General features: G+C 48.0%; 1 protein-coding gene across 8 annotated transcripts; it reads left to right on the top strand.

Annotated features, from left to right (window-relative positions):
* Window positions 1–33,323: 33,323 nt before the first annotated feature.
* NFATC2 (nuclear factor of activated T cells 2) lies at window positions 33,324–210,269 on the top strand. 8 transcript variants are annotated; one of them, XM_028828512.2, is made up of 11 exons: window positions 33,454–33,765; window positions 72,472–72,987; window positions 78,188–78,359; window positions 119,558–119,760; window positions 121,081–121,253; window positions 140,541–140,681; window positions 161,488–161,543; window positions 161,944–162,070; window positions 164,427–165,116; window positions 198,746–198,833; window positions 205,762–210,269. In XM_028828512.2, the coding sequence occupies exons 2-10, from the start codon at window positions 72,485–72,487 to the stop codon at window positions 198,787–198,789; spliced, it is 2,109 nt and encodes a 702-aa protein (XP_028684345.1). In that variant the 5' UTR covers window positions 33,454–33,765; window positions 72,472–72,484; the 3' UTR covers window positions 198,790–198,833; window positions 205,762–210,269. The 8 variants fall into 8 exon arrangements, with proteins under 8 accessions (XP_077808119.1, XP_028684345.1, XP_028684344.1 ...); XM_077951992.1 differs by having other exon boundaries at window positions 33,486–33,765; window positions 71,958–72,987; XM_077951995.1 differs by lacking the exon at window positions 33,454–33,765 and adding an exon at window positions 53,403–53,737.
* Window positions 210,270–219,124: the final 8,855 nt, after the last annotated feature.

Raw genomic sequence — 219,124 nt, 5'->3', positions numbered from 1 at the left:
TTTGATACAGCCTGGATAACGTGGTGAAACTCATGTACAAAAAAATACAAGAAAACGAGTTGGGTGTACTGACTGCCTTCAGCCTCTGGTCCCAGCGACTTGGGAAGCTGAGGTGGAACAATCACCTGAGCCTCGGAGGTTGAGGCTGCAGTGAGTCGTGACTGTGCCACTGCACTCCTGCCTGGGCGACAGAGCAAGACTCTGGCTAAAAAAAAAAAAAAAAAAAAAAGCTGTTGTGTAGGAAGTAGTTGAAATCCAGTGATTTCAATCGGGTGATTTTTTCACCTGTGCCCTGCGGAGTGCTACAGGCAAGGGATGCTGCACACCCTATGATTCACCGGTGGTCCCCACAACAGAGCCCAAAGTGTCAAAAGTGCAAATATTGAGAAACCCTGTTTTTTGTTTTTTTGGTTTTTTTTTTGAGATGAGTCTTACTCTGTTACCCAGGCTGGAGTACAGTGGTGCGATCTCGGCTCACTGCAACCTCCGCCTCCCAGGTTCAGGCAATTCTCCTGCGTCAGCCTTTTGAGTAGCTGGGACTACAGGCGCCTGCCACCACGCCCGGCTGATTTTTGTATCTTTAGCAGACGGGGTTTCACCATGTTGGCCAGGCTAGTCCGGAACTCCCGGTCTCAGGTGATCCACCTGCCGTGGCCTCCCAAAGTGCTGGGATTACAGGCATGAGCCCCCGTGCCCAGCCAGAGAAACCCTAATTTAATCGGCACATGTCAGCTGTACCATTTGTATTTGTAAAAGGGCCCAGAGGTATAAGCTGGTATGTCTCAGGAAGCAAGTTATGCCTCCGACTACTATACCAAATACTAGACCGAATGGTATAATTAGTAGCTCTCTGCAGTGTGAGCTGCTGGTTCCCTCTTTTTGGTTCTCAATGGAAAGGGCCATCCTCAGTAAATGGACTAGAAAGATAATTGTAGCTTAGTTGTGTTTTCTCATGACAGCGGCGAAAGGAAGGTATGTGCTGTGAAAGGTAGGGACCGACCATGCTTTTCCTTAAACGTGTGCTACCCCTGCACGACCTTAGGCCTCTGCATTTGCCTGCGGTGAAATTCCGTCCATGTGCGGACGGACACTCCTCCGCCGGAGCCGCTAGGGGGAACTTGAAGACTGAAAGACATTGCTGTTTCCTGTTTTCCACAACCAGCCGGACCCCACGTGCCCAACTGCCCAGAGTTTCAAGACGGTGCTTTCATAGCTTCAGAATTTATTTCATGGCCAGAAGCCCCGTGAAAAACAGACATTTCTTTTCATCTTGTTGACCAGAATATTTTGCTGGACTTAGTTAAAAAAAAAAAAAAAAAAAAAAAGGAGGGGGGAGGGTGTGAGAGATGAATATTTATTTGCTCTTGGATATTTGCATTTTTGAATAACTGGCAAGTAGGAATCTTTGCCAATTCACTGTTCAGGCTACTAAGGTTTTGAGACGAAATGTACCAACACCCCAAGTACTTTTAGTGTTTTTGTTACGAAACTTTTCAGGGTGACATGAAGCCCTGCGGTATTAGTGAGGAGGTCTATAAATGATGGATTTGCTCACCTCAAAATAGAACTGTAGTCGCTCCAAATTTTCCAGAAGTGGGAGCACAGTGACAGAATTCATTCAGGACTTGCTAATTTCCTACTTTAAATGGGTTACATAACAGAACGGGTCCCGCCTTCGCGCCTCTCAAAACTACCCATGAAGTGATGGTGAAATGTATCATTAAAAGCTAGAAATAGCTCTGCTAAACTCTGGGAAAAAGATGAGTTTTTTTTCTGATATCCCTCCCCCCACCCCCCTTTTTTCACCCAAACATTGCATAATGTTCAAAAAGTCAAATCTTTCCGTGGGATTTAATTTCATTTTCCATGTGGCTGTGGTCGGAGGGGTAACTCAAGCACTTTGGGGGCTGGTGGATTTTTGGAGGATCACGCATTCCCAGATCAGTTTGCATCCAAAGCCTTAGCCGAGAAATACACCCAATCCTGGGGTTTCTCCCCATCCTTCCTGCCCCCCTTTTGTGGATGAGTTATCTACAACATGGCATCTTTTCAGAAAGCCTGCCTTCTTGCAGGAATGCCCAAACAAAGCCACCCTCCACTTTCCATGTTGAGGTTTTGATTTTGAAATGGATTCCCCCTAAAATTTGGGGTAACTGAGTCACACGTGAAGTCATCAGCCCCACAACCTATGCTTGATACCAAGCCAGGGCTCATTTCTTAGAATTCAGCCAGCAGGTTCTGTTTGCTCACATTAAGAACTTGGTGTTCTAAGCCTGAGCTGTTTGTTTTCAAGAGATTTAAAAGAAATACATTTTTTTTTTCTTTGATCAGGTCAGGTCCAGATAAGCCCAAGACGTTTTTTTAATTTTCTTTGAGAAAGATTGCAGAGTCCAGAAGAAATGGGAAAAAGTGTCGGGGAATGGGTAGGAGATGTGTGGAATATGCTGACATTTTTATTCCTTCATTGATCAAATATTTACTGAGCACTTCCTATGTGTTAGGCATATAGGGGCTGGAGGTGTGGCAGAGAACAAGACAAGCATAGTGTCTGCCCTCAAAGTGATTACACTCTGTGTGTGTGTGCGTGAAAGATAATAAACAGATAAAGACTAACATCAGGTGGAGAGAAAGTTTCCTAAGATAAAGCAGCCTGAGGGTTAGGTAGAGGATGACAACCAGGTAAGAATAAAAGTGGGGAAAGTGCTGGGAGTTCAGAGATGGGCTCACTGGATCAGAGGGCTACAGGATGAGAAGGAGGGTGCTGTGCACCTCTGGACCCTGTAAGAGCAGAAGCTGGTAGTGAAGCCCCCCACCCATCCACATGGGCACCAGCCACACCCTCCCCCTCAATTCTCTCATGCCTTGTGGTTTATTTATATATTTTTTATATCAAGGAAATTCTGCTTTCTATTCTATTAATGGATTTGTTTTAATGTAAAAAAAGTTTTTAATGATTGGCCAATTCTATTACTTATATTCTCCCAGATCCCCAAGTAAATGGATTCTTCTTCTTCTTTTTTTTTTTTTTTTCTGAGATGGAGTCTTGCTCTGTCGCCCAGGCTGGAGTGCAGTGGCACGATCTCGGCTCACTGTAACCTCCGCCTCCCAGGTTCAAGCAATTCTGCCTCAACCTCCCGAGTAGCTGGGATTACAGGCACCTGCCACCACGCTTGGCTAATTTTGGTATTTTTAGTAGAGGCGGGGTTTCACCATGTTGGCCAGGCTGGTCTCAAACTCCTGACCTCAAGTGATCTTCCCGTCTTGGCCTCCGAAAATGCTGGAATTACAGGAATGAGGCACCGTGCCCGGCCAGTAAATGGATTCTTGAGGAGTCCTTTTGCTTTCTCCTTGGGCTGTATGTACCCTGCCCCACGAGGGGTATGTTCTCTAGTCAGGGATGCCCAGGCCAGCCCAGCATACTGGAGGGAGGTTCATTTCCAACTCTGAACAATGGCTGGGGCCACAGGACCCTGGGCAAGTTTGCGAAGTCAGAGCGTCATTCAGAGAGATCTGGGGAAGTGACATTCTGGTCACAGTGGGTGCAAAGGCCCTGGGGTAGGAAAGGCTGGGCATGTTGCAGGGGCACAGGGCTGGAGTGCTGAGACCGAGGGGTCAGGGCATGGAGGAGATGAGGTTAGGGAGATAGGGAGGGCCTGTAGACCTTGGCATTCAGACTAAGGAGTCCGATGCAGAACGAGCAAGCGTTATTGAAGTTAGCCCTCTACACTGAACCACGTCTGAGGGCTCCTTTCACTCCCTCTCTTCTACCCCGCCTCACTGACCCTTTCCCACGTGTTCTTATTTCTGCGTCAATGTCCGAGGAGGCTCAGGTGAAACCCTTTCCATTGGAACCAACCCACTCCCATGCCCAGTGGTTCTGCAACATAACCACACTAGTAAATAAAGGAGAGAAGAAGCCAGTCCTTGGATGAAGTTTCCTCTTGCTTTTCCAGCGAATAATACGAAGGGTCTCTGTTAAGCCCTGTAGCCTGGGGTGCTTTTGGCAGAGGTGCCTGTTCCTTCGAGAGTCCTGGAAAGCAGGCTGCATAAACCAACTGCCTAGAACTGGGAGGTGAGTGCGAAAAGAACAGGTAGAGAAAACTTAACTGGCTCATGTTCTTCGAAGCTGCCACATTTCCCGAATATGCCCACTTGGGTCAAATTTCGAAGACGAAGCCTTTTGCAGTCATGAACTGCGGGAGCCCAGGCTGTGTTCAAATTCCTCCTGAAGAAAGAAAGAATAACGAGAACAGGCTGTGGAAAAGAATGTAGTTAGTGTCTTAAAGATGGCCAAATATTCATTCTCATTTGTCCTTTTATATGAAACAGATTTTTAAAAAGGCAATTGGAGTAGCTAACAACATCCAGAACCCCGCTGATTCGAGAGGGGCTGGGGGTGGGGGTTTAAATTGGCCCGAACAGCTAATCAGGCCCAAAGAAAGAGGTGAGTTGATTACCTTGGAAATTGCACAGGAATTCTTCAAAGATGTGGCCAATAATTAAGAGTTTAAGATGCTACTCTTTATGCACATAACTTAGCATAATTTTATTAGGCAGCTCATCACCACCAGAATTAGTGAAAATCAGGCCAGAAAAAACTCTGAGAGCCAGGCTTATGCAGACGTGGAAGCTTTTGCTCTAAAATGGCCTGCTCACTCTTGGGGAAGACCCCAAGAGAAAGCACCACCTTTCTTCTGGGCCCTGAGTGGGCTGGGAGTGGAAATGAATCAGAGCCATTTCAGGGGGCTGTGCTGAAGTTGGGGACAATGTGGCCTGGACCTAGCTGGGACGGACACAGACTTGGTTTGAACACCAGTTCCCCCACTTACTAGTGAGTGAGATGGGGCCAATTCCTTAAATTCTGAGCTTCCATTCCTTGCCTGTTTTTGGGAGCAGGAACCCCATTTGTGAGGATCAGCCATGAGGCTGATGGCACTGGAGGCAGTGCAGATACAGAAACAGTAGCCATCATTGTCACTCGAGGCTGCTGCTGATGGAGGGAGGCCTGGTCTCCACCAAGCTCAAAAGCCCTTCATCAGAATGGGTTTATGCTACTATTACCCACAAACACGGCAGTCACCAGGTTGGCTAGAGTTCTTAGAAGATTTCCACGTTTGGTGGCTGAGGCAATATCCAACCTTGAATCTTTTTTTTTTTTTTTTTAAGACAGTCTCACATTGTAGTCCAGGTGCCCAGGCTGGAGTGCAGTAGCAAGATCTTGGCCCACTCCAACCTCTGCCTCCTGGGTTTAAGCGATTCTTGTGCTTCAGCCTCCCGAGTAGGTGGAACTACAATATGCACCACCATATCTGGCTAATTTTTGTATTTTTAGTAGAGATGAGGTTTCACCATGTTGGCCAGGCTGGTCTCAAACTCCTGACCTCAGGTGATGCACCTGCCTCGGCCTCCCAAAGTGCTGGGATGACAGGTGTGAGCCACCGCGCCCGGCCTTGACCTTGAATCTTACTGTGCACCTGTCATGGATTTGCAAACGTGCCCAGAGTCCTGTGGCCCCAGCCGTGGTTCTTAGTTGGAGGTGAATCTGCCTCCAGTATGCTGGGCTGGCCTGGGCATCCCTGACTGGAGAATGTACCCCTCATGGGGAAGGGTACATACAGACAAAGGAGAAGGCAAAGGGACTCCTCAAGAATCCATTTACTGGGGGATCTGGAAGGCAGAATGAAAGTCATAGAATTGGCCAATCATTAAAAACTTCTCTTTTTACAGTAAAACAAATTCACTAATGGAATAGAAAGCGGAATTTACTTGTGTTAAAAAATAGATAGCTAATGTATGTGGGGCTTAATACCTAGGTGATGGGTTGATAGGTGCAGCAAACCACCATGACACATGTTTACTTATGAAACAAACTTGCACATCCTGCACATGTATCGCAGAACTTAAAATTCAATTTAAAAAAACCACAAGGCAGGAGAGAATTGAGGGGGAGGGGGTGCTTCACTACTGGCTCTGCTCTTATAGGATCCAGAGGAGCAGCTTGAGAGGAACTGGCTTATCCTTAGCAAGTCAGGTGTCTGGTCCACGGTTAGGGCTCAGTAAACCTTTGTGACATTTGAGTTGGTTTTTAAAATAATTCTGGTAAAATATACATAGCATGCAATGTATTATTTTAAGCTTTTGTGTGTGTGTGTGATGGGATCTCACTCTGTTGCCCAGGCTGGAGTAAAGTGGCACAATCATAGCTCACTGTAACCTTGAACTGCTGGACTTAAGCAATCTTCCTGCCTTAGGACCCCGAGTAACTGGGACTACAGGCCCAAGCCACTGTGCCTGGCTAATTAAAAAAAAATTTTTTTTTTGTAGAGATGGGGTCTTGCTATGTTGCCTAGGCTGGTGTTGAACTCCTGACCTCAAGTGATCCTCTCGCCCTGGCCTCCTAAAGTGCTAGGATTACAGGCCGTTTCAACTATTTTTTGTTGCTTTGTTTTGGTTTTTGAGACGGAGTCTTGCTGTGTCACTCAGGCTGGAGTGTAGTGGTGCGATCCTGGCTCACTGCAACCTCCACCTCCTGGGTTCAAGTGATTCTCCTGCCTCAGCCTCCCAAGTAGCTGGGACTACAGGCATGCGCCACCATACCTGGCTAATTTTTGTACTTTTAGTAGAGTTGGGGTTTTACCATGTCGGCCAGACTGGTCTCGAACTCCTGACCTCAGGTGATCTGCTCGCTTCGGTCTCCCAAAGTGCTGGGATTACAGACGTGAGTCACTGTGCCCAGCATTTCAACTATTTTTTAAGTGTACAGTTCATTGGCACTAAGTTCTTGAGTTTTAAGAGTGGATTCTGGGCCGAGCGCGGTTTCTCACATCTGTAATCTCAGCACTTTGGGAGGCCGAGCCGGGAGCGCGAGGCAGGCGGATCACGAGATCACGAGACCATCCTGGCCAACATGGTGAAACCCTGTCTCTACTAAAATACAAAAAATTAGCCAAGTGTGGTGGCGCATGCCTGTAGTCCCAGCTACTCAGGAGGTGGAGGCAGGGGAATCGCTTGAACCCAGGAGGCGGAGGTTGCAGTGAGTCAAGATCAGGCCACTGCACTCCAGCCTGGGCAACAGAGTGAGACTCCGTCTCAAAAAGAAAAAAAAGTACATTCTGGAAGATTCAGGAACCTGACTAAACAAAATGACTATTTCCTTTTCATGACTTTTTACAGCTGCAAAGTACTTTCCCACCTCGACCTCACAATTCCGTGGGGCAGGTGTCATTATCTCCATCTTGTAGATGAGAAAAACAACACCGAGAGAGGGTGAGGTTGAACCGGGCCCACATAGCACCTAAAATGATCGAATTTTGTGGTTGAATTTTGACAGAGGATGTACCTATGAGAAAAAACATCTGTTATAGCAGAAAACTCTCAAATGACATAGTTTAAATAAGATATAAAATATTTTCTGTCTCACATCAAAGAAGGCTGGGGTTAGGAGGTCCAGGAGAGGTATGCTGGCCTGGATTGTCATTGGAAACCAAGGCTTCTTCAGCTCTGCACTGTCCCGTCCTAAGGCTGCTGCCCTTATCCTCCTTATCCAGGGTGGCTGCTGGAGGTCCCGCCTTCATGCCTGAAGTCCGGGCAGCAGGAAGGAGCAAAGAGAGGGGGCCCTGTCCTTTGAGGGAAACTTCCCAGAGCTCCCACACATTACTTGTGCTGACATCTTGGGCAGATGATCTCATGACCACATCTGGCTTGCAAAGAGGCTGGGAAATGTAGCTGTTTAATGAGAACGCTGATGAAAAGCGAGGTTTTGTTTCTGAGACATGAGGGGAAAAGGAGGTGGGCAAACAGCAGTTTCTACACTAGACAGGGGAAAGACGTGGGATTATAAGGAACCTTCACCTTAAATTACTTCATTTACTTACCATACACTTTTTAAAAATTTTTGTATACGGAGTCTCACTCTGTCACCCTGGCTGGAGTGCAGTGGTGCTATCTCGGCTCACTGCAACCTCTCCTTCCCAGGTTCAGGTGATTCTTGTGCCTCAGCCTCCCATGTAGCTGTGATTACAGGTGCTTGCCACCACACACTGCTAATTTTTTTTTGCATTTTTTAGTAGAGATAGGGTTTCGCCATGTTGGCCAGGCTGTTCTGGAACTCCTGGCCTCAAGTGATCCACCCACCTTGGCCTCCCAAAGTGCTGGAATTAGGGCACGAGCCACTGCACCCGGCCCCCATACACTTAAGGTTAAATGGGTGCTGGAGGTGCGTGAACAGGTACGAGGCGTGAACTCACCCTCTTGTGAGAGTGGTAGTTGTGATCTTACTAGGCACTCTCTGGCCAGACACATTATTTCTTTTTATTTCATTCTTCCTTTCTTTTTTTGCATTCCTTATTTCATCCATCTTAATTTTCCCTGAGTCTCTTAGTTTTTCTTCTCCTGTTGTCTTTTTAAGTTTAAAAAAATATAAGTATAGAATACATACAGCAAAGTGTATCTAGTAGGCTAATATTAAATGCATAGTGATACAATTTTGCATAGGTTTGCACCCATGAGACCCCTACTGGGATCATGGAGAAAGTGTCTGATTCACTTTATGAGAAACTGCCAACAAACTCAAAGTGAGATACTACTTTATCCTTAATAGGATGGTTATAATTAAAAGGATATGGTCAGTGTTGGAGGGGATGTGGAAAAATCAGAACCTTCATGCACTGCTGGTGGGAATGTAAAATGGTTTGCTTGCTTTAGAAAACAGTGGCAGTTTCTTTTGGGGGTGCACAATTCTGTAAATTTACTAAAAACCATTGAATTATATAGTTTAGATGAGTGAATTTTGTGGTATGTAACTTATATCTCAGTAAAGGTGTTAAAACCCTGCCAAACCATTTTCCAGAGTAGCTGTACCATTTTTGCATTTGTATGAGAGTTCCAGTTCTACATCCTTGTCTGCGCTTAGCATTGTCAGTATTTGATCTAGCCATTCTAATAGATGTGCAGTGGTATCTCACCATGGTTTTAAATATCATTTCCCTAACAGTTGATAATATTGAACATCTTTTCATGTGCTTCTTTGTCATCCACATCCACTTTTCTTCTTTGGTGAAATGTTCACGTCTTTTGCTCATTTATAAGAATTAGATTGTTTTCTTACTTTTGAGTTTTGAGAATTTTTAAAAATATATTCTGACTACATATGTTGTTGGATAAGTGATTTGCAAATTCTCCTGCCTTATAGCTTGCCTTTTTATTGTCATTATTGTTAATATTTTTAATTTCAGCCTTTCTGGTGGGTGTCTTGTGGTATGTCATTGTGGTTTTAATTTGCATCAAATCATTTCATAGTCTGGTTTGTGGAGTCTTGGTTCAACAGCAACTATGGCTATAGGCAAAATGCTTTACCTACAGAATCGTTTCAAAGAGGGATATTTTCATTATTTTTTCTTCCTTTTTTTTTTTTGAAACAGCGTCTTGCTCTGTCGCCCAGGCTGGAGTGCAGTAGTACGATCTCGGCTTACTGCTACCTTCGCCTCCCGGGTTCAAGCGATTCTCCTGCCTCAGCCTCCCAAATAGCTGGGACTACAGGCATGTGCCACCACGCACAGATAATTTTTGTATTTTTGGTAGAGATGGGGTTTCGCTATGTTGGCCAGGATGGTCTCGATCTCCTGACCTGGTGATCCGTCCGCCTCGGCCTCCCAAAGTGCTGGGATTACAGGCATGAGTCACCTCGCCCGGCCTTCATTGTCTTTTCTATAGATGAGGATTTAAGAGCTGTGGTGACTTGTTCAAAGTCACACAATTTGTAAGAGGTAGAGCCAGGATTGGTGCTCAGGTCCGCAGACTTAGAGGCAGCTGCCTCTTTTAAGCTATAATCCAATTCAACTTCAAGCCTCCTGGTGAAAGCAACAGCCTCTGTTCTCTTCAGCAAGCTGCATTCTTTTACGGCATGTCACAGGAGGTTGAGAAATGCCAATGCAGATGACAAATGAATGCTCCATTTATCTGAATCCCATCATTCCCAAGGGCCATCCTCACCTCCATCCCTGACATAGCACTTCCCAGGGAATTGCCACATTCCCTAGCTGCTGTCATTGTGGCTGTTCCCACCTTCTAATTAAGAGCAGAGCCACCTCAGAATGGGGCAGAGGCCTTGAACCATGAGTCACTGTGGAGATGTTGTCATCCTGGGGGACAGGAGAAGCCCCACGCTGTCTGGAAGCACCAGTATACAGCCATTGCATGCGTATTTATTGAGCACCTACTGGACGCTAGGCAGCTTCCAGGCACTGGGGATGTGATGATCTAGGTGTTCATGGCTCCTGCTTTCTTACTGAGTGGAGTGTCTGTATTAGGCAGTGGAGAAATAAACAGGCCTCCTGCAGGTCGTCGTTTAGTTGTCCCTTCTTTTTTTTTTTTTTTTTTTTTTTGAGACGGAGTATCGCTCTGTCGCCCAGGCTGGAGTGCAGTGGCGCGATCTCGGCTCACTGCAAGCTCCGCCCCCCGCGTTCACGCCATTCTCCTGCCTCAGCCTCCAGAGTAGCTGGGACTACAGGCGCCCGCCACCTTGCCGAGCTAGTTTTTTGTATTTTTTTTAGTAGAGACGGGGTTTCACCGTGTTAGCCAGGATGGTCTCGATCTCCTGACCTCGTGATCTGCCTGTCTCGGCCTCCCAAAGTGCTGGGATTACAGGCTTGAACCACCGTGCCCAGCCCCTTAGTTGTCCCTTCTTAAAGAGGTTTCCTTGACCTCCTCCCATTGGACGTGTAGCCCTGTCACTTCCTAGTCCCTTGCTTGCTCTACTTGTCCTCAGGCGCTTGGCCTCAGTCTTGATCACTAAAATGTAAGTTCTGTGAGGACAGGGACTTTGACTTACTTGCTATTCTGAATGCCTAGAAAAAGATGGCCTGTGGTGAGTGTTCAGCAGATGTGAAATGAATAAAGAAATATGGTAATTCATTGCACAGTGATGAACATTATCATAAAGTTAAGTCAGGATGCCATCCGGGAGACCAATCGGGGTAGAGGTTGGGGGTTGGGAATGGGGAGGGTATGTGAGGCTATTTTTAGACTTGGTGGTCAGGGAGGGCGTCCTTGAGGAGTTGGCTTTTGAGCTGAAATCTGAAAGATGAGAGGATCCAGGATTCATAGATGTATGGAGCAGTGTTCCAGGCAGAGAAAATAGCATATTCAAATGCCCTGTGGCAGGAAGGGTTCAGAGTTTTCAGGAACAGGAAGAAGAGCAATGGCAACCAGTGCTGAAGAGTGGCAGGAAATGGGTATTCTTGCCTAGTAGGAAGGCTTCTGTGTACCCTGAGTCTGTCCCCACCATGCCAGGCAGCCAGCTACCCTCTGACCTTCGGAGATAAGTATGCAGAGCGGGCCTACTGTATGTCATGTTGAGAGAGTCCAGATCCCGGGATCATGGATTCCCATAGCCAGAGACACCAGTGATATGGTTCATACTCCAGACCACATTGTTACCCCAAGTATGACTGGTTTCTTTCTCCAAGTTCAGGGATGGGGCTTTTGGTGAGTCAATCCATGAGGAAGTTCTTAGAACTCCTGAGAGAATCTCCCATGGGCCTAGGAAAAGCCTCTCAAAAAAGACACTTCTGAGAGCCATGGAAGTTCCAAATGAGAGTGTGCACCAGGCACTTGGACCTGTATTTTCTTGTATCCTCACTATAACCTTGCAGGCTAAGTGGAATTAAACTCATCTCACAGATAAGCAAAACAAGATACTGTTAAATTCCAGGGTTGGCAATTTATTAACTATGAAATGCTGGGCAAATGTTGCAGTCTGACCCTGAGATTTTTCATCTGTAAAATGGGTATGTGTCTGTGTGCCTGTGTGCCCACTCCATAATTGATATTGTGAAAGAAAAATAAATGTGATGTATGTGATGTACCTGGCATGGTCACAATAAACTTATTGTTCCATATTGGTTACAGATCTGTGGTTGCACATAACAAAAATTAGAACTGGCAAAGTTCAGCCAAGAAACGGGGAGGGGAAATGTATTGCCAGGATGTGGAGTGGCTCACAAACTGGAGCTTTGGCTTTGAACAATAAGAGTGAGGACATGCCGGAGAGGAGAGGTAGCAGGAGCTAATATGCCGTACAACCAGGTCCCTACAGCCTGTTTTATCACCTGCAGGTTTTTTATCCAGCCACCCCCACCATATCACTCCCATCTTGCATCACTCAAGGGTCAACATCCTCATGTGAGAATCTGATGGGCCAAGTCTGGGTTACATGGCAGGGTATTTTGATTGACAGTTCCTCCAAGACTGCCTGCCATGAGGAGGAAGTAATTTCCCCGGAGATATTGTTTTTGTTTTCCCCAGGAGAAAGGGTGACTTAGATGCTTGGTGGTCAAAGAGTAACACATGGCCACTACAGTAATAATGTTGGCGTTGCCACTGGACTCGCTCTGGTCAAGGCTATCAGTTCTCTATAAGCTTCAGTTTCTACTTTGTCCAGTGCAGGCACTGAGTTCCACACCAGGGTAACTCTCAGCATCTCCAGTGGAACTTTAGAAAAATGAGGACACTCTCTTCTAGGCTGTCTCTTTTGATCAGCTTTGAAAGAGTGTCCTGGAAATTCTCTCACATCTCATTGGTCAACACTGGATACACGCCCACGCTTAGATCAATCACTGGTGAGAAGGGAATGGGTAAAGACCAATCAGAGTCAAGCCCTAGTTTTCTGGAAGCAAGCAGGGATTGGATGACCGTGCGCAGAGCACTCATGATCGGCTATGCTTTTCGCTCTCAAGGATAGCAGGTTCTGTGGACAGAATTCTCTGAGCCAGTAAAGCTTGAAAACGAGGGTCAGGGTGCCCTTTTCGGTCTAGACTGTGTTGTTGGAAGTTGGTTTGTGTTGCCTCTGCTCCAAGGATCACCTCAGAGGGAGGCCCCCTGTCACCCCGTCAGGTAGCTCAGCCACCCCAAAGTACCGAACCTAAAATGTGCCAAAGCAAGCCGCGAACTTCCAGACGAAAGAAACACCAGGTGTTAGCATCCAATAAATAAATAAAGTTGTGGCTGAATTGAAAAAAGAAATTCATCTCGCCAGGCACCGTGGCCGCGTCGGTGTTGACTTAAGGCAGGTCTTAATTATAGTGCCAGGTAAGCTCTGCTCAGCCTGTTTCGGGGCTGTCCCCAGCTCAGCTGTCAACTCAGCTTACCTTCCAAAGAATTGACAATTACATGGTGGCACTTTTCCATTCGTGTGTAACCTAACACAGCCCCTCTTCTTAAAAGTTGGTAACTAAATTTGAGGTGCTGAAAGAAATATTGCAATTGAAATGATGCTTTAGGGAACGTTTATATGCCTTGGAGTGAATTAATGTCTTGGAAAAAAAAAAAAAAAAAGCCCCTTCTCTTAGCACAAATACATACTTTTCACATTCCTTTTTAGGCACCGAGGATTTTAACAGCAGTGTAAATCAGATTTTACAGGCCACATATTTCAAGTATGGAGTTCATTAAATGTGTGAAATTTGACATTTGCTTCAGGGCGTGGCTAAGGTCTCCCATAATGAATCGCAAGTTTTGTTGGGCTTTCTGATCAAGTTCAATAAGCTAATACCTCTGAGGAGTTACACAAAGAGGTAGTTTCTCTTCAAGCCCTCCCAAAGCTGGTTCTCCTGGAACCCTCCATCAATGGACCAGGTACTAGTAAGAGACATGGTTCCACCCTCTTTATTCAAGTTGAGAAACCTGGGAGACATATTCTTTGATTCCTGAGTTGTATCAGTACATTTATTAATTCAGTAGCCATTTACTGAGCACCTACTCTGTCAGGCTCTGTGCTGTGCCCTGAAAATTTAGTAGCAAATGAGACTATGCATGGTTGGTGAAGCTTGTAGGTTTGGGAGGAGGCAGATATACAAAACGTAATCTCTCCAACAATTATGGAATCATCAACTGTGAGAAAGAAAACCTGGGGTGTTTTGAGGCTCAGGTGTTAGGGGGAGACCAATTTTTTTTTTTTTTCTGGGAGTGTCAGAAAAGGTCTTTCTGGGAGTAACAGTTAAGCGGAGACTGGAAGGATGGGTAGGTCTTAGCTAGAGTAAGAGTTGGGGTGTGTAGTGGAGGGAAAAGGATCAGTGACAAGGCAGAGAATAAGCTCTGCCCTTAGTCAGCTGATCACTAACTGAAGACCACCTGATGTGCTCCGGATTAGGAATAAGGATGGGGAGAAGACTTGGAACGTGTATCAGTTGAGACTCATGGTTGCAGGTGACAGAAGCCCAACCCATTAGGAATTTATTCGCTTATGTATCTAAAAAGTACAGAGTACGACTGGCTTCAGACATGGCTGGATCTAGGATGCAAATGATACGAAGCATCTGGCTGGAGGTCCTGGCTCTGTTTTGCTTTATGTTTGCTTTCTTCCTCAGGCAGAACCTCTCTTCCCGGTGGCTCCAGCAACCCAGGCTCACATCCCCCTAGTTTTCTGATCCCATTCAACAGAGTGTTTCCTTCTCAGTGGTTCTAGCAAAAGTTCTTTGTTTGAATCTCTGGCCTTGATCACATGTCCAAACCTGAGACAATCACTGGGGTTTGCAAGGAGTGTGCAATGCCCTGGTTGGCCAGGTCTGGGTCACACGGCGTCTGTGGAGCCAGAGAGGGAGGCAAGGGCTCTACCTAAGTCTTAAGAATGAGGATGGATACCAGGAAAGGGAGATGGGAAAAAAATGAGGATGGAGACGGAGTGGTCCTTCAAAGGAAAATTGAGGTACTGGTATGAAAAGATGGGATAATGAATGTGAAGCAGGCAGGCAGAACATCTGTCCCAAAATTAAGGTCTCAGGTGAGTGAGTCCGGGGATGCTTCGCCAGGCTGGCCACGAGCACAAATATGCTTTTGCTGAGTTTCTGTTCCATGCATGCGTGGTGCTTAAGAAGAGCTGAACAATAATGTCTCCTTATCATCTGAGTCCCTAACTCTGACAAGGAAAAGGAGATACACAAATGATCAGGATTCAAGGAAAGACGGTAAGTTCTTGGAGAGCGTTATGGGGACAGAAAGTAAGAAAATGACAGCGATGACATTCTCATGGCAGAGACCAGCTTGAGAAAGGCCTTAAAGGAGGATTAGAGCTTTGTAAAGCAGCGATATGAAGAGGGTATTTCAGGTCAAGGAAGCAGCAGGACCAAAGGCACAGAAGCTGAGATGTGGGATATGTTTCACTGGCCGTTCAAGAGCCCATTTTCTCAGAAGCACTGATGAACGTAGGAAAATAGAGTAAAGCTAGAAGAGGAAGTCGGAACCCATGATTGGAGACTATATTAAGTACAAAGCCTTTGGCTGTCTGTGACAGAAACTCATCTCAAACTAGATTAAACCTAAAAAAAAATAGGGTGGGCCGACTGGCTTCAGGCACAGCTGTATGCAGGAACTTAAAGATGTTTTAAATACCAGTTCTTTCTTGGTCTTACAGTTTTGCTTCCCCTTGACTTCCCCTTGTGGTGGCTTGATGGCCCTCATCAGCTCCTAACCTGTATCTTCTCAGCCTGCTGACACCAACACAGAGAGAGCCCCTCTTTCTCCATTCCAGCCGAGGACCTAGGGTTGGCTGTGGTTGGCCTGACCTGGGTCATGTGGCCAACCCTGAACCAACTCCTTGTTCAGGGAAATGTTGCACACGTATTGGCCCAGCCTGGGTCAATGGACCTGGACCTGCGATTGTGGGCAGAACCTAAAACACTTGGACTCAAAGTTAGGGACGTGTGATTCCCTGACCCTCAAGAAAACCACCAAGGGTGGAGTTACCAAAAGAAGAAAACAGGAACACTGCAAAAACAAAAACAAAAGACATCCATTGCAGGAAGGTTTAACATCACAGTGAGGAGCTGCTGGTATTTATTTCAGGAGACACTAGGAAGCCATAGGTGTTTTGTGTTTTGTTTTGTTTTTTGAGACCGAGTATCACTCTGTTGCCCAGGCTGGAGTGCAGTGGCGCAATCTCAGCTCACTGGAACCTCCATCTCCCAGGTTCAAGTGATTCTCCTGCCTCAGCCTCCCGAGTAATCAGGACCACAGGTGTGCACCACCACGCTTCAGCTAATTTTTATATTTTTAGTAGAGCTGGGGTTTCACCATGTTGGCTGCTTTTGAACTCTTGACCTCAAGTGACCCACTCGCCTCAGCCTCCCAAAGGGCTGGGATTATAGGCGTGAGCCACTTCGTTGGCCTAGAAGGTTGCTGAGCAGGGGAAATTGGCATTATGATCTGAGCTGTACTTTGAGAAGATACTTTAGCAGTGGTGGGGTGAAGGGTCAGGTGGAGTGGAAGGAGAAGAGGTGAAGTGAAGGGAACAGAGGCTTTGGTGATGGGTCGGAAATGAGATATAAGTCCGAGATGGGGCATGACTGCCAGAATGAAACAGAGAGACCTAAGCGGGAGAGAAAATGATGGAGTAGGGTCGTGGATGTGCTGGGCACAAGGCACAGAGGCTCACGAGCCTGGTCGGGGTGCAGAATGGGAGCCGAGAGCCATGCCCATGGAGGTGGTGGTGTTTTGGGAAGGACATGACCTCAGGGGAAGACAGGGATTTGGTAGGAGAACGGTGAGGGGGTCTCACCTCTCCTCTGAGAGCATTGGGGGGCCAGTTGCGAGTGCCGTGGGCACTTGTGTTCTGACTCCACGGAGGGCGGGTCCTCTGAGCGAGATGCCATTTTCCACAAAGCTTTCCAGATGTCTGCTTTGTTGGTTTGCTTTATTTATTTATTGTTTTAAGTGGTAACAACAAAGGAACTTTTTTAAAAAAACAAAAAACAAAGCAAAATAGCAGAACAGAAGTTGAAAGTGAGCAGGCCTTCAGGAGAGGGGCCTGGGAAAGGCCAAGGAGGTGAGAAGCAGGAGGTGGGGCACCTGCCCCCAGGTGACCCGCCAGCTGCCGGCTTCCTCTGCTCCCCAGGCTGTCTGAGGATGGCTTGGTCAATGTCCTTCCCCTTTCTCTGGGCCTACTCCTTTTCAATCCCTAAGGGAGAGAGTCTGCTCGGTTTTCTGCTGATCCCAGCACCCCTGCTCTCTAGCCACACAGTGACTCAGACCTCCCCAGGCCTCCTGCCTCTATCCAGAGGGTGGCTACAGGGCTTCCTTGAAAGGATCCTCCTTCCCTGGAGAGGCAGCTCCTTCCCTATCCCCTCCGGCTTGGAAGTGTCATTCCTAGAACCCAGGCTTGGTGTCAAACACAGCTCTACCTCTTCCTAGCTGTGGGACCCTGGGTGGGTCACAGAGCCTCTGAGCTGCTTTACTTATCTATGAGATGAGGACTGTGGTTTGACTACTTCTTAGAATCGCGCTGTGGGGAGGAGGTGAAGGGGTACAGGTTAGCCCTTGACACACAGTAGGCACCCCCAGTAGGAGTTGTGGCCACGGTTCTTTACTGCCATGAGTAGCACCCTTGCTAGCAGGAGAAATGAGGTACAAAGGAGGCTGTTGGAGTGGCCGAGACTAACCCCTGTGGTTGGGCAGTGGGGGGTCCTGTTCTGTGAAACACAGCAGGTGTAGTAGCGCTTCTGTGCCCTTGTTGAAGGGGATGGGATTGGGCCTCAGTTCAGACTCTCTTGCATTCAAAGAATCAGAAAGCTGGCCCGAACTAGTAGGGTCGCTGCATACAACACAGGATACCCAGTTAAATTTGAATTTCAGCTAAACAATGAATAATTTTTTTAGTGTAAGTAGGTCCCAAATGTTGCATGGGGCACACATATACTAAAATATTGTTGTTCATCTGAAATTCAAATTTAACCCAAAGCCTGGATTTTTATTTGCTAAACTTAGCAACCTTACCAACTGGTCTAAGTAATGAAAAGGAATTTCTTATTGCAAAGTGGCAGGGTGGACCCCAGGCTTGGTTGGATTCAGGAGTTCAAACAACGTGGATAGGGTTTGGTTTCACCTCTGCTGTACTCACTCTCCCCTAACTGCCCTCTCCTGCTTCGGACAGCCACGTTCTTTTTCCCCCTGCATTCCCAGCAGGAAAGACAGAGCTTCTATCCAGAGCCCAGTAGAGACTCCTGGGTAACACTGGCTCTGCCTGGGTCACGAGTTCCTCCTTGAACCAATCACCATGGTCAGGGGAAATGTGATAGGCTGATTGGCTTACACCTTGGTCACATGACTCAACTTTAAACTGGGATGAAGCCCCCTCCAAGTGTACAGAGGTAGGAAGGAGTGGACTGCCACAGACAAATGGGGACACTGTGTTACCGGAAGGGGAGTCAACTGACATACAGTACTGGGAGGACTGGATGAAGCCCTAGCTGTGGTTGCCCCTGGACTGCCCTGTCTTTGCAGAAAGGAGGTGTCGCACTTGATTCCATCTGTGGGACCAGTGACCACTGTACCTTGAGGTCTTGTCCTATCCGGCCTGAATCAGCAATGACATGGCCCTCAGCCTGCCCTACACAGGACCAGCAATCAGGAGTGGGGAGAAAATAAGTCAGAGAAGCAGAGGGAATGCATCTGTGGAGCCTCTGCTCTGTCTGATAGGCTCTGGACAGGAGCCTTTGCACATCTGGTCTCTATTCCTTAGAGCCACTATTTGAGATAACTGTGATTATCTCTGTGTTACATGGAAGAAGACCGAATGTGTCACTTGAGACTCTTTTGGCCACAAGTAATGCAAAACCTGACTCGAACTGGCTTTAACCTTAGGGAACTGTATCTCCTGACTCTTGGGAGCTTTAGGGGGAAAGTGGGTTTCAGGAATTGCATGATCAAGGCTCTGGTTCTATTTCTCTGCATTTCCCTTGGTTTGCTCCTTTCTGCGTTGGCCTTGCCCTCAGCCTGGCTTTCTTCATGGCAGTAAAGTGGTTACTACCGGCAACCGGCAGTTGGGGCTCCGGTTCTCCAGGTCTCTAGATCTCAAACTCCTGTGGATGAAATAGGAGATGTTGCAAGTGACAGAATATCCAATTCAAAATGACTTAAGTGAGGAAGAAATGTTTTTTATATATGTGAGAATCTATACGGAATTTCCTCTAACTTCAGGGATGGCTGGATTCGGGGCTCAAATGTCATCAGCAGCACCTAATCTCTTTCCATCTCCTGGCTCGATCTTCTCCTGTGTGGGTTACATTCTCTAACATCTTGCGGTATAGAGTGCAGTGCACCAAGCAGGTGGAGAGTAATTAATTGCAGGTCTACATCCTTACATCTCAGCAGGAAAGAGAGAGAACGTTTGTGTGAGACCGATTTGGTTTGCTAGCGTTTCAAACTACAGTCCTGGGGCCGGTTCTCATTGACCTGATCCCATCACCCTGAAGCCGATTAGGAGGACGTGGGCCACGTGCCCATCCCAAGAGCTGAGAGAGTCAGCCCCTCTCCAACTGCACAAGCTGAGAGTCAGAAGATCTGGCCCCGAAGTAAAAATTGGGGCACTCTTTCCAGAAGAAGGGGAAAGGGGTGGGGCAAAGACAGTGGCTGTTGACAGGGGCCTTCCTGCAGGGTGGATCCCCCTAGCAGGCTCATCCCCAGACCCCTCCTCCCCAGTCTGGGTTTCGGGTCTTGCGGGACTGAACCCCTGAGACGGTCTTCTGCTGTTTCATGCTCTTTTTAGCTTTAAGGGGAGACGCTAGTGGCAGGCAGCTGCCCTCCCTGCAGCCTTTCGTTTGTAGTTCCCATTTTGGTTTTTAAGTTTTGTTCTTAAAGCTGATTGAGATGCAATTTTACCCTGCCAGCCTGACTACAGACTGAGTCAACACCATGAAACAGAATCACTTTGAGAGACTCTGACCCACATAGCCAACCTGGTGGACCAACATGTGTCTTTGCAGAAGGAAAGAAAAAAAGAAGGAAAGAAGAAAGGGAAGAAGGAAAAGAAATTGAATGTAGATAAACATAATTAATGGAATGTAGACACTCCCCCAAAAGTGCTGCCCGTGTCTCCTGCTCTGTGGGCCAAGTTCTTGATTCACTGGCTCAGGCAGGGGTCCCAGACACTAAAGAGTGGGCTGTAGAAAGCACTTCTAAGGAAATGTCAAACAGTTCCCAATTGCAGACAAGTTATGGGATCTTCCGGGAGAACTTGGCTCTTCTCACATCTGTCTGGTATTGGGAGAAGTTGCTATGCACACACATGAGCTGAGGGCTGTTACAGTTTTAGGGTAAAAAGATTGACAAACTGGCATACATTTGGCCCTGAAAATGGATGCATCTAAAGCAGCATTAAACTCCTAGTTTTCCCTCTAGAGCTGGGGTCAGCAAACTTTTTTTTTTTTTAAACAGAGTCTCACTCTGTCACCCAGGCTGGAGTGCAGTGGCATGATCTTGGCTCACTGCAACCTCTGCCTCCCGGGTTCAAGCAATTCTCCTGCCTTAGCCTCCTGAGTAGCTGGGACTGCAGGTGCATGCCACCACGCCCGGCTAATTTTTGTATTTTTAGTAGAGATGGGGTTTCACCATGTTGGCCATGACGGTCTTAATCTCCTGACCTCGTGATCCACGATCCACCCACCTCGGCCTCCTAAAGTGCTGGGATTACAGGCATGAGCCACTGCGCCCGGGCAGCAAACTTTTTTTTTGTAAAAGACCCAGATAGTAAATATTTTCAGCTTTGCAGGCCATATACTCTACTCAATTGTGTCACTCTGTCATTATAGTGTGAAAACAGCCATAGACAATCTGTAAATATATGTGGGTGGTTGTGTTTCAATAAAACTTTATTTACAGAAACAGGCAATGGACAGGTCTGGTAAAAATTTGTCAATCTCTGATCTAGACCAAAGAAATTATAGGAATGGTTGACTCGAAGTCAGGAAGCTGGGTTTTTTTTGTTTTTTGGTTTTTTTTTGTATTTTTAGTAGAGACAGGGTTTCACCGTGTTAGCCAGGATGGTCTCGATCTCCTGACCTCGTGATCCACCCACCTCGGCCTCCCAAAGTGGTGGGATTACAGATGTGAGCCACCGTGCCTGGCCAGGAAGCTGGTATTTTTAAAACTCAACTTTAATAAATTACAGTTCACATGCAATAAAATGTATATTTTAAAGGTACAGCTCAATGAGTTTTGACCATTGTCCCAGTCAGAATACAGAACATCTCCATTGCCTTTTGCAATTGATCTTCCCCCACCTAACCAACGATTGACTTGACTGCTCTCTTACAAATGGATTTGGACTGTTCCAAAGTTTTGAATAAATGAATTCCTACAGTGCGTACTCCTTTGGTCTGGGGAAGCTAGTATTTGAGGCCTTTGCGATCTATTTGGTCACTGTCATGATTAAACTACACTTGTAAGTTTTTTTTGACATTCCACTGTTCAAAGGGCAAAGGTAAAGGCCAATTCCTTTGCCTTTGAATGTGGGCTGGACTTAATGACTTGCGTCTAAGGAATAGGATGTGGTAAAACTGACGATTGGTCACAGCTTCTGGTTCTGCTGCTTCCCTTTCTCTTCACTCACTCACTCTGGGAGAAGCCAGCTGCCATGTTGTTAGCACACTCAAGCGGCCCTGAGGAGAGGCCCACATGGGGAGGAACTGAAGCCTCCTGCCTATAGCGGGCACTAACTTGACAGCCATGAAAGGGAGCCACTTTGGAAGTGGATTCTTCAGCACCAGTTCAACCTTCAGATGACTGCAGCCCTGGCTGACATCTGGCTGACATCTTGACTTCAATACAATAAAGAACCCAGAGCCCAACTAAGCAGCTCTTGAATTTCTGACTCATTGAAATAATGAGAGATAATACATGTTTATCATTGCATCAAGACACTAAGTTTTAGACTGATGTATTATGCAGCAAGAGATTACTAATACAGTTACTGACACATTGACTGTATCCATTCATCCATCCATCCACCTACTTCCTCATTCATGCATTCATTCATTCATTCATTCATTCATTCAACAAATATTGATTTCTTGACAATGATTTAATAGCTAACACTTCTGCACCGTGTACAGTTTTATTCTAAGCATGTTTCTTGTATTAACTTACTTAGTATTGCCACTTTGCAGATGAGACTCGCTCCCTGAAAGGTTGAGTCACTTGCCTACAGTCCCATGGCCTGTAAGCGGTAGATCCCAGTTTCAACTCAGAGCCCATAGTGATCACTGCTGCACTAGGTGCTTCTCTCCCCACTGCCCTGGCTTGTCTTCAGAGAGATATCTACCATGGCACCTGTGGGTTCACCTGCTTCCACATCTGTTGCCCTGCAAGGTTCCTCCAGAGTTGAGACTGTATCTTTTCTGTGTGGTGCTGGGCCCAGAGCAGGACCTCAACAGATGTGTGTTGACTGACTGACTGAGCAACTGGAGGGAAGATGGATGCAGCATGCCCTGGCAATGCAAGCCCAGGGGACCCTGAAGAGCACTAGCAGGGCCCTCTGCTGTGGACAGGGCAGGCCATCCTAGAACCTGCTCTCCCTGTGCCCAATCAGGGCTCGGAGCACAGAGAGCTCCAGAATAAGAACAACCACTCCCCTGCTCCGTGGCCCAGAGCCGCCGACTGAGGTTGGGGATGAGCTCTGTTTACCTTGGAAAGCCCAACCTCTTTTGTAACACTCACTCATTGTTGCTGGGAGCCCAAAAATACTTTTATTAATGGAAAAACAGGGATGGCTCCACAAAGAAATATTTTGACAAGCCCAGAGGAGCCAGCGGGAGGGTTCAGAGCATATCCTCAGGAAGCTTGGGTTTCTTATCTTCCAGGGAGCCCACGGCGGGGGAAAGTGCAGCACGCTTCTCCTGGCAGAGCAACCGCCCCGTTTCCATGTGGGGCTCCCAGGCACGGCTTCCTGGGCTGGACTGTGCTGAGGTGGCTTTCTGCAACATGGCCTAATACCAGCTTATGTCCCACTCTGGATACAGCTCCCCAGGGCCCGTTGGCTTTATTCCTGGGTCACTGCACCATCCACGTGTTCTCCCTCATGGCCTGTTTCCTCTGAGTACAAATGAAGGCTTGGAGCCCCTTAGACATATTTCTGGGCTTGCTGTGGTCCCAGGCATCCACAGAGCCTAAGGTTCTTAGTATGTGCCAGGTGCTATTTTAAGCACCATTCCATGTGCTAACTCATTTAATCCTCACAATAGCTCTCCAATGGGTAATATTACTTTCATTTTGTCCACGAGAAATCCCAGAAACAGAGAAGTTAAGTAACCTGCCAAAGGCCACCCAGCTAGGGAGAAGCAGAACTGGGATCTGAACAGAGACCAGCTGGCCCTGGAGCCCAACATTTTTTTTTTTTTTTTTGATATGGAGTCTTGCTCTGTCCCCCAGGCTGGAGTGCAATGGCACAGTCTAGGCTCACCACAACCTCTGCCTTCCAGGTTCAAGTGATTCTCCTGCCTCAGCCTCCCTAGTAGCTGGAATTACAGACGCCCGCCACCACACTTGGCTGATTTTTGTATTTTTAGTAGAGATGGGGTTTCACCATGTTGGCCAGGCTGGTCTCAAGCCCCTGACCTCAAGATCTGCCCGCCTCGGCCTCCCAAAGTGCTGGGATTACAGGCGTGAGCCACTGTGCCCGGCCGAGCCTGACTCTTAACTTCAGCTATGGCCATCTTTCTAAAGTGCGTATCTGATCGTGTCACTCAGAGTTTCCATATTCGGTGGTTCTTCATTACTCTTAAAATCCATATTGGTTAGGGCACAGGTTTAGCTGTTGTACTAAAGATCCCTAGATAGCAATGGCTTAAATAAGTTAGATATTTATTTCTCCTTCAAGAAGAATGTGGTTGGATATCTAGGGTTGCTATGGAGGCTCCTTGGTCTTTAGGGACCTGAACTCCTTCTATCTGTCAGCTCTGTCTCCCTTAACACAGCTTCTACCTCATGGCCCATGATGGCTGCTCAAGTTCTTACCATCGAATCCCTATTTTAGCAGGAAGGAGAGAAGGGAAAGTGGAGAATATGTCCCACCTCTTTAAAGGTTTGATTTTCAGCTCTTCCACTGTGTGGCCTAGGGCAAGTCATTTGGCCTCTTTTGTCATCTGTGAAAAGGGGAAATATTTGAACTTTCAAAGGCTAGGAGGATTAGACAAGTTAATACATGTTGATATGGTTTGGCTGTGTCCCCACCCAAATCTCACCTTGAATTGTAGTTTCCATAATCCCCACGTGTCATGGGAGGGATCCAGTGGGAGGTAATTGAATCATGGAAGTGGTTACCCTCATGCTGTTCTCGTGATAGTGAGTTCTCACGAGATCTGATGGTTTTACAAGGGGCTTTTCCCCCTTTTCCTCGGTACTTCTCCTTGCTGCTGCCATATGAAGAAGGACATGTTTGCTTCCCCTGCTGCCATGATTGTAAGTTTCTTGAGGCCTCCCAGTCACGTGAAACTGTGAGGTCAATTAAACCTCTTTCCTTTATAAATTACCCAGGCTTGGGTATGTCTTTATTAGCAGCATAAAAACAGACTAATACACATGTCAAGCACTTGGAATAGGACAAAGTGCAATGTGAATACTCAATAAATTTAGTGACTATGATTATGGATTGATCCTGTTTAGATGTCACTGCTCTTGAAGGCCTACCCTAGCACCCCAACATGACCAGGTTTTGCGCCCTCCCACGTTTCCCAGCTCCCAAGCCTCCTCCATCCTTGCACTTGCCCACTGTTTTGTACTGTCAACCTCTCTCACCCCGACTGCATGAACTCCCTGAAGACATTAATTTCTGTCTTGTTTTCTCTGTGTATCCTCAGCATCAAGTTCAGGGCCACATGGCAGGTGCCCAGAAAACTTGTCAAATGCATGAAAAAAATGAATATTTCTGGTGACGGCAGGCTCCCTATTTTACAGGATACTGCCTCAGGGCCTTTGCACATGCTATTCTCGCAGCTTGCAATGCATTTTCCCAGCTGTCTGCATGGCCAGCTCCCTTAAGCCATTCAGTTCTCCTCAGTGTCACCTCTTCTCTGAAGCCTTCCAGACCACCCTGACTAAAATGGGCTCCTTTCCCCAGCCCTCCATATCTTCCTGCTCTCCTTTATGTGTTTTTCTTGGCACATGACACCACTCAACTGCGTTGTCTGTATTTGTGTGTTTCCTCTCAGTCTCCCTGCTAGACTGGAAGCCTTATAGGGCAGCACCTGCATCTGTTTTGCTCACAGCTGCATCCCAAGTGCTTAGAATATTTTAGGTACATGACAATGTCTATTGAATGAATACACAAAGGAAGAAGATAGCCCATCTGATTTTTTTTTAATACAAGAAAGAAAGTCTAGCTATAGGTACTTCAGTCCTTTCCTTTCACAGGAGAGATGCTTGATATTTCAAGGTTCACTCTCAAAAAACTGCAAAGGAGATACCACCCCCCTTCTTCTACCCACAGAGGGAGAAACACAAGCCAAGCTGATCGCAGCCTCTAGGGCCAGAAGCCAATTCCCTCTCACTCCACGTCAGCTCTCCAGCTTCTAGGAAAATCTTCTCCATCTCTGAGGGCTGGGGCGTTCCTAGGGCTGCCACTGGCCACTGTCACATCTCAGTTCAGCAGCTGGGAGCAGCGAGGGAGCCCCGTGGATGGGCAGGCTGTCCCTGGAAACTTGCTGTCAGCAGTCCTGTGAGCTGCCGAGGAACATCGGGGTTCTCTCCAAATGCCTCAGAAACCTCCCTGTTGGGTTACATTCTGTCTTGGGGGACCCTGGGATTACCACAGTTCTTTGCAGCAGCCAGCAACTGATTGGGAGGTAGCAAGATTCAGCACTTCTGAGTTGGAAAAAGCGGCGCCGGGTATTATTTTGGGAACAGTCAGTCATGAGAACCTCCAAGAGCTGATCAGGGAGGCTATTAAAAGCAAGACAATGTATTTTGAAACGAACCAGGCCGGGGAGACACCTCACTCCCTGCCACAACCATGGAACTGGGAGTTCTTTCCGGATGAGGTGAACCTTTCCATCGCTAGGAGATGGGGAAGGCCTCCCCAGCTGCCAGCCACCGCCCCGTTCCTTCTCCTCTGCCAACCCCAGCTGAGCACCTCACCCACCTCCTCGGCCACGTGACGGAGTGAGGGTTCTCCCCAGCGGGCTGAGCAGGTGGCCAGACCATCATGGTTGTGCCTGTCGTTCATTCATTCACCAAACATAGACAGGACCTAGGAGTCTGGCTCTGGAGCTAGGCTGCCACTCTCCACATTCACACTCGGTCGCTTACTATTTGCTGACCTTGAGCCTCTGTGCCTCAGTTTCCCCCGCCCCTCCTGCAAAATGGGGATAATAGTGGCCTTCATCTTAGAGAGTTGTTGTGAGACCCAACAGACAGAGTTAGTCCCTGTGTCTGTCACAGATGCTAGATAGGATAATTGACTGAGTACCACCCGTTCCAGACACCATGCCAAGTCCCGAGTAAGACAGACATGCCCCTATTTTCCTAGTCTAGTGGGGAGATGAGTCATAACCAAGTAAACAAACAGATGAGACAATTTCATATTGTGTTATTCACTTAACAAACATTTTTGAGGTCCAACCGTATGCCAGGCATCATTCTAGGTGCTGAGGACACAGCAGGGATTAAAACAAAGTTCCTGCCTTCTTAGAGTTGATATTTTAGTTGGGAGGCAAAGGAGACATAGAATACACAAATGAATATGTAATTTATTTGTGGTAAGTGATAAATGCTATAAAAATATGACAGGGCGTTGGGACTGAGATTTGTGGGGTGGGGTTGAACTTCAGGGCAGAGGAACCTATTTCAGAGGTGAGGGTCATGGAAGAATGCATTGACAGGATGGCATTTAAACTGAGGCTGGGAAGATGGAAGAAGCCAGCCATAGACATCTAGGGACAAAGGGTCCCAGGCCAAAGGGAAGGAAGCACAAAAGCCAGCAAGTGTCTACTCATGGAGAGTAGATGGGAGACCAGACAGGTGGGAAGGGCCGGACCTCAAAGGCCATTGCATTCGTTTTCTGTTGCTTCCCCATGAACATCGTGGCTTAAACAAGCAAGTACTTATCATCTCAGAGTTTCTGTGGCTCAGGAACAAATTAGTTGGGTGGTTCAGGGTTTTTCCTGAGTCAAGCCATTGGCTGTGGCTGCAGTCATCTGAAGGGTTGACTGAGATGCTGGCTGTGGGCAGGAGGCCTCAGTTTCTTACTACATGGGCCTCTCCAAAGGGCTGCCTATGTGTCCTCACAACACAGCAGCCAGCTTCCCCCAAGGTGGGTGATCCAAGACAGCAGTGCAGAAGTCACACACTTTTTATGACCTAGACTTGGAAGTCACACATCTCATTTCTGCTGTAGCCTTGTGTTGCCCATTTAGGAGGGGGTGGCCCAGGAGCAGGAACACCAAGGTGGGTGCCACTAGGACCTTCTAGAGGCTGGCTACATCAGCCTTGGTGAGGAATTGAATTTTATTCTAAGAGGGATGGGGCACTTCTGAAATGGCATATTTGGTTGAGCTGGGTGATAAAGCATGACAGATATTTGTAGTGGCAACATGATAGTAACTGTAGCTACGGTTATTGAACACCTACTGTGTACTGGGCACTGTGCTTAGTGCTTCATTAGATACGTTGGCCTCTCAGATGCTCATGTCTCCCTGTATTAGTCTGTTTTCATGCTGCTGATAAAGACATACCCAAGACTGGGCAATGTACAAAAGAAAGAGGTTTAATTGGACTTACAGTTCCATGTGGCTGGGGAAGCCTCATAATCATGGTGGAAGGCAAGGAGGAGCAAGTCACGTCTTACATGGATGGCAGTGGGCAAAGAGAGAGATTGGGCAGGAAAACTCCTCCTTATAATACTGTCAGATCTCATGACATTTATTCATTATCATGAGAACAGCACGGGAAAGACCTGCCCCCTTGGTTCAATTATCTCCCACCAGGTCTCTCCCACAACACGTAGGAAATCAAGATGAGACTTGGGTGGGGACACAGCCAAACCATATCACTCTGTAAGAAGTAGATGTAGCTCCATTTCATAGATGAAGAAGCTGAGACTTCTCCCTAAGAAATGTTATCCAAGGCGAGACTGGGAGGCCACTAGAATTACCCAAGCACAGAGAGGAGCTTGAGGGTGGGAGGAGGGAGAGAACAGCCTGGTAGAAAGCCTGGAAGTGAGGAAGAACAGGGAGAATTCGTGGGGGGTGGGGTGCTGAGTGTTTCAGTAGGCAGGGGTGTGGAGTTGAAGGGTGTAGGAGGTGAATGGTGGTGAGACTGGAGAAGGTGGGTGAGATTTTATAGGTCATTGGTCACATAAGGGATTTTGAACTTTACCCACAAGGTAATTGTGATTCAGTGGAGGATGACATGGTCACATGTCCCCTTTAGATTCTAAAGCTGAGAAAATATCACATTGGTTGTGCAGGAAAGAATAGACCTCAGGGAAGGAACAGGAGAGAAGCGGAGGCGAAGAGGCCGAAGAGTCACCAGGAGAGAGTCACCAGGAGAGAGGGGTCCTGGCAATGCTGGTATTGTGGAGAGGAAGAGAAGTGACCTACCTAGAATAACAATGGACATTTATAGAGCAGTTGCTATGTGGTAGGCATTAACTCATTAAACCCTCCCAACAATCTTAGGATGATCATTTTATAGAGGAGGCAACTGCAGCACAGAGAGGTTGTGCAACTTTCCCAAGGTTGCACAGCCGGTAAGTGGCAGAGATTGGAACCTCAGCCACTTGGCTCTCAAGTGTTTTCTCAATTGCTCTGAGAAACTGGCCTCTCAAGCTGTCTAACCCAGGGCTGCCCAAGAGAACTTTCCACGGTGATGGAAATGTTCTGTTCTGTGTTGTCCAATTTAGTAGCCACCAGCCACGTGTGCTTTTGAGCACTTGACATACGGCTTGTGCAACTGAAGAACTGACACATTTTATTTAATTGTTAATTATTTAACATTTCATTTTATTTTTATTTTTAAATTTTTTGAGACAGAGTCTCACTCTGTCACTCATGTTGGAGTGCAGTGACGCAATCTCGGCTCACTGCAACCTCCGCCTCCCAGGTTCAAGTGATTCTCCTGCCTCAGTCATCCAAGTAGCTGGGATTACAGGTGCCCACCACCATGCCCTGCTAATTGTTGTATTTTTGGTAGTGACGGGGTTTCACCTTGTTGGCCAGTCTGGTCTCGAACTCCTGAACTCAATTGATCCTCCTGGCTCAGCCTCCCAAAGTGCTGGGATTACAGGTGTGAGTCATCACATCCTGCAATTATTTAAAATTTTAATGGCCAGGAGTGAATTTGAGAGATTTTTCTGAGGGAAGATGTTCAGAACTGGGAGATCTATCTGTAAGATGTGGCAATGAAAGGGGAGGACGTTCAGGAATGGCAACCACCAGGTTCCCGGCTGAGGCAGCTGGGAAGGTGGAGACCCCTGGTCAGAGCTCACCAGGCTGCACTGAGCACCCTCCGTGAATACCTCCAGCATTTCCAGCCCATGTTCCTGTTGCTGCTGTTGATCACTCCTGCTCGTTCGGCCTTGTGGTGCCCTTGTCAACCAAGTAGAAGGCAAGGACTATGACTTCTAATTGTGTCCTCACCCCATCCCCACCACTTAGCCTGAGCCATGCCCATGGAATAAGCCTGGCAAAGAGATATTTGATAGGGAGCTTCTCAGAGCAATTGAGAAAACACCCGAGAGCCAGGTGGCTGGGGTTCCAATCCCACCTCTGCCACTTACTGGCTGTGCAACCTTAGGAAAGCTGCACAACCTCTCTGTGCTGCAGTTTTCTCCTCTGGAAAATGATCATCATGAAGTTGTCGGCAGGATTTAACAAGTTAATGCCTACCACATGGCAATTGCTCTATAAATGTTCATTGTTATTCTAGGTAGGTCAATAAACCTTTCAGACACCTGCGTTGGTCCTGCCTTCGATGTTTGAGACATGTAGAAATCTAGAACAATTCTCAACTGCCATCTACATTTCAGCCAGGAAGGGGTTGACAGTCAAGGGGACCGATTGGCACAGAGATGACACTTGAGCGATGCAGAGAAGGGCCCTCACCTAAGCTGCCCTAGTCCTTTTAAATAACCCTGGTGTTGAATCAGTTGTTTGGGGCAGCATCACTTAAGTGGTGTCTCAGCAGAAATACCTGTGTTTCTGATTTATGAGGCTGTCAGAGGGAAGAGAATCTAATAAAAGGTTTCCCCGGTGATTCAAGGTCTCCCCCAACCCACATGTCTCTGCAGCCTCCCTGGACCATTCCCCCTACGGCCACCTGGACGCCTTCTATTTGCTTTGATTCGGTTTCTCTTTTGCTTTTTCCTTACTTGCTGGTGCATTCCCACCCCAGCTGAGAGCCTCTATTTTGGGGAGTTTTCGTGGATAATTTAGTGGGCGGAAGCTCCCCACCCACCCCCCTTGGAGGATCCCTTAAAAAAGGGAGAGTGCTCGAGAGAAGTGAAAAACAGTGGGTGGTTCAGTTCAAAAGGACAAAATATTTCTTGCCCTGGCACTGGGAGAGGAAAGAAATTGTCTGAGGAACCAAAGAACGGCTAAACTAAGAAGCCGAAAAGCTGCAGCCCAGAAGGGCAAATTAGGTGACTCAGCTGCAACTGCCCCGGCTCCAGCCCTTGTAGTATAAATGTGCTTTAAAAGGGAAAAACGCTTAACCGTGACAAAGAGTGGGCTCCATAAAAATGTGGCTAATGCTGACTCTGTTGAGTTCCAAAAGACATCCCCCGCTCAGCAGCTCTGCGCACCTGTGGAGTTGGGGAATCGCCTCAGAGGCCTGAGTTGGGTGGGACTGAGTCTAAATTTATCCCTGATAATGAGTCCGCCAGAGGAGGGCCCAGCAAGCTTGTTTCCTTTCTCGCTTCTGGCCTCTAAAACCTCGGCACCAAGGGAGGGTTCTGGGAGGCAGGGGATACGGTGCCAAGAACACAGGCTTTGTCGCCAAACAGAGCTGGGTTCAACTCTGGGCCGTCCATTTACTGGCTGTGTGCACATCAACTCGTAGAGCCTCAGTTTGCTCATCTGTAAATGGGGCTTACAGCATCCAGCTCAACGGAAGGGTGAAAGGAAACAGACCTTGCCGAGCTTGTCTGGTGCTCTGGACGTGGCAGTTGTAGGGAGGCCTGGAGAGGAAGGGTATGAATGCCGAGTCCAATAATCCTATTCCTGGCTTAATCACTACTCATTCCTTGACTGTGGGAAGGTTTTCTTTTTAAAAAAATACTTTTAGGATTTGTTATATACTTTAGTGTTCTTAGCACTTCAATGAAAGAAAGTCATTGAATCCTTACGGCAAGTGTTTAGGAGGGTACTCCTAGTGCCCCATTTTACAGACTGGGGTAAGTGATGCCACATGGCAAAGCCAAGCATCTGACTATAGAGCTTGAGTTTTAAATGGCCTCTCAGGTTGTCTAACCCACTACTGCCCAAGAGGACATTCTACGGTGATGGAAATGTTCTGTTCTGTGCTGTCCAATTTGGTAGCCACCAGCCACATGTGGGCTTTTGAGCATTTGACATATGGCTTGTGCAACTGAAGAACTGACACCTACATTTTATTTGTTAATTATTTAACATTTTAATAGCCACATGTGGCTAGTGGCTGCCATATTGGATGGCACAGGGCTAACCCCTTTCATCTTTAGTCTGTTACTTTGCAGTGGGATTGTAAGTGGGGATTTACAGATGACTGTAGCTCAGGGCCCGGCATCTAGTAGGTACTGAGTGAGGGGCTGCTGTTCGTAGTGTTACTAAGTGTAGTAACTGTCTGCAGAAGATAATGGTTAGCAGGCTTCCTTGGTGTCTGGATAGTGGCAAAAGGAAGTTGAGTTTCATTCATGCCTGGGATGACCACCCTGTCCCAAGTTGCTTGGAACCTTCTCAGCTTTAAAACTGAAAGTCTTACATTCTAGGAGCCCCCTCAATCCCAGGCAAACCAGGACGCTTGGTCTCCCTGTTCTTGCTTCAGATGGTTGGAGAAAGAGTCTTCTCTTTCTTTTGGGAAATTTCTGGTTGGGAATGAGTCTTCCTCAATAGGCTCCACTGAAAATCCTCTCTACGCCCTTAAAGGCTGCACCCCAGAATTTGCCAAGTAAATCAACAGGCAAGCCACCTGCCTTCTATGTGCCTCAGTTTCCCTTTCGGAAAGTGGGGGAGAGGATCCCCTCCTTGCAGGGTGGTTGCAAGAAATTTGGTGGCGCCATGACTTTTGAGTTACTCGAGAGTCAATGAGACTTCCTTACCTTGAATTCCTTGGCACACAGTAGGTGGACAGATAATGGCTGCTCTCTGGGGGAACAGCATTACTTAGACTGTCCTGCGGGAGGCCACCCTGGTTGAGGCAGGCTTGAAGAGAGTCCCCTGGGCGGGGCTGGGGGTGGGGCTTTCTCAGGCCCAGTTCCAGCTGGTCTCTATGGGCCAGCATCTGTCTCCAGCAGGAGTAGTTATGTCTGCGAGCTGCCCAGCGAGGCTATTGTGGGCCAGTGCTGGAAAACAGAGTGGTCCCACGGATAGAGCCAGCTGCTTCTCAATGCCTCTTTAAGTTCAAGTCTCTCTGTGAGAGCATGCAGGGGGGGTGTGTGTATGTGATGAGTCACCAGCCTTGGTTGCTATCCACAATTTTATCAGAGCTCACAACAGTATCTGAAGTCCATTTTCAAAGCCAGCTTTATCTTTGGGCTCAGAATTTCCCACCCTGCAGGCAGGTGAAGACGCAGACCTAGTCCAAGTCCAGAAAAGGCATCTTGACCGCTGCGCCTCTCGCTCTCCCCCTCCCCACGGACCTTCTGGGGGTCTCGTGGCCTATTACTGTGAACCATGCGTGGCATCGCACGGACTTTCTTCTGGACACTGTGCAAAGTTCATGATATCCTTTCTCTTTATTTTCCTGTTTATTCAGAGCATGTGTAAACACATGGGTTGCTTGGTTTCAGCTTCTCTTTGGCCATTTCATTATTTCTGGAGCCTCTGAGCATCACTGGAAACCTTGGATTTTCTAAATGAATCTAAAAATAAACTCTTTGAAAAAAAATTCTCGAAGTTGGAGAGTTGACACGAGGCACCGTTATTTATTTCTTTTCCTTCCTCTCCTTCTCCTCTTCCTCCTCCCCACCATCCCTGAACACACAAAAATCTGGGCAGCCAGAGGCCGTGAGGGACTGGGAAGGGCCCCTGGGCGAACGTCCAGGAGCTTGGACAACCTGGGGTGTTGGTTTGAACCCTGGGCAGCTTTCTCCAAGAGGCGCCCGCTTGGCAAATGGGGGGCTTGGGAGTCTCGGGCTTGATTTATGAAAAGCTGCCATGGGCCAGGGAAGGCGGTGGCTGGGGCACTCCTTGCAAACAGCCTCCTGGAGCTCCTGCAGGGCTGACTTGGACACTCGCACACCCCCACCCCCTTCTTCTCGCCGTCGCCCGCTTCGCTCCCTCTCCCAGACTTTTCTCCCGAACAATCAGGGACTTGTGCTGGCGGCCGAAGGAGCCACGGAGCTGGCTGGCCGCGGAGGAGGCGACGTCATGGATTCCTGAGTGTGAAGTTTGCAGGAAAGCCCTTAGTTTTGGAGATGGACGGGATCCAGTGGTTTCCATGGCGCTGGATAAACAGGAGGAAACAGTGAGGGAATCCCGTTATTTTACTGCATTGAAAGCCTATAAACACGGAGCGCGGGGAAGGAAGTCGCGTTGCCTCTGGAGTAAGCCCGATCGCGGAGCCGCGCCGACTCCGCTGAGCCGGGAGCCGGGAGGCGCGCAGCTCCCGGGTCGCTCCGAGGCTCCTCGACAAGGGCTGCCCCGCGGGCAAGCGGTAGAGAAGACGGCGCCCCCTCGGCTGCTGGTCGATACAAACAGACCCCCCTTTCCAAACACGCGCCAAGTCCCCGTCCCCTCCAGATGCAGAGAGAGGCTGCGTTCAGACTGGGGCACTGCCATCCCCTCCGCATCATGGGGTCTGTGGACCAAGGTAACTAACTCTCGATCCCTTCCAGCCTTTTCCGCTCGCTCCTCCCGGTCCTTTCCTGCTGCTCCCGTCCCGGGCAGCACTTTCAGCTCCGGGCAGAGGTCGGCGCGGGAGGCCTGGGGACCCCGCTCGCCCTGGTCGCACAGGTAGCGTGGCCCGCGGAGGGGCGCCCGCGCCCCGGCCAGGGAAGGGACACTTGGGAAGGCGACTTTGGACAACTTTGCGCGGGGGCAGGGAAGTGTCCCGGGCCGGGATTCCCTAGGCCAGTCTGTCGGGAGGATTTTCCCCTCCACGGGACACCGGGAGGGATTCTCGCTACTAACCGCTGGCTGTTTAACCGTTTCAGCACTCGGCTTTTGACAGCAAATGCCATAACGCTGCAGTATTATTATTATTATTATTATTACTTTTTTTTTCTTTTAAGAGAACAGGCTTGGCATTTTACTATACAGCAAGTATAGTAAGGAAGACTTTGCTTTCTAACAGTGACAGCAGCAGCGGATGCTCTGGGACATTTAAACCATTTTCTTCCCCTTTTTTGATGTGCCTGCTGGATAGAGTCCTCCAGCTACTCCTTTAAAGTGCAATGTACCATCAGTTTGTTTGGGGATCTGATTACACTGTACTTTCCCTGTTTCTGCTTCTTTTCCCCTTCTCTTGGATTTAGTCCTGGTATCACACCACTTGGATCTTGTGGGAGGGGGTTGACTATAAGGAGCATAAGATATGAAAGTGTCCCATCTGGTCGGGATTGCGGAGGGACGTTGGCTCCACAATAATGAATCGGTCTTTAAAAGTGGAAATGGGCAAAGCGTTGTGTTTTTCAGAGGGGAGCACTGCGTTGGGGGCTGCGCGGCCTGGCTGCCAAGTGGGAAGGGCTTTGAAAGTTAAGTGAAATAAATTCGCGGAGGAGGAGTTAGCCTCGTGTCATAAAATCAGAGTTGAATGTAGGTTTTGTGCTTTGCGTGGCTGATTAAAGTTCGGGGGGTGGGGGAGAAGAAATGACAATTTCAGTAAATAAACCTGAGAGGCTTTTTCTTTCTTTCTTTCTTTTTAAACTAGATTGAAGCCAAATGCCTTGGGTTAGGTAAACGGTGTGCTTTGCCACAGCAGACCTCAATGACACATATTTTTAGCTGAGCTGCGCTTTTGAAAGCAAGACCCGGCCAGGACTTTGAACGTTTGAACGGGTACCGGTTTATCCTGTCCTCTGCTAGTGGTCAAGCCTATGACATAATGGCAAAAAAAATTTTACTGATATCGCATCATCTGAAAAGCAATGCTCTCAGACAGATGACAGATATATTAAGGGCGGGAAAGGGTTTTTACTGTCACAAATACTGAAACCGGGTGTTTGATGTTCTGATAATGGGGGTGGAGGTCAGCCTAATGCCAAATTTAGCTCTATTTGGAAAGAGAGAGAGAGAAAGAACTTGGATGAGAAACTGGGCTTCTGTTTTACTGTGTGATCTAACACAAGCCTCGAATTTTATGGAGGCTGCTAACTCTGTGCCCCAGGTGTGTGAACTAGTTCTGCGAAGGTTTCAAAGTGTGTGTGTTTTGTGTGTGCATGTTCAATAGCTATCCTCCCCAGCCCATGTTCATGCGTGCACGGATTGTGGGTGTGTGCACGCCGGTGTGTGCACGCCAGTGTGTGTGTGTGTGTGTGTACATGTGGGAGACAAGGGCACCAGATTGTTCCAGGCAAACCACACTTGGTCTGCCAAGGCAATGGGCACATAGAATGCAATTCCAGGCATCAGAGACAGTTGGCTTGACACAGGCTGATCCAAATGCTCCCACTATGCCCTGCACAGTGGTCTCTTGAGGGAGAGCCCAATCCCCCCTTAGACTCAGACACAGACAACAGTGGGCATGCAGATGGGTGGGGTCATTAAATGGAGAAGAGAAATATTTGCATTTAAAAAAATTCCAAACTTTCTGCACAGAAAGCAGCATTGGTCCTGCGAAAAACCTGAAGATCTGAAAGAGGTGTGCTCTGTTTTATCTGAAGTGAGATGATGGAAACTATTTCAGGAATAAACAAACCCAGGGTGAGCTTTGTTCTCTCCCAAACCCAGACTCCCTGCCTTCTGCTTGCATTAGAATTTCTGCTTGGCCACATCACAACTGTGTGATCTTGGGCAAGTGACTGAACTTCTCTGTGCCACACTTTTCTCATCTGTAAAATAGAGCCAATAATTATGCCTCTCTTCCAGGGTTGTTATGAGACTCAATGAGGTAAAACAGATAAGGCATGAAAATGGTGTCTTGCTCATAGTCAATGCTCCATAAACATTCGCTGCAAATCCTGTCATATTAAAAACGCAGAACAATAACTGATGCTGTGGAGAAACTGGATTTGACAGTAAACATTCTTTGAAGAGATGCAGTACTTTCTGCTTTCCAAAGTACTTTTAAACTTACTGGAACTTTACAATGACACAGATAGGGTTAAGATCTTGGCTTGTCAAGCCTCAATTTTCTCATTTGCAAAAAAGGAATAATGATAGTATCAACTTCATCGGATTGTCGAGAGCATTGTATGAAATGATGCATGTAAAACACTCAGCTCTGTGTTTAGCATGCAGTACACACACACGGAATGGTGTTGTCTGACAGTTGACGATGGTGAGACCCAGCTTTGCCCAAGGTCACATAGCAGATAAGGAGCACAGTGCCTGGCACACAGTGAGTGCTCAATTCCTGCCCTAGATGGTGACAGCAAACATAAATTGAGCACTGACTGGAGTAGGACAAGGGGCTAAGTGCTCTTCAAGCATTAAGCCTTTTAATTGTTATAGCACTGTAGATGATAAGTACTGCAATCATGGTATCCTTCCTGGAGGAGGGGTGGGGCACAGAGATGTGTGGCAATGGGCCAAGTGTTACCCAAGAAGAAAGTGGTAGGGCCCTAATTTGAACCCAGGCTCTTGACCTGCTCTGCTGTCTCTGAAACTCACTAACATCATAATTTTTTTTTACCATTTGACAGATGAGGTGACCGAGGTGGGACCAGATCCTGGTTCTGGGATCTTTCCCCAATACCACGTTGTTCCCTGACATATGCTGGAAGGGAAAGAGACATATGGGGGGATGTGGAGGGTATAAGTCTTATTGCTAGACATGGGGAAACTGAGGCAGCAGCTGATTTGTGCGTTAGTGAGGGCTCCTTGGTTGATTTCCCTCAGGGAAATAAAAGCACGAGACTCCCACTCTTAGTAGAAGAAAGTCCCCAGCCAGCCAGTGTGGCAGCTCCAAAGCCCACGCGGCTTTCTGTACTGAGAGCGCCTCCCAGGCACCCCTCCTCCTGGCTAGTCTTTCCCTTGCTACCCATATGGCCCTTCATCCAGGAAGCCCCTCCAGCTTGCAAGCCTCTCTTCTCAGACTCCAGAGAGAATCACAAGTTCACCAGACACTCCCCTGACTAGCTTTATTAAGAACTTTCTTTGGCTTGATTACAAGCCCCCTGAGGACAGGGATCGGGTCCCCTATTTCTGTGAGTCTCCACTGGCACCCAGGTAACATTGCTGCTATCCAAGAGGTTAACAGCTTGAGGTCTGAATCAGAGGTTTGAATCTTGGCCACTTGTGTGTGTTACTTCAGTTGTGCCTCAGTTTCCCCATGTTATGAGTGATATTAATATTACCCAGAATAATATTTAATAAATGTAATAACCGGGTATAAACCAATCAGAACCATAGGAGCAGGGTCCCTAGACACTTCTCTGCTGGGCCAGGTTTTAACTATTTATTTGCTGAATTTTGGGGAGGGTCCCAGGCAGTAGAAGTCTTTGGAGGGTGGTAGGAAGCAGGGCAAACAGCAAATAATCTATGGAAGTTCTCAGTCCTTTAATAAACAGTATAATCCTCAAGGTACCCATTCAAAAAATAATTGCTGTCATTACTATTGTATAATTTATTATTTCAACATTTACCTCAGCCCCCCCAAAAAAACCCCAATGTCTAAATCCAATTACTAAATACTTTCTCACGGTTTTCTCGTTGGATAGCTCACACTTAATATGTAAATGACTGATTATTTAGACTTGCTGACTGGAAGAAGCCAGTCAAGTTTCTATTTTTTTATTTTTGAGATAGGGTCTCACTCTGTTGCCCAGGATGGAGTGCAGTGGTGCGATCACGGCTCACTGTATCCTTGACCTCCCAGGCTCAAGCAATCTTCCCACCTCAGCCTACTGGGTAGCTGGGACTGGAGGTGTGCCCCGCCGTACTTGGCTAACTTTTTAAATTGTTTGTAGAGATGGGATCTTGCTATGATTCCCAGGCTGGTCTTGAATTCCTGGGCTCAAGTAATACTCCCACCTTGGCCTCCCAAAGTGCTGAGTTTACAGGCATGAGCCACCGTGGCCAGCCAGGTTCCTGTTTTTGTTCCTTTGCTAAAACAGGAATTTGAGAATCTCTGACTGCCCAGCCTGGATGGGAGGCCTCCTCTGGGCTCTGCTGGCCTCTGTCCTGTGCTGCCTGCATCCTGGTACTAATCACACTGATGGTAATGGTCTATTTGTCCGTATCCTCCAACAGATTTGAACTCCAGCAACCAGAAACCACACCTGCCTTGGTCACCACTGTACCCTCAGTGCTAGGAGAATGCCTAGCACTTAGTAGGTGCTCAGTAATTCTTTTGGTTAAATGGATGGATGAATGAATAAGTTATGAATGAGTGCAGCACAGGAGAAGTTCTGTGGCTTGTTAAGACCATAGCATGAAGGCCCGCACTCTCATTGTGTCTCACTGTCTTCTGCTTCCTTTTAACAATGATAGCGACCTTTTGACTACCACATTTTCCCAGCCGGAGCCGGTGACCTCAGTAGGATTTCTCCTGGGCCATCCAACAGGTACTCACATTCCTCTTGTTGTCTGGGATAAATAAGCCCCCAATAAGAGCAGCAAGCCACAAACGACAATGACAATGACAGCAGCCACCACTCACTGAGTGTCAACCGTGTGTCAGGCACCATGCCAAGGGCTTTCATGGGCCACCTCAAGCATCCTCTCTCCAGTCCTCCCCATTTTGCACAGGGAGATAGAGTCACTCACCAGGGTCACAGCCCTAGCGAGTGGTGGAGCTAGGATTCAACCCTACACCCCGGTTGCTCCCTGACTGTAATGCTGAATAATAATAACAATAGGGTGATCATCTTTTCCCTATTGGACATGTACCCTAAGGCCAGCCACTTTACAGATATTATCTCATTGGATTTTCACACATACCCAAAAAACCCTGAGAGGTTGGTATAGAATAGGACCCTCCTTTTAGAGAACACGGGGAATGGTCAAGGCATTTTGTGGGGCAGCCCTAGGCCCGGCTGATGCCAAAAGCTTGGCTTTTAAGGGCTCCATAGGTCCAATCTTTACTGCTTCTTGCAGCAGGACTATTCAGCCAAGACGAGCTGGAGAGGAAGGCCCCAGCTCCCTAAAGGAGCCAGCCCGCCACAAAGTCTGGAGTCACAGGAGTCTCTTCCCTTCCTGCTTGACTTTCTGCACCGTGCAATGACTCCTAGCAGCCCCCATCCCCTCCCTCTGGCTCTCTATCACAATGGACTATCCAGGGCTCCTTTTCTCAGAGCTTCTCTGGGTGACTGAAGCCCAGCTGGGTGTTTCTTTCCCCTGACACTCCAGGGCTCTGACCTCCAGTAAAATTGCTGCTTTCCATGCCAGCCTTTGCCTGTGCTATCACTCCTCCTCGCAGGCACTCTTGGTCCTTCTCTTTGGCTGTGCTCGAGCGAGGCTTCCTATCTGGGTTTCTCTCCTTTCCTTCACATCTTTCTTGAAGGCCCAGCCCAATTTCCATCTCCTCTTAGATGCCCCCTCGATCATTTAATGTATCTTCATCAATATTTTTAGGGATCTACCGTGTGCCGGGTACTTTCCAAGATGCTGGGGATTCAGCGGTGAATGAGGCAGATACAGAGCATACCCTCATGAGGCTTGCCAGGAAATAGCCAGGATGACTTCAGAGGCCGTTAAAGACCAGGGACCAAAGGAAGTCAAAAGGCCACTGTCATTGTTAAAAGTAAAATGGAGTTTCGCATGACTTGGGGTGGGTGTGTGTGTGTGTCTGCGGGTGTGTATTAGTTTCCAGTGGCTGCTGTAACAAATTACCACAAATTGAATGGCTTTAAACAATACACATTTATTCTCTCATGGTTCTAGAGGCTAAGAGTTTGAATCAAGATGTCAGAGCCATGCTCTCTCTGAAGGCTCTAGGAGGAAACCCTTCCTTGACTCTCCCAGCTTCCAGTGGCTCCTGGAGACCCTTGGCCCTCTGTGGCCTGTGGCTGTGTCATTCACATCTCTGCCTCTGTCTTCATGTGACCTTCTTCCCGAGTGCATGTGTGTTGATTCCTCTTCTCACGGAGGCAGCCGTCATTGGCCTGGACCCCTTTAGGTCTAGTATGACCTCATCTCAACTTGATTACATCTGCAAAGACACTATTTCCAAATAAGGTCCCATTCACCGGATCTAGAGTTAGGACTTGAATATATTTTTTTGGTAGGGTGGAGAGGGACGCTTCAATCCACAAGAGTAGGATTCCTCATTCAGGCTGGATGGCCCTTCCTCTCCAAGGTGATATCTTTTTTTGGTTGACCCCTGAGTGGTCCTGTAAGATGATCCGCCTGTAAGATGTCTGGAAGAAAAGCATTCCAGGCAGAATAAGTGATAAGTGCAAAGACCCTGAGGATAGGCATGTGCTTGGGATGCTTAGTGAACAGCAAGGAGCCCAGTGGGGCCGGACCAGAAAGGGCAGGGGGAGCGTGATAGAGACAAGATTGTGGGACGGGATCATGTAGGATCTTTTTTTTTTTTTTTTTTCTTGAGACGGAGTCTTGCTCTGTCGCCCAGGTTGGCGTGCAGTGGCGTGATCTCAGCTCACTGCAAGCTCCGCCTCCCGGGTTCACGCCATTCTTCTGCCTCGGCCTCCCGAGTAACTGGGACTACAGGCCCCGCCACCACGCCCGGCTAATTTTTTGTATTTTTAGTAGAGACGGGGTTTCGCCGTGTTAGCCAGGATCGTCTCAATCTCCTGACCTCGTGATTCGCCCGCCTCAGCCTCCCAAAGTGCTGGGATTACAGGCATGAGCCACCGCACTCGGCCCACATAGGAGCTTGTGAGGAGTCTGAAGTTCATTCTTGGGGTAATCAGGAGCCCCTGGGGGAATGTTCAGCAACAGCGATGTGTGGTGTAATGAACCTTTTCAAATGGTCATACTGCCCATTAAGGGGAGATCAGCCTCTAGCCAGGTAAGAGTAAATGCTAGGTGGGCAGACAGGAGGCTGCTGCAGTGGCCCAGGCAGGAGATGGAGATGGCTGGGGCCAATGTGGGGCAGAAGAGGTGCTCAGAAGCAGTGCCTCCCAGTCCATAGAGCTTTCTCCTTTAGGGTTCTCAAACTGTGTTTCCTTGAGCCCCAGAGTTCCATGGGGATGGTCCCTGGCTTTGGTACCTAGAGGTAGATGCCATCAATCCTGTGAATATTCAGACCACTTCAGCTGTGCTTTCTTGACAGCCCGTCCTGGATTCCCCTCATCAGCTCCTCCTCCACCCTCCACTATCACTGGCAGTCATGAGACTTTTCAGGGTTTCATCTTGATCCAAAAATGTCCCTCGGCAAATCTACCCTTAGCTAATCACCCAGGAATAGCATGACTCAGTAATGAATATCAGACTCATGTAAGACAAAACCATTTCCATGGTGCATGTGCGACTTCACAAGTCACATCACAACCTGCTGTATGCCTTTGTTTCCTTAACTGAAAAGTGGGCTATTAGTAATTTTTACACATGGGGGTGTTTTAAGGTTGAAAGGAAATCATGTCTGTGAAGCTTTCAGCAAAGACAAAGTGGTCAGTTCCTGTTAGCTTCCATTTTTACTATTATTTTTTTTTTTAATTTTTTTTATTTTTATTTTTTGTTGAGACAGAATCTCGCTTTGTCGCCCAGACTGGAGTGCAGTGGCCGGATCTCAGCTCACTGCAAGCTCCGCCTCCCGGGTTCACGCCATTCTCCTGCCTCAGCCTCCCGAGTAGCTGGGACTACAGACGCCCGCCACCTCGCCTGGCTAGGTTTTTGTATTTTTTAGTAGAGACGGGGTTTCACCGTGTTAGCCAGGATGGTCTCGATCTCCTGACCTTGTGATCCGCCCGTCTCGGCCTCCCAAAGTGCTGGGATTACAGGCTTGAGCCACCGCGCCCGGCCCCATTTTTACTATTATTTTATTGTTTTAAATTCAATTTATTACTTTCCTCCAGATCAATAACTTTCAAGAGTTCCTGACGGGGACAAATCCACTTTCCACCAAGCCTCTGGGGTCTTTTCTGTAGGGTCCTGGTGACCCACTTCAATCACTGAGCCACTGAGTCCAGAGGTGTTTGTGGAGAGTCTAACAGAGGCAGAGCGCCTGGCAAGGTGGTGGGGAGAAAAATCCAACGTCTATGAGACATGCCCATTTGCATTTGAAAGAGATGTTTTTGTGAAGTTGGGGAGACGTACTCATGGGAAGTCATTTACAAGCTAAGTGACTCTGAGCTTAGGTGAGGTCTAGTGATTGTGTTGATGGAGAAGCGAAAGAGGGAGAGAGCAGCTGATGTCCTGTGCTTTTTTGGAGGCAGTGGGGATTGTGCTCCAGGGTCTGGCTGTGCAGATGGGAGCTGATGATGGGTACCTCTGAGTCAGCCAGCTTGTCCTCATCACTCCCTGACTTCAAAGATTAGGAAATCGGCACAGATGTTTGAGTCTGCAAAGAATATGGCAGGGAAGAGAATGGAGAGAGAAACGATCTTGAGGCATACAGGGGAAGACAGCCTGGGTGACCGAGGAGGGGAGAGTGGGCCAAGGGTGATAGGTACATTGAGTGAGAAATGATTGTGGGGATGGGCAGATATTAACCAACACTCTATCCCCTAACGTTATAACCAGCCCTACCCATCCTGCCCCTTGAGGCTGTGCTTTAGTAGAAGATGGAGCCTCCCTAGCAGAGGGATGGTGGCATCTCCTGTTCAGTTAAGAGCAAGGACCATCACTTGAGGGGCAGGTAGGTTTACCGAGCCTGCCCTCCTTCTAAACATTGTTACCCAAGACAGAGGGGAATGTACTAGAAAGCAAGGAACAAAGAGGAGAAACAAAACCAGGGCAAAGTAGTTGTACAGGGACCAGGTGGAAGGAATCAAGAACCTGCAGCCCAGGTGCTCAAGCTCACAGGCTCCCGGCAGGTGGCACAAATGAATGAGGCAGCCAGGTGGGCGCTGGGGTGAACTGAGGGTGTGTGTGTGTGGGGGGGGGTGTGTGCTGGGGAGTCCCCAGGGAACAGCCTCCACTCACCTCCAGCTGATTGGTCCATACGGGAATGCGGGCCTGGGGTGGTTGGATCTGCTGGATCTGCTGGATCTGCCTGCCTGTTTTTTTTTTTTTTTTTTTTTTAAGAAGTTGGAAATTTGGATTTTTATGTGAAATCTCCCAATTTTAAAATGTTAGTTCGACATGGACACAGGGAGGGGAACAACACGCACTGGGGCCTTGCCGGGAAGGTCGGGCAGGGAGAGCACCAGGATAAATAGCTAATGCATATGGGGCTTAGTACCTACGTGATGGGTTGATGGGTGCAGCAAACCACCAAGACACATGTTTACCTATGTAACAAACCTGCACATCCTGCACATGTATCCCAGAACTTAAAATAATATAAAATTAAAAGAAATAAAAATGTTAGTTCAGATTAAAAAGAAATTACTGGGCAGGCCAGACATAATATGCCTGCAGGATGGACTTGGCGGAGCTCCTGCAGACCTGTAACTTCTGCTGCTGTCAAATGGGGCATCTTCCTACAGTCCACAGGTTGATTTAGGCGCTGGCTTTTAGTAGAACCCTGCTGTCTTACGAGGTACCCATGGCCATCAGTGCCTGTCCAGTGGGAGGGTGGCGTATTCAGCTAACGGCTTTTTGCTGCAATCTTCTCTTGAAAAATAGTTTTCTCACAACACAGAAATCCTCTTTGGGCTTTAAAAGACTCTGTAGGAGACGATAGATTGAAGTACAAGTCAGGTTTGAAACTGTCTTGTTCTCTCAGTCTATTAGGAGCTCATCCCTAAAAATGGCTTTACAAGAGCATGACGAAGCCAATGAGGCATTTGGGGGAGCAAAATGCAAGAAATTCAGTAATCAGGATGAACTATACACACACACACACACACACACACACAAACACACATATGTATATGAAATGTATATATATTTGAGACAGGTACTTGCTCTGTCACCTGGGCTGGAGTGCAGTGGCACGAACACGGCTCACTGCAGCCTCGGCCTCCTGGGCTCAAGCCATCCTCCTGTTTCAGCTTCATAAAGATGGGGTGTCACTATGTTGCCCGGCTGGTCTTGAACTCCTGGGCTCAAGCGATCCTCCCACCTTGGCCTCCCAAATTGTTGGGATTACAGGCATGAGCCCAGGATGAACCATAGTTTAATATAATATATATATATATATATATATTTTTTTTTTTTTGAGTTGGAGACTCGCTCTGTCACCCAGGCTGGAGTGCAGTGGCGCAATCTTGGCTCACTGCAAGCTCCGCCTCCCAGGTTCATGCCATTTTTTCGGTATTTTTAGTAGAGATGGGGTTTCACCGTGTTAGCCAGGATGGTCTTGATCTCCTGACCTCATGATCTGCCCACCTTGGCCTCCCAAAGTGCTGGAATTACAGGTGTGAGCCACCGCACCCAACCTAATATTATATTTTAAAAACAAAATTAATGCCAAAACTCCATGATAGACTTTTTTAAAAAAGGCCAGATGTGGTGGCTTGAGCCCAGGAGTACGAGACCAACCTAGGCAACATAGTGAGACCTTGTCTCTACAAAAAAAAAAAAAAAAAAAAATAGCAGGGTGTAGTAGGGCAGGAGCCTGTAGTCCCAGCTACCAGGAGGCTGAGGTGAGTGGATCATCTGAGCCCGGGAGGTTGAAGCTGCAGTGAACCACGCTCTCGCCACTGCACTCCATCCTGGGTGACAGAGTGGGACCCTGTCTCAAAAAAATAAATAAAAAATGTTAAATAAAGACAGGATCAACATTACTCATTTTCCCTTTGGCCTTAGGGTGCAATATGGCTCACATGGACTGTTAACCTGTCTTTATTAAAAATCTAATAGCTTGTTCAGCAAGGTTTTTTGTTTTTTTTTTTTTTTGGCATGCATTTTGATGTTTTAAAACATGGTGCGAAGATATAATTTATCTAATTACTGAGTTTTTGGTGCCCTCTTTTATTTTACCTCTCTTGCGTCACCCTAGTACCAGCCTTGCTGGAGTCAAATGCATCTGTCTGTAAGTTATATATTAACACCTAGAGTGGTCATGAGTCCCAGGGAATGCTTCCGTTGAAGGGAGATTGTTTCTGGAGTCTGGTAAAGAATGTTCCCACTTTTTGAATCCGACTTAAAGCGTTTCAATGCCTGTCTTTTATAAGCAGTGTTTTATTATAATGGGAGGTTGTTAGGACATGGAGTTCATGATGAAAATTTGTGACTTATGTGTTATACAGATGGTCCCTGACTTACGATGTTTGATTTAGGATTTCTTTACGATGGTGTGAGAGCGATGTGAGTTCAGTAGAAACTGTACTTTGGGTACCCATAAACCACTCTGTTTTTCTCTTTCAGTATAGTATTCAATAAATTACAGAAGATATTCAACACCTCATTATAAAGTAGTCTCTGTGTTGGGTGATTTTGCCCAAAATCAATTGTGTCGGTGACTGTAAATGTTCTGAGCATGTTTAAGGTAGGCTAGTAAGCTATGGTGTTCAGTAGGTTAAGCATATTAAATGCATTTTCTTTGTATATATTATTCTTCTTCTTTTTGAGATGGAGTTTCACTCTTGTCACCCAGGCTGGAGCACAATGGCGCGATCTCGGCTCACTGCAACCTCCGTTCCCAGGTTCAAGTGATTCTCCTGCCTCAGCCTCCCGAGTAGCTGGAATTACAGGCACCTGCCACCATGCCTGGCTAATTTTCATATTTTTAGTAGAGACGGGCTTTCACTACATTGGCCAGGGTGGTCTTGAACTCCTGACCTTAGGTGATCCACCCTCCTCAGCTTCCCAAAGTGCTGGGATTACAGGTATGAGCCACTGTGCTTGGCCTATTATTATTATTTTTTAGACATGGGGTCTTACTCTGTTGGAATGCAGTGGTGCAATCATGGCTCACTGCAGCCTGAAGCTCCTGGGTTCAAATGGGAGCCCGGCTAATTTATTTTTATTTTTCATAGAGACGGGGTCTTGCTCTGTTGCCTAGACTGGTCTCAAACTCCTGGCCTCAGGCCATCCTCCTGCCTTAGCCTCCCAAAGTGCTGGGATTATAGGCATGAACCACCATGCCCTGCCTAAATGCATTTTCAACCCAACAATATTTTCAGTGTATCGTGGGTATATTGGGATGTCACTCACCATAAGTTGAGGAGCATCTGTACACTATCAGAGCCGGCTGCACAATTTTCAGGGCATTGTGCAAAATGAAAATGCATCGCCTCTTGTTCAAAAAGTATTCAGAATTTAAAAAATGTCAACAGCAGAGCATTCAACCAAGCGCAGGCTCCTTCTAAGCACAGGCTGTTCCAGGTGCGGGGTGCTGTGTGACTCTGCATGTCACATCCCATGAAGCGAGCCCCGGCTGCTGCTCAGATTAGCTTGGTTTTCCTTGTTAAACAATCCTTGAATTTTAGAGCTGAAATGGTAACTCAGGTATTATCTAATTCACCTCCTCCCATTTGACAGATGGAGAAACTGAGGCACAGAAGGTGTCTTGCTTAAAGGTCACAGAGTGAGTTAGAGGAAGGACTCAGTTTGGATCCTGGGCATCCCAGCTGTGAGTTGTTCTTTAATGTACCACAAGATCACTCCAGGCTTGGTCAAACATTTATGTCTTCATGCCATTGACCTACAGCAGGAAGATCAGCCTGGAAGGGGTGGAAGGGATTCAGATGTACCAGTCTTGTTATAAATAACTCAAATTAGCTGGGTGTGGTGGCACATGCCTATAATCCCAGCTATTTGGGAGGCTGAGGCAGGAGAATCACTTGAACCTGGGAGGCAGAAGTTGCGGTGAGCTGAGATTGCGCCGTTGCACTCCAGCCTGGGCAACAAGAGCGAAACTCCATCTCAAAAAACAAACAAACAAACAAAAAACCCAAAAAAATCTCAAGACCTTTACATATTTTCTGTAACAGAACATTGTCTTTTATAGATAGTCTTTTTCTTTCTGTGCCTCACTCCTTGTTTTGGAGACGGGGTCTTGCTATGTTGCCCAGGCTGAAGGGCTGTGCTTATTCACAGGTGCAATTGTCATGCATTGCAGCCTCAAACTCATGGGCTTGAGCGATCCTTCCATCTCAGTCTCCAAGTAGCTGGAACTACAGGTGTGCACAACCATACCAGGCTCTTTTTCTTTTTAAGCAACATGTGCAGGTAGAATTTCCCTGAAGCCATTGAGTCAGATGAAATGTTATTTCTCTACAAATAATTACAGGTATTGGAACCAGGCTAGAGGCTGGGCTGCCAAGGCTATAAAACACTGCTAAATTTCAGGACATCCCTGTTGAGTCCCATTAAGCTGAGCAAAGAAGGAATTTGGGTTCTCCTAATGGTGCAGTTTTATTCACTGATTGATCTCTCAGGTAGAAGCTCTGTTGGGCGCCATTCTTCCATTCATTCCTTCAGCTGCTTTTTAGTGAGAACCTACCATGTACTGGCTACCACTCTAGGATCTGGGGATACAGCTGAGGTTGCCAGATAAAAATACAGGATGTCCACTTAAATTTGAATTTCAGGTAAACAATGAATAACTTCTTAGTTTATGTCTGTCCCACATACTATTTGGGACATAGTTCTACTAAGAAAAGCATTCATTGTCTAAAATTCAAATTTAACTGGGTGTCCTGTATTTGTATTTGCTAAACTTGGCAACTCTAGATATCCCAGGGAAGAAAACAGACAAATATCCCTGCCCTTGTGGGGACTGCACTCAAGTGAAAGGAACAGGCAACAAACTGACGAAGAAATATACATATGAATAAAATATACCATGTGGAAAGGGCAACGAGGAACATGAAGCAGGGTGAGGAGACAGAGAATGCCGGGGGATGCGATTTTTATTAGGACAGGCAGGGAAGGTCTCTCAGAGGTGACTTTTGAGCTGTGAAATGAACAAAGTGAGGTAGTGGCCAGGAAATAGCTGAGGGAATGGTAGGCGCAAAGGCCCTGGGGTGGGGTCATGTGGGCGTTTTCAAGGAATAGGTGGACGATCAGGGTGGCAGAGGGAGTAAGAGAAGGGGAGAATGGCAGGAGATGATACCCAAGGAGAGCCAGGTGGGATATAGCTTACGTAGGGCCTTGCAGACCAAGGGCTTTCTATTTAATTTTAATTTAATGGGAAGCCACTGGAGGGTTTATCAGATGTATATTTTTTAAAGGCTCCCTCTGGTTGCTCCACACAGCGGCAAAAGTGGAAGTAGCAAGTCCAGGGAGGAGGCTTCTGCAGTTGTCCAAGTAAGAAATAATGAAGGCCTGGATTCTTGGGAGGTGGGAGGAAGAACAGTGAAGTTAGTGAGAAATGGGTGGCTTTGGGTTACATTTGGTGCAACTGCCTGTATTTGCTGAGGGTTTGCATGTGGGCATGAGAAAAGGCAAGGACTCAAGAACCACTCTTTGGTGTTTGATTAGAGAACTGGATTACAGGCAGAGCAATACTTGAGTTGAGGCATAATGAGGCAGGAACAGCTGGAGACGTAGGCTTTGGTTTCGGACACATTCACACTGAGGTGCCTGTTAGACGCCCCAGTGGAGATGTTGGATTGACATTGGATATACAAGCCGGGATTTCTGCGGAGAGGCTCAGGTTGTAGATTAAAATGAGCTTTCTACCAGAAGGTGGAAAGGAAGGCAGAGCTGTAGGTGGTGGGTAACTCCAGGGCAATCTTGAAGCAGCCTGGGGACGCAGAGCCAGGAGGAGCTTCTTGAAGGTGCTTCAGGAGTCAGTGCTTCTTGACTATTTCTATCCAGGTGGACCCAAATTATGCTCCATTTTAAGGAAGCCTAGAAGAGGAAGAGAGGTAACTCACAGATAGACCAAAGGATGAGAGTCTATGAGTCTTGTGAATCCTTCCACGTTTTCTTATCTCTATGGCTACTACTTATCTCTGTAGTTCACACCCCCATTATCTCTTGCCTGGATGACTACAAAAACTGCCTAGTTGGTCCTCCTGTTTCAACCCTTGCCCCCTGCAATTCCGCGTCCTCAGAGGACCCAGAGCCATCCTCTAAAAACTCACCTATGGTTCTGTCATGTGCTGCCTAACACTCTCCAGTTGTTCCCAATTGCTTTTGGGTCCCAAACTCTCAATATGGTTTCCTGGGCCCCACTTACCTCCTAGCCTGATCTTACACCATCTTCTCATCCTTCCCTGAGCACTGCCACTCCCGTCTTCTTTGGGGTCCTCTATTGTTTCATATTTTCCTCCTGCCTCAGAGCCTTTACACATACTCCCTCATCGCTCTGTTAGTACCTCCCCTTGTCATTCCCTAACTAACTTCTACCAGCCTTCCAGTCCCAGCTTAAACATCGCCTCCCTAGGGCAACCTTGCCTGAATTCCCTGTCTACATCAGGTTTCCTTGACATAAGCTCCAGAACACGTTCTCCTTGCCTTTCATGGCACCTAGCTCAGGCTGTAATTAGACTCTGGGATTAAGTGCATGTTGAAGGGAGCTGAGTTCCTGGGCCAAATAGTTCCAGGGTCAGATAGTACCAATGTGTGCTGGAAGTTTCAAAGTCTCACTAGCTTCACCAGCTTTCTGTTGCACTTCGGTTGGAGAGGCTGGGGAAAAACTCAAAGGCCAGGGTATCCAAAGGAGGTGGGACACAGGATAGAGAGAAAGTTGACAAAGCTGCCCTGTGAAGGCCGCCATCCCACCCCCCTCCCTCTACTTCCCAGAGTCACTCTCGACACATAAAGGTCATGCATTCTTCTCCCGGACCTTGTTCCTAAGAGCACAGATTATTTATTTTTGAATTGAAAATATGCCTTTCCCACAGCCCGAACTACCACCCTTCAAGGTAACCTTTAGGGAAGAAGACCTTTTACTCCCCACTGTCCGGCAGAAACTCTTTTATTGGTTGGCATCTAGTCTGAACCACTTCCTTTTAAAGAACTCTGATTACAATAGTCCAGACTCCAAATCCCAGAAGCTTTGAAAATATATCCATTGTTCAGAGGGACAACGAAGGCAGTTAGACTGTCCTGAACTGTCCTGCCTCAGGCTGAAATTCCTGTAGCACTTGATCAACTGCAAAGTGATCTTCCCTTTAATATCTCATTTTATCGTCGGGTATCTGAAGAGGAAGTGGAGTTGGGGTAAGAATTTAGGTGTTTGCCCTAGCAGTTGGGTGGCCAGGGTAAGCCTCAGGGTGGAGGACCCTTGAAGAAAACTCTAAGGATTTTAAGGAGAGTCAGACTCTGCATCCATCCAGGCAAACATCTACTCTTCCATTGATTAATGGATCCATTCATCCATGCAACACATTCGCTCTTTCGTCCATCTGTTCATCCATCTATCCTCCATCAATCCATCCATGTATCCTTCATTCATCCATTTATCGTCCATCCATCCATCCTTCCATCCATCCACCCTCCATGGACTCCTCCATCCATTATCCATCCATTCATCCAACCATCCCCTATCCATCCATCCATTTTCCATCCACGCATCCATCCTCCATTCACCCAGTCATCCATCCATCTACTAATCCATCCTCCTTTTATCCACACATCCATTGCACATAAAGCTGTGAATGAGGTGGTCATAGCCCCTGCCTTAGTGGATCTTAGGCTAGTGGAGATAAAATTCTCTGACTGGCCCAGTCTGGGTCATTCATCCACTTCTTTGCTTGGGGAAGGTGGAGCAGCTAGGTTGAAAGCTCTAACAAGATTATGTTTAGAGTAGTTTCCCCAAGGAACACACTGGGGTGCTGTTATGAGAAGAAGGGAGGAATTATTCTGGGTAGGCACAATCAACAAGTGTCCACTAGATTTAGTGGCGCTTAATAATTATGGGATGGAGGGATGAGAAAGGATGTGGGGAGGCATTTCCAGCTTTTCTCCTTTTCTAAAGCACAGGGGAAGCCTGGTTTTCTTGTTTATTGGCCAAAATTTCATCATCTGGACCTTGGGTCCCTGTCATAAGGACTCAAAAGAATCCATCTGTTTCTAGATACTTGTCTATAAGTATCCTAGCTGGGGTCACCACTCTTCCCTCCTCCACCTAAATGCATCAGCCACCCGCAAGATGCTTGTTGGATACACATGGCATAGAAGTGCTTATCGTTAGGAAACAAAGGCTGGAATTTCTTTATGCTCCGACAACCAGGAGGTGCTGCCCAAGACTGTGAAATGAGTCCTGAGCCAGCCCCAGGCCCCTGCAATAGAGTTTGAGTCTAAACTAAAGTGGTTCTCATCTCTGGCCACACATTGGAAGCATCTGGTGAGTTTTTACAAAATACTGATGCCTGAGTCCCAACCCCAGACATTCTCATCAAATCGATGTCTGGTGGTGCTCAGGTATTTGGATACAAATTTTAACAGCTCTCCAGGTGATTCTAATGTGTAGTCTGGGTTAAGAACCACTGGTCTGAGTGCAATTTGGAAAACCCCGTTCATAACTGTGCTTCTTTGCTTTTAGGGCATATACATGATGAAGGGAGAGGCTGTGGCTTGTTCATGGTTGCATCCCTAACATCTTGTGGCAGTGCCAGGCAGGTGCTCAATAAATATTTGTGGAATGATGGATGGCTTGGCACAAATCCCATTAATGGAGCTGAGATGGCTCCCCTGAAGAGTATGTGTCCTCAATTCCTCCTGGCACATGGGGAAGGACTCGAATCACTTGAGGTCAAGCTGGGTTCTCACGAGGATCTTAAGGCCTCGCCCATCTAATCTTCTCATTCTCAACACTAGCTGCACCTTGGATTCATCTGAAATTAAAAAAAAAAAAAAAAAAATCAGGCCAGGTGCGGGAGCTCACACCTGTAACTCCAGCACTTTGGGAGGCCAGGGTGGGCGGATTACGAGGTCGGGAGATCGAGACCTTCCTGGCGAACACGGTGAAACCCCCGTCGCTACTAAAAATACAAAAAATTAGCCGGGCGTGGTGGCGGGCGCCTGTAGTCCCAGCTACTCAGGAGGCTGAGGCAGGAGAATGGTGTGAACCCAGAAGGTGGGGCTTGCAGTGAGCTGAGATGGCACCACTGCACTCCAGCCTGGGCGACAGAGCGAGACTCCATCTCAAAAACAAAACAAACCAAACAAACAAACAAAATTCAGACATTCTGCTTCAGTGGGTTTGGATTGCAGCCTGGCACGGGTGTGTAAAAAGGTGTCCCAGGTGATTCTAATGTGTGGGAAGGGTTGAAGAACAGTTTTGATCTTTTTTTTTACCTCTGTGAGTCTGTTTCCAACTTCAGTTAAGTTGGCAGAGCCCCCGGCAGAGTTTTATTGGAGGGTGTTCCTTAGTTACTGGGTCCTTATGCAGCATTTGCCAAATGTACCTGTTCATTAATGCTCACGTTGGGTGCTTAATTAAAAATACATATCCACGAGTCTGTATTCAGACGTATGGAATCAGAAGCTCCAGGGAGGGGCCTGGGAATCATGCTTTAAACAAGCAGCCGGGCGTGTTTGTCACTTGCCAACCGCCCCATCAGAACTGTACTCCTCGTTCTCCCTCCAGCACACCCAGCCCCCTCGAGCTTTGGCTCTATGTTTTGGTTCTCATTGCCAGAACACACTTCCCCAAGATCGCCTCATCAATCAGGATTCTTCAAATGTCACCTCCCCCGAGAGGTCCTCCTTGACCACCCAAGGGACTAAAGCCTCCCCAACCTTTACCCTGGTGAGTTCTCTCCTGGCCCCATAAGGAGATGCTTTTTGTCCCGTTTCTCTCCTTCAGGCCTCTCCCACGACCAGAGCCTGAGCTTCTGAGGGCAAGTGTCTGGCTCCTGCTGGATGCCCAGCACCTGGCACGTGGTAGGTGGCCAGGAGGCATAGCTGTAACGGGGGGACTAGTGCTGTCAGTCTGATTCCTTCCCAGGCGCTGGGGACTTGAGTTCAGAGCCATGCAGGTGTCTGAAGTACTGTGAAAATCATGCCGCCCCCGTGGGCACACGGAGATGCCTGGAGACACGGGTCTGCAATAGAAGTGGATGGAAACCCCCCTCCACCCCATGGAGAAGAAAAGCAGGAAAAAGTGTGGGGCCAGTGGGTCCCTTAGGGCAAAAGTCCTAGTGGCGGCAGCTTTCTTGTCTAGACCCTGGTTCGCGCAGGGCGTGTCGCGCTCACCCGTGGAGGGTGGGAGACAGCGGCCGCCCCAGCGCCCAGCGGTGGCCCGGGACGGTGTGGTCAGGTCCGCGGGCAACCTCCTTCCTCCCGGCACCGGCCAGCCCAGGCCGCGCGCCCCTCCCCTCCGGTCCCCGGGTGGCGGCCCCGCCCCCGCCGGCCTGGCCGCCCTGTCCCCGCCTCCACGCGCCCCCCCCCGCCCTCCCCGGGCTGCAACAGGTGCCTCCGGAGCAGGAAGCTCGCGCCGCCGTCGCCGCCGCCGCTCAGCTTCCCCGGGCGCGTCCAAGACCCGCTGCGCCAGGCGCGCCGTCCCCGGACCCGGCGTGCGTCCCCACGAGGAAAGGGACCCCGCCGCTCGAGCCGCCTCCGCCAGCCCCCGGCGAGGGGTCCCAGAGCTAGCCGCGCCCGCCCTCACCCCCAGCCCAGCAGCCCTCCCGCCCTGCGCACCATGAACGCCCCCGAGCAGCAGCCCCAACCTGACGGCGGGGACGCCCCAGGCCACGAGCCCGGGGGCAGCCCCCAAGACGAGCTTGACTTCTCCATCCTCTTCGACTATGAGTATTTGAATCCGAACGAAGGTCGGTGGAGGCTCCCCCTGGCCTGGCCCCTGAGCCCGCCAGGGGCTCAGGCCTGGGGACTGGGCACAGGAGTCCTCTTGGCTCCAGCTGTCCCTCTTCCTAAGGGGCCTGGAGGGAGGGTACCCCTACCTAGGTGCCAGGGAGGGGAGGCGTCAGTGGCCACTGCCACCCTTAGGGGGTGGTCGGCTCCCTCTTGCCCTTTAGGGGCACCGGTTTCTGGTTGCTTGTGACTGCTCCCTGAGGGTCACTCTCAGCGAAACAAAAGGTGGCAGGCAGGTCCCAAGGCTGGGGAGCGGGTGCTGTCTGCTGGCCTCTTGCTTGGGACTGGGTTGTCAAAGGGCAAGGGACATGATTTCTGTGCCTTTGGAGGGAGGAGGTGAGGAAGCAAAGAATGGAGTTAGCAGGGAGGGATTGAAAAAAAAAAAAAAAAAAAAAAAAAAAAAGGAGGGTTGCAGCTGAACCCAGTTATCAAAGTTAGGAGGCTGCTCCTTCCCTCCAGGCACTGAAGTGAGGCCATGCAGTTCCCATCACCTCCTGTGAGCAGTGGTTGATAGGGACTTTGTGTTGAAACTGAGGAAGAGGTTGTCTGTCTGATACTGGAGGGGGTTAAAAACTTTGGTATTATAAGGCCGGCCCATTTCCTCCCTGGGTTCTGCTGCTGCTGCTGAACCCATTACTTATCACCCACGAGAGGACTGGTCTGAGCTATATTAAGTGAACTTCTACTATGGGTGGGGTGGGGGGCAGCTGCCGCGTGGATTCAGAAGGACACAGGCTCTTTCTGCCTGAACTTTGTCACTCTGTGCCTCCAAGTGCCCTCAGTCGCTGGGGGCTGGGGACTTCCCCAGGCTGGGCCCAATGCTCATCTGTCACTTCACGTGTTTAACAGGAGCATTCGTTAGAGGGAGGAGGAAGAGGAGGGGGAAGAGGCCACACGCCCAACCTCACTGTGTATTTCTGGTTAGCAGGTTGTCTTGGAAAAAACAAAAAACCCAACCAGGCTTCCTGATTTTGACAGCCCAGCCCAGCCCAGCCAATGCTTGTTGAAGGCTCAGGGGCAGGCCTGTTGGTAGCTTCCAGACGCACTCTGGGCTTGCCTACATCTGGTGCGTAGGAAGGGCTTGTGCTCACTGGCTCGTGTGGGAAGCCTGTCGAGGAGGCTTGGTGGCCTGATGTTTCCCACAGGCACTGTGTTAGACAGGTAATGAAGTTTTAACTTCCCTCAGCGTCCTCTCTGGCCACCTTAGGTGAGGGATTTGCTTTAGCTTTGGGTATCCTGTCTTCACTTGGATACCGAGAAGATGGTCATTAGCAATAATTTTGTGTTTTGGCTGGAGATGGAAATAATTAGCAGAAGAGGGCAGTCTTCTAGAGCTGCAATCTGGAGGACATCTTTTGCTTTGAAAAGATACAATTAAGAATCTGCAAACGATCCGCACTAACATCCGTGGTCTTTCTGTTCATTAAGATTAAAGTCATGTTTTTCAGGGAACAAATACTCACACCCCTCCCAGATTCGTAATCAGCTTTTATTTTTCTTGTCGGGTGGGGTGGGGGGATTTCCGGGGAAATAGTTTCCAAGCCAAATCTGAAGGGAGGTACTTTTTATAGTTTTTCTTGGCAAGTGGTGCTTGGTGGCCACCAGATGGGTATCTAAATGACCACAATGAAAGCCCTGGAATCTGTCTTTTTTTTTTTTTTTTTAAATTTATTTTTTGGAACAGTTTCAGATTTACAGAAAAATTGCAAAGATAGCACAGAGAGTTCCCATATACCCACTACCCTGTTTCCCCATGTTATTAATGTTTTACATTAGTATGGTGCATTTATTGTAATCAACGAACCAATATTGACACATTATTAACTGAGTTTTCTGCCTCATTCAGATTGGGAATGTTTTTTGTGACCTTCACTGTTTTTGAGGATTGTTGGTTGTATTGTAGACTGTCCCTTCATTAGACTAGGGCTCTAGGGTTTCCGGAGGAAGCCCACAAAGATAAAGGCCCCTTCTCATCACATCATATCAAGAGTATGTACTATCCAGCCGGACGTGGTGGCTCACGCCTGTAATCCCAACACTTTGGGAGGCTGAGGCGGGCGGATCACCTGAGGTCATGAGTTCAAGACCAGCCTGGCCAACATGGTGAAACCCCAGCTCTACTAAAAATACACAAATTAGCCAGGCATGGTGGAAGGCACCTGTAATTCCAGCTACTCAGGAGGCTGATGCAGGACAATTGCTTGAACCCGGGAGGCGGAGGTTGCAGTGAGGTGGGTGGCACCACTGCACTCCAGCCTGGGCTACCTGGGCTACAAGAGTGAGACTCTGTCTCAAAAAAAAAAAAAAAAAAAAAAAAAAAGTGTACTATCCATATCATTTATCATTGATGTTAACCTTGATTACCCGGCAGAGGTAGCTTTTGTCAGTTTCTTCAAACTCTTTGGAAGACTTTACTACATGAAGCCCACACTTAAGGAGTACAGAGTAATACTCTGGAATCTGGAAAGCACTTACTCTTTGCTGAGAAGTAGGCAGCACAGAAGAGTTAGCACCCAGGAAGAGAAGGGATGTCGTGGCCGGGAGCAGCGGCTCATGCCTGCAATCCCAACACTTTGGGAGGTCAAGGTAGGAAGATCACTGGAGTCCAGGACTTTAAGACCAGCCTGGGCAACAGAGCAAGACCTCATCTCTAATAAAAATAAAAACTAAAACAATTAGCCTAGCCTAGTTGCGCATGCCTGTAGACCCAGCTTCCCAGCTACTCAGGAGGCTTAGGTGGGAGAATCTCTTAAACAGGAGTTCGAGGCTGCCCTGAGACGTGATCGTGCCACTACACTCCAGCCCATGGGACAGAGGGAAACCCTGTCTCAAACCAACAAACCAGACAAAAAAAAGAGAAGGGACATGGTGAGCTTTGAGAGGCTAATGTGAACTCCCAGATGTGTCTCTGGCTCTGGGTCACCCAGATGTTAATAGCAGTCACCTCTCTTTGCTTCTGTATGGGAACTCCTCAGGGGTGAACGCTAGCCTTTATCCTGTTATTAGGTTTTGTCCCAGATGGCAACATATTGGTGATGCATGTAAAGTTCTACCCTTAACTCTGGGCATGAGCTTGGCAAAAACCAAGGAGGGAAAGGTACTGCTAATGGGACAGACATTGTTGTTAGAATTGGTGAAGGTGTATTAGGGAATTTTGGGGAGTCGGATGCTCATTTTATGGAGTTTAGCGTGTAGCAGACGTTCATTAGCCCATGTGATTCCTCTCCAACCCTAGCAAGCAGGCACTATTATCACCCGTGTTTTACGGAGGAAGACGCTAAGGCACAGAGAAGTAAAGTAATTTTCCCAAAATGGGCAGCCTTGCTCCATATCATGTGTTCTGAACTGTGTGAGGTTCCTCATTCTCTCATTTGGTGAGAGACACATATGAACCAGTTAGCAAGGCGTCTGGGACCATGGCAGGGCTGGAATTGAAAACCTTGTTTACTACAAGGTGATCTTGAGCAAGTCATCTAGCTTCTCTGGACCTCTGTCTGCTTATCTGTAAAATGGCTGAAATAATACCACTTGCCTCATAGGACTGTTGTCTGCCTTGCATAGGTTAATCCATTTAAATCAACACAGCATGTGATCTGTTACTAGTGTTGTAGTAAACCCTTTCTTTTGTTAATGGAGGTGTTCAATTAATATGAACCATTGTTTATTTACTCATTCAGCTACTGAGCACCCACTGTGTTAGATCCTAGGGTCACAATGAGGAATGAGACCCAGATCCTGCCCTCTCTGAGCTCGTGCCTCTGATTGTGCCTCTGTTGTTTTCTCTTGTCTAATTGTATTAACTAATACCTCTAGTAGAGTGTTACATGATAGCGAAGACAGTGGGCATCCTTGCCTTGGAGGAGGACCTCCAGTGTTGGCTTTAGAATTGAGGTGTATGAATTATGTAAAGGAAGTATTAGTTCTTTCTTTTTTCCCTGAGAGTTTTTATTACAAATGCGAGTTGAATTATATCAAAGGCTTTTTTTAGAATCTATGGAAAAATATGATCTTATTTTTCTTAGACCTATTAATATGTTGGCATACATTATTAGATTTCTTTATGTGAAAACATCCCTGGTATGGACTCCGCTTCTTGTATTATTTTCTTAAGGTGGTGGTGGCATCAGATAATATTTAAGAATTTTTCAATATTCATGAGTGATACTCATATTGTCCTATTTTGTGTGCTCTCAGGTTCAGGTTTCTTTCCTTGTCTATGCTCAGGAACAATTTCTGTCTCCCTGGGACTCCCTGGTCTCTAAAGCTGTGATCGAATTCCTCTGTGAAGCCGCCTGGACCTGGTGCTTCTTTGTGGAGTTGTTTCTTGATGGCTTTCTCTATACTGTGGGAATTGGTCTCTTTACACTTTCTATTTCTACTGGAGTCAATTTTTGTAAACTGTATCTTTCTGGAAAATTATCCATTTTATCTAGGTTTCAAATTTATTCACTAGAGATGTGCAAAGAAGACTCTTAATTTTCTTTCAAGTGGAGGAGACAACCAAGTACACAGTGACAGAAAGACCTGGGGGCAGGGATGTGGGAGTCCTGATGGGGCCACTGATCCCACCCTGGAGGGGGAAGATGTACTGGCTGTCAGCAGACAGTTTAGTAGCTGAATTCCCTTATGCATGCTTGTGAATGCAATGGATTCTTACTTCTCCCAACTTGTAATGTGCTGAGAGAGACAGGTGGGTACTGGGGAATTCCTGGTCACCTCCAGAGATGCCAGATCTCCAGTTACTGTGGGGACAGATATGTGGGGAGTGCTCACATCTGCTTTGCCTCAACAGTCTGGTGCAGCCCTCCTTCAATCCCTGGTAAGCTAAAGCATTTAATGCCAACCTTGGCCTTTCAGAAAGGAAAACAGGTTCCTTCTGATCACTGCTTGTTGTTTTATAGAGTTTATTCCTGTGATCCTTAAACTTTTGAGGTCACAGCCCTTTAAAAAGCTGATGAAATCCGCAGATTCTGTATACACCCCCACCATGCGTGTACATGCTACACATGGGCAGCCCTTTCCCCTGGGCACTACCCCCTCACCACATACCCCCTGCACCCCCCACCCACACATTCCCACCTCCCCTCTCCACTTCATATCCCCCCACGTGCTTTTGATGTCATTTCTTAGCACTCACAGACCCTTCTGTGTCCCATTCCCTAATTTCACTGGCACTTCAGTGGAGGAACAGCTGCTCTCAATCCATTCACAGGGCACAATTAAAACCCCATTCTTTCAGCAAACACACTGAAAGCTGGTTTTGTGCCAGACCCTGTAGGGGCATACACACAAATTAGATATGGTTCCTGGCCCCCAGGCCAATATGGGTCATAGTCTGGTAAACAAATAGGGACATATGAGGTGCTGTGATACAGTATCTGTGTGTGTGTGTGTGTGTGTGTGTATGTGTATGTGCATGTGCATGTGTTTGGTGCTTGCTAAAAATAGTGTTCTACACTAAGCAAGCAGGTTCACTAAACACATGTGACATTCAGAGACATTGCCTTCTCTGTTGAGTTAAGGACAGGCCTTAATAAACCTGCTTTGGACAAATAACGTCTCCAGGTGCAGCTGGAAAGGTGAAATGAGGGCTAGAATTGAGAATCGGCCTTGCAGGGAGGCAGGGGAAATGAGGTTGAAGTTGCCTCACTCATTCTTCCCTGTGAAACACATGGTATCTTGGCTTCTAAATTCAAGCCCCTGTGTTCTTTTGGTGGCATAGATTTTGATCAGGAGTGGAGGCTCTTGAAACTTTAAAGCAGTGTTATTCAGGTTGGTTCTCAAGGCTCTCCAGCCATATCAGGTGGCAGGTTAAATACTTTTGAAAAATGTAGAATGGGTGGCAAGGGGCTCTCAGTTCTGGCTGCATTAGAAGTTCTCAGGCTGCATCCCGGACCAGTGAGATCAGGCTCTTGGGGGTAAGGTAACTTTGCTGAGGGTCTGCATTGGTAAATGGCAGGGCAGGCCTTGAACTTGGGCACTTAGAGTCCTAGGTGCCTGCCGTCAGCACTGTATCTCATAGCCAAAATGTGGCCCTGGAGGGCAGCAGGACGCCGTATGCAGCTGCTGTCTCTAACTTTGTCTGATGTGTCTCATGTACGGTGGGATGTGTGCACGTTCACCTTTTATAGCTGATATTTATATAATTATACATTGTATCTTGCTACTGTCCTAATGGGATTATACTCATTGGAAAACTCCTGGCTAAGGTAGAAATGAGAACTGACGGGGAGCTCTGCTATTTTTCTGTTTCTTTCTCCATCTTGGTGGATGGTCCTGCCTGCCTCTTGGGCATTTGGATCTAAAGCCCTGCACTGGAATCTTTAATGCTTTTTCCCTCTGTGGAAGAAATATACCAAAGGCAGACTGTAAGCCACATGCAGAGTGGGGAGATTGCTTTTCCTGAGTTGGTATTTGGGACCCTCTTGACCTTGTAATCTGAGGTTTTGGAAAAAGAGCATTTCTTCAGCTGGGCCTGATGGGAAGAAAGTGGCCTGCAAAGCTCAAGATTTATGAAGGTCCTTATCAAAACAGACCTGTGTGGGCGTGCCTGCAAAAGTGAGAGTGTTAAATGAGGGGGAAAAACAAACTCAAGTCTGAAATGCCTGCTAAAGTTATTTTAAAGGCTGTGGAAAGGGGCTGTTTACCTGTATAATCCTAAGAAGGTGGGCTGCAGCTCTGAAATCCGCAATGGGTGACATCACCTCTGTTGCCATGGAGCAGGGAGGAATGTCTTAATAACCAGGGGGTTGGCAGGGGCCACTGATGAAGTGTGCCCACCCCCGGGAACATGGCACTGAAATGAAAGCTCCTGGGGAAAAGTATAAATAAAGAAGCTGTCAGTCAAGAAGGCATTAATTTTAAATCTCTGCCCCCGGCCAAAGGTTACACAGGCCCCACTGTCTTCAAGGGGAAGTTTCCACTTGGATTTTAAGTTGCCTGAAGGAAAAATGGAAATCAGCCTTTCAGGCTATGCGAGGGGATGTGGGGGATCAATAGGAGACCAAACTCTCAGAGGTGGCTGGTCGGAGAGGGGGGCTCTTTGCTCAGTTGGGCAGAGGATGGAAAGAAGAGATGTTCCCCTGCTCATGTCGTCTTCTGCAGGCCTTTGACAGAGTGGGTGGGTTTAGCCCTGGCGAGTCCTGTTGCAGGAGGATTATCTAAAGTCTATTTCTGGGGAACTCTTCTGACCAGATCTTTCCTTCTCCTTTTGGTGAGGAAGCCACTCTGAGGTCTGTTCTCTGTCATGCACTGTACTCTCTTCTGTTAGATACAGACCTTGCTAAATCACCAGTTTAATCTCAAATGCTTTAAAAATGGAGGGAGTTCAGCAAGGTGATTGGATAAATTGTGGTTGATTTGTACAACGAAATAGTACACAGCAATGAAAGAGAAAGGACTACTGCACACAATAGGGGTGAAGCTCAGACATTCTGTTGAGCAAAATAAGTGAGACACATCCATCCAGATTTTATTTAAAGGATGTTCGAGAGCAGTCAAACCCAGCATATGGTGGGAAAAGTCAGGGAGTGGTTCTTCCTGGGTGAGGGCGTCTGGCTTCAGAGGGGCCACACGGAACCCTCTGGGGTACTTGAAATGTTCTGTATCTTGTGCGCATATATATGCAAAGGCACAAGATGTATGTGAAATATTTGTGCATTTTACTGCATATAAGTGATGCATATTTAAAAAACTGATGAAGGCCGGGCATGGTGGCTCACACCTCTAATCCCACCGCTGGGAGGCTGAGGTGGGCGGATCACCTAAGATCAGGAGTTCGAGACCAGCCTGGCCAACATGGTGAAATCCTGTCTCTACTGAAAATACAAAAATTAGCTGGGTGTGGTGGCAGGTACCTGTAATTCCAGCTACTAGGGAGGCTGAGGCAGGAGAATCGCTTGAACCCAGGAGGTGGAGGTTGCAGTGAGCCGAGATTGCGCCACTGCACTCTAGACTGTGCAACAAGAGTGAGACTCCATCTCAAAAACAAACAACAAAACTGATGAAATCTGCAGATCCTATATACACACACATCATGCTACACATGTACAGCCCTTCCCCCCATGCACTGCCCCTCACCACATACCCCGGTGCACCCCCAACCCTGAAATTTAATCCAAGCTTTGCCCTGACTCTTTTTGTGGTCTTGGGAATTTCCCTGCACCCCAAGCCTCAGTTTCCCCATCTGTAACACAGAGGGAGATTCAGAGTAGCTATCTCCAGCAGTTGATGTAAACTGCAGAGAGAACAGGGGAGCGTACACGTGAAAGCTTGCAGCACAGTGGCCATAAGCTGTTCGAATGACTAAAAATAGGAATATCTCTGGAATTCTCCAAGGCAGGAGGGCCCCAGGAAATGTCTTGAAACCAGCAAGAGACAGTTCTTCGCATCCAGATTTGACGATGGAGATGAGATTTGGTTTGTGTGCCACATGCCTGGGCCCTGCTGCCCCCATCTAAAAGGTGACCTTGCGGCCTGTGGGTTGCAGATTCCATACATTTCTCCACCCCTCTCCAAAAGCAATACGTGTCAGCATGTGGGCGCGCGTGTTTTTGCAAGCAGTCATGCCAGCAGCCAGTCTGCAAGCCTCATTGCTTGTGGATCACCCCGGTCCTGTGTCCCGGGCGCCTGGCCTTGCAGCAGCCTGCCTGGGAAGCACCACTGAGCTTGTCTTTCGGCCCCGTCTGGGGAAGGCAGACAGCTGTCTTAGCTGGGGCAAGGTCGGCAAAGACATCGCGTTCAGAATGACTTTTTCCAGCGGTTCCATGGACGAGACAGGATGGCAAATGTCCTCCCTTTCCTTTTTGGCATTTCTGGACCTGATTTATCCAGATGGAATTTCTTGACTTTCAGGCCCTGTGTCTGTATGTGTCACCTCTGAATGAAGGGTGTGACAACCTGACTCTCATCATTAATACACATGATTCATTGATTGAGAATCCACTTACTGTTAGGTGGTGTGTGTGTGTGACCGGGTGGGGCGTGGGCAGCAGCGGTCTAGGGGGGCTTGTCTGAAAGTTTGCTGAGTGTCAGATTTGTTATTTGGAGGCAATCCATTACTTTTCAAAGGGGTTCTTTCTATAGGTTGTGCGCACCCGCCAGATGAAAAATCCATCCACCTTCCTGCTCTGTTTTGGGGTTCCTTGCAGCCCTGATGGGCAGGAAGTTATGCAAGTTGTCGGGGTGAGTGGCAGGAGGCAAGGTTTGTCTCTCTGTCTGCCCCTTTCCTCCGGCTACAGGTCTGCGGTGCCAGCTGTGGCATCCTAAGTGCTGCCTTGGCGACAGACTGTGATGTCCCAAACCCAGGCCCTGGGACTCACACCACCTCGGCATTGGGGTGAGCTCATCAAGCCGTGGGTCGGATCAGCTTGGCCAGGGATCAGTGGAGCCCTGTGGCCCCGCTGCCCATCGAGGGGGCATCCAGCCCCCAGGCCAGGCCCTGTTCCTCTCTTCCCAGCCACTCAAGCCTGAAAGCTCCATTGGTCTCTGCCCCTCCCCGTGCCCGCCAAGGACGGCTGCCTCTCAGAGGTTCCCTAGCTGGGTTTCTATTTTGGTCATACTATTCTGCTTCCCGAAAATTCCACCGCCTGCAGTTCTAGGCAGAGAAGATGTTCTCTTGCTGTTCCTTTTTTCAAAAGTGGTCTGTTGGCTGGTGGGTTGGCGCTGAGCGAGTGGCCACCTCAGACTTGGCTGTGTGTCCGTCTGTGAGGGTGAGCAACAGGCCTCCAGAGCTTCCAGGGGGAGAGGCGCTGGCGGGGACCACTGTGTGGCCTGAGTGTGATTTTTAAAATAATCTTTGACTCAATTCTGGGGCAAAAGGAGAGACTGTGAACATTCCCGAAGAAAGGAATCTGTATCTTCAGTTGTCAGGGGCAGCCTACCTCCCGAGTGAAATGATGAGGCCCCCAGAATATTTTCTTTTCCAGGGGGATCCTTGCTTCCTTGTGTCAGGGTCAGGGTGTCGCCATCCAGGAAATCACCTCTTTCCTGAGATGCAGGATAAAGTAGTGGTTAAGGGGGTGGAGGAGCCAGGTTGCCTGAGAATGAATCTTGGCTCTGATACTTAGAAGCTGTGTGACCTTGGGCAAATTACTTACCCTCTCTGAGCCTCATTTTTCCCCCTATATAAAATGGGGAAACAATATCACCTGCTTTATAAGGTTCTTGTGAGACAAATATGAACATATACTAGATGCATACAGTGGTTCTCGATATAAAGTAAGTGGTATAGATGTGTTAGCTATTAGTATTTCAGTTATGACAAGCAGCTCACTGACTCACTAGCACTTTAGTAAGATTTAGTTGATCCACTCCCAGGTAGCCTGGGAGGAAAAGTACAAAGTGTGGAATGGAGAGGGTGTTGGAAGCACATTTACCTCCTCCACACATTTTCTGAAGATCAGCAGAATCTGAGGTGAAAAGAGAATTCCTAAAGTGCTGACCAACCCATTTTATTTTTATAAAAATGTCTTCCTTTTTTTCATAATGCTTTTGAAGGGGTTGGGGACTAGTGCGTCCAAGTTGTTGTAAAATAGAGTAACTATAGCAGGGAAAGAGCAGAATTGTCACTGAAAAGATTATTCTTTCAATAATAATCCAGTAGGCCCCATTTACTGAGTATTGATTCTGTGTGTCTTGGGCTTTGCATAGGTTAGGGAAACTGACAGGCTTGTATCACCAGCGTCATCACCCCGTGTCACACATGAGGACATGGAGTTTCCCCAAGTCTCACAGCCAGGGGTGGGAGTGGATCTGGAGTCCCCTAACCCTGTGCTACCCTCCGTTCTCAGACCTGGATCTCAGTTTAGAGCTCTTGCTTGGTGGGGCAAAGAGGAGGGCTGAACTGGCCTCCCCAGCAATCTTGTCCTGCAGTTTTCGGCAGTGGTCAGAGATTTCGCCACATATTCCCAGGGCCTACCTATTGGGTAAGCACCCAGGAACTCGATGAAAGGACGGGTGATAAGAATGAGAACTTTCAGACGTCTGCCACAGAGCTGAGCGTTACCTGCCAGGGCCGAGAGCGACCAGATGTCTCATTTCTCAATCAGTTCAGGTTGAGGGCGTGAGTCATGAGTTGATGCTTCCAGCAGTCTTTGGGCCTCTGCTGTGCGCAGGCCTCGTGTGCCATGCTGGGGTTGTAAAGCCAGGAGCCACGGTCCTCCGCTGGGGGCGAGTCTGCCTGGCAGGAGATGTTTGGCGATGCCTGGAGACATTTTTGGTTGCCACAATGGGGAGAGGGGCAGGGCAGCTACTATGGGCATCCGGTGGGTGGGTGGCTGTGAGGGTCGAGTAATTTACTACATGTGATGTGCTTACAACAGTGCCTTGCGTGTAAGTTCCCAAAACATTTTAGCTGCTTTTTCTGCATTATAATTATCTTCATAATAATTATTGATGTCTGCCTCTAAGAAGCTCAGAGTCTAGAGGGTAGACAAATGAGTGAATCCATAGACAGACTTCTGTGGGACCTGGGAGTGTAGAAGAGCTGCCTGATCCAGCCTGGGGAAACAGGGAGGGCCTCCAGGAGGGGGTGGTTCACGTCAAATCATGATGGATAAATAGTGGCTTGTTAGGAGACGTAAGGTCGGGAGGTATGGAAGGGAGTTCTGGGTCAGGGGAACAGTATGTGCATGACATGGAGGCACAGAGGCCCTCAAGCAGCAACCTCTAAATCCCCCATCACTGCTTCTATCTTCTTCCTCCCTTTGGTACTGATGCCTCGTATTTAAGCCAGGTACCTCCCATGGTAGGCGAAATGGATTTTAGGTGGTCCACCAGTGAGGACATTGTATTTGCTAAGAACTATTTTTCAGTGCTATTTTCTCTTCGAACTAGTCGGAAGGAGTGGAATTTCAGGCTGGGCGTGGTGACTCAAGACTGTAATCCCAGCACTTTGGGAGGCCGAGGCAGGTGGATTACCTGAGGTCAGGAGTTCGAGACCAGCCTGGTTAACATGGTGAAACCCCGTCTTTACTGAAAATACAAAAAAATTAGCCGGGCGTGGTAGTGGGCACCTGTAATCCCAGCTACGCAGGAGGCTGAGGCAGGAGAATCACTTGAACCCAGGAGGCGGAGGTTGCAGTGAGTCGAGATCACACCACTGTACTCCAGCCTGGCAACAGAGTGAGAAATCTGTCTCAGAAAACAAAAAACAAAGCAAAACAAACAAAAAAAAGGAGTAACGCTTTAGTGAGGTACTGCTGTATCGTTCACACTTTTCTTTCTAACACTGACTCCTCCCTCTCCCTGTTTCTAGGTCTTGACTTTCTGGGGTCCTGGAAATGTTCCATATTTTGATTATGTTGGTGGTAGCAAGAATGTATGACATTTGGCAAAACTCATCAAACCCTATACTCAAAACACTGACATCTGTGTATATGAGTTATACCACAGGAGCATTGGCGGGGGTGGGGGTGTATAAAACCTCAGTCTCAGAGTCTTTGCCCAGCCACTGTGTCTTGCTTGAATTTAGTAAGTTTTATTTTTATTGTATTTTTACCCTACCTTCTATTTATGGAGGTGACATTGATTTTCCATCTACAGTAGTGGTATAAAGTTTCCTTTTAAAATAATAAAAAAAATAAGTGAGTGAATTTAAATACTAGAAATATTAAGTAAATATTTTTTGGCGGCACATGAATAGAGCAAAGATCGTGCAAGTGGTTAAAAAAAAGCAAGCTTTTTGGAAACCCTCCTGAGAAAATTTGGTGGTTCTGAGATGAAACTAACTTCAGCCGGTGCCGTGCAGGCATCGTGATGACTGTGAGAAAGCCGCCTGCGAGCATGGCGGTTGTTTAAGGAGAAATAGCGAGAAATCTCAGCCAGTAACTTAGAGGAATATTTTAATGATGTGCTATTTGTGAAATTTACTGTCAAATACCCAGGGTACTGAGAATTCAATGATTATTAATTATCTTCCTATTCCCCGCTTGCTGGTAAACATTTAAAGTCTTGTCAAGAGGAAAAAAAAAAGAAAAACTCTGCCGCTTGGATTAATGAAAACCAATGTAAATGCTTTAAATACTTTTGCTCAGCACACTCGAGCTTTCTGTTTTTCAGGGCTCCCAGGGAGTGTGAGCCATCGGCGTTTTCAGGACTGCGTTTCTGTGGACTGTCCACATCAGCCCCAACCGTGTGTTTCTGATAAGATGCAGTGCAGTTTTTCTGATACGGCCGGAATTTTTGCCAAGAGACTTTTTGTGTTTTGTTTTTCTGGTTCGAATTCTCAGAATGTTGTTGGCCATGGACTTGACATTCCTCTTTTCCTAGATTAAAAATCTATGCTCTGTTACCTTCCAGGAAGGCGTGTGTGTGCACACGTATGTGCGAATTCAAATACACGTTTACATTAAACTGCAGCCTCTCAAGAACTCCAGGCCTTACAGATGCTAGCTAGAAAAATCAAAGGATTTCAGAGCCAGAAGCCACCAAGGAAACGGATTCAATGTAATGCTGTTCAGTTATAAACGAGAAGGTGTTGAGGCCTCCAGTGGGTGGGGGACTTTTCCAAAATCATGCTGCTGCTTAGTGGCAGGGCAGGACCGCACTCTCCATTTCCTGCTTCATAAAACAGGGTTTCATTACTATAGATCGTGTTATGTCATCTACCACCTATGAAATAAAAATGTTTCTTTTGGGAGTTACATTTATTTTCTTACATAATTACATGAATCAAAGGAAGTCTCCTTTCTGCCATGCCACTGTCCTCTTATTCCTTAGTTCTCCTCCCCGGAGGATGTCACTGTTCCTTGTGACTTCCAGAGAAAGCCTGTGCATCCTTCAGCTGTGCCTGTACATCTGTCTGTGTGTGTACATCTGTGCGTGTACATCTGTGCGCGTATGTCTTTGTACATCTGTGTACATATGTGTAATCTGTATACATCTGTACATCTGTACACTGTACACCTCTGTGTGTGTACATCCTCTCATCCTTTTTATGCTGTGCACACTATACAGCTTGCTTTTCTCATTTAATACTAAATCTCACTGGTCATTCCATGTCAATGCATAAAGAACTTCTTCAGGCCTTTTTTGTAGCTATATTGTATCCCTTCATATGCATGAGCCAGAATTAATTCATCCCCAGTAGATGGGTTTTGTGTTGCTTCCAGTCTTTTGGGATTACAGTCAGGGTTGTAGTAACTAATCTTAAGGATACACAGGTCATTTTGCACAGATGAGAGTATATCTGCAGGAAGAATTTTTTTTTTTTTTTTGAGACAGGGTCACATCCTGTCACCTAGGCTGGGAAGTGGTGGCACAATCATGGGTCACTGCAGCCTTGATCCTCCCACCTCAGCTTCTCTAGTAGCTGGGACTACAGGCAGGTGTTACCATGTCCAGCTAATGAAAAAAATTTTTTTTTGTTTTGGAGATGGGTTCTCTATGTTGCCCAGTCTGGTCTCAAACTCCTGAGCTCAAGCAATCTTCCTACCTCTGTCCCCCAAAGGGTTGGGATTCCAGGCGTGAGCTACCATGACTGGCCCAGGATGAATTTCTAAAAGTAGCATTGCTTGGTTCCGAGGGCACATATAGTTCCAAGGGCATGTGTGTTTGGAATTTTCATGGATATTACCAAATGACCCTCTCTAGAGTTATCGCCTTCTATCTTTTGGTTTGGATAGTGGCATCTTTGATTAATAGTTTATTCCAGGTCGACTTTTCTGAACTTGCATCATTCATTCAGCCAACACATCCTTTTTGAGGGCCTGTTTAGTGGCAGGACCCATCCAAGTGCTAGGGGCATGGCAGAGCAAGAGTCCTCATAGCATTCGCTGATTGGTGGAGGTGCATCTCGAGGTTGAGGGAGGGGCAGACTGGAGGTTGAGGGAAACGGAGAACTTCACAGTTCCTCAGTCGTTATGGTGAGATGTGCACAGAACACAGCAGGGACCTGTGAGCGGGGCCTGAGCTAGTCAAGTGGTCGGGGGTCCTTCTAGAAGCATGCAATACTTAAGCCGCACCCATGGGCACGGGCGGGCTTTAGTCATGTGGAGAAGGGGGCCTGGCAGTGGGCAGGGGAGGAGCTGTTGAGGCAGGGGCAGCAGCAAGTATGCCAGGGCAGGAAGGAGCTTTTTTAAAAAACTCCTTTTAAAAAACTCCCCTTTGCCAGGCACGGTGGCTCTCGCCTATAATCACAACACTTTGGGAGGCTGAGGTGGGAGGATCACTTGAGCTCAGGAGTTTGAGACCAGCCTGGGCAACATAGTGAAACCTCGTCTCTACTAAAAAAAAAAAAAAAAAAAAAAATTAACTGAGCCCGGTGGTGTGCGCTGGTAGTCCCAGCTACTTGGGAGGCTGAGGTGGGAGGATCGCTTGAGCCTGGGAGGTGGAGGCTGCAGTGAGCTATTATTGTGCCACAGCACTCCAAACTGGGCAGCTGAGTATGACCTCAAAATCAAACCGAAAACAAAAATCACCACACGCCCCTCTGGCTGGAGTTCAGACAGGGCGGGAGGGGGAGTGAATGCCGGCGAGGGTCGATGGGCAGGCAGGGCCCAGCCAGGCTGCCTGGCGGGGCTCATTTATTTTTACCTAGAGCTGTGGGGAGCCATTTTGGAAGTGGGGGTACCATGTGGACCCCGAGAGATCAGCTCAGCTAAACTGGACAGTATTTCCTCTACGACAGCCCAGAAAGGGAACAAGGAGGCTGAGGCTCACTGGGGAGGTCACTCAGGCTTCCCCAAGGCAGGAAAAGGTCTTGTTTCTGGCTGGCAGGCCCCTGGACATGGTTCTTGTATTATTCTCTCAGCCACTCGGCAAATGTTTGTGGGGGCTTGCAAGTGCCAGGCCCTGTGGTAGGTGCTTGGCAGACAATGCTGGGCCACAGTGACACGGGCCCAACACTGATGGAGCTCTGGGTCGAGTGTGGGGTTGTAAAATTCTCTAAAGGGCCAAGGAGTAAATATTTCAGGCTTTGGGGGCCATTCGGTTCCCAAACTACCAACTCCGCTGTTGTAGTATAGGAGTAAGCTGTAGCTTGCTTTGTTCACCCTGTGTAAATAAATAGGTGTGGCTGTGTTGTCCTAAAACTATTTACAGACACAACCCATGGGCCGCATTTGGCCCGTGGATTGTGGTTTGCCTGCTCCTGGTTTGGCAGAATGAGATTGCCTAAACAGATACCTGGTGCGAAGGGAGCTGTTAGCAGGTGTCAGTGGAGAAAAGATGGCTGGGAAAAGGGGTGGAGGTGAGCTTTTTGATGGGCCGATCTCAGGAGGTGCTGGCTGAGCAGATGCAGGAAGGAACCAGGGGAAGTGGGAGGATCTTGCGGGGAGGGTTTCCAAGCAGAGGGAACCCCAGGCCTCTGAGGCAGGAGCTGCTTCAGTACAGCGAGGATGTTGGAGGGGTTGTTGCTGACCCAGCTTGGGGAGAAGTGGGGAGTGGTGGGGGTGGGTGGCAGGCCGGGGCACAGGCTGTATTAGTGACTTTTGGTTCCATCTAAAGTGTCCAGAAGCCTTAATAGTAGGTTTTGAGAATGGACATCTTAAAGGCTGCTGCGTGACAAACAGACTGACAGAGCCACAAAGTGGGGAGGCCAGGGAGGAGGTGACTGCAGTAGTCCCCGTGCGAGAGGACGGCGGCTTGGACCAGGGTGGATGCGATGGAGTGGGGAGACCTGGAAATCTGGTTTCTGTCCTGATGGTGGAACAGTCAGGGCTGATGACGGATCAGATGTGAGGCATCAGAGTAAGGAGTCCAGGCTGCCCCGTGAGCTGACGGGGAGGGTGGAGGGGCCTCTGATGAGATTGGGGGCCTTGGAGGTAGAGTTGCAGTGAGGGGTGGGTGGGGGGGAACTAACTCCATGGGAATTTCCCAGGTAGCCCCATGTACCTGGACCTGTACAGGATGCAGTGAGGCAGGGTGTCTGCTAGAAGAGGGTCAGGCTGAGAATTAAATGACAGTGTGAGGTGATGGGTGGCAGTGTCCTTGGGTGGCTGTCGTAGAACATTCTACTTGAACAGCATTCTCCAGCGGTAGGGCCTTTCGAGATGGCAGCAGGAGCCTGGGGTAGGCAGCCACTAATAAAGGAAGTTAGGTCATTTTGCAGTCATTGGTTTTATCTTTATTTTATTTGATTTTATTTTTGAGACAGAGTCTCACTCTATCACCCAGGCTGGCATGCAGCAGCACAATCTTGGCTCATTGAAACCTCCGCCTCCTGGTTTTAAGCGATTCTCATGCCTCAGCCTCCTGAGTAGCTGGGATTACAGGTCTGCGCCACCACACCTGGCTAATTTTTGTATTTTTAGTAGAGATGGGGTTTTACCATGTTGGCCAGGCTGGTCTCAAACTCCTGACCGCAAGTGATCTGCCCGCCTCAGCCTCCCAAAGTGCTGGGATTACAGGTGTGAGCTGCCACGCCCAGCCTGCATCCATTGGTTTTAATAGTTTGGGTGTCAGGTAACCTCTGTAGCAGTGACCCTGCCTGTTGGGGGGCAAGTGGCTTGCCTGTGGTATTTTTAAGCCTCCTAATTCCATATCTTTCGCTGGGCCTTTTCCCCGCTCTGGGCCTCAGTTTCCTCATTTGTAAAATGACACAGACGAGACATGAGTCAGGAGCCCTGGATCTGAATGAAGCCACTTCTTGTACTTGGTGTGAAATCTGGGATTCAAGCCCAGGGGACCATGGGCTGCAGAGCCTGTCCTGCGTCCATGTCACGTGTGTAGAGTGCTGCCATAGGCCCTGGATTGGTGCTTTTCAAACTACAGGTCATGACCCACCGCACCAGCGGGTTAGGAAATCCGTCTAATGGGTCGTGACCAGCGTTGAAGCAAAATCAATCAGGCAGGAGGGAGGGTCTGAGGGTGTCATGTAGCAGGGGTAAGTATGGACTTGGGAGGCTTTTGTTGCAGTTGTGGGTGTACACGGTGGTGTGAATGGGGTTGTGAGATAAAGTACACTTCTCCGAAGGGTTTCATTTAAACCCAAGTTTGGAGGCCCTTAGCCCGGGGATCTTCCAGAACTCGTTTTGCTTCGACCTCTCTTCTCCAGGGACCTGGGACAAAGTGGCCTCAGTTTCCTTCTGGTGAGGAACGGAGCTTCTAGCTTGGGGTTTGGCATGGTGGGAATTTGAAAAAAATAAACGACATGAGACAAAACCCAGCCTGTGATTGCTCTGCACCGGGAGTTCTGTTTTTGAGGCTTAAAAAGACCCCCCTTCCCCCTTCTCTTTCCAGAAGAGCCGAATGCACATAAGGTCGCCAGCCCACCCTCCGGACCCGCATACCCCGATGATGTCCTGGACTATGGCCTCAAGCCATACAGCCCCCTTGCTAGTCTCTCTGGCGAGCCCCCCGGCCGATTCGGAGAGCCGGATAGGGTAGGGCCGCAGAACTTTCTGAGCGCGGCCAAGCCAGCAGGGGCCTCGGGCCTGAGCCCTCGGATCGAGATCACTCCGTCCCACGAACTGATCCAGGCAGTGGGCCCCCTCCGCATGAGAGACGCGGGCCTCCTGGTGGAGCAGCCGCCCCTGGCCGGGGTGGCCGCCAGCCCGAGGTTCACCCTGCCGGTGCCCGGCTTCGAGGGCTACCGCGAGCCGCTTTGCTTGAGCCCCGCTAGCAGCGGCTCCTCTGCCAGCTTCATTTCTGACACCTTCTCCCCCTACACCTCGCCCTGCGTCTCGCCCAATAACGGCGGGCCCGACGACCTGTGTCCGCAGTTTCAAAACATCCCTGCTCATTATTCCCCCAGAACCTCGCCAATAATGTCACCTCGAACCAGCCTCGCCGAGGACAGCTGCCTGGGCCGCCACTCGCCCGTGCCCCGTCCGGCCTCCCGCTCCTCGTCGCCTGGTGCCAAGCGGAGGCATTCGTGCGCCGAGGCCTTGGTTGCCCTGCCGCCCGGAGCCTCACCCCAGCGCTCCCGGAGCCCCTCGCCGCAGCCCTCATCTCACGTGGCACCCCAGGACCACGGCGCTCCCGCTGGGTACCCCCCTGTGGCTGGCTCTGCCGTGATCATGGATGCCCTGAACAGCCTCGCCACGGACTCGCCTTGTGGGATCCCCCCCAAGATGTGGAAGACCAGCCCTGACCCCTCGCCGGTGTCTGCGGCCCCATCCAAGGCCGGCCTGCCTCGTCACATCTACCCGGCCGTGGAGTTCCTGGGGCCCTGCGAGCAGGGGGAGAGGAGAAACTCGGCTCCCGAATCCATCCTGCTGGTTCCGCCCACTTGGCCCAAGCCGCTGGTGCCTGCCATTCCCATCTGCAGGTGAGCAGGGCTTTGAAAATGATTGCTTCTGTGGTTTAGTTTTAAGAGATGGTTTTCTGTTTATGAGCATGGGATTCAGAGTCAGGTTTAAGTCTGACTTTAAATGGATTTAAATCTTGGCTTGGTCCCTTGCTGGTTGCGAGACCCTGAGAAGGAAGGTACATTCCCTGGGCCAGGTTTTTCTCATCTGTAAAATGGGTGTAATTAGTGTACCTGACTCACCAGGTGGTTATGAGATTGCAGTCATGATAAATGTAATTGCTCATATGTCACCTGGTTTATTCAAAAAGTGTTTATCAAACATCTAGGTGGCAGATTCTGTTACATAAGTAATGGAGAGATAGTGGTGAACTAAACAGGCAAAAATTTCTGCCTTCATGGAGCTGACATTCTAGTAGGCACAAGAGGAACTGATGTTTGTTAGCATCTGCTATGTGCCCCAGTTATATGGAGGCCGTAAAAAAAATGTGTGAGCCAAGGAGCTTAAAATCTTGGAAAGCTGAAGAGATGTATGTAGATAGCAGCATAGCATGTAGGCTTTGGAGTCTCTTAAGGCTCACTTTGAGTCCTGCCTCCGCCACTCACTACCTGAGTGAACGTGGGCATCTCTGCTGCTGCCTTTCTGCTGCTGTGCTTGTGAAAGACATTGCTAATCAGTCAGCACCCTCTTTCTCCTTGAGCTCCTTTCTGAAGCCATGCCTAGGGCAGACATCACTAATCAATCAAGAGCTTCCTCCCCCCACTGCATTTGTACTGAGCACCTTTCTGGTCTTGGTTTATTCCCTGTGAGAAGACAATAGAACCTACCTTGTGTGTGTGTTTTTTTAAAAAATGGATTAGATGAGACGATATAAGTCAAACTCTTAGTATAGAGCCTGTGCAGTGGTATCCTCGGATACCAAAATCTGAGGATGCTCAGGTCCCATATGTAAAATGGTATAGTATTTGCATATAACCTATGTACATCCTCCCATATCCATTACATCATCTTTAGATGATAATACCTTAGAATACCTAATACAATGCCTGCACACCACTTCATTCATATGGACTCAATGGGCATGGAAAATTCAAATTTTGCTTTTTGGAACTTCGTGGATTTGTTTTTTTCTGAATATTTTCAATCTGAGGACACAGAACCCCTGGATATAGAGGGCGAATTGCACTCTCTATGTATATTATTTCATTTGATTCTCACAGAAACTTGGTTTGTGTTATTTTTTTATCTTTGTTTTGATGAAATGACAAAGGAGGTATATGAAGGCTAAGGCTAGAGATTATCCTATCTGTTCTCGTAGATGAGGAATTGGAAGACTCATGTTATTACCACGATCCCTGTGGTTTTCAAATTATTTTTTATTTTAGCAAATGGAAGTCTTTTATCCCAAATATTAAACTGAGTCCCTACATAGGCCAGGTGCAGTGGCTTATGCCTGTAATCCCAGCACTTTGGGAGGTCAGGGTGGGTGGATCACCTGTGGTAGCAAGTTCAAGACCAGCCTGGCCAATATGGCAATACCGTATCTCCACTAAAAATTCAAAAAATAGCCAGGTATGGTGGCGCATGCCTGTAATCCCAGCTACTCCGGAGGCGGAGTAGGGAGAATTGGAGGAGGTTGCAGTGAGCCAAGATCATGCCACTGCACTCCAGCCTGGCGACAGAGCAAGACTCCACCTCAAAAAAAAAAAAAAAAAAAAAAATTGAGTCCTCAAATAGATAAATAGATAAAGGTGGAGCTCTTGATTGGTGTGGGGTTGAGGGTGGCCTCGGGCCCTGCCCACTGGGCCTTGTTCACCCCCATACCAGACGAAAATGTACTGCATGGAGCATCCAGCCTGGCATTTCCTTCAAAGCAGGTTCTGAGAACACCAGGGCTTCAGTATGTCAGTTGTTGTATCTTTAAAAAAAGGAGTTTATGGGTTTAACAGAGTTAAGTAGGTGCCTTTGTGCAGGCCTTCTCAGAGACTTTAATGTGGACAGAATATGCGGTGATTTCAAAGGCCATTTGGCTACAGAGCTCTGAGTTCAGTGACTAAAGTTTCACAGGGCTATCTTAGAAAATGCTGTCAGCCACAGTGGCTCATGCCTGTAATCCCAGCACTTTGGGAGGCTGAGGCAGGTGGATTACCTGAGGTGGGGAGTTCGAGACCATCCTGACCAACATGGAGAAACCCCGTCTCTACTAAAAATACGTAATTAGCCGGGTGTGGTAGCGCATGCCTGTAATCCCAGCTACTTGGGAGGCTGAGGCAGGAGAATCACTTGAACCCAGGAGACAGAGGTTGCAGTGAGCCAAGATGGCGCTATTGTACTCCAGTCTGGGCTCCTTGTTCTTTGTGCTACGTAGACAGGTCAGTCTCCAAACCATGATTTTATTTAATGGTTGAGAGTAGGGAGGGACACTGCTGTGAAATATGATTATGACATATTTATTGGAGACTTTGTTTATAAAAGCCTTTCCTCTCCGTGAGGCATCTTGATCAGAGAAGTTTTGAGTGTCAGAGTCCTTTGGTTCCTCACAAGTACCAATCTGTGCCAGCCAATGTGGTCTTTTGCAAGAATCTTCTATAAAGTTGAGAGGATGGGGCATCAGGGAAGTCTCCTGATAACATTGACCTCAGGGTATATGGGCATCTCAGCAGAGGGCTGGAATTCAAATCAGAATTTCAGGCTGGTTCTGATGCTCTACTTCTTTTTTTTTTTTTTGAGATGGAGTCTCGCTCTGTCGCCCAGGCTGGAGTGCAGTGGCGCGATCTCAGCTCACTGCAACCTCCGCCTCCCAGGTTCAAGCCATTCTCCTGCCTCAGCCTCCTGAGTAGCTGGGATTACAGGAATGTGCCACCATGCCCAGCTAATTTGTTGTTGTTGTTGTTAGTAGAGATGGGGTTTCACTATGTTGGTCAGGCTGGTCTCAAACTGCTGACCTCATGATCTGCCCGCCTTGGCCTCCCAAAGTGCTAGGATTACAGGTGTCAGCCACTGCAATGGCTTTTTTTTTTTTTTTTTTTTTTTGAGATGGAGTGTTGCTCTGTTGCTGAGGCCAGAGTACAGTAGCGTGATCTCAGCTCACTGCAACCTCTGCCTCCTGGCTTCAAGCGATTCTCCTGCTTCAGCCTCCCGAGTAGCTGGGACTATAGGCGCATACCACTATGCCTGGCTATTTTTTTTTGTATTTTTAGTAGAGACAGGGTTTCACCACGTTACAGGCCAGGCTGGTCTTGATCTCCTGACCTCGTGATCCACCTGCCTCAGCCTCCCAAAATGCTGGGATTACAGGGATGCTCTACTTCTTCAGATTGTATTTCAGCATCAAATACCTATTTCAGAACCAAGCAAAAGTATAAACTGAAACCTGGGGATATGCTGCTGAATTTTCTTCTCACAAAATTTTTGGTGCTTTAAAGCATATTAATACAGGGCTAAAGTGGTTTTTTAATGAGTCATAGTTTGTAAACCTTTAAAAACTGTTCACTTGTTTAAATGATATGGGTAAAAGTGGTGGTCACGTGTGGCTCGTTGGTTGCAGGCAGAAGCTTGAAAGCATCTTGGCACTATAACTAAGGTAAAGCAGGCGTACTTTGGAAACCCTAAGACTGCAGGGTAAAAGGGATTTCAGGAGGCAATGTGGTTGGAAAGAAGAGGAAGAGATTTGCTTGCATAGGGAGGATATGGTTATAAGTTGGATGAAATGTCTAAGTTGGACTCTGGCACAGATGAAGTTTATGGAGGTGCTACCCCTTGGGCTCCCCTTGGTACTGCTGTGATAGAGAAGACAGAATTGGCTTTATTGCAAGTGCTTAACCAAGCCCAGTTGATAGTGTCAGCTCCTAGCAGCCCTGAGCTAACTGGGAAAGAATACCCTGATTAATGATTTCTGCCATATGTGAAAACTCAGGACATGGTGACATAAATCCATAGTGATGCTTTTCAGAATTCCTAGGGGAAAAAAAGTGACAGCAGTTAGAAACATGCTAGAACTAACATAAGCTTCATTAATTGAGAAGTTGCTCACACTGTCTTCATCAAGGTGGAAGAGAAGGCAAAGAGAAAGATCTCTACCCTGTGAACAGTTCTATCTGTCATGTCTAAGAAATATGTGCTGCCTCAGCATTTTGTTCACATACAATCATGCCCCCATGATCACATTTTGGTTAATGATGGATCCCCCATATATGGGGGTGGTCCCATAAGATTATAATACTGTTTTGTTTGTGTTTTTGTTTTTTTGAGACAGAGTCTCTGTCACCCAGGCTAAAGTGCAGTGGTGCGATCTTGGCTGACTGCAACCGCCACCTCCCAAATTCAAGCGATTCTCGTGCCTCAGCCACCTGAGTAGCTGGGATTACAGACATGCGCCACCAAGCCCAGCTAATTTTTGTATTTTTAGTAGAGACAGGGCTTCGCCATGTTGGCCAGGCTGGTCTTGAACTCCTGGCCTTGAGTGATCTGCCCACCTCAGCCTCCCATAGTGTTGGGATTACAGGCATGAGCCACTGCACCCAGCCTTGTGTTTTGTTTTGTTTCGTTTTTGTTTTTGTTTTTTTTTTTTTTTTGAGACAGGGTCTCACTCTGGTCCCTCAGGCTGGAGTGCAGTGGTGCAATCACAGCTCACTGCAACCTTGACCTCCTGAGCTTGGATGATCTTCCCACCTCAGTGTCCCAGGTAGCTGGGACTATAGGCATGGACCACCATGCTTGGCTGATTTTTATTTTTATTTTTGTATTTTTAGTAGAGAGGGTCTCTTCATGTTGCCCAGGCTGTCCTCAAATCCTTGGGCTTAAGTGATCCACCCATGTTGTCCCCCCAAAGTGCTGGGATTAAGTCATGAGCCACCACACCCAGCCATAATACTGTATTTTTACTGTACCTTTTCTGTGTTTAGATATCTTTAGATACGCAAATACTTCCCATTGTGTTACCATTGCCTACAGTATTCAGTACAGTCACATGCTGTACAGGTTGGTAGCCTAGGAACCACTATACCATATAGTGTAGGTATGTAGTAGGCTGTGCCATCTTGGTTTGTGTAAGTGCACTCTGATGTTCACTTAATGGTGCATTTCCCAGAACGTATCTTCATTGTTGAGCAATACATGACTGTATCCATGATTTTCAGAAAATGGGCCATTTACAATTATTGTACAAGTTGACTAATTCTGGTTTATTGCACACATGGCTGATTTTATTTTCTCCTTCAGCATCCCAGTGACGGCATCCCTCCCTCCACTTGAGTGGCCGCTGTCCAGTCAGTCAGGATCTTATGAGCTGCGGATCGAGGTGCAACCCAAGCCACATCACCGGGCCCACTATGAGACAGAAGGCAGCCGAGGAGCCGTCAAAGCTCCAACTGGAGGCCACCCTGTGGTTCAGGTATGGACTTGAATACTCTTCCTTTTGTGTGTGGTGTTTGTCACTGAGAGATTCACTTCTGCTGACCCACTGTTTGTTGCTTGTTAAGTTGAGGTATGTGTCTCAGCCTCTTAACTCCTTTGAGGAATGAGAAATCTGAGATTAAGTTAACATTAGAAGCTAATCCAGCTACTCATAAACCAGAGGAGAAAGTTTTCTTGAGTTGGATAAGGATAGAAATGATACTCGTGTGCCCGGATGCTTCTTCCCTTCTCTTTCTGTGGAGAAACTGCTAGAGTTTTGCAGAGGTTTGTGTATTGACAGAAGATTTCTGAAGCCATCATCTTAAGTTTTAGATGAAGAGCTCATTATGAAAAAATAGTAATGTTTGTAAAATACAGAAAAGTAAGAAAAATTAAAACTATACATTATCAAACTACCTAAAATAGCTATATTAGTATTTTGATATATTGCCTTTCTTTTTTCTATTCACAAACACGGCAGCCTCTGTTACCATATATTTCTATGCTTAATTCTATAGTGAACATGTAGATTGTACTCTGATTTTTTAAGTTTACATTTTGCCATGAGCATTTCCTTTTGTTTTTCTTAATCAGTATCTTTTTTGTGTGTCTGTGGCTTTTGATTTAACCTCAGATTTTTTTTTTTTCCAAAAGAAGTAGAGAAGTGTGCCTATTTTCTGCCAAAATAATTGGAGTTGAAATATTCTTAATTGTATAATCTGGTTGACCAGGAACAACTGACCGGTGCCCACTAACAAGTCAATTAACCAGAACTTTTAATACATTTAAATTAATATAACATTTTTTGGTATTTGCCTTAAAGTGGAAGTATCCTATTAATATGATAAAACCTGGTTCTTAATCTGTAGTGTGCATCAGAACCTCTGGGGTGGTTCTTAAAAATTCAGATTGTTGGGCATTCTGAAACTACTTAATTAGAAATTATATAACATGAGTAAAACCCAGGTAAACAAACAAACAAATGAAAAACCACAAACCCCCCAAATCTCCACAGGTACTTTGGATGTGTACCTCTGATTAAGGACATCTATGATAATAATAAGAACTTACAAGTCCTGACAATTGCTTTTTCTAAATCAGACATCACAGCGATCTTGGAATCTGTCTATATTCATTGAGTTTTTGTTTCTTGACCATGAGTCCCATTTTCCTGTTGTGTTGCGTGTCTAGTAGTTGTCGACTGCATTCTGACATCGTGATGACATATACTGGATATGGTAGATATTCTGAACTTCATTTCACATTTCATCAGCGTGGATCTGTGGAAAGCTCCAGTTGTATTTAACTTGATGGGGCTTAGCTTTTAAACTGTCTTCTCTGTATTTCATTTGAGGATTGGTTTTAGGCCCCGTTAGGGCAGGCCTGGAGTAGCCCTTCCTCTGAGGCATGTGCCTGTTCTGCAGGCATGGCCTTTTTGGATGCCTGGTGGGGAGGTCTCTTTAATCTGGTGGGCTGGAATTCCCATACGCCAGCTCTGCTGCACTCTTAGTCTCTCTGTTCTCTCCACCCCATAGCAGCCCCTCTCTGGTAAACCTTGTGCCACCTCTCCCTGTGCTTACACAGCCCAGCCCTTGGCCAAAGACTTGAGGGCTCCCCCAGCAGCTTCCTCCTCTCTGACGCCACCGATTCTAGCAGTTTCCACAGCCTGGCACTCTGAGTGGTGCCAGAAATCCAGGATTATTTCAGGAAATCCTCAGCACAGTGCGACCACCGTGCTCTGCTCAGATGCTACTTCCTGCACGTGGCAGGGGAGCTGTCCCCAGGCAGAGAGCTGAAGTGGAGGTGGGCTTGCCTGTGCACTTCCTCTCCCTTGGGGACCACAGTCTTCTCCTTCCTGCCGTCCAATCCTGAGAGCAATCGCTTTATGTAATTTTTTTTTTTTTTTTTTTTTTTTTTTTTTTTTTTTTTTTTAGGCAGAGTCTCTCACTCTGTCACCCAGGCTGGAGTGCAGTGGTACAATCTTGGCTCACTGCAACCTCTGCCTCCTGGGTTCAGGTGATTCCCCTGCCTCAGCCTCCTGAGTAGCTGGGATTACAGGTGTGCACCACCATGCCTGGCTAATTTTTGTATTTTTAGTAGAGACAGGGTTTCACTATATTGTTCTGGCTGGTCTTGAACTCTTTATCTCAAGTGATCCACCCGCCTCGGCCTCCCAAAGTGCTGGGATTACAGGCGTGAGCCACCGTGCCTGGCCAAGTGCTGTTTTATGTGTCCAGAGCTCCATGCACATTTCCTTCACGCCACCTGCCACTGCTTGTAATTCTAACATTTGCGTAATTATTTTGTCAATGTCTCTCTCTCTTAGACCATGAGCTTTGTTTAAAAGAGACCACAACTTCCTTCTTATTCTTCATTGTATATCAGCACCAAGCATAGTTTGTCACTACAAACATAGCAGGCATTCAACAAATACTTGGAGAATGAATATACTCATTAAATGCATTGGCCGAACAATCTTAAGTCTTAAGGAGAGAGAATCTGTATCCATTTCCGGCTATGTGGTATCTTCATTCACTGATTATTCGAAAGATGTTTATTGAGTACCTACTATGTACCAGGCACGGTGCTTGATTCTGGGTTATGATATGAACAAAACAGCTGGAAATTCTCACTGTCATGAGCTTACATTTTGGGAAGATGATTGTAATGATAAACACTTGGAAAACATTTGCTGCCTGTGAGACCCTGTTCCAAGTGCTGTATATGTGTTAACTTATTTAATCCTCAAAAGAGCCTTATGACAAAGGTAACAGGTCAAGGAGCTGTCAAGGACTTGTTCAAGGTCGTGGGTATTAAATGGTGGAGCTGAGATTTGGATACTGCAAGCTCTATCAGATCAGTAGGTCTGATCATCCACGTCTCTTTGCAGACCAGCTTTTCCTGCCTTCTCACTTGTGCAGAAAAAGCCTGATGGGAAAATGCCCGTGCCTCTTGCAGACCACTCCCTTCCCCCCTAGTTTTACGTGCTGTTCCAGTACGAACCTTGTCATCACCTCACGGGAGCCTAAATCTTGATTCTCAGGGAGATGCTGATTGACCCTGGCTTGGGAGGGTGCTGCCTATTGGTCCAGTTGGCTGTGGCCTGGAGGTTGGGCTGCATGAGGAGTGAGGCTCAGCTCACCCATTCATCAGGGGCTGGGGCCCTGGAAATTTCCAGAGAAGGGAATGGGCTGAGTGTACAGTCCAGGAGACACCTGCTAGGCTGTCCCTGAAGTTTGTGCCTCTCCCTCTGATAGCTCCCAAGGACTCTTCCCTCTTCATGCCTGTGACTTTGTTTGTTTATTTATTTTAGAGATATGATCTCGCTTTGTTACCCAGGGTGGAGTACAGTGGTATGATCATTGCTCACTGCTGCCTTGAATTTCTGAGCTCAAGTGATCCTCCCACTTCAGCCTCCTGAGTAGTTGGGACTACAGGCGTGTACCACCATGCCCAGCTAATTTTTTCCTTTTTTGTAGACACATGGTCTCCTCGCATTGCTTAGGCTGGTCTTGAACTCCTGGGCTCAAGTGATCCTATCACCTCATCCTCCCAAAGTGTTAGGATTACAGTGTGAGCCACCACAACTGGCCCAAGTGCTTGTAACTTGGAAGATCTAATATGTGATTTTAAAACTTGTAGACAAGTCTCCTTAAAAGACAAAAAGTGGAATCTTTTAAAAAAGTCATTTGAATAGATTATGTTTTTCAAAATAAGTCATGCTAATTCCTGATTTTTAGCATGGGAAGTCAGTTTAAAAAAAAAAAAAACCTTCTTTGAAAAATGAAGAAAAGAGTGGACTTTCAGAGGATTGCTGCTTTTCACCTTCAAGGGAGTGTGAAAACTGCTTCTGGAATCTGGAGCACCGCCCCCTTCATACCCAGAAGAGCAGTGTAGCCTGCTTTGTACCTTGCCTGAATGCTTCCGCCGGCTTCTCTGTTGATCTGTGTCTCACTCTTTATCTCTGTATCCGTTTCTATTTCTGAACCACAGCCTCTGTTCCCTTCTCAGTTACTTAGTCCCCACCCTTCTTTCTTTTATTTGCCACACTATAGAACTTCATTCTTTTTTCATGCCTAATGGTTTTAAGCTCCTCTTTATATAAAAAGAAAATGAGTATAAGATCATTTCATTTTTTATCCTTAAGTATACAATTAAAAATCTTAAACATATGCCATGCTCAGCTGTTCTCTTCATTGCTTTTTTTGAACGGTACTTGGTCTTGGAGGAAAGTTTCTTCCCAAGCCTTAAGTGCTTTTCAGATCTCATGACTCATTTGTATGGAGAATGTGTCACTGGGGACCTGCCATGTGCCGGGTGCTGTGCTGATCCTGGGTGATACAACGTAGGTGAGATCAGCACAGCTCATGCCCTGAGGGAGCTCAGGGGCTGCGGAAAAGTGAACTAGGATGGTTTGAGTTGGTCAGGGAGGCCTGAGAGTCCAGATGGCGGCCACTTGGAGAGGGTCTGTGGGCTGATGCTGGGACTCAGGGTGGGACGCGATGACTGATTAGAAGCTTGTCTATTGTATTCACCGCTTGGGAGTAACTGCTTCAACAGAACAAACCATAACAAGAGACAGTACTTGGAAGACCTACTTTAGAAAGAGGGTCTCGTCGAGGAGGTGACTTACCAGCTGGGACCTGGAACAGGTCACAGAAACAGCAAAGAGACAAATGATGTCCTCCTCCTCCTCCACGCTGTCTGTCTTGGTGGTGGTGTGTTCTACACACAGAGCACAGCACATGCAAAGACCCTGAGGCAGGAAAGGACTGTGTGTGTCTGAAGAGCTGAAGGAAGGCCAGTGTCATTCAAGTTTAGCTTGCAGGGTGATGGTTGCCAGGCCCAAACTGTGCAGAGCTTAAAAGCCAAGGTGAGGAGATGAAATTTTGCTTATTCCAGGGCAAGGGGAAGACGTGATAGGTTTTGAGTAGAGGAGGAACTTGATTCTGATTTAACATTTTAAAGATCACTCAGGCTTCTCTCTGGGGACTAGATTAGAAGAAGTTACGGAGGAAGAAGGGAGATGAGATTGTTAGCCTGTGACAGTGCCAAGGGAAAGATCAAGGTGGTGAGGACTAGAAGGTGGCAGTGGCAGCGGAAGATACGAATTCTATGGTGTGATCTTCAGGACTTAGGTATGGGAGGTAAAGGAGCAACTGAGTGGATGGTTCAGTGGATGGATGGTGGAGAAGGACTTGGGAAAGAAAGTGCTTTCTTGGGGGAAGGTTGCAAGTTCTGTTTGGGGCATAGAAGGTACAAAGGGCTTCCAAGGCACCCAAGCAAAGATGTCAAGTAGGCAGTTGGATATATGAGCTTGGAGCTCAGAGGCAAAGTCCTAAACTTGCTCTCAGGACTGTGGGATACCTCAGGGCCACATGCTCCATCACCAGAGGCCTCAGCAAGCACCCACTTGCAAGGACTGACTGACCACACCCTCAATAACAACACACCTCTCTCTAGAAGCAGTGGACTAAGGAGAGAATCAAAGAAGAGATTGTATAAACAGAGATCACAAACAGACAAGTTCAAGAGGGCCAGGCAATGAAAGGAAATGACCGAACTGGCTAAATGTCCGGGAGCAATAGGGAGTGGTGGGGAGTAGGGCAGAGCAGCATGTGAGTCTTGCCTCAGGAAGCAGTTGCTGTTTGTAGGTTGTGACGTGTGGGAATGTGGGTAGAATGTTGCCAGGTTTTATAGGTTTTTTTTTTTTTTTTTTTTTTTCCTCCAAGAGCTAGGAGCTGGAGTTTTTGTGTGAAATTTCTGATTTTTAAGTTTTGGCCACTAAATCAAACTTTGGGTTGAATTTGGCTCATGGTAAATATGCTTCAATTCACATCATCTGGAGTAAATAAGAATGGTGCTACTTCAAGGTTTATCAAATAGAAAGGGAGATAAGAGAGAGGTTATGTTTATATGATTTCTAAGAATTGTCCAGTTAAGGAAGGAGCCCTGTTAGCTGGATCCAGGTAGTTTCTCTTATAAAGCCCTAAATCTCAGGTGAGTGTGGTGGCTCACACCTATAATCCCAACTACTTGGGAGGCTTGAGCCCAGGAGTTCAGGGCTGCAGTCAGCTGTGATCGCACCACTCCACTCCAGCCTGGGTGACAGAGTGAGACCACGTCGCTTAAAAAAAAAAAAAAAAAAAAACCAAATAAATAAATAAGTACAAAAGTTCTAAATCTTATTGAAATAGAACAAGTCTAGGGTTCTTTCAGAGGAACCAAGGAATCTTAATTCACAAGCCTGACTTTGGTCTGCAGGTATCAGATGAGAAGGGGAACCATTTGATTCATCTCAAAAGAGCCACACGCTTTGTGGTGGAGCCCTGCCATCATTCCTCGCCCTATTTCAGGACAGGATGCAGTGGTCCTCCGGTGGACAAAACAGCCATTCAGAGCGGTTTTGCAAGGTTGGGCTTTAAGTGTTTCCATAGCTCTTCAGCTTATGGGATCTCATAATACCCCAGCTGAGAGTGGCCTGTATAACGCCATTGTCATTTAATCCTTTCCTGGCGGCTTCCAAACCCTTTAGCCATATTCTGCACAGAAATTCCCTGGAGGGGATACTTTGCTATGTTCCTTATCCATCCTTGTGCTGGGGTTTCAAGAAACGTTATTCTTATCACTCCCTGGGATGCATGTTTAATGGAAAGAATAATCAGTCATCCTTTTAGGGAGTGCAAAATATGAGAACGTGGAAGCGTTGCACTCACCTCCAAAAAGTCCTCTTGGTTCTTTCAAGCAGATGTTCAGACATGTGGAAAAAACATGGGTAGCTCTGTCAGGGGAAATTTCTTGCAGATGCTGAAACCCATCGCCATTTCATTCCAGGTAACAGTAATGAGCTTTGCAGGGAGGTAAGTGAGGGCCTGGGCCCACCTGTCTAGGCTACTGCCTCCTGGGCTAGAGGAGCTGGTAAAGTCTCCAGTCTTTCAAAAGCTCATAAAATGGATTATGGGACGTGGATGCTTATTCTGTTGGATTTCAGCTTTTATGCTAACTGCAACTTACTTACTTGAAATGATATCTAAGGAAGGGAAGAAGCAAGCCAGATGGGATTTTTTCCTTTCTAGGTGAAAGCTGCACTCGTGACAGTAAGCAGTGCTCCTTCAGCAATTGGCTGGGTGTGTTGGCTTCTATTTGTCTATTAAAATGTTGTGCTTGGGGACGTGAGACAGGAAGCAGTTGTTGCAGATGTTAATTTGTCTTGATCAGGGCTGGTGTGTTGGCATCTCCAGAAGCTTCCATTGGACCTCCTGGGGAGGGGAAGGGAAAGAGGTGGTGGCCAGGTCACTCAGGCTTCAAAAAAATTGGAGGAGGAGAGTGTTCTGAGATCATTGGGGTTCATTTGCTCATTTATTAAAAATACTTACCAAGCACCTACTGTGTGCTTGGCACTGGTAATATGGCAGTGAACCACACAGGCAAAAATCCCTGGTTCCGTGGAGCTGATGTGCTCTGTAGGGGGAGATAGCAATATAACTTATAAATAGGAAAATTTAATAGTATGTTAAATAGAAAAAATGAAATAGTATGTCGGGAGGTGGTAAGTCCTGTGGGGAAAACTATCAGGCCAAGGGGAATTGGGAGTGGTTTCATGGACCTCTCTGGGAAGGCCACATTTGGGCAAAGAAGGAGGTGCCCATGTGGAAGCTGCAGGGACTTCTCCAGGCTGAGGGGACGGCAGGGCTGAGTTGGGTGACATCTTGAACAGAGAGGAGGCCTGTGTGGGAAGGGCAGGGGAAGGGGAAGGATGGAGGGGGCGGATCGTGGGCCTCGCACATGTTTAGTTCGAGGACTTGGACTCTGAGTGGGGCGGGAGCTGGGAGGGCCTGGCTTGACCTAGGTATCAGCAGGATCCCTCTGGCTACCGAGTAGAGGAGAATAGATGGGGGGTGGACAGGGAGAAGCTGCTGCAGAGGCCCAGGCCAGAGGGGCTGGTGGCTGGACTAGGATGGGGGCATGGGGAGGCAGGAGAAGGGGTTGGATTCAGAGCATGTTTTGAAAGTCAGACTAGCTGGATTTTTTTGAGACTGGCTGCAAGACGGGTGGCATCCGTCTGTCTGGGGCTGTAGCCTTGGGAAAGGCCAGAGTCTCTAGGAACCCTGTTCATCCCTGCCGAGACTCCTGCTATTTTCCGAGGGAAGGCATCTTTTACAGGTGACTTGATGTAGCCTTTTCACTTCAAGATGGAGGTGGGGATGGGGTAGGGAGTAGCAGAGCGGAGTGTGCGATGTGGGGGTTCTGAGGCCGACTTTTGGGGAGCCGTCCTCACCACCTCCTCCTTGTCTATACCGATCTTTTGATGATAACACTGGTGATTTCATTAAAATTTGAAGAAGACTACAGTCCAAACCAGGTACACCCGTGGGCCAGTTGTGGCACTGCTCTCTGCCCTGCCGCATGTGTCCCTGGCTGAGGGATGCCTGCAGCGGTCAGGGATGGACTTGTGAAAGGATTGAGACCGGCATGCTGGCCTCTGAGGTGAGAGGTAGAGAGCGGGGAGGGCGAGCCAGGGCCGGGGCTGGTGCAGGCAGAGGGGTGGCGTGGCGAGACGGGCCCGCATGGTAACTCATCTTCTAACCGAAGACGCAGAGGTTCACTGAGGGGTGCTTTCAGTCCACAGTAGAAGAGAAATGGTCATGAATGAGCTCAGTAAAGCGTTGTCCCCAAACGTAGGTAGAAAACAGAAAGCTTCCAGAATCTTGGAGAAATAGCTGTTCCCAAAAGGGAGATTAAGACTGAAATTTGCAGTATTTCTGGCAACCAAGAGGAACAATACAGAAGAAACTTTGTGTCACAAATAAATGTTGGGGCCCTGGTATGTGCTGGGCAGTGTGATGTTCATGGCCGGAGCTACCCTTTAGCGCGTGCTTTCCGTAGAGTGACCTAGTTAGTCTCTGCAGCGATACTATGGAGTGCAGGTGGTAGGGTTACTATGCTCATTTTACAGGCAAGGAAACTGGGACACAGTGCAGGTAACAGCTTGCCTGGGGTCACCCCCAGCTGGTGCATGGTGCTGCTTGATTGGGGCCCAGGACGTCTGCAGCCACAGCCCACGCTGTTGACCACTGGCCCGTCCCGCTTCTTGGAAGTAGACGAAGTGGGTCATTTGGACTGAGGCAGCTCTAGGGTTTGGTAGCTTTGGGACTCTGGGAGACTCACTGGGCAGCAGTTTCTTCAACGATAAAGTGATGTGGACTTGTGTCTGTCAGGCTATTTGTTTGGTGTTTGTTGAGCATAGTTAGGATGCTAAACAAAAGTGCCCAGAGTGATCTTTGGCGCAGAGAAGGCGTTTCATCTGTTGTTCTTTTGTTGAGAGAGAAGGCCATCTAGACATAGATCACTTTTGAGTTCTACGAGCCTTAGATTCCTGAGCCTGCTCCAGCTTTTTCTGGTTGAATTAACCACGTCTGAGACCAGGCTATGATATGGAGGGGCTCTGAGAGTTGTTTATTTACACGCTGTTTGTTACAGACGTGATCTTAGCTCATCCTTGCAACCACAGGGTGAGTCGGGGCTGCTATTATTCCCATTCAATGAGGGGTGAGAGGCACAGGGAAGTGAAGCTCACGCACCTAAAGTCAGGCAGCTGGTCAGCAAGGAAGCCCTGGCCTTGGCTTTGAACTTCTGGGTTCTTATCGGTCTTTCACCCGCTCACTCATTCGTCGGCCTGCTGGCAGCAGCGTCACGCCCCAGGCATGGGGTACAGTGAGCACGTGGGCTGATCCCAGGTGCCTGTGGAGCACTCCAGCCAGGGCTGGATGTGAGAGTGAGATGGGACAGGCTTTGGAAAGGGGCCTCTGCGGCAGCTCAGCGCAGTGCCCGGCTGGCCATGTGACCTGCATCCTGGACCCAGGGTCAGGCGTTCAGGTTCTGCCTTCCCCTCTGCCCTCGCCACTGAAGGACCTTAGGTGAAGTTGATTTGCTCTGATTATATGGGAAAGGAGGCATCTGCTTTAGGTGGGTTTCTAAGCACCTGTCAGCCGCAACATGCCACAAGAGGGGACCACGACCACACCTGGGAGCACTTCGCAGGCCCCGAGCCATCTCGCTGCAACCCGTCTGCAGGCCGAGGCTGATGCTCATAGGAGCGTCTGTGTCACCAGCTGGCCCTGCCACCCTTCCGGATGCCCCATGGGTTTAGTGGGTGTGGGGGCCAAGATCTCTTTATTGAACGTTGAGCATTTTCTAATTTGGTCCCATGAATGAGACTCCTAATGGCCTTGGAAGGCGCTAGCTCCATTGACAATAAAGTCATGAACTGGAGCATGCAGGGAGGTGGGGGTGGGTGGGTGGGGAGGAACACAGGGAGGTGATGGCTTCTCACGGGGCCCTGTTTCCTCTGGATCCCGGGAGACATTGTGAATGTCAAAGTCATTCATTCTGAGCCTCCTAGAAGACTATGGGCCGACTCTAGCAATAGTCATGCCTGTTTATTGAGCACTTACTATCTGACAAGCACAGAATGTGGAATGGCTCGGGCAGGCATGCAGCCTCTGCTCAGCGAATGAGGAAACCAAGGGTTTGGAGGCATGGAGGGACTTCCCCAACGAGCACATCCTCACGGGCGATGAGCAGGCTGACCCTGGCCCAGCTTTTCCTGTGTGCCTGCTTGGAGAGATAGTGGTGCTGCCATTAACCCCATTTACAGCTGAGGAAACTGAGGCTCAGAGAAGCCGAGTGGCTTTTTCAAGGTTGCATTGCTCTTTAGGAGGCTGAGACGAATGCCTGCCTCCCAGGGTGATTGCAAAGGTTAAATGGGTTAATATTGGTGATGTGCGGATTGTTTTTCTTATTAATTTGTCCTCTGAACCATCATGTTAGGATTTTAAAAAGGAGCATGTGTTCTCACGTGGAGGCTTCGGTTTCGTGCCACGACCCCTGAGCCAGCATGGGTGTGAGTTAGGGGCAGACAATGTGGAGGGCGATCCCTGTCACCATTTCTTATGTGTCCTGTGTGCGGCTCTTGTCCTCAAACGATGCCATGACAACAACGCCCAGCCTGCAGCCTGGGACACTGACACTCTTGAGGTCAAAGGACTTCCTCAAGGCCAAGCATCTGGGATGTGGGAGAGCTGAATGTAAAAGCATTCTTCTGTTGGGCACCTTGGCCAAGCCATTTCCATTGCACTGTATGGTTCTCAAGCCCACAGTTTAGCAGGGGCCTATTCTGAGTAATGGCACAGGTTTGGAAACTTTCATTCGTATGCATGTGTATATGTACACACAGAGACACATACAAACACACATATTATACATATTCATATATATACACACGTATATGTACAATGTGTATATATACCAGTGTATTTCTGTGTCTGTGCCCCTGAATTTATATTCAATTATTTTACTTTATTTTTAGCTCTTTAATATGTATTCGTTGTTTTAAAAGTACAGGAAATGGCCGGACGCGGTGGCTCACGCCTGTAATCTCAGCACTTTGGGAGGCCGAGGTGGGCAGATCACCTGAGGTCAGGAGTTCGAGACCAGCTTGGCCTACATGGTGAAACCCCGTCTCTACTAAAAATACAAAAATTAGCCGGGCATGATGGTGGGCACCTGTAATCCCAGCTACTCGGGAGGCTGAGGCATGAGAATCTCTTGAACCTGGGAGGCAGAGGTTGCAGTGAGCTGAGATTGTGCTGCTGCACTCCAGCCTGGGTGACAGAGTGACACTCTGTCTCAAAAAAAAAAAAAAAAAAAAAAATCCAGGAAATTATTAAAAAGAAACTACACAGGCCGGGCACGGTGCCTCACGCCTGTAATCTCAGCACTTTGGGACGCCAAGGTGGGCAGATCACGAGGTCAGGTGATCGAGACCATCCTGGCTAACACAGTGAAACCCTGTCTCTACTAAAAAAATACAAAAAAATTAGCCAGGCGAGGTGGCGGGCACCTGTAGTCTCAGCTACTCGGGAGGCTGAGGCAGGAGAATGGTGTGAACCCGGGAGGCAGAGCTTGCAGTGAGCCGAGATGGTACCACTGCACTCCAGCCTGGGTGACAGAGCGAGACTTTGTCTCAAAAACAAACGAACAAAAAAGGAACTAGACAGCACTCTTCATTACCTGGAGTGAACTACTGTTATTGCTGGCGTGTTTCTTTTTAGTCTTTTTTTTTTCCCTGCGCCTGCAAACGAGCTCACAGAACTCTGCTCCTGCCGTCCTCACATAGTTGAGTCTATATCAGGTTATTTTGATGACTACGGGGGAGGAGACAGCATTTACTAAGTTTAAGTACATTCCATACATAGATGGATGTAATTCTCCTAATAGTTCTAGGCAGTACTTGGAGACACAGAGAGGCTATGTAACTTGTCTAAGGTTACGCAGGAATTGGGTGAACCATGAATTAAACCTAGGTGGTCCAGCTCAAAAGCCCACTCTCTGAACTGCTTAGGCCACAAAGAAGAAACGAAAATCATTTTGTTTGTTTTTTTTTGTTTGTTTTTGTCTATTTCAATAGGTTTTTGGGAAACAGGTGGTATTTGGTTGCATGAATAAGTTCTTTGGTGGTGAAGATATGGAAACCTTTAATGACCTTGAGATAATTTTCCAGGTTGCTCCTGGGGGCTCTCATTGTTACTCTAGTATTTTGAAAAATTCAGGAAACAGGCCGGGCACTTTGAGTCATGCCTATAATCCCAGCACTTTGGGAGGCCGAGGCTAGTGGATCACTTGAGGCCAGGGGTTCAAGACCGACCTGGCCAACATGATGAAACCCCATCTCTACTAAAAATACAAAAATTCCTGTAATCCCAGCACTTTGGAAGGCTGAGGCGCAGATCACCTGTGGTCGGGAGTTCGAGACCAGCCTGACCAACGTGGAGAAACCCCGTCTCTACTAAAAATACAAAATTAGCTGGGTGTGGTGGTGCATTCCTGTAATCCCAGCTACTCAGGAGGCTGAGGCAGGAGAATCGCTTGAACCCGGGAGGCAGAGGTTGCAGTGAGCCAGTATCGCGCCATTGCACTCCAGCCTGGGCAACAAGAGCGAGACTCCATCTCAAAACTAACAAACAAAAAACCCCCCCCAAAATGAGCTGGGTGTGGTGGTGCACATCTGTAATCCCAGCTACTCAGCAGGCTGAGGCAGGAGAATTGCTTGGATCCGAGAGGCAGAGGCTGCAGTTAGTCAAGATCACGCCACTGCACTCCAGCCTGGGTGACAGCAAGACTCTGTCTCAAACATTCGGGAAATAAATCCAGTCTGGTCAAGCATCAAGTTAGATTGTTTCCTTGTCAGCTTGTTCAGGCTCATGTCATGCATTGGTATCTACCCTGCCCCAGCCTCCTCCTCCCTCTGTGATTGACTGCAGCAGTCTGAAGGCTCTCAGGAAGGGGCAGAACAACAGCGGCTTGTGGGGCAGGTGCAGCTTCGCTGTGGGCTGCTGTTGACACCCCCAGGCATGTACTTGTGTGAGTGGCCTGAGCCAAGGCAGCTGGGCCAAGAAGCATCTGAGTAGAACCTGGGGAGCCCGGTGGCCTATGCTTGGGCTCTGAGATGCCCACCTCCTCCAGGAGGATGAGCTCCCAGTGCAAATGGTGGTGCATTGAGGTGGTCGTGGGATCTACCTAACCCTTGCCCCCCAGCCTGAGTTGTTCTCACCATACTAGTGGCATGACTTTGAGCAAGGATAATCTGACCTTCTGGGGCCTCAGTTTCCCCAAGAAGCAAATTGGACAGAATGTTACGTATCTTTTAGGATTTTTACAGGAGTAAATGAGAATGTGTGTAAAACACCACTTAGCACAGTACCAAGTGCAAACTGCTCTAGTTTCTTTCATAAATTGATTTTGGGGCAATGCATTCACATGGTGCAAAATTTGAAAGGTATTAATACAAGTTGTGTTCAGGGCAAGGTCTTCCCTCATACCTGGGTGACTGCCTCATCCTCCTGAACCCCAGTGCCATTGGTTCTCTGAACATCCTGCCAGAGATAGTCTGTGTTTGTGCTTGAGGTCGTATTCATGGTCTTGGTTGTCACATTATCAGAATTATAATGTATGAAGGACTTGGCATACTGCCCAGTACATTTTACATTCCTAATAAATGATCAAGGCGGTTATTACTGTTGAACTGAGGAAGCCACTGCATTTTCATTTTTCTGAATAAGAAGGGAAGCTGAATTGATCTTCTTGGCATCATTTATTTAACCAAGTAGGCCCTTCCCATGAAACTTAGATTTCTGCTAAGTGAATCCCATGTTCCTATTTGACATTTATTATAAAACTGTAAATGCTGTTCTAGGAATACAGTTTTTAGAACCTGTATCAGGTGAATATTGATTAAACCTTGCCTTTACTCGAAACCTGGCTTAGTGATATCAAATAACTGATCATGACACACTTGCCTTGTCATGTATCTATCCATCTCTCCTTCCTCTACCCACCAGAAAATGATACAGCAGGGCCAGGCGTGGTGGCTCACACCTGTAATCCTAGTACTTTGGGAGGCTGAGGCACAGAGATCACTTGAGGCCAGGAGTTCGAAACAAGCTTGGGCAACATTACGAGACCCTTGTCTCTACCAAAAAACCAAAAAACTAGCTGGGCGCGGTGGAACATGCCTATAGTTTTGGCTACTTGGGAGGCTACAGTAGAGGGATTGCTTGAATCTGGAGATGGAGGCTGCAGTGAGCTGTGATCATGCTACCATACTCCAGCCTGGGCAACAGAGTGAGATCCTGTTTCAAAACAAAAACAAACCCCAAACAGTAAAGATAAAATCTGAGCAGTAGTTTAGCAAGGGCATGGTGCCATGGCCAAGACGCAGCCATAAAAGTGTTGAGTGGGATTCTGAGCGGTGTTCCTCTTATCTTGTATTTATTCAACAAACATTGATTGGGCTTTTGCCACATGCCAGACATTGTGCTAGGTGCTCCCTGCTCAGTTTGGTCCTTGGATTGGTGGCCTGGATATTCTCTGGGAGCTCGTGAAGAATGCAGAATCTCAGGCCCCGCTGCAACTTAATCTGTGTGCACATTCGAGTTTGAGACACATTGTTCTAGAAAAAGAGTCATCAAACTATGCCAGCCAAATCTGGCGCATCACCTGCTTTTCGAAATCAAGTTTTATTGGTTCACAGCCACACCTACGTATTTGCATATTGTCTTTCGTTGCTTTTGTACCACTGCAGCAGAAGTGAGTACTTGCAACAGAGACTGTATGGCCTGCAGAGCCTAAAATGTTTCCTATCTTGTCCTTTACAGAAAAAGTTTACGGACTGGAGATGGAGATAGAATAATGAACAGAACAGATAAAATCCCGGGCTCTCATGGAGATGGGCTTCTGGTGGAGGGAGACATATAACAAATCAGTAATTTCACAATCTGTCAGGTTGTAAAAAAGCTATAAGAAGAAAAATAAGGCAGGAATGGGGGATAGAAAGTGACTGGGAAGTGGTGAGGATGCTATTTAGAGAAGAACTTCCTGAAGGGGTGCTGTTTGAATGGAATTTTGAGTGTAGTGAGGAAATAAGCTGTGCTGCTATCTTGGGAGACAGTGTGGTAGGAGAGGGAGCAGCCAGTGCTAAAGGCCTGAGGCAGAAGGTTGCATGGTGTCCACCTTGCACATCAGTACAGATATTGGAGCCAGCTGAGTCTGATTCAGGAGTTAAGTGTTGATGGTGAACGAGGATTTTGGTTTCCACGTCAGCTTCACTGTGGCATTTCAGTGCCTTTTATAAGACCATGGAATGTAGATAGAGGTCCCCAACTCATAACTCAGGGAAGTCTTCTGTGTGTCACTGGATACAGTTGCACAGGCTGTGCACTGCACAACAGCTCTGCATATCATGAGGTTGCCATTCACATTTGCGGGTTTATTAAGACAGTGTTCTGACACATACCTGCCAAAGGTATAGAGGAAGAGTTGTCTGCTGTGAATCTGCATGAAAGTGCCAGACAAGCTAGCAGTGAGTGGCCCTGGTGGTATAATTGTTTAAAAGAGAAAAACCATCTGTGTTTGAGTGTCTTTAGGTTGGGAACTTGGTTCCTCAGTCTTTGCACTGGTTGCCCAGCCCATTTACATTACTTGCCTGGCCCCTTAAGATGTTTGTGTTGAACTCTGATAGCAAGAAAGGTGTTTCTGCTATTCTAAAACACTTCCCACTCCATTATTTTCCCATTTTTTGGATGTAGGCTTTTGTTGCTTCCTCTTTCTCACCCTCTAATGGACGAGACTGCCTGGGAGGGTGAGGGTGGGGGTGGGGGGGTGGGGGTGAGGGTAGGGGTGGTGGAGTGGGGGTGAGGGTGGGGGTGGTGGGGGTGGGGGTGAGGTAGGGGAGTGGTGAGGGTGGGGGTGGGGGGGGTGAGGGTAGGGGTGGTAGGGTGGAGATGGGGGTGGATGTGAGTGTGGGGGTGGTGGGGATGGGGTGGGGGTGAGGGTGAGGGTGGGAGTGAGGGTGGTGGGGACATTGAGGGTGGATGTGAGGGTGGGGTGGGGTGAGAGTGAGGGTGGGGGTGGTGGGGATGGGGTTGGGGGTGGGAGTGAGGGTGGGGGGGGCGTTGAGGGTGGGGATGGGGGGTGAGAGTGAGGGTGGGGGTGGAGGGGTGGGAGCATTCTTGGCTTCCTCCTCTGCCTGAGCCTTGCTGTGCAACCTCAGCCCACATACTTCTCACTGAGCTGTAGGAGCCTCTGCTCTAAAACGAGTGGGTAGGGCTCTGTAAGTTCTCTCCTGCCTCTAAACTTACTTAATTCTATGACTCAGAGTAATGGGTATCACCCAAGTAGAAGTGCCTATGTTTAGCTTTGTTCACTTTGAGGTGGGAGTTCCAACTGCTCTTCAACTTGGGTTGCCTTCACTCCAGGGTTGATTCATTCAGGGACTTGAAGCTGTTAAGCTGTTATTTTTTTGATTAAAAAAATTTTTTTGTAAAGAGTTTGGGGATAATTGAGCTAGAAGGAGACTTAGAAATCATCTAGTTGGATGACTGGTATGTCTGATTCATGTATCATTTTACTGAGGGTTTCAGCTACCATTTTACTGAAGGCTTTGGTTATTTTATTGAGGGATTCCTACGTGCCAGACCTTTTGCTAAACTAAAGTTGTCTCATTCAATCTCATACTGAGTATTTGAGGGTAGCTACTGTCATGATCAGTTTTCAAGTGACCAAATAGAGGTTCAGAGAGATGATATGAAATTTTAATATAAAGATAATACAGCAACTAAATTGGCAGGGCCATGACTCAGATCATTAAAGGCAGAGCTTAGAAAAGTATTACTTATTGAGCATGTACAAGAGGCCAGACATTAAGTGAAGACTTGCATTACCCATTGTAACCCCATGAATTGGGTTCTATTATCTTACTAATGAAAACCAAGCCCCAAAGAAATGTGACTTGCCTGAGGTAAGGCTTATGCAGGTAGGAAGCAGAAGTGTATTCGATTTCTTTTTCTATTTTCTTTTTTTTTTTTTTTTTTGAGACGGAGTCTTGCTCTGTCACCCAGGCTGGAGTGCAGTGGTGCGATCTCGGCTCACTGCAGCCCCTGCCTCCTTGGTTCAAGTGATTCTCCTGCCTCAGCCTCCAAAGCAGCTGGTATTAGCCACCATGCCTGGCTAATTTTTGTATTTTTGGCAGAGATGGGGTTTCACCATGTTGGCCAGGCTGGTCTTGAACTCCTGGCCTCAAGTGATCCACCTGCCTCGGCCTCCGAAAATGCTGGGATTATAGGCATGAGCCACCGTGCCCAGCTGCGTTTTAGATTTTGAATCTCTTTCTCCTTATTCGCTTCTCTTTGCCTTGTGATCTTTTATGGGCATACAGTTGGCCTGTTGGCCTTCCTCATGGTTCTGTGCACCTGCGTGGGAGCTGGGCTCACGGTAGGTGCTCAACCATTTCTTACCTCCTCCCCTCTGTCACCTGGGGCCAAGCTATCATCATCTCTTGTCTGGGTGACAGCCTCCTAACTGGTTTCCCTGCCTCCACTTGCGCCCTTCATTCATCTGCTTCCCACACAGCTGCCAGAGGATCTGTTCAGAGTGTACCTTGGTCCACACCACCCCCATTCTGAGCCGTCCTGTGTCCCCTCCCTGAGTATAGATGCTGTGCTCCTCACTGTGGACCAGGCCGTGTCACCCGGTCCCTGCCTGCCTCTCTTCCTCACTCACTCACTCCATTCCCACCTGCTAATGGCCTCCGTGCTATTCCTCAAACACTCCAGGTAGGCTCCTGCCTCAGGGCCTTTGCATGTGCCTTTCACTCCTCCCAGCTATCCACGTGGTCCTTTCGCTGCTTCATTCAGCTGTCATCTCAGTTGTCACCTCCTCAAAGCAGCTTCCCCTGATTCTCCTACCAAAATAGATCCCCTTTCTCTCCTGCCATCATCTGTCTTTCTACTTGAGTGTTTGTTTTGAGATGAAGTCTCACTCTGTCGCCTAGGCTGGAATGCAGTGGGTCAATCTCGGCTCACTGCAACCTCCACCCCCTGGGTTCAAACAGTTCTCATGCCTCAGCCTCCTGAGCAGCTGGGACTACAGGTGCATGCCACCACGCCTGGCTAATTTTTGTATTTTTAGTAGAGATGGGGTTTCGCCATGGTGGCCAGGCTGGTCTCAAATTCTTGGCCTCAAGTGATCTGCCTGCCTCAGTCTCCCAAAGTGCTGGGATTATAGGTGTGAGCCACTGTGCCTCGCCTCTGTTTTTTCTTTTTTCCATAGCCTGATATATGTTCTCTCTTCCTTTCCTCCTCTCCTCCCTTCCTCTCCTCCAACCCCTTGATCCACCTACTCATCCACCCCCCTGCCACACATCTGTCCTTCATTCCTTCATCATTGCTCCATCCCCAATCCCAAGCACAGTGTCTGTCACATAGTGGGTACTTCATCTATCTCAAGAACAGCGGTTGAGAGATGTTGCTACCCTGCTGCTTTGAGGCATTGGTGAGCCCCGCTGTGTCTGGCCTCTCAGATGAACAGAGCCCTGGGAGTCCGGGTGATGGATGTGCTGGCGTAGGCGGCTCCTTGGTGGCTTTCCTGTGCTAAAGGAAGCAGAGGAAGGAAATGACAACCATTCAGAAGGACCGGTTCAGTTCACTAGGACATGCCCAAGCTTCCCGGCCCCTCGTGTCTGTGGCCAACATGAGTTGGGCTCGCTTGAGGCCAACAGAAGTCGTGACTTGATGGAATGGGCACACGTTAGTTTTATGATGATTAAGAAGGAAAAAAAGAAAACCTTATTTTTCACTTTCCTTTTTCAATCAAGAAGTATGCCGTGGGTGTTCCCTTGTGGTTTTTGAGTCAAAGAGAGTATTGTTTTTGAGCTTTGAGTTCCCCCGGGGGCTGCAGCTTTGCGTGTATCTAACTTTAACTTTGAACTAACGCTTTTAGGGCCCTGGTGGGATCGGGGGTCCCGGGTCCCTTTCTGAACAAGGCAGCAGGCTTGTTTATTGTGTCCAAAGCGTGCCTCTCAGATCTCACCCCATCTTCTTCCTGTTCTGAATCGCCCCCTCCCTGGCCAATCTGCCCCTCCTCTCAGCAGTTCCCCCTCGCTCCTCTGTGAGCAAAGGAGAGGGCGGATCTGCTTTGGTGGAAGGCGGTGGCTGCAGAGGCTGGACTCAGGCGACCGTCCATCACTGGGGGAGGCGTGGAATAAGCCATGAGTATCCAAATGTGGCCTCGTTTGCAGGGATTGAACAAGGGTGGTCTGGGGCTGGACCAGGGGTTTCAGCGAAGTAATATTGGGGTGAAAAATGCAGAAAAGTCTTGTGCAAAAATGGGATCATATTAAGTTCATGCATTGGCCCTAAAGCAACCCCGTGAGCGTGTCTCTAGAGCGAGTTCTTACACATCCGTGTGGACTCGTTCTCATGTGCATCTTCTTTTTGCATTTATCTTTTGGTGGATCATTATTTTTCTTGCTGTGGGAGGGAGCAGAATGATTGGCCCAAGTGCACCTTGACTTTGGACCCGAAGTTGTTGAAGTCATGAGGCGGACGCATTGCTGCCCTTGCCTTGGGCAGAGGCAGAGCCTCGGAGGGTGCGTGGTTTGGTAGAAGTTAGACTTTGGGAAGCTTGTTGGGACTTGTTAGTAACCTGGGTGCTAGTCCCAGCCTGTAGCCAAACCCTTGTCCAGGGCCAGGATGGGAGTGACATTTCTCAGTGGGGGACTTTGCAGCATCGCTTGAAGCCTTCTGAAGAACCCCATTGAGCTGCTGAGAACGGAGTGGATTCTAGCCCCTGCCACCCTGCCTGGGGCCTTCCAGGGCTGTCGAGGCAGTCAGGATAGGCAGCAATGCTCAGTCAACGGCCGCTGAGTGTGAGCTGTGCACTCTAGATAGAGGGAGAAATGAGATCAATTCCCGCTTTCAGGGAGTGCCCAGTCTGCTGGGCGAGATAGATGGGAAAATAATTGAGGTCACAAGCCGGTTGATTGAACAAAGAGTAGCAGGAAAGAAGGAGCCGGATGACCTGGGTTTGAATCCTGGTTCTGCCACTTATTGGTTGTGTGACACTGGGCAAGTTACTTAACTTCTCTGTGTCTGTAAAGTGGGATGATGATAGTACCCCCAATAAGTTACCATAAATACTGAAGCAGAGGGCCTAACAGTATGTGTCCAATTGTTAGTGATTCTTTATTTATAGAGATAAGACCTATAATAGAGAGATAAGGACTATAAAAGAAAGAGAAGGTAGTGAGGCTCTGGGTCACAAGGCTCACTTTGCCTCAGGGAATCTGGGGCAGCTTCCTGGAGGAGGTGACATTTGAGTGGAGGGTGGGGAGTGGTTGCAGGAGGTAAAGGAAGAATGGTCCAGGCTTCAGGAGTGTGCAGAGGTGAGGGAACCCTGTTTCTGATTGCTCAAGGCCTGAGCCTGTCCACAGATGGCATTTGACACGCTCAGGGCTTTAAGCAGCAGCTGACACTAGTTAACCAACATTTACAAATTAGGAAATTTCTCATACCAAGTTGGATTTCTAACAATCAGAAGATCTGGCAACAATGGCTGGCTTCCTGCATGGCAAGTTGTGAACAGCTGTGCCTCAGTCCTCCCTTTAGACTGGGTCTGCCTTCCTCAGGGGGGTCTCAGCACCACTAGGCCCAGTTCATACACCCACATTCCTCACCTGGCTCCTCTGGGCATCTCATTGGTGACCCTGGGTGGAGGTTTGGAACCTGCTTTGGAAATGCTTAGAAAAATAAACCTAGATCTTGCTGACCTTCACGTCCGAGTGTTTGCTCAAGGCCCCTTTTTAATGTAAAAAAGATGCTACCGAGTGTAAAGCTGGCCTTACCTTCCTACCTTAGCATCCTCCTAGGAAAAATGGGAGTCTTCTCTGATCCATAGATTTCCCACAGGGACACAGGAGGGTTGATTGAGGCGTAAGTTAGAGTCCCCTGCGGATGGCATGGCGGCAGCCAGTGCAGGGGACTTGAGCTCTCTTACACCTGGGCGTGCGCACGTGGGTGTTTACTGTTGGCTTCAAACACAGAAAGTGACAAAATTGAACTCCACAAACTTATAAGAGGTAGTGAGTCAGTTTTCCTTGGTCCCGGCAAACTCCATGCTTGCTAAAAATGAGTGCTGTAGCATTTATTTGCCTTCTGTCAGTCAGCAAAGAAAACCCAGATTCAGAACTGGATAAGACAGTTCCCTAGAGAGGAGAGACGATCTGGGGATCTCACACAGCAATAAGCTCTGTCTTGGGCATTTATGATGGAATGTGTCCCCCTCACCCCTTTATGGAGCAGCTGCGTTCTCTTTGAGGTGAATATGCAGTCACACTCAAGTCTTTTCAAGAAAGGAGGCTTTCCAGCCGTGTGCGGTGGCTCATGTCTATAATCCCAGCACTTTGGGAGGTTGAGGTGGGCGGATCACTTGAGCCCAGGAGTTCAAGACCAGCCTGGGCAACATGGTGAAACCCCGTCTCTACAAAATAAAAACCAAAAATTAGCTGAGCGTGGTGGCATGCGCCTGTTGTCCCAGCTACTCCAGAGGCTGAGGCGGGAGAATTGCTTGAGAACGGGAGGCAGAGATTGCAGTGAGCTGAGATGGTGCCACTGCACTCCAGCCTGGGTGATGAGTGAGAACCTGTCTAAAAAAAATAAAATGAGATTTAGGGTCTAGCTAGGGTTCTGGCTCCACCGAGCTGGGTTGGGTCTTACTTTGCCCCCACCTGGAGGCCACTGCAGTAGCACAAGGCCCATGTTGGGACTGGGTGTCCACTTGGGGGCTGTGCTGGCCTCATTTCTAAGTGTGGATGACTAGCAGGAGGTGGCAGTCACGTTCAGGACAGTATGTGACCACCATCTTGGTAGTGGTTTTTCTCAGTGGACGGAGGACCTCAGAGCTTGAGCCCACAGTTTACTGGGGATTCAATAATCCTTAAGAAGTCAGAGTTGAGCTTTTCCCTCTTATGACAAACTTCATTTCCTGTTTCATCAAAAAGTTCTCCCTGGCAAACTGTGGCTTCTCAGCCTGTCACCTCCCTGCCACGGGAGGTGAGAACCTCTCCCGTGCTGTGCGATGACTGGGCCACGGCCTTGTTTATGGAAGCCAAGAGCCAGTCCCTCAAGGCGCGTGAGTTCTCAGCCCTAGAATTCAGGATGGAGCCGTGGTCAGCTCTGGGCAAGGGTAGGATGCTGACTCTGCGAACAGAGACCTGAACGTAGCAGTAGCAGAAGAAAAGGGCCTTGGGGCCTTAAATAAAGGTGAGAGGGAGGAGCCCCTCAAGAGCGAAGTATGAGGGAATTACCGACGTGTGCCACATTTCCACTTGAAAGTAAAAGAAAAATGTTTAAACAAAGAGGAAATAGGAGGAGCAGGTGTAGCAGAAAAGCCACCAGCCAGGGAAGCTTTGCTTTTGATTTCCAGCGGCACCTGCCCTGCGCTGGACACCTTAGGCAGCTGACTTAGCCTCTCTGAGCAAACGCATGGAAGTGCAGCGCCTGGCGCCCACTCTGTGGAGGGGAGGAGGGGAGCACTGGGGTCCTGTCCTTCCTTATGTCCATATTCAAAAGAGGACTCATAACCAAACAAAGTAACGGTGACTGCGCTGCCTGAGACGGCTTAGAGGAAGGTCTGAAATGGGTGATGATGGTGGTGATGATGGTCACTGCTGACACTCACTGAGCACCCACTCTGTGCCAGGCACTGTCCACATTATATTGTCTAATCTTTGCCACAGCTCATGGGGCATGGGGTGGGCATCTATAATTTTCCCCTTTGCACAGGTGAGGGCTCAGGTGTGGCCAGCTTTCAGCAGCGCCAACCAGTCTCGGACCTGAGACTTGGTTGGGTCTGAGAAGGCTGATGGTCAAGGGTGTCACGTTCTGGGCTGGCTCTTTGCTAAGTGTTTGATGCCTATCACAGTGGGGGCAGCTCTCTGGGGACATGGTGCTGAGGTTGCCGCTGATGAAAGGACTGGACAGGGACCGAGCTGCTCTCAATGCGATCGACTGTGTTCCTGTCTCGCAGCACGCCCCGCCTCTCAGGGAATAGGCCCAGTGGTGTTTCCCTGCAGTGGCGTTGAACCAGGGTCTGCTGCATTCGAGGGGCCTCAGATGGAGCTGCTGTCTGAGTCCAGGGCCCCGGTGAGTGAGACTCACAGTCGGGGTGGAAAGGTGCTCAAGTAATGAGAGGCTTCCTTTTACAGTAGATTCACTATGTCGGTCTGGGACATTCCCCCTGTGAGTGGGAGGTGCCTAGAAGATCAAAATCATTTCTCTAGCATGTTGTCCATTTCACATCACTCAGTTGCAATGTGATGTCACCGATCCCCATTCTATGCCCATAACAGCCCCATGAGAAAACAACAAGAATTATAGCAAGATGAAGGCCAACGTTTACTGAGTGCTTACTATGTGCCGGCACTGGTTCTAAGAGCTGTGCATGTACCAATTCATTGAATCCTGGTAACTCTATGAAATGTACAAGCACTTTTTTCTATGTGACACATGGGTCGAAGAGTCGGAGTGACCTGCCCAAGGTCCACAGCCAGCGAGTTCAGCAGTTGGGACTTGAGCTTGGGTCCGCTGACTCCCTAGCCCCCAGTCTAAACCGTTAGACCCTACTGCTCTGGAATCTTCTCCTGGTTTCCTGATGGCAAAACTGGGACCCAGATGGTTCTAGTGGATTTGCAGATACTACATGGTTCACCAGAGGCCCAGGCTGGGAGGCACACGATCGCATCCTCCTGGAGACTCTGGCCCCAAGCTGCAAACTCCAATGCTGATGCTACAGTTCCATGTGCCCGTGGATACGTCGCTGAGCGAGGAACACAGGGCGACATGAAAGGAACACGCTCGGCCTTGACAGGCCCAGCCCCGGCCGGCGCTCACTTGGAGGCAGTTGAAAGGAAAACTGTGATAAGGAGCTGCTTTATCACGCCTCTTGACAGGCCGGGCTTCCTCCCTTCTGTGGCGTGAGCCTTAAACCTCTTCCAAGTCGCCTGGCATGGAGCCCTGGCCGCCTCCTGCTCCCCCAAGGGCTGGAGCAGGGAGCCCATTAGCCAGTGGGAGTGGGAGCGGGTCTGGGGGGCGGGTGCCAGCCCTTTGAAGCCGCGCAGAGGGCCCCGCACAGCCCCTTATCTTGGCTGGTGGTGTTCCTCCTCCGGAAAAGGGAAGCACAGAGAGGAAAAGCTTTCCCCTGTGGCTTTTGTGTTTGGTTCGCATTAAATGAGGCTGGGCGGGGTTTTTGTTGTTTGTTTTCCAACTTTTCAGCGAAAGGATGATGGATGACGCTCAGCGCGGCGGGTGCCTACTTCTCTGGGATGGCGTGCCCATGTCATGCTGCACTCACGCACTCTCCTGTCTGTTGATTGCGCAGTCTCCTCTGTGTCTTCTCTAGAAGTCGGGGGGCTGCCCAGATCGTCCTGAGCACAGCGGCGGGGTGCGGCAAGGCTCGGTGGTGCCAGGGGGTGGAGGCTGTGAATCCATTCACTCTGAGGCCCTGGCAGCCAGGGACCTCGTCTAGACAGGAAGATGTGTGTGATGGGATTTAAAGACGAGGCTCTCCCTCCTGCTGGGACGAGAAGGCTCTGGGAGCCTTGGGGCCGAGGTGATTTGGTTTGCAGGGTTTGCCCATTTCTGGGATGTACCGGGATGCAGCTTTCTCCAGATCTAAGGGGAGCCTGGGCCGGTGAACAAGGGGTTTCATGGCACTGCCGGGGGCGCAGGGGAGTATGTGCGTGCAGGCCAGACCATAGCAGGGTCCTCATAAGCTTTCACAGGGAGTAGGGCTGGGGCAAGGGGTGTGTGTGTGTGTGTGTGTTGGTGGGGGTGGGGCTGTTCGCAGCTAGCAGGTGTGAAAATCACTGGGAGAAGAGAGTAAGAGATGGACAGACTGCAGTCTGAGTAGATATGCACCTAAACAGAAGCACATAGAGACCCATGGGTGGCCAGGAGTGTCCTGCAGCCAGCTTTCATGGCCTCGTGAGAGCTGATTTTTAAAGTTCCAGGAACTCTGTTACCTGTTGTTCTAACCTACGTGCCCGAGGTCATAGGCATCCGTGTATCCGCGTGGTGGAGGGAGCATGTAATGGTACCGCTGCGCTTCTCCTCCCAGCTGCATGTACAGTGTCGCCACGCCGGTAGCTGGAAATCAGCCACTGTGGGAGCGTTGACACCATGGAAATGGGCAAACACTGCAAACCAAGCTTTCTGTCTTGGAGAACTGGTTGTTGAATATTTACTGGTCTGCCATTGCATACCTCACAGGCACAGCACATGCAAACCCAGAGCAAGGAAGACAGGCTACCTGAACGAATGCCACTTTTTAGTTTGGGGAAAATACGTTACATTTTTATACATTGGTTGATTTCCTCCTCCTCCTTTTTAACCTTGTCCATTTTATGCATGTGGAAGAATCACTCAGAGATAGGACCATGGCTTCACCAAGCTGCAGAAGGGGTCATTGGTACAAAAAAGGTTAAAAATGTGTGCCCTGGAGCCAGGAGACGATTTTTCTTTTTCTAGTCCTTTCTTTGAACACAGGACCGTTCTAGCATGTGGGCAGGCAGTAGTACTTTTTCTCTCCTGGTGAAGAGTCCTTAGCAGACCTCCTTGGGTCCTTTTGCAAAGGTTTGCTGAGCACCTCTTGTGTCTGGGCACTGACCTGGGTGGTTTTCTTAACCATCTCTTGATGATCTACTGGCTTTGGAGATGGTGACCTCCCACCCTGGGGCTCCCCAAACCTGGTGCTCCAGCACCTCCTCTGCTGTACTTTGAGTGACAGTCCTGTGTTCTGCAAACCATGGTTCCCTGGGAAAGGAGCATGCTGATTAATGTTGTGTTACTTAGTCAGCATTTTTAACCTTTATAATTATTTTATTTTTTAATTTAAATTTTAAAAAATTGAAACAGAGTCTCACTATGTTACCCAAGCTGGTCTCAAACTCCCGGGCTCAAACAACCTTCCTGTCTCAGTCTCCCAGGTAGCTGGGATTACAGGCGTGTGCCACCATGGATAGCTGCTATAATTATTTTAATGGCACATTTATTTTATTGTGTATTTATGCGCACCTTTGATTTCCCGCTGGTGATCCTGGTTTCCTGTTTATGGTAGCAACATAAAGTTTCTTTTAAGATACATTTCTGTAAGTAAAGATATGAATTTAAATTGTGAAGAGATTCAGTAACCCACAGTCCAGTAGAAGATCAGGAATACGACTTGAAAATGACTGAGGTTGGGGAACAGTGGTGTGGCCATTTGTGGCTGTGTATTCTTCCCTCTTTAGAGACTACAGGAACAGAAGATCGTATAGTTGTCAAGAGAATGGGTCTTGGAGGTAGACCTGCCATGTTGGAATCCTGGCTTCTCTCTTCTTGGCTGTGTGACCTTGAGCAAACGAATCTCTCTGAGCCTCAGTTCCCTGTTGTTTAAAATTATAATACCTCTCTCATAGAGTTGCAGTGAAGATTGATAGATATCATACATCACAATGCCCCGTATCTAGCAAGCACTCCATACATTATTAGCTGTCATTTTTGTTGTTGTTATGATTAATTATAGCATCTCCCTATTATCCAGTTTTCCCCAGCATGGCCCTTTTTGTGAATAGGCAGAACTCAACAAATATTTGTTGACTTGAATTGAATGTTAAATGTTTAGAAAGCTGCCAGGCCTGGCACCTTTTAACCAGGAAAAAGCAATTCGGAAACCAGACAGAAAGTAAGCAGCAATTTTATTTCTAGCGAGGACCATCGTCATTCCTGCGTGTGTCAGACAGTCGTCTTTCCCCACTTCACCTCTCCTCCTGGGAATACCTTTCTAGACGTTCTTTTGGATTGTGAGTAAGAGGATGAGAACATTTGCAGACTGACTTGGGTGTCATTACTTGGTATGTTTCTGAGCAGTTGAATCATCTGACTCTTTGTACATGGCAGTTTCTTTCAGATTCTCTTGGCACTGGGTTTTCAGAGAAATCATTGTTTTTGAAGCCTTCGGTAAAGCAGGCTGGTGCACGGATCCACGTGCCATTAGTACGTTGAGTTGGTTTAACTAGAAGCCACCTAGACATGGTTGTCTTACTGTCTTTGCAATGCAGTTGAGAAGAACTTGAATGAAGGAATGGAGGACTTGATGTGATGCTGATGGGTTGATGAGTCCTTCAGTTAGACTTAGGTTTAATTATCTCTAACAGAAAACCCCAAATAACAGTTGCTTCTCATCTAAGAATGTAGAAAATCTAGAGATGGGTAGTCCAAAGTGCTATGAAGTCATTAGGAATCCAGGTTCCTTCTTACCTCCTGTTCAACTCCAGGCCACCTCATGGTTCAAAATGATTGCTGGGGCTGCAGCTACCACCTCTATACTCCAAGCACTGGAATTTCAAGAAGGGAGGGAGACAGGGCAAAATGGGCCCCCTCACCATCTTGGTGTGAGCTTCCTCTCAGTAACTCTTCTGCAAGTCATCCGCACACTTTTTTTTTTTTTTTTTGAGACAGAGTCTCACTCTGTTGCCCAGGCTAGAGTGCAGTGGTGTGATCTTGGCTCACTGCAACCTCTGCCTCCTGGGTTCAAGCGATTCTCCTGCCTCAGCCTCCTTAGTAGCTGGGATTACAGGCACCCACCACCACACCTGGCTAATTTTTATATGTTTAGTAGAAACGGGGTTTTACCATGTTGGCCAGGCTGGTCGTGAATTCCTGACCTCAAGTGATCCACCCACCTTGGCCTCCCGAAGTGCTGGGATTACAGGCGTGAACCATCACGCCCAGCTTGAATGTAATTCTTTATGCACCCGGAAGCCATGGGTAGATTTTAAGTAGGGAAGTGATGGGATCTCACTTGCTTTTAAAAGATCCCTCTGGCTTCTTGTGGAGATTCTATTCAGAATGGGAACAAGGGACAAGGCAGAGATTAGTGAGAGGCTGGATGCAGGGATCCAGATGGCAGTGCTGGGACCCAGGGAGGTTGATGAGAACGTGAAAAGTGGAAGGATCTGGGGTGTTTCTTGAAGGTCCTGTTGAAACACTTTCTGATGGACAAGGGATAGGGTTTCGGTGCAGATTTTCTCTTTCCCCTCCTCATAAATTTTGCTTAATTTAAGAATGTTTCTCAATGGGAGTGATTTCGTGTCCCAGGGGACATTTAGCAATGTCCAGAGACTTTTTTGTGCATCACAGTTGGGGAAAGGGTGGCTGCTGGCACCTACTGGGTAGAGTCCAGTGATGCCAACAAACACCCTATAGTGCCCAGGGCAGCCCCCGACAAGAAAGACTTATTTGGCCCCCAAATCAATAGTCCACATTGGCCAATAGTGCCGAGGTTGAGAAATCCTGATTTACTAGTTTCTTACCCCAATGTCTTAAATTGTGGGATTATGATAATCCCGAATGTTACCACCCATCCAGAGAAGCACTCGATTCTTCACCAAAGGCATGTATATTAATAATCCTGAAGGACAGCCTTCAGCTTAATCTTCCTTCCCTGAGAGGCGCTCTGCTGCATGAATGACTAAACGGAGGAGTGAATGAACTTGGGAATGGCCCCGATGAAGAGGTGAGTCAGACTGGCTCAGCCCACAGGCTTCCATCATGTTTATGGAAGCCAGGCCCCATGCACTCCACACAAGAACGGGCCCCTTGTTCCTGAATGATGCGTTTTGTTGATCTGCCAGTGGGTCCCGCCTCTCCCCAGGTCACCGACAGAGCCCGTCTCAGCGCCGTCTCGCCGTGCTGAGTCTAAGAGTTATGCAGAGAGCCCTCCAAAAACCCACCCTTTGAAATGAAAGAAACTGGATCTTAAAATCCCAAAATAGAGTGTGGAAAGGTACACATCACGTCTGCCTTCTCCTTTCCCCCCCCCCCCTGTGGCAAAAGTGACTCAGAATTTTTGGTCTGAATCCAGAGAGACCTGCACAGTCTTTGGTGTGGGGGTGGAGGTGTCATTCGATTGGGAATAACCCACCTTTTTTATGCCGTGGCTGGCTCGGCTGGCTGGCCTGCATTTCCTCAGCCCTGGTTTTTGTCTCTTTACCATCTTGGGGTTCTTTTTCAGCTGTGGCTGTAGTGAAAGGGGAGAAGTCAGAGCTTATGGCTCATCCACATGTCTCTGGTGGAACATTTTTGTGAAGCTGAACAGCAGTTTCCTGGGAATGTTTTTGTTTTTTAATTTAATTTTATTTTAAGTTCTGGAATACATGTGCAGGATGCAGAGGTTTGTTACATAGGTAAACGTGTGCCCTGGGGGTTTGCTGCACCTATCAACCCATCACCTAGGTATTAAGCCCTGCATGCATTAGCTATTTATCCAGATGGTCTCCCTCCCCTGGCTCCCGCAGAGGAATGTCTTATCAGTGTGTTCTGAAGCGGCTGCCATCAGGGCTGGTGCTGTAGCCTCCCATCCCATCATTCCTGGCGCATTCACACACTGCCGTGCTGGGCACGGTCAGGGCCAGATGCTTACACGGGGTTTCTGCAAGCTCCATTTCCCAGTTGCCGTCTCTTGGGGATCAAGCCTCTCCCTTTCCCCTGCTTCTCCCAGAGCTCAGGCCTCTGCACATGGTAGATACCTTGTTCTCTAATATCAGGTCAGTGTCCTGAGTGAGCAACTCTGGGAGAAATGTTTCTGAAGGATGCTTTCCCTCTGTTGTCTGGTGTTTGGGTCAACAGTTGGCAGCAGGCAGCACTGCACGTGCCTCACTTTTCCCTCGCCATCTCCGTGAGCTGCCAGGCTGCTGTGCTCTCAACTCAATCTCAAGATTGTAAACTTCATTTTTCCAGCCCAAGTTAGTCTGCTCTTCTGACTTTCAGTGTAATTGGCCTGGTATAATATGTCTCTTTCATGGTGAGACACATTCCTGCAGACTGGCTCAAATGGTAGTGAGTTTAGGCAGACTCCAAATGTAGGGATTCTGTTCCAGACATGAATGAGCCTCCTTTCTCAGAGTTGCTGGAGAATGAATCACTCGGCAATATGTGGATCCACATAGGAACCTGAGAATCAATCTATTCATTTATTTATTCAGCAAATATTTATTGAACATCTACTGTATGCCAAATACTGTTGGAGGTGCTGAGGCATGGTGATGGACAAGCTTATATTCTAGTGGGGCAGGAGGTGGGAACAGGCAATAAGCAAACACATAAGGTAACACTTAGCACAGTCAGGAAGGAAATAAACAGGAAGATGTGATGGAGCGATGCTAGGGGAGCTGTCTTTCTGCCAGGCTACCCAGGGAGGGCCCTGCATTTAGGCTCAGATGTGAAGGATCAGGAGGAATTAGCCGTGGGAAGACCCAGGGGAAGAATGTTCTAGGCCGATGGCATAGCATATGCAAAGGCCCTATGGCAGAAACAAACGTGGCCTGTTCCGAGAGCAGCAAAGAGGCCCATGTGGCTGGACTGGAGTGGGGGAGATGAAGCTGGTGATGTGGTCTGATCATGCAGAGTTTTGTTAGCTGCGATGGGCAGTTTGGATGATGTTCTTCTTTTTCTTTTTTTTTTTTTTTTTGAGACAGAATCTCGCTCTGTCACCCAGGCTGGAGGGTAGTGTCACGATCTCGGCTCACTCACTGCAACCTCTGCCTCCCAGGTTCAAATGATTCTGGTGTCTCAGTCTCCTGAGTAGCTGGGACTACAGGTGTGCCACCACACCCGGGTAATTTTTGTATTTTTAGTAGAGACAGGGTTTCACCATGCTGGCCAGGCTGGTCTTGAGGTCCTGGCCTCAAAGAATCCACTCTCCTTGGCCTGGATTTTATTCTAAATGTACCTGAGGATCATTACATGTTAGCACTGAAAGACAATCTTCAAGTTGATTTCTTCCAAGAACTGAGACCAGAGAAGAGGCCTTTAATTGCCACAAGTCACCCAGTCATAGATGGAAAAATCTGAATGAAAGTTAACATTGATTGCTTGTGACATGCTTTATACATAGCCCGCTTGATCCTGCCAACAGCTTGGTGAGGTGTGCGGGGTCAGGAGCCCATTTACACATGATGAAACTGAGGCCTGGAGATGGCAAGTCACTTTCCTGCCATGACACATTAAGTGTCAATGCCGGGATGTAAACCCAGATGGTTGGACTCTAGGACTCAGACTCTTGATCTCAATGTTACACTGATTCTACACAAGAGGAATACAGACAGAAGACGTGAAAAGCACTTGTATGACTTCTTAAAAAAAAATCAATAAGAAAAAGCCCAACTTCAAAGTTGAACTCAAAGAAGGCTTGCATATTTTAATCCCATCCTTCCAGACCCAGCTCCTATATGGTGGTGGGGACGGGAATGCTGGTAGGGAGCCCATGGCTGGGTTGACATGTCTGTCCAGGGGACCAGAAGCTGGAGATTGAGAGTGGAGAGGGGCAGGTGAGAGCAGAGAAGGGAAGGTTCATGCCTCCAGCCCAAAGGAGAGGACAAAATAATCCAGGTTTTTTATTCAAAGACCCCATGGGGGCCGTGAGTAGAGGGGGCTGGGGTTCAGCCTTTGGTCCTGAGTCCTGTTAGGCTAATGTGCCTTGCCTCTGATCTCCCCACACTGGTTTCTAGGGCTTCCTCAGCATTTCAAATGTGGACATGGTAATTGGAAACAAATCTAGCATGTTTTGGGCCATCAAGCCTCTCTTGAGTGAGCGTGCTTGCTATGCGGTAGATATGTCTGTTTTTAATTTTCAGTGATGTGAGAAATATAGAATGACTTGGTTCTTAATTTAGAATACTGAGAGAGCCTGACTTGTTTGGTTTTCAAGCCTGTCCAGAATGTCTAATTCTCTTTTTATGGTTCCCTGTGTAATTGCAAAATGTGCCGCTATCAGCAGGGCAGCTGACCACAGTGGCCTCCTGCCGGACTGAAGACACATCCAGCCAGTGGGATCCCAGCTGGGTCAGAAAGCAGGCATAGGGCTCCTTCATCGTACCTGGAGATGCTGTCACCTCTGTTTGGAACAGGGCAGCCCAGGTATCAGTTGTCCAACCAGCTGAGTCGTGCCCACACCGAGCAGGACAAGGCTCTGTGACACAATGGTCGCTGTGGGCCGGGAGGAGAATTGCCCAAGCTGGAGAGAAACCGGTGTGGGCGTATAACAGCTCTTTGTCATGGGAGAGGGGCGCGTCTGGAGAGACTGCAGCTGCTCTGGCTCCTCCCGTGATGTCACACATAGTCCCTTCTAGCCTTGCTCACTTGTTGGACACCTGCATGGTTCTCTAGGCATTGAGGCTGCACCATGAACAGGAAAGATGGGGTGCTGCCCCCAGGGGACTGACATTCTACTGGGGGAGGCAGCAAAGAGCAAATAAGTATCACATGCGGGGTCAGGTGGAGGGAAGTGTCAGGTGGATGATGCAACTTAAGGCAGGGTGTGTGGAGGGAGAGTGAGAAGGGCGTGGGGTGTCACCTTGGGGTGTGGCTGTCTGGGAAGGCTTCTCTGATGAGAGGTCACCTGAGGACAGGTTTGAATGAAGAGTGGGGTGAGCCCTGTGGGTCATGCGGAGAGAGCATTTCAAGCTGAGGGCACGATAAGTGTTGGAATCCAGGGATGGGCACCTGCCTGCTGGGTGCCTCAGTCTCTTGAGGGTGACAAGGCCAGTGTGGCTGTCATGGGGGGCAGCAGGGAGGGAAGAAGGGTGGGTGGGAGATAGAGAAGCAGGGCCAGATCATATGGGATCTTCTGAGTCATGGTAAGGACTTGGGCTTTTTGATGTAGGGAAGATGTTTGCTATTGGGATTTGAGCAGAGGTGGCATAAGCTCTAACTTACCATTTTAAGGATCTTTCTAGCTGGATTGCTATGTGAGGAAGACTGTGTGTAGGTGGAGGGAGAGGGGTGGGCAAGACTGGGCCCCCTCTTTGACCAGGGTACTAGCGTGGAAGTGATGGAGGAGGCACAGGTAGCAAATTTGAGTGGGATTTAGGGAATGGGATTGACAGGGCTTTGAGATGGATCTAATACGGGATGGAGGCAGAGAGAGGTACCAAGAATTAGGGTTTTTATTGAAGTGATTAACACACAATCATGGCTTGTTGGAATGACTGAGAGTCAAGTCATGGACGAAGTGTGCCTGGTCTGCTTGTGTGTGTGTCTGTGTGCGTGTATGTGGGGTGGAAGGTGGGGTTAGGGTGGCAGGTATGTGCTGCAACTTCTGCACCCCAAAATAAATACTCAACTGGGATCCATGTGTGTTTGTACAGATTTTCTCCCCACGTGCTGCATGGCCGTGGGGAATTGCAGTACTCTTCCCCGGCACCCTCCCCTGGCCCGGCCTTCCCCCGGCCGGCCCCCGCCACTCTGGGCTTTTTCTTTCTTTCAGAGTGAAATCTTTGAGGATGATAGCAATTTCCTAATATTTCAAATTCAACAAAAATGCTACTTAACATCGTTAATGTTTTATTTTAGTAAAATTCAAAACAGTTTGTTTGGCCCATTGCCATTTTGAAAATCAGACCCACATTTTGGATTGGAATCGTCCAACTGAGAGTATTTAAAAAGCCCTGGGCACAGTTGATAGCACAGTCGTTTTCAGGGAACTGCCATTTGCAAGGGTTCTTACTGCAGTGTTTGTAATGGGGGAAAGTTGGGAACCATCTAAATGTGCAACTGGCTGCAGGGATCCACAGGCAGAATGGGCACGCAGGGCTGGGGCTGGGGTGCAGGAAGAGAGGCACCAGGGGGCCAAATGGAGAGTGGGGCTCACTCTCAGGTGCCCACCTTGCATTTGCTGGACCTTGATAGTGAATGCCTCCTCAGATCATGTGTCCTGGGGACCTCACTGGCCTTGGGCTAGTCCGAACCCTGGGATATGCCAAGTAGTTCTTTGAGATTCTCATAAAGCAAGATTCAATGACAAGAGGACATGACCATCTTAGTCAATGGAGACAATACATAAACTCGAATGCCAATATGTTCATCTGTGTGCCTGGAAGAAAAGTCTGAAAGGGTAGATAACTTCAGTTAGGGGAATAAGCTTTAGTGATCTCTTGTATAGAATGGTGACTGTAGTAAATAATCATTGTCTACATTTCAAAATTGCTAAGAGTAGATTTGAAATGTTTTTACCACCAAACAATAAGTATGTGAGGTGATGGATGAGTTAATTAACTTGATTTCATCATTCCACAATGTAAACACATCAAAGCATCACACATTGTACCCCATAAATAGATAAAATTATTATTTGTCAAGTAAGAGGAAAAATAAAATGAATAATAAAACAGTTTGGAATAAAAAAAAGTTTGGAAGGATGTACATTCAAATGCTTACTTATTTTCAGGGGGTATTCTCTTTGTAATTTATCTTGTCTATTTTTTCCTGCAACGAGCGAACTCTTAGTACTTTATACCAAGAAAAAGGAACAGCAAGAATCAACAGATATTGATGCCTTTTTATCTTTGTGTCAGAACAGTTAAGTTGCCACTAAGAACAGGCAGATCTTGAATTTGGTGGCAGGTAGGGGGTGAGTCTGGGTAGCTTTCTCTTTGACACTGTGGGTCTTTAACATGTGGAGGCCATGTTTGCGTGTCTGTGGGTTCTTCTTGCTGACCTGGTGGGATAGACTTGCCTGTCTTAAAATGCATAGGCCAGACTTGGGGGGCTGGGGTGGGGGGATTTTGCCTTTTTCTGAATCAGGAATCAGCCGTACAACAGAAGAAACAAACAGGGCCAATGGAGGCTGCTGCCATCTGATCACTTATGACCTGTAGGATGGTGAGCAAGTTACTTAACCTGGTTGAGCCTCACCCGTTGTCCTCTAAAAATGGGATAACACTGCTCTTCTCTGAGCATTGTTATGGAGATTACATGATGCTATGTTTGCAAGTGATACCAACATACTGTACAGAAAGGTCTTCACCTGTGGAAGATGCAACGTTTTCCTTGTGGCGAGGTTGGATGGCATCGTTTATATAGCTAACTGTGGTGGGATGTCTGAATCACACATCATTCCTCAGATCCGGTTTTTCAAGCAGCTGAGCTGACGAGGGGACAGAGTGGATTATTAATAGAACGACGCCCCCAAGCCTGCAGTCTTGCTTCTTGGTCCCTTTGATGGGAAGTTTGGTGGATGGAAGTCGCACTGAGCTGCAGCCTGGGCCCCCACCCCCACAGACGCCGCAGACACTCCCCTCCCATGCATTCAGCCCTTCATGGTGTGCACTAGAAGCACTGCTTCTTCCTGGAACCTTTTCAACCGCCTGGGAAATTACAAGAAGCAGAAAACTTTCGCCTTCACCTTGGCTGCAGGAAGTGGCGCTTCCTTTGCTCGGGAGGCCAGTGACGTGGAGCTCCTGTATTGCAGGATGTGTCTGCTGTGCCCGGAGTGTGATCCTGCTAGCCCAGGCCACCAAGAAGACCTCACCTTTGCAGAAGCCTGAAAAGCCTCCTGACCAAAGTCTCCCGAAAATGGGGATGATGGGGAGTTTGGAACCAGAAGGGCAGATCACGTCATCTCAAAACATCAAGTTCTATTTGCAAAACCCAAATCACTGACTTTTTGGAGAAGCAAGTGAATGGCTATCTGTTCTTCTCATCAAACCTCTGGGAACCTGGCAAGGAAGGCTCTTCCAGAATGAGGCAGCTGAGCAGTGGGGATTCTGGGCACATTCTGCACCTTTTGCAGAAGGGGAGGATGGAGGGTGGACGGGAAGTGTTCTTTTCATGCAAGATGGCGAGGTTTCTTCACCTGGCCCCTCTTTCCTCTGACACTCCAAGCTGGCGACTGTTGAGCCAGCCCACTGAGAAGACTGGAATTAGTGCCCGGGCTTTCCCGCATGGGAGGCCTTCACGTTGGTTCTCACTTTGTTCACATTCATTCTTCACCCTTCCATTCAGTTCTGTAATATCACCTCCCTGTTTCGATTTGCGTCATCCTCTGATGACAAGGAAAGTTCTAGTTTCATGGGTACCTACCGTGTGCTGTGCTTTGGTGCCCAACAAAGGTCACCTTATTTCGCCTTTCAGAAGAGGCCTGCAGGGTGGGGGGTGATGTCCCCCTTTTATCTGAGCACATGGAAACTCAGGGGTGGAGCAATTGCTCACAGTCACACAGCCATCGAGAAGCAAAGCTGGCATCAAAATTCAGATACGTCTGATCCAAAGTGAAAAACTCTGTGCTTTCTGCTATACCACACTGCTTTCTGGTGTTACCCGGGGAGGCAGGGAAGGGACTCTCACCAGTGCCAGGTGGATTCTGTCTGTTGACATTGTATGAGCCAGCCCAGCTCAACCCAGAGGCTGCTCTTCAACTCAGAGAGGCCATTCTTGGCTTTCATAAAGGAGAAGGTTTTGCTCTCAAGGAGCTACCATTTTTGTTTGTTGAGGTTGCTGTTTGTTTCTCTCCCTCCATCTCCCTCTGTGCTCCTTCTTCTCTCCCTCCCTCCTCCCCCACTCCTGTGCAGCAGGAAGCACATTCTGTTTTTTATTTTAATTTTTTTTTTTTTTTTTGAGATGGAGTCTTGCTCTGTCACCCAGGCTGGAGTGCAGTGGTGCAATATCAGGTCACTGCAACCTCCGACCCCTCGTTCAAGTGATTCTCCTGCCTTAGTCTCCCGAGTAGCTGGGATTACAGGCACGTGCCACCACGCCTGGCTAATTTTTGTATTTTTCATAGAGATGGGATTTTGCCATGTTGCCCAGGCTGGTCTTGAACTCCTGACCTCAAGAGATCCGCCTGCCTCAGCCTCCCAAAGTGCTGGGATTACAGGCGTGAGCCACCATGGCTGGCCCCAGGAAGCACATTCTTGATGTTGCATCTTAGCTCTTACTTATTTTCCCTTTGAGGACCTGCCGTTTCTGACCTGTAGTCAGAGAGCAGAGTGGAATCCACCAGGCACTGAGGACAGGGAGAAGGTGGCAGGGAAGCGGGTGGGTTTGGAGCCTGAGAGGCTGGAGTTTGGAACCTGGCTCTGCCTTATGCTCACTGTGTTGACTGGGACAAGTTGCCTGATCTTAGCAACCTCAGTTTCCTCACCTGTAAAATTTGGGTAGCAGTGAGCCCATTTTACATGGAATTGTTGTGAGATGTATAAAACGTTAAGTGTGGTGTGCAGCATGAGGGAAACATGCTTTCACTGCTGCGTTACTGTTTTTTGTTGGTTTATTTGTTTGAGACAGGGTCATGCTCTGCTACCCAGGCTGGAGCGCAATGGCATGACTGTGGTTCACTGTAGCCTCAACCTCCTGGGCTCAACTGATCCTCTCGCTTCAGCGCCACAAAGCAGCTGAGGCTACAGACATGCGACACTATGCCTGGCTAATTGTTGAGTTTTTTTTGTGGAGACAGGGTTAGGCCATGTTGTCCACGCTGGTCTTGAGCTTCTGGGCTCGAGAAATCCACCCACGTTGGCCTCCCAATGTGCTGGGATTACAGGCGTGAGCCATCACGCCTGGTGCTGCATTACTGTTGATGGTGACAGATGATTCAACAAATGTTCATTGACCGTGCTAATAAAATAAGCAAGGTTCCTACTACTGTGAAACTCATGTTCAGGCAGGAGAGGTGTTCAGCAAATAACTAAACAAGGAAATTTCAGGTGTTAATGAAGTAAATATTCCAGTGATGTGCTAGTAAATGCTTAACATCCAGTTTTCCAGGGGGAAAAAAAGCCCTGGTTTATAGCATCTGTCAATTTTTGTGGTGTAAATATTCCCACTATGGCTGGAAATGTACATACCAAGTGACCAAAGTGGTGTCAACTGGCTCTTAAAATTCCTATAGGTTTAATGATTGGTTCTTGTAATGCCTAAAGAGCTGGCTTTAGCACTGAGTGTATCTAATCTGGTTCAGGAAAAACCTGAAGATCTGAAACCCAAATGTGCCAGTGGAAGAGTATTCTAGGCAGAGAAAATGGCTTGTGCAAAGGCCCTGAGGTCAGAAAGACTTTGGTGTGTTCAGGGAACAGGAAGATGGCTGGGGTTGGCAGGAGCCTAGTGGGGTGGTGGAGGAGAAGGCAGAGGCTGGGCTGTAGGAAGGCTCTTAGACTATCACACCGAGTTTGGATTTTATTCTAAGGCCACAGGAAGTCTTTGGAGGGTTGTAGGCAGGGGAGTATCCGGATCTGATTTGCATTTTTAAAAGATCATTGAGCTGTTCTGTGAAAGACCAGCCGGAGGTAAGCTGAGCAGTCTGTGCTAGTCACTCCAATGAGGGGTGATGGTGGCTCGGGCAGGTGTACCAACAAGAGAGGGGATGGAAATGGCTGGATTCGGGTGGAGCTGTAGGGATGTGATAGATTTTATCTCCAGGTGTTCCCTGCCTGTTTATCTTGAGTACACCCAGCAGGCGATTTCTGCGCTTCTGTCATTGGGAGGAAACAGCTGCACATCATCAGGGCTCACTCTGCATCCTACCTTTCTTCTTGATACCAACTCCTGATAAATCCAGGAGAGGAGATGAGGAAATATATTTGTCTTGGGCTCAAATGCAAAGCAAAAACAACAAAAACAAAATCTCTTCTCAATGCTGCCCTTCTTTTGATTTTCGTCACCGAGCACAGTAGCCGTTCTTCAGATAAGCGGCTTCTGACTTGGATTTCCATCTTGGCCCAAGGCTGCCTCTCAGGTGTGTGTCAGACACTTATGTAAGTGTCTGGCCGGTTATGAAGAAGGTGATCATCTAACACAGTTCCACTCCCAGCCTCTCTCTTTGTGTGGCTTTTAGAAGGGGACATGAGCGTGCCATCTTTTCAGACCGGCATTGTTCAATAGGACTTACTGTGATGATGGAAATGTTCTGTGTCTGTGCTGTTTGTGCACTGTGGCTGCTGAGCACTGAAATGTGGCTAGTGCACCTGAAAAACTGAATTTTCAATTTACTTAATTTTAATGAATATATCCATGTGGTTAGTGGCTCTTGCATTGGATAGCACAGTTCTAGACCATGTGTACTCATTCATCACCTTGCAACTTTGTCTTTTGGCAGGTGACTGGAGATCCTACTGAAGGATCTCCAGAGAAGAGTGGGCTCTTCGTGAGTTGTCACTTGTAGTCCCACTCAATTAGTGGAGAAAGGAATAGAGGCACAGAAAGATTAAATGATTTGTCTAGTGTCTCTCCACTCAATGACAAGACAGGAACACATCATCAAACTCTAGATCAATGTCCTTTTGTCTCTTGTTATTTTATATATATATATACACACACGCACACATACACACACACACATATATATATACACATACATACATATATATATATACTTTTAATATTTCACAGGTTTCTAGGAATCTATTCTTCCTATAACATGGCATAGAAAGTCAAAGTCCTCTTTGATCACCTTCTCAATCTTGAGCTCCTCCTCCATTCACAGAGGTGATGATGATGTGGTCAGTTTAGAGCACATCCTTTTACACCTTTTTCTATTGTAACTGGATGGATGGAAAACATTCTGCATTTCTTTAAGTTGTGTCATGCTATACATATTTTTCTACACATTGCTTTTGTTTTTCAACAGTGTGTCCTAGATCTTTCTGGGTCAGTTCATAGACTTCTACCTCACTATTTTTTAAAATGCTTCTTAGTGTATCATAGCCTAGGAATGTCCTATTAGTAGTCAGGCTATTGACGTAACTCATTGTTCATTATTCTGTTTGTTTTTGTAAACATTTTTGCACGTGTCTCCTGCATATACAGTGTTTCTCTAGGGTGCATACCAAGAGGTGGAATTACTGAGTCAAAGAACGTTTATTTATGTAGTTTTATTAAAGCTGTTGCTCTAATACTCTTTAAAATAGTTACACCAGTTTATATTGCTATCATCTGCATAAAAGTGTCTGTTCCCCCGCAATCTCCAAAATACTGGATATTATCAAATATCTACAAGTGTGCCAATCTGACTCTAATGGGTGAAAAGTGGTATCTCATGGTTGTCTCATTTGCATTTTTCTGTTTAGAAGTCAAACTGGTCATTTGTTTTTCTCTGAATTTTCTGTTCAAATATCTTACTCATTTTTTTTCTGTTGGATAGCCTTATTAATTCATTCATCAAATATGTACTAGAATGCCTACTAGGTGCCAAGCATTATTCTAGGCACTAGAGATTTTGTGGCAAATTAACTAGACAAACATCCCTGCTCTCAGAGATGTGACAGTTTAGTTCTGGGAGAAAGACTTAGACAAAAGGAATCAAGAAAATATATAGTGTGTTAGACTGGATAAAAAGTAGGAGAGGGAGATAGGGAAAGCCATTGGGATTGGGATTCGAGTCTAAATAGATGGCCAGGGAATCTTTTACTTACTCACTATAGGCATTCTTCATATATTGTATGTGCTAATGTTTTATCTGTTATATGTTGCACATATTTTCTTTCAGACTTTATCTTTTGACTTAGACTATGGCATTTTTGTCGCACGCTTTTTTAAAGTTCCACAGTCAAACTTTGTTCATTGGAATATAGTCATGTAAGAAGTGACAGTTCTTTCTTCTGATCTTCCCAGGGAATCACTATCAAGAGTTCTATGTTTGTCCTTTCAGTTTATTTTCAGTTAATTTCAGTTATCCTAATTACTATGCAACACTCCTTCCACCCTCAGTCATCAATTAAGCACAGTTTCTGGCTGTTTCTCCATAAATGAAATTCTGACTGACTGTATTCTTTCTAGTGGCTGCTTAATATTCAGTGTTAGAGGGGATGCCTGTAATTTATCCAAGCGTTACCCTCTGGCTGGACATCAAGGTTGTTTCCAGTTCTCTATTCTTCCAGATGCGGCGGAAATCCCATACTCTGTCTGCTGCCCATGAGCTCTCTGGTCTTTTTTGTTTATTGGATTAGAGCCACCACACCCCACATCATAATGATCTTGTTTTCTCCCCCACCAGCTCCATGGCTACATGGAAAACAAGCCTCTGGGACTTCAGATCTTCATTGGGACAGCCGATGAGCGGATCCTTAAGCCGCATGCCTTCTACCAGGTGCACCGAATCACGGGGAAAACTGTCACCACCACCAGCTATGAGAAGATTGTGGGCAACACCAAAGTCCTGGAGATCCCCCTGGAGCCCAAAAACAACATGAGGGCAACGTAAGGGCTGGGGGCTGAGGGCGGTGGGTCTTCATGGAGAAGCGAGCAGGGGGCAGGTGGCAGGGATTTCGGAGAGAGAACTCTACGGAACGGATGGAAGCAGCTGTTGATGGCAGTTCTCAGTCTGTGATCCATCAACCCATTGTGATTTCTGTTTTAAATATTTCTATTTTAAAAGCATAATACATAGGCCAGGCGTGGTGGCTCACACCTGTAATCTCAGCACTTTGGGAGGCCGAGGCGGGTGGATCACTTGGGATCAGGAGTTTGAGACCAGCCTGGCCAACATGGGGAAACCCCATCTCTATTAAAAATACAAAAATTAGCTGGGTATGGTGGCAGGCGCCTGTAATCCCAGATACTCTGGAGGCTGAGGCAGGAGAATTGCTTGAACCTGAAGGGGGGAGGTTGCAGTGAGCCGAGATTACACTACTGCACTCCAGCCTGGGTGACAGAGCGAGACTCTGTCTCAAAAAAAAAAAAAAAAAAAAAAAAAAAAAGTATAGTATGTCCGCATTTTCATGTGTCTTGGGAGGAAGAATACTCATGAATCTTTGTATTATGTTGCATGGGATCAGGTTAAATTTACTTATATTTAAAAAATTAATTTGACCTAGAGAGATCATTAAGTAATGAGGCAGAGAGGTCCAAATTCACAAACCTAATATGCTTGTGGCTGAAGTCTGGGAACCATTGCACACGTTTTGGGGTTTAAAAAAACCTTTGGATGGGAAAATAAATTCAAACTTACAGAAATACTGCAAGAAGTATACAAAGAACTCCTGGAATCCTGCCCCCTCGGCTTTCCCAGGTGTTAACAGGCTTCACCTGTGCTCCAGCACGTTCCTTCCCACCTCTCCATTTCTTCCCGAGCTGTTTGAGAGGTAGTTGCAGACTTTACGCCCTTTGACTTTTAAATACTTCAGGGTGCATTTCCTAAGAACTAGGATGCTCTCATACACAGTCACAGTACATTTATTCAAGAGATTTCATGTTGATTCACTGCTCTATTGAATGGTCCACAATCAGTATTCCCCAGTTACATAGAGTTTTTCAGATATTTTTGAGAGTAGAAGAGTTGGCATGAAAAATCTCCCTAGAGAAGTAATTTCACTGGGGCATTTCTCTAATTGCTTTGTTAAGTTTGCTTTTCCCTCCATCTTGGTATACATTCCTGGCTGAAATGCCTATGTGGGTGTATTGCAGTTTTCCCCAGTGGCTGGCTGTAAAATTATTTTGGCTGCCTAAGGCAGGTTTGGGGGTGATCTTTCCTGCTCCTGAAGACAGTTGGTGATAATGGGGTTCTTAACATCCTGGCAGCATCGACTGTGCGGGGATCTTGAAGCTCAGAAACGCCGACATTGAGCTGCGGAAAGGCGAGACGGACATTGGAAGAAAGAATACGCGGGTGAGGCTGGTTTTCCGAGTTCACATCCCAGAGTCCAGTGGCAGAATCGTCTCTTTGCAGACTGCATCTAATCCCATCGAGTGCTGTGAGTTGGACCCTGGGGCCCGGTCTGTCTTCGGAAAGCGTAGGGCACATGGGCTTCCCCTGGGAGCAGTGTATTCTGGGTGAGGTACCTGGGGTGGCCTGTGGGAATGTGTGGGACCCACAGGGTTACGCTGACCCGAGATGACCAGAGGGGCCAGAGACGGAGCACATCGCAGTGTTCTCTTGCTGCTTCTATTGAGTTCTGGAAGGTTTCGTGGCCTCACGGGAAAATTAAAAATAATAGGGCCAATAAGTAGCTTAAAGCTTCATTCGGAAGACTTGAGATACGTAAATATCGTTCTGGTCTTAAAGGATAGATGCATTTGGAGTGAGTTTGCTGTACGTGGTTCCCTTTTTTCTTTTCCTTCTTTATTGTTTAAATAACAACAACAAACCACAGCGCTCTCACTCACTGAGCTTCGACTCTGCTGCTCAGTATGAATATTCACAGTAATCCCTGGCACTAGCTGGTGTCAGTGTGCCCATTTTACAGATGAGGAGGTAGAGTCACAAGAGGGTGAGTTGTGCACACAACCAAAGAGTGGCAGGGTTGGGATTGGAACCGGGGCTTTTGCATGCAGGAGCCATGCCCTGTCCCCCACCCATAGCCCATCTCTGCGTGTTGACTGAGCTCTATTTTGTATCCTGCACTATCCCAGGGGTTGGGGATCCACAGATGAGCAGGCCACTTTCTCTGGCCTTAATGAGCTTACAGTCTGGAGAGGATAAGGACACCCAGACAGATGGTTGTGTCATTACAGAAGATTTTCAGAATCTAATATGAAGTGACCAGGATCTGCCATTTGGAAGGACACTGAGCAGAAACCTGGCACATTTCTATCAGGTTTCAAAAGAAGAAGTAGCTTTGAGCTCATTCTTATGTACTTTATACCCAAGTTTAAAGTCTACCTGTATGTTAACACAGTTGTGTAGTTAATCTGTGCGATTAGATGTGACAACACTTATTATCCGCTCAGTGTTTGAAAGTTTAGGAGTTACTTTAAAAAGTACAAAGAAGAGGCCAGGTGTGGTGGCTCACACCTGTAATCCCAGCACTTTGGGTGGATCACTTGAGGTCAGGAGTTCGAGACCAGCCTGGCCAACATAGTGAAACCCCATCTCTACTAAAAATACAAAATTAGCCGGGCATGGTGGTGCGCACCTGTAATTCCAACTACTTGGGAGGCTGAGGCAGGAGAATCGCTTGAATCCAGGAGGTGGAGGTTGCGGTGAGCTGAGATTGCGCCACTGCACTCCAGCCTGGGTGACAGAGTGAGACGCTGTCTCGAGAGGGAAAAAAAAAAGCATAAGAAAAAAATAGGCATTGTTCCAGAAACAAAAACTGTTTTTATTATTTTAAAGTCTCTTTCTTATAACAACATTTTGTTTTATGCTCTTATAAACATGTTCCATATTAAATTATGGTTCAGGGTTTTTTCTTTTTTTTTCCTTTTTGCTGGACATTTTACCATAACTAGGTGTCACAAATTCAACTTCCTACAGAGGCCAGGGAGGTGAAAATGAAGGGGTAGGCTGGGTGGCAGACATCAGAGAATAGTGGAGATTGGGGACATTCCCCCACCTAAATGTGCTGTTGCTACTCAACTGCAGCCAGTATTTCCACATGGGAATATAGACTCAATGTGGTCAAATGTTTTGCTTGTTTTTTGTTATTGAGAAGGAGTCTTGCTCTCTCGTCCAGGTCAGAGTGCCGTGGCGTGATCTCGGCTCACTGCAGCTTTTACCTTCCGGGTTCAAGTGATTCTCCTGCCCCACCCCAGCCCTCTGAGTAACTGAGATGACAGGCACCTGCTACCATGCCTGGCTAATTTTTTGTAGTTTTTAGTAGAGACGGGTTTTCACCATGTTGGCCAGGCTAGTCTCGAACTCCTGACCTCAGATTATCCACCCACCACCTCAGCCTCCCAAAGTGCTGGGATTACAGGCGTGAGCCACCTTGCCTGGCCTATTTTATTTTACTTTAAGTTCTCAGGTACGTGTGTAGGATGTGCAGGTTTGTTACATAGGTAAACATGTGCCATGGTGCTTTGCTGCGTGTATCAACTGGTGCTGGAAATCATCTGGTTTTTAAAAATAAACCAAAAAATATCCTGATTTTAAAAAATGGTAAAAAATCAAAATGCTCTGTGGTCAGAAAATATCTGCAGATAGCTTCTGTTAATCAGAGGAAGTCTTAAGACTAACATGCAAAGGGAAAGTGTATTTTCTGCAGAAGAGTTTGGGAAAGACTAGCCCTCATGGTGAAAAGTCAGGAAGGAGAGGATGGTCCCTTTTTTGGGAGAGCAGCCAGAACTTGGTCTTGGTTGGTCTTTGGAAATGAATGAAGAGTCACTCTAATTTCTTTCAGCCTTTCGAGTCAAGACGTGGATCAGTCTGAATTGGTGGTGAGCTTGTATTCTGATCTTAGCAGAGAAAGACCCAATAGTAGATAACAAGGGAAAACATGTTGAAAACCCCATTACTAGAAATATTGGAATTCCCCTACTCAGCTTAGTAGACCCCACTCCTGTCCATCAAATGCTGGTCATGATGGCTGCCCCACCAAAGTCTTGGTTTTGAACCTCTCAAGATGTTTTTGGAAGGAAACTTGCAGTGATTTGGGGGACTCTGAGCAGATAAGGTCTCCCCTTTCTGGCAAATGACTCACTTTCCAGGATGGGACTGGGGTGTGTAGCAAGGTGGGGACAGGAGCCCCTGATCCTCCCTCTCTTTGGGTTTCTCAAGGCAACTTATCTTATGTCGATCTAAGACTTTGAGGATCATCACTTAACCACATGTTCCTCCAGCAAGATCTTCAGGGTGTTAGAAAGCTATTTGAACATTGAAAATTGTTTTCTTTTCTTTTTAAAAAGGCGTTTGCCTGATTCACCTGCCTTCTTTTGACAGAGAAGGAAACTGAGACTTCTTGGTAAGGTGATTCACCTGTTTTTACTTGGTAGGTAGGAAAGCCAGTCTCCAACTTTCTGGTTCTATGAAATCCCTTCTTCTTTTGGTTCCCATAACTCACCCTCTCTTGCAATACCAAGCTGAGCTACCAGCTGGCCACTCTAGTTCTCACTAATAATTTTCTGTCATTTTAATTTACTTCTTTGTTCTGTTTCCCTAGACCAGTGCCTAGTAGGTCCATAAATATTTATTGACAGCTTACTGTATAATCTATAGGGAGGTAGTCAGTAAATACATATTAGCAATTAGTCAGTAACATGGGCTGGCAGAGTATTGTAAAATAAATTGTTACTAATGACAGTATACCCTTAGACAGTGTATACTGACTAAGCAAGAGTCTCCAATGACAGGGAGAGTGAGTTGGTGAGAAAAACATTTCGTGGGCTGGTACTTATTTGCAAGGCTAACTTATTTACTTTGGAGATGCCTTTTATGTACCGTCTTAGGGATCAAGGGTAAGTTCTCAGATGCTAGCAGAAACAACATGAGCAAACTACCAGAGACTGCTCTTTGGAAGGTGGAGTGATTTGCTAGAAGTGCAGGTGCCTTATGTTTATTTGCATGCCAGCTGGCCAGAGCTGCAATCTCACTTTTGCACACACTGGCACCCTCATGTTTGCAGTCTTCTATTTCCACTAGGGCTTTAGCATTGCCGAGGAGATCCTTCCAACTTCCCCCACTGCTCCTTTCCGTATTCTCGGGAAGACTGACCTGACCCTTCTCCAGTCTTCCAACCTCTCAATGCTGCCCCGACCCCTTCCCACTCCATGTAGATAACTGCACCTCCCACTTCTCTGGAGCATGGAAGAGGTCAGAGGGATCACCCCCGTCTTCCCCAACAACAAGACTATCCATGATAGACAGCAGCTACTGGGGCCTGCCCTCCCTTCTCCACTTGGCACGGAGCAGTTCCCCTCTGCTCCTGCTCAGCCTCATTCCCCGCCTGAGCCCAGCCTTCTTGGTGTTGTCAGCTTCAACTCCAGTTTCCCTGCAGGGGTAGAGCTGGCGCCTGCTTCCCTCTTATGTTAGTCTCCTAGGCTGTCATAACCAATTACTGCAAACCAGGTGGCTTGAAACAATAGAAATGTATTCTCTCGCTGTTTTGGGGGCCAGAAGTCTGAAATCAAGGTGTTGGCGGGGTTGGTTCCCGCTGGAGGCTCAGGGGAGAAACCGCCGGTGCCATCCCCGCCAGCTTTTGGTGCCTGCTGGTCTCCCTGGCCTTACTTGGCTTGTGGCTGCATTGCTCCAGTCTCTGCCTCTGTCTGCACACGGGCCTTTTCTGGGTCTCTGTGTGTGTCTGTTTCTGTTGCTTACGAGGATGCACTTATTTGGTTTATACCTAATCCAGGGTGATCTCATCTCCATTCTTACCTTAATTATATCTGCAAAGACCCTGGTTCCAAATAAGGTACATTCTGAGCTTGTGGGTGGATGGTTTGCAGGGAGGAGGAGTCAGGTAGGGGGGTACTATGTAACCCACTACATTTCCTCAACTGCATTTCGTGGCTTCCCTTCCTATCTGCTCCTCAGTTCCCAGATGCATTGGGATCTTTCCCTGACTTTTTGGCTTTTGCACACTGTCACCTCCACCCAGAACATAGGTTCTCAAGCTTGACTGTATGCTAGAATTACCCGGGAGTTGTATTAAAAAAATACTGATGCCCGGCCAGTCTCGGTGGCTCACGTCTGTAATCTCAGCGCTTTGGGAGGCTGAAGCTAGAGGATTGCTTGAGCTCAGGAGTTGGAGACCAGCCTGACCAATATGGTGAAAACCCATCTCTACAAAAACCATTAGCCAGGCGTGTTGGTGCGTGCCTGTAGTCCCAGCTACTTGGAGGCCTGAGGTGGGAGGATTGCTTGGACCCAGGAGGTTGAGGCTGCAGTGAGCCAAGATTGCACCACTACATTCCAGCTTGGGTGACAAAGTTAGATGCTGTTTCAGAAAAGAAAAAAAAATACTGATGTCCTGGTCCCACCCCGGAGACTCTGATTTGGTTGTCAGGATGTGGCCTGGCCATGGGGGCTTTCAGAGCTCTCCCAGTGATTCTGATGTGGGGCAGACTTTGAGGTGCTTATCTGGAGCCCACCCCTCCCTATCCTCCAGTGGCTTGGCTAACCCCTCCTCCTCCAAGGCCTCTGTTTAGACGGCTCCTCAAGGAGGAAGCATTCCCTGACCCCCCACGGTACGGGGTCCCCCACTTTGTGCTCTGACAGCCCCATTTACTTGTCAGTCTCTGTCCTATAAAGACTGAACCAGGCAATGTTTACCAGGGCTCGGCACATAGTGACTGTCTCCAGACTGTATTTCCACACTGCCCAGTGGGGGAGAAAAGGCTGCAATGAGATAGGAGACGTCCACAGGCACACACCTCGTCCTGAGATAACTTAACAGAACCTCTCCAGCCGTGTCTCCAGGCCCAGCCATGTCTCTAGGCAGTTCCGCCCAAGCCACCATGGCTTTCTCCCTGCCCAGCAGATGGGCCTCTCTGCTCAGTGCATTTCAGAAAACATGTAAAGCAATTTCACACAAAGCCCTGCCAGCTCAGGGCACAGAATGTAAATTCACTTTGCTCATTTTGCGGGGCTTGGGAGTGGGTATGGGGTGTGGGTTAGAAAATGGATTTTCTCACATGCTCTTTTCCCTCTCTGCCTCTCTTTGTGACATATATATTTTTTATGGAGGTATAATTAAAGTAGATTGCACAGATTGTAAGCGTTCAGTGATTTTTGACAATCGCATATACCCACGTAACCACCACTCGAGACAGTGCTTTCTTCACTCTTGAACGTTCCCATGTCCCTTCAGCCAAGGCCTCCTCCTCAAGCCCACACACGGAGGCAGCCGCTCTTCTGATTTCTATCACGGTTGATTAATCTTCCCTGTTCTAGAACTTTATAGAATGGAATTAATACAGTGTGTACCCTTCTGGGTCTGGCTGTTTTTGCTCAGCATGTTATTTTTGAGATCTGTCACTGCTATGGAGTGATTCAGTAGTGCATTCCTATTTATTGCTGAGCACTATTCAATTGCATGAATATAACAATTGTTTATGTACCATTGATAGACATTCGGTCTGTTCCCAGTGCTTGGGTTTATGGATAAGGCTACTATGAACATTCCTATTCAAGTCCTTTTGTGAGCAAATGCTTTCATTTCTCTTGGGTAAATGACCTAGGAATGGAGTTGGATGTGTATGTTTTTATTTATGTATTTTCAACACCATATTCCACTCTGAACAAGGATGTATGAGAGTTCCAGTTGCTCCACATCCTCACCAATATTTGGTATTGTCAGTCTTTTAAATTTTAACCCTTCTAATGAGTGTGAAATGGGATCTCATTGTAGTTTTAATGTGCATTTCCCTAATGACTACTGATTCAGATGCTTGTTGGCTATCTGTGTATCTTCTATTTTTTTATTATTTTTTTGAGACGGAATCTCGCTCTTGTCCGTCCCCCAGGCTGGAGTGCAATGGCGCAATCTCAGTTCACTGCAACCTCTGCCTCCCAGCTTCAAGTGATTCTTCTGCCTCAGCCTCTGGAGTAGCTGGGATTACAGTTGCCTGCCACCATGCCCGGCTAATTTTTGTATTTTTAGTAGAGATGGGGTTTCACCATGTTGGCCAGGCTGGTCTCGAACTCCTGACCTCAGGTCATCCACCTGCCTCCACCTCTCAAAGTGTTGGGATTACAGGCGTGAGCCACCATGCCCGGCCTATGTATCTTCTTTGGTAAAGTGTCTGTTCAACTATTTGCCCATTTTTAACTGGGTTATTCATATTTTTATTGTTAATATGCATCAGTTCTTTATATATTCTGGACATAAGTCCTTTGTCAGATTTGTGTATATTTTTCCCCTGTCTGTGGCTTACCTGTTTATTTTCAGGTAGTGTCTTGTGTCTTTTTTTTTTTTTTTTTTTTTTTTTTTTTGAGACAAAGTCTCACTCTCGTGGCTCAGGCTAGAGTGCAATGGCACAACCTCAGCTCGCTGCAACCTCCACCTCCCAGGCTGAAGTGATTCTCCTGCCTCAGCCTCTGGAGTAGCTGGGATTACAGGCACTTGCCACCACGCCCAGATAATTTTTGTATTTTTAGTAGAGATGGGGTTTCACCATGTTGGCCAGGCCAGTCTCGAACTCCTGACCTCAGGCAATCTGCTCACCTCGGCCTCCCAAAGTGCTGTGATTACAGGCATGAGCCACCATGCCTGGCCCAGGTAGTGTCTTTTCATGAACATTCATATTTTATTTTGATGAAGCCCAATTTGACATTTTCTTTTTGTCTGGGATTAGTGCTTTTTGCGTTCCTCCAGGAAATCTCTGCCTATCTGAAGGCAGCAAAGACATTCTGTTACATTTTCTTCTGGAAGCTTTTCGGTTCTGGTTTCATGTTTGGGGCTCTGATCCATGCAGGTTGGTTTTTGTGTATGGTGTGGGGTAGGGTCCAGCTCCATTGTTTTCCCTATGGAAATTCAGCTATTTCTTATGCTTTTTTTTTTTTTTCCTGAAAGCAAAAATTAGAAAACCTACGACCCCAATGCTTCCTGCACGCCTTCCATTTTATCCCTTACTTTACCCTCCTGGGTCTAGTTAGGAGTTGGGTGCTAGTGCAGCATTTCTTCAGGAAACCCTTAGAATTAGGGAGGCCCGGGCCAGGTGTGGTGGCTCATGCCTGGAATCTTAGCAGCTTGGGAGGCTGAAGTGGACAGATCACTTGAGGTCAGGAGTTCGAGACCAGCCTGGCCAACATGGCGAAACCCCGTCTCTACTAAAAATACAAAAGTTAGCCAGGTGTGGTGGTGCATGCCTGTAATCCCAGCTACTTGGGAGGCTGAGGCATGAGAATCACTTGAACCTGGGAGGCGGAGGTTGTAGTGAGCCAAGATCATACCACTGCACTCCAGCCTGGGCTGCAGAGTGAGAGTCCATCTCAAAACAAACAAAAGAATTAGGGAGGCCCAGATGGCATGTTGACTGTGCTTTACTTTGTGCATCTTATCTTGTTCAGCTTATTTTGTTCAGCTGCTCCTGCTGGAAGCTGAAATGACTCACGTCATTATCGTGGACTTCCCAATATTTATTCTTTCAATTAAAAATACATTTGGCATGTGATATATACTGTTCTGGGCACTAGGGATAGAGCACTGGACAAAACAAAGTCCCTGCCCTCACAAAGGTTACATTCTAGTGGGGAAGGCAGACAATAAACAAGCAAAGACAGCACTTGAGAGCCTAGTGTCATGACAAAAATAACAAGGACCACGGGTTGGTGGCTTGGTGCGGGAACAGCAACATCACCATGTTGGCTAGGCTGGTTAAATGTGTGTGTGTCATGCCAATCAGGGAAGGCCTCTGTGAGGATGGAGCTTGTTCACCCAGACCTGAGTGATTGGTCCATGGGGAAGTATAGCCAGTACAAAGGCCCTGAGGCAGGGATAAGCTCGGGGTCTCCAGGGAGGAGGAAGGTACCCCAGGAGACTGTGTGGAGTGCTATAGGTGGGGCAAGGGTCAGAGGTGAGGTCTGAGCCCAAGGTGGGGAATTTGGATTTTATTCTAAGATGGGAAGCCGTGGGTTCCAAGTAGGGGGCTGACATTATGTTTTTTGAGATGGAGTCTCACTCTGTGACCCAGGTTGGAGTGCAGTGGCATGATCTTGGCTCACTGCAACCTCTGTCTCCCGGGTTCAAGCAATTCTCGTTCCTCAACCTCCTGAGTAGCTGGGACTACAAGAGCCCGTTCCCACATCTGGCGAATTTTTGTATTTTTAATAGAGACAGGGTTTCACCATGTTGGCCAGGCTGGTCTCGAACTCCTGACCTCAGGTGATCTGCCTGCCTCAGCCTCCCAAAGTGCTGGGATTACAGGCCTGACCTGCCACGCCCAGCTGTGATTTCTATTTTAATATTCATTTAGCACACAGCCTAGCACATAGTAGGTGCTAATCAATACTTGAAGGCAGAATGAAGGAAGAAAGAAGATGAGAGGGACAGGACAGGGAAGAGGTGTAGAGAAATGAACAGTTATTAATCACCTACTGTGTGTCAAGCACCTTCTGTATTGTGGCTGAATCAGTATGAGAAGAGGCTGGAAAAACTGTAGCATGGAGAAGTGAACTTGCCCGCGGCCATCCAGCTAGTGAGGGGCAAGCCAGCGGTGACATCGCATCCCACTGAGCCTCGGGGCATCAAGGCTGAGCTACATATTGAGTGATAGATTTATATGGGCCAGAAACCCAAAGGGTAGTATCATCTCATTATAAATCAGAGACCAGCTCAGGGGCCTCCAGGGGGCTGTGGGCACCTGTTCACCCACCCCCTACCCCCCAATCCCCCCACCACCCCCGGCACTAGATTGCCTCCCTCAAGATCCTATAGTGGTAAATCTTGGATGAAACTGGAGCACTGGACAGAGAGCAGGTTGGCCAGGCCTTTGTCAGCCTCTGCTCTCCAAGACAAATGACCAAGAAGCCCTATTTCAGAAGCGCCAGAAAGTCGCATGACGGGGAGAAGCAGTTTAGAGTGGCGGTTAGGAGTGTGGGCTCTGGGGCAGGTAGCTTGGGTTCAAATCCTGCCTCTGCCACTTACTGGCTACTTAGTCCTGGCAAGGTTACTTAAACACTCTATGCCTCACTTTCCCTATCTGTAAAATGGGAAGAATAATAGTACCTCCCTCGCGGTGGTGGTTCAATGCGTGTGTGCCTCACACAGGAAGTGCCAGACGTGATCCCACAGCGTAACTCAAGTGCCTCCTTTGTGGTGGCCCAGTGTGGACGGATCTCATTGTCTTGCCTGCAGCCCTCACGTAGTTCTGTAAAGCAGGCTTTACGTACCTCTGGCTGCTACCCTGTCACTGCAGGAGTCTGAAACCCAGGAAGCAGTAGGCTGGTGTGAGAGTCGAGCAAACATTCATTGTTTCAGGTGAGCAGACAGCCTGTAACACACCCTGCTGCTGGGAAGGAACCCCGATAGTTATCTGGCCCAGTGGGGTGGGCCGGCTGATGAGTGAGTGGAGGAAAGTTGTTTTTTTTGGAGAGCCCAGGATTGGGGTGGCTTCTGTGCTGATTGAAACAGTTACCTGCCCAGCCCTTTACTGGGCTAGTTATGAGGGAGCTGGGAAGGCAGAGGGCCCTTCTGAACACCTACGGCGTGCCCACAAATGCACTGAGGTTAACTCATTTCCATCCTCATCATAACCTCAGAAGGCCCATCTTAAATGCTTGCTCAGTTCATTTGTTCAGAAGCATTTGATTACATGCCAGTGATGGAGGCACAGAAAAGCACCCTTGCAGGGTGTGGGCGCCTGCAGGCTGAGGCTCCGAAGGATGAGTGACTTGCTACAGTCCCACAGCTGGCAAGGCAGGGGCAGAGCTGGGGTTCAAGCTGTGCTCTTTTCTCTGTCCAGGCTGCCTGGGTTCCTCAGTGATCCAGAGCTCATCAGGTTAGGGGCTGGTGAGCTCTGGATCATTGAGAATATTCCCGCTGGGTCTGGGAATATTCTGAAGAGGGTCCCTGTTCGTACATTGGAATGGGAGAGTAATGATCCGATCGGAGGAGAGACAGCAGCTCCTACTCTGCCTGATGTGCTGTGGGGCGGATGAGCTAGGAAAGTCTCACGGGGGGCCCTACCACTGCATTTCTCCATATGAGAAAGCTGAAGCCGAGGCCACCCCACCGAGGCCCACAGCTAGAGCTTCGTCACTCACTGTGCGTCCCATGCATTTGCACACATCATGCCCCACTCCCTTGCCATGGACCTTAGTGGTTCCCTCAAAGAGGTGAGCCCCACAATAAGGGAGATTTTGGTTCCCCTCCACTCTCCCACTTCCCAGGGAAGACCCAGGGAACAGCCAGAGTGGAGGCTGAGGGGCCTGTCTGCTGGCCCCACTCACAGCCTCTCCCGGGAGATGCCTGAGTCAGCAGCACATTCTGGGCCAAGCCAGGCCCAGCCAGACCAGGCTCACGGCCAAGGATGGGGCCTGATACAGAGACAAGAAGGGCTTACAGCAGCTGGAGCGCCGAGGCCAGGGTTGCTCAGTGCTTGGGCCAGAACGATGACCAGTGGGAGGAACTTTCTTGCCTGGGCTGGCCGGTGTCTTTCCCACGAAGTCCTCCATTTCACTGCAGGGGGACCCGTGGGGTAGTGGAATCCCACAGTGTAGGTCCAAATTCTGCCTCTCCATTCGCTGTGAGCTCCCGAACTTATTCCTTCTCTGGGAGGATCAATATCTTCTACTCTAAAATGGGAATGATTGCTGCTTTGTGGTCTCATGAAGTTTAGCAATAAAAATAAACACAACTAACATTCACTGAGTCCTGATGAGATACCATGCAGTCCCGTGGATTAGCTCATTTAATCTGCAGGCAGCCCAGAGAGGTTAGTGCTGTGATATTCCCATTTTATAGATGAAAAACAGAGGCAAAGAAATTAAGTGTCTTGCTCAAAGTCCCAACATTAGAATGTTACTTTTATCTGTGAACCCTAAATTGCTTCATGGTGTGGGTGTTTCAGAATATTTTTTAAAATGTGTATATGATGTGCCTGCAATCTGTAGTCTTTATAGCATTTGTACTCGTCTGCTGTTACTTATTTTTATTTTTTTCAGACAGAGTCACTCTCTGTCACCCAGGCTGGAGGGCAGGGGCACAATCTCAACTCACTGCAACCTCTGCCTCCCAGGTTCAAGCAGTTCTCCTACCTCAGCCTCCTGAGTGACTGGGATTACAGGTGCATGCCACCACGCCCAGCTATTTTTTTTTTTTTTTTGTATTAGTAGAGATGGGGTTTCATCATGTTGACCAGGCTGGTCTCAAACTCCTGACCTCAGGTGATCTGCCAGCCTCAGCCTCCCAAAGTGCTGGGATTACAGGCATGAGTCATCCCACCCGGCCTGTTAATTTTTAAATTTAAACTTATTTTCATTGTTGAGACAGAGTCTTGCTCTGTCACCCAGGCTGGAGGGCAGTGGTGCAATCTCAACTCGCTGCAGCCTCCACCTCCCAAGTCAAGCAATTCTCTTGCCTCAGCCTCCCAAGTAGCTGGGATTCCAGGCACGCACCACCACGCCCAGCTAACTTTTTTTGTAGTTTTAGTAGAGATGGGGTTTCACCATGTTGGCCAGGCTGGTCTCGAACTTCTGACCTCAAGTGATCTGCCCACCTTGGTCTCCCAAAGTGCTGGGATTACAGGGGTGAGCCACCATGCCCAGCCTGTTCACTGTTATTAACAGAACCTGCCCTCTCTGCAGGAGCGAATTTCTCTAACCAGTCTCTCCTAAGGTTCTTGGATAGATCATAATTCTTGGCCACCCAGCTTGATGGCAAATTTCAGATAGTCGGGCAATAACATCCCATTTCCAGGCCCACTTGGGCTGATGTGGGGGACCCTGTGCTGGTATAAGTTTTCTTCGCTGAACCTTTGCAGTGGCCGCTGCTGTGCTGCAGGTGGGCACTGTTGCAAGAGAAAGTAAACACCCAAACTGGTTAAACCAACAGCGTCCTGTTGATTCAGAGCTCGTAAAATACAAGAGCCCCCTGAGCCACTTTATGACGTGCCAGAATCCAGGGGCAGGAGGGAAGCCTGGGGAAGTCCCTTTGCAGGGGCCACCTTGAAGCTTAAGCTGGAGCAGAGGTCAAGACTTCCCCCGCAGGCCTGAGCCAGGCCCTCAAAGATGACTTTAAAAGAAAGGTGCCTGGTTTGGTTGGAAAACTGCAGGCTGTGCGGTTTGGATTGTCTGCAATCTCAGAAATGAATGGGAGAAAGGGGGGCTGATGAGGAGGGTGGGCGCAAGCCTGGGAGGCCCACTGGGCTTCCTGAGAGCCCTCCCGGCCACCCTGGACCTGTCACCCTATTTAGCAGCCATAGGTGATAAGGAGGTTGCATCAGAGAGCAATAGAGAAGTAGAGCTCAGGAGGGTAATTTGGGCTGCTGTGCGCTGGCTTCAGTTCCTCTTTTTTTCTTTTTTTTTTTTTTTTTTTTTTTTTGAGACGGAGTCTCACGCTGTTGCCCAGGCTGGAGTGCAGTGGCGCGATCTCGGCTCACTGCAAGCTCCGCCTCCCGGGTTCCTGCCATTCTCCTGCCTCAGCCTCCTGAGTAGCTGGGACTACAGGCGCCCGCCACCGCGCCCGGCTAATTTTTTGTATTTTTAGTAGAGACGGGGTTTCACTGTGGTCTCGATCTCCTGACCTTGTAATCCGCCCGCCTCGGCCTCCCAAAGTGCTGGGATTACAGGCTTGAGCCACCGCGCCCGGCCCAGTTCCTCTTTCAAAAGCTAATGACTTTGCCTCTGGGTTCTCTGAAGACTGGGACCTGCCCTGGAGGAGTTCCCCGTCCTCAGGTGGCCTCTTAAGTGTGGAACTTGGCTCTTAAGCAAATGTGCGTGACAAGTCACCCAGAAAGATTGTTAAAATGCAAATGTCTGGCTTCTGCCCAAGAGATTGGGGCACAGTGGGTGAGGGATGTGGACTGGTCATCTGCATTTTTATCTAGCACCTTCTGACCCTGTGTTGGTGGGGGAAGGTTCTGCTACAGGTGACCTGGGAGCCACACTTTGAGAAACACTGGCAATCGGGGTCAAGAAACCTGAGCCGGGCGTAGTGGGTCATGCCTATGATCCCAGCACTTTGGGAGGTCGATGTGTGTGGATCACCAGAGCTCAGGTGTTTGAGATCAGCCTAGGCAACATGGCAATATCCAGTCTCTATTAAAAAAAAAAAAAAAAGAAGAAACCTGGGTTATGGCTCAGGATTCACCCAGAACAGCAGTGACCACAGAGGTGACCTGTGTACACACATGCATGTGTTTGGTACAAATATGGTAAAATATATAAGACAACAATGTCTGTGGCTAGCACATACAGCCTCTCAGACGCTACAGCTTTCAGTGTTGCTAACCTTGCTGACCCGTGTTTATTAAGCCAGAAGCGCTTTTGATGAACTTGTTTAATCCTCATAATCTGTGAAGTGGGACTACTAACAGCCCCATTTTACAGATGGGGAGACTGAGGCTCAGAGCTGTGAAAACTGCTACAAGGATCACCCAGGGGAGTGTCCAACACTATAGCCTTCACCAAGAGCAGGTGCTGCCCTTCACTGAAGCCGAGCTCTGAGCATCTGTCCTCTCCTCTCTAGATGGGAGTAACAGTGTCTTCCTTGCTGTAGGGCTATGATTTAAGGGTTTAAACAAATAAAAATGTTTTGAAAATAACTTAGCAAGAAAAAGAGGGGCATTTTTGAAAGTCAACGATAGCAAAGAGTATCATGTCTCACGCTGTTACTGTGTGCTAAGCAGGGGCCGTTTTGCTTTATATAGGGTATTTTCTCCTATTGTGGTAAAATACACATAAAATTTACCCTTTTAGCTATTTTAAAGTATACAATTCAGTGCATGAAGTACATTCACAATACTGTGCAACTGCCACTACTCTGTAGTTGCAGAACTTTTTTTTTTTGAGACGAAGTCTTGCTTTGTTGTCCAGCCTGGAGTATAGTAGCACGATCTCTGCTCACTGCAACTTCCGCCTCCTGGGTTCAAGTGATTCTCACATCTCTGCCACCTGAGTAGCCGGGGTTACAGGTACATGCGGCCAGGCCAGGTCAATTTTTGTATTTTTTAGTAGAGATGGGGTTTAACCATATTGGTCAGGCTGGCCTCGAACTTCTGACCTCAGGTGAGCCGCCTGTCTCAGCCTCCCAAAGTACTAGGATTACATGCGTGAGACACTGCGCCCGACCAAACTTTATCATTTTTGCTTATGAGGAAACTGAGGCACAGAGAGCTGCCACTCGAAGGCCATGCAGCTAGTAAACTTATGAAGACAGAACTTGAACCTGGACAGAGTGACATCAGGCTGAGAAAACCCCGTCTGGCCTGCAGAACTTTTTTTTTTTTTTTATCACCAGAGAAAGAAACGCCTCCTATATTAGCAGCCACTGCCCAATTTCCACCCCCAGCAAGCCCCGATCTGCTCTCCGTCTCTGCATTTGCCCGTTCTGGCCAATTGACATAAATGGGATCGCATGCTATTTGTCCTTTTGTGTCTGGCTCCTTTTACTTCGCCTAATGGTTTCAAGGTCCACCCATGTTATGGCATGGAATAGCACTGCATTCCTTTTTGTGGCTGAGTAATATTCTGCATGGATATACCATGCTTTGTTTATCCATGTATCCATGGATGACCATTTGGGTTGATATTTGATATTTTACCATCTATGTACTGACCGCATCCATATATTCATATGCAGGGTCTTGATGAGGGCAGGTACTGTTAGGACTTTACAGAGGAGGCATCTGTAACTCAGAGAGGTGAAGTGACTTGCCCAGGGTCACAGAACAGGGATGGCAGATGCAGGACTCAAAACCATGGCTTTCTGACCCCAGAGCCCGAGTAGCAGTTAATGATGTATTCTCTTGCAGCTCCCAGGGCCCTGCATTGCCCTGTAGTGATGGTACCACAGATCAAACCTGGCTGTGGCCTCTTGGAATCATTTGAAGATTGTTTTTGTTTTTGAGACAGAGTCTCGCTCTGTTGCCAGGCTGGAGTGCAGTGGCGTGATCTCGGCTCACTGCAACCTCCGCCTCCCCGGTTCAATTCTTCTGCCTCAGCCTCCTGAGTAGCTGGGACTACAGATGCGTGCCACCACACCCAGCTAATTTTTTTTTTTTTTTGGAGTTTTGGTAGAGACGGGGTTTCACCATGTTGGCCAGGATGGTCTTGATTTCCTGACCTCGTGATCTGCCTGACTCAGCCTCCCAAAGTGCTGGGATTACAGGCATGAACCACTGTACCTGGCTTGAAGATTTTTTTTTTTTTTTTAAGGATAAAAACGATGCTCGTGTCCTCATCCTCAGATCATTTAAGTCAGAATCTCTAGAACAGCCGTTCTCAACCAGGGATGATTTTGCACCCCTCTTCGCCAGGGGATATCCAGCCTTGTCTGGAGACAATCTTGGTTGTCACAACCGGGGGGTGGGGTGCTCCTTGCATCTGAAAGGTAGAACCCAGGGATGCTGCTAAACATTGTACAATGCCCAGGACACCCCTTGCCTGCTAGCAACAAAGAATTATCCAGCTCCAAATGGCAATGGTGTCAAGGTTGAGAAACCTTGCTTTAGAACTGGACCGTGGGCCGGACATGGTGGCTCAGGTCTATAATCCCAGCACTTTGGGAGGCCGAGGCAGGCAGATCGCTTGAGCCCAGGAGTTCAAGACAAGCCTCAGCAACATGGCAAAACCCTGTCTCTACAAAAATAAGTAGGATGTGGTGGCACACACCTGTAATGCCAGGTACGCGGGAGGCTGAGGTGGATCACTTGAGCCCAGGAGGTGGAGGCTGCAGTGGCCATGATGCCACCACTGTACTCCTGCCTGGGTGGCAGAGTGAGAGCGTGTTTCACAAAAAAAAAAAAAAAAAAGGAGGGGAGGGTGTGGGTGTCAGTATTTTTAACTTCCCATTCGAACTGGCCAGGGCTAAACAGAGCTTCTCAAACGTGATAGTGCACAGGAATCACATGGGCTCCTTGTAAAACTGCAGATCTGGGCTCGGTAGGTCTGGGGTGGGGCCTGAGGTGTACTGAATGTCTAACAAGCTCTCCAGTGATGCCAGCACCTCTGACCCGCACTTAGAGTTGTGAGACTAGAATACAGTTAAAGGCGTACAGGCAGCTGGACTAGACTCTCACTGTTTTTTCTTTTTTCTGTCTCTTTAGATTTTCATTAAAAAAAAAAAAAGTTTTCCTTCAGGTAGGGAGGTAGGAAATGCAGACTTGGCAAAGGTTGAATCTGTTGGTTGCTGAGAGTATGAGGCTTTGAAGGGAGAAGCAATGAGGCTGCCGCAGGAAAGAGGAGCTGTGTTCACAGCAGTGTGCAGTGATTCACAGCTCAACTGTCCGCGCCAGCCTCCCGCCCGGCACTGAGAGCTTGCAGCCCCTTCCAGTCCCCAGCCCGCCTGGCCACAAGCCTTGGGCTGGCTTGCCCAGTAGCGATGACTCAGGCTTTCCACCTGTAAAACGGGTGGGATGCTCTAGCCACTGCCCCACCCATCCCTGGGGCCAAAAGCCCCCAGCTGCTCCCCAATTTCATCAAAGGCAGATCTTCAAAGCCTGAACCTGCAGCTGCTGTTCTTGCTGCTAATAAATCTCATTTGTGGCAGCTCAATTAGGAAGTCATCACAAAACTTTGATATTGAAAGAACGGATTAATAACCCAGCCCATGTGGGAGAGATTAGCCGCTTCTGCGGAGAGATCTTTGTAATCTATCCTTGTAGCCGGCAGCCCCTGGGGCAGCGCCTGCAGGCGGGTCTCTGGGAACAGAGGGCGCCTGGGCTGAGCTGGGGTTGGGAAAAGCCATCAGGGGATTGGTCTGAGTCGCTGCTGGATGGCACTTTCAAGGTGGAGTGTCTGGAAGCCTCTGGCTGGTGCACAGTGACTCCTGAAATGTTGCCAAGTGCATCGTTGCTCCACTGAGGGGCCCCAGCAGATGCAGGGGGATGCCAGTGGCCTGGAGGCCCAGGCAAGGCAGGAGGGAAGGGTTAGAATTAGTCTGTGGGCCTCACACAGTTACTGCCCAGGCTCCCGGATGGGGAGGTCTGCAGGCTCCTGGCATGGAAGGGGCTGGCCCTCTGCCCAGTTCTCTGGGCTTGGGGAGGAATGCCAAGAGCTCAGACTGACTCACCCCGGGGGGGCGGGCCCGGCCTCTTGGCCCACGCTGGAAGGAGAGAGGCCTAAGGAGGCGGGGCCCTGGCTGTGGCTGGGACCTGTTTCTTGCCTGCCCTGGGAAGATGGCTGGAGCAGGTTTTCATTCTTTTCTGCAGCCTGGCTTCTGGAATAGGTGACTGACTAGTTAACCTAAGAGATTGGGCTCTGGAGCTGGAGAAACCTGCTTTTGAGGGTTCAAATCTAAGCTTCACCGTGGATCCTTGGCCAAGTGGTGACCTTACTTCTCTTAGCTTTGGTTTTCTCCCCAGTCAAATGCGAATCATTTTAATACTTCCTTCCTCAGAGGGTTGCTATGAGCATTCAGGTATAGCATTCTGGTTTAGTGCTCAGCAGAGGCCTTTCCTGTGCCTCCATTTTTTCATTTATTACAAATATAGATGAGGACATAGATATAAATAGATGTATTGAGAATACATATTGGAGGATACAGACATATCCGTATCCATTCATCCACCCACCTACCCATTCACCCATCCATCCATCCATCCATCCACCCATCCACCCATCCACCCACCCATCCATCCATCCATGCATCCACCCACCCACACACCCACCCACCCATCCACTCATCCATCCATCCACCCACCCACCAACTACTATGTCCTCCTAGGTTCTCGGCACTATTCCTGGCCTAGGCTTACAGCAGTACACAAAACAAAGCCCCTCCTTCCTGGGCTTACATGTTAGTAGGGGAAAGATGAAAGAAGATAAACCGATACAAGCTATATATAATGTATCTGAAAGTGAAAAGCTCTACGGAGAAAAGCAAAGTAGGACAGAGAAAGCAAAGGTGACAGAGAATGAGAGAGAGGGACCAGGCTGGGTACTGCTGTTTTAACTCTGGGGAGGGGGTGGGGTGGGTTAAAGAAGCCTCTCAGAGGAGGTGACAGTTGAGTAGAGACCTGCAAGAAGTGGAGAAGGGAGCCATGTAGGTTACTGGGAGGACAGACACTAGAAAGTGCAGATGCTCAAAGGTAGGAGTGTGCTGAGTATGTGTGAGAGACAGATTGTTCTAGAAGTGTGGCTGGAGCAGAGTGAATGAGGGAGAGTTCTAGAAAAGGACATTAAGGGGGTAGATCACGGATATCTTAAAGACTATGTTAAAGATCATAAATGAATTCCAAAGGCAATATGTCTAAACCTTCAGGTACTATGTCCCAAGCTTAGCATACATGATGCCTTCATGTTTTGACTGACATCAAATGTACAAAGAAAGGATATACTTTAACAAAGGAAACCTCATAGAGAAGTTGATTTGCCCATCCTTTTGTAAGAGAATAAAGAAAACCAATTCTCATGTACCTGTCCTCCTTATAAGGACAACAGGCAGCCTCTGGCTTCCTGTAAGGAGAACAGGCCTCTGTCCCTTGATTCATGAAAACGAAATGTGTTGTTAGAGGGAAATTAGCTCAAATGACTTAGAGCACTTCCACAAGGCATAACATTTGTACAGTCATTGATTGTCAGGGGTGATGGTTCCACATTTTAGATAACAACAGGTGACACAGGTGGACAGAGAATGTCATGTCTCAGTACCATGAAATCAGACCTCCTCTTTTGAGCAGACATCTCCCCTTGTCACAGTGACTTCTCTCTCTTTTGCCTGCAGCCCAGCGATCTGCTCACGAGCTGCCCATGGTTGAAAGACAAGACACGGACAGCTGCCTGGTCTATGGCGGCCAGCAAATGATCCTCACGGGCCAGAACTTTACGGCGGAGTCCAAAGTCGTGTTTACTGAGAAGACCACAGGTCAGTGGATTTCTGAGCTCTTTCTCTGTCCCCCAGAACCATTCAAAAGTGACCATCTCTTTCTTCCACACAACATTGGTTTTGGAGGGTGGATCCCACCGGGCAGTTTTATACCCTGCTCTTTTCACTCAGCGTATCTTCAGGGATTGTGATGGCCACACCGTTCACCATGGCATGAATGTGCCATTCTACATTTTAACTCTTCTAGGTCATTTTGACAGAAAATAAGATTATCCCCACCCTCAACCCTTTTTTAAAAATTACTTTTTTACATAAGGAAGGAAATTTTAAAAACTTTTTGCTGTTATCAAGAAGGGAGGCCAAACAGCAAAGTGATAAAGCATGCATTCTCTGGCCCTGGATATCTTGGGTTCAAATTCTGGCTTTGCTATGTGCTTGCTCTGTGATCCGAGGCATATTACCTAACCTTTCTGTGCCTTAATTTCCTCATGTATAAAATGATAGTAACACAATTTCTTACCCCATAGAGTTGTCATGGAGGTTAAATGAACTCATACATGTCACGTAATTCTAATAGCGACAAGTACAGCATAAGCCAATTAATATTGGCTACTTGTATTTTTATTATAAGTAGTTCTGCAGTTAATCATCTTCTAGGATTAATAAATCTTGTACATGAATCTATATGTATATCTTTTTAGTCTATTTAGGGTTTATTCCTAGCAGTGGAATTTTGGAGAGTCATTCTGAAGACTTTAAATACATATTGCTAAATTACCTTCCAGAAATCTACAAATTGACGTTTCTGTCATGTCAGTCATAGTTTCACCCCCAAAAAAATCATTGTGGAATTGGCACTTCTTTCTACTTTGCATTTCCTTGCTATGAGAGGCATAGCGTTTTGTTTATTCACCAGGTGTATTCTTTCTTTGGTGCACTGTCAGTGTCTTTTTCAGTGGGTATGTGGTAGAAAAGATGCTGATCTGAAGTAGGAAAATATCAGATTAAGCGATAATTAATGAAACAAATGTGTTGTTAGAAGGAAATTAGCTCAAATAACTTGGGACACTTATTTTGGATACTAGAACCAATTTTCTTTTTCCTTAACTGACATGATTTCAGTAGGTTACTTCAAAGGGGTGTTGATGTTTGTCTGTTTGTTTATTGTCCTTAGAACAATCCGAGAACATAAGAGGTGGGTTGTCCAGTTGGAGGGATTGTGCACTGCACAAGGGCACCTTCTCTGAGGGCTACCATTCATATTGGACAAATCACCAGTTTACACATTAGTAAGACAACTTCTGGTGGGTGGAAGCAGATTGTCTTAGGCAAAGAATGCTGCTTCCAATCTCACACAAATCATCCTTTTGGGATGGGCTGGACATGTGACCGGGGTGTGATAACTGCATTCTCACAGCTGGAAGCATAACAGGAGGCAGAATTTATTTTAAAAGGGTTTGATGACGCCTTTGCAAAAAACAACAAAAAGGGTATTAAGTAAGGCTGTGGCAGTGGGAAGGGAGATGCAGGGATGCGTCGGGGAGTGGTTTAGAAGGCAGATGTCACTGAGGTTTGATGGGATGTAGTGGTGTAGAGAGGCATTAAGAATGCAGGTGGCAGGGCCAGCCACCAGGCAGGCTGTGTGCCACCCGGGCAGCTCTGCTACTCACCGGCAGTGTCACCTGCTGAAAGTCTCCCTCATCTATCCCCACCTGAAAAGCAGGGACAGTGCCTACCGCAAAGGTAAAGTCTGAATGAATTAAAGCAAGTAAGCTTAGCACCAGAAGTGCTCAGTAAGGGGCAGGGGCTGCTGCTGTTTTTCTGGAGCTGCTGTGGATGGGGAAGGAGAAGAGGTTGAGCGTTGAGATTGTTTAGTTCACGTCGTGCGCTTGGCCAGCTGAGCTTTAGCACGCAGGAGAGGAGGTCTGTGTGGGGATGAGGTTGGGCAAGGAGGACGAGTTCCATTTTGGAAGCGGAAGTGTTGAGTCTGATGTACCCGTGGGCCTTCTTGGATGAACCATGATCTCACCTCTGTGGAAAGGCAAGAGATTGGGAGGTACGTGGCCACGTGGTCTCGACTAAGAAACCAGATCCTGGCTGCAGATGTTATCTCAGGAGCTGTCAGCAATGAGATCCCAGGTGAAGTCCTGGGAATTGGCTCTGACCTCCCAGGATGGCCTCCAGTGTGAGAAGGGGAGACTTAGAAGCTGAGAGCCACAGACTTTAAAGGTGGCAGAGGAGGAGCTGCCACAGCAGGAGGAGGAGAACCAGGGGGGTCTGGTGCCCTGGAGACCAAGGGAAGGAGATGTGGGAAGGGTAAGCAGAGGCTTACCCTTGCAGTGCTATGAAGGTCCCAGAGCCCGAGGTCAGCCTGAGAGTCCAGAGCATGGGGGGCCTCTGGTGATTTGAATCACATGCACCCAGGTCACGGTGAGCTGAGGAGTAAAGTTGCTTGAGGGATCAGAGATGATGAAAGTAGAGTCTGTTGCAGGCAAGAAGACTGCACCAGCGGTCCCCAACCTTTTTGGCACTAGGGACCAGTTGCATGGAAGACAGTTCTTTCCAAGGGTTGGGGAGGTGGGCTGATGGTTTCAGGATGATTCAAGCACATTATTACATTTATTGTGTACTTTATTTTTATGATTATTACATTGTAATATATAATAAAATAATTATATAACTCACGATCATGTAGAAACAGTGGGAGCCCTGAGCTTGTTTTCCTGCAACTAGATAGTCCAATCCAGGGGTGATGGGAGACAGTAACAGATGATCAGGCACTAGATTCTCATAAGGTGTGCGCAACCTAGATCCCTCGCAAGCGCAGTTTACAGTCGGGTTCACGCTGCTATGAGAATCTAATGCCAGGCTCATCTGACAGGAGGTGGCGCTCAGGCGGTAATGCAAGTGATGGGGAGTGGCTGTCAATACAGATGAAGCTTTGCTCACTCACCCGCCACTCACCTACTGCTGTGCGCCCAGTACCGGTCTGTGGTCCGGGGTTGAAGATCCCTGGTCTATACCACATTGTTAGCCTCAGCGTTATTGACAGTTTGGCCCAGATAATCACTTGGCAGGGGCGCTGTCCTGGGCACTGTAGGATGTTCGACAGCATCCCCAACCTCCACCCGCTTGACGCCAGTAGCGCGGCCCAAATTATGACAACCAAAAATGCCTCCAGACCTTGCCAAATTTGCCCTGGCAGGGAATATTGCCCCTGGTCAACAACCGCTGGTCTATGGCTTAGAAATTTTCAGGAAAGACAAGGAAAGGAAAAGAAGAGCATGAGGAAAACTCAGTATCAGGGTCACCTTAAGCCTTCCCCTGTGCTCTCAGCAGTGCAGGCCCAGCGTCTGCTTGGCGGAATGCCTGCACAGCCCCCCCGAGCCGTCCTGCCAAGTGGGGTGCAGGGAGGAGGCCTGGCCTCTGCTTGCTTTGCCTTGAGGGGCTGACCCAGCCGCACAGGGCTGTTGCCTGAGTGGTCTCTATTTACACTGAAATCTTTTTGTATATATACTTTTTTTTAATCCCTTTTTAAAAAAAACAATGTTTTGAGACACACTGGCTCTGTCACCCAGGTCGGAGCTCAGTGGCACGATCATAGCTCACTGCAGCCTCGACCTCTTGGGCTCAAGCGGTCCTCCCACCTCAGCCTCCCAAGTAGCTGAGACTATAGATGTGCTCCACTGTGCTCAGCTAATTTTTAAATTTTTTTGTAGGGACATGGTCTTGCCATGTTGCCCAGGCTGGCCTCCAACTCCTGGGCTCAGGTCATCCTCCTGCTTCAGCCTCCCAAAGTGCTGGGATTACAGGCATGAGCCACTATGCCCAGTCTAATCCTGTTTTTAAAATAGCAATACAACATGAACATGTTTTCAGTTATTTAATAAATATCCTTTGAGAACCTTATTTTATTTGGGGTTTTTTGTTTGTTTGTTTGAGACAGAGTTTTGCTCTGTCACTCAGGCTGGAGTGCAGTGGCATGATCTCAGCTCACTGCAACCTCCACCTCCCAGGTTCAAGGTGATTCCTGCCTCAGCCTCCCGAGTAGCTGGGATATTACAGGCATGCGCCACCGCACCCAGCTAATTTTTGTATTTTTAGTAGAGACGGGGTTTCTCCATGTTGGCCAGGCTGGTCTCGAACTCCTGACCTCAGGTGATCCACCTGCCTCGGCCTCCCAAAGTGCTGGGATTACAGGCATGAGGCACTGCGTCCGGCCTGGGAACCTGATGTTAAATGGATGCTTCGCATTCCATCGTGTTGGGTACTTGATTTAACCATATTCCCTTTTATTGGGCATTAGGCTGCTTCCAACTTTGTGGTATTAAAAGCCACTCGGCAATGAACACCTCCTGCATTTCTTTTGTCAGCTAGGTAAACACTCATGCTCTCAATCCAGGTTGCTTGTGTTCAAAACCCAGTGCCACTACTTTCTAGCCATATGACTTTGGGTAGGTTACTTAGCCATTCTGGGCAGCGGTTTCCTCATCTGTATATTGAGGATGAAGACATTCCTACCCATGCGCTGCCCCTGAGATTAAGAGTTCATATGTGTTAAGTACTTATAACAGTGCCTGGCATGTAGTAAGTGTTTAATAAATGTAAGTGAATACTTCTTGTTATTGCTGTTGCCTAAGGTTAAGGCCTTTGTGTGGTATAATAGATTCAAGAGGTGCATTTTTGAGTATCTTGATATACTTTGGGGCAGGTTTATTTTTCAGGTGATGGACCAACATAAAATATGCTATACAACGAGAATTTGCTAGGCTCTCATGAGTCAGGGACCAAATTGATGTGGCTAGGGTAGAGGCTAGTTAACACCAGGAAATACATTTGGATGATTAGGAAGAGGTCAGAACAGAGTTCTCCCAGGGCCAGGTAGATACATGGCCTCAGTTTGGTCTGGGCATGGATAAGGTAATAGAGAGTCACAGTGGCTTCTTGAGCAGGGGAGGGGCATGAAATGTCAATGACCAAGTAAGCATGGCCTCTCCAGCTTTGATGCATCTCCAGTACCAGGAAGCCATCCTGCTGGCCGCCTTCTGACCTTCCCAAGAAGCAAATGGCCTTAAAGTTCCTCATCTGCGGTGGGGAAAATACTAATAAGAGGTGAATACTGGCTGACACGATGGCTCAAGCCTGTAATCCCAGCACTTAGGGAGGCTGAGGCAGGCAGATCGCCCAAGACCAGGAGTTTGAGACCAGCCTGGCCAACATGGTGAAACTCCACTAAAAAAAAAAAAAACCAAAAATCAGCCAGGCGTGGTGGTGTGCACCTGTAATCCCAGCTGCTTGGGAGACTGAGGCAGAAGAATTGCTTGAACCTGGGAGGTGGAGGTTGCAGTGAGCCAAGATGGCATCACTACACTCTAGCCTGGCGGACAGAGCGAGACTCCATCTCAGAAAGAAAAAGATGAACACTTCCTCCTCATGCCTGGTTGACAGAGGCTCCATGGGGGGGGGCGTTGCCGATGGAACTGTGCAGGGAAGAGTTTGAGGCTGGACCCTACCAAGTTCCTTATGGAGTTAGGAGCCAGCCAGCTTTTAAGCACTCTGGGAGTTTAATTATTCTGAAGCTATCCAAGGGCATCAATTAAGCATTTGTGGAATGAATGAATGAATGGCATTTATTCTCTAGCTTCTATTCTCTTGGTTTCAGAAGAAATTTCATATTCACCTCTTGAAGGCAGGAAAACACAGAGCCTGTTTCAGCTGTGAAAAGTCGGCTGTTAAGAACGAGAGTAATAATCACAGCTCCTATTATTGGCCATGTCTGCAGGCAGCCCTGTGCCTGCCACTTTCCGTGTGTGGTCTCATCTAAGCTGGCACCCGTGGGAGGCAGACAGTTTAGCTTGGAGAATCCAGGGGACTCGTCCACAGGTGATATTCAGCATCGACCTGTCATTCAACCTCTTGGGGCCTCAGCTTCCCTGTCTGTAAAATGAGATAGTGACAGTCTTTCTTTCCTAAAGTTAAATATGTAAATAAGCAGCATGCACTTAGTGCTCATGGGATGTTCATCGTTATTTTTTGAAATGGGGTCTCACTATGTTGCCCAGGTTGGCCTTGAACTCCTGGGCAACACAGTGAGTTCAACATAGTGGACTCCAGCGATCCTCCTGCCTCAGCCTCCTGAGTATTTGGGATTACAGGCGTGTGCTTTTGTTATTATTTTTATGGTCTTGCAGTGTTCATTGCTCAGGACATAGTCATCATTCAGTTGATACTGGCCCAGGTGCTGGCCTAGGCTGGGAGAGATTTGGGGGGCTGTAACCCACAGTGGTCACCAGCACAGCTCTGAGGTCAGATGGCCTGGGCTCAAATCATTGATCTGCCTTTAGTAGCTGTGTCATTCTGAGTAAGTCACTTTACCTCTCTGAGCTGACATGTCCTCTTTTGTAAGATACAGATGATGATTTACTTCTCTTGGGAGGCGAGATTAAATGAGATTCTACAGGTTGGGTGCTTTGCATAGAGCTCGGAACATTGAACATGTGCATTAGATGTTAGCTTTTTTTATTCTCATCATTATATTTTGGCTGTGGAAAGACAAAAACAGGTAAGACTATCTCATGGAACCAAGAGATATTAAAAAACAGTAATAAGTACTAATAATGAACATTATTAGTAATTTAGTAATCAGTAATTAGTAGTTCATTAATAATGAACTATGTGCCAGGCCTTATTCTAAGCACTTTGTATGTGCTAACTAATCTGATGCCTCATAAGAGCCCTACAAGATAGACTACTGTTTTCTCCATTTTACTGATGGGAGACTGAGCACAGAGAGGTTAAGTAACTTAGTGAAGATCACACAGCTGGTAGAGGGCAGTGGTGGGATTTGACCCCAGGCAGCCTGGGTGTATACCCCACACCTTGGACTCTGTTGTTCTATGCTTAAAAAGCCTAGAACCAGGTTAATTTTGCATGAAGACCCTTCAGCTGCTCTGAATCACAGGCTTGAACCATTTTGTGGTGATGGGGACCCTTGAATTATCCACTTCACCACTCTGGGCAGCAGTTTGAATCCTCCAGTGTTTCTGGCATCAAGGGGATACATTTCTGACCCTTTCATGCCTAACTAAAGAATCCCAGGTGAATGTAGTTCCTGCATTAATGACAAGAAACCATGGGGATGTTAGAGACACGGTGGGCTCCTCTGCGGGGGCTGTCTGGCTCTGAGGGCTCTCTGCAGAGAGGGGCTTGCCTTGCATTCACTGGTCCTGCTCTTTTGACCCCAAGAGCTCACCTCCCAGCCCGGGCTGCCTTCCGCAGGGGGAATCCCTGTTGCTCAACTTCTTTTTTCCAAAACTCATCCCCGTTCCCATCTCCATGGACATTTGGCCAGCAAGGGCTCTGCGGGGCGGGGCGGAACAGTTGAAGTTTTCCAAGGAAGGGGAATCCCAGCTGTTTCTCACATTAAGGAAAGGTGACAGCCTCCTGGGCTAATCTTAGCCCCGAGTTTGGTCATCGGCACCACCAGCTCCAATGTTCTTTTTATAGCTGTCGACTAAAATGGAATTGGCAGTTTCCACTCCAGCAAGATGACAAATTGGAGAGTGGTGGAAAAACAGTAGGAGATGGGAGCGTGGTGTTTCTTAAGTTAGAAAAGCTTGGTGTTTTGGAAAATGGCATCTTATTTATAGCAGCAATAATAATAATGATTATTATATTATTTGTATTACTATTTTTGATTATTTTGGTGACTTTCAAGAGCCTGTGTGATCTGGCCCCTGCCCATCTCTCTGACCTCAGCTTTTTTGACTCTCTCCCTGCCACTTGGCTTCGCAACACCTGGCTTCACTCTGTCCTCAAACACCCCAAGCCCATTTCTGTCTCAGGACCTTGGCTTTCTCAGGGTGCTCTTAGAATGTTCCTCTACCATTTCTTTTATTTTTTCTTACTTTTTTCCTTTTTTTTTTTTTTTTTTTTTGAGATAGAGTCTTGCTCTGTTGCCCAGGCTGGAGTGGAGTGGCACCAGTGCGCAATCTCAACTTACTGCAAGCTCCATCTCCTGGGTTCACGCCATTCTCCTGCCTCAGCCTCCCAAGTAGCTGGGACTACAGGCGCCCGCCACCATGCCTGGCTAAATTTTTGTATTTTGTTTAGTAGAGACGGGGTTTCACCATGTTAGCCAGGATGGTCTCGATCTCCTGACCTTGTGATCTGCCCGCCTTGGCCTCCCAAAGTTTTGGGATTACAGGCGTGAGCCACCGTGCGCAGCCTCCTCTACCCCTTCTTTTCAAGCCTGCCGCCTCCTATTCCTCCCAGTCTCGGCTCAAAGGTCACTTCCTCCACGGGGTCCTCCTTGACCGTCATTCTAAAGTTGTCCCACTTCCCCAACACCTTGTCACCTTTTGTGCCACTGCCCGGCTCTGTTTTCTTGGTGGCACTTAGCACCTTGCCTGTCTGTTCATTTATCACCTGGTCTCTCATGCTGGACTCTTAGTTCCTTGACAGCAGAGACTCAGTGTTTGCTGCTGTATCCTCAGCATCCAGAGTGTTCCCCGGCACACAGTAGGCGCTCATTTGTGTCGTTGAATGAATACATCTCTTTCAGTTGTCACTCCAGCCCTGAGAAACGGGCAGCATCATTCCCATTTTACAGATGAGGTAACTGAGGCTCACAGATGTCAAGTCATGCACCCCAGGTCAGCCCACAACTGGTGACAGAGGTAGAATCCCAAGGCAGCATTTGTCATCAACTCCAGAGTAATTTTTTCTAGTCATGTCGGAGAGGACAAAGAGAAACCAAACAGAACAATTAGGGTCTTTCCTATTTATCATTCTCAGTAATTGCTGAAAAGCCATTTGGATGTTCTCTGAAATTTAAAAAATGTGTAACCCCTCAGGCAAAGTTCACGCTGGGAAGTCCAGGCTGTTCCTGAGTTCAGTGGGAACCCTGGCCCTTGGCCACACGGCCTCAGGCGGAGTCGGGGGTCCCAGCAAAACATTGCAAAACAGGAAAAAATCTAAGGACACAAAAATAAAAGTGATGTGGCAGCAGGAACGGGGTTGCCATGACTTTGAGCGACTCGCTGAGCCTGGGTGGGATCCAATGTTTTGGAAGGTTCCTTCACATGACACAGAGTTTTGGAATTTTTCGGCTGGTAAATCCTTCTTAATTCAGGCCCCCAGGCTCGGCCAACTAGCTCCCTGGCTCTCTGTGTCCCGCGGGGGCGTAGGTTGGAAACTGGCCTGCATCAGATTACTCAGCTTTGAAACTTAAATTGTTTGAAGAGAATTTTTTGTTTTGTTTTGCTGGACGATTTTCTTGGAACGGTCTGATGGCAGAGGCTCCCATCACCTGTCCAGAGGACAAATTGATTTTTTAGAAAGGAGGCGTGGGTGTGGAATTCCCTCTTTCCCACTGAGTCATCATATCCTGACATGAGTCACTTTATTACTTGGAGGTCCCCAAAGGTTGTATTTTGAGCTTTGTTTAATAAATATAAATGCATGTGCTTAAAATAATTTTTTTTTTTTTTTTGCTAAATTAAGTATTTTTTCCATGAATTAGTGCCCTGGAACAATCGGAACCATCTTAGAGCAGACACCTGCTCTTCCCACCTGTTTCTCTCCCTGGGTTCGGTTGTACCCGGCGTGGTGTTTTCTCAAACAATAGACCTGGTATGGGAGTCTCTCCACATGGGGTTTCCCTCTGAGAAATGTCAGACTTCAGGCAGGGCTGGGGCATGACTAAGGCTCTCCGGACCTTTGCCCTCAGTGACTCATGTCCCTGGTGTCAGTGGCCCCCTGGGCTGGACCCATCTCTTACCCACAGCTTTGCTGGGGCACGAAGCTGTTCTCCAAAGATGCAATCCAGATTGCAACTCCGAAGCTGCCCTGGAGATAGAGAAAATGGTCTCGTTTTCAGGGAGCTAAATATTTGCCTAACTTGGTCCCCTGCATTGAAGAACAGGCTTTTAAGTCCAAGAATCCTGCAGTTCATTCCGTTTGCATCTATTTGAAAGAGGCCACAGAGAAATGAGTTTTTAGTGAGAAAACTCGTTGTGTCTAAGCACTTCCACCATCAGAAATTGTTCCTGGTGCCAAAGACCTTTGTGTAATTCCCACTTCAAAGGCTGGATTTTGCATCACCCAGCAGACTTGACCTGAAGCCTGGATTGGCCTCACACTATGTACCTTGGGACTCAGTTTTCCCATCTCTAAGATGGGGTTGGTGGTGTTTTAGCAATAGGAGGAGATCAAAGAACCGAAAGTCTCGGGCACATAGTAGGTGCTCAGAAAACATCAGCTGCCCTTCTACCTGCACTCTGGGAGCCCGGTTGACTTCACACAGGGTTCAGAGGGCAGTGCCATGCTGGTTTCTTGTCTGGGAGAAGAGTCCTTCCTGGAGAGGCGAATTTCTCTCCTGTCCTTACCCTGGAGCCATCAGACTCCTGGAGTCATAGCGTGGCAGCTGGAGGGAGTGTAACTAATGGTCTGCTTCCTCGCCTTCCCCATTTTACAGATGGGGAAGCTGAGTCACACAGTGTGGTCTTCAGACTTCTTTGAGATGACGGAGTTCGTCAGTGGAGGGCTGGGCCTGAAACCCCAACTTCCTGGTTCCCAGAGTAGCTGGCTGTCTGAAATGTATGGGGATCATCCATAGATGACAGCTTAGGGCCGAGAAGAGTCACGTCTAGGGTGGGACAGGGGAGGAGCTGAAATCCGGCCTTTATGTAAGATTAACCTTGACTGAGCATCCAAGCGTGCCCTTTCAGCCTCGCTCGACTCACTCAGCCCCTGGTGCTTCCGTGTTCATTTCCCAGGTGTTTATTGAGCACCTACTATGTGCAGTGCCATGCCAGGCACAGGTGACGCGTGGCAGGTGAGGTCTCTGCCCTTGGGGGTGGACAGTCTGAAACTTGTTTATACGCAGGACACTTTCAGATGGGGAAAATGCTATGAAGCCAGGGAAGCCAGGTCACAGGCCCAAGAGAGAAAAGGGTGTGGAGTTAGGGGGGAAATATAGGATGTGCAGTTAAATTTGAATCCCAAACAGTGAGCTTCTTTAGTAAAAGTATGTTCTATACAATGGTAAGGAGTTTGGGACGTAAAAAGGTGTTCGTTGTTTTCTGAAATCCAAGTTTAACTGAACATCCTGTATTTTTATTGGTTAAATCTGGTAACCCTGGATAGAGAGGGGTCAGGGAGGTCTTCCTGGAGGAGATGGCTTTGAGCAGACCCCTGAAGGTGGGAAAGAGAGAGCCACAAGGACTGCTGGGAGAGTGTCCCAGGCCAAAGGAACCGCCCAGTGCCAAGGCCCCAGCGTGGAGATGAGCTTAGGGCATTTGAGGAATGGGAAGCAGGCCCAGGCGGCCGGTGCATCATGAGAGTGAGAGCTGAGCCTGGAGAGGTGCTGCGGGGGACAGACCCGGCTGGGCCCTGCAGACATGGCAAGGAGTTTGGATTGCATTCCCAAAGCCACAGGTAGTTGTTGGAGGTTTTTGAGCAGGGGTGTGGCATGGTCCGGTTGATGTTTAAGAGTGCTCTGGCCATCTGTGTGAACAGTGGACTTGGTGGGGGGCAGCACTCAGAGAAGCTGGGAGGTGAGTGAGCAGCCGGTCTGGTTGTCCCGGTGGGGGATGGTTGGGGGCCAAGCCCACCAAGGAAGTAGTGGGGCAGACTTGGGAATCAAGGGACTTCCTTTCCAGATCTCAGTAAATCCATTTGGGCAGTGTTACCGTGTTGGGCGGCTGAAATGCTGAGCTAGGGGGGCCATTCCTGAACCTCCCCCACCCCACCCCCGTCTGCTGGGCTCATTAAGCCCATGCTTCCAGGGAGGACACGTTTTTCTGCTAGTTAGCAGTCATAAAGAGCAGACTGAAATGACTTCAACCATTTTTATTTGGCTAATTTTTAAAAGCAGGGCCAGGACTGGGAAGCATCACGCACGGTTTCCTAACATGAACTGACACTTTGATTTCCTCCCCGTTTGCCTTGAGCCCAATGGCATGCTCACAGCCCGGGTGAGGACGGATTTGCCTTCCTCCTCCCAAAAGCTTGCTCATTTCTCCTGGAGTGCTGACACGAGCCCACAGCTCCTCCAGGCTGACTGCTAAGACTCCAGCCCCAACCCACGGCCAACCCTACTGCTTCCTGGCTGCTTTGTTCCATCGCAGGGTTAAAGAATTGCCAGCAAAGAGAAACCAGGAAACCAACCAAAGTATAGGGGCCATACATCAGCAAATGGGCTGGTGAGCGATGCCCATTCTTCTTGCATCTAGTAGGGGTTTTCTTCTGGAGTTGACTCTGCAGTGAAGTTAAAGCAAAGGCTATAATGTCAGCTGGGCGTGGTGGCTCATGCCTGTAATCCCAGCACTTTGGGAGGCTGAGGTGGGCGAATCACCTGAGGTCAGGAGTTCGAGACCAGCCTGGCCAACATGGTGAAACTACATCTCTACTTGAAATACAAAAATTAGCTGGGCGTGGTGGCATGTGCCTGTAATCCCAGCTACTTGGGAGGCTGAGGCAGGAGAATCTCTTGAACCTGGGAGGTGGAGGTTGCAGTGAGCTGAGATAGTGCCATGGACTCCTGCCTGGGCAATGGAGCGAGACCCTGTTTCAAAACCCAACAAACACAACAAAAAAGGCTATGATGTTACTTTAGCCATCCTCCCACCCCATTTTTTTTTTTTTTTAACTTGCAGAGTTGTGCTCAGTCTTCTCTAGACCTAACCCCTTTGCACAAAGTGGTTGGCTCCTTTCTCTTCACCTCTGACTAAGACTTGGAAGGGCCGTTTTCACACTGGCTGCCAGTCCTTGTTAATTTTGGATGGGAGAATTTTGCCTGAACATCTGCTCAAGAGACCAAAGTCCTTTATTTCATCTCAGCCCAGAGTGGTAGAAGCACACTTGGTCTTCTCAGTCCTGTTCCAAGGGGGTAGGTCTGCCCAGAGTCCCAGACCCAAGGTGTGGGTTGGGAGGTGGATTATACAGAACTCCTGGTCAATGGCACTGGGAATGCTGTCTGGGCCTAGTTGCTCTGATTGTGTTTGATTCCTTGTCTGCACCCATATTCCCAGCTCCTTCCTCATCAGCTGATTCCCACAAAGGACCCCATAATAAGGGCTTGGTGATTCCTCCTTGCAGGGTCCTGTGGCTGGAGAGGTCAGTGGTCAGATGTTTCCTGGACTCTGGCTGTGGGGTGCACACTGGAGGATCCTGAGATCAATTTGTTTGTTTATTCAGCCAGTATTAATTGAGCAGCTATTATGTGCCAGATGCTGTAGAGCTGAGGATAAAGCAGAGAATGAGATAGCTATAGCTCTGCTCTGGGGGAACTCACAGCCTGGGGCTGGGTGGAGATAGCAAACCAATAGGTAGCTAAAATGATGTCAGGCTGGAAGAGAAAGTTATAGGGGGATGGTTTGGGATGAGGGGAGGTCTCCGTGAGCTGGACCTGAAGGATGGGAAGGGGATGGTCACAGGAGATCTGAAGAAAAGCATCTTGAGAGACGGAAACAGCAAGTTCCAAGGCCTGGAGATAGGCAGGTATGGCTGTTGGAGGGAAAGAGAAGGTCAGTGTGTCTAACGGAGTCAGAGGAGGAAAGCTGGGTAGAGAGGCTGGGTCCCCACCTCAGTAGACATAAGCAACCCTGAGTCCATGTCTCTCTTGAGCCTGGGTGGAATGTCCCGCCCTGCCTCCCTGTCTGGGGCTCCCTGGAGGGCTGGAAGGCATGCGTGGCCCATCTCATGGCCTGAGGTAGAGCTGTGCTAGAGCTCAGTCAGAGCTGATGGTCCATGCCCAGCCTCCCTCTCAGGCTGTGGCCCCGGAGAGCTCCCAAGAGACAGGAAGGTCAACAGGCAGTTGCAATGTGCCTTTTCCTTAAGGGGAAAAATATCTTTGTTTTAAAATAATAAAAACGTAAGCAAATTAAAGTGACCATGATGCTGCATGTTTCTTGAATCAGTGAAGAAAGGCATGAAGGTCTCACCTCACCATTCAGGCCCAGCCCCGGCGGTACAACCATATGAGTAGCTTGGGGCACAGGCTTTCAAAGTTTAAGTAGACTTATGAATAGACTCACAAAGTAGAAAAGAATTGAAGGGCCATCCTGACCCAAGTACTTTGGTAGGTACTGAAGGTTTTTGCTTCTTTTCATTGCATTAAATTCTTCATTGCAAATAAATAAAATGGCCATAGAAAGTATTTATTGGTAGGACAATGGTTGAATTAATTATGGGCCATCATGCTGTACATACTGATCTGCAGCATTTTTTTAAAAATCTGCTTTTATTTTATTTTATTATTTTTTTGAGGCAGAGTCTCACTTTGTCGCCCAGGCTGGAGTGCAATGGCGTGATCTCGGCTTACTGCAACCTCCAGCTCCTGTATTCAAGCGATTCTCCTGCCTCAGCCTCCTGGGTAGCTGGGATTACAGGAACGCGCCACCACACCCAGCTAATTTTTGTATTTTTAGTAGAGACAGGATTTCACCATGTTGACCAAGCTGGTCTCAAACTCCTGACCTCAAATGATCTGCCCACCTCAGCCTCCCAAAGTGCTGGGATTACAGGCGTGACCCACCATGCCCAGCAAAATCTGCTTTTTAATAGAACAGGATCATATTTCCAGGTTAGAAAACACAGATCTACCTTACTCTAAGCGATGCCCAGTGCTCTTCTACTGATTTTCCATACTAATTACAGATGGCCCATAATTAATTCAACCAGTCTCCTACCAATAAATACTTTCTATGGCCATTTTATTTATTTGCAATGAGGAATTTAATGCAATGAAATGAAGCAAAAAACTTCAGTACCCACCAAAGTACTTGAGTCAGGATGACCCTTCAATTCTTTTTTACTGGAATCAGAACATGCAAGACTCCAGGTTCTAAAATCATAGTACTGATAGCAGCATTAACTATGGGCTGGGAATTTTATTAAGCATTTCACATACACTGTCTATTTTAATTCTCGTCACATCTCCTTGAGGTCAGTAAGATTAACCTTAATTTTTTTTTTTTTTTGAGATGGAGTTTTGCTCTTGTTGCCCAGGCTGGAGTGCAATTGCATGATCTTGGCTCACCGCAACCTCCCCCTCCCGGGTTCAAGCAATTCTCCTGCCTCAGCCTCCCAAGTAGCTGGGATTACAGGCACCCGCCACCATGCCCAGCTAATTTTTTGTATTTTTAGTAGAGACAGGGTTTCACCATGTTGGTCGGGCAGGTCTCAAACTCCTGACCTCAGATGGTCCACCCGCCTCCTCCCAAAGTGCTGGGATTACAGGCATGAGCCACTGAACCTGGCCAAACTTTATCATTTTTGCTTATGAGGAAACTGAGGCACAAAGAGCTGCCACTCGAAGGCCACACAGCGAGTAAACTATGAGGACAGAACTTGAACCTGGACAGAGTGACATCAGGCTGAGAACACTCCATCAGCGTTTATTTTTTATTTTTGAGATACAGTCTGGCTTTGTTGCCCAGGCTGGAGTGCTGTGGTGCCGTCTCGGCTCACTGCAACCTCTGCCTCCTGGGTTCAAGTGATTCTCCTGCCTCAGCCTCCCGAGTAGCTGGGATTACAAGTGCCCACCACCACGCCTGGCTAATTTTCGTATTTGTAGTAGAGATGGGGTTTCGCCATGTTGGCCAGGCTGGTCTTGAACTCTTGATCTCAAGTGATCCACTCGCCTTGGCCTCCCAAAGTGCTGGGATTACAGGCCTGAGCCCCCACACCTGGCCCCATCAGCATTTGTTCTGAATTCCACTGCCCCATGGGAGTGCAATTCAGAGGTTGGGATTAGTGGGTTCTCCAGGCGAAACCCCAGGACTTGTGCACCCGTGGATGCAGGGTGGAGCGGGAAAGAGGAGCCCGGGAAAATGACCCCGAGGTGCCTCGCAAACCGCGCGCTTCCCTTAGAGGCCAGCCTCCTGGAGTGTGTCTTCCACATGCTGCATAAAATCGAGAAGGACGATGGATGTGGGTTTTCACTTCCTGTTGGGGACTTGTTTGTCCAGAACTGAGTGCAGCCCCTCCATGAGGGAGTACAGGTCAGGCCAGATTCCTGGGCTGCCCTTGGAGCTTCTGGTACTAAAAGGGTGCAAAAGAAAGAAGATAGGCCCTTGGCTCATGGTTTAAGTTTTGATTTCTTATTCCTGTGAGGTCTTTTTCTCTGTGTGTGTGTTTTTAAAGTTAATGGTGAAAAGACCCACTTTGGAAAGCAAAGGAAAATCAGGCACCGTGCTGCAGTCTCACTTAACAGACTTCGTCGCTTCATAAATTCCCTCCAGTCCAAACCCGTAGGCAGAAGTATTGCAAGCAGAAAATGCAGTTGGAAAATGTTTATTATTTTCTCATTTTAAAATGCTTGTGTTTTTCTCAGTATTAACATTGTGGAATATATGCGACAAATGATAAAGAAGACAGTGTTGAAATACTCTCTTGCCACTGGCTGTAATAACCGTAACCCATGTCTGTTGAACTTTTTTTTTTTTTTTTTTTTTTTTGAGATGGAGTTTCTCTCTTGTTGCCCAGGCTGGAGTGCAATGGCACGATCTCAGCTCACTGCAACCTCCATCTCCGAGTTCAAGAGATTCTCCTGCCTCAGCTCCCCGAGTAACTGGGATTACAGGCGCACGCCACCACGCTGACTACTTTTTTGTATTTTTAGTAGAGACAGGGTTTTACCGTGTTGGCCAGGCTAGTCTCGAACTCTTGACCTCAGGTGATCCACGCGCCTCAGCCTCCCAAAGTGCTGGGATCACAGGTGTGAGCCACCGCACCCGGCCCCGAACATTTATATAATACCCTGCTTGGGCCTGTTACCATATTTAATCTTCAGAATGACCCCATAAGTTATGGGTACTATAATTATCTCCATATGTTGGATAAGAGGCAGGGAGAGAGATCGTGTCATGTCTAAGGTCTCACAAATCATTGGGGGTAGTCAGGGATTTGAAGCCGGGTGTGTCTGCTCCGAAATTTGGGGTACACAAGAGTAAAATGGCAGAGCGCTGGGGTAACAGAAATTGCTTGTGGCTGCAGGACATGCCCACGAAGGCTCAGGGTTCCAGTCATTGTGTTGTGGAAGGCCTGGCAGAGAACACTGGAGAGGGCAGGACTTCCCCCCTGCCCGCCATGGACATCTTTCCCTGAGCCACACTTACCGGGCTCTGGGAGGCTGTGGGCTGTGGCGGCTCACCGCCTCACTGTGGGGCGTCCCGAGGAAGGGCTGGTTGCTGTGGCTGGAGCTCAGAGGAGGGGAACTAGGCGGAGGAGCTGCAAGGCACAGGGATCTGAAACTGCACGAGGAGCACTGACTATGAAGCCAGGCTGCCTGGGTTCCAGTGCGGCTTCCCCACAGGGTCTGGCTGTGTGACCTTGGCCTGTGCTCTCGCCTCTCTGTGCCTGATGTCTTCCCCTATAAAATGGGGTGAGGAGACCTGCCTCCTACGGGTGCTGTACAGATGAGACAAGCCTGTGTGTATGAGGTGCTTAGAGTGATGCCAGGCATGTAGTGAGCGCTCAGAAGAGTTGGGTAAGAACAGTGCCTGGAGAGGCTGGAATGAGGGTAGGAGCCGGGTTGTGCAGGGCCTTGAGGGCCACAGTGAAGCTTCCACGGTATCCTGAGGGCACAGCAAAGCAGGGAAGGGCTTGAGATCTGCATCTGCATGAATCTTTGTGGTAAGTGACCCTACAAAGATCCCACCCCCATGAAATATTTCTCTAGCCTCCCAGTAACCTTCTAGCCTCGCAGTGATCTGGTGAGCTTCTCTCGTGTAACAACCTTGACCTGTCTTTGAAGCCATCTCCTTCGTTATTAGATTATGTCAGTTGTTGCTTAAAGGCTGTGATTTAATAACTACTGTGGGTCTTTGCACAGCCCCCTTGCTTCTCTGGGCCTCAGTTTCCTCATCTGCCGGTGTGGGGCTGGCTAGTTTCTAAGGGTACTCTCAGGAACCTGTGTGCTGGAATTCTGTGGCTGTCAGTGGGTGCAGTTTTGTCTGCCATGTACACTCACCAGAGGTAGGAAAAGGTCTTCTTCGTGTTGCGTCCCTTGACCCGGAGAGGACAGTCCACGAGAACTCTCCTCTTGGTGACGCCCTTTTCGTTGCACCGCCATTTTGTATTTTCTGTTTCATCTGCCGCTATTGGTGTGAGCCTAGGAAGAGAGCTGGGAATGGAAGCTTCATGGGTCCTACTTAATACTTACTGACCACATTTCCAGGTACTATTTTCTCCCTTTCCTCCCCATTATGAACTTCTGAAAATGATCCTTTTTTTTTTTTTTTTTATCCAAAGCAAGCTCATATAAGTGGAAAAAGAAATGATACTGTTGGTGGCAAAATTCAATAATTCAGTTCAGGCAAGGAGAGGCTATGGGAGTGGGTGACAAACCAAACATCAACATGTTACCATTTCCTCTGTTCATTTCTTACTCAATCTTCAGGCTTCAAGCTCACTTTGCAGTTGTGGATGAAAACACACTTTTTGATGAAGACCCTAGTCTGGTCTGTACAGTCACGCTCCTGGTGGTGACCTCTACCTGAAAAGGGGACATGTGTCTCTGTTGGGTGGTCTTTGACCTGTCTTTGACAAAGAAATGAGGATTGTCCTGACCAGTTCTATAGAGGACTTTGCACACTGAAAGGACTCAGGTCTTGATGACTTTGCTTCCAATTCCTCGATGTCCATCCGGCGATCTTCCCTTGCTTCCTTTTGAGCATCAGACATGCCTGCTCAGTTGTCTGAGAAAACAGGGGGCATGTCTGATGTTATCCTCTGGCTTTTCCTTGGCCTCACCAGCAGCCATTGGAGCCAGTGACACTTCTGTCTGTTCACTCATGAGATGTTGATTAGGCATTTGCGAGTGTTGGGGAGATGGTGATGAATATGACTTGGTCCCTTCGGCAGGGACCAAGGAACACTAGAGTGAGAGTCAGTACATGAACCACCTGTTCTCTTCCCTTGTAACATAGCCCATGTTTTGCTGAGTCATTTCAGGGATTGCGCTGTAAGGTCAGGACTTACAGACTTAATTGTTACAAAAGGCTCTAGTGTGTTCATTGCTTGTTCCTTGTTAAGATCATCTAGAGAGCAATCACAAGACTTTATGTTAATTTTTCATGGGGGAGGGGCTGGGAGTATGTTTAAGTAATGCTTGAAACCCAGATTTCATTGGGTGAATCTTAAGAGCCAAGACTATATGGGTTCAAACCTCAGCAATCACAGAAGATGCGAATAGTTCTGCTTAAAAGTAGGGAGGGGTTCAACTCTGCACAGCAACATGTTAAAGCCTCTGAGAAGTCCTGCAGTGAAGAAAGCCATTCGACTTTGACCCAGCAGTTTCCAAATGCTTATTAGCATGTAGAATTTTTCCCACTTCTCATAAAACTATTTAATATCCTTCAGAACCAGGGTTCCACAAAACATCCTGGAAATACTTGTTGAAATGATTTGTTTCAGCTGAAAACTACCCCATGACCAGTATAGGTGGTCAGCAAGAGAAATCAATTATTTGCAAATGCAGAAGTTTTTTTTTTTTTTGGCCCAACTTCTTGGACCCAAACTGGGGAAGTAGTGTTCTGCTTCTGGACAGGAGAGTTTACTGAGCAAAACCTCTTCATCAGTTGTTAGGACTGACATGAGATCCAGGCTGTCTGCTGAGGAAAGGTGGAGGGTGAGCCCCTGTCTTTCTGCTCAAGAGTGACTCATGAGCCAGGACACCACTGAAGTCACTGGCTTCTCTCATGACTTGGGGCTGCATCTTTAAGCCTGTGTTCTCAGACCACCAAGAAGGCATGTCTGGGACAGTCAGGGACCTGTCATGGTGCTTCTTTAACAGCTTCGGCGTATAATAAAGTATAACATATAACAATGCTTTTAAAAATTATTTAGTTATTTACTTGTTTTGAGACGAGTTCTCACTCTGTTGCCCAGGCTGGAGTGCAGTGGTGCGATCTTGGTTTGCTGCAATGTCCGCCTCCTGGGTTCAGGCAATTCTCCTGCCTCAGCCTCCCAAGTAGCTGGGATTACAGGCATATGCCACCATACCTGGCAAATTTTTGTATTTTTATTTTTAGTAGAGATGGGGTTTCACCATGCTGGCCAGGCTGATCTCAAACTCCTAGTCTCAAGGGATCCATCTGCCTTGACCTCCCAAAGTGCTTGGATTACAGGCATAAGCCACCATGCCCGGCCCTTAATAATGCTTTTTTTTTTTTTTTTTTAAAAGAAAGAAATATGGACATTCAGATATGGAGAAAAAAATGATAATAGGATTCTGGACAGTTTCTTTTTTTTTCTTGTTTTCTGTTGTTGCCCTGTTTCTTTTTGGCTATCAACATTATTTTATGTTTTAATTTTTAAAAATATAACTTCAACTTTTATTTTAGATTTGGGAAGTACATGTGGTTTATTACATGGGTATATTACATGACACTGAGGTTTGGGTATGAATGAGCTGTCACTCAGGCAGTGAACACAGTACCCAACTGGTAGATCGCTGGTCCCCGCCCTGGTCCCTGTCTCCCACCTCCATTAGTCCTCAATATCTGCTGTTCCCATCTTCATGTCCATGTATATATACCCCATGCTGAGCTCTCACTTATAAATGAGAACATGTGGTGTTGAGTTTTCTGTTCCTGCCTTAATTTACTTAGGACGATGTTGCCTTGTTTTCTATTGACACCATGTCTTCCTTTTGGAAAAAGGAAATATTCATATGTATAAATACATATATACACACACGTGCACATATTGACGCATACACACCTCACTGAAATGACATAATACGTAAGCTAAGATAAACAGAAGTTGGTGAGTTTTTGTCTTAAATCTTTGGTTTCTAATAGTTCCTTCAAAGTCTGTCATTTTTGAATTTTTCTAGATGGGCAACAAATCTGGGAGATGGAAGCCACGGTGGATAAGGACAAGAGCCAGCCCGTAAGCACGTGACGCACTGACTGTCAGGCAGCTGAGTGTCTCAGTCCCCCTCACGTTTCCCTCCTTCATGCTCTTTCCTTCTTTCCTTCCTTCCTTCATCAGTGTTCCCCAGAGCTTTAGACCTAACAGGTACTCAATATGTGCATATTAATGAGTGAATTCAACATTTATTGAGCACCACGCTCTCTGATTTATAACTGTGACACCTTATATTTTGATGGAGTATTTTTCTTTGCTGCTGCTGAGAGGTTAAATTCCCCGGAAATTAAATTTCCACTGGAAACCTATGAAAGGCACATCAAAACACCCATTAGACAGCGGGCTGCCGGGATGCACTCAGGGTCTGGGTAGGAACTGAGGCATGATTGCAGTTAAGTTCATGGCAACTCCTTCCTTCCAGAACATGCTTTTTGTTGAGATCCCTGAATATCGGAACAAGCACATCCGCACACCTGTAAAAGTGAACTTCTACGTCATCAATGGGAAGAGAAAACGAAGTCAGCCTCAGCACTTTACCTACCACCCAGGTAAGGAGTGTCTTTGACGACCCCTTTGGTATTGAGAGGCGGTAAAGGCATGGGGCTCAGGACTCCTGAAGTCTGCTCCTAGTCAGGTAACTTTGGCCAGATGACTCAACCTCTCTGAGCCTCAGTTGCATCATCTGTGAGACAGCATCTTCCTTATAAGGTTTCTGGAAATTAAATGCACGTAAATCCTTAGCACAGTGCAAAGTAAGCTGATGTCAGTGATATTAGCTCTTACTGCCTTAGTACTTTTCTTTGGGGGAAGGGGGAATAGAAGAAGGGTGTGTGTATGCATGTTTAACAGAAGGGTGCTAAGTGGATGACTCCTGTCCCTGGCTTCTATTTGATCATGATAGAGGGGCTATGCCCTAAAACCTGCAGAATCTTTATGTGACCCCCCCCATGTGGGTCATCACCCTAAGGCCTAATGGAATGACTGGTGGATAACAGGGTCAGGAGGTCTTATTCCCACAAAGTACAACCCCAAGAAAGGTGATGAGTACCATTTTTTCATTCATTCATTTGTCCAGAAAATATTTGAGTGCCAGGCACTGTTCTTGGCTTGTGGACACAGCTGTGAACACGACAGGGTAAGAATCCCTGTCCATGTGGAACTGCCATTCTAACAGAGGGGATTAGGTTATAGATGATATTGATATTATTGGTATGCTGGATTAGGATTGTGGCGGCAGAAAAGGTGGACAGGAGCAGCCAGGGGAAGCATAATTTTACATTTTAAAAATGCTTCTCTGAGCTCTCCCTTGGGAAATAGGCTGTAGCTTCCCAGGCTGAGAAAGGCCTGCTAGCTACCTTCCAAGATTGGAAACCTATAATTGGAGACAATCACCCAGGGTATAATTTCTATCCTATGGCAGTTTCTCAGGGAGCCTCTGGGCTGCTGGAAGCATTAAACTGAGGGGTGCCCTGGCAGCCTTGCCTTGGTGAGCTTGACTTGTGCCCACAGTTTTGTGTTGACCCGTGTGAGGACACTGCTGTCCTGGGACTGACATGACGCTCTATCAGGGGCAGGGTTCAGGTCACCAGGACCCAAAACTGTGGGAGATCGCTGGGAGGGCTCCAGACTGCAGCTCAGGAATCCCTTTGAGCAGACAGGCTCTCAATTATGTTTCCTGTGCTCTCTCCTCTCATTTGTGGCCCGGCCTTGGCTCTTGTCTGGCTGAGCATGGCTGGAGTGAGATCTCAGTCTCCCAGCTGGGCCAGGGAGTGAGGTGACGGCCTTTGAATGGCATCTCAAGGGACAATTTCTGTGGTTAGAGACAGCCTTGCCTAGTCTCCTTATCTCCTCCAATCCCCAATACTTGGAGGTCCCCCACCACACACACACACACACACACACACACACACACACACACACACGCAGGCACACGCAGACTTGGTCACAGTCCTGTTACTGATTCATTTACTCCAGTAAAAAGAAAACTGATTCCTCAACTCCTGGGATTGGTAATGCTTTAGTATGGATGCTGGGGAAAGAGTGATTTCAGTGATTGGTGCTGGGCAGGGAGAAAGGAATGGCCACAGCGACAACACAAGTGGTAGTCATGATGGATGATCCTAGTAAGAGAATAGCAGCGACAGCAAGCATTGAGCACTTACTGTATGCCAGCCACTGGGCTCAGTGCTTTGCACACACATCTTATTTAATCCTCCCAATGATCCCGTGGGGGTAGGTATGATTGTTCCTGCCAGGTAACAGATGGGGAAACTGAGGCTTGAGCCAGTAGTGCTCATTCCCCCAAAGCGCTACAAAACGGAGGAAGGGAACAGTCACTATTTGCTCATTCCTTTGTCTGGAAAATATCTGAGTGCCTATTAAGTACCAGGTGCTGTTTTGGGCCATGAAGATCAAAAACCAGACCAAAGTCCTCTCTCTGAGGAGCTGACATTTGGAGGAGGGGCGTATTTAGGTAATAAATCAGCAGGTAAAGCATCTATGACATGTCAGACGGGGATAAGCAGTAGAAAGGAAAGCAAGCGGAGACAGGAGCTGCTGGGGTAGAAAGAGTGGGAGGCATCATCTGAAATCAAGCGTTCTCCTCCGAGCTGTCACCTGGAGAAAGAGGCTGTAAAATCCCAGGGCTGAGTCAGACCTACCAGCCACTTTTCCAATATTGGAGAAATCTATAATTCAGGATGTTCATTGCCAGGGTGAAGTTTCCTACCTAAGACAATTGCACGGGGAACCTTTTGTCCAAGGCTGATAAGGAACGGGGACCAACTGTTTGTCCCACCCGTATGGACTCCCAAAGCCATGTTCCCAAGCACCGTCCACGAATCCTCCGTGCACATCCGTGGCTCACTGCCATGGGTGCCCCTATGTGCTCTTTTCTCCTCCCAGTCCCAGCCATCAAGACGGAGCCCACGGATGAATATGACCCCACTCTGATCTGCAGCCCCACCCATGGAGGCCTGGGGAGCCAGCCTTACTACCCCCAGCACCCGATGGTGGCCGAGTCCCCCTCCTGCCTCGTGGCCACCATGGCTCCCTGCCAGCAGTTCCGCACGGGGCTCTCATCCCCTGACGCCCGCTACCAGCAACAGAACCCAGCGGCCGTACTCTACCAGCGGAGCAAGAGCCTGAGCCCCAGCCTGCTGGGCTACCAGCAGCCAGCCCTCATGGCCGCCCCACTGTCCCTTGCGGACGCTCACCGCTCTGTGCTGGTGCACGCCGGCTCCCAGGGCCAGAGCTCCGCCCTGCTCCACCCCTCTCCGACCAATCAGCAGGCCTCGCCTGTGATCCACTACTCACCCACCAATCAGCAGCTGCGCTGCGGAAGCCACCAGGAGTTCCAGCACATCATGTACTGCGAGAATTTCGCACCAGGCACCACCAGGCCTGGCCCGCCCCCGGTCAGTCAAGGTCAGAGGCTGAGCCCGGGTTCCTACCCCACAGTCATTCAGCAGCAGAATGCCACGAGCCAAAGAGCCGCCAAAAACGGACCCCCGGTCAGTGACCAAAAGGAAGTATTACCTGCGGGGGTGACCATTAAACAGGAGCAGAACTTGGACCAGACCTACTTGGATGATGGTAAGACGCTTGAGTTTTGTCACTGCCTGTAAGGATGGTGCCCTGAAGCATCTCTGCCCAGGAAGTTCACTGCATGGCCTACAGATTCCTTAACCTCTTTGGGCCTCAGTGTCCCCATCTTAATTTAAGGAGGTTGAATAATATGACTCTGAAAGCCACCCCCAGCTCTGTGCAAGAATTACCTCCCAGCAGTAGTTGCAGAGGGGAAGTAGTAACAATTTTAGATGCCCCCATCCAGAATCACCCCCATGGAAAAAGCAAATGAGGGCAACCCGGCATCCCCTGGGTCATGAACTGGGTCCATTTAACTGCTTCCACACTCTTTCCAATTGCCAAATTTAGACTGAGGCCAAGAAAATAGAAAGGAAGGAAAGCTAACCTCCTTTCATTCCTGTACAGAAAAAAAAAATCCCACTTTATAGCCCTCTTTTGTATATTTTGAGGGAGGGAGAGGGAGGAAAAGGAAGAAGAAAGCTCATTGAAAAGTGGCTTTATCAGAACAGCTTGCAGGCAGACTGCGGGCACTTCTGTACCCTGTGCTGGTGGAACAGAGATGCGCATTGATGGGAAGGAAGCAGTGGGCTTCCGCTGTGGTGAGCCCAGCTGATGGGTGGTTTGGGCCAAGGAAAAGATGCAGAGAAGGCTTTGTGTGAGTCTGTAGGTGCCCATTTGTGGGCAAGGGGTCTGGCCAAAGGGTAGTCTTGTGGAGCAGCTGTGATGAGGTGTTGGTCCAGGATCTCAGGGAGGAAGGACGAACCACATTGCTGAGACTCACCTGGGAGCCACAAGGTGCATTGGGAGGTCGGAGAGGGTGGGGGGAGCAGAGCAGCCTTGCCTTGGGGGATCCAGACAGAAAAACAGGCTGTTGGACTTTCTTTATCTTTACTTTTCTTTTAAAAAATTTTGTGGATATATAGCAGGTATATATATTTATGGGGTACATGAGATGTTTGAAGACAGGCATGCAAAGTGAAATAAGCACATATAGAGAATGGGCTATCCATCCCCTCAAGCATTTATCCATTGAGTTGCAAATCCCATGACACTCTTTACCTTATTTTAAAGTGTACAGTTAAGCGACTGGAGTTTTTTCTTAATAGAAGAAGGAAAAACCTAAATTACTGGCTGTCATTCCCAGTTCCAGTCTTGTATTTTATAGGCAGTAGCTTCTGATATACCCTGAAACCTCAATTATTTCAGAAAATTAACTCTCAGGAGCCCAGCCAAGGGGTAGGAAGTAAAGTAAAAGCTTCAAAACAGCCACAATAATTACCATCAAGACCGGGTACTAAATTTCAGACACTGTGGTGCCAGAAATATCCTCTGCTGCATAGTCAGAGGCTGTTGACCTTTACTCCACGAAACGTCTTGACAAGCCAGGTTATCTGGGGGCTCTGTGACTTCTAGTATTCTGCATACTCAATCTCTAGGGAGACAATCGATCAAAGACGTCCCCTGAACTCACCAAGCAAAGACCTCTGGGGCCACTTCTTGTGGGGTCATCCTGCCCCCCATGCCTTACAAGGCTGACCTCTAGGTATTGCTCTGTTAATAATTGATCCGTCTGATTCTGAATAATCAAGCACAGGTTGAGTTAGGATCGTGGTGCTGTGTTTTGAAAGGGACACCTGCATACAATCCATCCGTGAACAATGTACATTCACAGTGGTGAAGATAAAGTTTTGGTGCTTATTTTCAAGGGGGCAATCATGTAGAGAATTAACTAAGGCAGAACGTGATGGATCAATGAAGCATGGTGGTAACCAGACCCCTCTCCACGTGAGGCCTTGGGGGATCAATTGTATTGGAGAAGAGGTGCTTTATAAATAAATGCGTGTCTGTGCAGGGCCGGATCATTTTCCCCAGCTGACTCTGCACCTAGGGCTGGTCTGGTCTCCAGAGCGAGAACACACTGGCCTCTCCTACCCCGTCCATCTCTTGTTAAAGGCAAATGGTGAGTGCCTTGGATATTAGGGTGCCCGTGTCCAGGTGGCCAGAGGTGGTCATGACTGGCTGTGGCAGCCCCAGATCCATAGATGTCCTTGTTGTTTCCACAGAAGATTGTGTTACAGAGAAAGCAACTGAGCACAGAGACCCTTTTGGGCCTCCTGAGGCCCTTTCTGAACACAGGCAGGTTCAAAGTCGTGGTGAGGGGGAGTCTCGCCAGGTCCAAACCTGAGTCGGCTCTAAGGATGTCTCAGAGAACTGAATGAGGTGACATTTAGGTACATGCTGTATGACCCCAGCCCATGGGCTGTTAGGAGCTGTTTTTTGAAGGAGGGTTCCATGGCTTTAAAAGATGAAAAAACTAGGTTAAACCAAATTTATTTTTGTTTTGGTTTTGGTTTAATTATTTGTTGCAGGACTTCTGAGAGCCTTTACCATGCTAGCGGACATTATAAATCTCTCAAACTAGGGGGTGCAGCACAAAGGAGAGCGCATCGCACACCCCAGGTGGTGCTGTCCACACCGGACTATACTGCGTTCTGTGAGAATGGAGGCCTGGGAGTTGTGCTACACAGCTGACCTGGAAGCTCCTTTCCTAATACTTGGCAGAAATAACATAAAGGAAACTCAAGAGCTCTGAAGCGCAGCACTGCCCTGTCCCCTGTGCCACAGTCCAGCTTCTCAATTTGGGAGCTGCACATTCCTGAGGCCAGAGCATGATAGGGCAATGGAATGGTTTCCACCCATGTGGCCTCCAAAAGGCAGCAAGTGCCACTAGTTATGTTCAGTGCTCCACCGGCCTTGTCTCCAAGGCTCTGCCCAACCCAGGACCCTCCAATGGGCAGGTCCCCTGGTGGCTCGTGCCCAGTGGCAAGCCCCAGACTGCATCTCCACCGTAGCCACCGAGAAGACGTGGGTGCAGTTTTGTCTCTCAACTGCTGGAATTTCAGATTCTCCTCAAGAGTCTGTCTAGCCTGTGCATCTGTGGAACATTCCAGATGTGCCGCCATCGGCTCTGTGGATATGAGATTTGGAGGTTTTGGTTTGCTGTGTTGTGTTATTTCTGACAAGTAAACTGGAAAATCCCCTGGGTCATTCCTCGGGTGTCTGGTGGGGCAACTTCCTCGATCTTTAGATCCTTTTCTGTCCCTTTCATTTATGATTCCAAGGGAGTCTGTCGCACACGGCACATATTTGGCTGCACGGAGCCCGTGCTAAACCCCAGCGTGCTGTGCTGCCCGTGCATGGGCATTTCTGATTTGTCATTTATTTCCCTTGGGATTTGCCAAAGTGGGCTTTCCTTGGGAACTTTGTGAGAGCTGGGCTTATGCGTTTTGAGGGTCGAGGGAAAGTTCTGTGGCTGGAAAAGGAAGCAGTCACCAGTGGACACACAGGTCCTCCCTCCCCCATACAAGTGCAAACAAGCCATCTTTGAAGCTGATCCCGCCCCTGCCCTAGGGTCCAGGGAAGCCCCGGCTCTGAGTTATCGTTTCCTGCACCTTGACCAGTGATCCCAGCGTCGCGTCTGGGCATCCCACCCCGCTGCCTCGTGGGGCATCTGTGCTTTATCTCAGCCCTTCCCGCCTGCATTCCTGCACACAGACGCCGGATGGCTTGGCCCCGTTAGTTCTTGGAACGCCAAGGCACTCCTTCTGCTTTCTCCACTCCGAGTACTTGGGACGTTTTCAAGAAGTCACTTTGGAAAAGCAAAATAAGTAATATTCCAGGGCCCAAGGCATCCACTCCCCCGAGCCCCGTGCTTCTCTACACACCCCAGTTCAGGCACTTTCTTACAGTTCTTCAAAAACACATGGTTTGTACACTGTCACTTGCATTCTCTCTGTTGTCGTCCCCCTTCCGTGACTAGTCCCTTGTTCTAAGGCCCCAAGTTGTACCTAGGGAACACCAGCAGCTCCTAGCAGTAGCTGCTCCTGGGACCTAATTCTTCCCTACCTTTCTCCCCTACTCCTCTCTCCTTCCCAACCCTCCCTGTCCTTAACCCTCCCTTCTTCCCTGTCTCCCTCCCTCTCTGTCCTTGACCCTTGACTTCTCTGTCCTTGACCCTGGACTTCTCTGTCCTTGACCCTCCTTCTCTCTCACCTACAAGTATTTTCTGGCTGTCTACTCTGTGCTGGGCACTGTTCTGGGACTTGGGGATCCACTAGTGCACACATGAAATGAAATCTTTGCTGTCCCGGTGATTTTTTGGTAAGGGAGATAGACATTAGCGTGGAGGGCAGTAAGTAAGCAAGCGAAATTCAGACAGCGATGAAAGCCACAGGGGAAATTCCACGAGGTTAGGAGCGAGAGGGTGGCTGCCTGGTTTGGGGGCGAGGTTGGCCCCTGCAGATGAGTGGACAGAAAGGCAGCTCTGAAGAGGGCCTTTGGGGATGGACACAGACCTGGGGAGGTCTGAGGGAAGAGTGTTTCAGGGAGAGGGAACGCAGGTGGCGGAGGTCGTGAACTCTGAGATGTGGGCTTGCTCCCGCAGGCTTTCAGCCGCAGTGCAGTGTGGTTTGATTTACTGTTTGAAAAGATCACTCTGGCTGCCTTTGCAAAATGGACTGTACGGAGGCAAGGGTTGAAAAAAGGGAGATGAGTGAATTTGAAAATGAATCCCGTGACAGGAGCGTGATGGAAGGCGGTGCATTTCACAGGGGTGTGCCCCGCATGCCCTGCCATGAGTGCGGTTACTTAAAATGCAACTGGAGTTGCCAAAATGTGATCAGTGCACAGGTAGTTCTCAGCACTGCCCTTGCATAAAATGAGGGGCGGCTGCACTTTTTAACGCTCAGGCCGCAAGCGAGTGGGAGAGGCACTGGGGAAAGTGGACTCAGAGGTGACTTTTACCAGTGCTCTGGTGGTGCATTCTAGGAGCCGCGCTGACTCCACCGCTGAACTGGGGGTGCAGAGGTCATCGGGCCATCTCACCACCAAACCCACCACAGGTTTTGAAGTAGAGCGCTTACTACAGCCGCCCAGAGACTCAGCCACAGATGAGAGAACGTGGGGGCAGGGGTGTGGCCTGGGACTGAAAGGAGATGTTTTACCCCATTCTGGAAATGTCCAGAAAAGAAAGGATGTGGTCTCGGTGATGGCTGCAGCCCCTGCAGTGGCTTGTGAGGACAGCAGCTCGTGCGTGCGTGTAAGAATACATTGATGTGTGCAGGAAGGGTACAAATCGGTGTGTTCATTCTTAAATCTACTTCTGCCCTGTTCTGCATGTAAAGTACTTAGTTACATGCACATTCAGAAATCAGTAGTGCATTCTGTATATTTCACAAGTGGGCCACCCACGGAATTGCCACCTGGATGATGACAGTCTTGTCTGTACCCCAGAAGCCCCCAGATACCCCTTTCCCTTCTACAAAAGTGACCACCATCCTGCCTTCTAACTCCAGAGATTCGTGTTGCCTCTTTGTACAAACAAAAGTCAGATTTCATGACTCTTTTGTGTCTTGGGTGTCAGCTCCATCACTGACTCTGACCTCGGGCAAGTTACTCGCTGCCTTGTGCCTTTGTGTCCCCAACTATAGAATGAGACGATCACAGTTCCTTCCTTCGAAGGCTGTGCTGAGGATGATGAGTTAGTGCATGTCATAAAAGGGATCTTCCATAAATGTGACCTGCTGTTTTATTTGTTTAGGATTTTTTTTTTTTTTTTTTTTTTTGAGACAGAGTCTCGTTCTGTTGGCCAGGCTGGAATGCAGTGGCATGATCTCGGCTCACTGCAGCCTCCGCCTCCTGGGTTCAAGTGGTTCTTCTGCCTCAGCCTCCCAAGTAGCTGGAACTACAGGCGCCCACCACCACGCCCGGCTAATTTTTATATTTTTAGTAGAGACAGGGTTTCGCCATATTGGCCAGGCTGGTCTCGAACTCCTGACCTCAGGTGATCCACCCGCCTTGGCCTCCCAAAGTGCTGGGATTACAGGCGTGAACCACCATGCCCAGCCTTGTTTATGAATTTAATTGCCTTGATTTCTTGTAGGACATGGTTCAAATTTTAAAAATATATTTGTATAGGAGAAAAAAATGGGCTATTCTGATTTTTGGAGATGGGCTTCCTGACCCTCATGCCCTGCTTCTTCCATGGGGTAGATGAGTGGGCATAGCCCCAGGGCACCGCCCAAGCAGGCTCCCTCCCCCTGCTTCCTCCAGGGGACCTCAGGATGTGTATCTGCATGAGGGAGATGATGCCCTCGTCGGGGGCTGCTGAGAACTCCAATGCGTGTATCCCCCGCCATGGCTCCCTGGAGGAGTGTGGCCCAGTGGCCCAGGTTTTGCCAGCTGTACCTCTGGCAGAGGGGCCATGGGTGTGCTTTGAAAACGCTCTGCCCAGAAGCTGGGTGCACCAATGCGTGAGAAACAGGCAGGGGAGGAATGAACAGAGAGACCCACCCTCCAAAGCTCAGGAAGCAGGGAAAGGAACCCAGCAATGGAAAAGCGTTTTGTAACTGGCCTGCTTTGTTCAGCAGTTCAGGGATCTTTCACTGGGGCCCCTCAGTGCCCACGGCAAGCCTGGGACAAAGCGGCTCCTGTGTGGGGAGGCGTGCAAAGCCCGTGCGGAGCCTGGTCGCCGCGGAGCCCTGCCGTGAGCCCGGCAGCCATGATGACCCGGCAGGGCTGGGCCTCCTGGTGCCGACAGGGTGAGACCGGCAGGGCTGGGCCTCCTGGTGCCGACAGAGGGTGAGACCGGCAGGGCTGGGCCTCCTGGTGCCGACAGAGGGTGAGACGCAGGAGTCTCCGTGCTGATGAGAATTGAGCCAGGCAGTTGCCCAGCCTAGTGGCCCAGAGGCTGTGGGCACCTGGAGAGCCCGGTCTGAGTATCTCAATGCAGGCCTTGCTGGTTCACCAGTAACCACCAGAAACCACCAGCACCAAGTTTAACTCACACGGCCACCTGGAGCCGACACCAATAAAAGGCCAGGCCCCTGCTGGGAGGGCTTTTGCCAACATCCTTTTTTTGCCGTCGTTTAAAAATGTATCTTTATAAAGGCACTATGTTCCTATGTTTAGAAAAAATATATAAAAAAGACATCCAGCAGAAAATGTCTTCCCCTTCTGTTCTGCTCTGTAATACTGGTTTTTCTCCAGCCTCCTAGAACATTCTTTGTCAACCTTTGTTTCATTATTACCAACCCCCACCCCCAGCCAGGAGCCTTTTAAGATAATTTTTTCCTCATCTCCATGCCATGAAACGTCAGTGCCATAGACACTGTGTGTCTGTTCATGTACCATAGCCCTTTGCAGGGCCACAGAGCATTGTCATATGGAATATTTTTTTCGACACCCCTCCCGCAGAGAACCAGTTTTTACCCCCATGGAAGCAATGTCATCCACCTTGAGGATGCATGCTTTAGGGTTTTTTTTTTTTTTTTTAATGTAATCCCGAGCATATGCAAATACACACATATTCTTATTTTCCCCTTTTCTACTACAAAAGGTGGTAAAATGTACACACAGGTCCGCCATGGGTGAAACTTCCATATCACTTGCTGTTATACACAGTGCTAATGAATTGTCCTGTACCTGTCATTTGGTCAATGGGGGCCCGTTCTCAGGAATGGGATGCTTGGTCTGAAGGCCCAGCCTTAGTTCTAGGACTTGTCTGGCAAAGAGTTGCTGTGGTTGTCCTGCCTGCCTCTCAGTCTGGCCTCATCACTGCCCTCTTTTGTAACTTTGGCCAAGTCACTTATGATAATGGTGCCCGACTCTCTGGGTTACTGTAAGAATGAAAATGGGAGCGTCCTGTAAAGCTGTTTGCCCAGTACCTGACACACACGGTGAGTGTTCAGTAGTTGCTGATCACTCTTCTTCCCCTAACCGCAGTGACATTTTCCTCCTCCTCCTCTTTCTTGTCAGTTGTGAGCTACAGGGGCAGGGGCACAGCTGGGCTCTGAGGAAGAGCCAGGAGGCTGACTCTTGGCCTGAATTCTGAAGTATGTGGTCAGGCTACCTCTGTAAATTCAGCAAAGGATAGTTTGAGCCTTGAAAATGTCGAAGTCCAGAAAACTGTTTGCCTACAGAGGAGCCCACAGAATCTATACGAGTTGCTGTTGGAAGATCATTGAATTGAGCTAGTAGCTGTTCTCTGCCCCTCTCCTGGGTGTCTAAATGGTATGCAGGTATCTGTCCCTGGGGGCATTTCTTGTTTCCCTCTCTAGTTTCCCCTCCCTTTCTAAGAATGTCAGATTTCAAGCTGTGCCTCTTAGCTGTCCTTTCATCCCGAATGATGTGGACTCTGTATTTCTGGCTTATGTAAGAGAGCTACGACTCCAAACCCAGAAACGCTCAGTGATCTTCTTGAAATTCTGCAAAGCAAGTGTTTCTAAAGGAAGATACACTTGCATTTGGAGGTCAGAAGCCACCAAACTACAAGAAAGTCCCTTGCCAGACTTGCTGTCCATGCAGCCCTCATTCCAGAGCAGCATCTGTCCCACCAAAAGCAGACGGCTCTTAAAAAAGAGGACCAAGTGACAGGCAGCACCCAGTGTCGTTCATGGGCTCCCAGTCGTCTGCCGGAACCAGCACTTTTAATTATTCTGAGTTGTTTATGCTACATTTAATTTCCAAATGAGGCTGTTCTCTTGTGGTAATAGGTGGCTATCCTTGTGAAAGAGTGAGGTGCTCATTTAAGCAAGATTTATGGGTAGGTCAGCATCATAACCAATTTTAAAGGCCCTTCTTTGTACTTTCATTCTTACTAGAACATAGGACAGAAGGGCTAAGACTCACTTCCTTGCTCTGTAGGTGTGCCATGCTGAATGTACCAGCTACCTCACCCATTTCAGGGTGATGCCACCACTCGGGTGATGGTTTTCAACAGCATTACATGTGGGGCTGGAAACTGCAATGGATTTTTCCCTGATTCCAGCCAGAACCTAAGATAATCCAATTTTTTTTTTTTTTTTTTTTGAGAAGGATCTCTTGCTCTGTCACCCAGGCTGCAGTGCAGTGGTGCCCTCATAGTTCACTGCAGCCTTAACCTCCCAGGCTCAAGCAATCTGCCTGCCTCAGCCTCCTCAGTAGCTGGGACTATAGGCACATGCCACCATGCCTGGCTAAACTTTTTATTTTTTATAGAGACACAGGGTCTTGCTATGTTTCCCAACCTGGTCTCGAACTCCTGGACTCAAGTGATCCTCCCACTTCAGCCTTCCAAAAAACTGGGATTATAAGTGTGAGCCACTGTGCCCAGACAGAATATCATAATATTTAAAAATCTGCATAACTTTCTAATATCGGCGCTAGCTGTAGTCTGTTTCTCTCTAGAAACGTAGAACTTGAAAAAGAATTTGGTTGCTTTAGTCTATGAATTGGGTGGCAGTTAACTCATTATATATACTAGATTTTTCTCTGTGTTCCCTCCCTTCCCACCCTTGATAAACCCATTTTGGATCAAGGGCAAAGCTTTGTTTTCCCGGGGGAAAACCCACAAAGAACAAACAAATCCCCTCTGCCCTGAAGTAGCCATGGTTACCAGTCATTCCTAGACTTGAGATTTGGGTGTGTTTCAGTGTGTGCTGCCTTCAAGTATCATTCTGGACTCTCTCTTTGCTCTGAACCAGTTCAACTTTATTTTAGCACCAATTTTCTTTTACTTTCTACCCTTTCAGAAAGAAAAAGGCGGGGTGGGGGGGCGGGGGGGAGCTTTCTTCCTGGGGAATGATGAAACCATTTATTTGGCTCTTCTCTGCTGCATTTTTGACACCTCTTTAATTTTTTATGGATCCGGGGATCTGGTCAAGTTGTGCCTGTGAATAGAGGCAGGGCTGGGGCCTGCTTTGCCCATCCAGGGTGTCAAGAATCTTTCTCTAGATGAAATCGAAGACAAACTGAGGGGTGAATTTGAAGGAGTCCGTTCTGGTCCTCAGCCACAAATCCTGCTGCTCTCAGGTTTGGGGATGACATCTGTCTCATCCCTTTAAACAGTCATATAAAATCAGATCTCTGGCAAGGCAGCCAAAGTGGAGAGTTCTCTGGTCATTTTACAATGAGCCTTGAGCACCCCAACTTGGTTTTATGGTAGGATTGCCTGTTGCAAGCAGTTTGGACTTAAGTCCTAGGCGGTCCGCAAACCGACAAATAGGTTTCATCTGAAGCCTGTTAGTTCCACTATCCCAGGAAAGCTGAAGGGACACTCCCTAGTTGTTAATTTCCAAAACTCTGGGCAAAGTAGAGGTTCTGTTGCATAAGCTGACAACGTGGAGGACGTCTTTGAAATGTGCTGCAGCCGGTTCTTATAGATTTCTGGAAGTTGATGGTGCCTTTTGAATACTCAGCTTTATTAAATGCCCAAAAAAGAATTGACCCAAAATTGATGAAAGCACCTTTCGCCTTCTTACAGATGGATTGAGTTGTGGTCTGCTTCAGCGCTTGGAAAAGGAGCGGCCAACTGGTGCTCCTTGGGCTGCATTTCGCCTGCAGATATTTTGTTTGGCCCATACAGTATTTGAAAAAATATTTTGATTAGATGCCAGTGTTGAAAAACCGGGGATTGCACATAAAAATAGGGATTTCTGACTTTGCTTAGAAAATCCAAGGATCTAGCCACCCTGGGCCCCATCTTCTGCATAGCGGCTACCAGGAGTCAAAGCCAAGGCTGACCCTGAGCAGAGGCTACTTCCTTTAGTTGGAACATCCACTTGCCCTGTCCACAGCCCCCGCCATTCCCTTTTGTCTTCCGTTGATAGATGGAGCGTCCGTTGTTATTTACATTCCCACTTGTTTTGTTGTTCTTCTTAGACTTCACCGATTTCACGCATTCAAGGTTCCTGTCTGGACCCATTAGGCATTTGAATTGTGCCCCCTGTTACGGAAGTGCCATGCATATCCAAGGCTCCCTAATCCAGGACCGGCATACAGTGGGGTGCCTCAAAAGTGTTCCTTCCCTCTATCTTCCTTCCTTCCCCTCCTTGTGGCTGGGGAAGATTTTTAAATGGAGTAAGATTTTAAAACTTTTTGTTAAATATTTTGAACATATGTAACTATAGCATAGTACAAGGTACCCCTACATACCCACCATGAAGCTTCAGCTGTTATCAATGTGTGGCCAATCTGATTTCTTCTACACCTTCATCCTCTGTTGTCTTCATTACCTGGTAATTTTGTTTTGGGGGTTTGTTGTTATTCGTTTTGTTTTTTTTTTTTTAAGAGATAGGGTCTTGCTATGTTGCCCAGGCTGGAACATAGTGGCTATTCACAGGTGCAATCATGGCGCACTGCAGCCTTGATCTCCTGCGCTCAAACAGTCTTTCTGCCTCAGCCTCCAGCATAGCTGGGACTGTAGGTGCATGCCATGGTGCCTAGCTACACAGTAATATTTTGAAGCAAATCCTAGACATCCTATAATTTCATGTATAAATAGCATGTATCTCCAAAAAAAGGACTCTGAAAGTACAAGACCACTGGCATACATGGAAATTAATAATACTTCCTTAATATCATGAAATACCTAGTGTTTAAACTTCCGGTTGTCTTATATAAATATCATAAAAGTGTTTTCTTCTTTGTTTTTGTTATAGTTCATTTGCGTCAAGAGTCAGACCAAGCATTGCAAGCGGATGCTTTTAAGTCTGTTTTAATGGAGAGGTTCTTCCCCTAGATTAAATCTAGAGGTTCTTCCTCTAGATTAAATAATAAGATCCTTTTTTGGTTTCATCGTTAGTATTATATTGCAGTTTATTTGTTGAAAAAATGAGGTGGTTTATCCTGTGAAATTTTTCAGTCTGGCTTTTGCCAGTTATATCTCCATGATGAGGTTTTTAGTGTGTTCCTCTCTCCTCTGTATGTCCTGTAAGTTAGCAGTCAAACTGAGAGGCTTCATTCATTCAGATTCAATTGTTTTTGGCAAGATTGCTGCACGGGTGGTGACACATCCTTCTGACAGGAGGTACATGAAGTTGGGTTGCCTGTCTTTTGGTGATTGATAGTCAGTGCCTTGCTCCATTAATCCAGTGGTGCATGAATTATAAAATGGTGATATTCTATTCTAATTCTGCCATCCCTTCCTCTACTGTTAGCTGGAAAACTTCTATAAAGAGAAACTTCCCTTCATCAACAATGATAGAATTCATATAGGAAAAGCAGGATGAATGCTTGATTCTTTCCCTTTATTTACCAGTTTTTAAAATAATGGGTTGGTTCATTAATATCCTACAGTGATGATCCATTAGGGCTGTTTGTGTGTAGTTTTTGTTTTGTTTTGTTTTGGTTTTTCGGGGTACCATTATGAACTCATGAATTTAAGCATAATTGGTGTTTTAAGATTTTAATGGGTTTTTTTTTTTTTTTGGTAGTTCCTTTTGTCCTTATCATTTGAAGGACTGAAATAATATGACTTCCTGTCCTTTCTTTCTCTGGCTTAGCAATGCACTCAGATATTCTGAAGCCTCAGGGAGGAAATAATCCTACATATGAACTGAGGATTGCATCTCCTACATGTGTGAAGGGGAAATCATGAAATAGCTCTCAAATGCCGGCTGACTGAGATACTCCTTGCAGTGTTATGGAGTCTTTAAGCATGATTCCAAAGCAGTTAGAACTTGCAAGGCAGGGGAGGTTATTGGGAGGGTTATTAGGGAGGTATTGATTAGAATGTAGAGGCTGCTGTAACCAAACCCAAAGTAACAGTGACTTTAACAAGATAGATGATCTCTTCGTCTTGTAACAGCACAGGGATAAGCAGTCCATGGCTGGTGTGCTGGCCACACCGTACCAGGAACCCAGGCTTTTTCTGTCTTATCACTCTCCATTCTCGGGGTGGTACCCTCATCCATGTCATCCAAGATAGCTCCTGGATGGGAAAAAAGAGGAAGGAGAGCACGCCCTTTCCTTTAAGAGCATAACCCAGAAATCACATTTATCCCTTCAGCTAATACTTTATTGGCCAGAGTCTTGTCATGTAACCACACTGAGCCACAGAGGAGGCTGGGAAGTGTAGTTTTTAATATTTATATTACCCAGCCATGTGTACAGCTGAAACCTGCTACTGTGGAAGACATGAGAATGGATTTTGGGTCTTTGTGCAGGATAGGTATGATCATAATGAGAAAACAGCTGCAAAAGGAGGTTGGATATTTTGTATGACTTGATATTCCTAGCAGTTTCTTTATTCCACAAATATTTATTGAATCCATACTGTGTGCCAGTGAGGACATAGCAGCATGTGAAACAGAGTCTCTGCCTTCACGGAGCGTACTTCTTAGTCAGCGAAACAAACTGAAATAAGTATGTATTATAATGTCAGGTGGTAATACGTACTATAAAGAAAACCCAGGCCAGGTGTGGTGGCTCACGCCTGTAATCCCAGCACTTTGGGAGGCCAAGGCAGGCAGATCACTTGAGGTGAGTAGTTCAAGACCAGCCTAGCCAACATGGTGAAACCCCATCTCTACTTAAAATACAAAAATTAGCTGGGTGTGGTGGCGTGCACCTGTAATCCCAGCTACTAGGGAGACTGAGGCAGGAGAATCACTTGAACCCGGAAGGTGGAGGTTGCAGCGAGCCGCGATTGTACCACTGCACTCCAGCCTGGGTGACAGAGTGAGATTCTGTCTCAAAACAAAAACAAAAACACCCAAACAAACAACAAAAGAAAACCTAAAACAGAATGAGGGCGAGGCCTTAAATGTCCAGTTATTGCCGATTTTCCCCAAATTCAGGAAACTCCTCTCCTGATGGTCAGTCCAGGAATCTCAAAACATTTTCTCATTAACTTTTCTCCTGAAGCAAGTCTTGTAGCTTCAGCACTACTGACATTTCGGGCTGGTTGATTCTCTGTTGTAAGGGGCTATCCTGAGTGTGGCCGGATGTGTAGCAGTGTTCCTGGCCTCGATGCACCAGATGCCAGTAGCACCCCAGATGTGACAATCAGAAACATCTGCAGATACTACCAAGTATCCCCTGGGGGGCAGAGTTGCCCCTGGTTAAGAACCACCATCTGAGGATTTAGTGTCCAGCTCTGGTAGAAGTAACAGCTTTATAATATTGAGTGTTGGCCACACCGTGTGTGTTTTGGGGAAGGAGCGTCCACTCTACAAAACGATTGTTACTGGTGGACTGGAGCATTCCTAGCACTCTGAGTGTGGGAAGCCACTGGAAACTAGTGTCTCCCCTCGGCACCGCCTGTTCCCTGGTGCAGCACCCAGGACGGGGGCCCCAGGGTCAGAAGATGTTGCTGAGTAGTTGGTGTCAAAGGAAGCTTGATTCTGAGCCTTGATTCTTCCTTGCTTGTGGCCTTGGGCGAGGCATGTGTGAAAAGTGACTTACGGACTGCCCAGTGCCCTGCAGGTACCAGGGAGGGCTGATGCTGTGATGCGGATGCCGCCTCCTTTGGCATTCAGCTGGTGGGCTGGCTGCCTCGAGGACTGCTCAGGGGGCATGTTGCTTGAGCATTTGCTTTTTTGGTTTGTTTCTTATCAACTGGTGTCCTTTCCTTCTTTGAACAGATATCCACTGAGCATGTCAAGTGAGCTAGGCTTGGTGCTAGGTGCTGGGACCTAGCAGTGAACCAAATGGATGGGGCCTCCCCGCTGGCAGAGCTTGCTCTGCAAGGGGAAGGCTGTTCATCAAATGTCAACCAGAAAATGATGAGAATTTCAGATGTGGGGGTGGAGACTAAGTGCTGCGTTCAACAAAGTGATGATGGGGACGGGCATAACTTCAGACGGGGTGGTCAGGACCAGCCTCTTTGAGGAAGTGACTTTGGGTTTGAGACTGGGAGGAAGAGAGAGGGGAGGGAATTCCAGGCAGAGGGAAGAGCAAGCATGCAGGGCAGAGCTGGGAGGAAACGTGGTTTGTGTGGAGGACACAGAGAGGTCTGGTGTGGCTGAGAGTAATGACTGCGGCGTCATGGAAAGGGAGGAGACAGGCCTTGCGGGTTGAGAGCTATGGATTTTATTTTGGGAGGAAGGGGAAGCTACTGGCAGGTGGAAGGTTGAAGTTTTGGAGGGAGTGTGTTTGCCTGACTGACAAGTACAGGAAATATTGTAATAATATGCTAATGATCCCTCCCCCTTACTGGGCACCGTGGAAGGCAGGGATGGTCATCTCTGCATCTTAGACGTGAAAGCACGCTGAGAAAAGGGAGGGATTTGTCTGAGGTTACAAAGCCAGAGGCACAAGCAGTGGGTGGTTAGAGGCACCTGTGTGTAAGAAGTGATTCTGAGTCCATGTGTAAAGAGAATAGGGCATTTATCCTGGGCTGCTCCCTCTGCCTTTTCACTCCCTCATCTGATGAAACTCCAGGAAACTGGCTTTTGCCCAAGACCCACTGATCTGACCTCCTCCTGGGCCCTCCATGTGGATTCCCTACAGGAACCTCACATTCAACCAGCACTAAAGTGAATTCCTGCTACTACCCCTACTGTCCCTCTGGCCCCCATGCTCAGCTCCCATCTGTTGCCTAAGGAACGTGGGGGTGTGGCCTTAGGTGAGTTACTGAATGCCTGTGACCTCAATTTCCCCATCTGCAAAATGGGGATATTAACAGTGCTGAGGTTTAAAGGAAATGATGTATGGGAAGTGAGTATAACCAGGTCAGCCACACAGCACTCCATAGAGAGCAGCTATCAGCTTCATCCTCTTCCTTGGCCTCATCTGTATCTGTCCAGGGCCGCAGAAATGTCTTCATCTCTGAACTTCGGACGTGCCAACCCCCCTTTAATATCTTCTCACCAGTTTTTGGTCCCCACAGAGTCTCTCCAAGATTTGAATGGACCCTTTATTCCAGACAGATCTAACACCCCTTCATCACAGCTTCCTGTGTGAGGGAACAGCCCCTTCAGTCAGTGGGAGTCCCAGGCGGGTGCTGTGCCCTACCCAGGCAAGGCGGGCAGGTCCTCTGAGTCCTCAGGGTCCTGGTCCGGTTCCTCTGTTTTCTCTCTGGACCATTTCAGAACCAATTCCCTCAACTATCTCTGGGATTTTTTCATTCTGAGACAGAGTCTTACTCTGTCTCTCAGACTAGAGAGCAGTGGTATGATCTCGGCTCACTGCAACCTCTGCCTCCAGGGTTCAAGCAATTCTCCTGCCTCAGCCTCCAGAGTGGCTGGGATTACAGGAGTGCGCCACCATGTCCGGCTAATTTTTGTATTTTTAGTAGAGACGGGGTCTCGCTGTGTTGGCTAGGCTGGTCTTGAACTCCTGACCTCAAGTGATCCACCTACCTCGGCCTCCCAAAGTGCTGGGATTACAGGCACGAGTCACCACACCTGGCAGCTATCTCTGGGATTTTTAAATTCCTACTGTTTTCTTTTTCGCTGGACTTCCTATTATCTGTTTGTGTTTGGTGCAGGATTGTTCCAGACCAGGGTCAGTTTTTCCTCCTGTGAGATTGACAACTTTTGCAAGAAAGAAAGGGAAAGGAGGAGGAGGAATGGAAGGAAGGGAGGCTGATAAAGTGTGGTATTGGTGAGAGGGTGTGAAACATGTCCTCTCAGTCCTTATTGGTGGGCATCTGCACGGGTAGAACCTCTTTTGAAGGACAATTTGGTGAAATTAACCCAAATTTAGATGCACACATCTTTTAATCCAGAATATCCCACTTCTAGAAATGTATCTTTAGAGGTGCTAGCCCAGCTGTGAGCCAGGCTGGCTGTTGATTCCATGTCACTGGTCCCCAGCCCTGCACAGTGTTCTCTGGCATGAAGCTTGGTGACTTCAGGAGCTCTTGGTTTTCCTGGATCCCCAGAGACAGGTGGTGGCCAACTTCCTCAGGAACCACGATAAGCCTCATCTGTCTTCAGGAAGCCGGCTCCATTCAGACACCTGCTGCATGTCGTGTGTGGGATGTTGACTCCAGCCTTGTCTATAGTAGCAGGAGACTAGAAACAGGCTAAATATCTGTTAATAAGATGCAGACACACAAGGAAATACTGAGCAAGAGTAGAAGGGAGACTTTCTCTTGATTGTGTTTTCTTTAGAGTGGTTTTTGTTTTTGTTTTTTTTGACACAGGGTCTCACTCTGCCACTCAGGCTGGAGTGCCATGGTAAGATCATGGCTCACTGCAGCCTCAAACTCCCAGGCCCAAGTGATCCTCCCATCTCAGCTCCCCAGGTAGCTGGGATTACCAGCATGTGCCACCACACCCGGCTAATTATTTTTTGTAGAGATGGGGTCTCACTGTGTTGCCCAGGCTGGTCTCAAAACTCCTGAGCTCAAGGAATCCACCAACTTTGGCCTCCCAAAGTGCTGGGATTACAAGCATTAGCAACCACGCTCAGCCCCCTAGGACAGAATTTTTAAAAAGAAAGGGGCAGATTTCAGGTCCTAGAAGTGACCCCGGAGGCTAGAGTGAAAATGAGGATTTAGAAACAGAAACCTTTCTGTTCCGGTTGGGGCTGTGTTTCCGGCTGTGTGTATGCATGATGAGCCTCGCCCACCCCTCAGCTCTGAGGGGAGGCTGACACGTGGCTGTGCTGAGGCTTTCTTGCCTCTAAACCTTTGCCCATGCCTTAACCACTGCCTGGAAATCCATCCCTGCTCTCCTGTGATTTTTTTTTTTTTTTTTTTTTTTAAGACAGTCTCGCTTTGTTGCCCATGCTAGAGTGCAGTGGCACAATCTCTGCTCACTGCAAGCTCTGCCTCCTGGGTTCAATCGATTCTCCTGCCTCAGCCTCCCAAGTAGCTGGGATTGCAGGTGTACGCCACCTCACCTGGCTAATTTTTGTATTTTTAGTAGAGATGGGGTTTTGCCATGCTGACCAGGCTGGTCTCGAACTCCTGACATCTGGTGATCCACCCACCTCGGCCTCCCAAAGTGCTGGGATTACAGGCGTGAGCCACCGTGCCCGGCTCTCTGCTGTGACTTTTGAAACCTGGCCAGCGTTCCAAGGCGCTGACAATGTCTCCGCTCTGCACCTGGAGGGTTTCTCGCTTGCCTTGAAGTCCTGGAAATGAACATGGTCTCTTTCAGGTGTTTCGTTTATTTATTTTTCTCTCTTGCTCACGTTCGAGTCTGTGGGTGGTGAGCACAAATGCTATGACTTGTCCACACTGCCGACTGCTCCTGGGCTGGCTTTGCACGTGGGAGGCCCTAGACAACATTTGCTGATGTCCACCCTTTGCTCAAAGACCTGGCTCAGCTTCCTGCATAAAAGATGCTCACCCAATATTCGTGGAATCGAATGAATAACCAGGCATGAAATAGAGAACCGAGACTGCCTGGGTTTAAAATGATTTAAAACTATTTGTCATAAAAGAACAATAATAATAATAGCAGCTCATGCTTAGATGTTTACTGTTTACCAGACATTCTTGTAAGACTTTGCTGCATTAGCTCAGTTAACCCTCACAGCAGCCCCATGAGGCATTTTATAGATGAGGGAACTAGCCCAGGGAGGTTAAGTAACTGGTCCAAAGCAAGTGAGTACATTTGTATATGTTCTTTTTTTTTTAATTATAAATTTTTTATTTAATATTTTTGGAGGGGACAGGGTCTTGCCCTGTTACTGAGGCTGCAGTGCACTGGTGCCATCGTGGCTCACTGCAGCCTTGAACTCCTAGGCTCAAGCAATCCTCCCACCTCAGCCTCCTGGGTGGCTGGGACTGTAGGCGTGCACCACCACTCCTGGCTGTTTCTTCTTAATTTTGTAAAGACAGGATTTCACTATGTTGCCCAGGCTCATCTTGAACTCCTGGCCTGAAGCAGTCCTCCCAGCTCAGTCTCCCAAAGTGCTAGGATTACAGTATGAGTCACCACACCCCGCCTCTTTAGGTTTTTTTGAAAAAAGATGCTGTATGTGTTTTGGGGAGTTCAGGAGTGCAAATAGAAACCTCTGGCAACTGCTAACAAGACTTGCCAGGGAATAAACCCTGAGGAGGCAGATTGTCCTGGGCCAGGAATCACGCTGTTATCTCCCGTCAGCAGGATGGCTTTGGAACTCAGGGCCCTCTCCGTGCCACACAGTCCAGCCGCAGAGGGCACAGTGGATCGACAGAGGCAGATGCTTGGGGGACTCCACAGGCCAGGCCAGGGCATGACCTCAAAAATGTGCTGGCCACTGGGCCCGTGAGAAAATCGATTTCTCACCTCCAACCAGCAGCGCTGCCCAGCACCGGGTCATCCTGCAGTTGTTGTGACAGCAAACCCAAGTGCCATGGAAAGGATTGTGAAACCCGGGAGCTGGCTGCCTGGACAGCAGGACACTGCGCTTGGCTCCATGTGCTGGGGGCGGGGGCGGGGGAGGGCCGAGGTCGGTGGGGCTGGGTGGGGGGCGGGGGTGCAGCCTCATCCTGCTTTTCTCCCCCTCCCGTGCGCCTTGTCGTTCTGTTGTGCTTGGCACCAGCTTGTTTTGGACACAGAAGCACTCCTTTTGCAGGGGAGACCCGCGAGATCGCACCCCCTTTGCATGCCAATTGTCTGGCCCAGCTGGCATGCACCCCTGTTCTGAGGGCTGCGTTCCAACTCCCTCCTCCTCCCGAAGATAGCATCCCCGTGGACCCAGCTGGCAGAGAGTATGAGGTGGCCAGGGACGCCCAGGAATTGGGCATGTGAGCCGGCCAGGGCTTCCCTCTCTAAACAGCAGCAGTGTTTGCATCCTGGCCTGGCCAGGGTGCTCCAGACCGGGCCAGCGGGGCCTCCCTCCTGCTGTGGTTACAGGCTGTTTCTGGGGGTGGAAAACAGAAACCAGCTCTGTGTTTTCCAGGCTGCCAGGGTTCTGAGAAATTCATGCCTCAGCCCAGGAACTGGAACTCCCTGCTCCTGCCCACCCCCTGGCCCGTTTGGAGAAGGGGGCAGCAGCTCTCGGCATGCTAGTTTCCTGTTCTGTTCCGATTAGGGAGAAGGTTCTGAGGATGGCCTTGTGACTCAGAATGCAGACGGCTTGGCTCCATCTAAGAGGGCCACCCCTTTTGGTCACAGGCCCCTTCCCCAGTCCAATCACCCCCAGCTGTGTGATGCCAGAGTGTGCCAGTCTTGGGGGCTCACCCCAAAATGGGCTCTGGCCAGGCCTATCCTGGAAAGAATGTCCTGAATTCAAACTAGATCTTACAGCCCTTGGTTTCTTCTTATCAGAGTTCTTAGCTGTTCAGGGTCCCTTCTGTGAGGCTGGAAGGGGAGCTGGAAGGAAATCAATCAAGTAAATTCCTGCTGGGTGGGTGTGACAAATGGGGTTAGGGCCCCCTCCTGTGGGGTCCTTGAATTTCAAAGAGGGGCTTGCTCACCCTCATGGGGCTCTTAATGGTGATGTTTTCTCACTGAGGTTGGGACCTCTGTTTTGGAAAGTTTGGCATCCTGGCCCAAATTTCTTGCACTTTGGTCAGTTCCACTCAACACATCTACAGAGTGCCTACTGTGTGCCAGGCAGAAAACAAGTCAAAGAGCATTGCTTCGGGCCAAGTGTGGTGGCTCACACCTGGAATTTCAGCACTTTGGGAGGCCAAGGCAGGTGGATCACTTGAGGTCAGGAGTGCAAGACTAGCCTGGCCAACATGGTGAAACCTTGTCTCTACTAAAATTACAAAAATTAGCTGTGTGTGGTGGCACACGCCTGTAATCCCAGCTACTCGGGAGGCTGGGGCAGGAGAATCGCTTGAACCCGGGAGGCAGAGGTTGCAGTGAACCGAGATCGTGCCACTGCACACCAGCCTGGGAGAAAGAGCAAGACTCCGTCTCAAAAAAAAAAAAAAAAAAAAAAAAAAAAAGACAATTGCATTGTTTCAGGACCTTGCACTGTGGTTTGTAGTGTGGCCAGGTGTAGTTATACTCTGTGTGTGGTGGGGGGTGGTAGGGCATGGATAAAGAACACTGGGGCTAGTATGGGCAGGAGAAATAATTAGGTTTAATCAGGTCCTCCTTGAATTTCAGTGGTTAACTCAGGTCACTTTAGGCTGAAGAAAAGCTTCTGTCTTTACTATTAAATGAAATGTTATCAGGAAGGCAGGAATCCAGGGTAGGCCCTGGAGCCAGAACTTCTGGATGTAAAGCATTGCTTGGCCACGTGCTGGCTGTGTAACTCTGAGTGAGGCCCTTCGCCTCACTGAGCCTTGATTTACTGAACTGCAAAATGAGATAAATCATGATAACACTTACCTCATGGGTCATTGTGAACATTGGGTGGGTTAGTACATGTAGACTGCTTAGAACAAGGCCTGGCACAGAGTAAATACCCAGTAGATACCAAATACCACCACTGCCACCACTATCATTATTACCATCACCATTGTCATCTATCAACACCTGCTCCCAGCCAGGTAAATTGGTAGGTGCTGGGTGAATGAAGTGAGGTTCCTGCTCTGTGATTCTTACGGTCTAGTAAGAAAGAAGAAGAAACTAGGAAGAAATAGATTTCAGCTGGTGACACATGCCATGAAGAAAAGAAACAGGGTGCTGGGGGAGAGAAGACTTTAGACAGGGGTCATCAAGGAAGGCCTCTCTGAGAGGTGACACTCCTGCCCTAAGTGTGTTAGAATGCTCTCTAGATGTGCCAGGATGCGCAAAAATACCAGCTTTTATATGGTGGGTGCAAAGGAGACCTGTCTCCTTTTGTCTTTCTCTCCAAATAATCCTTTCCCCACCGCCTTCCTTCCTCCCTCCTTCATTACCTTCTTCTCTCTGCCTCCCTTTCTCGCCCTCTCTTCCTTTCCTTTCCTTTAAATAGTAAATTGCTTTTATTAAATGCATATAAATATGTTTAAAATATGACAACACAAACACATACTGTGTACTTACCCCTCCCCCTAACCTTAAAGAACAATAGGATAGTCATTTCCTCTGAGCTCTTCTGTGTAGAAAATGTTTTCTGGCAAATCTTTCAGTTACATTTCTCTAAAAGATGACTTTGAAAAAACAGTTTTCCCCTGATATTGTTATCACATCTAAAAATGAAGAATTCTTTAATATTATCAAACTCAATGTTCAAATTCTCAATTGTCTCATAAATGTCCTAATATTTCTTTTTTTTCTTTTTCTTTTTTCTTGAGACGGAGTCTCGCTCTGTTGCCCAGGCTGGAGGGCAATGGTGCGATCTTGGCTCACTGCAAGCTCCACCTCCTGGATTCACGCCATTCTCCTGCCTTAGCCTCCCGGGTAGCTGGGACTACAGGCGCCCGCCACCTGGCTAATGTTTTGTATTTTTAGTAGAGACGGGATTTCACCATGTTAGCCAGGATGGTCTCAATCTCCTGACCTTGTGATCCACTCGCCTCGGCCTCCCATAGTGCTGGGATTACAGGCGTGAGCCACTGTGCCCGGCCATATTTCTTTTTTTAAAAGTTTGTTTGACTCTGGACTCAAGGAGGGACCAGATATTGTGGTTGTTTGAAATGTCTTTTCAGTTTCTTTCGTTTTCTCATACCCCACATTCATCTGTTCTCTTTGCCATCTTTGTACTGAAGAAACCAGTTTTTCCTGTAGAATTTTCTGTAGTCTGGGTTTTGCAGGTTGCAGTCCCATACTGTCGTCTGATGCGTGGCTCTGTCCTTGGTGTTTCCTATAAGTTGGCAGTCAAATCTGGAGGCTTAATCCAATTCAACTTCAATGCTTTTGGCAAGACTGTCCCATCAGTGTGGCGTGTTCCTCCATCAGGAGGCAGGTGGGTCTGGTCGGCTCATCTCTGATGTTCACAGCCATGATGCTCAGTGATTCTGGATACAATTTCCAACACATCATCTTCATTCACACCTTAGCATAATTGCTACCCTGCATTTTGTGTTTGCCACTTCCTTTTCATTTTCTTTGTATATTTCACTCATTGTCTTTGCATTAGCTGTAATTCTTTCCTTTTCTCTGCTGCATAATATTCCATGGTAAAGCCTATTTACCCATTCTGCTGATGGTGGGCATTTGATTGTTTCCGGATTTTTCCTCTTTCTGGCTACAGGACTTTCTGTAGGGTTATCCTGACAAGCGGAGTTGGTTGGTTACAGGTTGTACACACTTCCAACTTTAGCAGACAATACCAAATTGTCTTCTGAAGCAGTTGTACCAGTTTACACTCCCATCAGCAACACATGTGTAATTCATTGCTCTACAACCTCACAAAGTTTGATACTGTCAGATAAATTTTTTCACTTAGCTGGTACACGTAAAATGGTATCTTTCAATGAACAGAAAATATTCATGTGGTTAAATTTATTTTCTGAAAGGTGTAAGTTTTCTGGGTGTAGTTTAGGATGATGTGTCATCAGGTCACTCAGGAGCTTGTTAGAAATGCAAATTTCTACCTCCACTCCAGTCCTGAATTAGAAATGCTGTGGCTGGGGCCCACAGTCTGTGCTTTTACAAGCTTTCCAGCTGATTCGGAGGTTCCCGCCAGTTTAAAGCAGTGGGTCAGAAAATCTTTCTCTACTTTGATGTCACAAAGATTCTCTTAATAGTGTCTTCCAAACTCATTGCAGTCTTACCTTGTACCCTTGGGTCAGTAATCCATCTGGAGTTGATTTTTGTGTCCAATATGAGGGAAGGTTCTAATTTCACTGTTTGTTATATGGATAACTAGTTATCAGCAACCACCTATTCAAAAGATGTCATCTGTTGGTGTTATAAGTGTGGGCCTCTTGCTGGGCTCTGGCTTTGTTGCGTAAGTCAGTTTTTGTCTGTGTCTAGCCAATAACATGCTGTCTTTTTTATGAAATTGACAATAATTGGCTGTATCTGTAGGGGTATGATACATACTGTCTTTATTGCAACAGCTCTGTAGAAATGCTTAATTTCTGGCAGGTCTAGTCCCAGCTTGTTGTCCCTCAGAAGCATCTTGGCTGTTTGTGGCCTCTGGAGCCAGCTTGTCGGGTGCCGCAGAGTCACATTGAATTTGAAATCTTGTTTATATTCTTGAATCTGTAGCTCAATGAGGGAAAAATGAACATTGTATTGATTTTTTTTTTTTTTTAATTTTATGAGACAGAGTCTCGCTCTGTCACGCAGGCTGGAGTGCAGTGGCATGATCTCAGCTCACTTCGACCTCTGCCTCCTGGGTTCAAGTGATTCTCCTGTCTCAGCCTCCTGAGTAGCTAGAACTATAGGTGTATGCCACCATGCCCAGCTAATTTTTTTTTTTTTTTTCTGGAGATAGTCTTACGCTGTTGGAGTGCAATGGCGTGTTCTCGGCTCAATGCAGCCTCCGCCTCCTGGGTTCATGGGATTCTCCTGCCTCAGCCTCCCGAGTAGCTGGGATTACAGGCACACACCGCCACACCTGACAGATTTTTTTTATTTTAGTAGAGATGGGGTTTCACTATGTTGGCCAGGCTGGTCTTGAACTCCTGACCTCAAGTGATCTGCCTGCCTTGGCCTCCCAAAGTACTGGGATTATAGGCATGAGCCACCACACCTGGCCAGTACTGAATTTTTATGGTGTTTTTCAAAGCCTGCTAAAAGTCGTCTTTCATACTAGAAATAAAGAGCCACTTCCCATGAGGCTCACTGTCCTTCCCAGCTTACTGACCCTGCCGCATGGGTTTGAAATACTTGAGAAACTGGCTTTGGCCCTGTGGTCCACCTCTCCCTCCCCATGGACACTCAGTGGCCTGAGCGGATGGATGCCCAGGGTTGGGCCATGGAGGGCTTTAGTTAGAAGGCTGGCCCTCCTGTCTCTAAATGGCTCAGGTTTCCTGAGGAGCTGCTGCTCTTCAAACCTGCTCCTGCTACAGTCTTTTCATGGGCAATTTCTAGCTATGTCCTAGTTGGCATATGAAATAAGCTGGGGATGGAGATATTCACAAATGGAGAAACAATTTCTCCTTTAATTGGACCAAGTGGAAAATGAAGGCTTAGGGTTCCAGACTCCACAGTTCTCGTCCTGACCCTGTTTGCTCAGCAGTTAAATAAGCCTACCAAATGCCAAGCACGGGGCTGGGTGCCCTAGGGGCTGTGGGCCTCTGCAACTTTGGGGCCAGGATTTCACTAGTTAGACGGGGAGATGGGGTGCCAGGCAGGAGTGCAGCATGAGCAAGAGCTCAGAGGCACTGTCTCCTCCTTTGTGACCATGAAACGTGATCCCCAGTTTCCTTGGAATCTGTCTACAGAGCTGAGGACTAGAGCACCTGATGTCCACAAGATGAAGTCAGCACTGGGTTGCCAGTACCCAGAAGCCATAGTTGGTTCATTTATTTGTCCGTTCTTTTGTTAAATCATTCATCCAACAGCCATTTACTGCTCACTGCTGGGGTAACACAGTGAAGAGGCTCAAAGTCCTGGCCCTCCTGGAGCTTGCAGTTTAAACATATAAATGATAAAACCAGGCGTGCCAAGTGCTCTGACAGAAGAGAAAGCAGACTGGGGGGACAGGGCATGATGGGGTGGCATGGTGGCCTGCTTGCCGTTCCAGTAAGGGTAGCACCTCAAAGGAGGTGGCATTTGAGAAGAGGTCTCATCAAGAGAGCCCTACAAATGTCTAAGGCAAGAGCAGCAGCCTAGGTAGAGAGAACAACAGGTGCAAAGGCCCTGGGGTATGAGCAGGCTTGGTGTGATTAGTGTATAGTAAGGAAGACTGTGGACTAGGGGAGAGTGAGGGAGAGAAGCAGATCATCTTCAGTCTTAAAGGCCAAGTGGGATCCCTGGGTCCTGACAGTGGGTGGGTGCTGGCAGGCGGCTAGGGAGAGTCGATCAGTGGATCAGGTGGCTAGAGAGAGTCTTTGCCGATGGAATTCCGATGAGGTGGCTAGCAAGTGGGCGTAACACCCAGGCTCCTGCCACCCTCGGGAGTGACCTGAATTTCCCTTTCAGACAGGCCCCGCTGTGGAACCAAGATGTTACAGCCTCTCTAGAGAGGATGGCTGCAGATGCCCCTAGGCCCAAAGCCAGAGTCAGACTGATACTACAGGAAGGCCTGGGCGAGGTCTAGAAGCCCCAGTTGCTGGTGGGTTTGTTGGAAGTGAGCCTACGTTTTCCCCTTCTGCCAGAGAACATTGCCAATGGAAGCAAGCTGGGGCACCTCCAGTCATTCCTCTCTGCAGCCCAGGCCTTGGCTTTAACTCTTGTAATACACCAGCACCATTTCACCTTTTAGATGTGTATCGGGCTTGGCATAGTGGTCCAGAGGGGGCCAAGCCGCTCTTTGCTTCTTAAATCTCAGTGTCTGCTCCCCGCCACAGGTTACCCAAAGCTAACAACGATGCCAACACTCTCGCCCCCATTTTTCTTTGTGTACCATGTGGGTGATTTCTACTGCCCAACCCTGATAAAAGCTAGGGTCTCCCAAGGGACCAGTGTTTGTGCCGAGCTGCATTCAGAGAAACATTCTTGTTGCCAGGTGGTAAGTGAAAACTAATTTCTATCTTCAGGTAGCTGAGCCACACTGCTCTGCTACGTAATAGCTGCAGAGCCTGGGTTTGTTACTTCTCGGAGACTTGGTTTCATCATCTGTGTAATGGGGGTGGTCAGTACCTACTTCTTGGGATGACCGTGAGGATTAAAAAATTATATATGCAGGCTGGGCGCGGTGGCTCACACCTGTCATCCCAGCACTTTGGGAGGCCAAGGCCAGTGGATCACGTGATGTCAGGAATTTGAGACCAGCCTGGCCAACATGGTGAAATCCTGTCTCTACTAAAAATACAAACTTTAGCCGGGGGTGGTGGCAGGTGCCTGTAATCCCAGCTACTCAGGAGGCTGAGGCAGGGGAATCGCTTGAACCTGGGAAGCGGAGGTTGCTGTGCTCTGGGAGACAGTTGAAAGCCAGACCTGATTGGAAAAATTCTGAGCAAGTCCTATCAATTAGGAGGTGGTGTTATTCTTTCGCCCAATCATTCCTCCTTGAGATTTTTACTGAGCACCTACTATATGCTGGGCTCTGTCCTAGGTGCTGGGGATACAGCAGTAGACAAGAGAGATGAGGTCTCTGCCTTAACGAGGGTATTACCAACCAGTGAGGGGTTGGTGTTAAAATGTCACAGGTTTCAAGATACAGGGTTCTGGGATCTGATTCATGCTACTCCCTCCCAAAAAACCAGGACCACAGGAGCCATGCACAGCTGAAAGGCAGTGCCTGTGAAAGCTTGCCTGCGAGGCTGTGACCTATCTGATGCCAAGCTTCTATGAACATGGCACATGCAAACAGACCTGCTGTGGGGCACAGCAAGATGACATGTGTGAGGTCACGGTGCCTGCACACCTGCAGTTCCTTAGGAACTCGAGGTGAACGTGGTTGCCCGCCTCACATCTTCCTGAGTGGCATCTCCAGTCCCGAAGAGCAGCCTCTGGTACTGCTCTGTTGGCCTCGTGTTGCATGTGGATCTGGGGTTTGAAAGGCGTCATTGAAGTCTAGTGGTGGAGGGTGGGTTGGGAGAGGACAAGGAGGATGCCTTACGGCCCCCAGAAGCTGATTTGCGGGACATGTCCTGTCTGGTGTTGCTTGGTCGGCGTCGGATGCATTTCTCTTCCTGGAGCTCAACTCAAGGCAGGTGGTTCCTCTTGCCATCTTGGGGCTTGGTGCCTTCCTGGCCACAAACTGATCTGCCAGTGACACACTCTCCTCCCAGTGAACCTCTTTTACTAGAAACCAGAGTCTCAGAATCACCATGTCTACTCATCCCAAGAGCTGGGGACAGTTTGGCACGTGGTGTGGCATCTTTCTCGTAAGCCCCGAGGTCTTGCTCATAAAATGGCTGGTGGCGGGGTGCTTGTGAGTCTGCTGTCTGGGCTGGTTTCCGGAGGCCTCTGGTTTGCAGAGAGCGTCGGTGACTCACACTACTCTGCAGGTCGCCAGCCCAAAGCAGTCGGCACACACTAGGGCACAGTGAGGCCTGGGAGGGGCCCCTCTCAGCAGGATGTGAAAACGCATCTCTGAGAGCATGGCTGATCTCAGCCCCGCCTACTCTGAAAATGCAGAAATAGCTTCCAAGGTGAAAGTGCTTTGGTGGAAGAGGGTGGACTGGCCGTCATCCATTCAGTCTGTTAACAAGCATCCTCTGTGTGGCGGCTGAGACACACTGCTGCTGCTAATAGAAACAGCTACCACTTTTGGTTATTTCTTAGCTTGGTATAATGCCATGTATGTGCATTCCCATATTACAGATGAGAAAAACTGAGGCTCAAGGACTTAAAAGATTGGTTCTGATTCCCAAAAGAAGTAATGTGGTGCAGAGTTATGATGTGTCTTGCACGTTTGAAGAACTTTGCGTGCATTGACTCACTGATTCTCTCTCAACATCCTTAGAAGCTGGGAATAGTTTTTGCCTACCTTTAACAGAGGAGGCACAGGGAGGGTTAGGATTTGCCTCAAGTTTCATGAAAGGATGTGGCAGAGCTGGGATTTGGACCCCAGCCATCTGTGTATCCCTGTGACTCTGACCCCATGATGTGAGCCCCTCGCCAGAACAGCTGAAAAAGGGAGGAGCTGTTGACTGCAAGAAACAGAGATTTGAGCCTGATCATGGCCGGACCAGCAGGATTCAGATGCAGAGGAAAAAGAGGGCCTCCTAGGCATCAGCCAAGCGATGCAAAGGTGTGGCGGGGGGGGATATCACGGTCTGCTCCTTGTTCAACCCCTGCCACAGACCAGCCATGGGAATGTTGGACCTAAAATAGAGGGATGCCCGCTTACTTGAACCTTGATGACTTCGCTGGCCAGACGCCTACCTTGTGAGCATAGACCGAGACTTTGGAGAGGAATGTATTTTGGGGACTGTATCAGTCAGCTCAGGCTGCATAACAAAATATCATAGACTGGGTGGCTTAAACAACAGAAATTTCTCTTCTCACAGTTCTAGAGGCTAGCAATCCAAGACCAGGATTCTGGAGAATCCTGTCAAGATCAGGTTCTGGAGAGGACCTGCTTAGGTCCTGGCTTGCAGACAGTCACCTTTTCTCTCCCATTGTGTTCTCCTGTGAGACAATGAGACTGACCTCTGGTGGCCCTTCTTCTTAGGCCACTAATTCTATCATGAGGGCCCCACCTTCATGACCTCAGCAAGCCCTAATTATCTCCCAAAGGCCCCATCTCCAAATACCATCGCAGAGGGGGTTAGGGCTTCAATATAGGAATTTGGCAGGTGTGGTGGGGGTATAACTCAGTGTGTAGCAGGGACTGTATAGGTGAAAGGTTTGATCAAGGGACAAATCAGGAATGAAGGTTCTGTCTGTGTATCCTGGGAGCTACTGTTTCTTAGGAACACCTGGTGCAGTGTCACCCATGAATACGGTCCTTGCTGGTCACTCCAGGTGGCCTTCGAGTTGATAGCAGTATGTGCAAGGGCCACGCCTGTGGATCTCACTTGGAGAAATTTAAGACAGAGCCTGGTCCCTGCTCAGATCTTGAGAAATTTATTTGCAGGCAGCCTAGTGGCTTCTCTTGCCTGTGAATCTGGAAAGTATGGAGGGAGTATGGTTGACATCTCTTATGGGAAATCCAAGATTTAAAATACAAAAGATAGATCCAAAGGTTTGTGGAAGAAACTGTGACATGGCCAGGGATGCCTGCTTACAGGACGTGGGCTTGGGTTGGGCTTCGGGAGAATGTGGATGTGTTGGTGGGAGGGGATGTCCCATGTTAGGGCTGTGCTGTGAGCTGGTCCTGGCATATGTGAGTAAACATAGAATGATCTGGAAGGTGAACTTACGGGAGGGTGAGATGGAGACTGGGCTGGAAGATTCAATAAATATCCAGTGAGTTCTTTCCAAGAATCAGGGCCACGTTGGTATTTGAATTTGATCTCTATGGAACCAGGGGGTTTTGCACCTTCTCCCAGAAGAGGAGGAAATTTTACAAGTTAGGGTGGAAAGCCTTCTTACTGCTCCCACCTGCTAATCCACCTGGGAGTGTCTGACTACCCCCAATGCCATCTCTCTTGGATAAGCAGAGACATATACTCAAATGGCTTAAAAGAAATGTTTGGTTAATTCCTCTCACCCCCAGAGGGGGTTTATGGTATATATCTTCCCCCAAAAATCAGGTATTTATTATCTCATTTGTGATCACAGGCTGATTTGTGGGTTTGAATTACTGTTTGTTTCCTGTGTCTCAATTCAATATAATAAGTGCTTTTCTTTTGTCTTTTTTTTTTTTTTTTCCCAAAGGCAGCAAGTTATTTTGCAGGGCTTGCTCTCTTGGCTGATGTTTCTTAGCAGAGGGTTGGGGCTGAGGTGTTGATGAACTGGCTGAAGGACAAGGAAGTAAACTGTGGTTTGTTTAGAATGCCTTCCTGCCTGTGGTTGCTACTTTAGAAGCCGTGTGGTTGCTCGATAGGAGAGATGCAGCTTAGTTGCATGTAATCAGAAGAAATTCTGCTGAATTGGAGAATAGAAATGGACTGTTCAGGCCCGAGTTCACACAGTTGGTTAGTCCTTCCTTGTCGGGTAGCTTAGTTTAGAGAAAGTTACCAATTGTTTCTCCCTAGATTGTAAGTTGACGTGCAATCATTGCAGAAAAGCAGACAATGGAGACGGTGGTAGCATGTTCTACACTGGCTAGGAGGGGGCATCCGACTTGCATTGTAGAACCACAAAACTGGACATCCCTTAGACCAGTGCCTGATTCCCATTGGCTCCACCATGGAGATGCACGCAGGGTTTCCCTTAAATTCCATCCCATTGAAACCTGCATGCCTGTGATCTCAGAAGTCTGGGAAGCTAGTTGTATAATTTGTCAAGGAGACAGATTCTTGGGTCTGTACTTTTGTCTGTAAGGCTATTTGTTGACCCCTTGTGTTTTTATGAAAATTATCACCATTGATTAAGCTCATCAGCGAACCACTTCTAATTTACATCCTAAACTATCATCTAGTCCATAGGACCAGTGGGATGACTCACCAGTTTATGCCTGGGGGCTAAAAATGCAAGGCCACTGTATAGATCTTAGGCTGGAACCTTGTATTAGGTTGGCGCAAAAGTAATTGTGGTTTTTGAAGTACCCCTGTGTCTTTGGGAGGATTTGTAGATGACACTTAAGGACCATGTAGTAAATCTAAATACTGCCTTTTCTCTTGATGTCCCATCTCCATATTACTGACAACTGACTAGCACATTCACACGGATCAAAGGATTCAGCTCCCATTTAAACATGTAGGGAAAGTGTTTTTGGTTATTGGAGTGGCCTCTTTTAGACTGGTCTTTGTCTCTTTCTCTTCCATCTTCTTTAGGGGACCATATTGTGGGCCTAATAAACACAAGCCAATGAGCCAGCTATAGCATCTCAGAGTCTCGCTCTGTTGCCTAGGTTGGGGTACAGCGACACCATCTTGGCTCACTGTAACCTCCGCCTCCCAGGTAGCAGAGGTTACAGGCACCTGCCATCACGCCCAGCTAATTTTTGTATTTTTAGTAGAGATGGGATTTCGCCATGTTGGCTAGGCTGGTCTCGAACTCCTGACCTCAAGTGATCCACCCACCTCGGCCTCCCAAAGTGCTGGGATTTTTGCTGGGATTACAGGTGTGAGCCACCGTGCCTGGCCTATAGCATCTCATTTAATCCTCACAGTGACTTTGCCAAGGAAGTGTTCTCTTCCCCGTCTTGTGGCTGAGGAAACTGAGGCTCAGGTACTGTTGAAGTGCTTGTGTTCCAAGAGCTTCTGATGTGAGTCTACATTTTAGCAGAGGCCCCAGGGCAGTGAGAGGATCTTTCAAATTGGGGAAACCCTAGCCTAGGAGTAGTACCCATAGAGCTGGGGCCATATCTGGTCTCTACCCAAAGCTAGGAGGCTGTTCCTGGACAAGTTGCCCCATCTTTCTCTGCCTTACTGACTTGACCTGAGAAATGGGACTCTCACCACCACCCCCGGAGATGTCTGTGAGGATGAAGGAAGGCAGAGCGAGCAGCCACCTGCGGAGGAGGGTGTTTGGCGGTGGTCTGGTCTCGAGTTGATTTCAGGCCTCAGTTGAATGAAGACAGGCCCTGCCTCTGTCTTCCACAAAGAAGCTGACAAAGAATGAAACTCCATGACTAAACAGGAAGCTGTGCCTCCGAATGCTGCAGACAGAGCCATCATGTGATGCTGACAGAACAGGGCTTGGCTTCTCGAGTCCCCTGAGATAGGGCCATTGTGCCCTCCACCCCCATATTAACCCTGGGTACCATGCAGTTTGGTGGTCAAAGGTTTGGAGAGAGAACTCATGTTCTGCCTGGATGGTCTGAAAAGCCTGGTCCCTGGGGTTCCAACTAGATTTGAACGACTTCTCCAAGGGTATGACTTCAGACCAGTGCATGACGCCTGAGATCCACTTAAGTGCTCCTTAAATGAGTAGATATGGATAAAGTGAAAATGTGTTGGTCATTACCGAACTTTAGAGCTGTCCACTGAGCAAAACAGGGAGTGGCGTGCTCTAACAAGTTCCAACAGGATCACCCTGCTGTGTAGGGCCGGGGGTAGCAGTGGAGGCTGTTGGTTTCTGGCTATCTGGGGGTCAGTCCAGAAGCATGTATGGGATGTGTGCTGTGAACAAGGAGTCAGGGGAACACACTTAGGTTGGCCTGACAAACTGGAAGGAGAGAATGTGTTTCCCACCATGGGAACAGGTGACACAGGGGAGGAGAGGAGGAGCAGGGGTGAAGATCTGGAGATTGGTTTTGGCCCTGTGAAGTTTGAGATGACCTGTGGGCAGGTAGATATTGCAATCTGAAGTTTAGGAGTGATGGTCTGGGTTAAAACTATTAATGTGGCCATCGTCAGGGTAGAGGTGGTATTTTAAGGCCCTGAGTGAATTATCCGACAGTACTGTCTGCTCTTGGACTTGGAAGAAGTCAGTTTTGAGTGGAGACTGGGCAGTTTAGTGTGGGAGCTGCCTTAGGGCCACATCCACCTGGAAATGTTTGCTTTGGGAGATGGCCTGAGATGCATGGTCAGAAAAGGAGGAGAGATGAAGTGCTTCTTTTGCCCCAGGGCAGCAGTAGCCAACCCCAACTAGACAATTCCTGTTGGAGCCCAACATTTGGAAATCCAGGCCTCTGACTGCACAAGCGCTAAAAGGATCTCATTTATTGAGCGTTCTTTCGCCCTTGAAGATGAGATTTCAGGGAGCTTACGCCTCTACTTGAAAAAGCATCCTAGTTTACTTGACATTTCTAATAAGGCTGCATTACTCCCTGTAAGAAATTGGACTCAGAAAATATTTCTAAATCAGGCATTTGGAATGGAGTTGGGTATTTCAGTTGGGCCATTGAAAGAGGATTGGGAAGACAGGTGTTTTGAAAGCCACAGGCATTGTACAGACGTAGAGAGGGGTTTATTTACAATAGACTCCCCAGGTCTCATTCTCTTCAAGTGCCTTTGTCGGTCTGATAGGGCAGGAGCTTTTTTCCATTGTTGACAAAAAACAGGAAGAAAATGTGCAGTTTTACGAATTTCCCTGACCACTGAGGTGATACCACTAGTAAGAAGGAAACTAGGGCCCAGTTTAGTATCTGTAGATGCCTGAAGGCAGATAACAGTTGAGTAGATCTTTAATGAAATTCTAATTTTCCTTTGACTGCAGCAGAAACTGGCTTTTTAATTTTCTCTTTGTAGTTGGCCATGATTTGAAACCCCACAGCAGCCCTTCTGTCCAGCTTGAACACGCTCCCCTTGGTCCCGCACCCCACATAATGTAATGCACTTTGCACAGAGTCCCTCATCTCCATGATTATTACCCTAGGGTTGGGTTACTTCTGGCACAAAGGCGAAGATGTTGCAGAATTTTGGCTTGAACTACAGCCAAAGGGTTAAGTTCCCTCCTGGGCTTGGATGATATTGGCATGAGTTGGAAGTGTAAGAGAGATCAAAGGTGATTTTTTTTTTTCTTCTCAAAAATGATTTTGCAAATCTTTTTCAGAGCTGATAGACACACACCTTAGCTGGATACAAAACATATTATGAAACAGAATGACTGTGATCTTTGATCCGAGAAATCAAAGTTAAAGGTAATTGATATCTTCTGCTTCTCCTTTTGTTTTCCAGCTGTGTGTTTCCTTAACTTGAATTTTTTAAGTATAAGAAAACTTGACAAGCTGAAGGCCCTCTCTTCTCATTCTCCTGCTCTTAAGGGCTAGACCCCTCCACTTCGGAAGTGGACACTCCTGGGGACCTCCCTGAGAATCTCAGGGTTGGGCGGGAGAAGGGGGGATGAGGCCCCGGTAACTTGCATGCTCCCCGATTCCAGGGCTGGCCTGCATGGAAAAATGCAGCACCGTCTTTGGAGCCTGCTCCTTTTTGGTTTTGCACACTTGGTTGTGGGTGTCCAGTTAAATGAGGCTCTCCATCCGTGGCGCGTGTTCTGTACTGGGGAACAGCAGAGTGGGCAGGGAGGTCAGAAAACCTACCTAGAAAGCCACTCAGGAAGCCCCGCCCTGTGCTTAGGGCACTTCCAATCCTGATTCCCTCAGCTCAAGGTTTCAGCTCCTCCCGGGGGCTTCCTTGTTGTGGCTTTTGAAGTCACATGATTTTGCTACTTGGTTTCTGGATTTGAAATCAGCCCCTTGAACTGCTTCCCAGGGTGCTCGGCTGAGCCCCTCACCCAACAGATGCACCTCGCTGGGCCTCCACAGAAGAGCCTGGCAGCTAAGACGACCCTACTGCACCAGTTTCAGGAGGCCCTGGGGGTGTGAAGTCCAGATGAGACATTGAGGAAGGTTGCATTACCTCTCTGTGCCTCAGCTTCTTAGATGCTGTTGCTGTTATTTAATCTCCATATTCTAATTGGAATAAACCAGTACACACAGTGCCCAGACCATCTTAGAGCTTATATTAGCACACCCAGGGGAGCTGACACTTCGGAAGCACGATTGCCAGAGGATGGGGCCTGCTGAGATGAACCCCTACTTCCCTGTGGCCGAAGGAAGCCCTGGGAGGAGGGGCACATTCTCCAACCATCTGCCACTCTCCGGCCTCAGGACTTCACGTCTGAGGAATCAGGATAAAAATGCAAGTAAAGTATCAGTGCTGAGGTTGTAAGCCCCTCAGGGAACTTGTCGAAGGGCGGTGCCTTTTTAATGTGTGTTTTGGGCTTGGGGACTTTGGCAAGCCAGCGGGCTCAGGCCTGTGACTGACTCTGTAGCTCAGACCAGTATGACCTGGGAGGGGACTTACTGCTGCTGCATCACTCTTCAGACCCCACCCACAGTTTCCGGCTACAGTCCTAGTAAGGGTTTTATGTTCTTTTCACTGAGCCTCACTCAAGTACGGCCAGGTTTCTCTGGAGAAGATGAACACTGGGAAGTTACTTAGTAAGTGCAAAGCAGAGGTCTGGGAGAGCTCTGTCTCAAGTAACAGGCCTTTTCAGTTTTGAGACGTCAGAGGGGAAGAGCCGGGCACGGTGGCTCACGCCTGTAATCCCAGCACTTTGGGAGGCCAAGGCAAGGTCAGGAGTTTGAGACCAGCCTGGCCAACATGGTGAAACCCCGTCTCTACTAAAACCCTGCATGGTGGCAGGTTCCTGTAACCTCAGCTACGCTACTTAGGAAGTTGAGGCAGGAGAATTGCTCGAACCTGGAGGCAGAGATTGCAGTGAGCTGAGATGGCACCACTGCACTCCAGCCTGGGTGACAGAGGGAGACTCAAAAAAAAAAAGTCACGGGAAGGCTCAAGACCAGCAGGCCTGGTTGCTTAGGGAACTTACCTCTTGGCCTTCAGAGTCGCTTCGCCTGAGGACAGTTAGGACCAAAGGCAGAAGAGCGCAGAGAGGACTTCATGTGCTTTCAGCTTCACGCATCCTGACCCGAGCATGTGGGGGTCATGGGAGTGAATTCAGCAAGGCACTGCAAGGCAGAGAAAACAGTCAGTGGTGACTGGGGGTGGTGCCTCGGGCCCCCTCTTGGCTCTCAGATTCTTTGATTTGGCCTGGAGAATGCGGCCCTCTCGATTCCCATTCCAAGCCTGAGGAGTGTCTTTCTGGCCATGGCTTTGTGGCCGGGCCCAGGCTCTCGTGGGCACTCACGTGGTCTCACCAGATTTTAGAAAACATGCTTGAGGTTTGAGCGAGAAGCAGGACCCAACCTATCCGCTCCTTCCTGTTGCTGCTTTCTCAGGGGATTCAGTTCCAAAGTCAGCAGTCAAAGGGAAAGGGCCTAGAGTGAAATTCACCCTTGAAAGTCCTTTAAATTGCACCTGAAGTATTCATACATCTGTGTTGTTTTCCACATGTAATCCTGAGCAGCCATCCTGCTGCAAACTGAAGTCTGGGAACCTCTGAGCTCTGGCAAAGGAAGGGAGGAGAAAGTAGATGCAGGTGCCTGGGCCTGGGCCTTTTAGCAAAACAGAAAACTCCTAGGGCAGAATGGGATCTAACTTAGCTTTTAGAAATCCAGTAAGAGGCACTGGCTTCCCCAGATGGCCACCCTCAAAAAGCAGGCAAAGAGAACACCCTGCTTTTTCTTTTTTGCCATTAGCATATATATACTAGGAGCTGACAAACTACAGTGCTTGGGTCAATCCTGGCCCCCAGCCTGTTTTGGCAAATGAAGTTTTACTGGAACACATCTATGCCCATTTGCTTACTGTCTACGGCAGCTTTTATGCTACACTGGCAGTGCTTAGTAAGTGAGAAAGAGCCCACAAAGCTGAAAATATTGTCTGGCTCTTTCCAGGAAAGTTTGTGGACCCCTGGTATATCATCTTTTTATGTCTGCAGCCATTTTTATTAGAATACTAATATCCTTCTTACTGAGTGGAAACACCTGTTTATAAATGACTTTGTCATATATACTGAAAATGTTACACTGTGTTTTGTGCGTAATTTTTATGTACTTAAGATCAGTTCACTTTTTCCTCTCCAGTTTCAGGCTTAGTAGTCACCCTGAGATCATTCTCCATCAGCCTTTTCAGCAGGACACCTCTCTGTAAGGATGATCAGAGGTCGAGAGCACCGTGGCAGACTCACAACTGCTGGCCTCAATTCTGTTCTGAGAGAGGGACGCTTTCTCCAGCAGAGCACTTGCCTTCATCACACGGCCTCTCTCTGCTGGCTAGGCAGAGTCTACTGGAGCCTTCCCCTGACTTCACGCAAATGACACAGAGGATTCTGGGATCCCCAAAAGAAAGAGAATCAATACTGTACAAGTTAATTAAACGGGCCCTGAGTTCAAATCCCAATCCCCCGTCACCTGCTAGAGTGTTGGTCTGCCTGTCTCTATTTCCCTATCTATAAAATGGGGATAATGATATTACTAGGAGCAGTGTGAGAATTAAATAATAGTCCCTGGCACACAGCTCTCAGGAGATGTGAATGGCTGGTATTCTTTTGTAGAGAGAAAGACTCCAAACAAGTAACAGATCAGCAACCCATTTGTCAATCGAAAAAGGAAAATCAGCTTCCTTAAACTAAGGGACCTAGGCTGATGGTGCAGGGTCCTTGGGGTGGGCTAATGCAAGCATTAAGCACCTGCTGTCTGCATGGTGCCATGCATGAGTAGGGCTACTTGAAAATTCAGTACTTGCTTTTGGAGGGAGTGAGGGCACTATGGCTGGAATGTGGGGCAGCTTCCAGCAAGGGGCAGCATTGGACAGGGGCAAGCACTGCACCTGGCCCCATTTGGGAACAGGTAGGAGGAGAGGCACAGTTGCTGGCCTAGGGTAGATTATTGGAGGTCTAAAGTGCTGATGGCAATGATACAGGAGAGTGGCTCAGCACCCAAACCTCAGAGGCCGACTTGGGGAGGCCAGTCCTGGCTGTGACCTGAAGTTTCCCAATCCCTTTCTAAGCTGCTGTGTTCTGTTCATAAATACATGTTGAGTACTTCCCATGCACCAAAGCACCATCTAAGGGATATGAGGGGAAGGAGAGCATCAACGCAGCAGGGGATAGTGAGGAGACGGGAGTGCGACTGGGCTGAGGGTGGCCACCAAGGGGGGCTTTGCCAAGGAGACTGAGCCTTGGGTGATGTGAGAAGGAAAAGCATTAGACTGGGGAAAGCATGATGCTACCCAGAGGAGCAGCGTGAGGAAGGTGACACAAGAGGAGAGAACAGGGCTGAGTCGGGGACAGGCAGAGACCAGGAGAAATGGCATGGTGAAAGGGCACTGGGGTTCCCCTGCACCCTGGTACTCGAGTCTGCAAATGTGGGGCCTCCCTGTGGATGCTGCATGAAGTGGTTGAGACGAGACCCTCTCTCAGAACTTAAAGCCCAATGTGGCTGTACTCTGTCACCACCACCTAGCAGGCATTTCTGTTCTAGAACTTTCTCCTTGTTGGTAGTCAGGGGAGCAGGCGCCGAGATTGCAGAAAGAGGCGGTTCCTACCCAGAGAGGTTTGGGCGGGAGTTGAACTCAGGGCCCCCTCACCACCCCCAAATAGCAAGAAGGTCTAAGTGCATAGGGTTACTGGATTTTCCAGATGCAGCTCTTCACTTCTACCTGAAAGTAGCTCCCAGAAAGCAGGACCGTTTCCATCCAAGGGGAGGGAAACACGCTTCTGTCTGCTTGAAAGTTTCCCTACTTCCCATCCCCTGCCCTAGCCCTGTGTTCTGAGAAGGGAAACAGCCCTTCCAGAGGGCTTTGGTGCCAGTGTCTCTGCCTACCAGCTATTTTTAGAAAGCTGAGGCTGTGGAAAGTTTTCATTAAGGATCCACTCCTCTCACTTCCTAGGTTGAGAAAACAGGAAGCCCTTTGGAATCTGGGCTTTGAAAAGCTTCACATGAAGCTGCCCCGACCCCACCTGCCCCGGGCATTCAGCTTTCGCTACATGAGAGTCCTGTACAGCATGGTCAGCTCGTCACCCCTGCAGGAAGCACTGAGGGTCCGGGCTGACAGTCCTTATGCAGCTTCTGGTTTAGGGCCCCTGGGAGTCAGCTGTTACCAGGTACACAGTAGGTGCCCAACTAGTGCTGGTTAGCTAAATATATGAATTTGTCCTCTACATTCCTATTAGTGAGTCCATTTCCACATGTTGGAAAAGTTATACATAATGTATGTATTTCGAATACATATCTAATACGTATATACTGGTCTACAAACCAACACTGGCTGTACACTGGGCACTGTGATCTTTACTTGCATTATCTCATCCAAGCACCTCAGCAACCTGGGAGGTAATATTTTTAGATGCAATTTACAGATGAGGAAACTGAGGCACAGAGTGGTTATGTCACCAAGGCAAGGTTCACCAAGCAAGGAAGTGGCAGAGGTGGAATTCTAACCCTGGCTGGCTCTAGAACCTGACCTCGCATGCCTGACGTTCTGGCACAAAACAAAGCCGATGGTTGCAAAGCACAGAATTCAGAGTCTAACATGAAGCGTAGGGATTTTACTGACCATCCCAGCCACTAGCCACTGAACACCAGGCACTGTGCTGGGCGCTATCACATATGTGAATGGTTAGCATCCTTACAACAGCCTGAAAAGATATGTGCTATGATTCCCACTTTACAGTTGAGCAAATTGAGGCACGGAGAGGTAACGTCATACAGCCAGAGAAGGAGCTGAGAATCAAACCCGGTTCATTCAGCTCTTTGCATTCCCCCGCCTCTCACTGTTATGGAGGTTGCAGACCATCTGGGCAGGGGTTTTCCAGGGAAAAGCACCCTGAACCTAGGAGGGCCCAGCTTTGACCATGAAGAGACTTTGGGCAACTCTGAACATTTAACCCTCAGTGACAATGTAACTTAAGCCTAAGGTGAGAAAAGGAAGTAGGAGGAGGTGTGGGAAGAATTCAGTGTCAGAACCAGGAAATGGAAAATGAACCTGCCTTTGATGGGACTCCCAAAGGGGTTTACATCCTCATCCCTTCTACCCCACAACTAGTCAATATGGTCTGCCTGCAAAACTGAAGGTGTAGGCATACCTCAGGGAGCATGCCTCACGGAGGAGCTGTCACCAATAGCACCTTCTTCTTTCCAAGAATGTTTCAGGGGACCTATTTGCAGGATCCACTATCCTAAGATCTCACCCAGTAGCCAAGGCGGGAGAAGGTAGCTTGCTTCTTGATGCCAGTGACTGGTACTGCTCTTGGTTCCCTGCTAGGAACTCCACGCATACTTCTGGGGAGGGGGGTGACCAAACTTTCCAGAACTGGCACATGATCCTTCACTTGGTTGCGCTGAAATGGAAACTATGTTTCTGTTGATGGCCAGTCAGTCTCTGGGGGGCCTCACTTGCTCTTTGAAAGGGTTCCTCTTTTGAGAACTGTAAGTTTTATGGATCAAGAAAGAACCATGTTTTATCAGACTTAATAGGCATTTTCTGGATGTGGAAATAGTGGGAGTAGTTTGGTCCACAATAGAAAGCCTCAAGCACATGACATCAAATGCAGAAGAGGAGAAAGTTACTTCAAACATGCCCTATGGCTCAAATCCATTTCTGCCACAAAGATTTGAAAAAGTTGCCATTTGAGCAATTTTCACTAATAGATCTTTAGCACAAAATATTGTCTGAAAAAAATATGATGTAGGAAAGCATTCCTTGTATTAAAAATTGTCAAATATACAATCACAAGGAACAAAAAAAAAAGTATGTAAATAAATAGAGATGGGCAGAGCGGTTCATGCCTGTAATCCCAATACTTTGGGAGGCTCCGGTGGGAGGATCGCCTGAGCTCAGGAGTTCGAGACCAGCCTGGGCAACAGAGTGAGACCCTGTCTCTACTAAAAATTTAAAAAGGTAGCCAGGTGTGGTGGCGTGTACCTGTAGTCCCAGCTACTCAGGAGGCTGAGGCTGCTAGGAGCCATGATCATGCCATTGCACTCCAGCCTGGGTGACAGAGCAAGACCTTGTCTCAAAAATAAATAGCCTGATAGAGGTTCTAGAAAGCGAAAAACAAATAGCCCGATAGAGGGTCTCGAAAGCGAACCTGATGCATGTTCTTGGTGCCCTCTCACTCGCGCCATTCTCTCTCTCTCCCCCTCCTCTTTTCTTTTGTAGTTAATGAAATTATCAGGAAGGAGTTTTCAGGACCTCCTGCCAGAAATCAGACGTAAAAGAAGCCATTATAGCAAGACACCTTCTGTATCTGACCCCTCGGAGCCCTCCACAGCCCCTCACCTTCTGTCTCCTTTCACGTTCATCTCCCAGCCTGGAGTCCACACGCGGATCAATGTATGGGCACTGAGCGGACTCTCGCTTAAGGAGCTCGCCACCTCCCTCTAAACACCAGAGAGAACTCTTCTTTTTGGTTTATGTTTTAAACCCCAGAGAGCATCCTGGTTGATCTTAATGGTGTTCCATCCAAATATGAAGCGCCTGCTGACCAAAAGCACATTCTGCACAAGACAGGACAGTGGAACGCGCCTGAGAACAGAGTGACTGGAGCTTGGGGGGATGGGCGGGGGACAGAAGATGTGGGCGCTGTGATTAAACCCCAGCCCTTGCGTTCATTTTTCCAGGTCACAGATACAGCTCCTGTACCTTTTGAAGGAAAGGAGTTCTCAGAGCAACCAAAGGAATGTGATCCAAGAGCCCAGCTTACAGGCTGAAGAAACCCAAAACCCTCTTGATAGAGGTAGAAACTGAACTGTCAGTCCTTAGAGCTCGCCCCAGTCCATGCCACAACTGGGCCACGGCTAAAGCTTTATTTTTGAATTCTTATTCCAAAACCAAACTGTCTTGCCCGGACAAGATCACCTGTTAAGACTTCTTGGCGTTAAGTTATGACATGTATATGCGTTTATTATTATTATTTTTTTTTTCTGCTTTAAAAAGCTGGCCAGGGCACCTAGCACTGGAGCTATTTTGGCGAGCTGTTCTTTAACCCCTGCAGCACGCAGTCCTGCTAACACAATTCCCATAGACTTGGGGGGCTGACCCAGGCTGCAGAGAGCAAACATCTGTCTGCTGCATCTGTACAACCCGGATGCTTTGCAAGGTTCCGGCTTGCTTGCTTCCTAGCAGCCAGAGTGCGTTTCGGTAAAGCAGTGGAGAATCTCAAGCATGTGCATTTAATTGAGGAATAGCAGAAGGGCTAAAGCAACCAAGAAAAGAAGTGCGGGTACTTTTGTTAAGTAAAACAGCCCAAGTGCTTCTGGAAGTGGGTGTCTACCAAGATAGAGGAAAAGGGCTGAATTCCCTCTATCCTAAATTCAAAGTGGGACAGTCGAGCTCAGGATGCGCTTCCCAGCTTCACTGGTTAATTTGACCTGAACGTATTTAAAGACCCTTTCTGCCCCTGAAGACCTATTCGCACTAGAATTCTAACACGAAGAAGTCTACTCGAATGCATCCTTCAGTTTGAATGAGCTCTGTTCAGACCAGTTGTATGTTACATATGATTTCCTTCCTCCCAACTGTTTCCACTGAGCGCACCCATAGTCTCCCCTAGTCTTCCTCTGTGGGTGCGATTTTTGTGATTTTTACAAACAAAACCCTTGTAGTTCTTGGCAGGTGTGTTTCTGTTGGCATTTGCTGCAGATACCCCAGGACGGGCGGGGGGATTCATTTTTAAGCCATTCACTTGTTTCCTCAATAATCCACAACAAAGTGAAAATATTCTTAGCACTCAGACTGTACTTACAGTGTTTTCTCAGTCCAGTCTGTAGGCAGAAGGCCTCAGAAGATAGTCCTGGCCACTCAGTGCCCACTGTGGGCTTTGTAAGTCCTGGCTCTGCCGTCAAGGTTACCCAGAGGCAAAAGCTTCCTGGGAGCGGGGCCAGGTGTGGTTGGTACTCCAGATAGAAGACAAAATGCTCAGATTCGGGCCTGTGCACTTGTATGCAACCTGTTGGTCAATACCTAGCATTTATTTTTCCCTAACAATGGACAACCTTTCCCTCACCCACCCCTAAGCTCAGAGTTTAGGAAAATTCTCTTTTAAATAAACAGAATGCCAGTAAGAGGTTGACCCCCACCGTAGAACTTCTGGGATGCTAAATACTTCCTCACGAACAAAATAAATTCCTTATACTAGCAGCTTCACCTAGAGAATTCTCTCTCCGGCAATATGAATTTTTCTCTCCAGCAATATTGACTTCACTGGGGAAAAGCTAGGAGTGTGTGGTGAGTGATTTGTTCTCCCTTGACCTGGCTAGGAGCCATTTTTTATACATGAGGGAATTTGAGCTTTCCTCAGTTATCTGAATGTTTTACCCAAGTGCCTTCCTGCTATTGTAGCAAAGTAGCTCAGCTTCCTTGTCCACAGGGTGAAAAAGGACTAATGCATTTTCCATCAGTTTTCTAACTATGTTAGCAAAAAGGACCTCCTGGTAGCTCAACCTCCTGTACGCATGTGTGTGTGTGTGTAATACACACACAAATAAACCCCTCTGTTTTTCTAAGACATCTTAGCTGGATATTATAGGAAGCACTTTCATAAACAACTGTACCAAATAGCAAAGGAAAGAGAAACAAAAGCATTAGATTTGAGACATAAACAGGCAAGAGAAAGTGTATTAGGAACTGACAGCTATCAAGGAAAATGCTAGGAGGAAATTTTGCCAAGAAGGATGGCTCATGAAATATTTCCAGTATGGGAAGAGGCAATAAGATCCTCTAAGAGAATGAGAAAGTAGGGATGTATAAATGGTAAAGATGGGCGTGTTGCAGGTGTGTTAGAAGGATCTCAGTTAAGTGAAGGTTTGCACTTGCTACATCTAAGTTAATGTAAATATGTAGCACTCTGACAGGTCTACCATGTTGCTGAATGTAGTATATTTCCAAAGTTTGCAAGTCTTCCTGTATTGTAAAAAAATGCTGCTGCTTGATAATATGTATAGCAATCCAGATTAATTAGTATGTTATTAAATTTTATTTTCTTACCTGTATTTTTATGCTTTTTACCTGCCCTCAAAATATTACACCCCTGTTGGAATTAGATTTATATTTATAAATGGTCAGAAATCTTTTTAAATGTCTCTTTTTACACATAGGTTGATTTTTTTTCTTAAGATAAATGATGTATTCTTGAAACATTTGTTAATTATTCCAGGAAACAAAAAAATCCATATAATAAAACTCCCACTCAGAGCCTATTGGTCACCTACCTAGAAGACAGCATCTCAGGAGAAGGAATGGCTTCATGGAAGAAGGAACCACCTTTTTCTTGCTCAAGAATTATGCTGACTTCAGCCCTGAGCCTGGATCTGGTCACTGAGAATCATCAAGTGTCTAGATCTCCCCAAATAAGTAATCTAGTAGGTGGTTTTGATTTTAAAAAATTGACACCAAAACCCTGCCTGCATTGTAATGGAATTTGAAAAGAATTCATGTTCACAGAACCCTACGTTCAGGCTAATATTTACAGAGGGGACCAAAACTAAATCCTGGTAGATAACTCCTGTATGCTTTATCCAAAGGACATCCACAGTTTTCCAGCATACACATAACCAAGGATGAATTGATTCCTTCAAATAACTGGGAGGCACTGATATTGCATTTTTTGTTTACATCCAGTAGCCAGGACGCCTCAGTGAGCCAGTCTTGGGCAGAGGCTGTCACATTTAGGCAGATCAGGAGTTGATATGTTCTAATTCTCACTCTGGACTATGGTGAAACTGAATTTATCATGTCAAAAAACAAAAAAACAAAAAAAACCAAAAAACTTTCCAAGTGCTTTCTATTGCTCAGAAATGAAAGAATGTTTTCGTTTCAAGTTTACAAGAGGCATGGATGGAGTTGTGACGTTCTTGACAAGCTGGGCTAACCTTTCCTGAACTCGTTTCCTGGAGGCAAGGTGCTCGGTGACCCAGCGCATCTTAACCTTGGGTCTCCTAGGCTCAAGGCTAGGGCATTACGTTTCATGGAACCAAAACAGCCAGTTGCATAGCAAGTATTTTCCTGCATTCCAATTAAATGCTTAAGAAAAAGCAGCATCATATAAAAATTGTGATCATAAACATCCATTTCCCTCAGCTTTTGTGAGTGCCTTGACTTACAGCCAACATCACTGTTTAATTCAGTCTGTTTAAAAACAAACTTTTCTGGTGGTTGGTAACAGAGAGTTTCTCCCTGAGCCATCAGGGTCCTGAGAGCTGGAAGTGAAAGGGTTAATTAACATTCTGCCTTTATGCAGCTGTTGGCTGACTAGAATCAACTCCCTGCTGAGTTCAAGCTTTGAATGGAATGGATGCAAATGATGTTGTTTCCATTAGAGCAGGTGCTCACAGCATTCTGATTGGCCTGAGCAGACCGAGGCTATGGCTGTTGGAACAAGCTTAGCATCCTGGACATCTTGTCAAAGAACCTCACTCACCCACTATGGCCTCTACAGCCCTCAGAGGAGAGAAAACCAGTACAGTTCTCCGACAAGCAAAGGTCTCTCCAACATGGTGGTGCTGGCAGGCTTAGGTTTAGACAATCCTGTTAAAGGCGTTTGAATACATCACATTCCTATGCAAATGTTTTTAATCTCCAGTTTAATGTAGTTTATTTTTCCTATATGTAAAGTATTTTTATACGACTTGTATCATGATAGTTTAGCAATAAAACAGTTGGAAGCAACAGCTACTTTGGTGGATCTTTCTTTTGCGGAGAGGCTACTCAAATATCCCCTTTACATTTCGGGCTCCCTCGGCAAGGAACATTTTGTGTGTGCACATACGTGTGTGCGTTTACTCCTCGTCTCAGCCCTAGGAGGTAGGTACGGTCACGCTGTGCTTGTGACTCAGGCTTAGAAGCCACTTGTCGGAGGTGACAAAGCCACATGGTCAACCTGAATTTGATTCTCTCTAGCACAGCTCTGCTGTAATCTGTGCCTCTAGACTACTTTTGAGGTAGCATATTCATAAAGGAGATTTATGATGCCCACCTTAGACCAGCTTTCCAAGGGTCCCGAAGCATTCAGTCAACTGGGCCAAGCCAGCCACTTGGAAGGCAAAAGCTACCATTTTTATTTGAGCATCTTGCAAAATATCAAGGTTAAAGAAAAAAAAAATGCACCTTATACCTTCGAATCCACAAACAAGTACTAGAACCTTCTAGCCAAGTTCCTCCTCAAAACAGCTTTTGCCATCCTGTAGCTAAAGCACCTAGAAGGTTTGGAAGTAGCTGCTCTTTTTAAAGTCTTCATAGGGTTCGAAACTCCTCCCACCCTTTCACCCCAGGGAAATGGGATATCTGCCCCAGGCCCTGTGCTTTAGGGACCCACGCCACCCCATCATAGCCCCGCACTTGGATTGTCTTGCTGGGAATTTTCTAGCCCCGCCCCCCTGCTATTCCAGTGCCTGTAACCAGCACTACCAAATGGGCAGGTGTCCCAGGCTCAGACAGGGACCTGCATGGGTCCTGGCTGCTGGAAGTACCTATCTTGAACTATCCTTAGTCTCCCTCCGTTAGCTGGGACCAGCTGGCTCCCATTTCTCCCCTTCAGATGCCCCAAAGAGCTGTAGAACCTGCACCTACAGGGTCCAGGCCAGCTTCCAGAGGAGCACCCTGGTGAGCAGATTGCTCTGATGGCTGGTGCAGTATTTTCATTGTGAGTTCTGTGGGATGGTGTGAGACTAGATCACCAGAATGGTGCTGATTTAGGAATGGCTCAAGTTGCTTAGGCAGACAGGAGCCCCACAAAAAACACCTGCCCAGGGCTACACCTAAGAGGCAACTGTGCCCCACTAAGACGATTGCGGCCAACTGTTTTGCTTTAACTCACTTTCCGAAAACCTTACACCACTTCTCCTGAATCGAAAGTCAAAATCTCTTAAGCAGAGGACAAGGCTAAAACTATACAGTCATTTTTAAAAAAGAAAAAAAAAAAAAAAAAACAAAAAAGTCTGTGTTGTACATTTATATTTAAGCCACGCTTAAACACAAATTTGGCCTGTGCCTCAGTTTCCCCAGATATAAAATGAGGACTCTAGTCCCCACCTCACAGGTACTGCATACTTAATCAATATTAGCTATCGATCGACTGTCCCATCATTTAACAAACAGATTTCAGATTCACCTAAGGCTTATCGTGGAGCCTTGAGCTCACCTTGAGACCTCATTTGACTAATATCTGGAAGGAAACATTTAGAGCTCTATGGGATTTTAATTTTTCTAACTAGATCATTAAAGCCAGAAACTTGAGTTTATCCAATTTTCAAAACCTGAGATGACAAGGAAGTTTGTATTGGAGCATCTTGGAGTCACTTTGCCAGGAGTTTGCAAATCTGAACATGTTCCTTGCTGTATCCAACAGCATGGTGTAGTTTCGCACAAAGGAGCCGAAACAGAACAGTGGTTTCGTGCCAAGTTGGAGTTTAAGAAGTGGTAAGATTGACAGGAGAAAACAAATGCTGACTCCTACTCAGCCTCTTCATGTTCATACACTCGAAGGAAACTGGGTTCCTGGTAGGTTGAGTATAAAATAATGCTGAGCACAGAGCCACGGAGCCACAAGGGTCTTTACGAAATGAAAGTGAAGTCATTTCTTTTGTCTGCGGATCCCCAGTAGCTGTGACGGGGTATAAAGGACACGCTTGCTATAAACCTCATGACATTTTGTGGTACGAAGGTGGACGAGGTCAGACCAAACTTTCTCCAAAAAGGGCTTCTCACTCTAAACCACCTCTTGCCCTGCCCTCTTGGTAAAATTCAGAAGTTGAGCCTTGTAAATGGTCCGATGAGGAGTTATCAAAGAAACAAAACCCCCTGCTGTCTATCTGCCCTGTCCCAGGCTCTCTAGGAATCCCTGATTTACTAAAAACTTCAAGCTCTGAAACACTGTGCTGGATAGGAAGTACAGTGACGATTCACTCTGATTCCCAGGGGCTATGCTTTTTACATCAGTGATCCCTAAATTTTTTGTTGAAATGGGGACACCTCATCCTTCTATGAAATACTGACAAAACTCCTTGAAAACACATTGCCAACAGTTTCTGCTGCTGTGCAAACTGCCAGAGGATATTTGATTTAGAACCCTCTGCCCTTAATACCACGAGAAAAAAGCATTCACAGGACAACTGTGGAGAGGGTTGTATTTACACCTTCACATACACACGCGCCAGACTCCCGTGTCACCTCCCCCACCATGTGCCTTCTTCTCTTTGGTAGCCAGGAGGCATTTTGAGTTCAACATGCCCCCAAATTTCCTGATTCGCAATCTCCTCTTCCTCCCTCTCCCAACACACACCCCTCTTACTCATCAGTTTATGGCAACACCATCTATCTACAGTCGCTTAGTCAAAACCCTGGGAATAACCCCAGATCTCTCACTGTTCCCATTGCCCACATACCAGCAAATCCCGCTGGGCCCCTTCTGAAATCCTCCCACCTCTATGCCTCATGCTCACCAGAACACCCTCATCTACCTGGATGACACAACAGCCCTTTGCTGGTGTACTCCTGACCTCCCCATCCACACAGCAGCCAGATCGAGCTTAAAGCAGCCTCAGATCCTATCACAGCCCTATTTAAAGCCCTCCACGGCTTCCCTTTGCATTCAGGATGATCCAAATTCCAGGCAAGAGGCTCAGCCATCTTCCTTGGCCACAAGTTCTCCAGCCTCCAGGCCTCTTTTCTATTCCTTGCCCAGACCACACCATTCCCCACCTCTCTCTCCTCCTAAAACTTGAAACGCTTTGACCTCTGAGTTTCATGGACTGGCTCTCCCTCATGCTTCAACTTTCCAATTAAATTCTTGTCCTCAGAGGACTTCAGTGACCACTGTCATGCGGGACCTACCCCATGCCCCGCCCCCACATGCACTCAGCCTGGCGTTTAGATGACTGTGGGCATGTTTGCTGTCTCTTGCCCCTGTAAATTCCATGGCGGCGACAATTGTCTTGATTTGCTCAATGCCATCTCTCTACAGCCTGGCATGCGGTATGGTAGGCCCCCAGGAACCGGGTGTGAAATGAGCAAACATGCCTTTCCTGTGCATGGAGAACAATGGGCTCATCTGGAATGCATGGAAAATTAATCATTTCCTAATATTTAACACATTTTATAAACCAAACAACTGACTCAAGGGAGACTTTCCTTCTGTCCCATATGGCTCGGTTTATTCATCTCTAATTACACAGCAGTGTATTCCAGCCTGTCTTCTAGAAAGAGCCAGTTCCCTTTGTTGCAGAAAGCCATAAAGACCATGATTCCCTAGAATCCTGGAGCCTGCCAGGCCAGTTATCTGCTTTCTGGCAGCCTGCAGTCACCTGTGGCCCTCCTGCTTGTAAAATGCTCACTGCTGTGGCTCAACAGCTCCTTGGGGACAGGTAAGAGAAGGGCCGGCCAGCCAGCTGCCGTTTACAAGCCAAATCTGAAACCGGCTTCTCGGGGGGAGTCTGTTTGACAAGGTGAATAATGGATTGTTTGCAGCGGAGCGAGGTGCGGCCAGCGCCTGCAGCTTGCTATGTTAGACGGTGCTAACGTGCTCCGGCTGGGCGCCTCTCCATCTGGTCCTCCCCAGATACACCTGCAGTCGTGCGGTTCAGGAGCCCACGTTCTCATTTATCCTCCCCGTGGTGCAAATAAGCCAGGGCACCCTCTGTGCGCTGTTGGGGTCTTCGACACAGCCCTCGGCCCCTGAGCTGGGCTCCAGGATCTGAAGGTGTGAGGGCAGGCTTTCCTAAACTCTGCCCTGCGGACACCCCCAGTTCCCAAGACCAGCACTGCCCAGACTAGGTCCAGGGCTCCTCGGAGAGTCGGGCAGTGGGGGTCCCAGGTCCCATGACTTCCATCTCTCAGGGCTCACGGCCTCCCCTCCAGGATGAGTCGTTTTTTGCCATTTATTCCTGTTCATGTCACTCTCATCTCATCCCCTGCGTCTCTCACTCTGACCCCCATGAGGCTCAGACCCCACTTTCTGCCCCACAGGCCCATGAAATGCTGCTGCTCATCCCTCTGCACCTCACTGCCCACCATAAACCCCCACATCCTCAGTCTTCCTTCCCCCAAGGCCCGCGTGTTTTCTTCCTAGCTGAAACCCACCGCTCCTGAGTCCTGTCTCCTTGCAGGCCTCTGCGACAATTAGCACAAACTTAGTGACGTAAAGCAACACAGATTCATCACCTCACAGTGCTAGAGGTCCAAGGTCCAAAGTAGGTCCCACGGGGCTAACATCCTGGTGTCAGCAGGGCTGCACTCCTTCTGGGGGCTCCAGGGGAGGTTTCCTCATCCTTTCCATCTTCTTTGAGAATAAACATGGCTGACAGCATTCCGCAGCACTCAGCCCTCATCTGCTGGGCCAGCCATCCCATCACTCCGATTCCACGCCCAGCCTCACGCCTTTCTCTAACAAACTCTCACATCTCTTTCTTTTGCCTCTAAGGACTCCTGTGATTAAATGGGGCAAACCTGGGTAACCCAGGGCACTCTTCCTTTCTCACTGGTGATTAGCAATCGCACCTGCAAAATCGCTTTTGCTGTAGAAGGTAACACATCCACAGGTGATGGGCATAGAACATGGACATCGTTAGGGGGCCCTTATCCTGCCTGCCAGGCTAATGTGGCAGTGTTCAGAGGTGGTGCCTTTAAGTGGTGACTCTGGGTCCTGAGGACTCTACCCTTGTGAATGGATGAATCCATTCATGGATTAATGGGTGAATGGGTTATCATGGGAAGGAGACTGGTGGCTTTACAAAAAGAAAGCCCTGAGCACAGCACATTAGCACACTCAGCCCCTCCCCATGTGATGTCCTGTGCCACCAGGGGACGCTGCAGAGTCTCCATGAGCAAGAAGGCACTCATCAGATGTGGCCCTCGGCCTGGGACTTCTCAGTCTCTACAACTAGAAAGAAATTCCCTTTCAAAATGCCCAGCTTCAGGTATTCTGTTATAAGCAACAGAAAATGGACAAATACATTGTTTAAGGCTCATGGACCACATCAGTGAAGAACACAGACTAAGCAAAGTCTCCATCCGCGTGAAGGGGACATGCCAGCAGGGTGCAGAGGGAGGGAGAAAGGCCTTGAAGAGACCTGGAGCTGATCATGTTTCAACCTGAACTCTTGCATTTCTCCTCCCTAGAGCCGTTCCAGCCCAGCGTTTATTTTATTTCATGGAACACCTTCACCCTGGTCACTCAGGCTAGAAGCCCAGCACCATGCTTGGCCCTCTTCCTTCTCTGACGCCCATCTCCGATCTGTCAGGAAATCCCGTCAGTTCCCTCTTTCAGTTTTATCCCGAAACTGGCCCCATCTCAGCCTGGCACCGTTCTGAGTCTGGTGTTTGTTTCAGCGCCACCTCCTGCTAGGACCGATGCAGTAGTCTCTCGGCTGGTCTCCGTGCCTTTCCCCTTCTGCCTGTCCTCATCATGGACTGATCCTGCTAATCTTAGATCAGGCCCCTCCTTTGCTCAAGACCCTCAGTGTGAAAGCCAAAGACCTTCCTTAAATGGCCACCAAAGCTTTCCACTGCCCACCTCCCTTCCTACCTCACCTCCCAGTACTCTCCCATCTTGCCCTCTGCTCCAGCCCCTTGATCTCTCAGTTTCCCAAACACGCCACACTGCCTGCATCTCAGGGCCTTTGTCCAGCTGTTGCTTCCACCTGACATCTCTTCCATTAGATGTAACAGCTGCAGATGTCAGCAGAGACACTGCCTCAGCTCCCATCCTAAAATCAGGCCCACTGTATTCTCCATGGTTACTTGGACCCAAACAGACGCTGCTATAGTTTGGTTTATCTGATCGCCCTCCCCTCACAAGCACCACATCTCATGTTGAAATTCCATCCCCGGTGTTGGAGCTGGGGCTTAACGGAGGCGTTTGGGTTATGGGGTGGATCCCTCATGAGTAGATGAATGCCCTCCCTGGTGGGGGCTGGGGGTAAGTGATTTCTCACTTCATCTGTTCCCATGAGCGCTGGCTGTTAAAAGGAGCCTGGCACCTCCCCTCTCTGGCTTCCTCTCTCGCCAGGTGACCTGCACACGTGAGCTCCCCTGCCTCTTCCACCACGAGTGGAAGCAGCCTGAGGCCCTCGCCAGAGGCACAGGCCCCATCTTGAATTTTCCAACCGTCAGAACCATGAGCCAAATCAACCTCTTCTCTTTCTAAATTGCCAGCCTGAGGTATTCCTTTTTAGCAACACAAATGGACTAAGATGTCCAACCCAATCTCTGAAGGCCTGAGGGCATCTGTTGGTAAATGTCCTTCAGCGGCATCTTGGTGGCATCCCGATGTGGGGAGGGGGTGGTGGGAATGATCCACCTGGTGCTGACACTCAGGGATTGCACTATCTAGAGAATTTTAAAACCGTATTTCAACAATTGCTCTGATTTTTATTATCACTAGGTACTGGTGGGTTTTTGTTGTTGTTGTTGTTTTTGGTTTTTTTTTTTTTTTGAGACAGGGTTTCACTCTGTCACCCAGGCTGGAGGGCAGTGGAACAATGACAGCTCACTGTGACCTCTGCCTTTTGGGATCAAGTATTCCTCCCACCTCAGCCTTCCAAGTAGCTTGGACTCCTGGTAGCCACACCCTTGTGTGATCCCCTACCTCTGAGTGTGGGCTGGACCTAGGGACTCGCTTCTTAGATTACGAGAGGTAATGACTTCCATCTTGCTGGCGCTCTCTCTCTCTCGGAGTCTTCTCATTTGCTCCCTCTGATGAGGCCAGCGGCAGTGTCTGCGTGGCAAGAACCCAGGGCAGCTCCTGGTCACAGACAGTGGGGAACTGAGGCCTTCAGTCCCAGCCCGCGAGGAACTGAATCCTGCCCACAACTGTGGATCTTGCTTGGAAGTGGATCCTGCCCCAGCAGAGCCTTGGGATGACCATGGCCCCCGCTGACTCCTGACTGCAGCCTGGGAGAAACCCTGAGCCCGGGGGCCCGGATAAGCTGAACCCAGATTCCAGGCCCATAGAGGCTGTCAGATAATGAAAATGTGTTGCTTTAAGCTGCTGCATTTTGAGGTCATTCGTTATAGAGCAATGAAGAACTAACATATACAGAGAGGTCACATAACCAGGCTGAGGCCACACAGTCTGTCGGGGGCGGGGGGGAGGCTCAAGGTTCAAGTTGATTTTGTCTCCTAGAGCTTGTGAGTTTTTTGAGACAGGGCCTCACTCTGTCACCCAGGCTGGAGTCCAGTGACACGATGAAGGCTCACTGCGGCCTTGACCTCCTGGGCTCAAGCAATCCTCCTGCCTCAGCCTCCCGAGTAGCTGGGACCACAGGCACACATCGCTGCACCTGGCTAATGTTCTAATTTTTCATAGAGATGAAGGTCTCCCTATGTTTTCCAGGCTGGTCTCAAGCTCTTGGTCTTAGGCGATCCACCCACCTCAGCCTCCCAAAGTGCTAGGATTATAGGTGTAAGCCACTGCGCCGGGCTGCTTGTGATTTTTATCTCAAAACACACCACCTCTCAGAATTTTCTGTATCTGTGTTATAATAGGCATTTCTACCAGTGTCTCCACAAAGCAGATGGGCGCCTGATAAACTCCGCATGTAACAGGCATGTGGCAGCCACTCAGCCACATGGACCAGCATGTCCACCTCCTAACTGGTTTCCATACCTCCCCGGCCCATTCTCCACGTAGCTGCCAGATGATGGTTCTGAGGCTCCAGTCGGCCCCCGTTACAATTAGGTTTAAAGCTCTGTAATAACCATTTTCATGTAGCTTTTAGAGCCACCAGTGACCTGGCCTGGCCTACCCCTGGGCCGCCCAGAGCTGGTGCTCACGCATCTGCTGCACACAGGCCCCATCAGAGGGCTCCACATCACAGAGTCCCCTCAGCTGGGCCCTTCATCTGGTGAGGAAGAGCTGTCCCACCTTCCATTCCACCTCCACCACCCCCCATTCCCCCCAAGGATTCGAGAGGAGCCGTCCCTGCCCACGTGAACACCTTGGTTAATCCCTTTCCTTTATCTTCATCCTCCTCCTCTCCCAGCTCCCAACCATCAAGGTTCAAACATGCTGGGTGTCTCTTGTCTAAATCAACCAGAAATAAAAATAGAAAAAAATCATCCATCGAATCCACGTCTGCCTCCAGCCACCAGCCTGGCTTTCCCCACACCTCCCAGCCAAGGGTTAAGAAGGAGCTGCTGCCGCCTCTCATCCCCTGCTCCCGCTCACTCACTCCCCAGCCACTGTGCTGGGACTTCTGCACCCACCTCACTGCCAAACCACCAGCGCCCTCCCTTGTCATCGAATCAAATGGACTCTTCTCATTTCGTCTCTGCCTGGACTTCCCGGTAGCATTTGGCTCTGAGGTGTTATCTCTGCTTCTTGAAACTGTCCCCTTGCTCTTGGTTTTCAGGACACCCATGCTACCTACTTTCCCTGGCTTCAGCCAATGGTCCCTCTTCCTTGAGGCTAAAATTGCGGCGCCCAGACTCAACCCAAGGTCTTGTATGATTCAGCAGGGGAACGCCTGGAGTTTATCCTCTAGAAACTCTCCCGATGCACCCAAAGACACACAAAGATACTCAGGGCTGG

Source organism: Macaca mulatta, chromosome 10 (assembly GCF_049350105.2).
Source record: "Macaca mulatta isolate MMU2019108-1 chromosome 10, T2T-MMU8v2.0, whole genome shotgun sequence".
Lineage (NCBI taxonomy): Eukaryota > Metazoa > Chordata > Mammalia > Primates > Cercopithecidae > Macaca > Macaca mulatta.
This window is presented reverse-complemented; position numbering and strand designations above follow the sequence as displayed.

What these genes read in the sequence shown, in the direction of transcription:
- NFATC2 (XM_015148778.3), top strand. Translation starts at nt 53,608, where the DNA reads ATGAACGCCCCCGAGCAGCAGCCCCAACCTGACGGCGGGGACGCCCCA. An exon ending in GTATTTGAATCCGAACGAAG is followed by an intron (nt 53,738 to 71,957) that starts GTCGGTGGAGGC and finishes TTCTCTTTCCAG; the next exon opens with AAGAGCCGAATGCACATAAG. An exon ending in GTTTACTGAGAAGACCACAG is followed by an intron (nt 140,682 to 161,487) that starts GTCAGTGGATTT and finishes GAATTTTTCTAG; the next exon opens with ATGGGCAACAAATCTGGGAG.